The sequence below is a fragment of the Grus americana genome, chromosome 9 (assembly GCF_028858705.1).
Source record: "Grus americana isolate bGruAme1 chromosome 9, bGruAme1.mat, whole genome shotgun sequence".
Classification (NCBI taxonomy): Eukaryota; Metazoa; Chordata; class Aves; order Gruiformes; family Gruidae; genus Grus; species Grus americana.
In genome coordinates, this window is record NC_072860.1 from 17,971,648 (window position 1) to 18,214,928 (window position 243,281).

General features: G+C 49.5%; 6 protein-coding genes across 12 annotated transcripts in view; 3 read left to right on the forward strand and 3 right to left on the reverse strand.

Annotated features, from left to right (window-relative positions):
- NPPC (natriuretic peptide C) overlaps window positions 1–1,805 on the reverse strand; it is a 3,966-nt gene extending 2,161 nt beyond the window's left edge. The window contains exons 1-2 of the mRNA XM_054834822.1: window positions 1,576–1,805; window positions 1–24 (exon numbers count right to left, since the gene is read on the reverse strand). The exon at window positions 1–24 is cut by the window's left edge and continues 292 nt beyond it. Coding sequence (XP_054690797.1) covers window positions 1–24; window positions 1,576–1,668 — 117 coding nt within the window. The 5' untranslated portion in view covers window positions 1,669–1,805. The remainder of the gene's footprint in view (window positions 25–1,575) is intronic.
- An 11,329-nt stretch (window positions 1,806–13,134) lies between these two features.
- Window positions 13,135–206,323, forward strand: DIS3L2 (DIS3 like 3'-5' exoribonuclease 2). Of its 5 annotated transcripts, none has more exons than XM_054834804.1 (22): window positions 13,138–13,295; window positions 15,826–16,545; window positions 32,028–32,186; window positions 32,488–32,630; window positions 38,334–38,387; window positions 42,512–42,613; window positions 73,074–73,308; window positions 86,108–86,214; window positions 87,400–87,647; window positions 94,354–94,527; window positions 109,837–109,916; window positions 127,703–127,815; window positions 135,545–135,652; window positions 140,418–140,651; window positions 166,490–166,569; window positions 195,485–195,668; window positions 196,845–196,931; window positions 201,366–201,513; window positions 201,758–201,888; window positions 202,116–202,220; window positions 202,875–202,976; window positions 205,786–206,323. In XM_054834804.1, the coding sequence occupies exons 2-22, from the start codon at window positions 15,846–15,848 to the stop codon at window positions 205,882–205,884; spliced, it is 3,393 nt and encodes a 1,130-aa protein (XP_054690779.1). In that variant the 5' UTR covers window positions 13,138–13,295; window positions 15,826–15,845; the 3' UTR covers window positions 205,885–206,323. The 5 variants fall into 5 exon arrangements, 4 of the variants coding, with proteins under 4 accessions (XP_054690779.1, XP_054690781.1, XP_054690782.1 ...); XM_054834808.1 differs by lacking the exon at window positions 13,138–13,295 and adding an exon at window positions 31,245–31,465 and having other exon boundaries at window positions 16,437–16,545; XM_054834806.1 differs by lacking the exon at window positions 135,545–135,652 and having other exon boundaries at window positions 13,141–13,295.
- An 803-nt stretch (window positions 206,324–207,126) lies between these two features.
- LOC129210053 (intestinal-type alkaline phosphatase-like) lies at window positions 207,127–210,905 on the forward strand. The gene is made up of 11 exons (XM_054835503.1): window positions 207,127–207,215; window positions 208,196–208,410; window positions 208,600–208,715; window positions 208,789–208,963; window positions 209,068–209,240; window positions 209,314–209,448; window positions 209,528–209,597; window positions 209,713–209,845; window positions 209,960–210,153; window positions 210,276–210,392; window positions 210,619–210,905. The coding sequence occupies exons 1-11, from the start codon at window positions 207,127–207,129 to the stop codon at window positions 210,903–210,905; spliced, it is 1,704 nt and encodes a 567-aa protein (XP_054691478.1).
- A 774-nt stretch (window positions 210,906–211,679) lies between these two features.
- On the forward strand, window positions 211,680–215,105 carry LOC129210197 (intestinal-type alkaline phosphatase-like). The gene is made up of 11 exons (XM_054835878.1): window positions 211,680–211,809; window positions 212,342–212,458; window positions 212,572–212,687; window positions 212,936–213,110; window positions 213,268–213,440; window positions 213,525–213,659; window positions 213,770–213,842; window positions 213,928–214,066; window positions 214,168–214,373; window positions 214,513–214,623; window positions 214,709–215,105. The coding sequence occupies exons 1-11, from the start codon at window positions 211,740–211,742 to the stop codon at window positions 214,969–214,971; spliced, it is 1,578 nt and encodes a 525-aa protein (XP_054691853.1). The 5' UTR covers window positions 211,680–211,739; the 3' UTR covers window positions 214,972–215,105.
- A 177-nt stretch (window positions 215,106–215,282) lies between these two features.
- ECEL1 (endothelin converting enzyme like 1) lies at window positions 215,283–226,257 on the reverse strand. Its single transcript, XM_054835877.1, has 18 exons — window positions 225,942–226,257; window positions 223,431–224,320; window positions 221,400–221,468; window positions 221,130–221,240; window positions 220,520–220,612; window positions 220,142–220,266; window positions 219,492–219,714; window positions 219,242–219,340; window positions 219,071–219,145; window positions 218,471–218,574; window positions 218,228–218,286; window positions 218,017–218,068; window positions 217,821–217,888; window positions 217,567–217,691; window positions 217,213–217,278; window positions 216,912–217,007; window positions 216,270–216,346; window positions 215,283–216,037 (listed from the first exon to the last, which is right to left on the reverse strand). Exons 2-18 carry the CDS (start codon window positions 224,172–224,174, stop codon window positions 215,938–215,940), a joined length of 2,286 nt encoding a protein of 761 aa, XP_054691852.1. The 5' UTR covers window positions 224,175–224,320; window positions 225,942–226,257; the 3' UTR covers window positions 215,283–215,937.
- A 4,291-nt stretch (window positions 226,258–230,548) lies between these two features.
- Window positions 230,549–241,186, reverse strand: SLC12A9 (solute carrier family 12 member 9). 3 transcript variants are annotated; one of them, XM_054835909.1, is made up of 13 exons: window positions 240,920–241,186; window positions 238,387–238,521; window positions 238,077–238,214; window positions 237,550–237,849; window positions 237,224–237,331; window positions 237,001–237,112; window positions 236,734–236,891; window positions 236,384–236,466; window positions 235,912–236,036; window positions 234,387–234,579; window positions 234,024–234,198; window positions 233,225–233,371; window positions 230,549–232,802 (listed from the first exon to the last, which is right to left on the reverse strand). In XM_054835909.1, the coding sequence occupies exons 1-13, from the start codon at window positions 241,110–241,112 to the stop codon at window positions 231,958–231,960; spliced, it is 2,712 nt and encodes a 903-aa protein (XP_054691884.1). In that variant the 5' UTR covers window positions 241,113–241,186; the 3' UTR covers window positions 230,549–231,957. The 3 variants fall into 3 exon arrangements, with proteins under 3 accessions (XP_054691884.1, XP_054691885.1, XP_054691887.1); XM_054835910.1 differs by lacking the exon at window positions 237,550–237,849; XM_054835912.1 differs by lacking the exons at window positions 237,550–237,849; window positions 238,077–238,214; window positions 238,387–238,521.
- Between the last annotated feature and the right edge of the window lie 2,095 nt (window positions 241,187–243,281).

Sequence of the window (243,281 nt, forward strand, 5' to 3'; positions counted from 1 at the left end):
TGCCGCCGCCGATCCGCGGGAAGCCTGTGGGGGGGAGGCAGGGTCAGAGCACCGCAGCCCCCCAAGTGCCCCCCTCCCCGCCGCCGCCGCCCCCCTCCGGGCAGCACTCAGGACAGCCCCGTCCGCATCCCCCCGTTAGGGACCTGCAGCGGGGTCGGTGTACCCCCTCCCTCCCCGCGGTGCACACCCAGGATTGGGGGCTGTGCACCCCCTCCGGGAAATGCAGTCCGTCCCCCTGCGAGGGTGCCCAGGGCATCCCCCCCTTCCCAAATCTCCCTGCCCTGGGGTCAGAGCATCCCTCTACCCCCCACCATAGCAGTGCCTTCCCACCCCTCCTGGCGCTGTCCCGGTCACTATGTGCCCCCCCGTCCCCAGCTGGGGTCATGCATCCCCCTAAAAAAAAAGGCTAGTGGGTGTTGCACCCCCCCAGCCATCCTGCTGTCAGTGCTCCCCCCCCCCCCCCCATCTGAGGGGGCCTGAAAGCTGGGGTGACTCCAATGGGGGTCACTGCATCCCCTGCCAGCTTTCAGGCCCCTTTGGTCACTGTGTTCCCCCCCGCTCCCAGCTTTCAGGCCCCTTCAGATTATGGGGGAGGTGGGTGTTCCTGGCCCCCAGTCCAGCTCTGGAGGACTCACACTACTCCGAGCAGCCCCTCCTGTACCCCTGCCTTGCAGAGTGTCCCCAGGAGCAGTGGGGAGACCAGGACTCCCCTTTCCCACTGTCCCCCACTTAGTTAATGCTCTCTGGGTTCTTCCATTCCTCCATTCTGAACCACGATTATGGGGGGGCACACCCTCTTCCTTACTGGGCCCCCCATCTCCCAGGCCCCATGTCTCCCTCCATGCTCAGGGCTGCTGCCCACCAAGCCCTGGGGGTTGCTCTCCCCCGTTCATCTCCCTTCCCCCCCATATCACCCCTTTTTCTGCAGCCTGCACCCCAGTTCCTTACAAGGACACCCCCAGTCCTGTCCCACCACTGTCCTGGGGCACCCCTCAGTCCGTGTCCCCGTCTCTGTGCCCAGCCCCCTGGGCAGTGCCACCCAGTGTCGGTGGCCTTCGGCGCATCCCTCCTCCTCAGCATCGCAGGACACCCAGCTCCCTGGCACACCCCCATTTGGGGTACCCCTTCCCCGGGGGGACGCCCTGGGTGCCCCTGCCTGGCCTGTTTGGGCAGGGCTGCCTGGAGGGCTCTGGCCTCGCACCCTGCCTGCTGCGCACCTGCTGCCCACCCCGCTTTGGGTCTGCTCCCCTTCCCCAGCGCCTGGCACAGAGGGGGGCCCGGGGTGATGCGGGGAGCAGACTGCCGCCCTCCCCGGCCCCAGTCCTGCAGGGTACAGGGCGCAGAGCGTCCCCCTCCACTCCTGGTTTGGGGCTGACGTCCCCGGGACATGCACGCCTGGGACAGGCTGGAGAAGCAGGGCGTCCCCTAGCACTCAAAAAGCTCACGGGGAAGGAGAACTCTGCTTCGCGCTGACTCTGCCACCCCAAAGTCACCCTACGTCTCCCTCCCTGTGCCCTTGGGACCCTCGGCGGGACGGGGAGAGGAGGAAGAGCCGGGGGGCAGCTCCAGCCCTACCTTCTGTGGGAGCTGAGACGCCGGCTTCGCCTCCAGCCTGACGGAGAGCAGAGCGAGTAAAAGTCCACCAGCCAGCAAGGGTGAGATCTGCATCCTGCGAGGCCGAACGAGAGGGGGCTGGGGGGGCAGCGGGGAGCCCAGGGGAGCCCCGGGGAGAGGCCGGGACCGACGGGAGTCAAAGTTCAGAGCGGAGCCCCGAGGTCCCTCCTGCCGCCTGCGAAGTGCCGAGCTAGTGAACTTGGGCTTTCTGCTTCATTCATTTTATAACCCAACCTGCTCGGTGATGTCATCTAAACAACCAGGTCCAACCCGGCCTCCCACTCCACAATAGCAGGAATTTAAAAGGGGGGGGGGTGTCCCCTCTCCCCTGGCAGGAATAAATGACACATCAGCCCAAGGCAACCGGCTCACGGAGTTGGAGAGCGGAAAGGGAAAGCGGGGGGCATTTGGCTTCACGCCCCCCCCACCAACCACCCCTGGACCCCCCCTGCAAGCTGTCTGCCCTCCCCTTGCCTGGCTGCCCCATGGCCCCTGCGGTCTCCCCCCACTTCCCCAGTGACCCCCCACAGAAGAACATGGGCCAGCCTGGGGTGGCTGTCGCAGGCTGGGGGGGGGGTGTCCTGGCGGGGGGTCAAGCATAAAAGACAGGAATGAATGCAAAAAGCACTTTTTTTTTTTTTTCCCCCACATCCAGGATTAAATCAGAACCTGTCTGTCCCCTAACTTCTCTCCCAGGTCTCTGCTTGGCAGGAGGGGGGACACTGCCCTCCCTGGCAAGGATGCTGGGGACACAGGGGGATGCAGGGGGCACTGCTTGAGGGTACCTAGGTGGGTCTCAGCTTGGAGGGGGTGACCTGCTCCCTCCTCTCTCCTGGGGTGGCTGGATGGTGTCCCTGGCCTTGGAGATGGGGCTTCTCACACACCCTGGGGTGTCCTCTGCAGGGCAGTGTCACAGGGTCCCTGCTGGGGACAGGACCCCAAGGGCTGACCCACCGCAGGGCTATGCAGCCTGGCTTCGCCTCCTTCAACCTGCTCCCGGAGCTGGAGGGTGCAGGAGAAGGATGTGATCCCGGGATAAACCCCAGCGGCTTGCAGGGGCTCTGAGGACACAGTGGGGGCTCCCCCCCGCCCTCACCCTTCCCCTTCAGCAGCCAGGAGGGCAGGATTTGTGCCACTGCTGCTGCTGCTGGTGTGCCTGGCACTGGGCAGCTCTGGGGCTCAGGTTGCTTTTTGCCGATGCAGCTGGGCACCATCCCCGGCACCCCAGCTGAGGGATGCTCTTACTGGGATCAGGCCAGAGGAAAGACACCCCCCTTTGCAGAAGCATGCAGGGCTGGATTGCACTGGGCTGGATTTGCACCCCAAATCCCTTCCCTGGGACCAGGGAAATGCTCTTTGCTCTTCCCCCTCTCCCTGGGGTCAGCTCCAGGCTGGTCCCTTCCTCTGGCTCCTTTTCTTGGTCTTTCTGGGCTTTGCTGCTCCCCAATTCCCTGGGGAGCTGCCCCTGCTGGGGGGCCATGGCTTTTTGGGGGTGCGTGGTTTCCCTGCTCAGGAGCAGGGAGATGTTTCCTCCTCCACAGTCCAGGCTACTGGGCACGGGACGCTTCAAAGGAGATTGGCTTTTCAGCTCCATGAGAACGGGAGCTGGAAGCAGAAGGTCTCGGTGGTTTTTCCATCGTGCCTGCCAGGTGGAGACAACTTGGACTTTTTGGAGTGTAAAGCTGTGCTTGGGCATTTGTCTGCGTGCAGGCAGAGCGAGGCGACGGAGTCAGGATTAGAGCCGAACCCAGGTGCCAGGGAGCCATGGGTGCAGGCGAGGAGCAGAGAGAGGCCCCTGCTCTGGGGGTTCAGCTCTCGTCCCCCTCGAAGCATAACTGAGATGTGACATCCAGCCTCTCTGCGGTGCAAGGAGCCCGGGGGGGGGTGTGCGTGGGGGGGCTCTGCAGCGCTACCCCCTTCAGCAGGGCTTGTGCGGGGGAAAGGGGAGCAGTGGGGAGCTGAGCTCTGGGTCTCCGCAACCTGGGACTGCCAGGATGCCCAAGGTCACCGACACAGGGTCCTGCTGTCACTGTCCTGGTTGTGCTGGCTCCCGCCGTGATGCTGTGGGCAGCCCTGCCCCGTGGCTTCTCCTGGGGGACACCTGGGAAGGAGATGGGGCAGACAGCTGAGGGGAAATGTCACAGCGGGGGGAGGAAGGGCCACCTTGCTTGCCACCAGCCCCCCACATGCTGCGGGACGTGGGGTCAGGAGCCGATCGAAGCTTCTCCACCACCCCCAGCCCTGGAGTATTAGAGCATTGCCACAAATGCCACAACTCGGTCAGGTCTCAGCCAGCGCCTGCCTGCAGGAGGCTCGTCCCGTGCCCTCCGCTTTCACCAGCATGGTTTTCATTAGCGTGTTTTCTTTGTCACACTGTGCAGAGCCTTGGGTTTGGGGGGGGCTGTGCTTTATAAATCCAATTAGTCTTGTTATTCAAATTACCCTGCCTTTTCTGCTGAAAGTCGCTGGAGTCAGAGCCGGGCGCGCACAAAGCCTTTCCCTTAACTCAAACCAGATCAGATCCACTGGGGTGGCAAAAAACTCAGGGATGGGAGAAGGGGTGGGCAGGAAGGGGTTAAGAGCAGGAAACCCTTTTGCTTGGTGGGATGGGGGCCTGAAAGCTTTTAACCCTTGAAGGGATGTGCCCTCCTTAGCCCATGGCCCTGCAGGATGCTCACACAGGCTGAGAACTGGCAGACTCGGGGCATGTGTGGAACCTGGGATGGTGGGGTGGAGGGGCCTGCGCTCGCTGGGGGCTTCTCCTGGGGGCTGGAGAGCCAAGGGGATCCTGTGCAGTGGGAAAGGAGGGGTGGATGGAGACCCGCGGGGTGGGCTGGAGCGGGTGACACCCCTCCCCATCGCACCCAGGGGCCCAAACAGAGCTGGGGGGAGAGAGGGGCTCCGGGGCCGCTCTGCCCCTGAGGAACACCAGCGTTGAACCAGGGGTGATGGGGAGACAGGCTGTGGTGCATTTGGTGAGGGGGTGGCTTGGGGTGACCTAAGAAAAGTGTGAAAAAAAGGTATTTGCTCTTCATGTCACATGATGTCCCCAGCACCCTTTCCCGTGTGACAGCAGACTAAGGGCTCCTCAGAGGTGTCCGTATGGTGGCAGCGGTGCTGGCTCCATCCAGCCTGGATTTGAGCCTCTCACCCAAAGCCAGGACATACCCTGCCCTCTGGAAAGTCCCGCTCCTAGGGTGGGGTGGGAACCTGCACGTGCTGGAAAAGCAGACGACATCGTTGCTGTAGGGCTAAAAATGGGGAGATACTGCCAAAGTGGGGGTGACCCCTGAGGAGGAGGACTTGGGCGGGTTGGGGTTATCGGTGTGTAGGGAGCGGGGAGGGGACAGAGCGGGTGCGTGTGCGAGAGGGCACACGGGTCCCTGTGCCTGAGGATGGAGAGGGATTCATCAAAGTGTGACCGGTGCCAGCATGATGTGGCGGGTGGGAGGAGATGGGTCACGGGGGTACGTGTGACAGCAGCACGGGGTGTTTCGGCCCCATCACAAGGAAGGGGTGAGTGATGCCTGCGGGTGAGGCTGGATCCTGCTGGGCAGCACTGGGGCCCCGGTGCTCTCAGCTGAAGTCAGGAGCCAGGTTTCAGGCACCTTCCAGAAGATCACCCCAAGAAGGTTTACAGGACAGAAACATGGATTCCAGCCTGAAAAAAGCTGTGTCACCACAGCAGCTATCTATTCGCTTTTTCTTCCACTCGCTCTTCATTAGGGAGTGTGTTTCTGTATTGATTTAGGGAAATCACTGCCCAGAGTTATGTCTTTGCTGCTGCCATGGGCCAGGGAGCATTTCTGAAGAGAGTGATGGATAACCGTAGTGTGAGGATTTCCAGATGATGCTGTGTGAGGGCCAGTTGTCCCTTTGTAAAAGAGACATCAGAAAGCTGCGTGCATGTGATGGAGATGCTGGAGCAGCTGACGTTTTCCTGCAACCAGTGGCCAACCTGATGAGCTGTTGGTCAAGCACGGTCCCAAAGTCCCCCAGTGGCTTTGGAACAAGCCCCAAAATACTGCTGCTCTCTGCTTGCCCTCCCCACGTTGCTCGGTACCCACCTGGGGCAGGGCCAGGGGAGCGGAGCAGGCACAGGGATGGAGGAGGTACAAGGATGGAGGAGGTACAGGGATGGAGGAGCTGATTCCCCTCTGGTGCAACCACCAACTACCAGTCCCCAGGAACAAGAGGTGTGTTGGTGTTTGCCACTGAGGGTTTGAGGTGACACAACAGGAGCTTTTTACAGTTTATGGTTTTTTTTAACATGTTTTATAATATCTCTCTAGGGGTCTGGTGATAGCAGGCTCATCAAGAAGCAGTTTTGGGGGAATTTCAATTTTGGCTGCAGGGGTGAGTAAGCACGCACCGGTGCATGCAGTGGCAGGGGACAGTCTGGTCCCACCTCTGTGGCAGGACGCAGCGAGCGATGTGCCTCCTGAGGATGCTTTGAAGCAAGCTGTTCTGCAGAATAACCCTATAGCTCCCGAGGGCAGGAGCACCGGCCGGGAGCTCAGACGTGGCCACCAACAAGGCCCGGGAAGCCACCAGGCCATCATGGGGACAGAGTGGCCCCGCACACTGGGGTGCAATGCTCCTGGGGCACTGTGGCAGCACCAGTGCCTGCTTCACCTCCGGGTCTCCCTGTCTGAGACGCTGGTGGAGCTTTCAGCCTGTTTGAACACTCCAGGTGTTTATTTTGGATGTTGCTGCTGAATGAGGCATTACAGGAAACACTACAAGATTTTACGTTTTCCCCTGTCTCCTTTGGGTCTGGAAGAGGGCTCTGGCCCTGGGGACACACAGGGCCAACATTCCCTCTTCCCAAACCAGGACTGTGATGGGGAAAGGTCCCGCAGAACTGCCCTGATGGAGCAGGTGGGATGGGGCTGCAGATGCAGCAAGGACATGGAGACTGAGAAGACATCTCCATCCCTTCCTGAACCTCCCAGGGCAGCAAGGATGAGGAGACAAGGAAAAGCCCCAGGCAGAGACCCCCAGGTCTTTGCAGACATGTTGTGTTTTCCCTCCCGGGGCTTGCTTTGGGGTTTGCCTGTTGGGGTTTGCCATTTTCCCTGGGCTTCCCGGGATGCTCTAGTCTCCTCCTGACTTTCTGGGTGTTTCTTTTCCCAGGGGCTGCCGTGCTCCGGGGCTGAGCTGCCTCACTGGGCTGGAAGGAGTGGGAACATGACGTCTCAGACTTTTGTTGAACGTCGAGAAAATGAAGCAATTCTAACGCACGGGTGAGTGTGTGCCATGAGCCTCCCTCTGCGTCAGTCCTCAGAGGATACGAATTGCGTCGCCTCCAGCTGCCGGCAGCCTCGGCTCCGCGGATAACATAGGGGCAGGTTGTTGGGATTTTCCAAGCTAAATGCCATGGTCATCTTTGTCCTCCCTTTCTCAGACACCTTCCCCCCAAAAGTGGGGGTCTGGCAGCATTTCACCCGCAGCCTGGAGGTCCCAGTATTAGCCCAGGCTTGCCGGTTTTGGCGCTGAGCATCCCTTTCGGGAAAGATATCGCCCAAAGAGGTGATGGCCTGGAAAGTCCAAAGGAGGAGTCACCGTCACAACATTTGTCCCCACAGGAAGCCATGCCTCGTGCAGACACTGGTCAGGGATCCAGCAGGCCAGCAGGGACAGATCCCCAGCCTGTACCCAGGGGTGACCCCATCGTGGTGCTGGAGCCGGATGCCACCACTGCACCACGTCACCCCACGCAGCCCCGGGGAAGGTCTGTGCCATAACGTGCTACGTGCGCTTCCGGGCCAGGCGAGCAGGTCCTCACTAGCCCACGGCTCCGGCGGCAGCGCATGCCCCGGCTTGGCAGGAGCCTCTTCGACCTGGCTTGGCTGGGTGAAACCCTGTCACCCTCGAAGATACCGACAGCAGCTCCCCTGTGCCCCCACCCCAGCACCAAACGCCCCCCAGACCCCCTGATCTGGCTTCCCAGGAACCCAGTGCCAGGCAGTGGGAAGTCCCTTTTGGCATCAGTCCTTTGGGGCCAAACCTTTGGGCTTCTCGGGTCTTTCCCAGAGCATATCAGGTGTGGGAAACCCCAGGGGAGTGCTGGGATGCAGGGAGCCAAATCCGTGCTGGTCTCAGGGATGCTGGTGGTCGAGCCCTTGACCTCCTGCTGGTGCTGTGATCCTGCTGAAGCCAAATTTGGGCTTTCTACTCTTTTATTTTTTAATTATTTTTTTTTTTATATTTTTGGAAAAGGGTCTGGCTGTCTCCCACGGGATGGTTTGTGTGGTCGCCAAGCTGAGAAGCATGGGGTGGCCCTGGCCAGGGCAAGGGGACTGCGAGGGCAGGGGCAGGTTTTGGCGCTGCGGATGGTGGGGCAGCCTTGCGGAGCAGATAATGGTCTGGCCAGGCCTCGGCCATGCCTGGGAACAGCTGGGGCCACTGCTCCTGCGGCCGGGGAGCGCTGTCGGCTGTGGGGTGTCGCGGCGGCCCCACTGCCACTCCACGGGCAGCCGGTGTGGACGTGCGGGGCTCCACAGCCCTAACCTTTTGCAACCAGACAGAATAACAATGCTGGCCCGCTGGGGTATAATGGCCGGTGTTTGCTTGAGATACAAAGGCACAGGGCTTTCACATGAGGTAATACTGATAAGTTACGCTCTCATTCACCGCTCTGCCTGCCAGCCGGCAGCGGGACCGGCAGTGGCCCCTGCTCGCCTTCACCGAGCTGCTGGGACGTGCCCGCCGGCCCCATGGTCTCCGCTGGGGCATCTGCCCCTGCTTGCCCTTGGCATGCTGTCCCCACTCAGCCCACAGCCCCAAAGTGTCCCCATGGGGGCTATTCAGACCCCATCCAGCATATGTGAGGTGGGGGACAGGGTGGCAGCGACAGGGGTTGTGGCGTGAATCCCTAACCCCAGGACTGTGGAGCAGCGTGGTCCGTTAGTCCCTGCCTGCCTCGAAGGTGCCTTTTTCACCTCCCTGGGAGCATCAAATGGGGCTTGAATTCACTGCACATCCCCTGCCCCGTGAGCCCTGTGTCCCCCCGGGTCCCCTGACCCCACTGCCCACAAGTTTGGTAGGTGCAGGGCAGCTCCCTGCCTGGATTTCCCAATGGGAACCATTGAGCTGTGTCACATCATGTGCCCCAGCACTGTGGGACCTCAGAGCTTTATCATCTGAAGCTTTATTATTCCAGCACCTTTGGGAGGCTCAGTCCTGCCACTGGCAGGGCAGGAGGGTGCAGGGCAACCGAGGGCCAGGTCTTAAAAGAGATTTGGCCATCTATAACTAGAGGGGAAGAGACTTGAAGGTATCCAGGAGACCCCAGCTAAACCAGGAGCCAGGCACTAACCCTGCTGCTTCGATGTCCCATACCGGCACCCACCTCTTTCCTCCCCTTCCTCATTCACCTCTTTCTTGGCTATCTGTCCCTCTCTGCTGGGGTCTGGTTCTCCCTTTGCTAGACAGACACAGCCAAACCAGACCTCCCTCTGCCCGGGGGGAGCTGCAGGTGTTCCTCCAGGCGCTGCCGCATCTGAAGGAGATGGGAACCCATCAGTCCTGATCTTGGGTGGCGTGTTTCCCAACCAGAGGTATGGAGGGCTCAGGAGAAGACTGGAGAAGCTGAAGGACAGGTGGGGCAAGACCACATGTGTTGTGACACATTTAGCAGATGGATATCTACTGTGGAGAGAGATGTTTTTTACCTTATTTATGGTAATAAATCTGTCTACGTCCCCTCTACCCCCCAAGCATGGCTCGTGTCCTCAGGTCAAGTGCCCAGACGGCTCCTGGTGCCTGAGCAATGTCAAAGCGAGTGAGACTCTGGCCTAACTCTGGGTGCCGCTGCTGCAATCAAGATGCTTCTCAGGGTGCTCAGAGGCCCCAGAGCAAACCCGCAGCCCCACTCTGCCTTCATGCATATCCTCGAGCTGTCTGGGTCTATGCTCTGGACAACAGCAGGGAGGCAGCACCCCGCTGCCCTCCGTCCCCGTGCCATGGCCCGCCACCTGAAATATTCTGCAGCAAAGAGAGGTGACATTCAGGTTGGCAGGGGCGATGTTTCCACCCGCAGTGTCGGTTCACGCCAGGTGGGCTGCGGGAAGCAGACGAAGGCGTTGGAGGAACCACTCCGCTCCCATCCAGGGTTCCCCTCATTGAGTCATCTCGGGGCGGCTCCATCCCTTTGGCCAGTCACTCCTGATTAACACTGATGTAAACGAGCGCCGGGCGGGCCCTTACTCCTTGCTGAAACCGCAAGCAGGGGAGCCAAAGCCTTCGTAAGCGGGGTGCTCCCGGCCAAGGAGCCACACGGTGCTCTCGCCTCGGCCGAGGTGCTGTAACACGTTCCAGCCTCCAACGTCGGGGAGCAGCTACCAGTTACTGCCCGGGGGAAGATGGTGAGATAATCCTACGCTGTGGGAAAGCAAGCTGGGACACCAGGCTGGGCTTGCTGCTACAGGACCCCAGGAAACGAGAGCGCAGGGGAAAAATCTGCCCATGGACCCGCTCCCTTTTAGAAAGCCCATGAGTTGCCATGGAGGGTCATGGGAGCAGCAGTGAAGGGACTGCTCCTTTCTGCTTGGCAGCCACGAGGATGGCGTGGATGGAAGATGGAGCCAAAGGCAAGACTGAAGCAGTCCAGCCCTTCCCTGGGAGGGATTGCATTTGATGAGATCCTGCATGAGACATCGGCTCGCTGCCATGTTTGCACATGGCCTCTTTCAGAAGATGCAAAGGACGGGCATGCGGCTGGTCCCAGCCACACAGGACCTGCTGCGTGCCCGTGGGGCACTGGGAGGGTGACACGTATTTGCTGTATCTCTTGTCTGGGGCAGTGATGGGGCAGAGCAAAAGGGGGCACAAATGCAGGCTCTGCCCCACAGTCCAGGCCAGATTTCCAGATGCCCAGCTGCTGCCGGGAGAGGAGGGCTGAGAAATGCTCTGTGAATCTGCTGGGGTTTGCAGTCCCTCGTGCAGCTGGAGGCAGGAGGCGAAGAGGACGAAGGCATCCAGCCATGGAGCCATATCCCTCTCGCCACGCATGATATCACTGCGAAACCGCAGGCCCCAACGCCAGCAGCGGCACTAACAAACACCGAATCCCCCCAGCTTCCTCCCCCCAACCTTCATCTCCAGTGGAAGGAACAGGGCACGCTGAAGCCGCTGCAGCTGGTGGCACCACCTGGTGCAGGAGGGAGCCTGGCCAAGCTCCGGGCTCAGCTTCATCCCCATGGGGGTGAAGAGCAGCAAAGACACGGCATGACTCAGCGGCACAGAGAAGAGCTGCTGTTTCCACCTGGCTGGCACAGGCAGGGGGGCAGCGGGGCTGGGGGCTCCCAGGTCCCCCCTGCCCGATCTCCTGCTCTTCCAGGCCCTGCACAGCTGGGGATGTGCCACCGCCATGCCTTAGCAGAGCAGATGCCAACTGCCTCGCGTTGGCAGCGGCCAGGGGAGCAGGAGGAAGCCAGGGGAACACACCCTTCCACTGAAAGGGCAATCCCATGCGGCCGTGCTCCCCCAGGGCCAGCTCCAGCGGAAATGGCATCCACCCTCTGTCTTTGGGGCTGGGGGCACCAGCTGCCATGCAACTGGCAGCTCTGCTCACATGGAGGATGGCTGCTCGCTTCCTCGCCATCCAGGCTGCGTGGTGGCTGCAGAGCTGGCGTGGGGCAGAGCCGAGTCCTCGCTTCCCTCAAGGTGACCAGAACTGCCTGGGTGGGGGCAGCTGATGAGCTGGCAGCAGTGCTGGCAGATCGCAGGCAGAGCCTGTTGGCTCTGCATGGTTCAGGTGAACGAGACACCGCCTTTGCCGGTGGCATCCCGGCACTTGGGGAGATGTGACTGTCCTTGCGTGGGCAGGTCTGTGCTTGCTGCCCTTGGTCCCACAGCAAAAGCCTGGTGCTTTCTCAGGGCAGCTCCCCTGACCGACCTGCGGGCTGGAGCTGGAGCGGTTTGTGCCTGCCATGGCTTCGTGGGGCACTTCACCTTCAGCAGCTCTGTCTCAGAGGGCTCGCCACGGCTTCGTGGAGGCTCAGCAGCGCTGGCTGGGAGCATGGCCGCAGGGCTGGTGTGCATCTAGGAGGGGCTGGCAGCCACAGGTGATGCCACACACTGAGCAGAGGCGGCACTGCGGCACTGTGGCCACCAACCTGCAGGATGTGGGATGAGGAACAAGCACCACAGAGCAGGCATCTTCCCCATCCTAAGTGAAGAGGAGCACGGAGAGCCTGCTTAGACCTGTGTTTCTGCTGAACTGGAGACTGAACAGAGCCTGTCGCCACCAGAGCCCTGCTTGGAGACACTTGCTCAGGTCCCTTTGGACACTTCCCCCCCTTCAAGGGGCTGCTCCAGGCAGACAGCTCAAATGGGGTTGACTGGAGGTGCCATGAGGCCAGTTGATTGCTCTCCAGCTTTTCTTCTGGCTGAAGTTCCCAGCCTGAGTTTGCAGGTAACACCAGGGTAACCAAACCACCCACTCCCAGCCAGCCAGACCCTGGATCTGACTCTGCTATAAAGCCCTGTGGGACGTCTGCAGCCACAGAAAGAACAGGGAGTCAAAGTCCCAGGTCCTGACTCTGGTCTCATGCTTTGACGTCACCCTCTGACGCAAAGGCTCTGACTTATCCTGGCGGAGATCAGGCCACTGATGCTCAGCACCATGAGTTGGTCATTACTCGGGCGCTGTGGCGTGGGTGGGCTGGAGGGTCGGCAGGTTGACTGGTGCCCGTCTCCAGTGCTGGGGGAGCATGAAGAGCTAGGGGAACAGGAGCCCGGGAGCCTGCTCTCCTCTGCAGTGATGGTGAAGCCGTGTAGGTCTGGAAGGAGGCTTCCCTGCACGGCTTTTGGAGGTACAGGTGCCTGCAAAGCTCTGAGGGTTTCCAACGGGACAATACCAGTCTCAGCTTTTTACAACATTAAATCAGTTAAATTACGTTTTTTTCACCTATCTGGCTGGAGACTTTGGCTGAAGCAGGAGTGCTGCCAGTGAATGGGACCAAACCATCACTGAGGCCTTGGCTAGGCTGGCTGGAAAGGATGAGTCTGCAAACCCCAGGGACCAAGGTGTCTGCAAACCTTGCAGCCTGGGGACAGTCTGAGCTGGGTCCCTGCTGTGGTGCTAGCACCTCCTGTTTCCCCACAGCACCCTGGCCCTGGGGGGATCTCGTCAGATGCCCAGCTCAGTCTCCTGCGGGAGAAGCCCCAGCCTGGGTGGCCTCCCACCCTCACCGGCTGTGACAGACCCTGTCTGGAGGCTCCCCTTCTCCTGGCAGGCTGTGGAGACCCACGGGCACTGCCGACGGGGAGCACCCTCCTCTGCAGAGAGCGGGGCCGGAGCACCCTGTGCCCTCCCGGGACACCCTGCCCGCCCTCCGCACGGTGCCTCCCTTACAGGGCCCTTCCCGAGTCCGTCCCCAGGCCCGGGCTGCACCAGGCGCTGCACGAAGGGACCCACAGGACGCCAGCCCGCCCCGTGTCGCTAGAGGCCGCCCGGGGGCCCTGCCTGGGGGTCCTGCCCGGGGTCCGGCCCGCAGCCCCTCACACGCCCGGGGCCACCCTGTTAAAGAGAGGAGCGAGCGCTTCGCGCGTGAGGCCTTCTGGGCCCTGCCGCGGCCCGTAGGCCGCCTCTGACCCGGAAGTGGACGGTGGGGGCGTTGGGACATTTAAACGGCGCGGAGCGGCGCGGCGCGGTGGGGGGAGCAGTTCGGCCGGTGAGTGCCGGGGCCGGGCGCGGTGCTTCTTCCGCGGGCCCGTCACCGGGGTCCCGGGCGGGGGGAGGGAGCGGCTCCCCGGTCGGTCCCGGCGGCGCTCAGGCCCTGTCAGCCCCGTGGCAGCGTCGCCGCCGTGGCGGGGGGTCGGGCCCGGCTGTTTGCTGGCTCGTCCCGAGGCGAGGGCTCGTCCGGCGGGCGCCGCTCCGTCAGCTCCTGCTTCGGGCGCCGCGGAAGGGCGCTGGTAGCCCGGGCCGCGTTCCCTAGGGGATCGGGGGCGCTCTGGGCGAGAGCGGTGGCGTTGGCGGCGGGCGAGGGGCTGCCCCTCGTGTCGAGGGTGCGGGGAGAGGCCCTCAGCCCCGCTCCCGGTCGAGCTCCTGGCGCTGGAGCGGGTGTGCCCACCCTCGCTGCTCTGCGCTGGCCGGGGCGCTTGGCACCCGTGTCCTGCGTGGGGCAGGCGGGCGGTGAAGGCCAGTGCTGCTCTTCAAAAGCAGCCGGGTGAAAAGAACAGGGGCAGTTCTCATCCTGGGCCCGGCCAACCCAGCATCTTCCCTCGGTGCTCCCTTCCCGGTATTTCAGTTATGCGCGTTGCTGTCCCGGCGGGGAGGCAGGGTGGGTTATACCTGGTGCCCAGCTCTGCCTCCCCTCTGCCCTCCGGCTCTTGGGGAGCTGGCAATTCCTGGTCGCCCATGGAAATGTAATAATGAAACTGTAATGCGTGGAGATTTGCAAGTCCCTTATTTTTTTTGTCTGTGCTCCAATTGCTAACTGTTAATGTGATTAAAACTGCAGAAATTACAGTGGAGGTGAGGTGTGAATGCTTATTCTTTACTTGTAAATAAAGATGGCAATCTGCTGTATCCCAGAACCGGTGTTTGGAGAGTAGTCTCGCTGGCTTTTATAAATGTTATCTACTTCTATTGAATTGGCAATGGGAGAAGGTGACGTTAAAGAAAGTTTGCTGTAGACCTACCCGTGTGAGGGTTTTGTAATAGTGCTGTAGCAGGTCAGTCTATTAGAAAAGTTTAGCTATTGGCCAGCACCAATGGAAAATCTTAGGAACAAGAATTGCAAACCACACAAAGAATTTTTCCTATTTATTCAGGGATTTTTAATTTTTGCTTTGTATTGTGAAGCCTATTCACATCCGTGCTCAATTACTTAAGTAAATCTCGCTGCAACACGTGTTGTTTCTCTGAAAGGGCCAGAGCAGGCACTCTGAGGAGGGGTCAGCGCTGCAGTCCTTGCTCCCTGCTGGATGCTGCCCTGTTCCCAGTGCAGTGTGTGCACAGAGGAGGCTGCCTGGGTGCTTATCCTCTGTGCAACTGCAGCAAAAGGGAGGAGAGGGCTGGGTAAGGGCGAAAAAAAAATTCCAGGCACGGTGGGAATAGGGAAGGGAATATAAATTTCTCTTTTGCTGAGCTCAGTATTCTGTCCTGCTAACATGTCTGTGCTTAGAGAGGTGAAGAGAGAGAGTTTTAATGGACAGTAACCTTTATTTTAGCTTAGAGTCCAGTGCCCCTCAGTTCTGGTATAGCAGAGATCAGTGAGCCCTGAAGTTCTCAACATATCAGCTGGGGTGAAGTTCAGCTTCAAACATGTCTTGAAGGAAAAAAGAAGCATTTTTATGAAAACCCACAGAAGACAGCAGTTGCACTGGGCTCCATTATCAATATATTTTTATTTTCCTCTTTGATGACAGATACAGCAAAAATCATTGCTATGTCCTGTCCATACCTATAATTTACCTTAATAGTAGCTGACGACAATTTACTAGATTGTTTTGCTCTAAATCTTAAAAGCTGGAGCAACCGAAACAGGTTTGAAAGATGCTTTAATCTACTCAAGTTCCACACTCGTGCCACAAAGGTGGAGGCATAAGACCATCTACAGAAACTGGCGCTGTTTCTGTGATGAAGTAGCTGCCAGTGTATCTCAATCACTAAGAATTATGAACTCTCGTAAGATAGTTGTGCTAGGGGATTTATTGTATGTTGGTTGCACTGGAAGTGTGTTTATGGTTAGAAAGACAAGCTGAAATGGTTAGTCTTTGTATTTGAAGCAAATGTCCTGTATAATCCAGAAGTGTCAGTCACTGTGGGAGGGAGGTAGCAGGCAATGTATGCTTTTTACTGCAACGTTGAAGTGCTTCAGTAATGATGCAGTTATTTTTGAAGACTCCGGGTTGGACATGACAAGATTTCACTTCTGATAATGGCTAAACTGATGCATCTGATACAGTCTGTCAGTTACGGCCTTAATTTACCCGGCTCTTTCAAAGGCAAGGAAGAGCAGATTAAAGGAGTCCCTTATATTTGATGTGTCAGCATCGGGACAAAAATCCTCATTTTGTGTTGTGTATGGGCAGATGTTGAGTACATTGTGAAACCCCTTCCCTCAACCTGGAATTTCTGTAAAGGTCAATACGTTCTCATTTAGTACACTTTTGCATCTTTTAGTGTAATCAATTATTTGACTCTGTTTCAAGAAAATAACCCTTTTTTCCCCTGTGTCCATTTGTAACTCTTTGAAGTCTGGGCCTTTTACTGCACTATGGATCAGCTGGGGTATGCAAGAAGTACTACTTCTGCCCAAGGTGCCAAGGAGGGCTTGAGCAAGCCCGCTACTCCACAGAAGAATGCTTACGCGAGTCTTGTGCAAAAGCACCACAGCGGCCGATTCCGGTCCTATTTGAATCACATTGCGCAGAAGATGCATCTAGAAGACAGCATCTACAACGACCCCAGCTCGGATCTGGACCCACCCCTGAGGAGAGGCCTGGGGAAGGATAATCCAGCCAGGAATGGGTTGAATGTCCACAGCTATTCACCGGTCAGAGCATCTCACCTGGAACAGCCCATGCCTGGAGGATTTGAGAATGATAAACCCCAAGCCTCTCTGAGCAGATGTCCTCATAAAAAAAATACCATTGTTAGTCCAGAAGGAGACTTGGAGATGGAGGAAGACTATTATGTACATCAGCGTGGAGCTGCAGCTGACTTGTTAAATATGAATGATGCCTTGAGTGGGAGAGTATTGAACAGCCTGAGATACCGTGCTGCTCTGCAGAAGTCTTCTGGTTCTGATGAAAAGGACGAGGAGGATACATGGAGGAAGAAACATAAGAAACAAAGCAGATGTCCTGCCAACACAGATACAGCAGCAGGACACTTGTTGACTGAGCAGTTTAGTGAGGATGTGGTGGCAATAAATGCCAGGAAAAACAGTCACTTGTCTCCAGGTCAAGTCCAAGGTGAGTTCACACTAATGAACTGTTTGGTCCATTTGCTACAATTACTGTGGAATTGAATGTCATGTTTTAGTCATGAGTGAGTTAACGTGAGCCAGTCCTACCCTGTCCAAGTTAGTCAGCCCTTAGTTACCTGTGGGTGGCTTTGTCCTGGTTTACAAGTAAGCCATCCGGCATGTGCAAATGGCTTCATGTGGAGCCAGCGTGGTGCTGGCAGAACCTACTCCCCTGGCATAGGCCCTGTGAATGTGGCTGTGCTGCTTCCAGGATCAGTTCAAGACGAGGAGAGCCCAATTTCTGTGGTGTAGAGTCCAAATTAATGACTGTTGGATCTGAGCCGACTCAGGGCAGAGTCATGCTTTCCTCTGCATTGCCTCTCCTCTTTGGATCTGGAGTGCTGGTTTGCCTTTGCGGAGGGTCCAAGTCCAGCTAATGCGCGGGGGCTAAGATGCCTGTATAATATCTGATTCCTGATACAGAGTCTTGACTTCAGTAAATTTTGCTGTTAGTAACAAAGAGACCACATCTCGCAGTAGTAAAGTGAATGTGTCTCTTAAATGCGATGTTCAAGTCAAAAAGCCCACTTATGGAGACAAATAAAATTCTTCCTTAGAAAAAAAAAAAGAACCCAAAACAGCATCAACAAGCAACCAAAGCGAGGCAGTTTAAATTTGATTTCTCAGTTTAATGGGTTAAAACTTCTTCTGAACGTTATTTATGGTGAAATACTTGGATAGTCTAATCTTACGAGCTACTACTGGAGGAAGTCATAAATGTCACCGTTTTAAATTCTCTGTAACAAGTAGAAAACAGATCGATTTCTCAGCTGGGTAAGATGGGCCCGAGGCCTATCACAACTCCTGGCTTGGAAATCAAGTAAATGTTTAACTAAATCAGTTTTGCAAAACTATTCTCTATCACTCAAGAGTGGCAAGTAATATGTTTTTTACAGGGTTTGTGGTGGTTTTGAAGCTATGATAGTAGATTATGTGCTAAAGTTGGTAAACTTTCATGAGTTCGTGCAAGACAGATCATAATTAGTGATTTAACACAAGCAGATTATGTTAAAATTTGATGAGCTTGATTTATGGGAGGGCTTTTTTTGCCTGCCTCATTGTAACACTATTTATTATGCTAGCCTGTTATAATAGACTTTGCTACCTTTCACCCTTAAGCTTTTGGAGCGTAGGGAAGAGCAGCTAACGGAGATGGAGAGTTTAGAAGGCTTACAGTTTGTAGCCATGAAAGTGATAGGTGCCTACATGGATTTTAGTCTAAAATAAAAATACCCTGGCTTTCAAAAACAAGCACCCACAGTTCCCTCCTGTTCTAGTTGGGAGTGGGGTAGCACAAACCTTTTGAAAACTAGTTGTTTAGTGTAAAGACCTAGAGCAGAAAAAGTTGACCCTTGTGTTTGACCTCCCAGGTGGAAAACTCACACTGTGGGGAAGATTATTGGAAAATTATTTGCTTAACAGTGACACCCTTCCTCCTCTTCCCCCGCGTGCCTCCCCAGCCACCCTCCTGTGTAGCTGAGACTGGTTATGCTCCAGAACACTTTCAGGGATATGAAAATAGTTTCTTGGGGAGGAAAGAAATAGGAAAAAAAAAATATGATTAAGAGAAACGTCTTTTCTGCTGTTCAGTTTGAGTATATCTTAGCACTCTTGTTTAAGTGAAATGAAGATTTTACAGTATGCAAGCGCTTACGTATAAGAACTCACACATCACAGTACCAGATTAATATTTTCTCACTTCAAAGCTTGTCTTTCTCTCTTGATGCTGATATAAGTCATATTACTTTGCATAGGCAGGTGTCTGGTTTGATCAGTTTAAATCAAGGCTTGTGAAACTGTGATGGCAAGAATTGCTTCTGTCATAGCGGTGAGGCATATCATCTTTTCAGTAGTGACATTTCCTCACAAATTAACTCTGTTCAGGGTGTTGTAGGCTTTCCAAAAGGCTCTTTGAGCTAATCTGAAAGCCAAGCATCTCTCTTTATATCACTTCATTTCATTCTTCTCTTCTTAACAGCTCTTCAAGTCAGGCTTAGCCATGGTCAGGTTTGCAATGATCCTAAAACAGACACTACTAAGGGTTGAGAAAATCCTTTGAGTGCCCTGGGGCAGGCTGTGAGCAGCAAGGGACGAGTCCTTGTTAATGTCCTTCCAGAGGTGCAGCAGTTCCTGTGGCCTTGGGGGAATGCAGAGTGGTTTGGGGAGCCCCAAGCAAGTGTCACCCCGATGATGCGTTGCTGTCCATGGGAAGCACTGAGGATTGTCTTTGATGTTCTCTACTGTGAGGCCCCAAGATGAGGCTTGCGGGATAGAAATAATTTCATAGCAGGTAGTTAGGACGCTGCCCATGGCAGTCTCTTCTGGTCTTCCATATAGTAACTGCTTAAGTGTTGGGTCTTCCTCAGTTGACTTGCCCAGCTCCTCTGATGTAAGAACTTTGCAGTTGAGAACAACCCTCTGTGGTCCCTTGTCTGAAACATGTGACACAGCCGTAGAACTGCATGTTGGATTCACTCTACAGTATCAGCAGTCTCAGATTTGGGAAGACGAATCTGCATATAGACACGTTCCACAGATTGTTGCTCCTTTCTGGGTGACTGTAACCTCTGCAAGGAGAATTGCCATAAAGCCTCCTATTCTGAAGTTTCTTCTCAAACAAACCCCAATAAAACTGAAAATAATCCTAAAATGCCACTTTAAATTGTGATGCTTATAGTTTTTCATCTCATACAATTTCCCTGCTGGTATTTTTCCCTAAATCTCCAATCCCCTAGGTTCTTTGGGTGCTAAAATTTGATTAAACTTCCTTAACAGAAAGTTTTTTATGAAGCCCCCTGGGTTGTTTTCTGGTTTTGATCAAAGGCTCTAAGGGTTTTCCCACTTCAATCCAGAGTTAGTCATCAAAATCTCTTTTCAGACTGACTGATGTTTCTGTCATAAAAGGGCTTAAAACCCCCTTTTCCTTGAGAAGTACTGACTCTTTCTGCGGCATCTGTCTGTCACATGCTAGTAGTTGAGATTTGCATGGCTGCTAAGTGGAACTCCATCTTAAATATCTGTGATGCATTGCTTTATCAGTAAGTAGTTTAAACCAAGCTGTGTGTTTTATTCAGGACAGCAAGGTTTCGGTTGCTTTTTGAGTATGTGCACTTCTCAGCCTGTTTTTGAGGGAACGTTGCTGGTTGATAGCACATTCCTGAGTCTGCTGGAAAGCCTAAAAACCAGACATCTACAGAAGAGAACTGTCCTCCAAACATGGAGTGCAACATGGTCTTTGGGAACATCATCTCCGAGCCACCCTTGGTTTCAGAGGATCTCAGGAGCTAGAGTACCTGGGAGTGAGGTGGCTTTATTGATGCCGAAAGCTTGGGTGGAGCAGGATGCTTGTGAAGGCTGATTGCTATGAAATAGGTTCAGATTTTGCAGGGCTGGATATACAGTCTCAGTCTATATCTGCAGACAACCTCCTCAGGAAGAATACCACCACCAGCTTCACTAGGTAGCCTTCTGGGGCTCCTCTCACTAAATGCTTCACAGGTTTATGATGTCATGGAGGTATCTTGCCCATCTGTCTCAGGGTCAGCATGCCCCCTGAGTAGAAACAGTTCCTGGGTAACAACATGCCTCATCTGAAACGGCGTAAGATTTCTGTGGCCCTTTCTGATTTATCATCTGTCTGACACTTGGCATTTATTTGCCCAGCCTGTGATACTTAACCAACTTGGGCATCTTCCACAGAGGAGTGTTTCTGGCAAGCAGGCTGGTGTTTAGCATCGCAGCTTTAAAAACAATTGTTGCTGTTGAATGGTTGGTGGTGTGTTTGTGGCTGCAGCCCTGACATTTAAAAGGTTCGGAATAAGTAAAGGAAATGTCCTGGAATGGCTTTCCTGCATGTTTGATGGGCACAGCTGGTCAAGAAATATCCACAAGATGGCAAAATCTTAGGGGTTTTGTCTTTCCATCGTAGACTGCAATAAATTTTGTATTTGTCTTTGTTTCTCTGGGGGAACTTTGGAAGAACCACCACAGCTTCTGCTTTTCCCTTCTTGTAAGGCAAATTTAAGATAATGCTACTTTTTAGAGGTGAGTCTTCCAGTTCTTGTGTGGTGAAATTCAGTACTTAAGAATGCTGTTATCTCCCTATCTGGCAGCAGTAAATATGAGCTAGTGATCTAGTAAAGGCCACAGAATCAGCTCAATAAATGGAGAATGTTGGTTGCTGTGGAAATTGTTAAAACGTAGCTAATCTTGTCAGGTCCAATGTAATGTTCCTTAGATGACGTTAATCATAGTAATAAGATATGGGAGAGGAGGGAAAACTGGATTTACTGTATAGCCCCATCTGAGAAACACATGAAAAATAGAATGCTCCTTTCTCTAATGGTTTAGCAACGTCATCGCAAACATAAATTTCTCTCTTGCTTTTGATAGAAAAAAATGTTGCATGCCTGAATCTTGTGCAACTAATTTTTTTGGCTAACATCAGCTATAGTATGTGAGTTAATATCTGATGTATCCTCTCTTGGGGAGATGAGATCCTGCCCTTGCAAGGACTGTGTTTTTTGTATGTGATCTAATAACTGTCTTCCATGCCCTTTACTAGAGTCCTGAGCACACCAGGCTGCAGTGGGGCTAAGTTCTGCAGCAGGAGCCTTGCATTTGACAGCAAAGCTCTAATCTCCATGAAGTAGCTTCCTTCACCTACTAGGGCTCATGTGAAAATGCTCATCAGTGGTAACAACTTTGTTGTTGTTTGTTTGTTTTTAAACTATGTTTTTCCTTCTCTTTAGCTCCAATCTCTGAAGTTAGGCCCCTGTTACATAGCTCAGGTAACTATGCCTGTTAGTTTTGTGGTCCTAGGAAAACAATTGAATTAATTTTTAATTAGTTTTAAATCTTTTCTTTAATGTGACTTGTCAATTCATGCAACAAAGGTCATGTTGAGCCCCCTCAGTGTCAGTTTCTTATGAGATTAGGAGTTTGATGATAAAGGTGTGAGTATGAATGCGAGTGTGTTAGCATAGTAAAATCACAGCGTGCGTGTAATGGTTTAAAAGCTGTTGAGCTGAACGAACTAAATGCAGCAACAAATTGAGAATTGTTACCAACAGGTGTGTCTGGTTCCTGCAGTGTCATGTTATGACCCTGTGCTGTTTAATACTTTTGTCAGTTGTCAGGAAGAAAACAGACAAGTAGGATTGAAAGTTTTTTTGGATGACTTGGAGACCGTAGGGAGAATCGAATAATGGGGGCAGTTACTGGCAGCCGTTTGGATCACTTGGTGGACTGGGAGCAGGCACAGCAAAATCCATTTATCGGGCCAGCGTAGAGCCATGCTAGCAGTGCGAGGAACCCAGTGTGGGAAGCAACAGCTTGGAAAAAAGTTTTGAGCTTTTGATGGATTAATCAGCTGAACATCCCCCTCCTGTGAAATGTGGCCAAAAGGGTAATGTATGAGCATGGGAATTGGAAGATGGAGTATGGACTGCGTGTGTCTGGCACGGCAGCGGCAGCAGCTTCTGGAGTATTGTATCCTGTGGTGATGCCCTCTGTTCGGGGCGGATGGTGATGAATTGATGAATACACAGAGGACAGCCAGAAGGAAGATTAAAATGCTGGGATCATGAGTGAATGATTTGAGGAACCCTGCTTTACTTATCAAAGAGACGCGTGGGGGAAGGGAGCTTTCAGTAAATTGCCTACATGGGGAACAGATGTTCAATAATAGGCTACTCAGTTGAGCAGATTATGATATAACACATTTGAGGCTAAACAAATCCAGGCTTGAAATACAGCACGATTTAGCAGTGAGGGTAAATGACCGTTGGAACAGTTTTACCAAGGTTTGTGGTATGTAGACTGTTACTGGCACGTTTAAAAGCCCTGATAACAAATTCTACTCCCCAAATATGCTGCAGTTCACACAGGAAATAATTTGAAAATGCCCTCTGTCCTCTGCTGTCCATGAGGTCAGCCAGCCCACACAACCCAGTCAGCTCTGGCCTGTTGTTCAGGTATTCTCTAAAGTGTCTCCTTTGCTGCAGGTACCCAGGTAGGTGGGACAGATGCTTTGCAGCTGGCTTCAGTGCCTAATTGTGATTCCTCTCCAGGCCATAGCTGCTGCAGGGCTTTCACTGCTGCCTGGTGCTCCAGCCTCCACTACTGCCTCCCCTGTCCTATGTGCTGGTGTCCATCTCTTGCTCTCCCACCTCAAGCCCCCTGCTAACTAGTTCCATGAAATGCTGTGGGCTGCATGTCCCTAACTCCCTCTTGTGGGGAGATCTGAGCTACAGAGAGTCAAAATTTGGCTGGGACAGGATGGAAAACAAAATGTTGGGATCTGTTGCATAAAATAATGTCTTCTGTAACAAAAATAAAAAATTTCCAGGGTGCTGAAGGAAAATGTCAACACTAGCAGCTGCAGCCCACAGATGTATGGGGCAGGTCATGCCTTGGAGAATATTTCAGGCTCTCCACAGATACAAGCCTGCAGCGATAATGCGTTTTTCTTTAGTTTGTATGGTTTTAGGCATTTTTCCCCCATAGTACTAAGGGTTATGAATTATGTACCTACTACACTGAATGGGCGGTATGGGGAACGGTTTATCAGCAAGTTGTCTTATTCTGCAGCACGTTTGGTAACCTCAGGATATGTACAAATCTGCAAGCAGTTCTTTCATTTCTTCAGCTGTTAATGTCTTCTAGTACGTTAGCACCTCCTGTCACGTATTTTGCCTTTCAAAGCCTCTTGACTTCCTCTGATCTTTGAGCAACTTTCTTCCCTCAAACTATTGAAGCCCAGAGAAATCAAAGAGAAAACTTGCAATATTATGTTTTTAAAAATGTTTTCTTGAAGTCTTGAAGAAGCCTTTTTGCAGCGTAGTTGCTGAATAAAACAAAGAGCGAAAGGTATTGTGGAAGATGGTTTTGGAGGATGGGAGGATGAGGGGGCAGTGGAAGCAGCCCTGACCCACATCCCGAGGCAGGAGTGGAAGCCTGGAGGAGCGCAGTCATCAGGCGGAGTAGGTGGTTAGGAGGTCAGGAGCAGGGTGGAGCAGGTTCACAGAGAGTCCTGAAAACCAGAAGAGCTGTATCCCCTCCCTGACAACGCCGCTGTGCTGCTGCACGCAGCTGGAGCACAGTAACTATTTTGATAAACTTTTAGTCTATTGCTACTAAATGAGTTTCGTCACCAACCCTTAGTTCAGAGCCTGGAATGGTATCTTTGGCTCTTGCACTCATGTAGTATTCCTACAGCACAAACCCTGCTGAGGAGTTGAATAAAACTGCAATTACTGTCTGAGTTACTGAAGTCAAAATCCTGTAAGCATCAAGATGCTTGGAAGTGTTTTGGAAGAGGAATCGTGGTGTTGTGGGCACATGATCTGGGCGGTCAGGAGCAGTTTCCACAGTATTGTTTTCCGCAGCAGAAAGAATCCATTGTGCATTTTTCTTCATTTCAGCTTTCAAAGCACAGGTGCTTTCAGAAAGCCAATGTCAGCAAGAACATTTTCATTTTCCCTAGTTCCATATTGAAATTTAGGGGCATGCAGCACAAGAATTTTAAATAAGCATGTGCAGCTTAAAGCAGAAGAGCTGTGGCAACATGTGCTTCCCACCATGTACGTGCTTCCCACCTCATTTTCATGGGTGTGGAAATGAGCATCTGCCTCTGCTCCTGACTTTCCTGAGTATCCAGGACATGCCACTTCACTTTTTTGCTACCTCCATCTCTAAATAGGAATGTTTCTTCCTCGACAGCTCATTGTAGGAATGCTCAACGTCTGAATCTTTTACAACCAGCTACAGTGGTATGGCCACCTCCGAAAGCAGCTCATGGCTCTACGAACTCCCTCACAAACCATGACAGCCTCTATTTCCCCATCCAGGAGTCACCGGCTGGGGGGCAGGCTGCCTTTCTGCCGGCGGCTTGTCCCCCATGTGGCAAGGATTCCCTTTGTGCTTTTTTTTTCTTGGACATTCAACTCTTCTGTGCGGATTTTGGCAGGCTTTCTGCCAAAAATGTTTAGAGAATCACCTTCTCCAAAGAGGCAGGGCAAGAGAGCTCACCAGATTTGTTCCTAGGTTCCCAGATGGCTCACAGCCGGACTGTGTCCTGGTGCACGAACACAGTCATGCTGGTAGGTGAGCTGCTGGCTGGCATGGGTGGAGGAGCTGTGTTATGTTGTACAGAGCTGTTGGTAACCAGTTGGGCTGTTGCTAGAGGGACCGGTTGCTTTGAATCACTCCTGAAGTCACGTTTAAGAGCTGCGCGGACAGGCCTTCACTTTAAGCGCTGTTTTCTCATTTTATTTTGATTTGTCTTGATGGTGGAAAGTTACAGCTCAGATTTACACCGTGGCTGGGCCCTGGTGGCCCATCATAATGGGTCAATTAGTGGAGACTGGTGGGCATGGGAGGTAGTTCTGGCAGCTGGATTTCAATACATCATCCACTCAGTTCAGGATATTTGCATAGAATTTACATTTTGGCTGAGCCCATGCATGTAAATGTAGGTCTGCATTGTTTCTCTTCTTTGAATGAGTGTTTAATTAACTTTAAACTTAATTATGCAATCTGCCATCTGCCAAAATCCCTACAGTGCTGTCATATCACCATCCTTTTCCACTTCCTCCACGATGCTCCCTTTCCCGGAAGTTTGCCCTACTTTTCAACCATGAAGACAATTTCAAATCATTCACATCCTCGGTTATTTTTGAGGAGGACTCACAGCAATGTTGTGGGAACTCCCCTTAGCCCTGTGGTCAGGTTTGGACGGAGCTCAGGAGTGTGCTGCAGAACCTCCAGTTTAGGATTCTTTGAGTTTGTTTCACCAGAGAAGGAGGATCTTTTTTTTTTTTTTATTTACTTGTGATAAGGAGAATGTGCTCTTAGACTTTCTCTTAGACCCTAGATTGACCATCTGAAATACTGCCTACCAGGTTTATCTCCTGAAAGTCTCTTTGCTGCAATGAAACCTCACTGAACTGATAACCTATCTCAAAGTCTTGCGTTTCCACTACTACATCTCTAATGAATTCTTTCCCGTGACATCCTCATTTCTCTCTATTGCTTTGTCTTTAATCTTGAGCCATCTACTTTATTTAACCTCTTTGCTTCAAGATACCGTAAAATGCATGGAGGTGGTTCTGTTCCAAGGCTATCGGGGAGCTTGGAACTCATTTAATTCCTGTTGGGCAGTGTTGAAGCACGGCTGTTCCTAGCACAGGCTGGAGCGGAGCTAAGCTCACGGGGAGCGTGGTGGATGGGGTTTGGTCCTGTTTGTGTTATTGGGGCTCTAGCACAGAGTTTTGCTTGAGGTATCTTTCAAGGAGTGTCTTTTTTTTCTTCCTGGTACAGAACTCTTTCCCTGAGCAGCTATACCAACATCTGTCTTTGTGTTTTTCCTTTTAAAACAAAATAGAACAAAAAAGTACTTGGCTATTACCATTAGTTAGATATTTAATCTCTTAAATCTGCAAAAATATTTTGCAAAACATAAATAGCTAGTTACTTCTGGCCTGTCTGTGACCAGTGTTTTTGTTGATATAACTTGTGTTTGAGATCACTTCAATGGCATTTGTTGGTTTTGCCTGTTGGTTTTGCCTGTGTGTGGTAATTTGATCCCAGATATTGTAGTAGTCACTTAAGTGCTTGGAGTTTTTGAGTTAGTCACTCAAATAATTGGCAGATACTGGATGTCACTAGTGCGTTAGAAATTAGAAACAACCTGACAAACATATTTTGGCTTTTAAAATTTGAGAGGAAATTATTTTAGAGGCTTCTTTCAACAGCAGAAAATATCAAATAGCTTTTAAATTGCCTGTTTAAGCATATGAAAGGTGAAGACATGGGGATCCTAGCAAAACCTCCCTGATGTTAATGTGGTTTGTACTGGCAAAGCATGCTTTTGCTAGTAGAGTTTATTTGACTTTGGGGAATGAACTGAATAGTTGCCTGGTACGGGAGTGTCAATACCAGGTCTGTGCCTGTCCAGAGCTACCAGCCAGGAACTGCATCCCCCCAGCTCATCAAAGCTGGCAGAGGTGGATTCACCAGAGTACCTGGGATGGGTTGTTCAGGGGCTCTGTAGGAATTGGGATTTTTTGAGTCCCAGACATCTTTGCAAATCGAGGCAGAGTTTCTGTTGGTTGAATTCTTGTATTGAGACTATGAATATGCTCTGTTATACATCAGCATCTGTAGTGGCTCATAAAGTTGCAGATAGGACTTCTTAGCAGGTTGTGGAGAGTATTTGTTTGCTAGAAGACCACCTTTGATGGTTTCTAAGATTTGCTTTGCCATCTCTGCCAGGAGCCAAGGATCAGCTTGAACTTGCAGGTCTGTAAGGTGATGCCTTGAGTTGTCACATGGTTGGACTCCTTAATTCTCTAGTAAGGATGAGCAGGAACACGCTTTATTTAGCTTTCTTGCCATGCTTAACCTAGCCTGACTTAAATGGGAGTGTAGGACTGAGCAGGGACTGACATCAGAGTAGTTCTCATTGCCTTTAGTTGGTTAATTCCTGTAGGGCAGTGTTGGGTGACCCTTCATTTGGTAGCTGTCATGCCTTCTAGCTCATGGGTGTATCCTTAGTGTTTTACGAAGTGCATAGCTGGGTTGTCTTGAAGAATTAAATGTCAGGGAATCTCTTGGAAGATTTCAAGGAAATTGGTTTAAGTCATTGAAATGTGTCAGCAATAAAGTGAAACATTGTAGAAATACGGACAAATATTTAGTAACCATGTGTTGAGAGTGTCTCATTAACTGATAACAAATTGTTCTGTTGCATGTTATTGGTTCTGGGGATATGCTTCTGTTTCTTCTCATGCTTATACTAACTGTAAAGCAGGACTATTTGAAAGATTCCTTTGCGTATCTAGATCACAATCTAATGCTGGGAAGCAATGGAATATCTTCTTAGCAATAGCAGAGTTAGCGGAAGTGTCGATGCTCAGTCATGGGCTGCTAAAGGTAAGTAGTAGACGGAAATATTTTGTGTTGGAAGAGTTTGTAACAATATTGTTCCATCCAACACTTTCAACATAATTTTGTTTTTAAACATAAAAGGAACCATTATGTGTTGAGATAGTTGTCAGTGGGGTGAGAGTCCTAAACCTGTAGAGGTGTTACCAGCACAATTGCTAGCTTTCACAGTCCTGCCCACCCCGGGGAGCTGGCTTAAACATAAATAATGTAGATGGTAACAAGGCTGGAAGTTTAGTTAGAGGTAAAAATGTCTAGTGATAAGGTAGATGACCTTTGACAGGAAAGGGGAAAGCTATACCAAGATGTCCATATCTTGAAATTCACTTAGATCTCTCACGTAAAACTAGTTCTTGCTGGATCCTAGATGGGAGGTATGCAAGAAGTCATGGATGCGCTGGTGAAAATTCAGTGAGGAATACTCTTCTTCTGTGCTGGTAGTAATCAAATAGCTTGTCAGGTGTTAGAGGGCAGTGGTAAATGTTTTATTTTTGGTAAATAAAATTGAGGGTCTTGGTTCTTTTTTGTGTAAAAAAAAAAATGCGAATTTTAATATAAAATTAAAGACTTTCTGGCTTTGCTCACTTCATGTTTAGCTAAACATTTTAGTTGATTTAGTTGACCATCTAGTTGATCAACTAATAGATGTAAATTTAATTAAATGCAATACTTTTCAAAACCTAAACTATAGAGTGATTTTATATAAATTATGTCAAAATAAGGCGATTTAAAACATCTAGCCTCCTCTCCTACTGTAAGCCAGATCCATTATTCTGGGAAGCTGCCTGCCTGCATTTTTTTTATTCCAAAAATAGAAAAAATTAATAGATGCTTAGGTTTAAAGACCGAAATGTGCCATTGCGTGATGTCATTGTTGTTGTGATGGAGATGAAGTGTGATGGTTTGGATTCTAGATTGAGCTCCAGCGCTCTGCTTCCAATGGAGCTCAACCAGCCACTGCTGCCTGCATGTGGGATGCTGGACTGGGCTCCTGGGTTGGAGCCAGTCCCCAGCTTCATCCTTTCTGCTGCTTTTCCTGGTACCCCAGTTGGGATAAAAGTGAGTCGCTGATTGTGGACTGTTCTGAAAGCCCTCAAATGCCACCTGTATTTCTTTTCATGCCTCTCTGGCTGTGAAGATGGGAGTTGTGTGTTTCTACTTCCCGCAAGTGTTTTCCCTTGGCTAGTTGAGGCAGTTCCCTGCTCTGGGTGTGGAATTGCTGGTCCTGTTTAGGTGTCCATCTGTCACCTTTGTAGACAGCCTCCTTGATACAGCCGTTAGGGTTGTTTCAACCTGTCTCCCTGCAGAGGACTTCAGGTAATGAACAGTCAACCACCTTTCCTCAAATTGTTACTCCTGTACTATTTTCTACTGGAAATGGCAGAACATCTAGAAATCCCGGGGCAAGTGGTGGCTGCATCCATGGAGAGCAGCTGTACGTCATCTGTGCAGCCAGATAAACATACCTGAACGTGTTGCATTTGCTGTGTGTTGCCAAGACAGGTGTTCCTTGCATTAGAATTGCTCGACGTTCAAGCTTGAGTGGTTCTGCGCGTGCATAGTTTGGTGCATTGTGATTGATTCAACCCTCCCGTTAGGAGATATCAACCACCCTCCGCTTCCAGTCACTGCGCTTTAGTCTCCCTTCTACTAAAGTTGTGTTTAATTTTTATTGCTGTTTATTTACTTACTAATTTAGTCATTGATTATTATAATGCCTATAATGTGTTATTACTTTGTGACATCTTACCCTAGGAGATTGTGTTGTGTCTTACAAATCACACAACTGTAACACCACAGAAAAAGTAAAACTTCTGACACAGCTGGTGCTGGAGTAGAGTTTTACTAAGTTAGTGATAGCAGTTATTTCAGAAAGGATAGTCTCAATATATCATATGCTGTCTATAGCATTGTCACATTACAGTTTGCTTTGTGGACTGATGTCTGTTTATCCATCAGAATATTAATACTGGACAGCAGGAAAGCCCATCATGAGAAGTATTTCTAACTTCCAGTTTTAGGGGACAGGTGCATTACAGAAGCAAATATTGAATCTAGTTCAAACAGACAGGCTCCCTTTCTTTTAAAAGGAGAAATACAAGAAATTAGGGTCATGCAGAATTCGATGTGTTCCAGTTGAATGCTAATTGTGACAGTTGTCTGTGGCTTTGTAACAGGGGTGGTTTTGTTTAGCCATAAACATCACAGTCAAATACTTACCCAAAGTGGCTGTGGGTATACTGGCTTGCATGCCAGCTGTGTCAAAGCAGAGTTTGTTTGCTTGAGTAAATTTTTTTTCTTTGCGTCCGAGCCTGAGCAGATGAAAAATCCCTCTGGAGAGCAAGCCAGAGACTTAAGTGTTGAAAATATGCAAGTGTCTTTCTGTGTGTCTACCTTTCAGCACAAAAAGGTGCTTTTTCACCCTTTGCTGTTGCTGTGAATTATTTTTGGCAGTAGTAGCCCCAAACTTTCTGAACCGATGGCCATGGCAAGTGTCGAGGAAGCTCTGTTCTGCAGCGGCTAATTCCGGTTCTCAGCATACTTCCCAACTCACAAGACATGTTTTTTCTCATTTTTCCCTTGCATTTTAGTTTTCCGCTGTTTTTTTCAGCTTCTTCTTAATTACATGTTAAGATTTAGCCTCCTTTTTATCCCAAGTTCTTTAATTCATAGTAGTATTTTCTGTGACTTGCTGTCATAGAAACAAGGGCTTTAGAGGACCTTACGAGCTCGTGTAATCCATTTCACTACCTCAAGGAAAAAACTACTCTTTTTAGATGAAATCTGGCAGCCTGAAGTCTCGCCTATTTTTAAGAACCTCCAACGAAGCAGACTGTGTGACCTCTCTGGGTGATCAGTCTAGCACCTTGCTTTTTTAATACTGTTCCTAAGATCCTGCCTGTTGCAGTTTAAGTCCGATTCCTTCACCAAAATGTCTCTGAAAACCCTCTCCAGAGCAAACGATGTTGCCAATTCAAAAGCTGTTCTGCCCAGATCTCTCTAGTCCGTGCTTTTTGTTTCGCTGTTTTCGAGATTAACCTCTTGACCCTTAGGGCATTTGCAAATCAGTTAATTTTAGTTCTGTCTCATCGTGTGATCCGTACAGGTAGTATTGCCTCGTTTGCATCGGTTGAAACCTAAATTTGTGGCTGCGCTCTTGCTGTGTTACAACTGCAACCTCCCATGGACAGTCTCCTCCCTGAAAGCACGCACAGAGTCTGAAAAGCTTGGTCTTGTAGAAAAAGGCTGAGCTACGTTGTCCTTATCCTTATCATCCCTGAACACAGTGGCCCCCTCTTCATTTCAGCATCCTGTTTGGAGACACTGCTGTGGCATTTAATCTCTTCCTGGGCTGGTCAGAGCTGGCACCATGAGTTGTCCCTTTGCCTGTTTTGGTGTCTATTCTCCTGAATTAGGAGGATCCCTCTCTCCTCTTGCTGATTTGCCGTTATATATGGAAGTTGCTTTTTATCTGTGACTGGGTAAAGTAGCAGTTTTCTCTTGTTGTACCATATTTTTAAAGATCTCTGCTTAAGTATGGCTTTTTAAACATTTTTTTTTCTCGCTGTTTTGGTTTAATTCTATGAAGCAATCTGCGATTTTGTTTGTGAAGGATACTATATGTAAAAAAAAATTTGCCTTGTAACTTGGACAGCCCCATAGCAAATAAGTTGGCATTGCACGTTTTCTGACTTGCAGGTACAAGCTTGGACCCAGGGAGCGTAGCCAGGAGGGGCTGGAAGGCAAAGCTGTGATGACATGTTCAGTATCCAGGTGGAGGGCCAAGAGGGCAGCTGCGTGGTGCTGGGTTGCATTCCAATGTGCTGATCCGTGGAACAGCGTTGGCATACACTTTGGAAGCTGCTGCTTGCTCTCCTGGCTGTAGGGAAGGGGCTGAGGTGATGGCAGGGAAGGAAGGGGTGAGTCTTTGCAGAATATTTTTGTATGATCGTGGCCTATTCTGAGCAGGCTGGATGTTTGGAGCCTTGGCATTTCTTTGTGGTGTCGTTGTGTACCGTGCTGCCTCTGGTAGCACAAAAGTTAATTACTCCGGGGTGGGTTGTTGAGATTTTTTTTTTCTCCTTTATTCCTGAACTACTTAAGTTGTAGGGAAGTTATGTTTTCTCACTGTTTGGGGGCTTAATGGGGTGGAGGTAGGGCTTTGGAAGCAGTTTAACAATTTCACATTTTATGTGCTCTAATGAATTTCCCAGGATTTTGGAAGGGTTGTATCCAACTTTAGTATCGTAATTTCCAGAGTTTTATTTATGCTAAAATAAGTTAGTGGTGGGTTAAGAGGCACAAAGAGCCAACAGATTACAAATGAACTAACGAAGACATCGTTTCTTTTGGATAAAGAGCATGACTCACAGCTGTGACTTGTACTGAAGTACTGCAGACCATGAGTTCCATCAGAACCACAAGCTGGCAATGGGGTTCCTCTTCCCTCCCGTGTTATTTCAAACCTGTGTTTGATTTCAGGTGCAGAAAAGAGAGGGTTTGCAAGGACCAGAAACAACTCTGAATCTGCAAGAACTCCCCAGAACTTCGATAGGAAGAGGCAACTCTCTGAATCGCAGACAGAAACAATGAACAATTCAGACAGCAGAATAAATCCTAGACAACTGGGAACTCCCAGAGGTATTAAAGCAGAGTGCATACACGCTTCAGGAATAAGCTGCCTTGAAGCATGTGCTCAGCACTATTAAAAGATGGGCTTGTTTGAATGCTCTTAACTCTAAAATGAGCTGTAAAAAAACTGTTGATTTTTTGTAAAATATTATTATTCCAGGCTTTTTGGTTCTCTGAAGTTAGATGACTGTATTTCTAAGCAAACTGTTCTCAGAAGTTCAACTTTCAATACAAAGCCTCTGTACAACTGCTGTTAAGATACATAGACAGTTTGGTGGGCAAGATAACACTTACGAATTTTTGTTTGCAGGAGGATCCTATACTGCTGTCCCAACATCAGGTGATAGAAAGAATCGAAATAAACCCACTCGAGGGAGGAAGAAGAGTATATTTGAAGCCTACATGTCAAAAGAAGATGTTTCAGCAGGACTGAAAAGGGGAGAGCTAATTCAGGTGCCTGGAACATACAACGTCTGTGATCTTGTGATAAGTCTGTGGAAATCACAGGCAGTTGTTGGAAATGAATGTCTATTGGTTGCATGAAAAGGAATTGATGTACCAGTTGTAGATGTTAGAGGAAGATTTTTTTCCTTTTCTCAGGAGGTTCTAGAAGTGGAATGAAATGTCTTAAGTTCAGCTGAAGTATTGTTTTTGGTTTGCATGTTCTGTAAAATTCCTGATCCATAGTCATGATGAATTGCAGAGTTCTGGTTGGATGGTCATTATTGTGGAGACACTTGCTTTTACAAATGATGCTCAAAACCACAGCAGGTGCTGCAGCCTCTGTCAGCGTGAGTAAAAATGAATGCCCTTAACAAGATACTTCTTGCTGAAATTCCTCACAAAGACATTCATTAGGCCTCAGTAATGCAGTGCAGATGCCTCAGCTTCCAGATCTACTCTTCTTTTTTTTCAGTCTATCAACTCTTCCCGGAACTCTCCCTCCCACAAAAAAAAGGGAGAGCGATGATGCAGGTAATGCTGTGGTCTCTGGGATCTCATATGGCTTTGCCTACCAGGACATTGCAATAACATGTTATAAACTCTGATGCAGCTGGTTAAATTAATATCAAATGGCCAGGCAGTGGTGCTGGACCCTTGATTTACTTGCATAATTTTCTTTGCACTCCCCTAAGGTCACAGGGCTGACCCAGCCACTGATGCCAGTGTGTGGTTTACTGAAGTAAGGTACAGATCACAGATGGAGCTGAAGAGCCCATCAAGATACTGAAAATCGTTTCCATCTCTGTGTATTGTTATTTGCCTTGAACAGCTAGCAATAAGCATGTTCTCATTTTACAGATGCTAAAGATCAAAGATCGGACTTTGTGCTTCCATTTGGAGCAGCAAAACTGCAGCCATAATTAGGCAGCAATTCTCTGAATATCTAGCAAAATGTGGGGATGGACCTGCCATTTGTGTGGGTAGCTGGATCTCAGAAGAAATTTTGTGTAAGAGCAGGCAGAGCTGAGGTTCACTGAGGATTACAAGAGGATATTGTCCTAGAACCACTGTTGTAGTACTGTCCTCAGCACGGTGTAATGTTCTTCAGGACGCACCTGGCGTCCCAGTGAGATCAGACTGGCTGGGGAAGAAATGTAGGTGGATGTCAGTGAGGGCGTGATGGACACTCGTGCTGAGGTGTCATTTACCCAAACACACACTGATGTATTGCTGTTTAATTAGTGTTGTAATGCTGGTGAGATTGTTATGCTTATTTTCATCAATACAATTAATGATCTTGCTTTTTGTCTGATTTCTTGTTATACTAGTATATAGTAATTCTTGTAGTAGTAATTCTTGTATAATAATATAGTGGCATAATTTCTGGAAGTGTGATGAGGATTCTGCATATAAGACTGCCTGATTCTCTCCTGAAGACCAATCTGATCAGCTCTTAGCTTTCAGAAAAATGACACTGCAGCTGATAATCAGGCTGGTTCACTGGACTACCCAGACCTTAGGCCAGGGCCTTTTTAAAGACCGTCATAGATGTCTACACTGGGAAGCAAATGGTGAGGGAAGAAACAAGAGCCTTGAGCTGTGACTTCCCCCCCACGGCTGCAGTGGCGTATGGCAGCAACTAAAGCTTCTGCCTTACCTTCAGGAGTGGTTTTGGCACCCGTTGTCAGTAAAGCAGCCTGATAGCATTGTGTGTAGACTGCCTATGAGGTCTGAGTGCAGCTGCAGATGAGGCACATCAGACTATGACTACTACCTGAGAATCCCATTGAAATGCTGAGTCCCAGAGGACCTGTGATTGCATGCTCTCTGGCAAAAGAATCTCTAATTCTTGTAAATGCGTAGTGTCTACTCCAGGTCATGTGCTGCGTAACTGGGAGAGTCATATGTGCTTTCTTAGGCTGTATCTGTTTTCCTTTAATCCAGTTCCACATCTCGGGGAAGTAGAAGGCTGTAGAAGCTGGATTTAATAATTTAGGGCTGTCAGGTCATGGGCATCCCAGCTCAGTATCTCTCATCATCTGCTCATTCATCATTCTGGCCTCAACCAGGATAGGTGAGATCCTGAAAGCAGCTTTAGTGAATGAAGAAATATTCAGCACTGCTCTGTGCAATGGCAAGAGACATAGTGAACAAATACCTGTTGTGTTAATCACCAAAAGCATGGCATTGGTCTGGCACAGTAACCTGCAAAAATGCTCCACAGGAGCCTGCAGAAGAGGAGAATGAACCTGCTAGTCTGAATCTGATGGTCCTGAGCAAACTTCAGTGCTAGCCGGACAGAAGCATGACTCTGAGCAGGGGGCATCCCCTGGAGCATCCTGGAAGCACTGGATCTACATTTATTTGAGTGAGAACTGAGAGAACTGTTAGAGACCCTACTGTGAACTCTGAGTGTGGTGCTGGACCCTGCAATGGAACTGCACAACTAAATGCTCCTGGAAGCCAAACCCACGGAAACTACCAGCAGCCGTGAAGATCACTCAGATAAAATATGAGCGCCATGAAGACTAAGCAGTCCTAGATCAGGAAGAACAAAAGTGTTATCGTTAAGGGTGCTGATGTCTGTCAGTAATACTAGTCTTAATGCCTTCTGGTACTGTATCTGACATAGCTCAGTTGTTGATAAGTAGCATGGAGAAGTATACCCTGTGGGATTCCTGGACTCATTGAATCATGGGATGTGTATGGAAATGTCCTTCCACAAGAAAGAGGATCTGAGCTCAGACGCTTAAGAGTGCGTAGACTTCCCACTTCTCTGCCTCTAAAACCGCCTGCAGTGAGCAAACACCAAGCGTATCAGGTTGGTTGAAATCACGTCGGCCAGTCTGAAGGCAAACAAGATTGAATAAGTTCTGCATAGATATGTAAGCGGATGGTGTTGGCTATACACAACAGATGAAGTCAGGTTATGTATTAAGGACCATTGACCCAAAGGACCATAATCATCCTGTGAAGCGCCAGCCAGAAATTCATGTCTGCTCCACGCCTCCAGCGTCTCCCAGACCCTCCCTGCAGGGCTGCTGGGGTCAGGCGGAGCGAGAGTGCGCAGCATGCGGAGGTGCAGAGACTGCTTCGCTGTTAAGAGGGTGTTTTTCCTTGGAATGCTGTTCCTTTGTGGGTATGAAGGCTGGGGTTTCCCTGGTTTTCATGGATTGTTTTTTCAAAGGTGGCCTTAGTAGCAAGCCTTGAACCCTGGCCTTTTTTGGTGTTTCATACATACAAACCCATCTAGGCATGTGTGTTATGATAGCTGTTATAAACCGCTTGATATGAGATGCTTGAAGTTTAGTCTGAGCGTTGCCTGCCCTGGTTCTAGCAGAGCAGCTTGAGAAATCATGACCCTTTTGTATCTTGCTGGGGAAGCTCAATAAGGTTAGAAACATTTTTGGCAAGTTTGTGTGAAGTTGACTTGAGTCATCAGAAAGTGTTTTAGAAACCTTCCTGCAAACCATTCTCTTCCCTTTCAAAACAAAGGCCCTACTGACATAAAAACACTGATAAATATAGCAGCTATTATTTGCAAGCTATTGTAAAATAATACAACATTAGTGTGACATCATGAGACTCTGCAGCCAGATCCTCACCCCCTAATACACATATGAGAACAGTTGTTCATTGCAGATGGGGAGAGTGACTGGTTCCAGATATGATATCACAGCGTGAAATGTACAACATTGTAAATAGGATTTTCATAGGCACAGATAATAGGGCCCATCTGCTTTCTAAGATAAATTTTGGGAGTTCCTTGCTTAAAGGAAAGAGCTGAAGTATTTTAATGCTACTTGACGTAAGAATTCTAATGCTGATCATAATTAGGTAGTGCATATAAAATGCAGAGAAACCTGCTGCACTGTATACATGGTAACACTTTGCTCCTCTCTGTGTTTGCCTGAGCTGGGCATCCATGTGCACGTAGCCGCTCTGGCGCCTTCTGGGCCATGGACACAAAACCTGATTTTCCATGCGCATAACGGGCATTTGCACCTGGCTGATTGACAGCTGTCCCGAACTATTCAAGGGGGTTCTACGGAGTAACGCAGGATATCCCCTCATCTGCTTTGTGCTGGTGGGTAGATTCTGGTATGGGAATTATTTGACTCCTTGTCAAGCAGAGCAGCCCTCTTTTCATTTTTTCCTTTCTCTCTGTACCAGCTTCCTTCACTAACAGTGTATTGTTTTTGATGGCTGATTCTGAGAAATAGAGGGGAAAAAAAGACCATTGAGAGTTTTCCATCAGTGGGTACCAGCTCTAATAGAGGCTGATGACAGCGAGTTAGCTCTCACTTTGCCTAAGCATAAAGTATCCCCAGGGTTGCTCCCAGTGGGTCGGCTTTGTTTTCGTGCCGTTGTCCTGCATTGTGCCTGCCATGTGGCTAGTGTGCTCGTTAATACTAGTTACGTAAGGCTCGAAATAAGACGTTGCAGCAAAGTATTCAAGTAACGCTTAAAGAATATAGAGTATATGGTGCAGGTGTTTCCAAATTTAAGCAAATAAAAACAATGGAAAACCTTCATAAATCTGCAAATTCTTCTTCAAGGCAGCAAAACTTTCACATGTAATCAGCTTTATTTTCCTATTGTCTGAGTGTTTCCCAGAATACATAAAAAAATTATATGCTGCAGTAAATTTTTAAGGAAGCAATTCCTGTGAGAGGTTCCTATGATTGCTTAACACAGAAGTGCAAACAGATGGAATCTGTTCATATAACAAATTGGCCAACATTATTTCAAATACACAAGTGGAGAAAGTTTTAAAGTTTCAGCCCAAAGCAGATGCCTGTCTGAAGGCAGATACCTAGTTGTGTTTCCGTAAGAATCAAATGCTGTCAATTTTAAGTGCAGCCACCTGAATCACAATTCCCAGGACCCTCTTGGGATGGGAACGGCACTGTTGCGTAGCCTCTAAGTCCTTGATTGGCTCTCCCTTTCTCTTGGATGGACCTGAGCGCAAGCAGCAAAACTGGCTGGTTTATTTTGGAGGGGTTGTGGGTTTGTTGCGGGTGATGAGCTTTGAGTTGGCAGATAACAAAGCAGAAATAGATAGACCATGGAGTTTAAAATGTATTTAAGATAGCTTGACTTTAAATGTGCTTAAACAGAATTTAATCCTGTAGATTTTAAATGTTTGTTTTTGGAAAATCCTTCTCACTTTTCTTTGGAAATGTTCTTTATCACAAAGTTACTGCTACTGTCTGTTTGCAGGAGCAGCCTAAGCAGCCAGAGCCCCATAAGGCTGATATCTGCTGCCATGCAAGCTCAGCAGGTCAGCTTTTCCTCTTTCCTCCCATCCTCCAAAATAAGCAAAACCAACATTCTGCTTTTCCAAAACAGAGCAAAACAAATTGTTTTTATTGTCTGTTTGTTAACGAAGTTGGTGGATGCTCAGCAGAAGGGGAAGGGAACAGGGAGGACTTGGGTCCTCAGTTCACTCAGTAGCAGCAGCAGCTAGTGATTCAACATCTCTTCGATGACAGACTGCAGTAGATCAGCTTAAGCCTATCATGAAACTGCCTTTTGGCTTGAAATTGCTCGGATGCTAAGTTGTCAAGAATTGAAATATATAATGGAAATTTAGATGTATCTCTCATGTTTCACAGTAGCTATATTACCCACAGGTCTCTAATTTAACTGATGTTATATAAAATTAATAAGATTCAGGCATAATCTTTCTCCTTCTTCTCTTTTTTTAAGGGACCCTTGAGAATAAATCCTAAGAAGTACCATGAAGCCTTCATTCCATCTCCAGTAAGAGTAATTTTATAATGCTTTAAAGTTCATAAGTAAAGGTGCATTAAGATAGGAGTTATGGTGTGCACGAAAGGTCACTCAGAGGTGAATGAGTTGGAATGAATGAAAATGATCTGGATTTTCTTTTAAATCAAATATTCCCAAACAAATCCTGCTTTTTCATACCTCAAAGAACTGCTTACTTAGCTTGTGCTGAAATTGGGGATACCATGGGGTCTCACAGAAGCCAGCTGAAGTCAGGTTTGAGGACCACCAGATAGCGTAATTGGAAACCCTTGGTTTATGGCTGCAGAGGTTTTATAGATTTTCCACTGATTTAAGTTAATCTTCCCTTAACAAATATGCTCTCCATTTTCGATCTGCTGCATGAGCTAATTTGAAAAGTCATTCCAGAAATAATATGCGTGATTCCTTTTCATGTGCCCGCTTTTGCACGAACTGTGTCTTGGTTGGCTTGGGATGTGCTTCTGTCACATGGGACTGGCTTGCGCTTCTCTCTTCTTTCGTTATTTTGACAGAAGTTGCTCTTGCAATTTCAGGGACTTCCAGTAGGGAAGGTGACCTCACAGCTGGCACAGCCAAAGCTTTTTGTCTGGAACTGACTTGGTCAAAATGTTACTGTCAATGAGAGAGAGTTTCATATTGAAATGTTTGGTTGATGTGGGGGAGAGAAAGCAGACCCTGTCCTGAGACAGTGAAACACTGACTGTTGTTGTCCTTGCTACTGACAGCACTATTGTTTTGGGGCTTGGATTGAAAGCCTTGAAATTCCTGGCATTGTCAGTTCATGTTGTTCAGTTGGGATAATGTTTTGGAGCCCACTTTGTTAGAGAAGACTGGACAGGGGTGGAGGAAAGTTGGGGGTGCTTGAAGTATATTAACTAGAGGAAGAAGTACAGAGCAGCTTTGCGTGTGTAAGTGGGAAAGGAACTGTGATCCTTCCTTTACGGGTGTCCTTGTGGGTGTGGTAAGTGTAAGCTGTTAAACGTATTCTCTGAAATTACAAAATGCAAGGTTAAATGAGAAGTCCAGCTACTCACATGAGTTTAGTTGGATGTGAAGCTTTACCCCGAATCGCCCCTAGTGTCCATCTGTTGCCTTGTGCCGTCAATTGTTTGCTGTTCTGCATGCTGGAATACATACATTAAGGAGGGTTAGCAGAGGTCGTTATCTCAGCTGTCTTTCTACTTTTCTGCCCTTTGTGGAGCTGAATACCAGAGCCAGCCTTGTCCCTGATAACAATCAATCAACACCTGGATGAAGATGACTCTGGCTGGTGTGGACACAGTCCTTGCTTTAAGACAAATGCTTTAGCTTATCTTTCGTATAACATTATTTGCCATAATGGAGGGTTTGCAGCCTTCATGTTCTTCAGGACTTCCCATCATTGCCAGATGCTGCAAGAGCTGCAGCTGTGAGAAATCACCCTTTCTCTCCTGCTGCTGACTAGGGCACTGTACCCCTTTCTCTTCAGCTCTGACTTGGCTATGACTTCACAGAGTTCAAATGCAACAGCTGTTCACCTTCTAACACCAGAAGTGCCAGGGTGTTTCTTGCTGCAAATGTGCTGTCTCCTTGTCTCATTGTTGCATGAATAGTCCACCCAGAGAATGGACCCGAGCATTTAAATCTCTGCCTTGCATCTCGTCTTCCCTGCACGCAGTAGTGTGGTTTGAAATGACGGCATTGTCAACGTGAAGAATGATACTGCTGAGCGCGAGTGATGGAATGGCTGTGCTGCGCTTGTGGAAGACATTTCCAGAGCAGATGAAAGCACTGCAGATCTCCCTCTTGTCAGACGTGGATAGAGCGTGCTGCCAGTGATAGTCACAGGTGGCCATGGAGCGGTGAAAGCCCCGTGCTCCGTGGAGGGGGCTGCAGAAGTCTTGAAGCTGTTGCGGACAATACAGTATATGCACCCCAAGGGCAGCTGAAACACTGCAAGTGTTTGTGTTCTGTGGTGACTTGGTGCCATTTTAATTGCATTAGTAATCTGAAGTGCCAGCTGTGCAGAGTAGGGAATGCTGAAGGAAAAAGTGGGATGCACAAGTGTTCTTGGAAGTGTGTAAGTTTGCTCAACAATCGTGAGCCTGGAGTTCAAGATATAAAAAATGTTTCTTTTTGGAGGCAAAACCAAAACTGACAGCAATTTCCTAATTACAGCTTTGTTGCAGGCATTGAAATTAACTGCTGTAAAATAGGTGTGCATACACGTATGTAAGTGTGAGTATACATATAAATACAGGGGTATATTCTTTAGGATGAGAGTGACGCTGCAATTCAAGACAAGACTCTTGCAGAGTATGGAGATGCAGCTTTAACTAGGTGGTGTGACACATTGGGCAGCTTTACGGGGTGGGGAAAAAGGTCTGCCTTGTCTTTTCTTGGACATGAGAGAAAGAAAAAAGTGTAGAAGAAACAAATTATTGTGAATGCCAGCCTGTGTCCTGCAGCACAGAGCAGCTACAGGTACAGACAAAAAAAAAAAAAGCATGCATTTTCCTTAAGAAGTGACTTTGAACTTTTCTTTTTATGTATGTAATGGATTTAGGGAAAGAGTTGGGGCAGAAGGAAGAGGGTGGGGAGAAATGAGGAATAAGACCATGTGTAAAAAATCTGGCTTTTTGAAAAGAACAGTTTCCAATTTGAATTATGTTGATCCAAGAGGCTTTGCAATTTTTCTGCATCTTGTCATGGGAGGCAGCTTTCACACAGCTGTTGAGCTGCTGCTGCTTTTCTTTCTAAGAGTAATTTGGTCTCTTGGAGGACAGCCTTAGTTTCACATCATGGCAGGGTTCTGCCGTTTTATTGTTTTGGTATCTAAGCAGAATAAGATATTTATGTGATATTACGGCTTCATGTTTTCAGGTTATAAAAGTTTTTCTTGGAGACTGAGCACACTGGTAGTTCTGATTGGATTTACTCAAGCATATGAGACTCAGGAGTGTGTATCTGAGAAGTGACTGCAGTTGTGATTAAGATTTTAATTCTTGTGATGTTTTTTTCAGTGAAGGACAATGAAGTACTAATCTAAAGAAACTCATCCTTTTTTTTTTTTTTGTACCTCAAACCTATGCAAAGATAGTTCTCTCTAGAAAAACTATGTTGACTGCTGATGTTGATACTAAATGCTCACATTGTCTGACATGATCATGGCACTGTAAACGGACACATGGAATTTTTCATATACTGAATTATGGGGCAACAGAAAGGAAAGCAGTAAGAGCACTGCCAATAATTAGCCCCCCCAAAAAGGACAAAACTGGCGATCCTTTAAAACTAAAACCTTTGTGTTGGCATCTTCAGGAAACTTCATCTTTATTCACCGCATGAAGAAAATCTTCCAAACTAAATCTAGATTAGCTGAATGCCAGACATGTCTGGGATGGGTAATCATAGTGTGTACAATTAGTAGAGGCTCTTGTGCAAGGATGTTAACCCAGAGTATTGAGAGAAGGTGTCCTAACATGTCTGTTACAGTAAAAGATCTTCTGGCTTGCAGTTGGCATCCATAGTCATAATTTTTTGGAATCTCTTCTAACATTTGTTGTGCCAAATCCAGAATGGATGGTGTTAACTCATTTAAAAAAAGAGACTGCATCCCCAGCCACTCTCCAGGCCACCTTCGCAGACTGACCTGCTGATCCCGGAGCTGCATGTCCCTGCTTTCCCATTGCACCAGGAGAGCAGCAGGCAGCTCTGCACAGGGCACTTTGCAGAGACTGTCTTGTAAACACATTCTGAACCATAGTTTTGAGTGCTTGAGTTGGGAACATCACGTGTGAAGAGCTGTGACTGCAGAAAACTCTCTACCCATTCCCAAGACTAACTGCAGAGGAACTGAGCGGAGCTTGCAGACAATACATCTTGAGGGCTTGGCTCTATCTTGAATAAATAGTGTGGAACTACTGTGCTGGCACATACATACGAAGGAGCTTATTTGCTGAAAGATATTGCATGTTGAAGGGCATATGGTGAATCCATTTCATTTCTGTGCACAACTGCGGGATGTTTGTCTCACCAGGGTGTGTGTCTTTTTCGATGACAGTGTTTTAAACCTCATAACAACCGTAATTTAATATGTTTTGGTCTGGAATTTATGTTTCTTCCTCTTTGACTAGGATGGGACTCGCGATATATTTATTGATGGAGTGGTTGCTCGCAACAGAGCCCTGAATGGTGACATCGTGGTAGTGAAACTGCTTCCCAAGGAGCAATGGAAGGTCAGTTCAGTATATTTTTCTGTGATTTGACAGAAAGAGCTTTTTACTGTTTTCTTCACTAAACTTAGGGCCTGAGACAGGGAACAGAGAATTTCCTGCAAATCAGATTAGCTAAATTGTGGTTTTTGCTGCTGTGGATTAAAACACTTGATCCATTACGATATTTGGAAGAAGTGATGCCTAAAGTGTTGAAACCTCACTCTTTGCATGGAATGTCCTTTATCACTGTATGGAGAAGTCTGATGACAAGGCTGGTTCAAAGCATGGTTGTCAAAGGTAACTTTTGATATCTGTTATTTAGCTGTCTTCATGCTGCGGCATTGGATAGCTCTGGGTAGGTGTTTGCAATTGCTCCTGTATTTGATAAGTGCTGTTCACAAAACTTTAGTCATGATTAACTTTAATTTGTGGGTCCTCAGTCCATGGAAAGCTTATCTTGTCACAGCTCCAGACTTTGTGGTAATACCCTTCTTTACATGAATGAAGAGTGTGTGAAATGACTGGAGCCATGCAAATGTGGGACAATCCATTTTTCATTTTCATGTCTGAGAATTTTACTAAGATCACTCTCTGGGGTTTTGTGTTTTTTTTTCTTTCAATGATCAAGCTCAAAGTTCTTTCAAACGTCTGGATAATTTTTATCTTGTTTGCAGGTTTGTCTTTTAACACTGCTATGCAAGGAAAGTTTTTACTCCTTTTCTCTAGTTGCTGGGAGATGTAATCTACAGTTAGCGATTTTAATATGGATTTTCACACGTAAGCATGATAGAACTGCTACAAATTGTTTTCCAAACGTGGTTTTTGAATTCTTCTTGAGAATTTAAAGACTATTGTATATCTTTGGGCAAAAGTAATAGTGAGGGTGATTCCAGCAGGGTCGGGACTGGTCTGAGCTACTTTGACCTGGTGCTTTTCACTCATTCTGCCTACCTTCTCTGCCTGTCTTTGTTTGAAGTTATGTGATTTTAGGCTTGCAAATGCAAGGTCTTCAGTCTGGTCATTTGCTGAACCTTCTGCCTTCTCTGTTTAAATCTAATAGCAATTGAAATGATGGTTTGAAACATACTAGAACTTATCTCTTCCTTTTAGCTATGTATAAAATGAGTAAATGACCTAAGCATTTATTGACACATGTAAACGCAAAACTACGTTATACAAAAGGCAATTATAAGTGGGATCTAAGATGTCATATATATATCCATATACAAATATAGGAAAGAGGTCTGCTGCTATCTGTGTAACCTCTGAAAACCAACTTTGAGGGTCAAAGCAAAATTTCTTTGATAGCTATTCAAGAGTCCAAATCAGAGTTCACTAAAGCTGTGATGATTACTGTATCTTTGGATCACCAAATCCATAGATGTAAATTATCTTTTGTATTAGACCATTTCATATAGTTGGAAAAATCGAATAGTCTGGGCGCTTAGATCCTTTGCCAGGACCTGCCAGCACAAGGGCTTCTTTGTAGTGTTGATAGAGGTTGCCTGAGCTGGAAGCTTCATCTGTAGTTTTCCATTTATATCTGGCTCTAAACAAAGATAACGCCTCTCTCGCTCTCTTATATCTTCATACCTTCATGTGTTCAACAATAATGTTCTTTTATCGATACAAGAGGAAGGGTTCAGAGTATTAGCCCTGTCCTGGGCAAATGCTGAAATAAATAGAACTGGTGGAGAAGTGGTGTCTGACTTCAAGGAGGTAGTTCAGAAGACTTCAGTGTTTTGTAGTACGATTATGATTCTTCTGTGGTGAATTTAACCTTGCCAAATGAAGTAGCTGGAACATGCCAGTTGTGTTTTTCAGCCACACAGGTGCTGCCCTGTGAAGTCTCATTTTTTGTTTCTTGCCATCAGGAACTTAATCAGCGATGACAGCCTTTTTCCCCTGCTCCCTGAATCTCTTGCTATGCGCTCGTGTTTGTATTAGTTCTTTGGGAAAGGTGCCACTAAGTTGCACTGAAAGATACTGCATTCTGCCAAGTAATTCATACTGATTAATGATAAACTGTCGCAACCTATTTTAGGTTTTTCCATTTGTTTAGTCTCATGCTGCTGCAAAGCTGCCACATAGGTGTCTTGAGGGTTTTCTCCTTCCCATTGGGCCTTTGGAACAAGCTGAACAGCTTCAATTATTTCCTTGAAAAATGTAAATCAGATGCATGGTATAACTGGTGCTCTCAGAGGAGACTTTGCAGGCTCTGTACATATTGGTTTGTTAGGATTGAGATATGTGTGCTGATCATTTTTATGGTTCGCTATTCCCAGCCCATTAGTCTGTGCTTCACCAAGAACTGAGCTGGGTCTTTTGCTGCTAAACCTGTCTTGCACAAGGTAAGGTTGCTGGCGGGTCTCTCTCTTCTGTGTTTCAAGCACCCTGGATGGCCCCCAGATGCTCTGGGGAAAGATCTTCCCATTCCTAGTGCAGGTGATTCCTGCCATGGACCTCTTCGTGCAAAGTCACGGTGTAATGCTACATCCCAGTCATGGCAGGATCGACTTAACTGGAAACTCAGTTCAATTTACATAAATGGGAGGAAGAGGGAAAAAACCTGTGACTGGTAAAACTATGGGGTTTGTGTAGGGAAATCTGTGTGTTTGCTTGAAGAATTGAGAAATTTAGGAGCTGCCCTGTACCCACTGAGTCAGTCTTTGCAGATGAAGTGCCTGTGAGAGAAAAACACCGTCTGCAGAGCAGTTTCTCCAGGGATATACTGTGTTCTGCTGAGCCTGTAATGGTGATACCTTACACACAGGTATAAATGCCACAGTGAAACGTGAGGGAATGTTGAAATACTCTAGATGTGTGGTTATGCTTTATGTAATACCTTCTTGAGAGGGACAGCAGTATTTTCTTCCTCCAGCCTTCCACTTTCTGGCTCAGTGGTGGGAAATTTATCAGGCTTAAATTTCTCAACATCATGTCCTTCCCAGCGTGCGCATCAAGTGCTTGGATGGTCCTCCCTGTGCTTATTCTGTCTGGTCTTAAACCTCTGTTTGTTCATACATCCTCTGGGAGAGCTGCTTGCTGTTCAACGATGATCAGTTTGTCAGTTCATATTTCTGTGCTTACTACTAGTTCTGATCAGGGGCCAGCAACTTCCGTGTGGCACCACTGGCTCAAGGGAGAGACATTTTGTCGCCAAAACTTGTTATCTTGTGCTCCTGAAGAAGGTGGCCATCGGCTTCCTGCCAGGGTTGAGTGGCGTGCGTTGCAGTGACCGCATTTGGAGGCTGTATTTCAGAAGTTTCCCTCCTGTCCTCTTGTGTTACATCTTGGGAATATTGAGGTGCTATGGTAACTTTCAAATATTTAGCTTTTGCAAAGTAAGGTATTTGACTTAGACTGTTTTTCCAGGTACTTAACCTACTCTTAGCGGATGAAGTCAGAGTATGGTTGCAGTCAGCTAGACTGTCCCCTTTGTACTTCAGGCTGTAGGAGTTCCCTGAATCTGTGCCTTTATCTTCTGGAAGAATGTCACAATAAAAGATAGCCAGTGACAGAGGATTTACCTCAGTCCTTGTCAATTATTCTGATAAAGAAGAAAAATGGTGCTTTATTTCTTGATTGATTTTCAGTGCTCCAACTTCCACCTGTGGGTTCTTATTATATTTTTATGGGGTGGTGCTTACATCAATTTCAGGAGCTTCAATTATACAGTGGCATAATTACTGGAAGGCAAAAAAAATTTTGATATGATGATTACAGCAATATTTCTCAGGCTCATCAAGGAGGGAAGCAGTGTGTCAGTGTAAAAGATAAACCTAACTCATCTTTCCTCACAGTCTCTTTTTGCTCTTTTACCATCTGCTTAATTGTCAGACAGAATTTGTTTAATTTCAGATATCTGCTTTGGTTTTTCTTGCAAGATGTAATTTTTTTGGTAGAAGGAAATAGCATAATAAGTCATTTGATATCACTTGGGGCTTGGATTCCTGGCCCAATCTCTGGTGCTTTTAGAGTAGTAGTTTATAACGTGGAATGTTTTTCATGACAACCGTCTCACGCATTGCATGCTATGGCTGAAATTTTAGAGTCTTAGTCTGAAAATAGTACCCAGACGAGGACTTTCTGCTGCTCAAGACTGCCTGAAAGGAATTTTGGGGTCCAAGCCCCTATTGCTTGCTACAATATGCAGGAGAGATCTTGCTTGCAGCAGTAGTATATTAAAACAATAACAACATATACTATATATGTGTGTCAAATAATGACACATTAACCTGCCTGTTTCTCAGAAATCAGTGCCTGCAAGTCATATCTTTTGTTGTTGCTGTTGTTTCGTGAATCATTTCCTCCTCAGCTTAAAGTGCACCTTTGCACTATTTCCAGCTTTTGATCGTGTCAGAAGGTGTCCAAGGCCAACGACATCAGACTGCTTGTTTATATACAGTGTGTGCTGCTGGATAATAGGATAATGGGTCCAGCATTTTAGTCATGAAGTGTTTGAAAGTGATAGAAATAGTAATTCTTTATAGCTCATGAAAGCACATGTTCTCTTCAACACTGAGGTATCAGATATAATACAGTGCAGCAGGAGATCTTAGAGCTCCCTCTTCTAGAGCCCTACAACAGACATAAATATTTAAACACTTTCTGTACAGAAGACATAAACTACAATTCACTTTTCCCAGCTGTGACTGTTGTTGGCCTAAATTACGAACAAATGCAGAGAAAGAACAATTTGATTGAAGCAGACGTCACAAATATCACCACGTATAGTTTGAACAGAGCTACTTATCCTGGCAAGTCGGCACCTCCAACTGTTGGTGAAAACCTATGAACTGTTAGTTGTCCAGAGGGGATGCTAGCTTTGGATTTGCCCTGGTGAATAATGATTCATTTCAACCAGATTCTTCTGAGAGTTGGTTTCTTCTCAAAATCTCCCAGCTAATGTAAGGATAATAGTAACTCAGGAGGAGATGGGGTTCTTAGAGGGTTATCACAGCAATAGTGTTGGAGTCTAACAGTCAAGAATGTTGTTTGGAAACATTACATTCATAATAATAAAAAAAAAGTTCTGGAGAAGTCATTATTGAAATAGTAAGTGTTCTGGCACACTGAAAGCATTCAAGTGTAATTCATGATATCCAGGAGTAAAGTGGGAAGCCTAAGAAGCCAGCTAGGAAGATGTCCAGAAAAGCAGAGCTCTAGCAAATCTGAAAGGTTGATGGATGCTGTAAGGAGGAAGGGTAGTTGTTTTTGTTTTTTTTTTTTAAATTTGTTTTGCTATAGACTTTACAGTGAGGGGTATAAATTGATGGTCTCACGCATGTGTGTGTGCACTCCCCTTCCCATCTCAGAAAATCCCCAAACCACAAATTGGTGGAATCTGAAGAAGCTTCATTACATGCTTGCTTTCTGCTTGTGCCATTCTCTGAATTGCCACATGTTGTTCCACACTGCTGGGCCTGATGGACCTTTGCTGTGAGCTGGCACGGCTCTTTCCAGGCTTTGTCTAGCTCCAAACTGGCTGGGTATGGAATAGCAACACAGTAGATTGATAGCAAAAAAGCTGAGGAAATAGGAAGTGTTGCTCACTGAGACATATGTGGCATTAAATTTGCTCTTCTTGCAGATGTTGTTTTCACATTTTGTTAATCAAATACCACTTGAATCCGCTGAAGTCTTAGTGCAGTGAGTTTTAATAGCAAGATCTGGCTTGCTTTTTATGGCATATAATGATAAAATGACTATAATGATCTGGGTTGTGCAAGATTGCCGTGACCCAGTGCTGCGTTCATCCCTTGCCTCCCCCTGGATGTGTAAAACAAGGAGGCAGAAAGACCAGCTTTTGGAATGTTGCAAGCAACCTTATCTTCCTGAGAAGGACCTTTCTTGTCAGTACCTGCCTCTGTCTCTCTGATGGGAAAGCCAAACCCAGGATCCCAAATAATAAATTCACAAGAAAGGTACAGAGTTTTTGAACAATCTAATGTCCTTTTTATTATTCCTCCTTCTGTGCTGGGTAAGAGTGATATTAAAAGGCAAATTGTTCAGTTAGGTAGGAAGACAAACTTCTTTTTATTGACTGCCTGCATCCTGTCCTACTGGTGCAGAATTACGTTGCAGATGTGGTTTGGCTGCACAGATTCGGAACAAGATAAAAACATTACCCTTAGGTGAACAGTCAAGCACTAAATAATCATTCATCTCATGTGGCAGTTGTTATATCCCCAGTGGAATAATGGCAGATAAAGCCCTTGTGATGGGGGTGACTTCAGGCTGTGTGAGATACCACTAAATTTCAGTGCGTGTTGCTGGAAGAGCTTCATCTTGAATGGCAGGAAGTGCTCGTGGGGGCATCTGATCCTACTTTAGAATAGGAGTCGAGCCAACATTTAATACCTGATCTCTGTTCCTGCTCACTTTTTTTTCTTGGTCACATGAATATAATCTAGTATGGCAAATTGTTTCCTTTAACAACTAACTTGAAGTAAAGTTATTGTTTTAAACTCTATTCTTCCAAGTCTTCTGTAAATATGCACACATCACAGTAGATTATTCTTAATCCAATCTCTTATATAACCACTATCATTTTGGACTTTTCTTAGTTCTTGGTTCCTGTGGAATTAGTATTTCTTAGAACTGTTTGGGTTTTGCCAGTTTGGAGACTTATTTGATGATATCACATGAGTATTTGGAGCCCACACCTTATAAGAGAGAATCAGGATACCTGTTATTGTGATGGGATTGGTTTTTGGAATGTCACACACATTAAACTCACTTAACTTTTTATATATGCTTTCTCAAAAGACTGTCCAGATTTTCAATAGTCTGGGTTTCTTTCAGATCCGCGTGATTAGGAATAAGTTTAAATAAAGTATACTGATGATAAAAGTCCCATCTGGCCTAAAATTTGTACAATGAATATTATACTCTGTTTTTTTAAAGGAAGTTGTACCCCTAATTTAGCTTGATAGCTGGAGAAATGGAGAGCTACCATGACCCTAAAAAGCTGTTAATCTTTAAAGTCCCTGGGTGAGGTGGTTTTGGATCATATCCTAAGTTCTGAAGAAAAGGAAAAGTGCTACGTATCTATTTGCATGTTTGTTCTTGTTATCGGCTGGCAGGGAAACAACAATTGGCTGCAGTATTTACATGTGGTCAAAGCTAGTAAGGTTGGCTCATTAACTCTTTTCCCTTATTTCCTTAACTCATGTTTATTTTTCTTAAAGCCATAAATCAGAGGGACAAGGAATTTAAAATAGAGGCGATTCATGTAAATGAAGAATTGCAGCAGCTGGAGGAGTGACAGGGATTTTTCTACAACAGGTTCTTTGGAGCAAGATGTGGAACCTCATTTATAACCACGTGGTTCTTGGAGATAAGGAAGGTATTTGTCATCAGGGATGGGATGCCTTAAATTTGTTGTTGGCACAAGGTAATTTGTAACCATCTAAGATAAAGTTGTCTGAGGTCTCATAGTTAGGTTTTGAATCAGCGTGCCGCTAGCTTCAAAGGGCCGGGATGGTTGTGCCTACTCCCAAATGCTGTTCCTCTGTCTTCTTCCAGATGAGGCAAAGTGTAGCCAGGGTGAGGACATCTCCTGGCCTCCTGCTCCCTCCTCTCCTGGCTTTGTGACTTTATTTGCAATGGGGGAATTCCCTTCTCCTCAAATTTCTGAAGCTAGTGTCCTAACTGCTAGGCACATCACAAGACCTGGGAACGAGTCTGTTATTGGTGCACTATCACACAGTGGAGGTCGCCAGTGATTTATATGCATCAATTGCAATTTTCTTAACACTGCTAACGTAAGAAGTCTTTCCTGCTCGCCACTTGGTATTATCCTTCGCCCAATTAACGTACAAACCAATGCCCTGGAACCTGTAACTGTGGGAGCATCTTTCTGCAACATCTTGAAGAATTGCAAGTGATGTTTTCAATGCAGTTTCTTGTTGAAGAGGTGCTGCTCAAAACACTGAAAGATAAATTAAAATTCTTCCTGATTATCTTTTCCAATGAATTCCTCACTGCTTCAGTAGTCGCATACTTGACATCATTTCTCAGCATGTGCGCACTGGTAAGACAACTGGTGCATGTTTTTGAAGGTCCTGGTTTCTAGTTTTGTCCCAGCCTTAACTACCTGGAGGCTTTCTAAAAAGTGCTGTAATGACTCTGGGAAGACACTGCAGGACAGACTGCTGCTCCACTAACTATGCTGAAAAAACAATCACTCCTCTATGTTTCCTTACTTTCTGACTGTTTCTATGGGTTTATTTTTGTTTTCTGTGTTCTGTCACGTTAAGCAATAACTGTTTCATGAAAGTAGGTCTGTCTGTAACTCTTATGAGTTTTTTAGGTTTCCAGTATGCTAATGATTCATCCATCTTCAGCTGTATCATCTCCTGGGGTTGAAGCATTTCTTTGTTTTTAGCTTTATCTAAATGATTTTAAAACAGAGCGCAGTGCCAAAACACACTTTTAATTGAGCAGCTTTGGAAGTGTGAAAATGAAGACTTGACATGATCTAATTAGCACTTGTTTATTTTGGTTGCAAAAGGTGACTGGCAAAGAGTTCCCCAGGCATCATTCTCTGTTCTGCCTAAAACAAAAAAAACCTGCATAAAGGTATATATCCTGCTTAGTTCTTGTTGGTGCTTGGAAGTCCTGACTGTAATGCTTTTGCTAATTAGCTAGCTGCCAGGACATCCTTCTGTCCTTGTTCTCCTTGCTTTTTACTTGTTTGTTGGAATGAACGTTGGCCACTTTTGTTTGTAAGCTCTATAGACATTGGCATCTCTTTTCCTGTGGTCTCTTCAAGTCCCACATGGCATCATGTTTGCCAGGTTGCTGCTGTCTGGGGAAAGTCCCAAGGAGCTGTGTGAAGTGGGAGGGTTTTCTCAGCAGCTTCTCTTTCTTCCTGACCTAATGACTGTTCAGGGGAGTGGGGAGTTCTGGGAAAAGCCTTTAGTGCAGTAGCCCAGTAACTCACCTCTATGCCCTCCTTGACTTTTTTTCCTGTAAAGTGAATTTCCTCCAGGGTTTTATCACCCCTTTCGATGTCAGATTGCCTGACTTTTTTTTTTTTCTGTGCAAACCAGGTCTGCAACTGTAGCCCCTTATAGTGACTGCAACTGCTGTGATGGTCTGGCTTAGGTTTGGACTCGTAGCTCTTCTCCCCTCGGGTGTGAAGCCGAGCATCCTCTCTAAAGGGTCCCATCCAGAAGAAATCTGGGCAGAGCCCAGCTGCCTCTGACAATGCTGGGGGACCCATGCTTGACAATGCTGGGGGACCCGTGCCCGCACAGCCCGATTGCCTTGGGAACAGCTCGCTGCCTATTTCAGTGCAGTCTCTTTCTAACCAAGTACCATCCCCTGACCTTTAGGCTCACGCTCTTGGCAAAGCAGCCCGGCAACTGTGGAGCTTCGAATGCCTTTCCGGTCAGCCATTGTCTCACAGTTGTCCCTTAAATGTATAATTGGCTGCTGGTGTTAGAGAGGGAGCGTATGGCCTCCCTCCTAATTTCTGTCAGTATCTCCATATTAGAGCAGTACCCAGAGGGAACGTAGCAGCGATCCTTTCCAGTGACTGTGCCCGGCTGCGTCACCTGGCCAGGAGCAGAGTCGCTGCCTCTCGTACTGAAGAGCTGTGCAGCATTGCCGCCCCTGGGTGAGAATAAATGGCCCGTCAGGCTCTAGTTTGTTTCTCTAGCTGAGCAGGGGGTCTAATGCCATGGGTGAGTGCTGTGTTGGCAAGCCGTCTGGTGCTTGAGCTCACCTCTTCAGGTCTGTGTTGTACCATGTAGACATACCCAAGGTTAATGAATGGCCATTAGTTTAATCTGATTTAGTTCGGTAGCTTTGCTTCATGCATAGTCAGAGCAGTGTTTTGACAGCGTGGCATTACTTTATCTACTCTTCCTGTTTTTTCCCCCATATTCCCAAAGCTTTCTCTAAAACTGTTTATTCTTTTTTCTTTTCTGCACAGTTGTTGAACTGTGGATGTAATATGTTTATCAGCTCAGATTCGCGTCTTGGAAACTTAATTTACCTTTTTATGTAACGCTTTATCACTAATGCATGGTAATGTTTCCTGGCAGGATATGCATTGTTAAAATTCATTTGTAGGGAAAAAAAAAAAGGATAGAAACGGATGGCTCCCCTTTTGTAAGGTTCAAAAGTTTGTAAAGCAAAAAAGGAAAATGTTCTTCATGGTACCTGACATCATTTAGTCCCACCATCCTACTTTCCCATGGGGTGACTCCTATCAGTGGCTAAGATATAACGGAGCCCAAAGACTAGGTGTGGTGGTAGCCGTCACTGTCAAGTAAAGGAAAGGCAGGGAGGGGAAGGCTGGCCTTGTCAGGGCAGTGTCTCCCTCTGTACTGTAATTTCCTATGAGCTGACTGAGACCTTGGGCAGACTTTTTGTTAACAAAACCACTACCACATATCAAAATTGATTATTTTTTTTTTCTCTCCATTGTCTTTTTGTCACTGAAGGAGTCTGAATTATCCAGTGGTCAGTTATTCAGCTGTCCGCCCTCCTGCGCCAGCAGAGCCACTTAAGCAAGTTAACAACACTGGTTTCTTGGGGATGAGTGGCACATCACTGCAGCAGCCAACTTCAGTGACATGGGAATGGTCCTGGGGCCTGAGGGTTGTCTTTGAGTAATTAGTTGCTATGATCATAAATAAACTGTTAGACTGTGCTTCAGAGCTCCAGTTCCCAAGCACTGATTTCTGTTAAGTGCTTTGTGAAAGAAAGAAAAATAAAAATAAATCTGCAGTTAAACTAATCTCCTGTAACAATGTATAATGCGTTCTGAGGACCAGTGCTTGAGGGAGGGGCGTTGTGCAGGCTCACAGACAACAAAATATACATAACTCTTTGTGCAGGGCTTTTGTGGTATTAGGAAATAGAGCTGGCGTATCACCCTCTCTGATTAAACACTGTGGTTTCACCAGTTAAGGATCGATTACTTTAGAAAGCGCTAAGTATTTGTCAAATACTCTTCCTTCGGATATTTGACATCCGGATTCTTTTATCTTCATCGACTTGCCTCAACACCTCAGCTGCTCAGCAGGCTGGGCGTACTCCCTCCTACCCCTCCTCGTGGCCCGAATGTGATGCCCTGCACCTCGCCTCAGCCTTAACTTCATATCTCAAAGTAGCTGGTTGCATAGGTTGATCCATGTCACTTGGGTGAGGTGAGGGACCAGGATGAGAGTAAATACTTGCCTCTACTGAGCAGCTCTATGCCCTTGCGTCTGTTAAAGAAAATCTCTTCCATTTTGCAGATGTGAGGAGGTGTAGAGCACGATTCCGATGTCCTGGCTAGCTAGAAAGCTGAGGAAATGCTCTTTGTTTAGACTGTGTCAACTATTTTTAGTGTCAAGTATTTTTCCTGAGTCTGTGACTGGATGTACTGTACATTATAGGATTATGATATAAAAAAGTGATGAAAAACACGAACATTGGATTTTAAATTTGCCACAGGTAATGCTTTATTAGTTGCTGCCACCTTTTAAAATTTTTCAAGTCTCTGTTTTCCAGGGTTAGTCAGAATAGCATCAGAATAAATATCTTCCTGCCTGCGTAGCATCCCCCCAGCTCTGAAATGAAAAATAATGTGAGCTTAGCAAAACCTCTACTCTTTCCCAAGATATACCAGAGGAAGCTTGCTTTATTTCTTTACCAGGTATACACAACCTTTCCTTCACAATAAAAATACCCCCCCAGCATTAATTATCTTTGATACGTGGTTGTGAAAAAGACTCTACCCAAAACCTGTCGGATTTTTCCAGCACAGTCTTCCTGATATTCTCACTGTGCAGAAGTAAATATAGAATAAATGAGTTGAAAATAGAGAATCCCAGTTCATGTGTCTTTGACAAATGACAGTGAATACAGATAGATGGGGATGATTTTTTAAAAATTTTCACTGAGGAGGGTTTAAATCATGCCTTAATACATTACGCATTACAGGATATTTATGCTTGTGTGAACACTATAGTTAAAGTTGAGGTTAGTCAACTTTTCTGTGTTACAAGCTTAGAGAATTGAGTGCAAGTCTACAGTAAAACTTGTTCTGGGCAGAAAACTGACTTTAGAGGTTTGTTTTGAAGTTGGTGTTTTATGGACAAAATTTGGTAAGTCTATTCAGTGATTCTTCTCAAATTAAAGTAAAATGCTCTGTGTTGAAATGGTTTAACTTCATGATGTTGTACCTGTGGAAGGACTTATCTCAAGAATTTTCTCTTAGGATGAAGCTTTGCAGCTGATGACTCCAGGTTGAAAACTTGTGTGCTCCTGCTTGGCTATGAGAGGAGTAAAAAAAAAAAAAAAGGAAAGACCCAGAGTCTTTAGGATGTGTTTAAACTTTTGGGAGTTCCTTTGGAAAAGCTAATATTCATTAGAAGTGAATACCTTTAGAGTCTAGTAAATCATAAAGTGCACGTGGAAGTTCTGATTTGATAGATGAGCGTGTTACGCCAGCGATGGGGAAACTTCATCTTAAGCGGTTGTTGGCACGTTAGGCAGGAATGAGCCGCTCCCCGTGGAGGTCAACAGTACATTGGTATTTGTGTGGCAATTTTTGACTGTTGGAAAGGAACAAGAGTGGTTTAAATTCCCAAGTAGTGCATAGTTACATGAACTGCAGCTTGCAAGGTTTCTAGCTAATATGCTGGAGTAACTTGTACTTCTAAAAGCTCCGTGTTTTATCATTAAAGAAAAATAAGACTACTTTTTTGTACTGGGGAGGCGTAGCATGCTTGTTTCACTGTACCTCTGTTGCAATATCCATATGTTTTATATGCCTTGCTGTGAAGTATCTATACAGGTGAAAACAGTGTCTGTAGTGAGACTGGTTTGTGTATTTATTTACCTTGACCCCCAATTTCAAACCAATATCGCAACTTTCTGTTTTTCTTTTAGGTCAGGTCTCTGTGCTTGTAGAGCTTGCTGATCCTGACTCATTGTTTTATATCATTGCCAGTTTTGAAGCTACTAAATGTTTAAGTTACATCTTTCAGTTACAAATGCATAGCTTTCTTCAGTGTGATTTGAAGTGGAATTTGGTGGGAGCAGCTCTTAAAGTTATGATGAGAAAGTAAAATAAGAGGCAGTTGAATGGTATGAGAAGTGAAGCTGGTTTTCATCCAGTTTTTGCGTATTAGCTTTATTTTTAACTAGCCTGGACTAAGGGTTTGATAAGTTGGAGGTGTGTATGGACTGTGCTGGGCAAAGAAAGCAAAATTCTGGTAAGAAATTAGGAAAACCATTCATATTGTGGACCTTGGGCAGAACATTTTAATTGTACTCATAGGACTGTGCATAATGCAGTAACATAATTTCTGGGAGGTTTTCAGACAACTTTACAATGCGATCAAATTAGAAAGAAAATTATTAGTTAAGAATTGAATAACTTAGTTTTATTGTGGCAGAGTCCTATTAAGATTTTACAAGGAAGCAGGTTTGATCATGTACTTGGTTTGAAGTCACGTTTACCTTGCAGATAGCCTTTGTACTTCAGCAGCCTTTCTCGGTTGGTTTGAACGTGCTCCTTAGAGGAATGATGCCTTTGGTGGAGGTGAATGGCCGTGCTTGCTGATGGCAGGGGGCACAGGTGCATTGTTACGGAGTGGGAACAGGTCCCTCCCTGGAGCTGGAAGACATGGTGTGAACTGGTAGGTTATTGATAACCTTTTGTATGTTTAACAAGACAAATCCTTCCGTTTAATTGTTTCACTGTGAACAAACGCTTATCACCGGATGTTTTTGGATTGTATCCCTTTTAATTTGTTTTGGATCAGGGACTGTAAAAGCCATTTAATCATCTGCAACTTGCAGCAAGAGTATTAACTTCAGAAAATGGCAGTGAAGGGGAGCTGGGCTTTCCGGGGGGTGTTGCCCCAGCAGAGTGCCCGTGGAGCTGCTGATGCCACCGAGCAGTGCGTGTGTGCAGGGTACGGAGCAAGTATTCCCCGGCTTGTTATCATGGTTTAAGCAAGAACTGCAGTTACTCCTAGTCCTGAATGTGCAATCTTCTGGTGTCATTTGACTTCTCCGGGTGCTGTGTATATATATTTGGCCCAGTGTAGCCAACCTGTGGAGGTGGAAGCGGTGACTTTGGGTCCCAAATGGAGAAGAGGGATTTGAATTTGGATCCTCAGCAGCCAAAGAACAAACTACTGTGTGAAGTGGTTTCTTCTTCTGATAATGGCGTTATGGCATAGGCACAGCATGGTACACGCTAAACAGCAGATTAGCTTGAAGGGTGAACAGACATTTCAAAACAAGGCAGAGAATTTAAGGAGAATCAAGCAAAAAGGAAGTGGAAGACTTAGTGTTTTACTTGAGAGGGCATTAACTTGCTTTTCACATGTCCCCAGCTCTCCAGGCAATGCAGGTGCTAATAGACTAGACTGAAAGTCTTTGGTGTGGTAGCTATCATCTATGGGTAGAAAGGAGGCAGGTAAGGGGGAAGTTTGCTACATCGAAGCCCACAAATACACTGGTTTTGCTGGTGAGAAAGCAAATGGAAGGGGTTTCCTAAAGCTGTGGGCTGCCTGGGTAGGATCTGAGAACTTGTCCGTCTTCCTTTTCTGTTTTATCAGCTTAAGATGAACGGTGACTCATTGTTAGCTGCATGGCATGTTTCATTATTGGAGACCTGTCAGAAGGGTTGATTAATAATCCAGAACATTTGGATTCAATGTGATAAAACTAATCATAACAAAGTACTTCAGTGCCTAACTTGAAGCTGTGAAGAAAATTCTGTTATCTTAACAGTGTGTGTATATGAAAGGGCTAACTTTTTCTACAAGATAAACATAAACTCAGTTGGTGAGTTGTGGAGTGGCGGTACTGTTTCCAGAGGCTGCTTTCCAAACTTCCCTGCAATGAAGTGGAGCTGAGATTTAGTCCTGTCACTTGGGGAGTTTCAAAAATAAACTTCTCAAGACCCCTTAAGTTACATGACAGAAGTTGTTATGGAAACAGCTTAATTAAATGATACATAAATAATTGTAAAGAACACAAATTTACTTCTCAGTTTTCCAGAATAGCCTACCTTTTCGCTGGGTGTGAATTTACCTTTTTTCTTTCTTTTTGCAAGTTGCTTAAACAATTTATCATTAACACATTTACTGTATTACAGTTTTCCTTTGTAGCTGTTCCTGAAATAACCCCTTCCAGGTAAGGAAAACTGTTAAATGTCATCCCATACTGACTTTCACCCAGAAGGGAAGATTGAACAAGTGAAGACTGCTTTGAGTTCAGCACATCTGTATGAAGTGGCTTTGAATTTACTGGGTTTGTTTAACGAGCATATTGAAAGCCCAGTGTCGATGTCTGTCTCAGAGTCTGATAACTGTGCACAAAGTACTGCAGGGGAGAGATACTCCCTTCCTTTCTGGTAAAACGGACTAACAATCTGTAATTTTTAGTAATGAATGTTTGCAGGTAGCACAGTCCAGACTTAGTGTTTCAGCTGACTACCTTGTAATGGTTTGATTTGATTTCCTTGTTCTGTAATTTCCAGTGTTGGAGTGAGAGTTCTTGTTGGATGACTAACACATTTCAGCACCGGTTAAGGCACTTTTGGAGACCCAGTGTTCTTCATATATTAAATATTTTATTAATGACATAAGCAGGCGTCAAGGCTAGTTCACAGTCACATGTTTTTACGCTGTGCTTCTGAATTTTGCCATTCTCAGATTCATTTTGCAAGAGTGTTGAATGGGGTAACACTTGATGCTGTGGTGCTTCCCCACATGGCCCGTTAGCACCTTGGCTTTGTACCTTGTAACACAACCAAGCACGTAATTTTTCCTTTATTTCTACTTTGCATTACAGTGTTTACTGAGTATTTGTTAAGAGATTTGGAAGTGTGTTCAGAACATTAAGAGGAATATATTGCTAGAGGTGGGCACTGATTCTTTCTGTTTGAAGTATAATTCTTCCAGGCAACATCGCAGGTAGCTTGTTACTGCTTTTCCATAGCCTGCGAGATTCAGTTTGTCACAGCATGCTGCCATCCATTCCTTACTGGAACACAAAGTTGATCCTAAGGCAAAGGGGAAAACTCATGGGAAGTTGTAGGGCAGAGCTTTAGTCTGTCAGCAGGGAATAGCTGGCTCTTGTGTGACTGTCTGAGATGCACACGTAAGTAGTGGGCTTCATCAGACTGAGCCAAGAGATAAAATTGACAAAGCTGAATATAAATCAGTATATTAATCATTTCTGAAAATGGCCAAGCTACTAGGTTTTGGAAGCACAATTCAAAGATTTGCCAAGTTAGCCTGTGATGACCGCTAGGAGAAGAGTTTGCCCAGGAGAAATGGGTTATAAAGTAGTTCAAGACTTTCTAAAAAAAACCCCAAAAACCAAACCCTCTTGCACAATCAGAATTTAATGACCAAGGTGATGGCTTTATGCTGCCATCATCAGTGCTTAAATCCCTGGTATTTTTTGTTTGCACCTGTTTTACTGATCTCATAACTGGCCATTGTTACAGAATGAAAGTGGAATTTGGCTGAGACACCAACTTTTCTTTTTGGATGGGATACTAGCTACCTATCGCAGTAACGTTTCTGCACTTGTGATTATGGGCATGGTCAGTATTTCCATTATAAATTTCTGGATTTTTTTTAAAGGAGCTTAAAACTCAGTTGTAAAAATTTGTTCTTGGCAGAAAACTTGTATACAAAATCTCAGCTTGAATAAGACTTTTTAATGAATTTTGAGAGAGGGAAAGAAAACCTGGACTGCTCTGTAAGTTGAGGTTACAGAGGAGAAGTATACACTGAAATCTCTTATTAGTGGTACTCAGCTTGTAGAGTATTAGTACAACAGAAATACCCCTGTGTTAGTCCCTTGCCCTGCATTAAATTTTGAATTGAACTATAACAACTGAGGTTAACTTTTGATTCATTCTGTGGAAAAGCTTTTGATAAACAGCATCCATTGCCGGGCAGGAAAAACAGACCAGAGGGTACCTGGCATCAAGAAGCAGGGAACTCCGTAGTGGCCAGTCCTTCCTAGGGCTCACTGTAGGGAGGGTCTTTTAAATTGCTGGTTGCAAAGGTGAGATATACCTTGTTTATGGTAATGGTAAATCTTATTCTGAAGGAAAGAAGTAAAAATATGCCATTCTAATTTACTGCGTTTTTCAGTGCTGCAGGAGATGCTCTGAGACCATGTTTAATCAATGTATATTTTCACTGGATTAAATAAACCTGAATATTGACGTCATGAAAATAAGCTGAGAAGCCTGGTGAAGGATGCTGGTGCATTTTACTCTTCTAATAAACACTGTTTCAAAATGTAATGAAGCGTAGCATCTTACTAAAGGTAAATGCAAGCAAACTGAGCTATAGACATTTCTCTTGAGATGCTTGCTTTTTAATAAAATTCGTCACTAAGTAACATGAGTGGATCCGTATGACGCAAATGCCAGCTGTTGTTTCCCCACCACCATTTCAGGAGGAAACCTGGTGATACTGATTATTTTCACTAGACAGAGAGGAAACACTGCAGCAATACATGTCCTCTGTAAAACGCTGAGCATCACCAATCTATTTCAAGAAGTGTTCTTACTACACCTTGGGCCCTTAGTTTAACTTCCACTAAGATGGGCTCCTTTCAAAGGCAATCTGTGTGTCACCTTCTTGTTCTCATCTATTCCTTCCTGTTAATTTGTTTTATCTTTAATAAAAACTTTCTAAAACTTCTATGGTGCATTAACAGTGTTGAATATGTTTTGGTACAGCCCTCAGTACCAGTGTCCCTGCTTCTGACTGGGGCAACTGAGTACAACTAGAAAACAAATATCCCTGGGAAGGACGCATTTTGTCAGAGATAGCAATGTGTGGAACCTTCAATGGGCATTTCCTTGCCTTCCAGCAGGAGAACACAGACGTACCTATTCTCTGGAGACAGGCCAGTCATCGTGCTCTTTTGCCTTTCCTTCTAGAATGTCCTCTGTTGTGGCAAGTTTGTGACTTGCTTCTAGAAAGAGATTAGTTCTTCAGTACCGTTGCTGTTGCGTGTGTATAGATGAAGCTACATAACAAGAAAAAATCACAGCAGATTGGTGGTTATGGAGAGCACCTTGGTAAACTGGTTGGTGCTGGAGGTGAGCTCAGTGAAGAAGTTTTTATTCAAAATTTAGTTTTCTGTTATTGTAATAGATAATTACCTCAACACTTCAGAATCAGATAATTTGGTTCTAAACTAGTTGACATTTCATTTTTAAATGTTTTGACCAAGGTATGAACTAATTTTGGATAGGCATGGATAACGAAATTGCCAAATTTTTTTATTATGTACAGATAGCAATGCTGTGGTTATAACTGTGGAGTCATTTATGATTTTGCTTCTGTTTTGCTGTTCTAATGATATTCCTGAGTGCCGTACAACAGAATGATCTCAGGTCATCTTTAAATAGGAATTCAGTAATTGCTGTGATTAGCAGCTGAAAGCCTGTTAGCTTTGTGTGTAGAAATAAGAATTTAATTTCTCCCAGTGACAAAAAAGAAGTGGTGCTTTGTTTTTGGATCTGTGGGACATTTGTTTCTGTCCTGTCTTAATTTCAACTAGCAGCTGTAAATAAACTAATGCCGCCCTTAGGTTATGTGAGTACCTGCTGTGAAAGTCTGATCTACGGTTGTGAAAGCCTGAGCGCGGTCTGTGTGGTTAAGCCTTAGTCCCTGGGAGGGAAGAAGAGAGAAAACCTCCCTCTGTTCATAGAAAGCTAACTGGCGTGTTACTGTTTCTGATAAGCCCCCAAGAGTTAAGTAACACTTTGAACCTAGGTGAAGTATTTGGAAACATTAATCCTCACATCTGCATGTAAACCAAATATCATCCCCATTTTCTGAGTGGAGAAATCCCTCTCCGCACTTTCTCCTGGGACACCTGCCTCCCCAGTCGCATGAATGTGTTTTTCTTTGATGTGCTCTTGCTTTGATACCCATGAAGCAGAGCAAGCCGAGATATTTAATTTATGAAAACCGTCAGGTATTAGTGTGTGTGGCTTTCCCACAGCTGCTTTGCTATTTTCAGCCTTCTTTTCACACTCGGACTGCCTTGCTAGCCGTGTGAAATTCATCTGTAACATCTTCAGGACAGAATATGTAGATTTGCCTAGCATGGTGTCAAGTCATGCAAACTAGGCAAGATGGTTTGAATGACTTGCCAAAAGTCATGTGTGATTGAGAGCAGGATTATTTTCCTTAAGCACTTTGTAAGGAACCTGTTGAGAGTCTAAGATAGATATGGAAGTCTGGGATTTCCTGGCTGTAATAGTGATTTAATATGAAGGCAGTCCCACCTGCGCTTTCTAACTAGGCGTTCAAGGACTCCTCTGTGCATTGGAGTGAAATGGTCTCTAAGTCAGGAAGCCCAAATAAATGGATTTGTGGCAGGTTTAGATCACAGGTGGGGAACGTTCCCAGTTTGAAAACCCAAACTATGCATTTGCAGGAATCTTTGAGAAAAATGTGGTGCTGTCATCTCCCTTCTCTCCTCCACAGGCACTTGGTGCTTTATGTTGCAGTGAGATGCTGTCCAGAGTCAGAATTTGCTGATACCAAGTGTGAAGTAGTATGTTTGGCTCACAGCTTGTCGTCTTTTCAGTAATGGCTTTAAGGGACACAGCTCTCAACGCTAGAGGAAACTGTTATCTTTTATCCTCTGTGAATCATCTGATTTTCTTTTCAGAGATTATCTCCTCCAATTCCTTTCCTCTGCGGGTGGTCTTCTTCAGCTGTGGCTGTCGCTGTTCTGCCGCAGCTTCCCCCAAGCCTTTTCAGTGCCTGTCCCAGGGTAATGGGGAAGGTGCTGAATTCACAGTGGTCTTTGTGTGCATGACTGGAACCAGCAGCAGCGCAGCATGCCAAAATACAGCTAACCTGACGGTCAGTTGACGTCTCAACCCATTTCTTAGAGGGTGGAGCTGCTCATAGTGAGAAACCACTCTGGCAGATGGTACCTGCTGGCTCCTGTATGGAAAATGTAGTGGCAAAGTGACTTTCAGTCTTCTGTTGCTAAAAGTCTCTAAGTTTCCTGGGATGTGTCTCCAACACCTGTAATGAAATCCCTTTACCTTCACACCAAAACACGACTATCTGCAAAGGAAGCACTGGCTGGTTTTGTGTGGTTTACTTTAATAGCATCATGGTGGCATTGGGGAAGGCTGTTGTTCTTGGTTGGAGCCATATTTGAATACAATTGAAATCTGATTTAGGAATTAATGTAGGTGCCAGTTCTGGTGTGACAGGGTAGAGACTGTAGGAGTAAGATCTAATTTTACGGAGCTCATTTGATGGGATTGAGGCAGGCATAGTGGGAGGCACTCAGCCCAAAGCAGCTGCATTTTGCCTTCTCTGTCCTCAAAGGAGCAGTTGATCCACAACGTAAGTGCAAGAATGTTTCTGCAGAAAATAAAATGAAATAAAGATCGAGCAGCCCAGCTGTTGACTGAATGCAGCCATAAAGATGGATGACTGGAAAGACAAAGGAGCTAAGAACTATTTGAAGCACTCCTAGAGTGGGAGTCTCGGTGACACTTCAGCAATGACTTGTTTAGGTTCCTGATGCTCTTCTCCCACTGTGTGAATAAATAAGCAGACCTGGGCTGATGGAACACACCAGTCAAAGGAAGTTCCCACTGGGCCATATATACTCTGAAAACTTCCATAAATTGTTCTGTAATATGACAGTTTCCAATTATGGGTTTTCATAATAAGAGGCTTATTGGCAACCAGTAATGCAAGTTAACTGTGGAAATTTCTATTGCTTTTCTTGGCCCCCGTGCACTTCCTGAGCAGTGTGTGCTTTGTCCCAGGTGTACCGTTCTGGGCTTTGAAAGTGTGTCAAAACATGCGTGGGGCTGAGACCCCTGGGAACTGGCACTCGGAGCCCAGTCAAAAGCAACAAAAAAAGAAGGTGAGGGGCTTAAGGCACGAGCCCCAACGTGTTAACTCTTGGTTGATTTGTTTATTTCCTGCCTTGATGAGTTAAAGTGCTGATCACCGGTAAGAGATTTTCTTAGACACATGGGAAATAATTTTTACACAGTTCTGAACAAAGCTTCAAACCTATATAGCCTTGGGAGGTATAGGTATGCAAATATTTTGGATAGCCGTTCCAGTACATTTCGATTAGTTTGCATTGTCAACCCACTTTCCTCTTACGGGCACGTGCGGGTGCAGGCTTGTTCGGTTTATGAAATGTTGAATAAGTCTTCAAAGACTATCATTGTTTCCAGGAAATATGTTTTTCATACATACTTGTATTGTTTAAAAAAAAAAAAAGGCAGTAATGGATAATACTTCGGGTTTGTGCGAGCCAACGGTGTGGATTTGCTTGGCATTGCAGCTTTCAAATGTTACACACTCAGCACAAGTAGATTCTTTTCTGATTACATGCAAGCACTGTGTAATAATTACATCTTTTAAAATATATATCGATTCATGGTATTGTCTTGAAGTTGCAAATAATCCAAAAGCCTGTCTGCTTGTTTAGCTCAGATACAAAATGGATATCTTTCTGCAGTAGTTTGCTGAAAATGCAGTGATTTCAGAGAATTGTACCTTTGAAGATGTAACCTTACGTTGCTCTCTCCCTCTAATCCACCCCTCTTGAGTGATTTATTCTAGGGACTGTGCATCATAGGTTTTGTCCTGGCACCCATTCCTGTAGTGTTGCAGTGCCTGTCCACATTACCAGAAAAAGATGGCTGGGAGACAGTTTAAAAAAAAAAAAAAAAGTTAAACCAAAAAGAAAAAGAACACACACGCAAAGAAAAGAAAACCAGTTCCAGTTAGTAGAAAGGGTTTTGCTGCCAGTGTGGATGGGGCATAATTTGATTTAAATGACTTTTGAAAAACAGTTCTCAAAATTGTTCCATGCATTTTCTTCCTGGCTACTGTTGAAAATATGGAGCCGAATATTTTCTGTGATGTTTCAAACCAATATATTCTGGCAACCTCATAGCTGGGCCCTGTGCATTACACTCTTGTTTCCAGTTCACTGTGGCCTGGAGTGCAACACGCAGCTCATGAGATGCACCAAAGTGGGAGGTCTTGCGAGGAGCAGGCAATACAAAGACCCAAGGTACAAGGAACATTTCACTGGGGTCCAGCAGGGAACCTGCCAGCTTTAAGGGCCTCTTTTATGAAAAGAGTTTGCTTGTAGGAGATGGAGGAACTGTGCGTGCCTCATCGGATTTTGTGAGTGCATAGAAGGTTGACTCCCATGTGTTGTTAAAGGTTGGATGCTGAACTAGATCTTTTGCACCTACCCAGGGTCAAACTTCTTTCACTAGAGAGATTTACTGTACAGATGATGGGCTATGGCTAAGTATTCATCACTGCTTTAAGTGTGACAACATATAGCTGCATAAAAGAACAGCGTGTGGGTTGGGAAGCCGCGGCTGGGACACGAGGTGTTTGCTGTATCGCTTCTGCTCCAGGGACTCCTGTGTTTTGGGGAATGTGTGTGGGAAGGTCAGTACGATAGCAGTAGGTATTCTGAAAATAGAGGCTGTTTTTTTAGTGCCAAATCAAATCCCAGGGGTGGCAGCAGGAGTGGAAAGTGTGGAACAAGTTTGTTGATCTGGCTATAATAATACACAGCTCTTTGTAATGTTGTTGGGAGTCCCTACCAGGTTGTCTTGTCTACAAAGGAGATCATACTGTGTTCCCTGCAAGTGGGCATGGGGACACTGTGCTTCCCCATGTCTCCTTGATGCTGTTACCCTCAGCATGTCCAAATATCACAGAGCAGCTCTGAAGTGTGAATCCCCTCAAGCCCAGAGAGATATCTCTCACAGGCATCCCCGAGTAATTCTTGGGACAGGCTGTACAGACCTACCATGGACCTATTATGAGCCTTTATCAGCTCTTCTTTCAAAGCAACTTGGGTAGAGGGCCCTCTTTGAGCTCAGGTATTTTTTCTGCAGGCTGCAGAGCGGCTCCTTTTTGTAGTTTTGGAGTGGTGTGATCCATGCCACTGGTGCCACGGTGGCACGGAGTACCTGTGCTGAGCAGGGAGCAGCTGCTTCTGACAACTTTTTCTTTTCCTGCTTCTCAGCAGTTGTTAGAGGGTACACAAGGCAGGGACGTACAGATGGAGCTGTTTAATTTATCCTGTTAGGAGAACCAGATGAAATGAACCTGAGGCAACATGGTCCTGATCCTAGGACTGTGTATCCTATAGGCAGTGGTGCAAGAGACAGACTTGGGACAGACGAGTCCCAGGAGACCACAGAGAGGTGGCAGGAAGGGGGTGAAGGCACGAGTAGGCTTGAGGAGGGACGGGGGCAGAGGCAACTGTCTCCTGCTCGGTGATAGTGAAGTGTTGATAAACATGTTTGGAAGCAGACCGTAGGTGTGGGACGAGGGCCAGGGCAACGTGAGTGGGGAGCTTGCAGAGGCAAATGATAGGTCAGAGACCAGATCGGGAGTGGAGATACATGGTGAGGAGACAGCTCTTGTTTTGTCTTTAGGATTCAGAAAGGTCAGTCTTGAGAATTTTCCCTGTTGATGCTTTTCCACTTGTTAGTCTGGTTATTTGTGCAAGGTGGTAGGAGAAGGACTTGAGCTGGACTTGGAGGCAACACGCTGTAATCTGTGATGTTTAAGTACAGCCTGAAGCACAGAGCGAAGATGAGTGAACTGTTCAGGAATGAGGTTTACTGGTGGAGGCAGGAGGAAGTAGTGAGAGAAGGTGGCTGTTTGGAGATACAGGTTTTTTTCTGCAGTTAATTCTGTTGCTTGCGCAGCTGCCTGACAAGCCTGGATGTAGGGTGTCTGCTCTGTATGCTTGGGCTGGACTAAACCTGGATGCTCAGTCTGATGGCGTGAATTAACTCTGCAGTTAAAAACTCACTTTGCTGCAGGTTAGTCTGAGCAGAGAGGATGCAGAATGCTGGTGAGGGCAGGGGAGATGACTTTGAGAATTCAATAGGTTTGATGGGCATATTGCAGATGTGTCTGTATTTTGTTTTGAAAACACATACATTACATTTCATTTGTTTCTCTCCTACCTTTCACCTCCTGAGCTCTGAAAAGTCACCTTTGCATACTCAGATTGTTTTTACCCCTTTGAATCCACAGGCAGGATGGCTTTCTAGCGACTGCCGTGACAAAACTGTGTGTGACATCTGGGAATAACAGAGCCCACTGGGGAGAAGCAAGTAGCCTTTTCCTAGTCAAGAGGGGAGAGATTTTAGTTTGGATGTTTGTATGATTATTGCATCCAATGTGATGCCTGGGAATGTAAACTATAATGTGCTGTTTAATATAAAATAGCTATCCTGTGGGCTGTTAGCAAGTGTTTCCAGTGATTCAGAATTGAAAGATTGTAAAAGAAAAAAATCCAACCCCAAACCACAACAAAAGCCCCCACTCTAACCTTATTGTTATTTTAAAAGCAATGCTCTAACTGCTCCTACTGAGACTAGTCACCTTTACTGAATTGTCGTCTTTGCCAGAGCTGTTTGGTGTATGTGGGATTACAAAGAGAAGGAAGGGTGATTGGGACAGGTGGTTTTTCTCTTATTGGAAGTATTATCCTTTCTTTAGCCAAGAAGGAGCTAGAGCAAGCCAGGCTTTGTTTGGTTGCTTTTTTCAGAAAAGCAAAGCTCTTCCTTGTAATATTTATGGTAGCTTGGCTCTAGCACGTATGTATGAGCTGTGACAGCATCCTCATGTGAGCCAGGCTCCCTTCCTACTCCCTCGTGAGCGCGCATTAGGGAACCGGCTTTTAAGTGAAGCCTGTTTAATATGGCAAAAGCTGGGAGACTAATAGATGCAGGTGTTCGCAGTATTGTTATGAAATGCGGTGTTTGTATTAGTGTTGTGGTAGCAACGGTCTTTTTAATGGTAAGATGGTAATTTGGTCCAAAGCCTCTGTTTTCAGCTGTCTTCCTTTTGAAATAACCGCTTTCAACCTGTTTCTGTTTCTCAAACTTGTTGCTTAACTAAAGCTCAACTGCAGAGTGTACCAACGTCTCTGACCTAAACTTTGTCTCTCTACCCAGTATTGAGTTTAATAACTTGTCTATAGCTAAAGCAGAACTTGTATTTGACCAAAGTATTTTTTGAAAGAAAGGCATCTTACCTTGGTTTGCAAACCTCAGGAGGTGGCCTTGGGCTGAAGACCACCTCTCCCATATAGCTGTTGCCATGTTTAATCCTCCCTGTTTAACGTGAGCTCACTGCCTGCCATGAATCTGTCTTCAGCTTCCACTCGCTGGTGTATCTACAGCACCTTTCTGGAGCTTCTTTGTGCATTGACTGTTTGCCCCAGTGAAGAGAGTTACCATTAATGGCTTGTCACTTCTAAAATCTTTTGGATAAGTTACACATTTTGGGTTTGATTACTCATTATGAGGCATTCTGCTGGGTTTTGACTGACTTAGGGAGAAGATGTGTTGCGCTAGACCATCTCCATTCTTCCCTAGTATCCTTATGAAAATATACGTCGCGCAAGTTTGGCATGTCTCACCAGTGCAGTATTACAGAGCTAAGATTGCTTTTACTGTTTATAATACTAAGGATCCTATTGCCGAGATTTTTGTTCATTAGAAATCTTTCACTTTCCTTTCAGAGTCAGCGATTTCCAAGGCAGACCCATTCACCAGCGTGTGTTGCATATTCTTAGATATTTGAATTTACTTTTGGCTGTTCTCAAACACTCTGGATTCAGATCAGACTTGTTCACCAATTGGACTTGACTGCTCTGCAAGTCTATGTCATCCATGAGTTTTATTACCAGTGACTTAATATTTAGTTTCAGATTATTGGGAATGCTTGGCCTACTGCAAACCTCTGTGGAATCCCACCAAAAACCTAATTCCCAGTGGATTGTTCTGTGTTACTTGTGGGTTTCCTACTGCATGTTCATTACAAGACCTTCTTTGGGGGCTTTGGTGAATTCTCGAGTGGCGGGAAGGATACCTCCCAAGGGGTCTAGCTGACCAAGTTTGGCTGATGTGATAAATGTCATAAGTGTACTCCTTCATTATCAAATCTAAATGCTTTTTTGGTTGATTGTTTGTTTGGGTTGGGTTTTTTTTTAATGAGTCATGTATCTGTTGTTTCTTTAAGTGAAAGCAAATGCTGGTTTTGAATTTCTGAAGCAGTTCTTCTATGGAAAAAAGGACAGCAAAAACTGAGCACAAGTAGTTGGATTTTTAAAGAAGAATTTAAGATGCTCTCTGCTTGAAGTAATAGTGATGTTCTGCAGCATGGTGGGCAAGTTTGATCTGAAGAATTCCAAGAATATTATGCTCTACTGGAAATGTCTAAAATTCATTGGTTTAGTCCCTCTTTTTAATGCCAGCATTTCAGCTGAGGTGAAGAATTTCACTTCTGTTGAATCTGTGTCCAAAACAGCTGTAGGGAAGATGATCCTGCTTCCTTACCTGCATGATGCTTTTGGTGAAGGAGGTCTCTTTGCACAAGCTTCTGTTGTTGAAAAGAGTGACCTTAGCCATGCAAGGTGCATCCATCCAACTGTGTCTAGTCCAGCAGTCATCCATGTCTCATCTTCAGATCTATGAGGATTCACGGATTGCTTGTTAGGATCAGAGAGAAATAAGGAAGAAAAGCAAACCTGTTAGTATTGGGCTTAAACACTTTGGGGACTAGGTGCATTTATTGGAAAAAGCCCTGGGGGTTAATAACTCAGAGGATTGAAAAACACTGGTCTGGTTCAGTAGTTTGAGATTATAGACTAATGTATGAGTTGTAAAGGGTTGCCATTGAGGAGGCAGCAACAAAAGCCCCATACCTGATCCGAGAATAAACAGGCCTGGGCTTTGTCCGTGCGTGGATGTGAGGCTTTAGTTGGAAAGTCTGTGAAAAGCTTGGAACTAACAGGGCAGGTATAAGATTGCTTCTGTCAGAGAAAGCAGCTTCTCCTGCAGCTCAGGAGGTAACCCTTGTGCTTTGAGATGCACAGACTCCGGTTCAGTTTTCTGTTGGAACAAATTCTTCCCGAGTAAGGACAATTGTTCGTTTGATGGCTACTTCAAGACTGGGCTGGATGCAGCGAGGTAATCACTCTGCTGTCCAGATTGTACGTATCCATGCCAGGATGTACTTGCCCACTAGCTGTTTTTCATTACATTTATGGTTGAAATGGGATTTTCATTCAAAGATCTTGTGTTCAGTCAGCTATGACTTTACAAACTAATCACTGTGGGGCAGAAACTTGATGCTTGTTCAGTGATAGATGTTTGCTTAAAGTTGGAAGAAAACTTATTCAGCCGCTATCTTAAGGATCAGGCATTCAAATAAGCAACTGACTTTCATCAAAATGCTTATTAAAAGATTATTTTTTTTTTAAATTAAAAAGCATATGAAAATAATGTAACCATAAGGTTGACATTTGACTTCCCAGGTCAAAAAGTTAAGGTCCTTTAAAGGGCTTTAACCATGCAACCTGGGATGTTTGCATCGGAGTAGTCTCATGCATTTCATGCATATGCAGCACAGGGGAATCCCTTCCTTCTGGGTCCGTGCAGAGTCAGCTGCGTTGGCAAAGCACGATGCTCTGTACTGCACGTATGACTCCGTGATAGACTTAGCCAATTCTGTATTTGATTTATTCTGTGTCTCTGATAAGTACTGATATATTCTAACTGTATGTGTTATGTCATGTACAAGCTTCAATAACATAATAAGAAATAGGAGAGTGCAATATCATCAGTTTCTGGTTTCCAAGATGCGGCACATAAGAAATGCTTATTCTGTCATGGTCAGATTTGCTGCTGCTCATGTACAGAAGGATCCTGCTTTTTGGAATCTGTGTGATGAGCTCATGTTGGCCAGCAACTCTGATCGTCTTAAATGGGGTAATTGTATCCATTGAGCTCCCGATTTTGTAAAGTCTTATGCAGCTTTCCAGTCTTGTGATGTACAGCTTCCTTAAATTTTTGGTGTGATATAAGAAATCTTGGGTGAAATTCCCTGCTCTGTTATGTATGAGGTCAGCCTAACTGATCTGTCTTGGCCTTAAAAAGAAAACAAATCCTATCACCCATGCTTGCCAGCATCTGGACGTTTTGCCGCACTACGCTGCGTGGAGGTCGTGATTCTGTGGACTCTGGAAAACTTTACTTAAAAATCCATTTGCAAATCCATAAGGAAATGTGTGACTGAGGGCTTAGGTAGCCACAGCTGGAGTATCCTGCTAGCTAGTGACAGCAGTGTGTATCCTCTAGCTTGGGGGAAGCATGGTAATTTTAATGTATAGCATTTAAAAAGAAATCCATATCTGCTGCCTTCTTTAATGCAATATAAACTCTTCAAGTATAAGCTTTTCAGTGCTGCATCTTTAGAGAAGCACTTCCTATCAGATATATTTGATGTTGTTTGCTGCATTACATATAGAAAGCTTTGTAATTTAGCACCTGAAACACATCTCTCACTCTTCAAAGAACGATTTGGAGAGAGAGAAATGCAGGCAAAGCCTGAAGGGGTTGAAGAAAATGAACTCCTGCTGCAGTTGCACACTTGCACACATCTGGTGCAATTGAAATTTAAGAGCTGAATACATCCACATCTGACCACGGTAGAGTCCAAACATTACTGTTGACACTGGTTTTCTTTTTGGATAGGCACACTGGCAGAGTCGCTAGCATGTGGAGCCTTGTCAGCTCTCTAATCTAATAGACTGTTCTTGCCCAGACCATTGTGTGTCAGTATTTTATGTACCAAATGGAGCCAGGTTTAATAATCAGCCATTTTCCCACCTTCTGCCAAACTTTTTCCCTTTTTGTCACAATTTAATGTTTGAGTCAAAATCTGCTATGGTAACAAATTATATACATATTAAAAATGAAAATAAAGATGGAAAGCAGAGTCACAAAAGGTAACAAGAGTTCAAAGTAATGTCATCTGAGGTGGGGTTTTTTTTTTGGTAAAGACTTGAATTCAACCCTGTTTTAAAATTGACTATTTCTGTTATGTATTGTGAAAAAATTATGAAGAAATGGGTACTGCTTGAAAACACGACTGGCTCTGTATTTATAAAATTATCAAAGTCTTCCCTGTAGAGGTCTGATTTGATCTATTTGCTTTTTAGTTACTAAACAATAATTCGAGTAGCTTTTTTGGACTGTATTTTTCTGACTTGGAGTGCTTTTCTTCAGTTAGGATCTGTTGAGGCTATTTATGCTTATTTCTAGTGACTGTATCTATCATGTAAAGTATGTTACCAGAAAGGTGGGTTTTTTTGTTTTTAAATTGCATTTTTTTTTAAATGGCCCTTCACTTGCCTTGCTGGTGGTGTGAGTTCTTGCTGTCACGTACTAGGTTAGTGATTCTGAGGACTGGGGACCTTGGAGGAGCATCTCCAGGGAGTTACCTGCCTGGTGAACACCAGCACCAGAGGGCACTGGAATGGAGTCACCCAGTTTCTTTGTGATTTTCATGTTTAGTAGGTTATTTCTTACCACAGCTTGAGTGAAACTTAAACACTTTTGAAACTAAAACTTGGATCTAGGTTCCAGGGCCAGGTAGGTGCTTGCAACTCGCTGTTGGTTGCACGAAGGATGCTAGTAAAGGCATGTGTATCCAAGGTATGAACCATTTTGATCGTTATAACCTGAGATGGAGCAGTTCCTGCCTCTGTCACATGCAGTGCAGGTCTAGTGTCTACTGCAACAAGTGTTCTTCATGATTTTTTTTTTGACATGATTACATATGTGGTTTCTCCTCCCCATGTGCCATCGCTGCACTAAAGTGGGGACAAATCTGTAGCAATGGTCAGAGTTACTTATCTGAATTACCAGTCAGTTAATGGTTAAGTAATTTGTACTGAGTTCATTCCTCTTGGTAATTTAATTAGGAGAGTTGTATAAGTAACAGCAATAATTGAGTGCCTTTTACATAAAGACTGGAGCCTAAAATAAATGTAAAGCGTGGTGCCTTACAGTCCAGTTCCTCCGCAGGTCGCAGGGCACCGTGTTCTCTGGTCTGTACTCTTTCAGTCTGTTCCTAATTGTGTGTTGGGGAGCTCTCCCAGAGATGTGCTTTGACGTGATCCCAGCGTTCACTGGAACTGTTCAAGTTCTGTGACTTCCCAGGATGATTAGTGTATCTTGGTGAACAATGGTCTAAGCAACTCATTAAATTGTAGTGTATCCTCCTCCCTCTCTGTGCTTACTCCCAACTTCTGGAGAGCGGATTAGATGCTTGGCAGGAACTGTATGGTTATGCTCTAGATACGCTTTGGATACATTATTGTCACAGTTGAGGTATTGCAAAAACCATGTCGTTCCCGTCTTTATCCTAGTGAGGTACCTCTTCTGATTGTGCAATATCCGTGGCTAATTACACAGCAATTGCAGTGAGCCACCAGCCACCCACAATTCATTGTCAGCTCCTTGGGGATGCACATGAAAGAGGAAAGATAATGATGGTTTGTTTTTTTTCCTTCAGTCCAGTCATTTAGCTTGCCTCTTTTTTTTTTTTTTTTTTTTAATCCCCTGCTCCTTCAGGTAATAAAGCCAGATGGTAGTGACAAAGAAACAGAAGCCACACATGAATCAGATGTCCCTGAGGATATGTTGGGGACTTGCGTTCCTCGAGAGACAGCGAAAGGCGATGCTAAAAGTCCGGATGTCATTATAGAAGCTCAGTTTGATGATAATGATGCAGAGCATGGACAAGACCACTTGCAGGATACGTTGGCTGATGACATTAAGAAACTTTCCCTGGATACCGGTGAAAAGGGTGAGTAGATCAGATTACTGATTTAAACCTTTATTTGATCAAACTGGTGAAGTATTACTTTGTTGGCTTGCTTCGTTGCAAGATATAAAATACAGGCATAAAAGCTTAATGCCTTATCACTTCTATCCCTTTCCGCTAAACTGCCTTCATAGTTTTGAATGGATATTAAGGACTGGGGTTTATGTAGTTTTGATTGATGCAAAGTAAATCTCTGGAACAGAAGTCACACCTTTGGATTTGCAATTCTCCGGGCTGTCTGGGGACTGCTGGTTGCTGTTTAATTCAAGATGCTGCTGTAGCAGTTTCCTTCATGGCAGTTTGGCTGGCCAATCTACGTGCCTCAGTTTGGGGATAAGAATATATTTCCTTGGGGGCAGTTAGGTTTGTTGCTGTTTTCAAACAGTTGAGTTATGAGCAACTTAAAGATTCGGTCCATTTAAAAAGAAAATTGCACTAAAACCTAAAGCCAATTATGCGATCTGTTTTGAAGGCAAACCTGTTTTATTCTGAATCTGAATTCCATCCAAACCATCAAGTGTTGCTTAGGGCAAAATAAAATAGGCTCCCCTGTCCCAAACTATGCTTATGCTGCTCTTTGCATGTCCTTTCTAGTACTAAATCCCTTCCTGAAGAGCTGCGTGTTGAAAGGATTCAGACAATTGGCACATTTAACATGTGCCTTCAGCTGCTGCTGTAAAATTTGCCAGGACAGATACTCTGGTGTGTTCCTGACGCATGCCCCAGTTGTCCCGAAAAGATGGCAGTAACTTAGGACATAAGTAGTTGTTGGTCTCTGAGAAATCTCGGTGGTGGTTGTGAAGCTGTTCTGTTTTAATACCTCATGTTTTCCTGAGAGATTGCTTTTGAAGATGCACAGACCTCCGCCTATACTGTTGGTAGACTTCCATTTTTCACACCCATCTTCTAATAAAACTGGAAATAACATTTGAGTGGAAGTGTTGTAGTTTTTATGGCAAAACATTGGTTTCAGCTCATGAATGGAGCTGCCGCCTCACCAGTTCATGATGCTGTTTCCTTCTGGGTACCTTCACTGTCTTTGAGTGACTGCCAAGGTATGTGAACCAACTTCCGTCTTGTTCCGTTACTTTCCAGCATAGGGCTTCAGTTGGGAGTTACTTGTCTGCGGATGTTTTATGCAACTGGTTATTAACCCCATCCTTTTTGCAGTCTTGGACACAGTGTTATAGCTGCATGCTGTTGAGCTGCCGCTTTGACTCAGCAATTCTAAATCTCCTAATGTGCTCCTGAGTCACGTATTGTGTCTGTTGCCTCTGGTTTTGCTTCTGATAGCAATGCCAAATGAAAAATCAGAGAAATGGATTCTTGTTTGACACCAGCATCTAAAATAAATATAGACTTGAGTCAGTATTTTACTTTACGTGTATAACTATGCTTTAGTGTAAAGGCTTGATGAGAGTGACTTTTCTTGACGCATCGTATTTCCTCAAGATGCTCTGGAGTGACCTGTGTTGGAGGTTATCAAGTTATCTCTTAATATCTGTGCCGTCTGAGTGTATTTTTTGCCATTTAATTCTGTCTTTGGAGAACTTGTAGGGCAAACGTTAGATCAGCTTATTGTCTACACAGTTGAAATCCAACCTACTTTTCCATTGCAGTTGCCTAAGCCAACTGTTTTCTTTTGTTTTCAAGCCCTTTCTATGTTCATCCTTAACAAGCCTTGTGGCTGGTGTGAATGTGCCAGTTAGATTTCTGCTGAGTTTGTATTTTGCTATCACCTCTTTTAATAGTTGCTTCAGCTTCTTTGGCCATATAACCCATATGGATTTTTCTCTAGTTTCTTCTTGCTCTGCTTTTTAATGCCCTCCTTTTTTTATACATATAAAGTTTACGATGCTGCTTTTTCTGAAGGTGTTTTTGAGCAGTTGATGATTGCTTTGGCTTGTTTCCTGTCTTTCATGCAATTTCTTATATCATCACTTATCCAGATTTTAAGTCTTGCCTGGAAAACAGCTATAGTTATTCTAGCATCAGTGATAACTGTCATGAAAAAAAGAAAAGATCCTGCCAAATTCAGTCTTCACAGGTGTGGCTGAAAAGGCTTTTTTAAAAGGACCAAACATACACTTTTTCAAGGCAGAACTTAGCTAAGGCCATCCACTGGAATGTGGTACCGGCATCGGGAGGCAGAGTGCTTTGCAGGGTTGACTGTGGTGAGTGGAAGCGCCCTTCCCCGCGTAACGTGGGCCTGCCCTGCGGGGGCTTCTCGGCTGATGCTGCCCCTTGAACTTCCCTTTCAAGCGAACTGCCTGTGAGCCTTTTCTTTTATGTTACATCTCTTTTGCTTGAAACAACTACCGCAGCAAAACAGAGAGGTGGATGGGAGATGAGATCCCATGGGGGGTATTCTTCCTGACCCACCAAAACCAGTGCCTTACTTTCCCTGAGAGCATTGCTTTGTAGGGTTTATTACACAGATGCGTTGCATGCCGTTATGCACAGAAGGAAGCAGGAGAAATAATTTGTGGCCAGTGCAATTCTTAAATGAACACTTTTAGTGGGCTTTCTTCTTTTTTTCCCTAACATAGGGAAGGTTGAAGGTTTTGAGCTGGAAAAAGATGCCATCAAGGGCATCATGTTTAATAGTCAAGAAACAGTCTATCATGTTCTCATGTGCACTTTATGTAGGTATGTGTATGCCTGCATATATGTGTGTGTGTACATATAAAAAGATCTTTTATTTATGAAAGACCTAAACAAAATCCAAATGAAACAGAAAACAAACAAACAGAAAACCCCGCCTGGATTTCTGGGGGTGAAAAATATCCATAGCTACCCTAATTGAATAAAAAGTAAATTTTACTTATTCCAGGGCAAAAAACCAGAGCCATGTTGCTCTAGACGCTGCTAGACAGTGCTCAAGTCTTTGTGCATATACATAAGCTCTGCAGATTGCTGCCTCTCAGTTGCAAGACAGCTTTTGTCCTTTCTGATGGAGGAGTAGAATTACGCAACATCTTTGTTGCTGGCTCATTTGTTCTGCTGCTGGTGGTCAGAATGAACCATGAAGAATAAAAGTAGACGTGTCATTCGAGTAAGAGCACGTTGGGTCACGCTGGGAGTACAGGCTGTTTTGATATCCCTTCTACCCTGGCCTGTGTCCCATCCCTTGTTGTGGTTCCGTTCCTCTTCAGAGCACCAGTCACCCTCTCCACCTCTAGTTACACACTGGGGCAAAGAATTTTGGGTTGGCCCTTGCTGTCAGAAGCTCTGAAGCATGAAACATTATGTATGCTGATTATGGCCCAGATTTGAGTGGACTGAATTTCCCCGAAGTCATTGTACATTGGGTTTTCTATGCCTCTGCGAGGCTTAAAGCAAACTGGTAGAAATTGTTATGCGTCAGGCTGCAGGCTGAGGCTCAGATGCTGCAGTTATGAGAGCTGTGCTTCTTGCCTTTCTCTTCCTAAGACCCCAGAAAGGATGGGGTAAGCAAGAGGGAGCTCCACAGAAGTGAAGAGACCATCGCATTCAGCCTAGTTCTCAGCCCATGTACTTTCTGAAAGTTCTCGTGCTCATAAAAGTGCGTCAGTCTTGCTTTGCTCAAGGATATTTAAATAAAAGTTTATAACTGGTGTCATTATGCCAGAAGCTCTCCTGGTCAAACGAGTTTGCTCTGCTTTTCTGAACTCTTCTTGCAAAGCAGCTCGGTTAAAGATTATCTTCAGAAAAGTCTCTGATCTAGGAAGTGATGAGACGTTTTCCTCTCCAGCATGCTGCTCTACACAAAGAGCAATATCCTGTTCCAAAGTTAGATTTTCTTAATGTTAAGTTTTGGTCGTTGGAGGTAGGTCTTCCTAGCAAAGTTGGAAATCCCTTTCCTCTTGTGTTTTCAGCTGTATTTCCAAGGTGTAAATATCTCTACATGCTGAACAGACTTTCTCTCTGGTTTTTTTTTTTTTCTTTACAAATACAGTAAGAATGAGCAGCCTGAAGAAAATTTCTCAGCTCCTTTACTAGTGTCCTTCAGACTCTCTCTGGGGTTTCTATGCCCTGTTGAAATGCAGGCAAAGAACAAGGCAATAGCATCCTGGCACTGGTCTGCACAATATCGTGTACACAGAAAATACTAATTCTCTATAGTGCTTGGTACTGACGTGCAAATCCTCTGTGTTTTACCCTGAGACCTCAGCTTATTCTGTGTCACTGCTATGCAGAGAAGTCATCCACCAGTCAACACAGCCTTTGCCAGGTCTGTAATTCTTTTCCTTAATCCTCATTCACATTGACTAATGCAACAGAGGTAATGTAACTTTTATCTTATCACTTAGTACTGAGCTGGAATACATTATTTCTGTGACTTGTCACTGCAGTAGAAGGATTTTCCTTATACTCCATTTCAATATGTTATAAAAACTAGAAACTTCTCTGTATCCTCCCAACCCAGGAAAAGTGCAAAATGTTCTCTACGGAATACTTTACGATGCTGTACCCCCACACAGACTCGTGTGTCACATGAGTTTCATACAAATGTGAGCTGTCTCTTGTTAAATATTGGAATCAGATTACTCTGATAAAGAAACATCAGCAATTGAACAGTAGCAGCTACTTGTACTCTGGAGAATGGCAGCTGCGCTCATAAAAGTGCCTCAGCCTTTCTTTGCGAAAGGATATTCAAATAAAAGTTGTAAAACTGTGTTACTATGCCAAAGCTATCCTTGTCAAACTAGTTTGCTCAGCTTTTTTCAGCTTTTCTCATGAGAGATCTTACTTTACCAGATACGCAGAGTATCCTGCTTCCCACGGGGTGGCTCTTAGAAGTAATCAAGTTGGTGGACTGGCTGCCCTGGCAGCAATCAGATAGTTGTGTTTGTTCAGGATTTCCACTTAGACCTACGCTTCGGCAAGTCGGTGTTTGTGTGAATGTCCGAAGCTTGCTCACTGCCTTGACGTATTGAAGTTTGAATAGAAATAACTAATTTATAGGCAGAGTAAACTGACAGCTACCTCAGCCAACTGTGTAATGGAAAATTGAATCGAATAGTGGATGGTTAATAGGTAGAGTCAACAGAATTTGGGTTCGAGCTGCTGCAGAACTTGCTCCTGTCTGTTCAGTGTTGGCCAGGTGGATGCTGGTCGGTCTCTTTTCAAGTCAAATGTGATTGTCAGTCTCTAATAGCCCTGGTAAATTCAGAAATTATAATCTAAAATTGCTTGGTGTCCACACTACTACTGACTGGAGGCTGTTACTGAGTATTTCGGGATTACTTGGCTCAGCACATGGTGGCATTTGGTACGTTCACAGTATGGTTGTGTGATAGCACATTAAGCCATTCTTTTCTCAGGATGATGCTCTGGAGTCAGTGCTTAGAAAGGGTTTTGGATCCTTCTAGCAAAGGAGAAAAATGTATGTATAATCTAGACTTTAATCTCTGTTTTGCACTTCTGCACCTTCTCATGTGCTTCCGTGCCCTCTCTTGTGCTTTTGTGTGTGCTCTCCCTTCTTTTAAGCTTGAGTTGGTGCCTACCTGCTTTTTGTGTTGTCTTCTGGCACTTGGAGCCCTTCTGCACTTAGCAGTGTCTGATATTGGCATAGGCAGAGTTTAGGGAGGTACTACTGTTCCTCTCCTTGGCCAGGGCTGGTAGGGAAAGGATGATGGTGACAAGAATCTGGACTGTAGGGTGTCCCTCTTGTTCAGGTTCTCCCTTCTTTCAGTGTAGCTGCCATGAAATCTCTGACAAATTTGGAGCCCACCAACATCACTGGCTGCTGGAAGGAATAAATATTCTTCTCCCTCCTCTTCAGAGGCTCCCGTTCACTCTGAGTGCTTTTACGAAGTCTTCACACTTCTTTCCTAGCCTGCAGCTTTCTGGAGATGGATCGTCTCCACTGCATAGCTCGAAACATTTCTAGGCCACAGCAGAGTGAAAGCTCACCAGGAAATCTTCTCAGTTACATGTCTTTTAATAGAAATCCTTGAGGTGGAACTGTCAAAAATCAGATCGGTTTCACTCTGCCGAAGCCTGGAAAACCAGCAGAGTAGCTGGAGTCGTTTCAGCTGCTTGAGACAGCTCTCTATTAGTTTATCCCAAGTTCATGTTTGCGGGTCTCTGGATCTAGCTTTTTGGTTGTTGCTAAAACTTTTCTTAAATGAGAGTGTAGATTTCTTGAAGAATAAACAGTATAGCAACTTTAAGAAAAATGTTCTTCTGGTACTGAACAAATTGGGCTTTACGGTTGCATTGATTAAATGCTACAGGCTGAATAAGCTCCAGTTATTCTTTTCTTGCACAGCTGAAGCCTGCAATGGAGGTTAATGTTGGGAAAACTTCTTATGCCGTTCTTCCCTAATAAGTTATCTTGACCCCCAAATGACTTCTTACGGAAGGCAAAAAAAAAATTTAAAAAAAAAATTTCTGCACTTGGGTAACAGGAATTAGATTAAGTTCAGCGTATTGCCATATGTTCCTGAATTCACCTGTGTTTCTCCTTTGACTTACAAGTTTAGGTCAAGCAAGTGAGAGGGCATGATACTGAGAATGAATGGTGGGTGTGAAGATAAACATTTTAGAGTATGGTCATTGTTAGCAGCAAGGTTTCCAGGATGAATCAGATTAGGATTCATTCAGCTAACATATTTTCCATGCAATAGTAAAATTGGACACACACACACGTTAGGAACAAACGCACATGCAGGAAGGAAGAACATTAGGCAGATAGGCAAAATACTGAATGGGAATGTTTTTGTAACATTTCAATTTTACTTGCCATTAATGTAACAAAACTGTATTTATGTAGACTGCAACACTACCTATTTTTTTTGAGGTTTAATTCTGTTGCAATAAAGCTTCCAACCCCCTTGTTGACTGGCAGCTTCTCAAGGACATGAGAGGGCCAGGAGGCCTGAGTACCGGTGCTGTGGTCGTAGTAATGTTATGTGGCTACTGAGGCAGCTATGATTTGATCTGTTGAGCTAGATGTCAGCTTCCCAAAATGATGTTGAATCTTTGTTGCGGACCAGGCTTGGAGGGTTCTAAGGAAAAGTGACACTCTTGTCACATCATTCTGCCATCTCCTCCATCCTTCCTTGTGGAGGTGGCTGAATATAAGTAAATAATTATATGCTGGGCTGTGTTGCGTGTGTAAGGAAGCCAGCTATACTCACTTCTTCATGTTGCCTTTGCTCTGCATTATTGCAGATGCTTGTCTCTGCTGTACAGATCCATTATTACACCTTTCCTCTCCCCGAGGGTCTCCTCCCACCTGTGCATCTTCAAAAATCATCTGAATCTCCTGGTCCTCATCTTCAGTGTGCTGTTGGGCATGCAGGTGCGTGAGTTCAGGTGTTTAGACATGAACAGCTGCGGCAGGGTGAATCTGCTTAAATGAGCATTAAAGATAAACATCTCTAAGGAAGTTAGTCCTGTTCGTTAGACACACAGCTCTGTGATGAGACAACTCGGGAGTGCTGCATGGTTTGGAGCAGCTTTGCTTCTTACCTGCAGAGCTGTCTTGCATTGCACGTGGGAGCTGTTAGGCTGATTTTGGACAAGCTGCACATGTTAAGTTCTGAAGCTGTTGACTTAACAGTCTTGTCACAGTGAACTACCTGTCTTCCCTCTGTCACAGGTGGAAAGCTCTTTGTGTGGAGATAGAAATATTCACAAAATACTGCTGCTTGCACAATATTTTCCCAAGCGAGCCTTCTTATAGCCTGTTTAAAATCAGTTCCAGTTTTGGATAGTACCTGGTACCAAGTGAAAAGACACTTTCCTTCCTCCCTACATTTTGGGTGAGAGGGGATGCTCTTCAGCCTGCTGGGTGAGACTTCAGTGATAGCTCACTTGGACCTCTGTACTGCGGAATCCGTCGGGGAGAAGTCTGCCAAGGTCAGGAGAAGCTCAGAGCTCCTACCTCTGTAGGTCATGAAATAGCTTTGTAGGAACTGAGATCATCCAGCTAGGGACAGATGTTTTTATGAAACCAGATGCCTTTGCTTTGATCCTCAAAAAATTACATTTTGGTTTACTTGGTGAAAGGAGGACCAAGTATGATTTGAACCAGTGGTTCCTACCATCAGTTTTGTGTTCGGGAGAAAAAACCTGTTCTGTGCCAATAAACATTGGTGACAGAATGTGAAGAGCCCTCGTACTGTTTTCTAAACAACGTGTTTCCTTCTCGTTGTCCCTAATAATGAAAATTGTAGCAGAATAGCGTAATCCTGGGCAAATCTGTGCATGCATTTGAATGTATCGCTTTTTGGTTGAAGGGCGTTTTAATTCCCGTGTCTCCTGTGTTGGTATAGACAGAACTTCCAAAAACACATCCTTTGACACGCAATCCTTGAGATATTTATAATATATTGGTTTGTTTTACACCCTTTTCCTTATGCATTTGGTACTAAAAAATAATATGCTGAAAACTGCTTATTGAAGCAGACATCAGAGAACCTAAGTGTTGTTAGTTCATTAGTAAGTAGTAGACTTTGCTACTGAAAGGTTTACAGATGTGTTGGTATGTGAGCACTAAGCTGAAGAGCAGCATTTTCTTTTTTAAAAGCTTCATATCAATAATGCCTTCTGAGGGGATTCTTGGATATGCCCATGGAGAGTAAGCCAAATAACTTCTCAAGTAGATTTTTTTTTCCTAGCTGAAGTAGCAAACATTGAACTATTTTTTTTTTTAAAAAAAAAAACTTGTTTCCATCCAGAGAGGGAGATTTTTTTTCCAGTGAGTTGTTTTTGAGATCTGAAACTGTGATATATTTTCGTTTGCAAGTGGATATTGCATCTTTAATTGTATTCTTTTTGGACAGAATTGCAAATTTCCACAGTGACCAATGCAAACCTAGTGAAAATAATTTTGGATCTGTCACAAGTAATCAGAATTCTAGTCTGATGACTTTTGGTCCACTTTGGCCACCTTTTAATGCCATGGTAATTTATTTGTAAAAGGAAATTTGGGGGGCTTGAAAAAAAAAAGTTTGACCTAGGAATGCCTGTCAGGCAAATCTAAGTGTGTATTGAAGCTGCCTAAGCTGATCTCTTAGAGGGAGGCAAAATCCAAGTGTCCTGGATCTACTTTATTGGTAATAACATAACTAATTTGAGTTGCTTTTTGTATCTAGTGCCTAATTTTTTTTAAAGTAAGACTATTACAGTTTTGGTTTGTCGGATAATCACTGAAAGGAAAACATTGAGATTATAATGCAGTTTCACTGGATCCTAGCTGCTGAAGTGTGTTTTCACTGTAAGATAAGCTTATGAAGTATTGCCCAAGCTAACATAGTAAATCTTTCTCAGAAAGCATGTCTTTGCCCAGGGTGGAAATATTGAATGGTCATTGGATAACCACTGCAGTAAAGGGTCAGAATAATTCATTTTTAGTTTGGCAAAATGCAAGGAATTTCTTCCCACCTCCCCTGCTCAAAATCCTGCTTCTCTCACAAGTTAACTCTTCTTTAGGATTGCCTCCGTGGCTCTGCCATGTTGTGGGAGATGTTCGTGTCTCCCAGCTCAGATCTTCTAGACCACCAGTCTCCAGTGGGGCCCTGATACCTCTCCTCTTCGCCTGCCCACCCATCAAGTTCCAGTTTCACTGGAGGGAAGAGGGATTTGGAATGCAAGGCAGGGGCTGTCAGAAATGTATTCAGGGGACTCAGGTACCAGACTCTCATGGCAGTTTATCACTGTCCTTGTTGAGACTGAGATTTTTGTGCAGAACGTTCACAACTGAGCAAGGTGGACGTTGGATCTGGGTAGTTGTCCTTTCTGAGCAGAGAGGTTTGTCTCATTGCTGGTGCTCTGCTGTTGTAGACCTCCAAGCACTAGATGCAGCCCTAATACTGGCAGAATTTTGACTTCAGAAGGAGCAGCTACAACCTACAGAGAAGTCCACATCTCTTGGCCCCAAGAGTACAGAGTTCCTTGTGTGTTGTCTTGCCTGTCTTGTTTCAGAAGTGTTGCCCATCAGTCAATGTATGCGATGACCTTTTAGATACTGAAGTTGATGAAGGAAGATGGGTAGGAATAAGTAGATGGCTGGGGTTTGCTTCCTTCTTTCTTTCTGTTGATGGTATAGTTGTAGATCCCAGCCTCTGTCTGCTGGAGTCTCTAATAATCCCAGATTTTTTTGGGAGGGATACTGAAATTGGAGGGACCCCTGATGAAGAAGGAACTGTCCAGCCAGCCCCTGGTTGATGCTGGTTGTGAAGGAAAACGGCAGGTTCTACCATGTGCCACATGAGAATTTAGATGCTTTCTGGTACCTGTACTGGGTTTGCATGGGGCACAGCTTCAGCAGCGCAGGGGGAAATGCCCTGACCCTGCATCATCTTCATCCCAGGCAAAGGAAGGCCTGGTCACCCATGTGCTGTCACCCCGTGACAGCTCCCTCCTGGTGCTTCTGTGCTTTTTTGGAAGCGTGTGTGTGATACCTCCCAAGGACACCACTGTTGGCTCCTTTTTTGACGGGGAAAGCTGCTTCCGTGAAAAAATGCGAGTGACTTTTTAGAGACATGAGAGCTGGAAGGAGGAGTGGAAAGGTGGCAGTGCTCACAGGGGCATGTTCCTCTTCTCATTCTTGCCTGCTGTGCCTTGAGTCGGTGCTGTCGTTCTGCTGCGCTGGGAAAGCAGCAAGTGCAGCTCTTGCTTTTTTTTCCTCAAACACGTTTAGATCTGGTTTCTCTTCCAACCAGTATGTGCCGTTACGTGAGGGAGTGTTCACTCCAGTAAAGCCCTGGGCTTGTGGCAGGTGTGCCTGGGCACACGGCCTTCGGAAGGCTACCGACCTCCCCTCTGCAGTGTTTCTTTGTTCCAGATCGTCCTGTTCTTTGTCCTAGCTGTTTTTATTGTTGGCACACCATAAACCCATGATTGTTAACCAATGGCTTGAAAATTTATAAGAAAACAAACTGGCTCCTTGCTTTTATTCCTTACTGATTGTCTGATATGACCTTTAGCTGGCAAAGATCTGAGAGGAGGTAAGCAAATGAGGTGTGTAACTTGGGTATCCCCACTTTTTCAACTATTTATGATTATCTGAGCAATTTTTTTCCCCAACTTGTTTGTCACCATGTAACTCTGGTAGTTTTATCCCTTAGTAACCCTGATTGTGGCAAATCTGAGTTCATTTCAGTGGGAGAAGTAAAAGGGATATGGGTTTGCTTCTACTACTACTGCTACCTTTTTTAGGACAGTAGATTTTTATTTAAACCCCTGAATATCTGTCTCTTCTCTCAGCCTTGCTAGCAAGTCAGTAAAGATAAACTAAAATTAAAGTCACTTAGATTCTTCCAAAAAAGATGATCTCTGGGGAGAAGCGAAGTCTGAGGAGCTTTGTATCAGAAGGCAAACTGGGGATAATTAGCGGCATATGAGAACCAGAGTTTGTCATTAGAGCAATCGCCGTCATTGTCAGACGACCGCTGGGGTAACGTTGCCCGAAGGCAACCCGGGCCGTCCGCAGCGGCATGACCATCTGTGAACGTGCCCCTGTGATGGTGGTGCACAGCCGTTCCCCTCGGGGCAAGCTGCTCCCCCACTGTCACCCCGGCTCCCCCTGCGCGTCTCCCCCGGTGCCCTGGCACTTGCTCGGCGCTGCCGGCAGCTGCAGCCTCCCCTCCCGCGGCCCGGCCCCCTTCATCCGTCATGTCACCAGCAGCCTCCATCGAGGGTCCCTGTGGGACAGATGGGTGTCATCTGCGGGCCAGGGTCTGTGTGTCACCGCTGTTCTCCTGGAGGCTTTCTGGCGTGCATGAGCGCTGTTGGCCTGCTGGAGAACAGTCTTCAGTGAAACGTTGCTTTATCTCGTGTCTTCTAAGGGAAACAGTGACAGCTGTGTCCCTTGAAACTTGCAGTCAGTGCCACAATCTCTCTTTAAGAAAGCAAAATTTCTTTTGAACACTCAGAGCCTGATTTTACACATGTGCTTGAGATGGATGTGATTGCCATACAAGTGGAAAGAGGCATCCATCCTCCATGAGCCCTCTGGAGAAGAGCACGTGGATGTTTCCATCTGAAAAATGCTGTCAGAGCAGTAACCACAGGCTCTCAGCAGGGTGTACAGCTCAAGAGGGGACCGGTCCCAGCCTTCTCCATGGCAAAGATCACTTCGGATGTTTGTAAATGCTAAATGCATTCGGTGTGCCAGCCACCTATAGCAGACACTTTCAAACTCAGACACTTGGATATTTGAAAATTGCAAGCTAGAAATTACTTGACTATTGATTTAAATATTCTTGGTATCTGGTGAAGTGATTTTGGGGGGAGGGAGCTGTTTGTCATATATAGCAATTACTTTCATTAGACTTTTTCATAATCCTGGTCCACAGCTGAAGAGTGTCAGCTTAGTAGATACGGTTTCGAAGATAAACGTGCATTTTATAACCTTTCATAATGTTTTTAAAGGAAATTAAATATTAAATGAATGTATGTACTTAGAGGACTACTTATATAATGTTAATGACTTCAACTAAGAAATGCCAGGAAATTAATGTAGTTCTTAGTATTTAAAAAACAGAATGTGTTTTCCACCATTTTGTTTATTATGGCTGGCATAGTTCTACTTGTAAAGTTGGGATTTATTTCGATTTTTGTTGTTTTTCAGCAGATCTGCATGAGAAGTGAACATATATCTGTTCTCTGCGGTAGCCTGAAGAAATAATAGTTGCTTCACGCTTGGCTATTCTAACACTTGAGAGATCTTTTTCCTTTCGAATAAGTCTGCTACATTCACTTTGTATTGTAGTTTACAGCAAAGACCCGATATGAATTAGTCATGGCAATGTGCTACAGTAACTGTTGTGTGTGTTTGATGCAGAGAAGGCTGTTGGGATCGCTGGAGTGCACAGAACAAAGCAAGATGATGGACCCAAGGTGAATGATCCCAGGCTCCTCCCAGATAAGTTTCTTCAAAGGACAGCCAAGGTAACTCCACGGAGAGCAACAAGTGAGCACGTGTGCACTCCCAAAGGCTGAAGGAGACCAGCCCTGGCCTCCCTGCAGTCTCCATCTGTTGATCTTTGAATCTCATTCCCCATTTCAAAGAGAGTAATTGTCCGATCTGATAAAAATCAAGTGTCTTGTTATTTTTACCAGTTACCCTAGTTTAAATTCCCTTTGTTTGTTACGCAAAATTACTTAGCAAGATTGAGAAAAAAGATTGGATACTAATATGAGCGTCAGGATATCCAAAGTTGTCAGAATTAATTCTTACAGACTTTGGAAAGGCTGTTAGTGCTGTTGGTTCAAGATTTGAATCAACCTCTGAATGTTAAGAGACCAGAGAAGGACTACTGGGTCAGATCTCTTCCACGTCTTGTGCTTTCCTTTGCAGCCTCTGATTCTGGTCCCTTTTTGGGCTGGGCTGCCCTCTGGTCCCATCCAGCGTGGCAATTCAACACTCAGAATTGCACAGAGGTGCAGCTCCCGAAACCTTCTGGAAGGACTCTTCTGTATAAGCTTAGGAAATCGGCTATAATATTTCTGTTATCCAGTGATTTATTATGGTCTACAAAAATATAGCCTGGATGAACACCTCTCTGGAACAATTATTTAGTGATATTGTAATTTATTATTCTTTTCAAAGCCGTCTTGTATAAAGGTAAAATAACCCCTAACTTCAGAAAGCACAGAGAGGAGGAGAGAACTGCCAAATTCCCCACAGCACATCCTTTCCTGTGGTTAGTGTTGGATCCGCCAGCGGCACCGTTTTTGGACTGGCCTGTTCTGCACTGAATGTCGAAATCACAGGCCGAGGATACAAATGAAAGATTTTACAGGAGTTGCTTGTATGTTGTGGCTAATTCCCTGCATTTGGAAGCATCTGCTTCTTGTCTGGTTTTGCTCTGTAATCAAGAAAATTGCTGTAGAGCTAGCACTTGGAAGGCACTTAGCTCTTCTATAGCCATGAGCAAGATGGCAAGGAAAATACATTGTAACTGGGTACTCGGTTAAAAAATGCACACACACATATATACACACGCAGGGAAAACATGATATAGGCCTTGTGATTCTTCCAGATATTCTGCTAAGCCTCTGTGTATCCCTATTCGGTTAAAGAAAATAAGTTTCTCTGAAGGTATTAACTGTAGAAACCTTTGTCTCTTCCAGGTGGTCTATATTTTGGAAAAGAAGCATTCCCGAGCAGCTACGGGCTTCATCAAGCTTCTGGCGGACAAGAACAGTGAACTCTTCAGGAGGTGTGCCATGTTCTCACCTGTGGACCACAGAGTGCCCAGGGCCTATGTGTCCTTGGCTGATTGCCCTCCAGACTTTGTGACCAGGCCTGAGGACTATTCAAATATGCTCTTCATCTGTCGCATAGTGGACTGGAAAGACGACAGCAACTTTGCAACAGGGTATGTGGCTGCCGTTGGAAGTGGAGATGACTGAGATTCTAGTTGGAGTTCTTGGTTTTGCTTAGTTTGATACATGCGGTAGACATAGGAATCTGTTAACAAGATACTTGTCTTGTATCCCTCTGATATTTGGTGGATAAACTGTGACGAGGCTAAGCATAGCTCATCGCTAGTTAATCTCATGGCTACAAAATGGTAGTTTCTTTTGGTGCTTGCTTCAGTGTGCTGGCACATCACAGCATTAATGAGCATACAGTCTTTGCTCAAAAGAGCTTGCAGTCCAGAGGGAACACATATGGGTACTTAGTCTGACCGGCACAAGCACCGTAGGGTGCTGGCAGCCTTTTGATCCTTCCTCCCTTTGTTTAAGAAGAGTACAAAGTGTGTAGTCATTTCACTTCTGCTAGAGGAAGAAGATCAGTAGCTGTAAAGCTCATCTTTGGTTTTTAAGCCTTTACTGATAAGAAGTAGAAAATAGTCATGATTTTTGTGCTTTTAAATTTGCATTGCTTCAAGGAAGGATACTAGAAATCAAGAGAAGAATCATTCACTCCTGAAGCAGATGAGAAGGGTGTTGCACTCGGTGTTTCTCAGGAGGCAATGTAAAGCCGTTGCTGTCCAAAGTTCAAATTGCAGGCACCACTGTGAAGGAGGAGATTTTAAGCCTACTCAAATGGCCTATGCTGGGCTGAATCCAGATTGCAAGTTAATTTTGCTTCTCCTTGAGGAAGGTTGTGTCATTTTCAGCGTTTTCACTCTTTCTTGGCTCTAGCTGCAGTGTGCCAAGCGCCTACCTGGAGCGGCTGCACTGTTTCCTATCAGGTGGATCTCAGTAAGAAATGGCGGGCATTGATACATTCATTCAGTTATCTTGGCAAAAACTGAGTAGTCGTGGTTTAGTTGGCGATCCAAAGTAGATAACTCTGACCTATGGCAATGCGGTGGTCAAATTTTATAGGTGATGGAGATCTTCCTCTTGCAAAGCTGTTCCGATAGGGTAGCACAACTGATGTATGGTCTCAGCATCGTAGTTTTTGGAGTCCTCAGCTCAAACTACTGGTAAAGCTTAAAACTTGCATAAAACTCTATTTTTTTTTTTCTAAGAGTAAGTATGTTGGCACAGATCTATCAGCACTAGAAGTAAACTAAACTGAAGTCTGTGTTTCCCTGAGTTTAAGTTCGTTATCACTTGTGGCTGCTTTGTGTGCCCAGTAATAGAAAGTTTCACGTGTACTCCTGGAGAACCACGAGACGTTAAGTCACTCAGTATTTCCTAGCTAAACTGCAGTGCATAAACTGAAGTGGCCTCCCTTTGAGCTCCACTTAACTAGGGGCTGGCTGTGCTGTGAACTTCACTATGACTAAGTTTCTTATTGGCAGAGTTTTTCTATGTCGTCTTTGACTCCAACAGAGAAAAGACTGGAGGGTGATTGTACTGCTTGGCTTCTTGACACAAACAACCCCCCTTTTCAGCAGCAAAGGTGGAAATTAGGAGGATGGGCTAATGTCTTTTTTCATTGGCTGATATGTGTGTGTCTAATCTGTGCTTCTGACAACATTGTATATTCTCATCTGGCTGTTTTGGTAGTTTCCAAGATGTAAAGGGTGTTGTCAGGAAAGAAAACATCCATGATTGTCTTTATACATAGCCATTTCCTCTGGGACTTGGTTGCACTTCACTAAGTGCCTTGTGGAGATGGGAGCACAAAACCTTGGTGACCCATTTTGTTTTTAACTATAAATATATGCTTGTTTAAACACTGAAAGACAAGGAAACCTTGAAGGCCCCAAAAGTTCCTGTTTGCTTTTGAGCTGGCTTATAAGCTTGTTTCTAAGCTGTGTTGCTAGTCATGGCCCACCTGAAAGACAAGAGCAGGTGATCTGCAGCTCATTGCATGCTTGGTTTTCTGAACTTTCTTGTGCACCCCTTAGTTCTCCCACAGACTTCTTGATACCCCTTTGGCAGAACCACCATGGTTCGGAAGGTCCCTGGACTAAAGAGCCTATAGGTCATCACTCTGCACCATCTAAGTCTGCTGGAAGTACGACAAGGGAAACTCCCTCTATAGTTGGCAGTCATTTCCCCGGATGCCTTGGGTGTGTTTCCAGGTACTCTCCATCCTGCAACTGAACTCCCTCAAGCTGGTCATGCACCTTCCTCAGCTTTCCTTTTCCCTTGGGAAGTTCAAGCACAATTTACGGCATATTCTGGTCTTCACATTGGCTGCGTGTGGCTGGAGCAGTGGGATGCTCTGGCCAAGAGTTTTGGCGGTGGCACTGGCCACCCAGGGTGGTCACCTGCACAGGGGTGACCTGACAGTCCCTGGAGGTCCCCTTGGGGATGGGGGTGCGTTTCTGTGTCGTGATTGCCACCTGGTGGTCACCAGTGAGACGCTGTCCCCTCTGAAGGCCACCCTGTGACCCCAACTGCCCCAGGAATGAGCAGGGAGGAACCAACGGTCCACATCCTGCTGGCGATGCCCTGAGTGTATGCTGCTCCGCTCCCTCCTGCGTGTCAAGTGAATTTACCGTGACAGTGAAATGCCATTTAGCTGTACCTGCTTCAGGTAGCAGATAAAGCAAAATAACTCCAAAATATTCTCCTTTTCCAGATAAATATTACAAGTACTGTCATGTACAGTTATTTTTTTGGGACCTTTTCTCAATGTTGGAGTCCAAGGTTGTTTGGAAAATCCATCCAGATGTCTCCACATTTTTGGAAATGGTTAAGGCAGAGTCTTTTCTTTTTTGCCCCTCCATATGATGATGGATAAGACTATTAAAAAAAAAAGTTAGTAGTAAAATGTCAAATCACTGACTCCCTCTGTGGTATACGGGGCTTGTGGCTCTTCTAGGTGTCTGTCAAAGTGACAAGATTTTTCAGGGCATTTGCAATAAAATAAAACGTTGCGGGATGTTCTTTCACTTGACAGTCTTTCCAAAGCTATCCAAGTGGCTTGAATTCCTTTCATCTCTGGCATTTTATTCTGTTTTTTTTAATTCAAAAATGTATTTGGTGTGAGGGGAAATTACTAGATACCTTGGGTAGCTCACTCTAAGGCTTGAGGGAATGTCTGATCCCCAAGCAGTGTAGCTCTGTTGGAAGAACAGCTCCTTGTAGATGTGACTGTCTGTCGGGAAAGCTGTGTTCCCTTGGCACAGCTACTGCTCTGTACTGCTCTGAAGCGTGGGATGTCCCCACCTTCATGGTGAGCACTGTGCTGCTCCTACGCTTTGATGGCGGGTGGCCTGGCAGCTGAAAGGAAGCAGCTCCATGGTCAGAGTGGGGCTGGACTGCGCTCTCGGGTGCTGGGGGTTCCTGTGACACAGCTCTGTCTCTGTGATGCTCAGCCATGCAGACATCTTGCCATCTCCACTGGGACCTTTGGGCTTTATTGTGCCTGTGCAGCTCTGCCTGCGAGCTCTGGGTAATGGGAGCAGCTGGGTGGCCTTTCTTGCTGTCCCCTCTCCTGCTGCTGTACAAGCTTCCTCTAGGAGCGGTGGCTTATTGATGTGTAGGATGTTTTCCTGCTGCTGAAAGAAACCCTCTGTGTAGGGTGACTGTGGGCAAGTCTGCTCCAGGAGAGACTGAGTAAGGTTGTTAAGTCCCTGTGAAAGTTACTCCCATTTGGGAGCCTGACCGGCTTTCCAAAGGAAACAAGCCTTATGTAATTACGCTTTGTCTTTTTGGAGAGTTCTTATCGTATAACCTTTGAACATGTTGGCCAGTTTCAGCTGTGAGCCTGAGGAGCGGACAGGGCTGGAATGTTTGTGGAAATGAGTGGCCAAATAGATGCGATAGTGTCACCACGCAGGGGAAGGTGGCAGCATGAGTGTGGCTCTGTGCCAGGCGTGCACACGTGGGAGGCCAAGCTCCATGAGTCTGCAGCTCGGAGCAGAGAGATCTTGCAGCTATGGCTGTTTTGAAGGAATACCCTGTGCTGCCCAACGCCCCGACCACGGCACGTTCCCATCGGCGCATGCTGCCACTGCTTCTGACATCAGTCCAGGGGTATTCAAGGAACCCTCCAGCATGCTCTAATGCTCCCCCGTCAACATCACAGTAGAGAGATATTCACCTCTGTAACCATTATATTTTTTTTTACCTTTTAACATTTAAAAAAGAGAGATACACACAAGCCTGGGGTGTCACAGACACCGTGACTCCTTGGGAGCGAACGTCTGACTGCTGCTGGGCCCTGTGCCTGTTGTTGTTTATAAGCCTCTTGAACTATTCTTGCTACCCTTGGTGGCCACGGAGCCCCATGAGTGATTTTAGAGCCTGGCTGTTATTCCAGGGCCATCGGTGATCCTATATGTGTTGCCTTTGATCACATGCTGTCCTGTCAGATTTTGCTCTGATGCAAGTCATCATGTCTGCGTGACTGTAACATGGCCCCAATTAAAGTCAGTTGTACACTTTTTATTTCAAGGTACTTGGGAAATGTTCCCTGGAACACTGTAAATCAAATGTTAATTACTATTAAAAAAAATATTAGTCCTATATCAAACCTCTGGATAAACCCCTTACAGTTCATAATCTAATTTCAGTAAACGGATCAAGAGAACATGGGTTTCAAGACTGAGCTGGAAAGCACTCTAGCATTCAGAGGTGCTTTCCATGACTTGTCGTGCAGACATCCAGCCGCCCTCCTAGTGCACTTCCCAGCTCTGCCCTTCCAAGAGAAGGAGCACCTGAGACTCAAGCCCTTGCCATTTCTTTTTGGTAGGGCAACATGTCCTCTCTCTTCCTCTTTTTTTTTTTTTTTCCCCCTCCAATCCATCCTTGGTGGTGCTGGTGGGCCTGCGGACCCTTGGGCTCATCCTTGCTCGATCTCCCAGCTCTGCATGAGACATTGGAAATGAAGTGGTGATTTCTCTGGTTTATTGTTTTTGCTGAGAGAGAGGGAGATAAAACTGATGCCTCGTTTATTTACATTAAAATAAGGATCAGGCTGGGATCAAGCTGCAGGAACAGAGAATTCAGCCTCCATGCCAAACGCGCACGTATTTCTGCCATACAGTTTGTACATAAAATTGAAACAATGGAAGGAAATATCTTTTATCCTTGTTTTCATTTTTATTTTAAAGCTAGGCAATGTGAACTCTACGATTTACCACACCGCGAAGTGCACAATCCTTTCCAGCGTACTACACAATGTGACAGGTTTATTACGCAGCCCTTCCCGTTGTGAGGAGAGATAGCTTTGCTCCCATAAAGAAGATGGGCTTGCTTGTGCTGCATGGATGGGGTTTGTTCTCTGGGTTTATGGCACATTTGAAGCCCTGAGAGCATCTTGCTCATCCAAATGACAAGCGCACTGTTTTGGCCCCAATTTAGGAAAGTAATTAGTGCCTGTTCTCGCTCATTGGAATTAAAGCAGAAGGATCAATATAATGATTGTGTATTTTATGCAGTGGAAAAACACTTATTAGAGTGGCTGTTTTTGCACTTGTTATTACCCCTCTCTTTTGTGTCATATTTTGATGGATTTGCCTTAATTCCAGTCAGGATCATTATCTCTATTGGCTGTAATGTCCCATTTGCCCTAATGGCAGTATATTAAAAAAAAATAAAATTTATCTCTGTGTACTGTAGAGCAATCTGGGGGTGAGAAAGGAGACAAGGGGAGCCAACATGAGACATGGGTTCTCAGGTAGTATTTGTTACCAAGTAGGGAGGGAACAAATGTCCCACTTCTTTGGAGTCCCAATTTGTTTGCTATGTCCAGAACCGAACTCGTTTGACACCAAAGTGCTCGGACAAACGTGTGCTGGGGTTTGCACTGGAGCAGATGGAAACTTTCTCTAAGCATAATAGAGCAGCAGCCTCATCCGCACATGTGCAGAATACTTCATCAAAGACTATTAGCATGCGGGGGACAGTTTCGCCTGTCTATGACTTGCTTCTAGATCGTTGGCTCCTCTCCAGTTGGCTCCTGGTTTAGAGGCTTCTGCTTAGTAAGGAGAGGAGGGACAAACTACTGGGAATATTTCGGTCCCGGAAAGAGCCTGGAAAATGGTTGGAAAGACAATCTGTAGGCATGTCTGTGTGTGCAACTCCTGTAAGGAAGGCAGTAAAGGTTCCTCACACCCTATCATGTCTTCATAGGGCATCAGTTTGCCCAGGCAGAGAGGTGTATCCTTTGGGATGGAGAACAGTGTGCTGAGCTCCCTGGGAGCTGTCTTCTGCAGAGCTGTCTGGGATCTGGTGGGAACCTGTTCTCCATTTCAGATAGTGGGGAGTGAGTCATGTTTTTCAGCAATGAGGAGAGGAAGGAGGATCTCAAGGGAACCGGCCGTGTGTAAAGCTAGAGCTGCCTGTGTGGAGGGCTGTGCTTTTCTTATCCCTGTTGGATGTATTTTTTTTTTCCCTAAAATATGACACTTTCTTACGTCTGCAAAAACCTAATAATATGAAATGTCTCCTTAAAATCAGATACAAAAACCTAATATTATAAAACGTTTCCTTAAAATCAGATACACAAGACAGTCCGGAGTACCGTCTGACTAATGTTTTGCATCTCCAGCAGACATAAGTCATGGTATGGTCTGAATTCCTGCAAAGTCCTGTGCCAAAACTCAGGGAGAAGCGGATGGGTGAAAGAGTATGTCTGAGGGCTCAGCAGCCTCTCGCAGGGACAGTAACAACATGACAGTACTAATTACACACTTAAAAAAAGTGTCCTTTTCTTTCTTTCTGCAGGCAGTTGGCCAAAAGTCTTGGGCAGGCTGGGGAGATTGAGCCGGAAACGGAAGGGATCCTGATGGAGTACGGTGTGGATTTCTCTGACTTTTCCCCTGAAGCCCTGGAATGTCTTCCCCAGAGCCTGCCCTGGGTTATCTCACCAGGAGAGCTGGCCAAAAGAAGAGATTTAAGGTAACGACAAAAAACACAGTCTGACACTCTTGGGTTGTTGCAGGGTCGTGTTATTTTGTTTTGCTTTCATCACGCTTTGAAAAGGCACTGACTTTGTTACATGTACTGTATTACACATTGTCTGCACTAGCATGGAAAGAAACTGCTTTTGAAAGTACCTACAAACCCAGAAGATCAGTTATTTGGAGAAGTATTTTGTGAGTCAAAGAGGCTTTTTCTCAAAAGAACTATTGAAAACTGAAAATTTGGTGTTTGGCACCTAATCTGAAAGCTTTATGTTTTCGTCTGGAATGTATTACGTATTTTAGTGGTAGTTTTATAGCAGAGATTTTCTGAATGCCTGGCAGATCAAATGATCTTGGACATTGTTACTTTGAAACTTAAGCACAGGTAGAGACTGTCCTGTGTTTTCCTGTCTAGTCTCAACATTCTTCTCTGTTTTGAAGAACTGGTGTCATATGGAGTTTATGACGGCTCTTGATCAGGTTAGCAGCTGGCAAATGCAGTCCCTCCCTGCGGCCTGGCAACTTTGTGCTGTCCACCTACTTCACATTACCCATCCCTGTAACTTAGTGATGCTCCCACCAGCTTTTGGGACCTCCACAGTCTCTTGGGTGGTAGATAATGACGTTGCTGGTCTACCCAAAACTAGTGGATTTGCTACGCTTCCAAGTGTCAGGTTTCAGAGACGTCTTTGCTAGAAAAGGTTTAAAGACAAAAGAAAAGTAATTTGTTTAGAACCTCACTTTGCAATGAAGGAAGATGCAAGAAATCGAAACAATAAATGCATTACTAAGATGATAACGGTGTGTTCCACTCCCATCCTTGCTTATACTGGAGCATCCTGTCCCAGCTGGCAGATACATCGCTTTCTTGCATATTGCTGAGGTGAAACAGCCCCGTGAGCCTGATGCCTCAAGACACTGCACTGGCACAAGCACTTGCATGTACGTAGCAAGCTCCTCTCCCTCTTAGTTTGTCTGTGTTACTGGCATGGACTGTTAGCAAATTGAGTGTATAAACTGATGTGCTGCAGCCATTTGCATCTGTACCTGGACTCCAGATGTTACTTTGGACCTAATCCTGCACTGTAGCTTGCACCTCCCTTACTGCTTCAGCTTTACTGGATTGCCATTGCCATGCAATGGAATAAATCAGGGGAGAATCACACTCCTGATTGACTAGTGGTAACACTCAGATACCAGATCCAAACTAGGCTTCAAGTAGTTTTAAAAAAAAAAAAAAAAATTAAAAAAATACTGAAAGCTGCAGTTCGGAAGTCACTGGAAAGTGCTTATTTTTATATTCTTGACTACACTAGCATTCTCTGCTTTTTCTGACCAAGTTCTTTCAAGCAAATAAAGAGCTTGACTTGTCTCCAGTCAGACAATCAGTTTTGGAAACAAATTCCAAGTGCATTTCTTGTTTTTGTTGCTGAATTATTACACTGGGACTTATCAAGGTGATAACAGTTTTGCAGTTAAGCCATTTAAATCCCTCTCTGCCCCTTCTCGACCACAGTGCACACTACAAAGTAGATTTCCTTTTGATCCTCTCAAATATAAACATTTAACAGTCAAGGTTTTTAAGACAATTATTTGAGCTTAATTTACTAATCCTTTTAATGTCAGCTGCCACACCGCTGACTAACTGGTCTGTGGTCTAAACACATATGGAGATAACATGAGACTTCGAGCTATGGAAAGTAAAATACAGATGAATCTTCTTTTTTGTTTCCTCACAGTGAGAGGCTTGTCTACCCAGGAAAAGATGAGTTTTGTTAGTAAACATAGCATGAATTGTGGCTGAGTGGGGGCCTGTGGTTGGAGACCTGGCCGCCATCTCTTTTGGTCTTGCCCATCAGACCTTGAGAGACTGTTCTTGACAGGTCCCAGGGTGGCTTGGCTTTAACGTGGTATTAAATATTAGCTTTCATATTGTCAGCAATAAGTGTGTTGTGGTGTGCAGCATGGTACAAATAGCTGGTGCGCGCTGGCCCAGGCTGGCATCCAGAGGAAAACACCTGAACCTGGGTATCTGGTCTGGGCGGGAGTTGTGCCTTATTTTCCAGGGGAGCTCACATGTCTTCAGTGGCACCTGCCTCTGTGAGTGCCACTCTTTGCTGCACCTTGTGCGTGTTGATCTGTCAGGGTCCCCAGATACTGTACAGTACTCTGAGAGTACAATGTAAGATAAATTACAGTGAAACAAAGGCTCAGCTTTCCTCCTGAAACAGCCATGTTAACACTTCTAAATAGCTCATCCTAATTCAGTTTACACATTGCTCACCTGACTAGAGTAAACATAAATTAGAGTTTGGCTTAGAAATACTTTCATCTGTAGTAAATCCTCTCCAGTAACACAGAGCTATAAATTTTCTAGGGTCGTGCATTAAGCCTTCGGGGTTTGGAAATCATGAGACCTCAAAGTCTTGGGTTTCGTCTTCCTGAGATAACTTTTCCTTGTTTCCTTTCACCATGGGAAATGACCCTTTTCTCCTTGAAAGGTAACCTGTGTTCTGCTAACCAGTGTCCCGAGTGTGGTCGGGTCTATTTGTGAGTCTGTGTATAGAGCACGGAGGTAGAGGTTCTGCACCGGAGGCATTTGTGAGTGTGGTTTTAGATGAAAGCGAGACAATGTGTTTCACCAAGCTGCTGAGGCTGGGCAAGAGGAGGGAAGGATATTTTGTCCATGCCATCTTGTAAATATGTTCCTTGATCTTCCTGCAAGTCTTTCAGTTTTACAGGAAGCCTGTTCTTGCCATGCATAGTCTGTTTGGATAGCAACTGTGATCTCACCTACATAGCCTGTGCAGAATTGCTTCCAAGAGATCTTTTTTTTCCTCATTTCTGCAGCAATGGCTCACAAAGAAAGGTTTACATAATATTTTAATATTACTTAAGGCAGAAAAGATCCAAACCTCGTGGATGGCTTTGAAATCTTTTAACTGATTTAACTCTCTGCTCTGCCACTAGTGCACAGTTTTGCCACGGACATCTGCTTTTTACCTGCATGGGTTTATCTATTTGTAAAATTAGGCAAGTATTTGACAGGCACTTCCAGCTGACTTGTTTGTAAAGAGCACCAAAAACTTCTAATGAAAAGCACTAGGCAAGTATTAGGTATTGGCATTGCGTACTGCAGTTGTGTTTTATAGAGAGCATGAAATTTCATAAAATATCAGAACAGCGTGGTTCAGGAAACCTCCCTTCCAGAGACTTTAAATGTGATAATACAGATAGGACCAGAGTTCTCATTTTATTATTCAGGTTGACTGGAATTGGTATTTTTTCATTAGAAGTTAGAGAAGTGTTTAGTTTCTGCTTTTAGAGAAACATAGGAGGACCATTGTCATAGAGACAAATTTTGGTGGGTGCAAAGTTTCAACCATTTTCTGGTCTTTTCCGGTGTTTCAACATGTAATTTTCATTTCCTTGTTTGCTTTGCATTGCACTTAGTGTTTCAATGGTGTGGGACAAAATATAGCCCCTGAACAGAAGCGGGGTCAGTGCAAAGGAGGAAATGCAAATTTCAGAGGGGGGTGCAGGAGACGGGGGCTGGAGGAGGCCATTTGAAGAGGTGTCGCCAGGAATCCGAGGAACCCAAAAGCTATTTCTAAGACTCATTCCAAATGTTTCTAATTTCATTCATATCTTTTTTGTTTCCTTTACTGCTTAACTGGGACAAGAAATTAAAGCCAGGAAAGTCCGATCATAGTGGGAAACAAAAACTTAAATATTGGAGAGAGAAAAAAGGCTGTTCTTTGCAAAGCAGTTCTGCCTTTTGCTAGTCTCCCATTGTTGGTGTTGCTGTGGAAAATGTATAACATCACCCTTTTGGAAAGCGCTAGAGCCTGTTCAAGTAGAGATGGTTTATATAGTCTAACATGGAAGAACTTGAGGATAGCTATTTCTTTACCATTTGCCTAATAATAAGTGAGCCTGTTGACCTCCGCTGGACTATTACAAATGTGAAACTTGGCACTCAAAATTGCTTGCTCTAAATTTTCCAGTTGCTTTCTCTTTTTCCATTTGATGTCATCCTGCCAACTAGTGATTTTATTATTATAAACAGGACATTGTATTCACTTTTAAGAAGAAATATGAAGCTGAAGGTAAAATTACAAACTGCAGTTTCTCAGCTGGCAAAATACAAAACAATGAGCTAAAAATACTGAGCAGAGAAAGGGTGCTGTGGCAAGAAACTCTGAAATATCTGCAAGATGGATGTGGTCTGAGGAGCAGAAACTGACTGACTTCAACTGAGCAGCTCTGAACTGCTGAGAAACGCCAACTGATTGAGGTTGGAAGGCACCTCTGGAGATCATCTACTTCAACTCCCTTGCTCAAAGCAGGGTCAACTAGGGCAGGCTGCTCAGGGCTGTGTCCATTTGGGGTTCAGATATCTCCAAACATGGAGATTCTACAACCCCTCTGAGCAATGCTTTCTGGGGTACAATTGCCCTTACAGTAAAAACGTGGGCATTTTTTTTTGTTTTACTTTTAAATGGAATCTCCTGTATTTTGTGCCCATTGCTTCTTGTCCTCCTGCTGGATATCACTGAGAAGAGTCTGGCTTTGTCTTCTTTGCTCCCTACCATCAGGTATACTTTCACATTGATAAGATCTCCCTGCCTGAGCCTTCTCTTCTTGAAGCTGAACAGTCCCAGCTTTCTCAGCCTCTCCTTGTCAGTTGGATGCTCCAATTCCTTAATCATCATCAAGGCCCTTCAGCAAACTTGCACCAGTATGTTGATGTCTTCCTGGTACTGGGGAGCCCAGAACTGGACTCAGCATTCCAGCTGTGATCTCACCAGTGCCAAGTAGAGGGGGCGGTTTGAAGGACTGCATCTCTTGACGTGCTGGCAACGCACTTCCTAATGCAGCCTGGGAGGCTGTTGGCTGCCTTTGCTACAATGGCACGTTGTTGGTTCATGTTCAACTTGTCCATCAGGACCCCAGGTCCTTTTCTGCTGACCTGCTTTCCAGCTGGTTGGTCCCCACCTGTACTGATGCACGGGATTATTCCTCGCCACATGTAGAACTTTGCTTTTCCCTTTGAGCTTCATGAGATTCCCGTCAGCCCATTTCTCTGCTGAGCTCCCTCTGAATGGCAGTACAGCTGTCCCTTCCTCCCTTGAGGCTAAAAGACCTGGAGTGTGTCAGACCGGGGGACAGCAAGGATCCATAGCATTGGCAGGAGACAATTATGCTCACTTGCTTGCCTTGCAGGGCAGAGTTAATGAGTTAATGAACTTTGCTCTTGCAGACAAAGAGCTCTAAGAGTGCAATGAAGCTTTCAGCTAAAATTTGCATCTTGATATTTCAGCATGTGTCCTTAATTGCTAGTGACCTAAAGCTATCCAAGTTATTGAAGGCTAAATTGTAATTTTGGCTGACCATTCCGAAATGTAGCATCCTTCCTTTGGTTGATAAGGGAGGAAGGAGTAGAGGTGCTCTGCTGTGTCCACCATGGAGGGAAGCTTTGGTCTTAGCACTGTTTGTAACTGGAAGGCACTGACAGCAGGACAGTACCTGCACTGCACTTCTGCCCGCTATTTTTTTTTTCTCCTGAGGAGTGTTACAGCTGGTAACAGGGATTAGCAGTGCTTATAGTACAGGTTTGACAGCATGCTTTTTGGTGTAGATGCCCGAGGAGAATGTTGGCTGATAAAATTAGAGGTGATGGTAGAAATGGCAGCCCTGAGCTGTGCAAGGGATGTTGGAGGAAAGCAGTCAGCTCTGAGAACAGATGTCTTTTCAAGGCAGGTGGGTGACTTTAGTTAGAAATGGGTGCAAGTCAGATAAAACATCATTAAACAGCTTGTTTCGTGGAGATTTTCCACTACAAAAAGCTAGTGTTAAGTAGAGCACGACTTAGCTATAATAGGATATGTAAAAATGCTCTGGTTTCTGATGGAAACTGAGAAATGACTTGTTTAGCAAATGTATAAGCAACATTGCTACAGACCTGGCTATTATCTTGGCGTGGAGTAGATCCACAAACAGGGCCAGATTATGATCTCTGCCCTCTCACTGAGCTGTTCTGTGACTAATTTAATGTTCTCCATAAGGAGGTACAAGGCATACAAACGATTACTCAGTGGTGTCTAAGGATATCAGATCTAGTTCCTCTCTAACAGGATTGATTCCAGAAGGTGGTGGTGATGATGATGGCTGTACCTGCTCTGGGTACTTCTGCTATCTGGGCAGCCTGGGGAATGGTACCTTTCTTGGATCAGTGAGGAGAGCTTGCATTAGCTGCATCCTCACCCATTAGCTGAGTAAGTAAAATTCTGAGTAAATACAGTGCTCCTGTCAGAGTGATGTGATTCAGCTCCTTGCTTCTGGTTGGCTTCTTTGGGTCCTCCTCTCTGTTTTCATAACATTTTCTACTACACTATAGCTACGGCAATTGTGGTGACACTGTTTTGTGCAAAATGATGCATGGTCTTTGCTCTCAGATGCTGTTGTTACCCGTGGCTGCTGTACATAGACACACTGGCAACTTCACTGGTGTTTTTCCTTACAGGAAGACGCATGTGGTCATTGGAAGTGCAGCTTCAAGTGGAATCAGTGGTGTGTAGTTGGACAGGATTATTGCATTCTGATCTTGTAGGCCATCAAAAGTAAGCTTGCTTAGTTAAGAATCTGTTTGGTTGTGGAAAACAGTAATAACTTTTGCAACTAGGTTGTTACACATACAGTCTTGTTCCTGCCTGGCTGCCTGTTTTATGGAGAGAATAACAGAGGGAGAGGAGCATACATCTTAAATCAGTTTGAGAACGTGTCCATTTCTTACTGGATTCCACTGGATCACAAGGTGGGCTTTTGATGAGCAGAAGAAAGTGCCCTGTCCTCCCATGTTTATATATGTTAAGTGACCCAGTTCAGGTGTACCAAATACTCCTGCTTTCCTTGATATCATGGTGCTTTGCTGGTGCTCTTTGGCTACAGGTTGGATAGCACAGGGGTAGGTAGGAGATGAAGGATCCGAGGCCTGGTGCCAACCCAGGTATCTGTCTCTGATGCTTTAGATGAAGCAACCCAGAACCTCTTCAGTAGGTGAGGTGGTATATCCCCGCTGTGGTATTTCAGGGCTGATCACTCATCAGTAGGACAGGTTGGTTGTTACAAGGAACAATGTTTTCCTTGTGGCTCCATTCTGATCCTGAATTCTGGGAGCAGAGTGGTCCAAAGTATGCTGTGACCTGTCCATCTGCCCGGAAGTTTTTGGGTGATTGGATCCTTGTTCCCAGGTTATTCTCAGATCCACACTTTCTAAAAAATAAAAAAAATAAAATCATAATATAGATGGCACACACGCAGGCATGAGGCAGAGTTGTACTGGAGGTATCACAGCATAGATAAGAAGTGGGGTTGTCCGGAGGAGACTAACAAAAATATTCTGGGAGATGAGGGATTGATTTGCAAGGAAGGATTAACTGTTCAATGTGTATTTACCAACACTGAAACTAGAAGTTTGTAAAAGATGTAGTAGTTGACAGGTAAAATATGTGGACCAAAATGAAAAAATGAGGATCATTTACGGTGGTGGGAGGATAGAAAGGGGTGTTATGAAGACAAGTAAGGTAAAACAAAGAGGAAATCTTTCATGTCCTCCCTAAAATAGACTAGCTTAGACTGCTAAAGAAAGTATTGGAAACTCCATCGCTAAAGATGCTTAATACTATGCTGGAGAAAGTCCTTGCAAATGTATTGTCATGAGTAGTCTGGCTCTGACCTATGGGGGTTGGATGACCTAATGTCTCTTCCATTTCTAGCTCTGTGCATCTATGATTAAAGTAGTTTATATACTGCAAGTGCATTTTCAATTACACTCCACCTTCTTGCGTGGGATAGTGGTGATGCAGAGACCTCATTATATTTGTGGCACAATTACAGCATGACTTGTAGGAAATACTGCTGGTACTTGGTCTCTGAGACTCTGATCTCGTTTATGTATAATGTCGGATTTTCAAGCCATTTAGGTATGTTACAAGACTGCAGTGCTCTTTTTTTGTCTTCCCCCTTACTTGGAGGCCATAAATATATATAAGGAATAATGGATTCTGGTTCGGCAATCCAGTGAGCAGTCCTTGGTGAAAATACGAATGTTTATTGTTGTAGATGTGTAATACATCAGGAGTCATTGTCAGCCGGTCTCTTGGACCAAGGTCTGTTTTCTGGAACAGGACATTAGCTAAAACATAAACACAGAGAAATTAAAAAGAACAGTGCTGGCTTGATGTAGAAAGTTGGGCTTTCAGTGCATTTTATGCTGTGCTGGATTTTTGTGGGGCTTATAACAATTAGTCTTTGGAGGGGGGTGGTTTTTGCTTCCAATTAGTTTATAATTTCATTTCATGTTGAAATTTATGCACCATGCAAAAAGAGTTTTGTGATGCATTGAGTATCGTTTTCAGTATGTTATAGGGCATTCAGAGTGCCTTCAGAGTTTTGTCAGGGTACTTCTATTGCATGCATTTTTTTAGTATGTTCCTTTTAAGAATCTGTCTTGGAAGCAGCCACTGTGGGGTTTTAACTAAAATCTGCCAGCGTCAAGTGTGACAAATGTGGTAGACGCTACATGTAATAGATGCTTTTAGGAGTGGGATGTTAAAGTCCCTAAAATGTTCAGGTACTGATTGTTCTCTGAAATTTGTCTTGGAAAAAAAGAGTACTTCATCCCCATTTGAGTGATGAACATCAGTGGAATTGGTCCCATGCTTATTGGCACTTTATAACAAACCTGCGCAGACACCGTGGTAGAGTTGGGTTTACTTGTGATTGAAGAACGAGATTGATTTTTGCGGTTGCCATAACAATTGGACTGTTGTGTGAAAAAATGTTAGTAGCGTTCACTGGTGTGAGTTGACAGCTCTAGGATGCCTGTTCCCAAATTAAAACAACTGTTTCCAGCTCTGAGAAATTATGTCTGTTTAACTTTTCCAAGATGAAGCTCAGCAGGGTCTTAGAAATGACCTGAAGAGCTTAAAGATTCTAAAAGTGCTTTTGCTGTGCTTAATTTTGAAACGCCAGCTTTGAGCTGGAGTTAATAAAGGTAAACCAGGAGCCTGAGCTTTCACTCCCACCAGGCTATTGTATGTACTCACAAAGTGGAGAGAACAGGACAATCTAAGGAGCCCCTAGAAGAATGTAAATGCATTGCAAGTGTCTAGACATGCAGTCACTCGTACTGTAAAGGTCTTGGTACTGACATACTCAAGTTTAAAGAGGGCTCGCACTGCCTAAACTTTAATAAACAAAATGATGGTCGTTGTTGTCTCACCTCCAGCTGCAGCAGTCTGGTCTTTGGCAATAGGGTAACGTTTCTGCAGAAGATTTAGCTTGGTGCTTCAGGAGCTGTTGAATGACTGGAGGGACTGTGGGCTGTGAGCACCGAGCCTGGGGCAGGGCAGGATGGTCCGCATGTGGATAGCCACTGAATCTGCTTGAATCTTCAGTCGTGCAGTGTTTGCGTGCTGGGAATTCACAGGCAGTGGGTTTCAGCCAGTTTTTCAGTCTGAGTGGCTTGAGTTGGTGGTGGCTGCAGCCAGGGCCAGGAGGGGTGGTGATGTGCGGCGCACGAGGGTGTGGACAAGGTTAAGCTACCCAGCTGACTTGTGCTCACAGTGCCTGGGATGTCCTCCCTCCATCCTCTGCTTTCCCTGGTTCCTGAGTAGCTGGTTCATACTTGCTTCTTTAGGACTTTGCCCCCCATGAATGATCAGTTCAGCTGGTAAGGACAACATCTCGCTTCATCGAGGGTTTTCTGATGCTCTAGTTGGTACATGCAGTTCTCTGAACTGTTATTTCATGGTGGTTGGTATTTGTTAGGGTGGTGAAAACCTGGGCTCCACGTCTCCAGTGGTGAGTTGACTCATCTGCATGCTGGTGGCTGCGAAGGCCATCCAGTTGCGTTAGGAGGATCCACATGGGACAAACTGGTGCTTTTCTGCATTAGCAGCACCAAGCTGCTTTTACAGACAATCACACAGGTAACATCCAAACTTTGCCCAACAACTAGCCATGCCAGAAACCTCTAATACAGCCTGACCCCGTGGCTTACAAATGCAATGCTTCATCTTCATCCAGGAAGCCTTCCACTTGAGCGAAGATGAAGCCCTGAGCACTGGGACTTGTAATCTCCTTGTGTCATAGGTGTTTATATTTTATGGCTAAACTAACTGATATGTTGAATTCTGAACAGTTTAGCTGGCAAAAATTGATATATTGTACCAAACCTTGCGGCACCAAGTGTACAGTATTTTTCTGTGCTGATTCTTGCGAATACCTTTGCATAGATGTATGTATTTGCACAAAGAAAAACAAACTGCTGTTGCAGTCCTGTGATCTGTGAATGTTTTAATTACCATGACGGTAATTCTAGCTCACCGACAGACTACTTACCTCTACTGCTGCACTAGCCATTTATTTTAGGTCCTGTTAAAGGTAAAAGGACTAAATGCTCTACAGATATGCTTGTCCACTTTAATTAGGCTTCCTTAAGCTGTGCAGAGAGAAACTGCACTTAATTAGCTTTCCTTAAATTAGATTGATATACCAGCCTGTGTGTGTGCACACTGGCGTTACTATATAATAAACCAAGTGCTCTGTCCTGCAATTTTTTTCCCAGATGGTTGATTTGCAAGATGGCAGATGGAGCCAGCGTGCAAGCTTTGTCTTTAGCAGCGTTTTTGTCACTGCCTCGAGGCTGGAGGCGGCCGGGTCAGTGGTCCCAGGTACTGCCTGGGGCTGGGCATCGTGCGTAGCACGTGCTTCCCTGACTCTTGCTTGCAGGTCAGTGCGAGAGCCGTTCTCCTGATCCTCCCAAAACTCTTGCAGGCATTGCCTCGCTCCAGTGCACAAAACCTCTGGCCAGGAGAAGGAGGGAGAAAAGATTTTATTCTTCCATTGACAGAAACTCCGTGCCAGAGCAAGTCCACCTCTGCAAACCTGCATTAAACATATGTTTTGGACAAAGAGGCTCCTGTAAAAAGTGGAAGTTTCCACACTGAAATGTTTGGGTTTTGATCAGTACTGGGGGTTCTTAAAGGCACATGTTTATCTCTAGTCCTTTCCAGCATGAAGACCAGAAAACCTCTTAACTCTGTGTGTGTGTCTATCTCCTAAACCGGTTTCCTTTGACTAACCAAGTTGTGTGTATGTTGGAATGAGTGGGCTTGGAACATCTCGTTACTTTTACAAAGTATGTTTTGACAATTTGAAATGAATAAAACAGATTTTTATTAGGTGTAGTGACAATGAGGGATGGCTCCTTTGGGGCTTTTAAAGAAGGGGGAAAGGTGATCAAGCTCCTTAACCCACAAGGTCACCTTGGCGGCCCTCCAGAAGCTGGAGACAGCTGCCAATTTGTATTTACCTGGAGTCGATGCAAATGTGTGCACGTGTAGCTGGGCTATTTGCTTGTACTTAAGCAACATCTTTGTTAGCAGGTGCATAAAAAGTATTGTTGCTTTGAGATTTAGTCATACTACCCACTGCAGGTTGGTTTTGTTATTGGTTACGGTCAGAAATGTGGTCTGATCTCTCTGAGATCCCTCCTGCCGCAGCCTTTGGGGTATCGTACAGCCAGACAGTATGGTCAGGGGAGGAATTTGAACGCCTCCTTCCTCATTGCAGAGCAGACTTGGCACATAGCTGGGAGCGATGTTATTTCTTCACCCAGATGGTTTTTGTCAGCTGCCTCCAGGGCCCTCCCTGGGGTTTTGTACAGGAGTGGCTGGCAGAGATGCCAAGGGAGGGGACAGCTTGCAGAGAGCGGGCAGGCTGCGCTGCCCACACCCAGCCTTTCCTCCTCTTGCTTTTCACTGCCTCGCGCCCATTCTCTCCAGGATGAGAGGCAGCTCTCTGCAGCTTGTTAGAGATAGAAGGTGATACCGGTAGGGCTGGAGGAAAAGCAGGAAGAGATAGCTGAGAACATGCCTTCCTCATAGACCTTGCCCTGGAGGAGCACGTGTGCAGGGAGCTGCCCTCGGGCTCAGCGCTGCGGTCCCATCGCTTGGCAGATTATTTTCTTTCCCACATGCCAGCCCTGGTTCCTATAGCCATCTGAATCTTCTCCAGTAATAAAAACTGAAAACCAAAAATATAATTCATCACACCTAATAACACAGTTACTGGTGAGCAGAATTCACTTAGCAAACTTCAGCTAGGTGTGCTCCTGTGTGCCAGGATTATCTCACGATGAACTTTGTGCTCTACTTGCAGATCAGCTTCTCTTGTCCCACTGACTACCTGGCCATCGGCTCTGCAACACTTCTGCAGAGTCGTTATGCCAGGGAGTATCATTTCCTTGTGTTACTCAGTGACTTTCTTACCTCACCTTGCAATCTGTGCCCAGAATAAACTGCCTGTGACAAGCTACAAGTCCAAGTCCCTTGAGTAGTTTTAAAGGAGAAGCGGATCTGAGCCTGGTGGTAAAACATATCCCAGCTGTGCTGTGCATAGAAATGCTGGTGAGAAGTGCTAAATCGGTATTCGTCTGGACCCCTCTTCAACTTTGCATCTGTGAGTTTAAGTATCTCAGACAGCGAGCTCTGTTTGTGCCTGCAGTTTGCTGCCCAGAGCCCCGCCAGTGCGTCCCAAGGGCAGCAGGCTGTGCACCTAGCGCTGCCCGGGCGGGCTGGGGGCTGCCCCGCTGCCCCTGCAGGTTTGGGCTCTCTGGACTGGGGCCAGTGCTGACCTCTGCAGTAGATTTGACTGGCTAAATACATCTCTGCAAAGCAGCCCGTTAGTTGCTGCCATCGTATAAATGTGTTCAGAATTTGGCACCCACGTATTTATGCTCATTTCTTTCCAGGGCAGACTGCAAATATGCACTTCATTGAAACCAATCTGCTAATTTTTGAACTGCCTGGAGCTACAATTCACAATGGGTGGCAGATGCTTGTGGTTGCAAGCCCCGAACATCTGGGATAAGCTATCTATTCCCCTGACATGGGAGCCCACATTCTCTTTGAAGAAGCTCTTAAAGCTTTTTCTTGTTCACTTGTCAGATAAAGCAAGCTATTAGGGTCCATGCAGTGCCGTTTGCTCTTTTAAATGAAGTAACTTAAGGGAAGATTTACTAGATATGGGGCAGGGGGGAGTCACAGTGCTAGGATGCTGTTGCCTTTATACCCTGTGAGTTAGTGGGACCTGGTGTATCAATACATGCAGGTTGGCACATGCGCGTGCCCGCCATACTGCTTGTAGTATGGGCGTCTGTGTATCTGCATGCGCACAGCTCCCTAAAGAAAGTTGCATGGTACCTTGGAGTGGAAGTATCCTGAAATTCCATCCTTAGGTGGAATTTTAAGGAATATATATTTATGGAAGTAAGGTTGTTTGCAAACCTTTAAAAATTGGTTGATTCCCGGTGCTGGATAGCTAGGCAGGAACAGATCAAAGTCCCGGTGTAGTTGAAAAGATTTTATATCTTTCAGTGTCACAAACTAATTTGTTTAGATGCATGTGAAGGATCAGAAACTAACGTGCATCTGGGGATTAAGGCAGCTTTGCTATCCAATCTGAAAGCTAGCACATTCTAAAAGATTTTCAAAGTCTCAGAAGGCAGTGAAGTGTTTTACTGATTTTTATGTCTTTGAAAATCTCTATTTAGTGTGCCTGGTGGAATTATATAAATACATGCTGCCAGCTGTCTGACACCAACAGATACCACCCAGAGCATTTAAGTACCAAAGTGATAGGCCTGTGAACATAGAGTTGTTGCTCTCACTGTGCAAGCACCCATGCAAAAAGACTAAGACTTGCTAATTCCACATGACACTTGCTCCTTTAAAAGTTCGCTGTAATTTTTCCCCTCCCACCTCTCCTACCCCAGGAGTATACTGGTGGTTATGCTGTAAGAAAAATAATATGTGTTTTCATTATACATCTCTAGAAGGGAGTTGCCATCATGAGATGAGTTTTTCCGCGGCAAAGAGAAAAGAAGAAAAGAAACGGTCTCATCTCTTGCAGCCTCAGCCTATGCCATTGTGCTTGGGGGGCTTTTAACTAGGGAGGGGCTGATCTTGTTCTAAAGGTTAGGATAAAAGCCAAATAAACCAGCGAACCCATTCCTTTACTGTCTTCGCCGCTCTCCAGCTCCAGTCCCACGTTCCACACATTGCTTGGGTGAACCCTGCTGTAGTCCAGGGTCCCGGGCAAGGAGTTGCTGTAGGGCAACCCAGGGTGAAGGGAGACCCTAAAGCAGGAGTTTGGAAAGTTTTATTTGTTGAGTGCTTCAGGTTTTGGGTCTCGCTGGTGCCAGGCTCTGCTCTATTAAACATAGAATCATGGAATGGTTTGGGTTGGAAGGGACCTTCAAGATCATCTAGTTCCAACCCCCCTGCCATGGGCAGGGACACCCTCCACTAGACCAGGTTGCCCAAAGCCCCATCCAACCTGGCCTTGAACACTTCCAGGGATGATTCCTGAGTCAGGTGCTCTATTTTGTCTCATCTGCCTGGCCCTAGACCATACCTGTGGTCCATCTTGGTATGTTCCTGGTACGGGAACGTATGTATGTAAGCCTTCCAGGGCAGGGCTGTGTATTCCAGGTACCACCTAGTACAGCATATGTGAAAGGGCGTTCAGTTTTTCCTAAGCACCAAGTTGATTTGCTAGATCTAATTAGCTGATTTGGAGCTCTCTCATTCTACAACTTTCATAGTGTTTCCTATCAAATCTGCTTTTCCCTTTGGTGCACAATAAGCAACGTAGATGTTATAAAGTGCTGTGCCCCTTGGGTGTCTTTACGGAGACCAAAACTCTCACTCATTTTTGTTATCATTCAGCTTGGTTTGTAGATGTTCTGCTGCCTCTGTGCTAGCTGTGCTTTTGGAGTTTCAGATGTAGAGATATCTGGTCTTATGCATGGGGATGGGGGTTGTTTGTGTTCCATTTAGCTTTGTAATTAGGAACAATCTATTTTTACTCTAGCTGCAAGGCATCAAGGCTTTTTCCTGCTTGTTTCTTTGGAGTGAACTTGATGGGCTAAATTGTTTATTTTTTGTGGAGGAAAATCAGTAATGAGATGAAAGCTGTTAAGAGCAAGCAGTTAAACCAAAGAGAAAAATGAAGAAAAAAAAAAAACAAACCAAACGAACCCAAGGAGATTCTCTTGTCTAAAGGTCTAAACCCACTTTTTATTTTTTTTTTAGATTAGATTGAAAGATGTTTCAACAGAGTCTTCTGAAAACATGGTGGTGGTTGTCTGGATGTCTCTGATGATCTCTGTGTGTTGATACCTTCTTCATGACTGGAAGATAAATTTTTCTTTTCTTCTTTTTTCCTTGGATAGGAAAGAATGCATTTTCACCATTGACCCATCAACTGCCAAGGATCTTGATGATGCTTTGTCCTGTAAACAACTCCCTGACGGTATGAGATATATTTTTACAGAATACTTCTCAGTGTTTATATTGAGCCGTTGACACATTCGTATATATAATTTGTCATGAAGTGTTCTTTACCAAATACGAGTAGAGTAATAAACTCGTTTTTCTCTTGTTGATTTAATTGCTTGTTTTCAGAAATCTTAGAGCAGATATCTTCAAGCTGCACTCAGAAGTAGTCTTAGTGTCAGGAAATGCAGAACCATAGTGTTTTGCATAATCAGAGCTGTAATTTGATTTCAGCAGATCTCAGCTGTCTCCTGTCATTACAGGAGTTACAGCTGAATAGCTAATATGCCACTCTTCCATACTGAAGTCTACTAAACTTTGACCTTGAATACGCAATCCCTGGGTAAAGGAATCCAGTTTTTTGGAGGTCACTGGCTGAATTGCTTTTTGGTGTTTATGGGATGCTGGGAATTGTTAAATGAGCAGAGTGTTCCTTATAAGTTGTGTTATTCTTCTCATTGCCTTTTAAGCTTTCTGTTCTGCCTTATTTGTACTTTTACTCTGTCGTAAACCAATAGAACAGAAAGTAAAGCTCCAGAAGCCAAATCTTGATGATTCTGACTTAAGGAACTTCCCTTTTGTAAGCTTACTTTGCCATCCAAGTTCTGCTCATTTAATTTGATGAGATCCAGTGACTGGCTTGGTTAGAAATATTACATGGTTTGCGTAGCCCACCCACCACTAATAAAGAAGATAAAGTGATTTTTATTTTTGTCTCTTTAGTTTTTCTTGCTCTTGTTAATCATCACAATATGATGATATCAAAGACTTCATTCCCTGGTTTTGAGGGTTGATTTCATTCTGTGCAACGTGGCCAATGAATTGTCATGTCATTTAGACCCAGGTACAGAATAGTATTACAGGGCTATAAAACTGATAAAAAAAATCAGAGATGAAAGAAAATTTGAGGCCAATAAAAATTGTCTAATTATACTCTACGATAGCACTTTTGAGGCAAGATTAAGGAAAAATTGCTCTTCTATTTCACAGAAAATTTAAACAGTCTTCTTGAGAGATCCTAAGCTGAAGTCTGTTCTCCTTTCCACTTTGTCATTTGAACTATCCGTAGATTTACAGCAGTGTTGTGATCCCACAGCCCCTCAAATCTGCGGTGCTGAAACTCTGGCTTCTAAGCCTCTACTGCTCACATACACGTGGGTTTTAGATGCTGCATGAAACTATTCACCGAGCTGGTTTGCGGTGCGTACATCTGCATTTTTCTCTTATGGATAAGCTGTTTGGAGAAAGTGTTCAAGAAAAATTACCTGTTTGAACAAGAATTCTTCTTTCCCAGAAAGCTTGCAAAGCCGTTGCAGGGTTGTTGCTCATATGTGGGACTTGTTGATATATCTGCTGATCAGGGATGTGGCCACACTCTGAAGTCTGCCTTGTCCCTCCGACCCCAAATGCAGAAAATGCTGTATGAGGCCTCTTGCTCCCATCTGTAAGGAAGGAGATGTACCAGTGCAGAAGGGATCCTCTACTTGTAAGGTCCAGCCAAGAGGGTTCTAGGTGCTGCTGGGATGTTACTTGATTGTGGGAGCTCTGTAGCTTGACTGCTACAAACCCCCTTGTGATGCAGAGGTGGGTGGCTGCAGCGCTGCCCCGTGCCTTGATCAAGCCTCTTTGGAACAATTCCTTCTCATGCAATCAAAATGAGAAAAAAACCAAAAACAAATAGAATATTTTTTTTAAAGTTGCCTTCTGGGTGGACTTCATTCCTGCTGCTGTGCTTTGCCAGTTTTCCCTGCTTTGTTGCCTTTTGTTCTTCTCTATACAGGCATGAGACAGAGGGAGCTGCCTGCAGGTGGGGCAGAAAGAAAACCCCCAAGTCCTCTTGGCCTATTTATTTCTGCCTTGTCCTTCTCCCAGGGGCTGTGTCAGACCTGTGCTGGCCTCCTGGAGCCTCCAGATGAAGGTTTTCCCTGCCCTTCCCTGATCTTCTGTGAAGGCTATGGAATATGTGAAAGGATCATGTCAAAGCCATGCTTTCAGGGCTTGTCTTTACCTGTATATAACACAGGAGCAGGCACAGTTCGCTCTCCCAGGGCACCCTGTTCTTTCAAAGGTAATCTCAGATGCGCGTACCTGAATGGACAGAGGATGCTTCTGTAGTCAAAGGTAACACTTCCTTTTCCCAGGAAAACCGGGCAGTTGGGAAAGAAAGGTAAAACAGATCAGACTGCAGGGTCACTCTGCATAGAGAAAGGTCGCAAAACTCATTTTTTCAAATAAAACAGAAGTGGAAGGTGCAGGAACCTTTCTTCTCTTTCAGTTCCCCAAAATATACTTTGCCAGTGTGTTTTAGAAGAGACATGAAGAAACCAGGAAAGAGTAGGGGACACAACAGGACTGTCTTCTGAGAGTAAAAGTAAAGATTTGCTTGGTTTGTATCCAAAATCTGTAGGATGGGAAATCCAGTGTGGGTTTAGTACTTTTGAAAGTTTCATGTCCATCTCAGGATCATTATACACACCCAGCTTTCCTCCGGATGAGCCTCAGAGAAAATCCAAGAGGCAGATGAGTGAACGCACTGGTTGGTGGCTGTCCCAGCCTGAAGGTCTTTGCCCCCACGTTTCATTTTCCATGAACCATTAGGTGGGAGCCCTTTGGGTGCCAGATCTCTGCCTTTTGGCTGGAGCTGTGCATCCCCAAACAGGCTTGTTCTGCCCTGGGCTCCTCTCAGTGAGAAGGTGCTCTGAGCCGGAGTCTTTTTTAAGAGTGATCTTATCTGTGCCCATCTTGGGCATCACGCCCTCTGCCTCTCCTTTCAGCCTCTGATCTGCCCTGGGAGTGGTGCCCACACTCCATCACGGCACTGCCTCAGCCTTAGGCCAAGGAAAGTCACCTCCTGGAAGAGCCGGTTTTGATGCTGGTGAATGTCCCAGGGAGCAGCTTTTAAATCCATGTGGAAAGAACCGCCATGGAAATACCCTTTCTTTTATTTTGAAATCTGTGGTGTTTATTCTGAGGAGACCTTGTGGCTCAGAAGGAAGTACAGACAGGAAAACAGTCCTTGATGGTCGTTGATGCAGTTATGATCAGTTAGGGAGGGAGCTGAGGAGCTGAGTGGGAGCGAGCGGCGTAAAAAGACTGCAGGAAACCCTTTGCATCCTTTGAGCAGGCATGGCGGCTGGCTGTCCAGCTCAGCGTGGGTCCCCAAGCAGGCAGAGGAAGGAAATATCTGTGCTGTAATGTTTGTGTAAAACACGAGATATCTCTGAAGCAGAGATGTCCAGTGTGGTAGCCATCTCCATTTTTAAGACTCCTGGTGTCGTGGAGGGGGTCCTTGCAGAATCTTTTTAGTGAAGATGAGTAATAAAAGCAACTGAGAACTGTACTGATGGATTCTTGTCCATTATCCTCCCAGTGTGCTGCTGTTTGAAGCAAAAACTTGATCCAGCATTTCAGGAACCTTTTCCTCTGCCAACTGTGATTCAGTATTGAAATGCTAAAATCCAAAGGTTAAACTTTTCATATACTTCCTGGTCTGAAGAACCTAATCAAAACATTATTTTGCGAGCCTCCTGTAAGGCTTATCTGTTTCACATGCAGTTGGCGATACAAGCTGTATCCTGTGCCCCTTTCTAAGGTGTCACTCAGAAATACAGCTGCAGAGCTTGTTGCCCAAGAGACAAGGTGCTAGATCCTCAACCACGGTATGAGCATCACAATACTCTCTGTTCTTAGCAGGAAAAAGTAACAGAAATGTGTGTATTTATATTACCTGACATATGCACTCTTCACTGCAGTCCTTATTTTGCATCCTGATGGGGAATTAGCATTTAGAGCTGGTTCATTACCATCAACCCGTCCCTGGATGGGACTGGGCTCTACCCAGCTGGGACGAGTCTTTGCTTCACCTTCCAGCACTGGGGACTTCAGCCCTCAGACCTGTCCTTTGCAGTTGGCAGGAGACATCCAGATGCATCTTGTATCACAAGTTCCCGGGACATTTTCTTGCATGCAAATTGAATCTCTGTGAATTCATTACTTTTTTGGCCCACTGTGAGCTGATAGCCTGTAGTCCACTGACTACTACAGCACTATGTAGGTTGTTATTATAGGCCCATGAAACATGGCTGGCAAAAGCAGGGGTATAAATCCATCGGCATATGTGAAATTTTTTAAGATAGCTGTACTTGGACTTAAAATTTTTCAGGAATTTGCAAATTTAGAAAGGTCCAAAACCAGTACTGGGAGTCCTGTGGGTTCACTTGTTTGGAAAGCTACAGCCATTCCCAGCTCTTCGGTGTTAAGGAGAGCCCCTATGGGAACCTTAATCTTGTGCTTAATAGAGCCTCTTGATATGTTTTGGAGGTACCCTGAGGATTTTTGGCTTTAAAAATTGCTATGCTAGCTGCAATTATTATGACAAAGAGTTGTTTTAGAGGTTAAGAGCTTATCCAGGGCTGGCAAGGCTGCATCTCTCATGAGGGCAAAGTTATGTTAAGAGTTAACACGGCTTTTATTCCAAATGTAAACGTGGTTACAGGAAATTATTATTTTTTCCATCTTTTTTGCCCATATGTAAAACACTTTAAAAAAAAAAAAACAACAAAACCCACACAACACCAAAAAAACCCCAACATGAGCAAACCACATATCTGGCATCCTCATGATGTCAGGAGATCTCCAAAAATCAACAGAGAATGCAGAACCCAATTCAGAAAATGTCTCATTTGGGTGTATAGCACCCTTAATAACTACAAGAAAAGAGAAACCACTCGTTGCCTGCACTACTTCTCTCAGACAGCTAAATCAGTGCATTTCAGAAGATTTTGAAGAATGAAATTGTCTTTGTCCTCAAGCTGATTTGTTGCTAATTTATTCAAGACCGAGGCATTTTCTCTGCCTTGAAGGATCTTAGGGAACAAGCAGAGAGATAAGGGACTGTTTTTCCACCTTTGCTTAGTTTTAAAACTTCTCAGTATTTCCCTTATCAGTTCCAGTTGCTGGATGGAGGACTCGCCCATAGTCAGTAAAAGATGGAAAGGAATTTTTTTGCAGAAGTAATCCACAAATCTATCATGAAGAAATACCCAGCAGCAGAGCGTCACTAGCAAAGGAAGCATGGGACGGTTGTGGGAATAGCTGTATTTTTAATGGAGCTCGCAGTAGAATATTGCAGCAGTTGGAAACTTTTCAGGGATATATGTCTTAAGTGGGCCAGTCTGGTTTTGAGAGGATTTTATATTGGAGTCTGCTTTTGATTAACAGTCGTGCTCCTCGTTATTGTTTAATGATAGCAGTAGGGAGGTAAGCTTGCTGTTCGCATTTGTGAGTGTATATTTTAAAAGAGATCAGCTCCAATAAAGAAGGAAAATAGGGTGATTTATGTAACAGCTTTAGAAGTATGAACTCCGTTTAGATGACTCAGCATAATCTTGGAGTAAAAGATGGATCTGGACTGCACCTAGTTTCTACAGCCTTTGTAGAGCTGTTTCAGGGTAGCTTGAGGTTTTAAGCAAGTTCATTTCAGTCAATACTCTTCTGTGATCCTTTCTGCACGTCAGTTACTGCAGCCAGGAGCATACAACCGAGCTGTTCTCGGTTTGTACGAATGATGCAGAGTATTCACCGAAAACAACCGTACCACTTGCAAGCCTGAATGTTTTCACCCAGGGTGCAGACGTTTAAAGATTTTATTCTGATCTCATCATGTAAGAGCACACCAGGTGACCTACGTGTCCCAGTGGAGCCAGGCAAGTTTCCCATATTGCCAAACCTCTTCTGGGAATTATCTGCAAGTGGTATTTGTATTTCTGGTAATGTACAGAGCTGATGCAGTTGCGTTTGAAGGCTGCTTACTGGTAGGAAAAGAAATTAAATTTGGCAAATTTCAAGGCAAACGATTCCATCTAGTGAAATGTCAGGCTGTGATGGGAAAGGATGCAGCAGAAGTGATTGGGGTGCATGTCTGAGGGGTTGTCTTACCTGTGTGCAGATCTTTTAATTCTAATTTCAAAGCAGTGCTTTGGGCCATACTGACAGAGCTTCTGTACGTCTTTTTGTGTGTTCATTGATGACTAACATGATTCTAAATGTTGTTCTTTCATTCCTGTATCCCTACAATATTTCAAAAAGTAATTCAAGTTTAAGTAATTTAAATCTTATTCTCGGAGAAATTGTTGTACTGCAGAATAGAAACATAGTCTACAGGCCATTTGCCCTGGTTTTTTATGTCCTTCGTGACATTGGTTGTCTGCATTTTGGAGCGAGGCTGTATATAGATACATTCATTGAATCTTCCTAGCATTTATGTGATGACCTAAGCAAATGAGATTTCTGCAGTGTGCTGCTCCCTGTTTTTCCCTTCCCTTTAAATCTGTTCATGCTGTTGGTGAATTTAAATCAAACATACCTAAGGGGAGTGGGATAAAAACTTAAAGCACATTGTGTTTCTATAAGTGTCATGAAAAATGGTGTATAAGCAAAGAAGAGAGCTCCTCTTAGTGACCCAAATCTGAGAAGAGTGCAGCATGACCTTTCTCCTTAGCAGACACCAGGCAATCCACTGTGGGCTACAGTTTTGGAAGCAGATCTGCAGAGAGTGAGGACTTACATATCTGTTCACACATTTTTGGTAAAACCAACAGATGTTTTGCCAAATGTTGGTAAAATTATCCCTTGTCTACTGCAGACCTACGGATACTGGGGCTGCTTTTTTTAGACCTCATGGACACCTTAGTAGACATCCCTGGTGCATGAGCTCCAACATCTTGTGCCTGAAAACCACCTGTAGAGCACTGGTAGCCCTTAGATGTTCTCTTCTATCTCAGGTGACCGCCCACTCTGCTTCCATCCTTATTCTTTCTTGATGTAGGTTGCAAACATTTGCTTTAATTTTGCAAAGTTATCTGCACTTATATTTTGCTTTTTAAGACATAAATATTTCTTCTTCTATTCAGCTTTGTCCCTCTGGCCACTTAAGGACTGTAGGGTCAAATTTGCTCTAGCAACACGTGGTGCAGGACCTTTCAGCTAATCAGTTCGGTTCCTGCAGCACAGAGTTTGTAGGAAGAGTTTGTAATTGGAGTCATGTGGGGCTGACTTGCGTAAGATAAACACTGAAGAATGGACTAGTGTTGAATCAGAAGTTACATTATGAAATTACTATGCTTCCTTCTTTGTAAGATGTTTAAGATGAACAGATACCAGACTCAGCTTAGAGAGAACATGACAGAAACCCCATATTGATATATGAGTCAAATGTAAAATGACCATAAATTGCAATTTACTTAAATTTATTGCAGGAGTCAAATATGGGAAAAATAAAGACAAGGAGTGGGATTGTGCATAACATTTGGTCAGGTTTTCATTTGGTATCAGATATAATTAGCTCAGCTCTCCTGTTACCTGTTGATTAGTCTGGTGGGTTTCTGTTGTGTCACTAGGAAAGTGAAAAAGACGTATTACAGTGATTAGAAGCAGGTACACATCCTTTCTTTCTGTTGAGGGCTTGTGGTTGCAGACTCTTTGAAATATGCAAAATACACTCGGGACTGTGCCAAATCCAGATCCCTGCTGTGTCCTATAATGTAATCCCATGTAATGCTGGGAAACTGCAGCATGTACAGTATATTTTACCTCTTCTTTTAAAGTAACATGGGGTTGTGTGCAGAAACACACATCACTTCCAATTTCCAAGTGCAGGGTTGAATGGAATCAGAGGGCTGGATTGCATCACATTTCCTTCACCAAACATCTCTCTTGCAGTCAGTGAGACAACTTGACAGCATAGGGCTCCCTCAGTTTGAGCAGAAATAGGGCAGCTTGCTCCAAGCTGATGGTGGTGGAAAGGGAGATAGACTGAACCTAATCCCCAGACAAGTGCATTAAACTGGATGATAAGGTATTGGGGTGGAGATTGAGAAAGTTTGGATTTGGTTGGAGCATTGATTGCTGGAGCATAATTTGTTAAAATATTTTTTGCATGTGTTTGAAAGCTACTTGTGAGAAGATTGGTTAAAAGCTTGGTTAAGGAAAAATGGGTAGGATTTGGTATTGGTAATTCATATTTATTGCACTGGATTCTTGTATCAAGTACAGATATTTTATAAAGATTCCATCCTTATCCCAAAAGCTTTTTTTTTTTGACTGTACACAAAGAAAGCTGTAGGGGAAAAAGACACAGGATTAAAACAAAATAAAAAGTAGATTGTCTGTGAAGGACTAAATCAATGAAGACCATGGCTGCAGAATGTGCAAATACCAGTAGAATTACTCAAAAAAATGAATTTACTTTCCTGCAAGGGAGGAGAGATGGTTTGGGCGAAGTCGCCTTCTGGATCGTCTCAGTTCATAAATTCAGGACCTGGGACAATTCCCCAAAGGTTTCGAGGCGCGGGATTTTGTGTCCCAGTGGATATTGCTAGCATTTGTGGATACGGACTTAAAAACAACAGTGTCCAATTGTATATTGAAGAAAAAAAACCCCCACAAATGCCTTTAAGGAGCTGGGCAATTGGGAGAGGATCAGAAATTCCTGTACAAAGAGATCCAAAAGCACTTTGTATAGGATTTCTGTTTACTAAAAAGGACCTAAGGGACCAGGAGAGTCTTTAGAGAAGAACCGCAAATCATAGGTGATGATCAGACAGAGCTAGAGAAAACAGAATTTTTCAGTAAATTTAGCAGATAAGAATCAGAAGATATGTGAGGAAGGTAAACTCTAAAAAGGTACAAATAGCTAGGAATAAATTCCCACATGGTTAAATTCAGTCATATGTTATGTTGAATGCAGGCAGCAAAGAAGTTACTGCTGTATATATTCTTTATAATAAACTTTCTTAAATGGCAGGATCCCTCAGAATCACTGGGCCATTCTTTTAACTTTTAATGTATCGCAATGCAGGGGTTTCAGAACCCAACTGAACAGGAGAAAAATCTTCTTACAGTGAAATTCACTACAGTATTTCTTGATTGTTGACTATTATATTAGTTACACAGAAAGAGTAAAACTAGTTGCAGATGGAAATATTGTGGAAATCTTTCCAAAAATAAACAAAAAAGTTGGATGGCTAAAAGTGAAATCTCAGCGGTTGCCTTCTGTTCTCAAAGAAGTTGAAATGTCAAGGCTGTTCAGTGGAAGTACCTTGTGTGTGTTTGGCCTAGCACTAAATCCCAAGGTCTCTTTGAATGCCTGGGAACGCTCACTCAGCCTTGGATTACTCTGTTCAGTAGAGATATCACAAAAGGGACTGACCTAGCAGTAGAAAGAGGCTGGTCCCTCCCCATTCTAAACCTTCATTTCAGGAACAGGATGACATCCTACACCCAAAATGATTGTAATTCATCTTGAAAGCTGCTGGGTGCCACTTCCCATCTCGTAATTCAAAGGCTACTGATTTCCTGATAGAGTTAGCCTCTTGAATGGGTCTTGGAATAGTGATAAAAACAATTCATGATGTGAATACCAGAAATTGTCCTTTTACCTTCATCGTGTTGGGTGGAAACCTCATTGTTAAGAGACCGTTGGGAGTCTCCCTTGGTAACTTCTTCCTACCAGCAAGGAGTGCTTTCTGAGCTGGAATCTGAGTTCACAGCAGCACAGTCATTGCCTTGGTGTACTGCTTCACACCTTGTCTTGGTGAAGGGTTGAAGATCCATCTTCACACCTTGTCTTGGTGAAGGGTTGAAGATCCATCTGCCAAGTGCTTGGGATAGCCTTTGAGTAGCAAAGAGTCATGTTGGGTCTAAGTTATAAGTAGTCATCTAGAGGTTGTCCCAGAGGTGACCATAGAGCAAATACTGGCATTCAGTGGATAAATCTGATGTATTTGAGGTTTGTAACTCCTCTTCATTTTGCTCATTACAATTGAATCTTGCAAAGAAATCAATACAATTTATAAAACCTCTAAGTGGAACTTGCTATTTTGGCACCTCGCAAAGTTTGCTGGGCACTTGTGGAGGCACAGAGGAAACCAGCTTACCTGTGACCCTCTGCAGTGTGAACAGCTACCAGCATAGGAATGGGGAGAAAACCTGCCCGGGCAGACGGTGGGACATAGGCATCGCTGCATAAGGAACCATTGTGTCTGGTCTCAGTCTGCCAGTGCTGGACACATTTGATACATCAAAGATATGGCACATTCTCTTCATTTTCCATCGTTATACTGTCTGTCCTCAACCGTCCTGTGCTCTGGCCTGACTTTTTCTATTGAAATACTTGTGCCCTGCTTTCATCTGTATTTCCTGCTTGTATCTTGCTCATCAGTGCGAACAAATCTCTATGCAGTGTGCTTATTCTGTTGGATACCATTCCCTGTGTCCTTCAGTTTGCAATTAAATGTTTTATCTTGTACATGCTGTGTAAATTCTGTCCTTCTGAGTGTTTAGTGGATTTCCCTCTGGAGAATTCCTTCCTTGTGTAAGTATCCAACTTAATGGTGCGGTGGTACCACTTGCACAGAAGAGCTCTTTCATTCTCCTCCGGAGTTATTACATCAGGTTTGAAGGCAGTTTTCAGGAATGGTGTGGGCAGTAGGTGCATTCTGCATGGCAGCATCTCCTGTCACAAGGTGGTGAAGAGCTGACCTGGGTTCACTGGCAACCAACAGGACAGGACACTCTTGTGTTATGTTTATCTGCCTCGGTAACGTGATCTGTGAGGTCTGGAGACCTGACTTCTGATTGATCACCAGCTTAGATGTTTCCAACTCGTGAGCTGGACGTTGGGAGAACACCACTAGCACGAAGACCTACCCCATGTTCCTGTGGGAGGATCAACCCTCCCCCTCTCCTGAGAGCCTGGGAATGCCTCGTGCTGACCAAGAGCCATCTCTGAGCGTACCCTTCAGAGCTGGGCAGCGTGGGGGAGCGCCTTCCTCGCAGGGGCTTTAAACACTAGCCTTAGCCAAAGTATTTGGAACAGTGCTTAACTGATTTGGCTTGTGCTGGTTTGTGTATAAAACTCAGGGCTCTGTAAAGCATGACGTGTGACGTGCCACGTTATGGCTTTGTTTTGAGGTGTAAAAGGTAGCTTTTCAAATTCTATTAAGTAGTTTTAGGACATTGCTGAATTTATTAGCTGCTACAGACAAAAACTGTATGCAATTCACATGGAAGACCTGCTCCCAGCATTTAATTTAGTGATAGATAAAGTGTCCTCATAATTCTGAAACTATTTAAAGAATTGCTGATGGGTCATGGAAGACTCTGGAAAGTATTCTGTTTAGGAAGGGTTCCATTCCTAATATGTTTTTCTGCTTTTCATCTTCACTTGTCCTTCATTGCACTTAATGAACACATGCCTTTGGTTTCATACCTTATCTGGACTCAGTCCCAAACTGGTTTGTATAATCTTAGTTGTCTCCATAACATTTGGTTGATGCCAGAGACAAAATGGCCAAAGGTCAGGGTAGTTGAGACCTGAGTAAAACAGTGCTTTAAAAGTCACCACGAAGCAGGTAGGAGTTATTCAGGGTTTTGGACTCACTGATGTCCCACATTGACCTTTTAACTTAAAGAAGAAAAAAAAGAAAATAACAAAAAAACCTGTTATGCTTTCTTCTTACGAAATGCCTTGAATATTTCCTGGCGCTCTCAGGATCGCTGAAAGCATGACTTTGCACCATCACCATTCCTAACAGTGGTTTCTCAGATGCTTCCAGAAATCCAGGAAGTGCCAAGACTTTCAGTATGGGAATAGTTAACATTTGAAGATGCTTTTATTTTTATTTTTTTTCTTTTCTGTGATCTCAGCCTGTTTCTCACTTTGGAATAACTGGGGCCAATCTTGGTTCTGCTAATGTTGAGGGTTCAGTCCACCTCGCAGCTCCTGAGTTTGTCAGTTAAATGAGAAAAGTCCCAGCTTTCATTGTATTTACATCAGCTCCTGAGGGAACAGATGTAAATGTGATCTGTAAAGGCTAAAGAGTTAAAAGGTTTTAATTGTGATTTAAGAAGCAAAGCAAAAGCCCGGAACCCTCTCCAGCCCTTTTGCTGTTTCCAGTCTGATGCAGGCGCTTGGAGTGGCCGTGCTGACGTGCTGCGTCTGCCAGCTCCCTCTCTCTTCGTCCCGTGGAAGTCAGGGGCCTGACCTTGGCCATGTCTCCAGGTGCTACAAAAACCAGAAAAAAGTGACTAAGCACAGTTCAGAGAAGAGCTCCAATATCTTGAAACCTTGGCCAGGCTGTTCCTGATGGTCTCAAAGTCTCTCTGTGGCTGGTGGGTGAAGGGGGCTCTTTCTGTGGAACATTTCTCATGCAAACCAGTGGGAGAGGGGCTTGGATGGGGACATCTCCTAGAGGAAATGCCTGGTAGTGTGTGGTATTTTGTGGATCGTTACCCTTTAGAGGTGCTTGTTGTTTGTTTTGGCAGACAGTTTTTCTTCTTTTGAAGTTGTTGCAATGTTTGCTAAAGTCATATTTATGCTTGGATGGAAAAGTTGTTGCTCTGTGCCCCGGGGACTTGTCCCACTCTCTTGAGATACAGGATTCTGACTCCTTTTGCCAGAGTCTTTTCGTGAGGTTATGTCAAGGAAGAGACCTTTAGAGAAGGAAAAAGCTATTCCTTGCTTAAAAAAGGGTGTAATTAGTTGCATTTCGGTTGGCTAAAGGACCATCATGTGATAATTTAAAAAATTTGGTTTCTTGGTAAACAAGTTAATGGATTTATGCTCAGTTGCACTTCACTTTCAAAAAGCAAAATGGCCCTAGGGCACACAAGTAAAATTTAAGCACTTTCCTTGTTATTTTAAAATAAGTAAAATAAAGCACACTGTCTGATTTCCTGAACAATAGCTTGGCTTCCTGCGGTGGAAAAGTAACCTCAGCTGAGAATTAAAGCCACCCACTTTTGTCTTCAAGCTCCAGAGCAGACAAATAACTCGCTCTTTCCATGGTTCCATTTTTATTTTTATGTTAAAGTCTTCTCCTCCTCTTCTCTATATTGCTTTTTTTTTTTGCTTTCCCACTTACTCTTCCCTCCCACTCAGTCATTCTCTTTTCTCTCTCTCTTTTCTCCCCTCTCTATTCCAAGAGGGACACTTCTCTAACACTTGAGCCGTGGATGTACATGATACACATGCCAAAGAGAAACAGAAAAGTTTGGGCTTGGATCAGGTCCTTTATTTAAAGGCACATGTTAAAGATTTGTGATGGTCCATAGCTACGTCCAGCAGCTTCCCCAGGTCTCGGTGCCATCTTCTACCTCAGTGCAACTTATATTTGTTTTGTGTCCACCTCTGTCCTGTCTGCAGCCCCTCTGGCTGTCCCTTCTGTAGCTGAGACCCTTCCTTGTAGACACTGTCCTCGCCTGTTTGCCCACGATCACATGAGAACCTCAGCCTTGATGAAGACCCATGCTCTACTGTAGCACTGCTAATAGCAGCAAACCCTGCATGTAGGTTAAAGGTCTCATTTGTCTCTATGCAAGTTTTTCATACTTTTGCAAGGCGCTAAATATTGCTTTGCAGATAAGAGCAGCAGCATGGTACCCCCAGGGCAGGGGAATGGGAAAGAGCTGTAATTATTTGCTGCAAGAGTTTGGTCTAGCCAGGGAACAGCCAACTAACTTTAATTGCTGGCAGCAGGCAGGTAGTTGGCTGTTTTCTGGCTAGGGCAAACACTTTGCAATCTGTTTTGAACTCTTCTGTACCTCCATAACTGAGGAGTGAAGACAGTGTGAGAAATAGTGGTTAACAGAAAAAAACGTGGTATTAAATTTTAAGTTGACTTCACACTCTATTAATGTGTGTCTTCCCACTTGAGAATGATAATGCTTGAAGGTGAGATGAAGGTAAAGGGGACTATGTCTGCATGCTAGAGAATTACCTGCTGCTGTTTTATCCTTGAAGAACTGCATTTTTAAGTTGCATGGTCCTAAAATTTGCATATGCTAAGTTACGAAGTGAACTGGCTTGGTCTTTCTCTCTGCATTTGTGCTGGGAGTGACTGGAGTTGCTGAAGACAGAGGGATTTGCTGCCAGTGTGTTCCCTTGCACACTGTTCAAATACATTCAACTCTGCTTTCTGATTCCTGGGGCAAACACTTGATACGACTTGCTGGGTTAGCTGTTTTTATGGAGCATTTATGGACTGAAAGGGCCTTTTCCTTCTCTTCCAGCTTTTTCTTGCTAATCCTTTTTTGTTTATAATTTTCCTCAATACAGAAGGAAAAGAAGTTCTTTGAACTGTTTTGTCATAGGGAATGAGATCATCAGTGAAAAAATTTAAAAAAGGAACAGCTTGTTCTTTGCTCTTCTGTGAGGTGCCACCAATTCTCCTTTGATTTTACCATCGTATCAGTCTTACACACAGAAGGTTTTGGAGTGGGTTCAAATAAACCAGATTCTCAGACCAAGGTGCCGAACCTTCTCCAGAGCTCCCTGTGGGGAGGCCTGCCACTCGTAGCTCTATCGCTTGGTAAGCTTTGACGGGATCCAGCCTTCTAGAAACTTGGAGAAATACAGATCCGTTATATTCCACCATTCTAGCAGCCTGCGCGATGGTAAAGAACAAAGGAAATTGTCTTCTCTGTGTGCAGTACTGCAAGGGCCTCAGAACCCTGTTGTTTGCAGTAAGGTGGCAACAAATCCTGTCCCTCTTGCAGAGCGTTGGCCCAAGAGGAGCTTTGGTGGCTGAGTGCCCGGCCCTTTCCCTGTTTCTACTTGCAGACCTCAGGAGGAGAGCTCCTCTTTGCAAAGGGCCTCATTATTGGGTTTTGCAATGCCATAGTGTAATTCCAAATAATACTCCTGCCTCCCATCCATCTCCGTTGCCGTGTCTCTGTATTTGCAGAGAGAGGCTAATAGGGTACAGCTGGTTAATAAAATGTGTTGCTTGATTCTAAACTGCATTCCCTGTTGCTAAATGTCTCCCATGTAGCAGCTTTGTAGTGGTGGAGTTCGAATGGGATGACAATTTTGCACCCTCTTTCAGATGAAATGATTTTAAATGAAAAAAATCCCGGAGATCCTGAGTGAAAGAAGCCATCCAAGTGCCTTCAGCATTTTTCATTGCAATAGATGCTTCTTTCAGCTCTTGCTTTAGTATCAGCATATGAAGTGTCTGTCTTAATCTCCTGTACGTTCTTATGTTAATTCCTTTTTGAAAAAAAAAAATCATTAAACTGGTAGTGTATACCTAGCTTTAGGGGTTGTTGAGCAGCTTTGGCTTCACTACAGGAGAAATTTAAATTTGGGGTGAAGCAAGTCTGTGGTTTGTAAAGGACTCATTTCTGTAAGAAATTTAGGGTATAAAGTCTATCATGACAGAGAGCTACATGCCAAGACTTGAAGCCTCTGTTTGCTGGAAAAGTAGATTTCTTCATCAAAATGAAGGTGTAGCAGCCCGTGGTGTGTGGTCCATGCGGTGTCCACCCTTTCCTCCTTTTCTCTGTTCTCTGACAAGACTTTTTCAATAAACGAGTGCTGGTTTAACTCTCTTTTCCTTTCAATCAGGCCACATTTTCTTTTTTCCTTGGGAAATAACACCAGACTTACAACGTGTGACTTCGTCATAAAAATTAATGAGACTAGAAAAACTGTTTGTGGACCTGGAAGAGAATCCTAGCGAATAGTATTTCTCTATCCACAAAGCTCTTTCATTTTAATTAGCAAATAAACCAGGAGAGAGCAGTAGGCAGGTATTTCTGTGCAGGCTTAGGCTGGTATTTTGTCCAACACGTTCAAAAGCAGTGATTTGAGAGAAATCAGATTGGTTGATCGCTGTGCTGTATCTTCAAGTTCTCTTGGTCTGAATTTTTTGGGGGTGAGGGAGATAGGGTGATTCATACTTGAGCAAGACAAACCCAAGAGCTGCCAGTTTGCATTATGTCAATGTATGTAAGAAAATATTTAGATAGAATTTCCATTAAAAGTTCAAAAGCAGGGGGCTCATGCTGACCCCGGCTTTTAGAAGCTCTGGTGGGAAACCTGAATGAAATTTAACTCCTCTCAATGTGTTTTTGTTGGCTAACTCCATGTTTTATTATCTCATGCAATGAGATCTTTCTTAGTTTGTGGATTTTCTACCGAGGACAAAAAGTTCATGTATGTAACAGTGCACATATTGAATTAAAGTACGATTAAAGGCATGATGTAATGACCCCCTCTCCTTTTCCTTTCGTCAATATTTGCCTGCAGGGTCAATACATTACAATATTGACTTCAAAGTATTCGATATTTTTTTACCTTCTGAGTGTGTTGGCTTAGAGTTCGTGTAATATTAAACCTGTTGGTTGAACTGTTGGTCTAAGACTTACTGTCTAAGTAGTTTCAGGCTTGGATGCCTAATCCATGTAGAACAGCTTTCAAGGCATGTGATAATATCACAACACAGCTGTAGGCAGCTTTCTGAGGTGAACCACTTAATCTGCAGTCTTTTCTCTCAGCTTCCTAACGAGTGGTGGAATTTGTCCCTTGGTGTGCGATGGGATTATTGTCCTCTCCCCCTGCTGCCATCATATTTACTCTCTGCAGGACCTTCCAGTGACTGTAGGTTATGTGGACAAATCTAAACCCCAGCGCTCCCGTCTTCCATGGGCTTTTCTGCTGCCTTTACATCTGTGCTCTGTCGAGTGTACAAAAGCAGCACAAAAAGCAAGATAACGCTTTCCGTACTCAAAAGTGCTGCACAAACATGGCTTAATAAAGTTTAGTTAAAATTGTTACAAATTCAAACAGTTGCACACGGCGTGTCGGTGCTCGCTTATCTGGGGGCACAGTGGGCTAGGTGGCTCTCATAATACAAGCTTGAACCTTCTCACGCTTCCTCTTCTCCTGTATGCATTTCCATTCCCACTCTGCTGAAACCTAGCACCGGTACCTATCAGAAGGGCACACGGGCAGCTTTATTGTGTAATGACAGCAGCTATGAACCATTTATCCTTCAAAAACGTGACACTCTAGAGAAAGGCTTTGATAATATTCTCTGCAAGGCGTATAAACAAACAGGATTGTCACCAGCATGGTATCTTATTACGGTGTCTTTTTAAAAAAATTAAGGAAAGAAAAAATATTTATAGATACCAAGAAGTTAGTGAATTCCTCTAAAGAACCAAATGTTATAATTAGGAGCCTACTGCACTTAGAGCTATTCTACAAATAAACACCTCAAATCTAGCCGAGTCCTTCCAGAGAAAACAAAGGTCAATAGGCTTCTTTGAGGATTAGCAAACCAGAATTTCTTGGACCAAGGTACCTAATTACTTCCAAAACTGAGGATGATGACTACTTCCAAATCCAAATTATTGCCAAAACCTCACGATAAACTCAGTAGTACTGCTCCCTAGCCTAACTTTTGGGTTAAGATACTTCTAGACTGGACTCTAATTAAAGGATAAAAAGCCTAATCTGAAGGGAAGGCAGGATAACAGAATATTCTGCTTGTGGACAGCTGCGCTTCTGCATAGCCTGATCCAAAGTCGTTGAAGACTTCCCAGGTCACCAGCAGCAATTTGGGCTCAACCAGGGTGAAGTGGAAACAAGTGCAGCTCCGAGAACCCAAAAGCAAGCGTCACCTGCTGCTCCGTACCTGGGAAAGGGTGCCCTGCATTGCCGTGTGGTTGTAAGGTGGGGTTCTGTATTTCTTGCTTACTGTTGTCTGACAACAAAGGGATGAGGACTGGCCTCACTATTACAAGCTCCTAATTGGAAAGACATGGGTTCTGTAAGGGTTTTCACATATCCACCACTGTGCTCGAGGATTCACTTGTATGTGTATTCACTCGTATGTTGTAGCCAGAGTGGCTGTGAATTTAAATACGGCAGCAGTTCATTTCTACCTGCAGCCTACAGACTTCCTTGTGCAATTTCAGGGAACTTCGAAGTCGGTGTTCACATCGCGGATGTAAGCTACTTTCTACTGGAAGAAACAGCACTGGATAAAGTAGCAAGCGAAAGAGCAACTAGCGTCTATCTAGTGCAAAAGGTAAGGACGATTTTTCTTTTTTTTTATCTGATAACTATGTCTTCTATTTACCGTAAATTCATCTTAAAGGTTCATTTTCAGATGCTCACAGTCAAAATCTGGCTGTTCAGCAAACCTACAAAAATGAGTAAATTGGTGCCAACACAAGAGCTAGCATAGCTGCTGACTACCTCAGGTCTGCCAGGGCTTGTCCAGCTCAGGAGCAGCTCCATGTGAATGGGACTCTGCTGATCTGGAGCTAGTTCAGGGCCCAGAGCTGCACGGCTACGTTTGCACCGTGCTGACCTGAGATAAGCCTGACAGACTCAAGCCGAGCTGGCTCGTCTGCTTTGCTGTTGGGAGCTTGAAATATGCAGATGCAGTGGTGGAGAGTTTTGTCTTTGTCTTCAGTGCAGTAGTACTAGCTAATCCCTCCCAGAAGTGGATGCATAGCAGAGTAGGGTGTAAAACATCCTGTGCAATCTCACATCTTGAGGTACAACAGTATTTCACAGACTTTACTTTTATCTGGGTATCCTGAATACTGGAGGAATTATGTGTTTTCATCATGAACTGAAAAAGTATTTGAAATTGTACAGATTTTTGTGTAACAGAATCAAACGTTAAAGTCAAGTTTAAAGTTGACTTCTATACTTTAAAAATATACAGGTTCGGGTTTAACATTATTGGGAAGGAAACAGCCAGGTTTGTCTGTGCCTGTCTCATTTTCAGTTGAATGTGCAGAAGCATTTCCTAGCTCATCAGATACTGCCGGCACTGTGCGTGCAGGGAAGTCGGGAAGCTCGGCTGCCAGCGTCCTGCGTTGGCTTGAGGCATCAGCTGCGTGGAGTGCTGAGGCAGTCTCATAGGAGCAGATTATTTTGCCTCTCCTCACACTCTCATTCAGTCAGGCTGAAGTCTTTGTCTCCGCAGCCCTTTCCTGGATGACAGGGCATCTTTTGTGTAATAAATAAACATATCCTACTTGCTGTGTAGGATTAGGAGTGATTCTTCCCCTCCCTTCCTGTATGTTCCCAGGGTTGCTATCTGGGAAGGGTCTTGTAATGATGCTTGTTCCAGTGGCTTACTGTGTCCTCTCCACACTTTCCAGATGATAAAATGACTTATTTTACACTATTGAAATCAAGTGAGTTGTTTGATATCAAGCTGTTAACCTTTAGTAGCTGTTCCATAACTTTCCTTGGGTAGAAATAGCAAGAGGAGCTCAGTGAGTCTGGTGGGTTTTAGGTCTCTGTGGGTATGGGTTGCATGGAGTAACCATGCTAGCAATGCAGAAGTGCCCAAGCTGGGTGGGCGGTAGCGAGCCCGACAGCACAGAGGTGCTGCAGTGCGGGACCAAGGAGTGGCCGCACTGGAAGACTCCGGTTAGCAGTGACTTACTGTTCCCCAGGAGTGGGAAGCAATGTGTATCTCATGGAAACAGCAGTTCTGGCACTAGAGCCTTCCCAGTCCTCCAGCCTCTGCACTGATAAGCCCTTGGCTTCTGCAGAGCGCTGCTTCCCCCCCGATGGATGACTCAATGGCCGTAGCTCACTATGGGAGATGTGGGCTGGCTCAGGGGGGAAATCACTGCAGGGCAGCAAAGCTGTAGTCCAGGAAGATGTTGTGGCAGTATTTCCAAGTCAAAATACTGTTTGAAGGCATGTGATTTTTTTTTTTTTTTTAAAGGGAGAAGGAAGATTTATATATAGAAGGGAAGCATTTTTCATGAAAATCTAGTTCAAAAGCTAATAGAATTTACTTTCAAGGCACTTTTTCCCTCTCAGCATTAGTAGTCAGGCACGTGCGATGCCAACATGTTATCTATTGCCCGTAATCTTCAATTGCTCTTCCACTACCTTTGCCCAGCAGTCAGGATTAGTGTTTTACCCACACTTCTGCCCTGCAGAAAATATATTTTGAAAGTGCAAGCTAGGTTGGATGATGAAATGGTCAATATTTTCATTGCAAGAGATGAAAAGAAAAGAGGGGATGGGCAAAGGAAAGCAGCCAGGCTGTCTGAAACAAGATGGTAGCATGACTCTTGTAGAAAATATGCTTTCCTTTGATGGAACTGTTTCCTAAGACAGCTGTGATTCTGCTAGAGGTTAGCACCATGCTAATCCTCCCAAAGAAGTTAAATAAAGCCACATATTTAATTTGCCTGAACCATGTATCCAGAAGGGGAGTTATTGTGTAATTGCTAGCAGTCTATTTAATACAAGTCGAAAGTTTTTGAAATAAGAGTGTATCGGGTATTAAAAAGCAAGAAAACCTAAACAGTTTCCTCTTTTGGCACGTCTTACAGTGTTATTTTAGGTGTGAAGCAGCTCGAGTGAGAGGTCAGCCATAAATCCCTATAATATTTTATCGGTCCTATTTTATACTGGAGATCAAAGATCGGAACTGTAAGCCTATCTTCGCGTTGAGTCCAAGGACTTCGAGACATTCACTTTTGACACCAGCAGGTTGTCAGGGTGTTGATATTTTGATAATCTCGGGCTGAGTAACAGAGTTGCTAGAAATCTGAATTCATGGAAGTGTTGATACAAGTCTTGAGCAGAAATCTTGGCTCATAAACGAATTGCCTATTTCCTTTGAGTGTCTTTTAGTGTGTAAGCAAGAGGCTTGCTGAGCCCACCCTATTGTGGGACCTTGGCATCCTCCTCCCAGCTCTGGGGAGAGCAGCTGATGGAAACTCTCGGTTAATACAATCCCTCCCCATTGGACCGGCGGTGGGAGAAGAGGTCACTCCGAGTGTCAGCGGTGGTCGTAACCAACTGAACCAAGCCTGAGAGGGCAGCCAAAGCGGGGTGCCAGCAGAATGGGGCTGTTTGAAGGGAGCAAAGCTATCCGTACAACTTTGGTAAAGAAAACCCCTTTATTTTCAGAGTTTGTTCCCTTTTCCCTTTGGTTGACTGATCGATTTTCCCTGTCCATTCCTTGAAAAGCTGCTAGAGCAAGTCCATTGATGAGAGCTGCCCTGGCTAACCCGCTCTGAACCTGGCCCGTGAGTCGGTCCTGGATGCAGCAGATTTCTGATTTCTGTTTCTGATTTTAAAGGGAACGGGGAGTTTTATCATCCCAATATGCATGTGCTCCATCCCACTGCCCGGCTCCCTAGGAATGAGTCCGAGGCTGGAAACTTGCATTTGGTTTCTGGAAGCACTTTATTAGCCAAAGAGGCAAAACAAAACCAAGGCTTCTGACAAGCAGGAGGTTAGATCTTCCCATGTCCAAAGCAATTCCACCATGCAGAGGAGCCAGCTGCTAAGCAGCGTGGCCGGCTGTAGTTACGGGTCCACGTGTTTTATAACCCCAGGACAACGATGTGTAGGAAAACCCCCAGGCCCGGCGTTGCCTTCTCTTACTTTGGTTTTTCCCTTGCTGGCCACTGCTCCGGCGTGCTGGGACACGTGGCTGCCTGCGGGGAGAGCTGAGAGCAGGGGGGGATGTCGGGCAGTGCTGGAGATTTTGCATGCAGGACTTGGAAACAGGGAGGGAGAAATCCTCTGCCTGTAATTTGATTTGAAATGCAGACCCACGGCTGCGAGCATTGTGGATATCTGCCTTTCACTCAAAGAAGTGCCCTTTCCAGAATCTCTTGGGCCCCGCTGGGCTCGTGGGAAGAGATGATGTCTTTTATTACTCTGACTGATAGAGGGGGATGAAAACCAGACAAGCTCTCACCACCCAAGCCTTTCTTCAGCCCTGGTTTCTATGATACATTCATTAGGAAAGATTTCCTGAGGGCCACAGGTCCTTTTTTTCATTGTGAAAGTTTTTTGCCTAGCCCTGCTGGATCTTTCCAACTGCATTTCTAGATTCAGCTATGTTCATACACCCCCCTGTTCCAGCTTTATGATCCCTGTATGTCGTGGTTTAGCCCCAGCCGGCAGCTAAGCACCACACAGCTGCTCTCTCACTCCTCTCCGGTGGGATGGGGGAGAGAATTGGAAGAGTAAAAGTGAGAAAATTCAGGGGTTGAGATAGAGACAGTTTAACAGGGAAAGCAAAAGCTGCGCACGTAAGCAAAGCAAACCAAGGAATTCATTGCCCACTTCCCATCGGCAGGCAGGTGTTCAGCCATCCCCAGCAAAGCAGGGCTCCATCATGTGTAACAGTGACTTGGGAAGACAAACACCATCACTCCAGACATCCTCCCTTCCTTCTTCTTCCTCCAGCTTTATATGCTGAGCATGACATCATATGGTATGGAATATCCCTTTGGTCAGTTGGGGTCAGCTGTCCCGGCTGTGTCCCCTCCAGCTTCTTGCGCACTCCCAGCCTACTCACTGGTGGGGTGAGAGGCAGAAAAGGCCTCAACTCTGAGTGAGCACTGCTCAGCAGTAACGAAACAATCCCTGTGTTATCAACGCTGTTTTCAGCACGAATCCAAACCACAGCCCTGTACTATGAAGAAAATTAACTTTATCCCAGCCAAAACCAGCACACTGTATAAGCTCAGGTGACTTTATTTCTATCTGCAGTAAAATCAAGCTGAATGATGCGATCCCCAACATAGACAGATCCTTAGCAATTTGCTAAGGAAACCACTTCATGCTGGAGGTGATATCCCTCGGCAGTGTTTCAGCTAGCTGGATTTCTGCGTGCCGTGGCACTCTGCAGGGCAGCTGGCAGACGCCGCTGACTCTTGGCAGACAGTCACGGGAAGGGCAAAGCATTTAAAAGATGCCGGGCAACCTCTGGATTATTTGAGGCGATGCTATGCAACCCTGATATTTTGCAAATCTGGACATTAAAGACGTACTTAGGGAAATCTCCTTTCATCCTGCGTCTCCTTCAGAAAGAGATGGAGATAATCCTATTGCAAAAGTTCCTTCTGGGCAGCCCCTGGGATAACTCCTGAAACATCTCACTCTCCAAGTGTGACACAATTGTGACACCTTTGTATGTTAAATGCTGGGCTTGCAACTACTAAGAATCCTTTCAGCCTGTGACCGTATCATATTAAGGAAAAAGGACATGTGTATTTATAACTTAAACTTCTGTGCTTTGTGAGACTTGGTTTATTCTCTGTGTAGAGTCTGAAGAGGAATCGTGATGTTAAAGCAGAGGGAAGCAGTTAGCCAAGAGTGTCATGATGTTGAAAACAGGTTTCTTCTTTTAATTCAGTGAGGTAGATAAAATTGAAATACCTTCAACGCAAGGTCACGTTGTCTTATGTTATGTATGTATTTGCTGAGCCCAGGAAAAGGTTGATTGAATTCTTGCTCTCCTGTGAGGCTTCTTCCATGGGTTGGGTTAAGTTACTGTGCCTAAAGTTTCTCTCCTGTAAAACTAGGGTAACGTGGGTTGATGCTTCCCTATTTAACAGTAGGTTTGTTACAGCTAATTGCTTGGTGAGAGTTTAGTGCCGTAATTATGATCTGAGTTAAAGCTTTGCTTGTGTTTCACATCATTGAAAGCCCTTCCATAGAATTATAGCCTCTTGAATCGGATATTAATCCTGCTTAAGTACACTTAAAACAAGCATCCTGTTGTTTTGTTCTGGCTATTCTTTGTGGATGGGCTTTCATGTTTCATGTAGGCATTTTTCTAGCAGACTGTTATTGCTGCAGGAGATGTGAAGGGAAAGAGGATGTGCTAAGGCACAGAAATACTCAGTAAGTACAGACCGTTATCACATAATCAATCACAGAAAGGGGGGGAGAGAAAAGCTAGTAACTGCAGCTTTTCATTTGGGTGGAAAAGGGCATGGGAGCTTTTATTAAATTACTAGCACTTTGTTCACTGTGACCTGAACTTCAGGGTCTCACAGTAGTCATGGGCGATCTGAGGCAGGCAGGGATTTCCGATAGTCTATAAAAGCTATTTTCTCTCCTTTCTGGTATGGGTTGGCACCGCTCATGCTAAATTTATAACCTTGTGGTGTGGGTCCTTCCAGGCAGCATGGCAGAGCTCACGTACTGGATCTGTGAGTTATGAATGTAGCAGTATTGTTAATGTACTGTTCACAAATGGAATAACAGAGTTGACGGCCTTTGTGTTGCGGGAAACAGCTTATCATAATCTGTGCCCTTGTGACCTTCCAGCTGAACCAGTGCTGCTGATTCATGTTGCAAGCGACTGCTTGATGGTCAGAGACCGTACAGTTAACCTTTTGGCATCAATATGCACTGCAATTAGAATGGATTTATAGCCATCATCTGGTGCCAAACCACAAATGTGATTAAATATTTTAAGAGTCTTTCCTTCAAAGCAAAAGGTAAATATGAAGTGTATGCACTTGAGGAGAAAATGGGCACCTGAGACTTTTTTTTTTTTCCTTACTGTTTTGAAGAACAGTTCTTCCCTTGGTAACCAGGTAGAAAATCTTATCTCTGAAATTATCAAATCAGTGTCACAGAGTTTGGAAGAGCTGGGGTTTGCATGCCAGTGGGCTTGCTGCTGGTCCTATATTTACAGGGTGGCACAGCAAAGCAATCAAAACGGAAACTAAATTAAATAGCTAACATATTTTATGGCAACTAAGTAGAGCATTTCTCTCTCTGTTTTTCTGGGATGCACCAGCCCACATTACCATTCAGAATAAACAAGAAGGACGTGGTTCTTCTTTGAGGGCAGTTATTGCTTCTTCACAAAGGTAAATAACGAGAAGGGAAATAAGAATGTGAAACTCTAATAATTAGGTTTGCTTTGTTAAACAGCTGCTAAATATTAACTTTACTGCACACTTCACCTGAGAAATAATTCAGGGATGGTAGGAACACTTGGAGCTGCTCAGGTCTGCTCTAATGTGAATGAATACGCTCCAAAGTTTTTGCTTTGTTGCTATAGTCAGGTGAGTAATTCGTGGTTTAGTAATTCAGTGTTCAGCAGCAGAAATATTGATTAGTTGTAAGGAATTAACACAGGTTAAAACATCCCTGCCAGAATTTCCTGTTGGCTGACATTTTGTCCAGAGTTGAGTATAGTAAAATAATCATTGTTCTCTCTCTGTTTGCAAATACCGTGTTCAATAGTCATAAAACACATGCTTTTGTTTATCTCACCAACATCTACGCGTTCCTGTCTGTGCTGCAAAACATGGCTCAATATTTCCGAAAGCCATGCACCGCTCCTGTGATGCATGGGAGAGATTTCATTTGTGCTTTGCAGGGAGCAGACTTGCATTACTTGCCTGGTTACGGTCTTCAGTGGCAAAGCAGGAAACACAGTTCCCAAATCCAAGCTCTTCAGTTCCTGGCTGCCAGGACCGTGTTTCTTCAACATCAAGTTTCCTGAGGTGCTGAGCCTTCCTCGTTCTTCCCAGTGGGAAGGAAGTGGAAAACAGAGCAAACTTTGTCACCTTAAAAGCTGCAGAGTGAAGTGTTAGCATAACCGAGGATGCAGGATGCTCCAGGATGCTTACTGCATTCCTTGGATGGGAGCACTGGGAATGATTCCCAGGTTGGAGACTTGTCGGCTCCCTCTGGTCTCATTGAGGGATGGGGCTGATGTGCGTGTCAGTGGCCTTAGCCATGTCTCGGTTCCTCTCGTTTCAGAGGATTTGGGTTACTTACTCATTCCGTGCCAGCATGCTCTTTGCCATGTGATGTAGCTGTGACATGGGTGATGCATCCCAGAGCTATGACGTAGCCACGGAGAATGTGATCCTGAAGGTTTAATGCATTTTGTCCTTTTGTGCATTGTTGAGCCTGTCTTTTACCAACTGGTCAGGGAAGCTTGGCCACAGACGGATCTCTACTAAAAGTCCATATCTCACCAAGGCTCTCTTCTCTTCCAGGTGATCCCAATGCTTCCCAAGCTGCTCTGTGAGGAGTTATGCAGTCTCAATCCCATGCGAGATAGGCTGACTTTCTCTGTGATGTGGAAGGTGACTCCAGAAGGCAAGGTACCTCAAGTAGCAGACAGTCATCCTGCTAATCAGTCCTCCCTCGGTGGCCAGCCCCTACCCTTGCAAGCAGAGTGGTAAAAATGCCATCCCCTAACACCCAGGTGGATAGCAAAGGACTTATCGGTGAACAATACTGGAGGATGTAGGGCTGTCCCTGTATCTTGTCTTACTGATGAGATATTGTGGAACTTCCAACTGGAAAAATCTCACAACATGGTGGGGAAGGGAAGAATATTTGTATTAATCTTAGGAACAGAGAATTGCCAGGTCACCCATTTGTTTAATATCCTACCTCCAGCAGCAATCCAAAGCTGACGCTTTGGGTGGGACAAGATGTTCCCCTCAACTCCAGCCCTGCCTGTGCAATGCAGTGGATGTGGGCAGTATCCCTCTGCGGCCTCTCTGGCAAACAGACTATTTCATTCTTCTTCAGAGCTACAAATTACATCGATCCAAATAAAGCGTGATAGCTCTTCAGCAAAGGCACAGCTCCATCCTCTGCATGTGTTATTTCCAGGGAGCAGTTGTGGAAGTTGTCAACCAGTGCAGCGAGCTGCCTTCAGCTGCCTGCCAGCTCTCCCCAGGTCTTCGTTTCTCTCCCTGTTCCTCTCCCGCACTCTTTGTTAACCCTAACAGCCTTCTCTTTGGTGATCACAGGGTCCCCTCACTAATCGAGGAGGGCTAAAGACTGCCACTACCAGAGGACTCTCTGGTCTATGCAAAGTACGCTTTTTGTATCAGAATAATTTTTTTTTTAACTCTGTGAAGAATATTTCTTGTGCCAGTTCGGTAATTTTTCGCAAAGATTAACTTTACTTCCTTATTATTGTCCATGCTGCTCTAAAGGATACTGAATCTTGTTTTGTGCTTTAGCAAAATTTAGTTGCAGTTCTGCATTTGTGTTTCTCCAGCTATTCCCTGCTCTGGCACTGAGGTGGGGTTTTTTTGTTCACTGTGAAAAGTGTTCCACTTCCTATAGCGACAGCATGATTACTCATGGGGCCTTCTAATAGTAGCTACTTGGTGGCCCTTTTATTGAGTCTGAGTGGTCTTTGAACAGCTAATAGTCAAGTCTTAATTAAAATAAGCTTCTAATTAAATCTTGTCTCTTGTCCCCTGCAATATGTACGTTATTTGCTTTTCAAACAGTGTTCAGACCAACCCTATCTGACCAGTGAGAAAATAGAGGAGCTGCAGCATCTGTCGTACTGATCAGCAGGGAGCTGATCTCTGCGGGAGCAGCGGTCTGGGCCATGACCACGCGTCCCCTTGGAAAGCAGACTGCCGACGGCCATCTCGGCAAACTGGTTTCTCCTAGGAGGTCTTTCAGGACTGTAGTCTTAGTCACTTGATTTGAATATTGGGTGAAGACTGGAGAAGAATTTACTCCTTCCAAGAGGAAAAGTGGTTGCAGAGCTTTTGCCCAGCAGGGCATTCTTGTAAGGGCTTATCTATGAGTTGGGACAGAATGTGTCTCCTGTGTTTCTAGGTGTTACTGTAGCCTGATCTCAGTGCGCTCCAGGCTCTGCTGGGTGAAAGGGAGCTGAGTCAAAAGCCCCAACACAGCCCTTGAACCTCAGCTGGTGGTGGAGAGCCCTGAGAACACTGACACTGAGGACAGGACATTCCTCAATGAGGGACCCATGAGGCCAAAGAGCACTTCATTGCACCCCGTGTGCAGTTTCGTAACCCTGAGCTTGCAAAGCAGAGCCCAGAGCACCACTGGAGGTGTGAGCTGCTCTGAGGTGCCACTGTTACTGTTCCAAAGCAAGTAAGTCTAGAGCTAATGCATCTCCCACGCATTAGGAAAAGCCACGCAAATTCCTCATTTGAATGTGACTATTGATAAGTTGTTGAAGTTTTTAATTCTTGTTTCTTTTAGAAAAATAATGCCAGGCTCAGCCCTTTCTGGGAGACAGGCGGTTTCTTGTTTCTATTGCTTTTGGGTTCTGGAGTTTTTATCTTCTAGTTTTCCATAAGCTCAACAAAATGTTGCCTGAGCAGCGCTCCACATAGCTCCATGGACTCCAGTGGGATAGTGTGACATGATGTATCTGAGATGACTTTCCAAGGGCAGAGACTTTAACCATATTGTTGCATCTGTGCTGTTCTTCAGAAGCAGAGCTGGGCGTTCATAGGAACAGCGTAGCACGTTCTTGTTCAGATGCAGTCAACAGAAAGATATTTGAAAACAAACGATGCAACTCTCCTTTTAAAGTTATTGCCTGGTGGTTTGAAGCACAGCCCTGCTCGTTGCTTCTACCAGTGAGGAAGAGAAATTGCTTCAGTCTGAAACTACCTATACAAACAATCTGTCTTCCAGGCTCAAAACTGTTGTCATCAGCCAGGACATGATATGGACACTGCCTTGTGTGGAGAAGTCCTCAACCTCCTGCACAGCTATGTCACACCCTCAGAGAGACCCGTACCACCAGGAACTGTGCAATTGGGAGGGTTTCAGCTGAGCCACACTCACTGCCATCACATGATAAGCTGGGGACTATGGCTTTTTCTCAAAAGCAACCAGAGCTGGGGGAAGCATTAACATAACTGTAGAAATGTTTCAGATACTTGTACTCTGCCTGGAGTCTGAGTGCACCAGGTTTGCTGTGATGGGGGAGATCTTGCAGACCTGTCTTGTGGGCTACTCGTAATTTGTGAGTTCCAGCACACAACCCCCAGATGTTGCTCCTCCAAACTGCTTTCCTATCCATCCACCACTGGTACGTGGGCCAGCCAGCCTGATGTGGCTTTCCCCACAGAAGCAGAACTTGCCCATTCCTCTGGTGGGTTTTCCAAACCAGGGGTGCAAGGCTGTGGTTACCCTAGGTCTGCTTGGATGGCTGCTGAAGGCAGAGATGAAGGGCATTTCCAGGAAACACTTGGACAGTGGGTAGAGTTAAGTTAGCTTGCCGTGGCAAGGCTGAGTCTGGCAGCTCTGCTCGTTACACACAGAGATTACTGGACTGAAATAGAAGTAGTGTCTGAAAATGTTTGAACAGCGAGTTGAAAGCTGCTTATTCCAACTGGAGGGTCTGTAGAAGTGCTCAACTGAAATGAAAGCTGCTCAGCCTTGCTCCCAGATCATCTCAACATGGAACAACACCTTTTTGGTGCCTGAGTACCATCTGTGCCTTCCTGAAGTCGAAGTATCTCTATTGCCAACTGGCTAATAGTCTTCAACTTGCTAGAAGTGGATCATTTAAAGAGTGGTGGAGCCTCTTCCACACCAGACATCATGCTTGCTTATTATCAGATGTTTTGAATCCAGCAGATTTCTTCATATGTTGCTGACCTACCAGATATGGATCCCCCATCACCACAAGAAGCTGGACCACATTTAATGGGATGCACCAGAACACAGAGCAGGTGCTGCCAGCACTTTTTCAGCATCTCCGTCCAGCTTTGTGACTTTCTCTTCTTTTCTTTCTCCTTGGTATAGAGAAAGGGGCACACAGAATAACCCTGAGCACTTTACGTTGCGAAACATCACTTGCTGCATCTCGGCTATCAAGACACTTTCTCATTAGAAATGAGCTTAAATGCCCTGTGACTCTGAGCTGCTGAGCTGTACTGCACGTATGTTCTGTGGGGCACAGAGGAGGGAGACAGCAAAGGTATCTTAGGGATCAATCCTTTCCTGTTAAGGGGGTTTGCCTCTCTGAAGCAATGTCCTTGATGAGTCTGTCTTTGAGAAAGCTGACTGTTCTCCCTGGACACCATCACTTGCAGAGTTTACCTTGTCCTGTTGTGCTGATGAAGGGGTGAGGTGGCACTTGCAGCTAAGGCAGAATTACAATTCTCCATTCATTCTCTGAGCACTTGTGCTTTGAATGGTTTATGACAGACCACATCCATCTCCAGAGCCCTCATGCCAACGCTCTTGACTTTTCTGAAGAGCCTTCTGCCATTTGTCCTTCTATGCTTTCTCACTGGCTTGATGAGTTTTTGGACTCTCTTATGTATCTCAGCTGAAAATAGATTTTCCTTTCTGCTTTAAGAAATAATTCTGAATTGCTACTTCTACATTGGTATTCTGTTACAGAGTTTAAAATGGGAGTGGCTTCTGGTTTAAAATAAAAGAATTTTATAGGCTATTTATAGATTATTTTCCTCTAGATTCCAACATAGTTTGGAAGCTCAGAAAGATCCCTGTCTTGAGTGTGGGCCTAGGGCCATAAGCATGATCAGAGGAACGGGGGGGGGTCAGTGACTGGCCATCTCTCCTCCAGACCCATCAAAGTCCTACTCAGGCACTTTCACAAGTGCTAGCCAGACATCGGAGTCCCTGCAGTACTCCTGAAAATGGAGTATTTTAGGGCCAGCCCCTGGTGCCCTGCTGGCCACATAGTAATTGAAGAGGTAGAATGCAATCTGCTACGTTTTAAATACAAGATCCTTCTTTGCATGTGTGTATCTGCCTGTTGCCAGCCCTGCACCCAGTAACCTTTGAGTCAATTCACTGATTTCAACTCCCAGCTGGGCTGTAGCTCTTACGAGCTCTATGAAGGAGGGAGATCAGGTAGAGAAGAGGTCCAAGCATTTCCTGTGTGATGGAAAGTCTTTGTTATACACATTATTAGACACTAGAGAATCTATATGGGCAAAAGCCTTTCTGGTGGCCTTAGTATGAGATCTTCACTTGAAGTTCACAGTCAGTGATGAGGTCTGGTGTCATTCCTTCCAGTTTGTACAATTTCCCAAGCTGTTGTGTACTGGAAGAATAAGCCCTCACATCTATTTACACTTTCCAATTTTGCAGATCCTTGATGAATGGTTTGGGCGGACGGTCATCTGCTCCTGCGTGAAGCTAAGCTACGACCATGCACAGAGTATGATTGAAAGCCCTGGGAAGGTGTTCTCACCTGAAGAACTTCCCCCTGTCTCCCCTCAACACTCAATAGCTGAGATCCAGCAAGCTGTGCTGAACCTGCATCGAATCGCCCAGCACCTCCGCAAACAGCGCTTCATCGATGGTGCTCTGCGCTTAGACCAGGTGAGTAAATCCAGCCACTGTAAGGGTCTCCCGCTCCAGTGAAGCAATTTCATGTTGTACTCCCTAAGGATTTTCTGATCAGTCTAAAAACTTGAAGGGGAAAGTCAGGCTGGAATAGAAAGGCAGGTTTGTGTGCCAATGTCTTCTTAAAAGCGGCATCAAATTATGTATTATGTACCAAAAGCACTAAGTAAAGTAGGATCAAAAGAAAAAAGTTCCTGTTTTTTAAGGAATGGCCCATGTTCCAACATTTTTCAAAATCCTAAAACCTTGGTGGAGTGGGTAAGTAACTTACACAGCGAAACAAATCATGATGGTGTCATTCATTATCAAGCAGTTCAGATATCCTTAGTGCACATTTCACTGTGAAAGGCTCATCCTCCACATTTATTTCTGTGCTTGCAATACTCACGTTTTCCACAGCTTTCATAGCAGTTCTCTGGGCAGGGAAAATGACTAAATGTTATCCAAGATAATACGTATAAGTGCTGGGTGTGTTTCAGAGAAAGAAATGCTAGTGAGGAGGTTTTCTGTCTGGGGTGATTTAAATAATCTTGTATCAATTGTGGTATGTGTCATTACTATTTTATAAGTAGATCCAGATATTTTAGACTATCACAGCAAAAATACTTTTGCATTTGAGGTTCAGCTGCTCTGAGATGGCTTCTGACGGTTTTTGTGGATAGGAGGTTCCAGTAATTGATACAACCCAGTGGCCTTCCTGAGCAGGAGACAAAATAATCTCTTAATATGAGGAAGCTCTATTGTTTCATTTTGCAAAATGAGTGTGAGTCAACATGAGGATATTGCTGAGAAAGAAGCTAGTGTACTGAGATGTGTAAACAGGACTATCATATGTAAGAGGTATGTTGTAACCCTTCCATTTTACTCAGTGTTGTGGTGGTGTCTCCAGTTGCAGGGAAGTCTAATTTTAGTGAAATCATTGCAGAGCAAAAGAGCAACGAGTGTCTGTCATCTGCAGCCTTCCCTGGCAGAGTATGTGGCTTAGTCTGGCAAAACTGTGAAGAGGAGGCAGTGTTCTGTTCCCCTTGTCTAAGATGGACAGGATGAGACATCTGTATCTTGAATTTCAGTAGGGGAGATTGGGGTTGTATTTTTGGATAAACTTTCTGGTGTCTAAGGCTATCTTGCCTACATCTGTTGTAGGGGCACTTAGACGACTGGTTAGGCACACATAAGTGAGCCTGCAGCAAGGGCATTTCCTCAAGGTCCGTCTTTACTCAAAGGAAATAATAATTCTTAATTTTTGGAAATGAAACTCCCACTTTCAAGTCCTGCAGAGCTTGCTTAAACCTCTTTGGGAACAGAGTTTTCCTTCTGAGGTTTACTGTACAATGGCTAATAAGCTGGGCTTTTGTTCCCAAGCACACTCTGAATGCTGGAGAAACAAAAAAACCCAGCCTTTGCACTTGGTGAGCTGACCAGGAAGCCTTGGAGATGTCTGGTTTGGAACAACAGTCCGCGGGTGGCTGGGAGCTCTGGCCCTGAAAGGTGACCAGCTGCATTCCACAAGTCACGCTTACAGTGTAGTGCTGAGCGGTCACCGTATGTGCCTGATCTGAGTACCTGTTATCAAACTAACCTCAGGGAAAATATGTTTTAAAACAGTTGTGACATTTTCAATGGGAGGACTTGGCCGGGGAAGCATCCTGTTCCAGTGATACCCCGTAAAAGATTAGTGGTGTTTTGTTTTGCTCCCTGCTGTTACAGAGGAGCCATTAAAGAGAACGTATTGGAGCATCATTGTGAGATTGGGGTTAAAAGCCACTGCTAAGGGCATCTGAGAGGGCTGATTCCTACTCAGCCTAGTTCCTAACCAAGGTGATAAACTGAATTATATCTCACAAGTGGCGTTTTATGCTGCGCAGTATCTCTCAGCCCTGGCAAGAGTGTCAGTGTGAAAGTAACGGTCTTTGAGAAGGAAGGGTATTTTAGTTCAAGGGACACTTTCACCATACTTACTCTTTTCAAATACTGCCTTGATAGTTGTATTTTGATAAACTACACCCTCCCTGGCACATGGAGAAAGCAGTTACTGCAAGGCCTGAGTAAGAACAGTATGTGAGGGACAGGTGGGTGGACATGGCCGGTGGCGTATGGCTGGACAAAGCAATCTGTAGGCTTTCCTAGAAGGAGATGAGTCCCTCTTTCCCTGAGTTCCCATGGACGCAGTTGTGTGCTGGGTCCAACCTCCAGCCCCGAGCGAGCAAGCAAGGGTGGGCCCAAATGGGAAACACACCTTTCTAATCGCTAGACCTCTCACTGATTTCCTGTTGAGTAATGTAAATCCTGAACAATGGAAGACAAACTCCAGCAGGAAACTAGGGGCAATGAATTATCAGATTCCAAATAAATATGTGAGTGAAGGAAATGATCATCTCATGGTCTTAAGGGAGGGGGTGGCTGGCCATGGATGACTCCTGTGCTTTTTTTTTCCCAAGGGATGTGGGCTCTCTTCCTATACATTGCATTATGTTTGAGAGCTTCCTGATGTAACAGTGATGACTTTTTTTGCTTACTTCCACCCTGCCATTTTTCAGTGTGATCTGCTCTGGTGCTTTCTGTTGGTATTAAGAAAATCACTGGGGGAAGAGTCTCCTGTGCTGCTTTGCCACTGGCTGTGGTGGCCTTGGGCTGGTGCTCTCCCTATCTGCCTCAGTTTCCCCTTTGGAATGTATTGATCTCCCCCGTAGCATCCGTATAATTTAGCATTTATTCCCAAAAACTAAGAACATCTCTCAGGTGAGGCCATTCATGGGTTTATCTTTATAATAGCAGAAATACTGGTTGGCCAGGAAACCCCTTGCACCCAACGCAAGATGGCTCCAGTAAGATGCAGCAGTGTTGGGCTGGCAGTGCCGTGGTGAGAGGAATGTTTCATGTTTGAATGTCATTGCTGAGTTTTTGTGACCTAGTCTGAGAGCAGCATCTGCTTGCCCATGGTTTTATCTTTTAGCAGTAATTTTAGAAGCAGGAATCTCCTATAGCTCAATGACTGAAGAATTATATTTTTTTTTTAATAACTTGGGAATTACATACCTGGGTCACACAGAAGACCTTGAGACAAATTCCAGAGGTAGCACATGGTCTTGAAAGCTAAGGATTTGTGGATTCAGTGTCGCTCTATATGTGTCTCTTTGGGGCTGTCTGATTCTGAATTCCTGCCTCAGTTCAGTCCTGGCCATGGTGACCTACATACCTGCCACTCTTTTTTCCCCCAGCTCCTTTCATGCCTCTGCAGAGGTCTGTAGGGGAATCCTGCTGCATTGGACCTTGGGTCTGAGGACCATCTTTGCAACCAGAGCCACACATCTGTCATTCTGTGGGCTCTTGCTGTCCCCATAGGCCCCTTCTGGGGCTTTTTCCCTAGAATATGGTTTCCTGTGCTGCCTGCCAGCTTTCCTAGCTCCAGAAGGCAGCTGAGCTCTGAGTTTTAGAGGTTTAAAGTCTTTGCACCTTCAGCAGCTAAGGAGCTTATGAAACTTTGTCCCACAGACAGAGATTAATGTATTTCTTTTCCTTCTCATTTGGAGCTGCAGCTTTTAGACGTAAAGGAAGAAGTGCCTTGTACTGTGGCTTTGAGAAAAAATGTTCAGATATTTACAATATTATCTTTCCCCCCCGGCTCGCCTCCTTCCTGCCCGGGTCCAAGAAATGCCACCCCTGTGCTGTCCTCTCACAGCTCTCGGTGCACCCACAATGTAAATTGGAGCAGGGATCTGACCTGGTTTAAAAACCAAAGTGAGCACAACCCACAACTTTCCTTTTTTTTCCTGGCCAGGTTACTTTGAAGTTGGATCACTTCCCCAAACCACAGCTTTTAGAAACACCAGCCAGGGAATCAGATAGAAACTTGCTTTCAACAAAAACCATCAAGTTTGCAGAAAAGCTCCTTAGCTCAAGCCTGCCTAGAGGAGACCTGCTGATAAATAGTTCTCTTTTTGGCCTGAACAGTTTCTAAATGAATCACGAGGACAGATGCCTACAAGAAGACAGGTTAAAAAGGATTTCTGTGCGTATTTAAAATGAGAATACCCTGGGATGCTGATTTGTCTCTATGACAACTGTCTGTGAGCTGAGTGGTGGCTTTTGTTGTGCCGGTGATTCTGCCTTTGCCAGCACACTTACACCTGGGTGCTCAAAACGTTGGCATTGACCAAAGTTCATCGTGAGAACAACCCAAAGTGCATTTGCATTAGACCGGTTAATGGCATTGAATTGTTTGCTAGAATAGCTTCTCTCCTTGTTCTCTGCGCAACAGACATTCAGCTTTGCAGGTGTGTGCGAAAAGGGAAGGAAAAAGGATAAAAATGGCAAAGATGAGAGTGTTATGCAAATTTAAGGGTTGAATTGCCAGTGAAATGGTCTCGCTTCAGCTTGCTCCCAGCCTGTGTGCTGTGCCACTGTCTTGTCATCTGAGCAAGGATTGCTTTTCCCTGTGGGTCTTTATTGTTCTGAATAACTTAAAGATAGTAAAAATTGTATTGTTGTAGCTCTGTAGCACACTGGAGACCTTATCTATGGTCCTGTCAGTGGCTGCTGGGTATAAGGAAGTAAGTGATCTTTGAGAACAGCTTTGTTTAATTAAGGTTGGTGGGACTCTTGAAGTAATAGAGTATTTCTGCTGCAGGAAACATAGGGAAACAGGCACAGAGACCCCAAACAGCAGACTGTGTGCAGAATACCTGCTCCAAAACACCCAGCTATATGGCATGTTGAATATATTAACCAGCTCTGTATAGTTTTCGAAGCCTCAGAACTGACTCTGCCTACTTGATGCAAACAGTTTTGAGAAGTTGACTCAAGCCATTCACACACAGACAACAAGGAGGAAGGAGGAAGAAGGACGCTGTGCATGCAGGATGTGACATCGTATGCTGGGAAATTTCGTATTTAGTTGTGGCTAATGGGATAGGACAGAAACACGTATTTTTAGACAGTAGCTCCTGCTAATGCCGTTTAATTGCAAATCTCAAGAGCCAGAGATTAATTACGATCACCATTCAACTTTTCCAATATGAATGACTGCTGGAAATAATTATGGGAAATTGTTTTGTCATATTTCCTGCCTCATATCTGTGTAGTAAGCATGCAGGTCTTCTCCTCTTCTTGCTATGTGGAAGTAGTAAGTGATTCTGCCCCGGTTAAACAGTCATTGTGTGCAAAATACAATATATTAGTATAAAAAATGGAAGGCACTTTGAGTTAGAAGAACTGTTTAGATGGGACAGCAAAGGGCTGTAATATTTTATAGACCTCAGTTAACTGAATGTGCATATATTTTCCCTACTAGCATGATTTGAGTTTATGTCTTAAAATGCTGTTGGGGCAGGAAGGCCATCCTGGCTTGAGTACTCCCCGGTGTGACACTTAGAATTTCTAGCCACAGCTGCTGTGTGTGCTACGCCTGCACACTCAGTGCACACACCTTTCTGGGGAGGAGTAAATGGCTTTGCTCCAGCCCCAACTCTTGACTGGCCCTGCATCTCTCCGGGGAGCGCTGCTTTGTTGGGTTTTTGGCCAGTCTCAAAGAGAAAGTCCTGGTGCTCGTCACCTAGGATGTCACATTGGTACCAAATTCATCTCGGATTTGGTTTCCTCAGGGTAGATTCAGGTGTGTACCCAGGCACTTGCTTTGGTCCAGGACAAAACCCAAAAGACCCATTTATAAAATCCTGAAAACAGCCACGATACCTCCCATAAGAGGCCGTTACAGCAACAGTGCATGAACATGACAGCAGAGGCAGGGTGGGCTGTATGTATGGTGCTGTAAGATAAATGGAAATGCAGACTGACAAGGAGCTTTCACTATTCACTTCCTATCACAATTCCACCATTGTCTGCTCCTTGTCTTTGATGTCTGGTTAAAGAGACATCACTGATACCCAGAATGGGGACAGCAGGTGCTATACGATCGTTGTGGACAGTTGCTTATACTGTGTGATGCATAAGGCAGCTGGGGGGATGTTGGATGTATTTGGAGATTAATTTCCTTTGGGGTTTTTATGTATTTTGCATAATACGTCAAAATGAGCATCTCAGGCCGCGGCTTTCTACTGGGCAATACTGCTCTTCCCCGCAGGAGTGATCAAAACGCATTTGCAAAGGTGCGTTAGCGAAGTAGGAATGATTTTCGAAATGTCTTTCCTGCAGTACCACAAGGGAACATGGTACTGTGCAGGGAAATATGAAATGTCATTGTTGTCGTCAGGAGCAGCTAACGGCACAGGTCGGGCAATTTGCGCACACACTGAGGATGCGCGCAGGAAGAAAGCATTGCGGGATCGTGGTATGGAGGGTGTCTGCGTTGGCTGAGCATCTTTCTGTTTGCGTGGAGATGTTTTCATTGCCAGTAGGTTTTAAAATATTTTGATTAAATTAGGACGTTGAGTGGAAAGCCCTCAGAATCTAATGTTTTACCCTGGGTTTTTAATGAAGTCCTCCCAGGGGTGTGAGTAGGATTGATGTCCTCGCACATGTCCCACCGTTCCCCGATCGTTCTTTTAGAGCGGAGCAGCTGTGTCCCAGCAGGAGCAGGTGGTGAAGTGGTCGAGCTGGCTCCGGCAGGAGGGGGGAGTCGGACGCTGGAGCACAGGGCTCGGCTGTACAGCATCGTGCTGGGAGCCACTGCAGCCAGATGTCTGGGCAAACACGGCCAGGAAGGAGCTCCCCACACAGTGGTGCTCTGGCATTAATTTACCATCAGTAACGCAAGAGTGGCTTATGACTTTATTCTTCCTGGAGTAAGTATTCCAGCCAGTAGCTCAGATATTCAAGTTCTCCCGTCATGTACAAGTGTTCTTCTTCTAAACAAACACAAGTTAACCCTTGAGTTTTATTAAATCTACCATAGACCTGCAAGCTCAGAAACTTCTCAAAAAAAAAAGTTCTTTTATGCTCTAATTGTGAGATGCTGTCTGTCACAGCAATAGCTTCTCTCGTCTGCCAGCCTCAGAGCAAGTATCAGAGAGGTGGCCGGCTCCGTCCTTTCAGACGATGGGAATGGCACGAAGAGGTGAAGCAGGTGCCTGAGCTCACGCAGTGAGTCAGTGGCAGAGCTGGCAGGACGAGCCTTTTCCTGATTCCCAGGCCAAATCCAGCGCCTTGGCCAACACTGACCGTTCTCTTCCTCTCACACTTATTACTGACGGCTATTGAATAAGAATCGGTGTGCTTTTGTTTCTGCTGTTTTATTTCTGGCCTGGTTAAGGTCAGGGCTTTTTATCCGAGTTCCCCAGCAGGTACTTCGCACGGTGCAGAGCAGAGAAACAAGCCACATCAGCAGGAAGGGCTGAACTGTGGCCAGCACTTCTCTGCAACACAGAAGCGATCAGTCTGTTTCACAAGTGCTCTCTCTCCCCAGTCCTTTCAGTTCTCAGGCTTTGCCTACGTGCGCCAGGACCAAGCCAGTGCGCTGCTCTCCCACGGACGTCTCTCTTGCTTGCACAGGACAGAGTTGCAGTGGGCAGTGCTTCATCAGACTTTCCAAATTGCTTGGCTTTTTCTATCGATTGAATCCAGTTGGTGATCAGCCGTTGTAGAAAGGGGGTGAGCTGACAGTCAGCACATGCTGACCTGCAAGTAGGGTTGAAGGTGTTTGCAGGTACTCCAGATTCACACATGAAGTAGACATCTCCTGGTTTCCTGGACTACCGGTTACATTGAAAGAGGTTCAGGATGGAAAAACTGGTTCTCAGTGAAGCAGAAGCAAACTGGTTCTTCCGTGTCTCTCATAGCAAGGCAGATAAAACCCAGGAAGACATGTGTTTGTGTAGAGGTGCACGTGGGGTGAGTGCTGGGAGGAAATTCTTATTTTACGTATTCTGCTGAGGAAATGATCCTTGCTCTGAGAGTGCTCCTCTCCAGTTGATGGTGTTTTTCTTCCCCAACAATGAACAGACGTCACCAGAAAGTCTCGTTTTGTTTCAGATTCTGTTTATCACGTATTTGAACAGAGACTTGACAAGGTTTTTTTTCAGGTATTAATTATAGCTGACTGCATGGCTAATCCATCATCCTCTTTAGATGGAGTCGCTGGGTATTGAGTGATGTAACTTCAAATGTGATCAGTCTGCCATGAGTGAAGATGAGGCAGCTCACTGTCAGAGCCGGTTCTGTTTCACCTAACAGTAAATGGAAGAAAGGCTAATTGTGTAATGACAAAAGACAACGTTTGGAAGGAGATGAAAGATTCAGACATTGCAGTTCTGTGATTACTCATTTCAATTCCAAAGTGAGCAGAGGAAAAAATTCTTGCTTTCCATGACCACAACTAATTTTATCAGGTGTCTCTGGGCATGATGATTCCTTCTGAGTCCCAGGATGTTTTATCTTTTCTCATCCATAGCATAGAGATGCTGAAGTACAAAGAAGCTCAGAGAGCACCTGTCATTTCCATAGCCCTCTGAAATGAGGCTACAAGAGTCTTAGCCAAGATCCCAGCAGCTGAGCTGAGGATGGAGCTGATCTCACCCCATCTGAGGAAGCCAGCACCTGCTGAAGTCCACCGTTGGGTTTATCTTTAAACATTCCAAGTCCAAGCCCACATCTCCTGAAATTATATGCCCTGCTAAAGTTTGCAGTGATTCATTTGGAATACATTTTGTTGAGCAACCTCTTGGTTTTGTTTTGAAATCAAGTGGCTTTGAATCTTTAGTAGTTTAGATCATTTATCTTGCCCTTCTGTACATCTTTATATGGTAATAAGGAAGTTGTTCAAGCATATGAGCATAATTCAGAGCGTAGATTTCCTCTGAATACGTAATTGTGTAAAATGGGAGCGTGAAGCATGACATCTCAGATAAGGTTGCTGGTCCACGTTGCACTTTTCTTCTGCAATTTGTCCATACTTGAGATTTGAGAAAGACCTTCTGCTTGAATGTGCTCCTTCTTTGTGCAGCGCTTTGTTCGGTTGTGGGAGACACTGATTTCCTGTTGCTTCCTGCTCCCATCTTGAGACACAGATATCCATCTCTCCCCAAAGATACGTATTCACAAGTTATGGCATTGTCAACACCTTAAAACCTGACAGTAGTGTTAAACTTTGCCCACTGAAGGGAAGGGATTCTCCAGTTTGGATCTAGGCTGGTAGGAGATATATTGCGTTTGTGCTAATTAGTTACCAATCAAGCTGGCAACAGTCTGTTGCCCATCTATGATGGGCTACCATTAACTTGATAGTCACTTGAAAACTAAGCAAGAGGCAGTGAGAAAGTAACCTCAAGAGTTTGTTGGGCCAGAGCGGTTTCAGAGACTTCAGACATCTGGAAGAAACCAGCCATGCAAAATCACTGTGGAGGGGTTTTTGTGGGTAATTCCTTTAACTGGACTTGAAAAACTTGTTTCTGTCATATAAATAGAAACTAACCAAGCGGTCACTATTCTTTAAAAAAAACCCAAACAAAACCCCCAAAACCAATTTAGCCTGAATACAACAAAATTTAATTTGTGCCTTCCTTGACAATTGAAGTAAACTGACTGCGTCATGGGTGTGATCCCTCTGATCCTGCTTACCTTGGGGGCCTGCAGAGCTGTAGCACATTGGGTGTCTCACAGCAATGCTGAGATCAGCCCTCCGACCAAGAAGTTCTCAGTCCCGTGAATCAACAGAAGGTTTTGCCTTAGTTTTAAGGCTGCAGTTTCACCTCAATTTCCAGGTCTCTGTTTTAATCTCGAGACTCTCTTTTCTGAGAATAAACCTCATTGATTGAGCTAGCACTTTGCTTCTGATTAGCATGTCAGAGTAGAACCTGACCCACAATACTAGGAAATAAAATGCTTAAATAGCTAAAATGGGATTAAAAAAATAAGCAATTTATTAAATGATTTCTCTGTCAGTGATGTGTTTAGCAGGTATAGAAGACAGAATGAACTAAAACAGGCTTTGGCATTTCAGAAAGTGAGTCATTTTTTCTGTTGCATCATGTATAAACTTTTCCCTTCTCATGTATGTATGGTTGAAATTACTTTGAGGTTTTGAATTTTCACTTCAGCTCTCTGTTTTTTATTATTTTCAAACATTACTGAAAGTGATGGTCGATAGTCTTTAATACTGTGCTTGCATTGCCTTGCTCTTTAGTTATTTTTTTGAAATAAGCCAGTGAGCAACATATAGGCGGTTAAATGAGCTGGGGAGTTACTGTCTTCTCGTGTTTAGGTAGGAGTAAGAGGTAGGTGTATTGATGGATCCATAACGTGGTGCCAAGGGGTGCTGCTGTCAAATAGCCTTTAAGCAAGGGACCAACCTTGAAATCCTTGTGCAGTGTGGTCATCTCTTTTCAAATTCTCAGGAAGCATTTGTACAAGTTCATTGAGATCAGTTTAAAGAGCATGATCACAGGGTGATCTTGCTCTTGGGTTTGTTCAGTCCTCTTCTCACCTGAGCTCTGACGTTCTCCATGCTGGAGGAATGCTATTGCTCAGTGTCCCAGGAGTTTTCAGATAAAGTCTAGAGCAGACAATCAATACTGAGAGAGGCCAGATAGAAATATGGCATCTAAATGGAGTTTCCATAGGTTGGGCCCAGCACAGAAGCCAGTTGGTCTCCACATGCCAGGACCAACAAAATGATGCACATGCTTCTTGGGATGAAGAAATCCAGCAGATGGAGGTGTGTTAAAGCTGCTCATGTTTGCCCACTTTGTAGGGAGAAAGTGGCTGCACCTTAGGATGAACTTGATGTTCCTTTTGAGTTCATAGCTACTGTCTGCAGCTGAGCACTGCAGGAAAGAGAAGACTTGTCCTAATCCCCAAACATCATCTGGGCTTCATCCCTTCAGGAAAATTGTTGAAAGGCAGGCAGCTGCTACAACCAACTTCTTTGGGTTGGTGAGTTTCTTGCAGAGTTTTGGCTTGGTATGTTGCAGGCCTGGTTCATCCTTACTCTTGTTGTTTGGTAGGTCTGTAGTGTGCTTCGAACCCAGCACTGAGGATCAGTGATTTTGCTGTAAGTAGCCTTTGTAATAGTGGTAGTATAGTGATGGGTACAAAATACAATTCAGAGGAGGAATACTTGCTGAAAAGAGCTTAAATAGCCAAGAAATGGGTGCCACCACAGGCATTTCTTCCAACCCTCATTAATTTTCATTTTGAAAAAGCTGTGTTTGGGGAGGGGTGGTTTTGTTTGTCTAAAATAAAAAAAAAATTACCCTTCTTCATGGAGCTGCTGCCCCAAATGTTTTTAGAACTAGCGTGCAGCTGCCCGGTCTACCTTGTTTCATTAGAAACTGTCTTGATCCTGAGTCTTGGCAGATCTCATGAGAGTCCGTGAGATCTATTAGATGGGTCTGAGGTGACTCTCCATTATGAGAGGGTAGGCATTTCACAGCTTGCTGAATGTCGACCACGACAGCGTGGCACCTGGGATGTGCTGTATCAAGGCTTGAGCTGCAGTTATGGCATCCTGGAAATGTAAAGCTGGACGGGGCTTTAGGAGATGATCCTTTCCCGTTCCTGGCAATAGCAGGAGCTCGGCTGGCAGCGGTCCCGTGCCATGTTTGTTTGTTGTTGCTTTGTCACTGAGCCTTTGTAACTGCTGGCACCTATGTAGCCAGAGCAAGTTCCTCCTGGGGTTGTCTCCCTGACTTTCACCCACCTGGCCATGCAGATACAAAACATGTGGAAGAAGTTTGCCCTTGGGCCTGTCCCTCACGTGTCTCTGATTAGTTATTGCCTGGAATCTGAAATACTAAAGGCCGGCAGAAACCTTGAGAGGAACTTGGCCAAGTGTGCCAAGGTCCTCTGGGGTAGAGTTCAGTGGTCTGAAGGGCTCACCTGATTACAGCAAGGTAGTCATGCAAAGTGACTCACACGAGCTTATCTTTAATGTCATCAAGTGTTTCTTCTCATTACAGTTGACCAGACAACCTACTGGCTGTTGTTGTAACGGGGTTTTACTTGACGTAGCTGCAGCGTTGTGTGGTGCGGAGAAATGCCAGGGTGCGAGATGCCCTCTAGTGCAGTCTGGGTGGCATAGCTCGGCTCTCCCACGGACGGGGGCATTGGGGGTGAGGGGCACGGCTGGGCGAGAACCGGAGTGGGCAAAGCCTAGCAGGGACCTTTGCTCTTCAGCTTTAAGTGGGGATTTCAGCCTTAGGTTGGGTTTATGGAAAGCTGCGTGAGGCTTGGTTTAGGAAAAAAAAATTAAAAAAAAAAAGTAGTCCTTTCGAAAAGCAATTTGTTTCTGCTTTCTGTGCACAAGGCTTCCAAACGGACTCGGTCAGTTCTGCAGTACGATCAACAGGACTGGAAAAAAATACCAAGTGAAGTAACACAGTGGCTGTGGTAAACATGAACTGAGGCCTTGGAAATAGCTAATGGCATACCACAAAAGAGTCTCCTTTCACCCACCGCGGGCTGTGCCAGCAGCAAGCACTGCCAGCGCTGGCGTCTAGCAGAGGAAAGCATCATTTGGCTCCCTTTTGGGTTTCATTACTCTTCCTGCACTCCCTCCTGCTCACAGCAAAGGCCTTTCCAGTTGTAAAGAAGTGAATTAATTCCCGTCGTGTCAGTGATGGATGAGGCGCTTTCTCCCCCTTCAAAGAGGCGAGCCGTGCCGGTGAATGCGGGCCAGCGGAGTTGAAAAGTCCAGGCGGAACAGGGGAGCCCGCGGGGTGACCCAGCTGTCAGGCAAGACACCCTGAGGACGGCTCCCGCTGGTGCCCTGCGAGCGGGGAACAAAAGCCGCTCTCAGCGCGCTCGCCCGGCTTCGAGGCCCGTTTTTTTTTTGTGTGTTTTCAATGGACTTGGGCACATCACTTAACACACAGCAGCCGTTTGTGCGGGGTTCACGGAGCCTCAAAGGCTTTCAGAGGGTGCTTCTCCGCCCTGCACAAAGGAGGGTTAGCACGCCGATACTTGGGAGATCTCTTTTCAAGCGTCCATGGCTAATCATATTAAAGGTGACCTCGTGGGCAATGCTTTCCATTGTTGCCATATGTTTTGTCCAGTGCTTGAGTGATGTTGCGCATTGGAATGTATTCATGCGTCGCCTAATTTAATCACCAGGCTTAATCCCCTCTCCTGTTCTACATCCTTAGAATTTACTGACTCCTTTCTAGCCTCCTGTGCATTGTCTGGGTCTCCTTCACAAGCTAATACTGATGCCTGGAGATATTTTTATTTACTTAGTTACCTCCAGAGTGTATTTAAAAAAAATAATCTCAGCAATAAACCCAGCAACCTCTCCAAATGGTGAGTGAGCGCAGTGGATTCTCAAGGAGGCTGATCCTTCATCCCTGTGATCTTTTTCTTCCAGCTTTTCCATAGAGAAATTAAGGATTAGGCTCATGGGTTTAAAAAAACAAAACAAAATACTACGAATGGAAAATTGACTGAGAAAGTGGTGTGTGTCCTTTTAATATTGTTGGAATAAATAACTAATTTTAAGAACTTGACTGTCTCTGTAAAATATGGTGTTGGTTTTTGCATTTAAAACTTACCGCTTTGGTACAGACAACTCTAATTCCAGGACTGACCGGACAAAGCCCCAAGTCCATCAAGCTGGGAAATTAGAAGGTCTGATTTCTGCAAAACTACTGTAAAAAACAGAGAGCTTTTCAAGAGCTGCCATGCTCCGCAGAAGCCAGGCATTTCTAGGGAGCGGTGTTTTACAGAACTGGCTTTTAAGAATGATTTCTAAAGATTTTTTTTAAGACTTCCCTGCCCCAGCTGACTCTGCTGTGTGGAGGGGTATGTTAAAAATGGGAATTAGAGATTCCATTGTGTTGTGACTTGCTTTAGGAGTGCATGGGGGCAGTCCCAGCAAGGGAAGGCAGCAATGAGATTTTAGGATGATACATGATCAGGTTGCTAGTATACTGAACTCCCAGGGGCAGGAAACTTTTTAATTTCCTTACACTTGCTGAGGCAGATTGTTAAATAAATACCTCATGCTTTGGTTCAGCTCTTAGATTCTCCTTCTCCGCATACAATGTGCTGGTACCCACAACTCTAAACAGTGAGCTACATCCTGGATGCCTTTGAAACCTTAAACATAGCTTGTACCAATTTAACTGAATTACAGCTCTGAGTTTCCGTGTGTGTGTGTGTGCATGCACACACGCGTTACTTGCAGCCGAGTTCTCACACGTGAGCTCGCTGGTCTTCTGTGACTGTGTGTTATGGTTTGGGTTTGATAGGAGGAAGGAGGAATGACGTAAAAGATTGCAGATTTGTGACTGGTTTTAAAAATAGTTTTAAAATGTTATGTATCTTCATTTTGAAGAAAGGCAATACTGCTTGGAAACCACAACTACTGAACATAAACCATGTCGAGCCCCTTACATATGTTAAATAACAGTGTGGAACAGAGGGTTATAAACAGCCTGCTGTGCACTGATGCTGGAAGAAGATCACTGATCCTACCCCCCGCGCTCCAGCCCAGGGATTGACAGCAGCGTCGTGGGCTCTGACATCAACTTGGCCCTACAAAAATACTTTACATTTTACACCGCACCTTTTCAGAGTGAACCTTGCCAGAGCCCTTTCGGAAGCGTCTACATGCAGAAATCGCTTCCCCGCTGAAGCGCAGCCGTGTCGGAGCCGGAGGAAGACGTCTGGCCGTGCGTTAACTGGAGGGCAGGGTGCCCGTCCCGCTGCCAGCGGGCTCTGGGCTCGCTGGGACAAGTCGCCTGGCCCCCGTCCACTCCTGCTTCCTTCTTTCCCTGTGACAGAGGAGCTGCGAGGTCCTTAGGAAAGTGTGAGCAGGAGCAGGTTGCTGCCAGAGGAATTCAACCGAGCCACAGCCAGCCCCTTCCCGGGGGAGCCCGGCAGTTGTGCTAACAGCAGCAGCTCTTGCTGTCCATGGGAACGGGCAGGGATGTCCTTGGAAAGCTTTGGATCTCCTGCTCGTGCACCGAGCAACCGCGCTTAGACACGCCACAAGATTCGGTTAAGTGAGGGAGAGGAGATTGTGGCTCTGCCTGGGGAGAGCGAGCTGGCAGTGCCGTGGTGAGTTGCTTGGTGGCATTTTACGGCATGCCATGTGCGGAGAAGATGCTCTGTGGAAGGCAGTGGGCTGAGTGTGTATGGCAGGAGATGCCTTCCCATCCCGTGCTGCTAATGGGGAGGAGAAGGTTTGGCCAAGGACACAGCACAGCTGCCCGCAATCTTGGCAGGTTGTAACAAGCTGCGAGAGAGTCCAGATCATCCCCAGAGAACGAGCAAAGCTCGAGTCAGCAGTGCAAGGGTTGGACTTTGGGACTGTCAGGTATTTTACAGCAGCACTCCAAAGGATGAGGGAGAATGGCGTGGCTGTCAAACTGACACCTGCATGATGTGATCAGGGCATTCTACATCTTCGTAGTCCCAGCTCTGGTTGAATTGCTTGCAGATATAACTAAACATAGAAATCCTGTTGTGATCTCTCTTGTTACCTGGCAGAGCTCTTATCGTGTCGGCACAGGGGCTGTTCATGTTTTAATGGGTTTATCTCTTGTATGGAGGGTATTACAAGCTTTCCTCTGTCTTCCAGTGCAACTCTATGGAAGTCTCTCCAGGCAAGAGGCGATACCTGGGCACCGAATTAATCTGTGCTCCTGGGTTCTCACAGCTCCATTAGTGGCTTAGCAGGGGAAGCAGTTAGCATTAACAAACTTAAGAAAATAGGATTTGCTGTGTTTGATCTGCCCTTGGCTCCTTGTATCCTTCCAACAGCAATGACAAAGACTGGGCACGTTATGGGAAGACAAAAAGTAGTCATAGGGAAGACACAAAATAGACTGATTTGAACAATGTGTATCAGCATCCTCCAAGGCTCTTGGGGAAAAAGAAGAGTTGTACTATAGTCAGGTGCAATAAAAGACACTGAACCATTTTTCCTCCTGCCACATGCACAGACACATCTGCACCCACAGCTCTTACCTTGCCTTTCCCCGTGGCTTGAGCCATGCAAAGACAGTGCGGTGTCCCGTCTTCCTTCAGGTAACCACTGCTTTGGGATCTGTCGCTGGCGTGAGGCTGGGGCACCTCTCAGAAACCATCCGGCGTCTTGTGAAGGGCTGTTTGTCCCCTTGCTTTTCACCAAATGAATGTTTTTTGTTGCTGGTGTTCTTGTTCTGTTTTCCATTAGAGAAACTGCCTGCGAGCCGTGTGCCATGTTTCCCTTGTGGTGCTACGTTCCTTAGCAGAGCTGTGCATCCATCAGTGGCTGGATCTGCTGTCTCTTTGGGAGCCGCTGACTTCTGCAACGCTGTTCTCTACTGACTGCGGGCTCTCACAAAATAGCAGTGCCAAGCGAGAAGCTAAACTTCAGGCTGCTTAAATGTAGGGTCAGTAAGTTGAGACCTGGTTTCAGACATGACTGTCAGGTGTCTGAAATAACAGCAGCTGGGTGTAATGACCTGTTACCTGTAGTACCCTCTAATAATGACATACCAAGCAGCGAGTTTAGAGGGGTTTTCCACTCGGTCGTGTCACTTTTCATCTAAAGTAAACGTTGAACACACCGATTGCTTATAAGTCTTTCAGGCACTTGCATACCATTTTGGGACAGAAGCGCCTTACGGATCTCTTTCTGATCAGACTTTGCTTTTCTTCATTAGATCAAGATGGCATATGCATGGACTTCCATACCACCCACCCTGTGACAAAGCTGGTGTCAGTCTCGCAGACCCCCACGGGTCCCGGGTACGGCCAACTGGCACTGTGGCTGCAGAGAAACGCCTGTCTGTTCTGTGCTGACACTTGTCAGCTTGGGAGAAATTTTACGTCAGCCACACGCTTAAAGTTTCTCTCCTTGTTAATAGTGAGAAATATTTCCTTTTTTTCATGGTTACTTTAACTCGGTTGGTCTGTTTGCTCCAGGATTTTCAGAGCGGTGGACGTATTTGCTGCTCTGCCAGCCCCTGTTGTTTCCAGGGATTATGAGGCCTGGAGACCCAGTCCGGGGTGTCGGTGGTAGGTGCTGCTGGTATCGTGCTCCCCTTCTCCAGGTTCTGCACCGGCTGCTGCTGCCCGCGGGCTTGGGCAGCGCCGTGTCGGCAGCTGTGTTTCCCACCTCTCTTATCGTACAGCAGGCCCCGGTCTTGCCTGTTCCCATTCACACCAGTTACAGGTCCCTGTGCTGCACTGTTGGCCTCTGGTCTCTCCTGGGGAATTTTTACTCTCTGATAAGGTACATGGTGTCCAAGCGCTGCCCTCCAGCCATCAGCTTCTTCATGGACAGGGAGGTTTGACTTGCCGGCAACTCTAATGGCTTTGAGAAGGGTCAGCCCTGCCTTTCTGGGGTTGTTTCAAATTCCTGATTGCAATCTAGCCTCTTACTAGAGTCTTGATCATCCTCCTCTCCCAAATTCCTGCTTTCCCAAGTGAATTTCCATATCTCCCAGGTGAAGAAGAGGCTATTGAGACTGGGCAGGACCTAACTGTTTCCCCGCGGCCCCATGAAGCCTGTAAGTCATCATCAGTCTTCAAAACGCAAGAATTTTCTGCAGCCCAAAATCTCTCGTCTCTATTGAGGCTGGTAAAAACCCGGCTTGTGAAGGCTCTGTTATTGCACAAGATGAAATCAGTGAAATTGTCTTTTGTCAGAGCACCGGCAGGGCTGGGAGAAGCTCAAGAGCCGGGAGAGAGAGGCTGAGAGACGGGCTCTGAGTAACATAAAACGGCCAAGCAGTGAAATTTGGCATGTGTCTTGTTAGTGTCACAGGTTTTTATGTGGCGTTTCCTAGGGATGTTTTGCTTTTATTTTAAAATTGATGTATGTGTAGAAAATACTTTTATCTTCATTGACAGTTCCCTAGTGGTCTAGAGCATGTGGTGCGGTGTCACAATTCGTTAGCTTCTGAAGAAGGTATTTTTAATCCACCAATGTAAACCATTTGCAATTGTATAATCTGTATTTTAGTCCTGTGGTTTCCTAATCATGAGAATGAGCTCATCCAGTTTATAAATTATAAAGCGAACGGAAGTATTCAGCTCTTCTTTCTGAATTAATCTGGATCCGTTTCTTTGCGGATTGCGTCCTATGTTCGAAACCTCTGATGCAGGCAAGTGTGAACGTTTAAAAATAAACTTGTGCAGTTTATATTTTTGCCAAGTGGTGAAAGTTGTCTCCTGCCCTGTCTTTCCAGAAGGGCTCTTCAGCTTTGACTTGCAGCTGTGAAATAAAAGCCAAGGGTATGATGCCAGCTTGCCATTTTGATGACAGCATCCACGTGTCTTTGCAAAGGATCCAGCCATGCTTCTTCCTGGTTTTGCTGCACTGCCCGACCACCTCTAGTGGAGGTTTTGGGTGCCACTAGACAATGACAGAGCAGCCCTCACATGTGGTAGTGAACACGCGTTGGTGACTTCACTCCCATGATGGGAAGACCCCAGGGTCCTTGCTGCTTCCCAGAGGAAAAAGAGAGCAAGACCTGCTGCAGCCTGTGGGATAATTTACTAATAGCTTATTGTGGCTTTGGGTGCCAGCCTGGGAACCTCTGGCTTGGGAGATTAGTTTAAGAAGGGGGAAAAGATATCTGCTATCTTCCATCTTCCCCCGTCAGGGATTCACTGGCTTTGCGTGTATTTTATCCAGTTGTATAATGCAGGCAGCAGCAGAGGAGAGGAATAACATTTGAGTAAACTATGGGATTGTAAAACAGAAATGAGTAGAGAGATTCATGCTAGAGTAATACCCTAGATGAGTTTCAGCCTTTTCCTAGGCTGCACTGGGTTTTGGGTTGACATTGTCCTTTAGCCACATTCATGGATCTTGTCGCCTGTTAACAGAGGTAGTTTGCTGGCTAATGTCCTGAGAGGAGAGAGACATCAGAGAGACGTGCAGCTTGGGTGGTGCAGAATGAGTAAAACTCTAGGTGATGTGTTGTATTGTTGCAAGTAAGAGAGAACCCTTCTGCACAGGAAACCTCAAAACTGGAAAGTAAGGCAGGATTGGAGTGGAGGTCTTACCCCCAGAAATAAGTCACCCTTCGCTGCCCATTTGCACTCAGTTCTTCTGTCCTGTGAAGGCGGCAAGGCTGGCAAGGAGTTTCTGTCAAACACAGCACCATCATCTCACACCCAGGAGCTCCAGGACGTGCCGGTTGGCTGGTTGTGGAGCGTGCTGGGCACCTGGTGTGTTCCTTGCCGATTTTTTCTTGTGCCTGCTCTCCATTTCAGTTTGGGGTGGAGATGTCCAGGGGTGGTGACAGTGGGGTGGGAAGAGGGAGAAGAGCAGCTGCCAGTGACATCCCCTTCAGAGCATCCTTTCCCTGAGGCCCAGGCTTATGGGACAGCTGATTTTACCTCTCTGCTTGCCTCTGTCTCCTGGAGGTCAGCCATGACACAGGGCAGCAGGGACAGCTTCAGGACCCTCCTAGGGAATTTATACCTTCACCTGGAAAATGTGCATTTAGGGATGGGGAGCAGGGGTCTCACTGAGAAGGCAATGGGTGAGACGGGACCAGTTTGGGACCAGTTCAGGACTTCCAACCAATAGCAACAGCAGTGCCATAACCTGGTACTGAGATTGGCCAAACGTTCACTGTCTGCAAAGCCGCAAGGGAAGGACTATCCTAACCCAATGCAACAGGTAACTAGTCGAGCTGGTAGCAAGTTTCCTTGTCTCTCCTCCTTTTCCACTGTAGGACTTTAGGTTTCTCCTTTATTACCCCCCATCCTGTCCCTACCACATGTTCTTTAGCCTCTACCTGGGGGTCTTTCTCCAGCAATTTAGAGCTGCGGCACAAATAGAAAAGCTCGTGGAAGAAGTGCTTCGGTCTCAAGAGCAGCTTCTTTAAGTGAAAACACAGCTGTGAGGTTTGCAGGCTGCACTTCTGTAAGGGCTCGTCCAGCCGGCACAGCCAGCACCGCTGCAGTCCTTCCAGCACGCAGGAATTGGGAAATCCATTGTGAACAAGATTGAGTTTGATGGCCTGCATGGAGGCAGATGGATGTATTTTTAAGGGACAAGGTGCCAGAAAACTCTGTGATTACGTTACTGGAGAACGGCTCGTTTTTTGTGGTTTTAAAAGTGAGTGTCAGGACTTCAGGGCTATTTTTTTTCGGGTCAAAGCCGAAGTTTGGGCGGGGCATAGAAACCTGCTTGATGACTAAGTTTATTCTTGAAAAGCTTTCTAGAGCTTGCTGGAGAGGGGAGCCTTTGTTCCGAGAGGGAGCTGCTACCAGTCTTTTTGGACTTCCATGCAAATGGAGTTAAAATTGAACAAGTGCCAGGAGTAGAAAAGAACCCCAGCCTTTCAGGAGAGTGTTTTCAGTATAACCTTTAGATCCAGTCCCCTGGTTTTTGTCTTGGAGGCTCGTGTTCTGCCTTCCCTCCTTTGCCCTGGGTGAACTCCTTCTGCTTGAATAACCCACCACATTGGCGGAATTACTGTGAGTGGTTAAAGCCAAAGCTGGCCGAAGCATGCCCTTACGTTGCCCCAGAATTGGGACATCTGAAATCTTTGACCTGGTTACTCAGCTGAACCGATAATACCTCTCTGATACAGTGCATGCGTAGAGAAAACTTTTCATCTGACGACAGAGGTTTGCTGCTCGGAGCCAAGGCTGGGAGCAGGGGGATCCAAGCCAAACCATTTACTCAAGGGGCATGCAGAATTTGCCCAGTCAAGTCAATATAGGTACTGGCAGCTTTTCAGCAGCCAGAAGGCTTCTCCTCATGCTTTCTCCTTGTTGGAGCTACCAGGCTTTATCGCATGACTGGGCCCCTAATTGCTACAGGTCTGAGACTTTCTTTAAAATGAGGACGGCTGCTGGCTGCACTGAAGCCCAGGCAAGCCTGGAGGTCCGTGACAGCGTTAAGCACTGCTTCCCCTTTCTGAAAAGCCTCTTGCTGGCCTTGGTGGAGGAAACCCCAAAATGTAGGCAGCTTCCCCTACACCCCCCACCAAGGCCTGTCCGCATGGAGCAGGGTACTGGGTCTCCACAGGCATCAGGCAGCACAGAGCTGCCAGCGTAGCGAGGGGCAGCTGCCCTGAGCCCTTCTGCTTTTGCTGGTGTCTCATGTCTGTGCATGTCTCTGTGCTGGTTTGGCGTCTCCTCGCCACTGTCAGGGAGCGTGTGGGAACCCTTGGGTGCAGATGAAACATGTTGGTGTCTGGTGGATGGAGGAACAAGGAGGAGCAAGGAGGCATCCCACTGTCAGCCAACTGCATCCTCTGCTGGATTTAAGGACGTAGGAATAGGGAGGGGGAGGTTGTTGCCGATCTAGAGAGTGGAGCCATTACATGAACAAGTGTTATGTGCACACAGCCCTGTGTGCCCAGTGACCACTCTGGGCAGATGACTTTCCTCAAGGAGGTGGCATTACCTTCACTGTGAGCCTGAAGTACATGCCACCAAACGTTACCAAGGATCAGCCATGTGCTGTAAGTACATTCTCTTCCTCTACCTACCAGTCACTGGACAGCATGCCCACACCTGCTCGGTACCTTGGGTGTGATGCTGTCCTCCATGGAGGCGACATCCTGCCCATCAAACAGGCTGTCCCAGCCCCTTTGAATTGCAGCACCCTGCTCCTCTTCTGTTTGGGTGTATTGCAATTGTGTCTGGTGGCGAGCGAGCCTATCCATCACTGTATCCACACAGATCCCAATTACTCCTTTTGACAGCTCTTATTCACACACCTCCCTGTGCTTCTGACATCTCAATTATTGATGGGGCTCGCCTGGTAGGCAGCACTCTGTTCTCAGCATGGCTACGTTCCAGCTCCCTTTCCCATTGAGTTCACACACAGACCATGCCGAGTGTTTCTTTATGTGCAAAGCTATTGAAGTGGAAAGGGATCTTTATTAGCATGTGAGCTCCAGGGCTACGCTACCGAAGGGGGCAGTGCAAGCCAAATCGCATCGCAGTACGGCGCTGGGAAATTTTCTCTCCCCCTCCTCTCCCAGTGAAGCCCAGCAGTGTCTTGTAAAATGAAATGATCTCATATGTTTAATGCTGAAGATCCCTTGATATGATGAGCCTTCCTTGTGATGGGGTCACCCTGCACTTGCATTTCCGTAAGAAACCTCAGTCCCCCATTGCCCCTGCGGGCATAAAATCTGGTATTTTGAAGAGCAGCGCCCTTTCTTTTGTCTTGATATTAGTTTGTTTGCTGGCTTTACAGCAAGCCTTTGCGTTCTGACAAGCAACACTGACACACAGAAAAAGGAGCTTCAAAGCAACATGCGGTGTTGGAGCAATGTTGTCAAATTGGGTAAGAGTTAAAGCCATGCCAGAGGGAGGATTGCAAAAGCCTGCTTGTTTTGTAGGGCTTCGTGTACCTGGGAGGCTCTGGATGTCTCGTGACATTGCTGTAGCAGAAGTCAGATAGGAGGAATGATAAAGTGGTCGATCAGCTCCTGACATCTCTCCTGCCCCCAGCCTTGTCCTGCAACCTTCTTTAGTTTGGAGGTAAACAGAGATTTTGTGCTTAGTGAACGGAGGCAGAAGGAAAGGGCAGCTGCTGGAGAAGATGGGACGAGAGAGAAGCAGCAGTGTCGGGTGTGCAGAGAGCTGGGAAAGGACACTTGAGTTTTGTTCTCAGGGATCTGTGGCAGCAGGCGCCTCATAGGTTAGCTTTAGCATGAGAGGAAAACTCTGTGGAGCAGACCTTCCAAAGCACGAAGGCACCAGGGAGCGCAAGTGCCTTTGCAGCTGAGCACGGCTGTGCAGAAGCGAGCACGTGTCTGAGGGTGGTCAGTGGAGCGCTCCGGTGGCTCCAACAGTGGAGAGGACCCAGCTACATGATATCGAGTGGGTGTGGACAACCTTTTCAAGCTTAGTAGGGATCTTACAGTCTCTGCATCCCAGTTTGTCTCCTGGCAGCGCTCAGCCAGTCCTTCACCCGCCTTACCCGCTCTCTTTCTGCCCCGTGACGAGTTCTGCCTGGGGGCTCTGTGCTCCCTGCAGAGACCAAATGCCACCAAATGAGCAAAGGCAGACACAGCGTTGCGGGTGGCTGCACAGCCAGAGCTTGGCTGTTCATTTGGGGTCTGTAAGGACTCCTGGCCTGGGTGACAATCACAGGTCCCCTCTTCCCCCTCCTGGCTGGCCATGACAGTGCATCGGCAGGGCAGATCTGCGGAAGAGCAGGGTTTTGTGCATCAGCAGCAGCATGGCTGCCTTGAGCTGTGGTTGTTGGGACAGACCTTTAGTTACACATCTCTCAGTGTGACATCCTGACCCTGACGTTTCTCTGAGTGAGGTCCTCTTGTCACTGTGGGTGACAGCAGCATCCTCGTGCCTGACAGTGTTGCCCCAGATGGTCAAGCCGTGTATAGTCCCTGTTAAACAGGCCTTGCTGGCACTGGCGGGTAAGCAGAGATGGCTGAGCCTGCCAAACAGGGTGTGTTTTATTTGTCTGGAATACCATGAACAGACACAGAAGGGTTAAAATAACAGAAAGTTGAAAACCCGTTATCTCCTGGAACTGTGATCTTTCCTTTTTGGGTAGGCGGGTTCCATGGGACCCCGTCCCCCCAGATAGTGGAAAGGTCACCCTCCCATACCTGATTGCCCCGCAGCTTTCCCCGGCAGCCTGTCCAAACAAAGCTGGTTTCCTTCCAAGCCCTTTTCCTTCCTTCCCTTCCTCTGGACTTGTCTCCTTGCACAGAGCTGGCTCCAGCCCCGGGTAGTGCTGGGGCCCAGAGGCCAGGTGAGCTGTAACCAGAGATGCTCGGTTACTGCAAGCCCAAAGCCCACTTAGCTGAGAGCTGCAAACGAGAGACTCAGGCATTCCTGAGTTTGCCCTGATCAGAAATACTGTTGAAAGTGGCCAAAGCCACGCTTTTGCCCAATTTTGCACTTTCTTTTGTGTTTCTTATCTAGCGACTCTGCAGTGCGGTGCCCTTTCCTCAAAGCGCAGGACCAGGTGGAGCTGTGCCCGAGATAACTGCTGCGTCCCTTTTGCCTCAGAGGTGCTTTCTGATACTCTAGCAGGAAAGCTTTGGAAAATCTGGCCCTGAAGAATGGCTTTGGGCAGTTCCTAGTTCCTCCTTCAGTTCCCCAAACCAGGGCAGCAAACCTGGGGGACTCTGGTTATGGACAAGTGACCTTTGCTTGTGACACAGCAAGGCAATCGTCTGGGGAGGTGGCTTGTTTCTTGGTGACCTCCTGCTCTATGTGCCACGACAGCATCTGGAAAGGCTGGAGCTGCAGCCTGGCTTCGTGGATCTCGGCAAGAAGAAATGTCCCCAGCTGGCCCTGCTGGTTCTGCCTTTGGCAGCGGTCTCCAGAATGGATCTGAGGAATCCGCTAAGCTCTAGCAAGATCAGAGCTTGCAGGAAGGGGTAGTGGTTGAGAGCATAAGAGCTTGCCATCCGGACAGTGGTCGGAATCAATACTTGTACCATGGAGACATGCAAAGCACGGACACAAGTGATACATGCTGTCGCAGGAGCGTGTGTTTCAGAATGGCTTACAGAGTTAGGGGCAAGGAAGTCAAGGGAGATCAGCTGGATTTGGCCTCAGCTTGGTACTCAGTCAGTATCCAGGATGATGAATTTTTCTATGATTTCATGGTATGCAGTTTTATTTGGGTCAGTGAGAGCACAGTGTATGACTTTGCTGCCCTTTAGGGAAGGGAAAATCAGTGCACCATCTAATGATTCAGCACATGGGGTTTCTTAACAGCCTACGGGAGAAAGATGTTTTAATTCTGTGTTCATTCCTGAATAAGCCGTTAATTTGAGATAGCAATTTCCTTGGAGCCCAGAGGAGAGGAGTCTGTGATCAAACGGAGTGGCTCGATGCTGCTCTCTCCTTTCCCTGTTTAAAAAGGTTAGGCTCATAACAACAAACCTCCTTTGACTTTTAGCCCTTGTGATGGTCTTACCAGACTGTTTCCAGAGCATGATCCAGCAGTGGTAACAGCCCTGCTGCTAGTAATCTCTGAGACCCGAAAAAAAGCCAAAGCGCTCAGTGCATAAAGACCGCAGCTACCTCCTCTGAAGGATGCTGCCTCTCTTACCCAGCCTGCCGGCTCCCGGTCAGGGTCTGCAGCCCTCTGGCAGAGCCCAGGGGCTGCACCTCGTGGCTGTGGGAGCTGGTGGGACACTGGTCTGGGGGCCAGCAGCCTTCCCCTGGGGAACGAGGGGCTGCTCGGGATGCACAGGGCTGTTGCAGGGCTCAGCCCTGTGCTGTTTTCTAGGCAATTTGGCGTATAAAATCACTGGAGACATTTTCAGCAAAAAAGTCTCCCCGCAGGACCATTCTGTTGCTTGTTGAAAGAGGATTAATTTTTCCCCCTTAAATAAAATGAGCCGTGTTTGAAATCTGAAAGCCCTTGCCGAACGCCTTCTTGGAGCTGCACAGAAAGCAGCTTCCAGGTCACATCATAGCCTCCTGCCGGACGCGGATCCAAACTGCAAACCCTTCTAACAGCTCTTTAATAACTCTGCACAGAAGGAAAAATCTGTCACCTTTCCCTCTGTGGTTTCTCCTCTGTTCTAATGCACTGGAGGAACGAGATGGAGCCGGGAAAGTTTTCAGAGAAAGACTCGTGGGAACTACAGCTGCCGATGGAGAAGACTCATTTCTTTAGTGTCTGAGGGGAACCGCAATCGCTTTGGTGAAGGGTGGTGTGTGTGGGTGGGTTTGGAGGGGTGAACCGTTATGACCCATGCATTTCAGAAGAACCACAAACACTTTATAGTAACAAAGTGTGGAAAAAGCGAGAGGTTTCTGCAACGCATGTGACTTTTCCCTGAGGTTTGGAACCCCGCGGTATGTTCCAGGCCACGATGTTTGCGTGTCAGTCTCGGTGAGTTAAGTTTTCTCCCACAAGCCTCGCTTGAAGTTGCTATGATGACTGAGAGCCTAAAATGTTGCTTTTTTTTTTTTTTTTCTCTCTTTTCATTCTCCCCCACTCCCTCTCCTCTCTGCAGCTGAAGCTCTCGTTTACCTTGGACCAGGAGAGTGGGATGCCTCAAGGCTGTTATATCTATCAGTACCGGGACAGCAACAAGTAAGTCCCGCGGAAGATTGCACGCAACAGATAGGGGAAGGTGCATTGAAAGGAGACTGCCCTGCCTTCTGGCAGAGGGATCACAACTGCTTGTACCACTTAAAAGTAGATTAAAGCAGGCTTCAGGCTTGACCTGAAACTGGGAACAGCTCCTGTAAAGGCAAGATCCTTTAAAATGCACGAGGCCCTGCAGCCCCCTTTTTTCTGCAGCATTTAAAAGCTGCTTTTATTTGGCTAAAAGACCAGCTCTTGGGTAACCCGGGCTCTGGCAGAACTCACCCAGGCTTTGCCCAGGGGTGTTTGCAACCCCGACCATGCGCTGCTTCGTGCTGGGGTGACTCTGGGAGCGAGGGCTGGGGGTGAGCATCCAAAGGCTGCGGAGCACTGAGGAGGGCAGCCCTCACCTCTGCTCAGCTAGAGACACACAGCACCCCGTTCTCTCTGCTAAAGTTCGTGCGTGGGTTCACTGAGTGGCCTTTCATTTGTAGTACTGTAGCCCCAGTGCAGCCACGCGCTCTGTTTTTATAAGGTACCGTATGATATTCAAGCTTTGGATGTGTTTGGAGCACAGAGTCCTCAATTTCTAGGTATTCTGCCTATTTTTACTAGCTGCCGTAGTGAATTGGCACCCATGATGTTTTTATTTCAAATCACATTCTCATTATCAAATTGACGGCAGCAGCACAGTTCAGGATATTTCTGTGTTCGCGCTGGGTTACTTTGCCTGAATACCAGCATGTCATAAATCCATAGCCTGTTGCCTCCACCCATATAGTTCTGCTTCTTGCCAGTTGTTGAAGGCTAACCTAAAAAAGGAGGGTATACGAAATTGTAAATGAATGGAACAGCCTGTAATTAGATCTGCTCTGAAATGCTGACGAGAACAGTCTTGACAAGGAAGAGGGACATCCGTGAGCAGCACCTGCTCCTTTCTAAGCTGAGAAATCTCAGTCTTTAAACAAGAGGGGATATCGTTTCTGGGAGAATCCTTCCCACCTGTGGATGGGTGATCAGCATGTGGTACACGGTCCCATCCCAACTATCCCGGCCCCAGAGGTATGGGTGAGGAGAGCTGGTACCTCCAGCACCGCCAAGCTAACAGGGAGATGTGTGGTTCAGCGCAAAAGCATAAAATCAGCAAGGGAAGAGCATTTGTTTTTGAGGTTTTAAAAGGCGGTGGCACACAATGGACAGCGAGGAAAAGAAAACCCACAAACCTGTTGGGGTTTGTTAAGGGTGTTTATAGATCCAGTGTTTTTAATTGTGTGGTGTATATCTCAAAAATCAGCAGCCGTGGTTTTTTCTGCCGCAGACCCTCCTCTCCTGGTGTTTTGTGCCATTGTTTGAGGAAACTCCGGGGATGGGAGTGGAGCTATTTTGTTTAAGCGCTAAGGCCAATAGCAATTCCGCTTGGAAACCTTGCTTTTAGCCGTGAGTGGACAAAGTAGCTGCGGCATGTTGTCAGCTGTTGATTTAGAGATGTATGGCTGTGACCCGTGTTTCTGGCAAGCGTGGGAGCCGAGCCACCGCGAGCCATGCCAGCCGGGATCATGGGCTGGAAAAATACGGCGCGGGCAGGATGAGTGGGATTGCAAGTAAACCCAGACTTCGTGCGCGTCTGACGACTCCAAACTGCAATTACACCTCCCTGCAGGGCCCCGTGCTTTGTATATTATAGCTTGTTTGACCAACCTGGGGGGAGCGGGATCACGTTTCCCAGGGAGAGCCTCGCTACGTTTGCACACACGCTTATCCCCCTAAGCCCCGTGCGTGCAGCCCAGCGCCTCCGTCAATCCTTGGCTGGGGAACTGAAGCGTGAAGGTCTGTGCTATGGCTGACGTATTCTTGCAGGTAAAGTGCCCTTGAGCCGAACATGTGCTTAGTTCTGGTTGTACCCTGGGTGATTCTGGAGGAGCCCACGTGCGCTGCAGCTTTACTGGTATCAGAGCATTGCCTTTGAACAGTGTGGTGAAGTGCCAGACACAGTTCCTGCTCGGCCAAGCAGAGACCGTACATCTCAAGCACTGGGCCTTTCATAGGGTTAATTCGTTATCCATACGATGGCATGGCAGTTGTGATAATTTTTCCTTAGCAGTTTCCCAGGGTAAGTTGTAGGCCTTGTGTTCTCTCAAGCCTAGTCAGGCTTTGACGGTAACTCATCAGGACCCAAGGGGATAACAGCCCTTCTGCATCCTTCTAAAGATGTATCTAGAAGTTAAAGCAATGTAACATTTGTGTCTGCACCATGTTTTGGAGCTGTTTACAGCCCAGAGAAGAAATGCTTGCCACACACTGCAAGCTCACGCATGGGAAAGACGGGAAATGTGCGCCCTGGAGCTCGGCATCCTCGGCAGAGCATCGGGGCTGGGACACGCACTGGGGACAGACTCGTGGTGGGAACGTGGGTGCGTGAAGCTCTTGAGCAGCAGCTTTACCAGAGGCAAGCAGAGACAATCCCAGTGAATGGGAACTCATCCTGGCCTGGGGAGTGTGCCTGGTGTCCTGGAGATCTGCGTGAGCGGGACTGTGCGTGGCAAGGCTCAGTGCCACCCTGCTCACCAGAGGAGTGTGTCCCTTCCCCTCCAAGTGGCAAATGCTGTTCCAAGCTGCAGCCAGACGGGGCCACCGGAGAACAGCAGATATTGGCCTCCCACTTCCAGAACAAAGGACCGCAGCATTGCTGAAAGTGTAATTACCAGAGCAATTAAAATTTCTATTGCTTAGGCTAGAAGTGCAAGTACCATGCAGGCTCTTACAAGGGCAATGAATTGGAATTTGTTCCCTTTAAAATGATAAAACCCTGCCAAGGAATTTTTGCCCGCTCCCAGCAGCCTCCCGTTGCCTGCCTGCCTGCAGCAGCATTTACGGGCACTTGATAGTGCCCGTAGCAATCCAAGTGCTGTACTTGGAGCCCTGTGGAGAAGAGAGGCTGTCACTGTCCCTGCAGTCACAGGGGCGAGACCAGGGGACATCACTTCTCCCCTTTTTCCCTGCTCAGATCCAGACATTTTCCTCCCCTTGGCTGCCAGTCCTTCCCAACCCTTCAGTCCCCCAGAGCAATTGACTTGACCTCACGCAGAAGCACACGGTCTGCTTTCTCATTTTTAAGCCATATTACTTAAATTCTCCCTAATGGGGATCAGTCAATATAATTGACAGAGCACTGGGCTGCTGCGGGACAGCTGTCCTGCAACGGGACTGCTATGCCATGACACGGGGACGGCCGGTGACGTGTGCTGGGTGACATTAGGAACAGCCCTGGTGCAGTCACATCCAGGAGAGGACAGCCCTGCCAGCCGTCCCGTGGTGTGACTGCGACACGAGTTGAGTGTTGAAGGTGGCACTGGCTTTCTGCCGCTGCCTCTGCTCAGGCTGGGTTTCTCTGACCCTGCACAGGATCCAATTGCAAAACCCAGCCAGGTGGTAAAAGACTGTCAAGGCCATTCGCATCCACCATGGCTCATGAATCCCATCTTACAGCACGCACTCACCGGTCCCTAATCTGGGAATACGATCCCGACAGGGCTGAGGAAGTGCCGGCTGCCTGCCCTGAAGCCTGCCCACACGGTGCGGCTGGTCCTACTCTTGTGGGCTGCCAGGCAGTGGAAGGATGAGATCAATAAAGGTTGCAGAAGATCATGAAAGACTTCTTCTAGCCCAAGTGAAGGAAGAGCCAAAGCCAACTTGAGATCCCCCTGGAAGAAATTAATTGTGAGGAGTTTAGTGTCTTTTGGCTGAAATAGAAGATTCAGTCTGTTTTCTGCGTTCACTGTCGCTATCCAGACAGTTCTCTAGGGACCTCCTAGGCTCTGCTTGCCTACCTACAGCAAGTCTGACCCTTCAACTGTCTTCCTCTCAAGACTCTCTGATTACTGTCATCTTTCTCAGATGATGCACTGCTCAGGGTCCCTGCCATCCCAGGCCCACCAAGGAGCTATAAATCCCTGTCAAGATTCATCCTGTTACGTGGGCCACATTTGGAGGGCACTGTGACACTTCCTTGTCCCCAGGTTCTCCTCTAACATGGTTTTCCCGCTCCCTTAGCCTCCAGGTATTGGTCTCTTTTGTAGGTCTCTTCCTCACGTCACAGACGCCGATTTTGCTGATAGACCGGCTTGCGGTTCACCAATGAATTTAATTTTAATTCCTTGCTGCAGCTGGGGTTTGTGTCAGGATTATGAATTTGCAGTGGGGGCTTTCATGTTCTCTTCAGAGTAATTGCTAAACCCAGAGGAGCAGCATCTTGCATGGAAGCACTTAGAGACCTCTTAGAAAAGCAGCGTTGGAGTATTGATCATTTTTTCTCTCCAGGGACCCGGAGTGCTACAGATAGAGCTGCTGTGCAGTGTAGCCACTTGCGGGCAGCACCACACAACTCTTCAGGATGAGAAGTGAAAAATAGCTCCAGTCGAAAGGAAAAGTGGTGCCCCCTTTTATACAGAGATCAATGATGCCTGGTACATTGGATTATCACTTAAAACACCAGGACTTCAAATGCCAGGGTGCATGCACTCCTGCTGCTGACAGGCTAGTGATATATAATGCTGTTTGGGTTACCAACTGAGCTCCTCTGTGCAATCTTTTCATAAGGTGAATGTAATATCTGCAGTGATGTACTCAACGTTACATGAGGAGAGCCAGCCTATAATTATGCTTGAATTGTTTGAACGGGTTATTTGTCACAAACACATTAGCTCACTCCATTTATTGCTACTATTCAGGGCTGCAGCAGGTTTGGTGTAAACAGAGCTTGGGTGGAGGTTTGGGGGGGGTGTTATTTTTCCGAATAGAGCAAAGCAGAATTGTTTAGGGTTTATTCTTTTTTGCTAGGAAAGCTGTTGACTGGGAGTGCTGGGAACAAAATATGTAAAGCAGCTGATGCAGCATAACTGATTTGTTTTCAGATGTACTTCCCAGGTGTACAGCTCACGTGTTGGACTTTAGCATGGACCTGGTTGCTTTGCAATGAGCTGGCAGGTTTACCGTAGTATGTTTTGTTCCTTATGAGAAATCGAAGCTTGCAGAGTAAGTTGTTTGTGCAAAGAGCTGCTGCACAGCTCGCACAGTCCTGACCTGCCTTATTACCTGGCTGTTTCATGGCATACATCCCAGCAAAGCAGCACTGCTTGTATTGGTGTGAAGGAAGTGGTCATCTCCCCTAATGGCATCCGATTTTCTGGTTAGCGATCTGCAAATACGTGCTCTGCCCTACTCTGACCTGCATGGCCAGGGAAGTCTCTGAAGGTGACATCTCCTCCTGTTTGTCTGGCCTGGCAGACTGGGATTTCATGGGGGAAATCCATGTAATCCCTTGACATCTCAGGCTTGGATGGATGCTGTCTAGTAGCAGCTATTCACTTGAAGCTTATGAAATGCCTCGTTTAGATTTCAGATCAAAATAAAATTAATTCCATTTCTAGAAATGGATCTGCCAACCAATGTCAAATTCTCCAAGGTGGGATTTTCACTTTAGGTGCCTAGTTGGACAAGCTGGCTTAGCTGGGACAAGGCATGTCCCACTGCACCACAGCTCTGTGGGCTCACCTCTGCACATCGCCGGGTTTCTGCAAGCATTGCCCAGGTCTTGTTGGATTGCAGGTAGTTGAGCTGCCCTGTGACTCTTTCCTGGTGAGCTGTGGGAGGGTTTAGCTGTCTTTGGAGGGCACAGAAAAGCATCAGAGGCAGTTGAGGTAAGTAAGTCTGTATTTTCATTTAGGAATCCCACCACTTTGATTGTAACCAACCCCTGGGTCTGAGACTAAGCCAGATTCCCCTGGGCTTAAAACACTAACAAGCTCTGGTGGAAGGGATAGCTGTGTGAATGAGAATGGGATTGGAAGCAAACTGCAAGCCAGGGCATGAGTTAGCACTGCAGAGAAGATATATTCTGCAGAGAAGATATTGGGGGATTGAGAGCAGCCTTGCCACGAGGGGCTTGGGGATACTGGTGGATGAAAAGCTGGACATGAGCTGGCAGTGTCCGCTCTCAGCCCAGAAAGTCAGCTGTATCTGGGCTGCATCACAAGAAGTGTGACCAGCAGGTTGAGGGAGGTGATCGTCCCTCTCTGCTCCACTCTCATGAGACCCCACCTGGAGTACTGCATCCAGCTCTGGGGTCCCCAGTGCGAGAAAGACATGAGGCTGTTGGAGCGAGTCCAGAGGAGGCCATGACAATGATCAGAGGGCTGGAGCACCTCTCCTATGAGGACAGGCTGAGAGAGTTGGGGTTGTTCAACCTGGAAAAGAGAAGGCTCCAGGGAGACCTTATTGCGGCCTTTCAGAACCTAAAGGGGACTTATAAGAAAGGTGGGAACAAACTTTTTAGCAAGGCCTTTTGGGATAGGACAAGGGGTAATGTTTTTAAACTAAAAGAGGGTAGATCTAGACTAGATATAAGGAAGAATTTTTTTACAATGAGGGTGGTGAAACACTGGAACAGGTTGCCCAGAGAGGTGGTAGATGCCCCATCCCTGGAAACATTCAAGGTCAGATTGGACAGGGCTCTGAGCAATCTGATCTAGTTGAAGATGTCCCTGCTCATTGCAGGGGTGTTGGACTAGATGACCTTTAAAGGTCTCTTCCAACTCATACTATTCTATGGTTCTTCAACAAAAGAGAAGACTAAGCAGGTTGGAGTTTTTCTTATGATACTGTGTCTTGGTTTTTGACTTATTTGCACTAAACTTTGCCCAAGTCAGCAGGTGATTGTATATCCTTCACGTCCCAAAGGGTAGGCATTGGAGTTGGCCAGGCAAGGCTGGTGAATTATTCTGTCACTGTACACGGAGTTAAAGCAGTCCTCCTGGTTTTGGCATTAGCTCAGCGTAGGGTAAATTGTCCAGGAGAATAAATCTGGAGGTTGACCTTTAAAACTTCAAAATAATGTAATCCTTCCTGCTTAAGGTATGAGCTTGGGTTTCTGTATGCCACAACCAAAGTCTGCTGGGACATATGCTGCAAAACAGCCTTTGTCACGTGAGACTTTGAGTTTTTCTTTCCTTGTGGAAGGGGACCCTGTGGCCATTTCTAGGTGAGGAAGAAGGGCTCTTGCAAAAGGCTCTACCCAGGTACTACTTAGCTGCTTTTCTTGACACAGATCTGCCTCCTCCTGCCACCCTGCTGCTTAATAACAGGTTTCCAATCCGCCAGTGCAGTAGAAATAGTAACTGCCAACTCCTCAGAGTGTCAGTGCAATGTGGGGGCTGCAAATGGAAAAGGTGATCAAGGAAACCTGCCTTTCCCCTGAGCAAGCAGATGAGATTTGACGATAACCTGACTCCTTCCAAAGGAACATTTGAAGCTGTCTTTGGTGGCCTACGCAATACCCTACATTGACCGATAGATCTCTCTCTAAATCCTCGACAGGGTACCAGAGCAGTCAGGGTGTGCTCCCACCCTCAAGGGAGAGGAAGGACAGGGCTCCTAAACCTGGGTAAGTGCGGGGCCTCCCTGCTCTCCCTGGGTTGAATCAGGGGAGTTTGTGGTCTTTTCTGTTTCAGAGTATTTGCTTGGAGAGGAGCTGTAAAACCTCCTTGTGTTGGTGTTAGATGTCTGGGTATTTGGTGGCAGTCAAGAGGGTGAGAAAATCAGCTGCAATTGTGATTGAGTCAGAGATGCTGTCTCCATGTGTCATCCCTGGAGATCTGTTTACATATCCATTTGCTTAACAATATGTTTGGAAGCCTTCAGCAGCATTTCAGCATCATTTCCCTGGCCTATATATGCCTGACTAATGCCCAAGGCAGGGAGCTATATCTGGACTAGAATTGCTGACCTATGGATCTGGGTTTTCTTAGTAGCCCTGAATCAGACGAGTCTCTGATTAGTCCTTGGGTACATGGGAGAGGACAGGTCTGATGTGGGAAAGACTGAATAATCCTCCTTCCATGAGAAGCACCTCTCAATCTCACCTTGAACCCAAGTCGCTGGATTGATTCTTGTGTCCAGGAAGGCCCTCTCCTTACCTGAGATCTGGCTAGAAAACCACCAGACCCCCTAGCCATCCCTCTCCAAGCAGGATTTCTAGGCATACTTTTTCATAACAAATATGGAAGATAAGTCCTTGTTCTGGCTTAATCTCTGTGTCCTTGAATATATAGTCATAGTGCAGAGTGACTTCTCTGCCGCATATAGATTTTGCTGTCCACGCTGTGATGTTACAAGCAGGGAGCGCTGGGACCAGCGGGCAGGTGCATGTGCTGCCTTCTTTTGCTTTGTTAGGATGTGCTTTAGGTACAAACTATGGGCACAAACTAACGGTGGAAGGTTGCATGCAGTGACAGGCAGTGGAGTAAGACCAAAGGTGACGAAGTGGATGCTGAGTACTTGGAGCATGTGTTGTGCTGGCAGCGATGAAGGATGCTCTGCTTGGAGATAGAACTTCCAGTCCTGCTCGCCAGCCTACTGTTTGATCCGTGTTTTCTGCCTGGAGGGAGCGAGGACTTTCCGTTTGCCGTGCGCAGGACCTCTACGGTCTGTTCAGCACTAAGTACCTTCGTTCCCCAGGGGACTGGCAAAGTAAGCTGGAGTAACCGGGTGGATTGTCAGCCAGCTGGGATTGCTCTCTCGTAAAGAGCTACTGGCTGAAAGCTGAAGCGTGCAGACTAGAAGTAAAGCTCGCATTTGAAAGGCAAGAGAGGTCAACCACTGACAAACTGTCCCAAGAGAAGACCAGGAAATTCTCCATCTCTCAGGGACAAGTGCACTTCTGGAAGGTGTTTCAGACCCTACAAGTCAGTGGATGTAAGGGAGCAGTAGCTACCTGAAGCCCTGCAGACCCAGGTCAGCTGCTGGAATAATCCTCCCAGTCTTAAATTCTGGCACACTGCTCTGTGTTAACGTAAAGGATCAGCTTTGGACTGACACCACTCACTTCTTTGCAAAGCTGGGTTTTGTCAGCTGCTGGACCTGGAAGAGCAGAGCATTTGCTTTGAGTCCTGCCCTCTCTCCATGTGCTCTGCTGAGCTGGGCATTCAGTGTACCTTACTGTTTGAAATTACATCCTCGCAAATCAGAGCGTGAGAGGGGAAGCATCCCACCTTGCCCCCTCCCAAGCAGCAAGGGTAAGCAGTTCTACTTTTCCAGCTACTGCTGTGCTTTGCTCTGGGTCCAGCTGCTTTTTCAATGCTTTTTCCACAGTTCAGAGCAGCTAAATCAGTCTGGCAATGGACTCTGTTCCCTCCACACCTCCCTGCTTCTTCTCCATTGAAAAAAGGAGCTTCGAATCACAAGCATGTTTTGTGTGCTCAGCTCCTCGCCGTGTCAAAGTCACCCTGAGTGGGGTTCCTGTTACAGCTTAGCACTTTCACCTCTTTCAATTTGCCATGTATTAGTCAATCTGAAGCCTAATGGATTTGTAACCTGGCTTTGCCTGTATCATCTGAGACGTTCCCAGCAATGTAAGAGGATTTGGGCACAACTTCCTTTCAAGTTAATGGAAAGATCTTGCTTGGAAAGAACCTGCTTGAGGATCTGAGTGTACTTTACATTAATGTTTCCATTAATTTTAATGGGAGGTGGTTCTAAATTCCTCAGATCAGCTTTGAACATCTTAAATTTTGTGTCCTTCACCTGCCTCATCTAAAATGGGTCTGATGAGCAGAAGCACCCTTAAATGAGCAGCATCATTATTGGCCAAGATGTCCTGCAAGTTTTTCTGCCTCTGTTGATCTCTCTGGAAATGCCCTGTTCTCTGGTGACCCCACTGGACCCCTCAGCAGCTCACCACATGCAAGGCAGGAGGTCCAGGGTCAGCTCCCAACGGAGAGGCTGTCCCTTGCATGGTTTCTGACAAGTCACATTGTCTGTCTCTACTCCACCGCCATCTGTAAAGCAGAAAAGAGCAAGAATCCTCTGGGACTTTTTTATTAGCATTTATAAAGCACTTTGTGATCATCAAACAGGAGGGAGCAGAGGAAAGTGAACTTTTATCGTTGCCACTCAAGTCTCAGTTACTGCAGAGAGGGGTGGTTCAGCTCTGCCGCCTTGGGCGCGATTACCTGCCACACTCCATTTGGTACGGGCAGTCCTGCCTGCCCGCAGCGGTGCAGAGCCCAGCCTGGGTTTTAGCCTGGGTAAGGTCTTGTGTGGCTTTACTGCTTCTGTGGGGCCGTGCTGCTCTTGGTGCTGGTCTCATGAGCTGAGTGCTGGGTATCCCCTGCTTCCCTTCCCTCTCTCCTTGCTCGCTGCCCTCCTGCTCCTCTGTTAACTTTGACGCTTGAACACAGCAGTGATTTCACTGTTACTGAGCATCTCTCACCGATCGGATTGCTGCTCACTCCTCCCTCGTTCAGCAGAGCTCTTGCCTCCTTCTGGGCTGCTGGTAGATATTTCTTTCCATCTCTTACTGACCTGAGCAGAGACCGACACCCCGGCTGCTCATCTCACCCCCCTGGTGAAAGCCAGCCCTGGCAGAGCTCCTGGGCTTGTTGCATCTCTGGCGTAACCTCATTTTGCTCAGACAGTCCAAGTTGAACAGCCTGATTTAGTAAAAGATTTGATGCAAACCCTACTCATCTCAACATAATCAGGTTAGTGAGCAGCTACACGTGCAGTTGTCCTGGCAGATGAAAAAGGCCACACTGGCTTGTCCCCACTGGAAGTAACCCTGGGAAAGACTTTATGGTCAAATAGGACCTAGAGAGATGGCGAGGCAGCTCTGTTGTGGTAAAACAGGGCACCTCTTGGAGAAGTCATCTTACTAATGAGGTTTTCATGCTTTATTTACGCACAGTGCTCATTTGCAGTCTCGCTGCCAGACAAGCACCGGCTGCTGCGGTGCCATTTGCCTGGTGACATGGGGCTGGGCACAAGCGTCCAGGTTAGAGGGGAGCGGGCAGGGTCCCCCATACTCAAAGAGATCTGGTGTGACTTATATGCAGCGTAAAGCAGGAGAGGCTGGGAGCAGGCTGCCCGTGCTCGCTCCCAGCCAGGCCAGCCTGGGGTCAGTTCCAGCCCCCAACAATTAGTGAGACAGATTGAATCTAGATTGATCTGTCTAGTTGTGCAGAGCGAGCCGATTCCAGCAAGAAATTCTTCTTTCCCTCTGTCTCTGTGTTAAAAGGAAGGAGTCCTTGTCAGATTTCTGTATAAATGGGAAGTACAGGGCAAGGTAGAAGTAAATGTTGTGCTAATGCGTAGGAAGAATCATTAGGACAGAAAGACATCATCAATGTGGCCGGGCCGCAGCTGATCTGCATTGCTGTGTCGAAACTCTGCCTCGTGGCACGGCTACTGCAAAAGGCAGAATTCAGCAAGGGCTCTGCTATTTATTGCACGTTTGCATCATGTTGCAGGGGAGTGCGGAGACTCAGAATCTAGTTCAGAGCAAGAGGTTTTGGCACTGATAACAGCCTGGACCAGTGCAGTGATGGTTGCTGCAGGGAATTCAGAGGAATTGCCTCCTGGTGCGGTTATTTGACAGATGCAGTCAGGTCACTCGGATCTTTGCAGTCCCTGTCCCCATCAAGAGGAACCTGAGTTTGTGGGAGAGCAGAGGAAAAGGGACGTGTTGCTTCAGTGAACATACAGGAGCAGGAGTATGGTACTGAGCTAAGCTGGGGTTTGTGGGTCTCTTTGGGGATGAGTTTTTGGGAGGGTGAATGGGACAGTGAGGAGTAGGCGGTCAGTCCCTGGTAGAAGTCAGCAGAGGAAGATCAAACATCTGCTTCATGCTGTTGTCACACCAGCCATGCCCAGGCTGCACAGCCAAAGTGTGACCACACTGACAGTGACACTTAGCTGAACGAGTGCTGGCTGCCCTCTCTCTCAGCTGCGTCTTCATGCTGTAGTGTACAGCAAAGACATCGGAAAATTGGGCAGGGTATTTTCAAGGAGGGCAGTTAACCCTGAAGGGTTCAGGGCTCTGATTCATGGCATGGCTTCATAAGCAGTTTTGCCCACGCAGCCAAGGAGAGGACCTTCGCAGTGAAGGGCTCTCTCTGTTGCACCCGGAGTGCTCAGTTTTTCAAGGACACCGTAGAAAGCAGCCTGAGGAGTAAGACAGAGCACAGCAGCAGTTTGGCTTTGCACCACTGCAGAGAGCAGCATGTAGGCCTGGAGAAAACAACCTGCAAGCTGCCTGGCCGCTCCAGAAAGCAGAGAGACAAAGGATGCTTCTCCTGAGATCCGTGATGGGTGCAGCCATTCCCGTGCTCCCAAAAGTGCGAAGGGATGCTCTCTTAGCTGGCGGAGCGACGTGGCTTTGTGCGTGTTTATCCAGGGCTTTCGCCTGCATGGTGCCAGGGCAAGAGCTGCTGCTTGTACTTGACAGCTCAGCTATTGTTGCAAAGTATGATTTAATAGCAAGACTTGATTACAACATGCAAATGTAGCTGCTGGGGGACTATCTCAGAGGTTTGTGGAGATTAGCTGTTAAATTGGCCAGTGCAAAAACATTATTAAGCAGAGAACATAATTACTCATCTTGTGCTTCTGTAGTGTATAGAAGAGACAGATTTGTTTAAAAGCCAGCAAGTCCTATATAGAGAAAAGACTTGTGTAAATGCCACATCATGTACTACTGTATGTTGCAGCATATTTTATTAGCGAAGCAATACTTAATAACAACATTTGGGAACTTGTGGAAGGAATCCATTATATTATTCTGCATCATAAAAGCAACCCTAATGCCTAGTCTGTGTGAAGGCTGTGCAGATATTGAAACATCTCCTTTCGGTGGTGGTTGATTGCTTTTATGGAGATTGTATCATATGGATATAAACAAATCCGGCACTTGATGTGAAATCTGGGAGCAGGGTTTTAGACTCACGCATCTATCTTCTATCTGTGCGCATTCCCTCTGAAATGCATCAAGGTTCCCATTAACACCTTAAACGTGGAAAGCAGGATTAAAGTGAGACTGTGAGCACATACAAAATGAACATCTAGGCGTGCACTTGCTGTTATGTTTTTCCTTTCAGTCTTAGGGTACTCTGCGAGGTTGCTAGAATAAAAAGCTCGTGCATGTGTGAGGATGCAGGGGGAAGGATCGAGATGTGGGGAGCTTGTTAGTGCTGCAGACCTGGTTTTCGGAGCAGGTTGTGGTTCAGGGGTTTCCTCCTGCCCCATGGCTCTCAGTAGCACAGGCTGGCCTTGCAGGGAGCAGTGCGGTGACAGCTAGAGGACTGAAGTCAGATTTAAAAGTGCATTTGGCTAGTCAAAGCCCCAGACAATTTCAGGAAAAATCTTCTTTAACAGAGGAGTCAGGAGGGCTGAATTAGAGGAACAGCTTGTTCGTAACGGAGCATAGTTCCTGCAGTCACAAGTGCTGGCGGGGGAGCAGGGTGATGCTGGCAGAGCGAACCTGCTGTACCACAGTGGCTGCTGCTCACCCCTGATTAACGTCACTGGATGCTTCCCCTCCAGCATCACAGGCCCCCCAACAGATGCTCTGCTGAGGCTTTGCTTGTCTAAGCAGGAGGAAGTATCCTCCCAAGCCTAAGTAGGGGATATAAAGACTTCAAGGGTTTTTGATGGGAATCTCCTCACTGTCCTTTTGTTGCAGCTCAAGAGCATTTGTACCCCAATAATTGCTCCCCAGGCAGGTTCCTGTGTGACTCAGAGCTGAGTGCGGAGCTGCCAATGGCTCCGATTCCTGCTGCTGTGTGAACCTCAGCATCCGGGACATAGCATCTCAGCACAATTTGTCCCAGTCACTCTAAATTAGAATTTGCAGCCAGTCCTGCTCCCTCCTTTCCTACGTGTCTGCACACATGCAGGCGCTCCACCTTGCTCCTTACCTGCTGTATACTGGTACGTTTGCCACGGTTGGAGCCATCAGCTGTTCCAGGCGGTGAAGGTGGGGAAACAACTGCCTTGCTTGTGGCTGGGCTTGTTTTCAGCTCAGAGCCGTGAAGCACCTGAACCCTGAGACAGCTGCTCACCAGCATCTCCTGGTGTGACTGCAGGGCAGCCGGGCAGAGCTCTGGCTGCATCCAGCAGCAGCATCTCCCTCCTTTTGTTATTCAGTGCCAAAGGATAGCCCTAAAAATACCTGTGAGCAGCTTGCAAGCCTCGCGTGTCAGAGGGGGCAGCTCTGCAAAGGTCTCGTGTCACCAGGGAGGGGAGAATGACACATCTCGGCATCACGGAGCATGAAGGGATGGTACCTGCAGCTGGGAGTGGGTGGGAGCAGGGGCCAGGTCTTGGCAGGGGAGGCCAGCTGAGGGTGGATCAGCCCCATCGGCGGTGGAGTAGGAAGGGACACGGGGCAGCGTGGGCTGAAATGCTGAGCTAGGGCACGCTTAGTCCCTGCACAGGCACATCTCAATTACGGCTATTTTTTTATAATGATCTTTGATAGTTTGTAATGAAGCCAAGCAGTGGGAGAAAGCACATAGCAATATTTCATAATAGTTTTGCCCAAATTATGTGAGGGCTGTGTGTATTCAAGCTGTCCGTGTCTCCCTGAACACCACATGCACACTTGCAGGCGGCATATCCAGTGGTCAGCACTGATAAATGCAATAAACTTCACGTGGTGGCAGAGTTACAGCAGGAGTCTCTGATAGCCAGAGAGGAGGCAGAAGTGATGTATTCTTCTGTTAAGCTCCTTTTTTTGTGTGTGTACGGCTTGGTTGTACAACAGATCAGTCTGTTAAATGGCTGTTAACCTGTTCTCAGAGTCTGGAGTGCAAGAAATCATGCGTGTGATCCTCTTCTCTGGCAGCAGTGGTGCTGCCTATGGGAGATGCCCTTAGCTGCAAACTAAGGTACTATAGGAAGAGTTGCAGTAGCTCTTGCTTTCATGGATGACAGAGTTTTACTGCACTGAGCTGAACAGCACAATTTGAGGCAGGACCTACTCCTAACTGGTCCTAAGTTTGCCACTGCTGCTCTGAAACCCTGGGCTGGAATAAGGCAGTGATAATTAATGGACGTTAAAGTGCTCCTACTGCCTGTGAGCTGGTTGGAAATGGAAAAGAAGAACCTGTCACAATTGTGACTGGCTCTAAACTGCTGTCAGGCTCTCCTCCTTCCCTTCTCCTGCCCCAAGTGGAAAATTGTATTGGAAAGCAGCAGTTTTAGCACTTAAATCTTTCCACAGTTCATTTCAAGCTCCCTTTCTTCTTCCCAGCCATTCCCAGGCCAGTTCGGGGCGCGGATGGGAGACTGCGTCTCTGGCTGAAACTTGCAGGATGTTAAATAACAATGGGAGAGTGGCTTTCAAAGAGGGTATAATGTGCCTGGATTGCACGTACCATAAGCTGTATTTCCCATGTTTTGACATTCAGCCCATCCATGCATCGCTCCTGAACTGTTTCCTTTCTGTGTGGGATCTGTCTCGGTGTGTTATGGAGCAAGCTCAGGCTGAAATGGGACTGGTACCTCTCCTGCTGCGGAGGGACACATTCCCACGAGCGTTCCACAAGTTGCTGGTGTCTGTCGTGTCTGGACAGCACTAAGCAAGCGCATGAAATGTGGGCAATAACAGAAGCTGTTGTATCCCCTGTGGTGGGTTACCAGGTCCGCGCAATCCCCGTCCTTTCCCGGGTACTTGGATTGTCTAAGTACCGTGTATGTGTCCTTTCTCTGAACACCTCTTGGCATAGTGGCATGGCTGCTGCAGGCAGTGGTTCTGAGTGGTTTTGTCCCCTGCTGAAACTGGTCAGTGAAGGGCATCTGATGGAGCTTCACTGGCCTTCTCCTCAGCTGTCTGGGTTCAACAGGTTGATCAGTTGGAGGAAGTTACCAAAGCTTTTACTCTGATGTTATTGAGTAACTCTTGACAGAGAGCTGGGCAGTTATTTTGGTGTCAGACTCCAGGAAAGACATGGCACTGCATTTACCTTCCCCAAGTGACTTTTTGATGTGTTCCCACCTGTGTGACTAGAGCATCAGGGATCTACTAGGAGGCAACAGTCATCATGGCCGCTTGTTCTTCTCCCATCTCACAGTATTTTCAGAGCTTGGGAAGGACAAGGGAGCTCTCTGCTCAGTCCGAGTTTGGAGGTTGCAGTGCACCCCAGCCTCATGGGCTGTTTCAGGCTGGCACTCTCAGATTTGCAAGTGATTGACCCAGCATGTAGATCTGGTGGCCAAACAGAGGTCTAGGACCCAATTCATTTACATTTGAGTGCCAAATAGGAAGGCATGACAAACCGCGTTGCCTGGAAGGAATATGGCTGGTTGGGGTCCAACCACCATAAGACATCCAGCCACTGAGGTCCTTCTGTGCCAGGGCTGGAGCCACCATGGTGCTTCCAACAGCAGGATCCTTGCAGGTGATGACTTCCCCTGGTGATTCCCAATGTGGACTGACAGATTCGGGCACTGGGAAAGGGGGTGGGCATTGCCATCCCATCTAGGATGGTAATTTAGAAAGAAAAGGCAGATTTAATGTTGTGCTTCCTTCTAAATGTACAGAGCTACCCTGTTCATTCAAGGGTTAAGCAGTGTGAGAGATGCAGCACCCAGGGCCAAGTATCTGTCAGGCCTGGACTGGAGGCTCACCAAAGCAGGAGGATATATGGTTTTATTTCTGTTTTGTCATTTGGAGATTACTACTCAATGTCTGTAGGACAAGAAAGCTCCAGGGCATCTTAGGATATGCCCTGTGCTCCAAGAGAGGTTGTTGTTTTGGCTTTGCAGCACTCATATGCAAAGGCAAGAACTGATGCCTGAAATGCTCCTTTTCCAAGGATTAAAAGGCACTGCCAAGGCTCTGCAAGATGACAGTGTTGCAAATCTTATCACAATTCAGTGCTGAGATCCACTGGTTTCAGCAGCACGAACGTGCTGACAGATCTGTGTGTCCGCTTTTTGATTATGGTAGATTTTTTTCAGAAGGTTGATGTGTGCTGCTGAACTCTGGTTGTGGCTCCCAGTTCAGGGCCTGGAAGGTGGCATTGCAAGAGGTCATCTTCATCACACGTGGGTCTTCATTTTAACCAAACTTGCCTTGATCCAACAGAACCCTGGCCCAAAGGAACATTTTCAGGGTATCACAGTGGATTTAGCTTTGGTTCCTCTGCTCTTAGATGTAGCTGAGGGAGCTGTAAAAGTCAGTGGAGGAACTAGCAGGAGGAACCAGGTTAGCTTGCTGGCTGTGACAGCCAGCGACTGAGACGCTTGCTGCCTTCACCCAGCAGCATGTGAGGTTTTGCAGACCTCAGTCTGAACAGAGCTTGTTCTCTCTTTTATACGATCTCAGCAGAGGGACCGTGATGTGAAACAAAGTCCTTTCTTACTAATCCATCTCTGGAGAGTTGTCATATCCATCTCTGGGCTTTAAGGATATGCTTCTTCCTTTCTTACAGCAATAGGTCCCATGCCACCCATCCTTACCTGTTATGGACTTATTGAAACTACCTCATCTATCCTCATCTACCATCTGCCTGTAGCTCCAGCTGGAGACAAACAGCCCTCTGTCACCACAACCGTGCGCCCTCCTCTCTGACAGCAAGCGTGCCGTTCGACACCTGCTCCCGTGCTGCTTGGCTTTCTCCGTTGTGTGCCCAACTCCAGTAGGATGTTTAGCCATTTCTTCTCGATCCCATTGCATAAATGAGGCTAATTTCATCCTGCCGTGATGTGTGGGCTCGCTGGAACATGACTATAAATCTAGACCTGAACATCTTCTTGTAATGGATGGGGTGGTGAAATTGCATTGCTGCCTTTAACCTCAGGCTGTCCTTAGACCAAACCAGACTTTTCACAACCCCTACGCCAGTAAATCAAATAGCTTTTGAATCGATGCACATAAAAGTCAAGAGAGAGAAGTTACAGATGGAAAAGACCTATTGTACCTTGAGTCTGTCCTGCTGCAGAGGGGGTAAGGCACTCTCAGGAATTTATGGCGTAGCTCCAAGTCTGCCCGCTGAGGCCAGGCAGGGTGAGAGTCGTGCTGGGGGAGACGTGGGATGGGGGGAGGCTGCCTGAATTTCCTGCAGCTTTTCCATCCTGTTCATCTCTCTGCATTTGATTCCCTTGGCTTTATTTTTGGGAAAGCAAGCTGTTGTTGATTGTATATTCAACAAATCCGATACATTCGTTCTCCTGCTCATTGTTTTTCACTCAGGGCTATGCCTGACTTTTCTTTAGAAGCATGTTTTTCTCACCTAATATTTAGTTTAAGATTGTAGGAGCTGGGTATAAAACCTTCTGAGACGTTTTAATCTGCCAAGAGGCTGCCTGAAAACAGAAGTTATTCAAAGTGTTTCAGTAGTCCCTATTTAGAAAACATCACCCCCAAATCCTATGTTCCCTGTTTCTCTTTCATTCCCTTGCCAACTGTTATTGGTTGACCCCGATCTGCTGTCCGTGGCCCCCATACCTTGCTCCCCTCCCCCTAGGGTTTCATGTCTTTGAAAGTCCTGGTAACCAGAAGGTTCATGTGTTGTGCTTCGCAATCATTTCAGACCAAGAATAATACAGCCGGAGCCAGCTGGATCCCTCATTCCGTATTGATACAACTATTCCCCTTAACCTACCCACACTCCGGGCTACAGCTGCAAATCTGAGGTTGAACCGGAGCGGTGATGGGCAGCGCTGTGAGCCCTGCTCCACAGTCAGGGTCCTGCCTGGAAAGCACCCCCAGCAGAGCGTCCCACAGCCAGGGAGCAGCTGCGTTTGCGTGTTGTCCAGTGGGGACCTTGCTAAGTTGAATGTGTTTTCCTGACACGGATCTTCTCAGAACCAGTGGTGCTGGTGCTTGCTCTAATTCCCTTGATCTGCAGCCAGTTTCTCCTGAGCAATCCTCCTCCGGCAGGGCCACTGCTAAAGGCTGGCCAGTCCAGGTGATTGCTTCTCCTGGAGGTCTCTTCCTATGAGCCTACACAACACTTATGAGCATGATTAAGCACCGGAACAGGGACCCAGAGGGACTGTGAGATAGTTGATGTTGGAGATTGCTGGAACTCGACTGGAAAAGGCAAACCAGATCCAGCTTCGAAGTTATCTTGCATTGAGCTGAGCAGGAGGTTGGACCAGAGACGTGCAGCAAAAGAGGGCATTACTTAGCAAGTCACTGCCTGGCTTTTACTTCATGAACATCAGGGGCTACACGTTGGGTTATCATGCCAGCGCTGCCTTTGGCTGCCAGATTATTTAGATTACTTTCCATGGTTTTGCTCTTTTAAACTTTTTTGGCTAGCTTTTGTTATTCATCTCTTCATGAGCTTCTGCAGGCTCCTGCTTGTTTGTCCCTGGGTCACATCCTGTTGGTAGATGGATGCTCTTCCCAGTCGTTGGCCATCTCAGAGAAAGCTTCCAGTCTGGGATGTTCATCCCTTCTTTATTTCCCCCTTGTCTGTCAGTTTGTCTCCTGCTTTGGGAGTAATCAACTCTTTGAGGCCAGGTAAGCCAGGAAGAAACAAAGCCAAAGACTGAAGGGAGAACTGCACACAGGGTGCGAATGTCTCCTCAGCAGGAACGTCTGGCAGAGCATTAGCTGGTGGGGAACGTGGTACAGGAGGGCTGGTTCAAGCAGTCTGTGACTCCCTACGGCACTATCAGTTCTCCAGGTGATTAACTGTTTGTTTCTCCCTTACTGAAAACTTGTCTCAGATTAAACCACCGTAATAGAAAGCTCAGGTTCTGGAGCGATCCCAAGAGTAGGTTAATATTTACAAGCTATCAGCTTCAGGTTTTATCTCCATCCCTTGCTAGCACAGAGATAAAATCCTTTTAAAAATCCCTTTTGATCTTTCTGGTTCATGACATGGCTTTAGTAAGACACTTTCCATATGAAACTGGCAAATGTCTTAATGGAAATGTAAGTTTTTCTCATCTTTTCAGGGACTAGTAACAGATGAGGAGCCCCCTACGTACAAGGGGCCACGGCTTTATAATGAAGCATAAGTGATGGACAGTATCTCTGCAGGATACTCGTGCTAGGAAATGTCAGAATGTTATTTCTGCCTCAGTGGCTTAAGATCATCTGTTTACCTAATGGACTTATATTTGCATTTTGCAGGTGTTGTGTTAATATTAATGTGTTGTCTGAATTGTTAATATTCCTTCACTTCAATGTTACGTTAATGAAGGCTGCAGGGGATGGAAAAAAGACCTGGCTAATTAATGGGCAAAAAGCATCTTTAACTTTCCATCGTGCTGCCCTTTGCTTCCACCTAATGGGTCTTGGCATTTCTGGTCAGCAGCCATGTAACACATGCTGCTCTATGGAGCACTCAGAGACAGACTTGCTAATTTTTCTGACCCATAAATCACTTGCGTAAACTTTTAGCGGCACGGAAAAGTGCCTTTCATTCCTGCTTCCTCCTTTCGGTGGGAAACGCAGGCTGATAACAGGCAGTGCTGGCCTGATGTGTGGGGCTGGCGGCTTTCCCGTCAGGAGAGGGGCTGTCTGCATTTCTTCAGGAATTCTTTCCATTCCCCTCTTTGCCGGACTCTGGGTGACGTTAATATTATGTGTCTTGTCCTAAGCTCTGCTTTCAGAGCCAGTGGCGTATCAGGCTGCACTTCTCAGGAATGTGGACTGCCAGTCCGGCTTTGGGCACTGGTTGTGAGGTATCTGCCCTCTCCTCTGCACCGTCCCAGACCCAGCTTGGCTCTGGGCTCTTTTGCCTACTGGGAATTCCCAAGGGCTGGAGAAAACTGTCTTGGGTCCCTGCTCTGGCCCCAGGCGGCCGGGCAGCACCCCTGCTTGGGAGCATCCTAATGCATTCCCCAAAGTAAGGTTTGCCAGCTCAGGCGATGATTGCTTGTGGGACCCGTTAGCTGAACACGGCATTGAGTTGGGTGCATTAGTGGTCACTGCTTATCCCTCCCCTGCAGCTCTGTGGAGAGGAAGCAGGGCCCTGGCCATCATAGCTCCCTCTGAGAGATGAGACCTCAGTGAGTCGGTGGCTCCCTTGACAGACAAAGCGGATCTGGTATGGAATCCGGGCTGGGATTCCCAGCCACACAGCTCCTGGAGCTAACCAGAGGGATTGCAAACCCTTTCCAGTGCTGCCATGGTCTTCCCCACGGAGAAATGCTTGGGCAGGGTGAAGGGGTTGTGTTTTAAAGGAGGGCTTTTGAACAGAACCATCACTTTGATGCTGACATCCAGCACGAGTGGGGAGGTCTGTACAGCAGACTGGCAGAACTGGAGGCGTTTCTAGGAGGGGCAGATGTGGGGCTGTGCTGTGTGTGTATTTACCCCACGCTGGGTAAACAGCGCTCTGCGGGCTTCTTTGGGGCCCATGGAAAAAGGGGGTTCTTGACCCAGGAAGGCCATTCCTGGAGCTTCCTCTGTCTGCACTGCTGAGGGTGAAGTCCTCTGTCCTGGGCTCAAAAATGTGATAGTTCTGAGGAAATTGTGGACAATGCTGGAGCTGGGACCGAGGGAGCCTGCTGCGCGTCCTGTGTGGCCCAGCACGTGGGTGCAGGTCTAAGCTTTCATCCCTGGCCCGTGGCAGCTGAAGATGCTGTTTTGGCACAGAGGGACACTTCAGCTTCATGCCAGGAGTCTGAAGGTTGTCGCCAATTTGCATGAAAAGGAGCAGACTGCAGTCATATTAACATTTAATGAAGAGGCGCAGCCTGCAGAGACTGCGTCCTCTGCAACACTCGCTCTTCAGTTTGATGACGTTTTCTTTGCCACTTGGATCAAGATGGGATGGAGGGTGGTGGGATGTGCAGGCATTGCCTTTATCCCTTCCGTACAAACCACAGATGAGGTTGAGGAGCTCCAGGCTGGGTGGGGAGCGTTTGCCATCCATGCAGCCAAGCACCGAGAGGTGCTGAAGGGCCCGTGACCAGCTTGTGCCGTCTTTGGCTCACCAGCGTCTGGCCTGACGTCGTGCTGCCAGATTAAGTCAGCTCTCTTATGTGAGGGGGCTGCAAAGTGATGTCGATATTTTCAAAGGAACTTAGGCAAATGGTTGAGGTTTTTCTAGCGGTCTAAATCCCTGTGTGCAAACCCAGTACATCAGGCTTTAAGCAATTAATTCCTAATCATGCTGAATGCCTTCAGTAGCCCGGCTTTAGTATTGAGAGCTTAAAATGGTTTTCCACCGTACCACAGTTAATTTGGATAAAGCAAAGAGAGTGGTCTCATGGCATTTCCAGCCTCAAGGTGCGAGAACGGCCAGTAAGTGACATTTGTATTCAGAAAACCCTCCCATGCATTTGTGTTGTAGGCATCTATTACTGGGAAGGCACCATAGCTAATAAAAAGGGCATTCATTATACCCCGGAAAGGGAGTTCATTAGAGGGAAAAGCCATTCTAGCTTAGTAAGAAATGAATCTAAAACTGCCTCAGAGCTGCTATTCTCATCAAGTTTCAATGTTAACAGTTTTAACCAAGAGCTAATTGAGCAATCTCAGAAAGTGGAGTAATTCCATTATTCAGCTCTGCTTTGTTCAAGGCTACCGCTAGCTACGAAAGGAGCACAAATGACTTTCATCAAGCCAGGAACCGCCAGCATTCTTGCCTTTTACTACTTTTTCTTTCAAAAAAAAAAAAAGTAGGGCTTTTGGGCTTTTGGCAACTGTCATTGGCAAAGGGAGCTCCACACCAGCATTGCAAGGCTCATATGTAACACTGCAATCCAAGTTTTTGGCTAACAGGGGATTTGATTTTCATAACTCTTCAAGCAGCAGTGCTGTTCTGGAGTGAGTGGCTGAAGATGTTCCTGTTTGTTGGATAGGCAGAGTGTCACCAGGAAGACAGTACACCATTCTTGCAGGATTTTGCATGGAAAAGAGCCATCGCAAATGCCGATCCAGCTACTCGGCAAAGAGCATTATTCTGTCATTGGCTGCACTCTCAGGAGATGCGGGATTAGCTAATGTTGCTTTTAGAAGAGCTTTTATAGAAACCTCTCAAGTTCCTTTGCTTCATGGAAGAGCTGTAATCAAAAATAAACGTACATGATTTCAAGAAAAGAAGGAAAAAATCGTACCACATCCAGCGTCTTTGAACTTAACGCTTTGGAGAGAGTAAGTTGGTTGAACTGTGGTGCTGTTTCTTTACCATTTTCCTTCAGCTGCTGCTGCTGCTGCTGCTGTTGGACATGCACAGGACTGTTTGCAGCCTTTTGTGGAAGGTGACTTTCTCTTGGTGAATGCAGCAGGATTTAGAGTCACATTCCCAGGAGGTGGCTGTAGATCTCTCGTTTGTTATGAGATTGCGCTGCAGTAATAATCCCCTTCAAGCCAGCAGAGAGTAAGGGGTCTCTGCAACGTACTGCCCTTAGCAAAGGGACGTATATCCATCAGTGTCTTTAGAGCCTTCTCAGACATGCACAAACAGGTCAGGGCTTCCTTTTCTCAGCACTAGCTGGGTGGAAAAATGGGTTTCCAAACCACTGTTTGGTTCAAACACGAACCAAGTGTGTTTGTGTGTTCAAAGCTCTACAGACCTATCCCTGTTTGGACCCAGCGTGAAGCTGGACACCTGGGGCAGACATGTAGCTATGGGTTCAGAAACCAGAGACCCTGATTGCTGGTCAAAGCACAGACTCATGCTGAGCTGGGATAGTAAACCCATCTGGAGGTTGGAAGGAGATTGAACAGCAAAAGCCTTGTTGTCTGTGCAGGAGGGAGCAAGTGCTGTGAGGGTGAGACAAGATGGGGAGGAGCAGATGGGATTTTGTAATGGGGTAGGGGAAAGAAGTTGAGTAACCTTTGCAGAAATGAGTTGGTCGCATTTGGCTCAAGTCTGAGATGCTGGAAAGATGCTGGGATTTATGTGGTGACAGCTCACCCAACCAGAGGGACCACCACTGGAAGGGGGGCTCAAACTGCAGCTCAGGACAGTTCAGCTCTGTCCCTTTGGGAGCTGGTTTCCACAACGAGCTACATGTGAAGAAAAGACCAAGTTCTCCAGTCTGTCAATAGCGATAAAAAACCTGCCGGGGAGAGCTATGTGGTGTTTTGAGTTGATCTATGAGTCTACACCTCAGCTATGAGAACACTTCCAATGCCTGGATACACTCAGCGGTTATGTCTTGCAGGAGGGATGGAGGTGAAGAAGGTGGCGTGGGGGAAGAGCCGTGCTCATCTGTTCAGCCCTACCTCGCTGCCATTTGCTCTGAAGCCTATGGGTCTGTTACACTGGTGGAACAGCAGATAGTTTTATGTTGCTTCACGTTAATGAAGCTGCCTGCCTCCTTCCTGCACTTACTGGATTGCAAACAAAGTACTCCTTGTCTCTCCCTTGCAGCGAACCTTGCTTAGCTGATGTCATTTGTCAAGTTAATCAGGGAGAGTGGGCACTTCAATGGCTGCTGTATAGCCTGGCCACATTGCCATGGAGACAAGCAGCCAAACAGGCATTTTACTTGCCCCACTTCACTCTGCAGAGATTTGGCATGAGAAACCAATATTTTATTTGCCATCAACCAACCAACTTGCTGAGGATATGAGTAGTTTTTCAAGGTTGCTGTCAAGAGATTGGGGAGGGTCTAGCTAACCTTTTACAGAGCAAATGGTAAGGCTGCTACTAAAGCAATTCCAGGGTCTGAATGTGCAGCTCCGCTTCCCCCGTCCCTCAGATATTTGGCTCTCATGGGAGCTGTGTAAGAAGAATTACAGCCCAGTAGCGTGGGTTTGGAGCTGCCATCAAGACATCTTCAGCTGGATGGTTTCTTAGGTGGTTATTTGCCTACAGGAGCCATGACCATCAGTTAAGGTGCTTTGAAAAGCACCAAGTCCTGTGTTGAAGAGCATCTCAGGAGCCTGAAATCTCCCCAGCAGTCAGTGGGATTTAGGAGCCGGCATGCCTCAAACGTGTTTGAAACTCAGAGGCGAATGCTTTTGAAAACTGTACACTCCATCTGACCTCTTGCATAAGGCAGGCTATAGAGTTTCACCCACAAACTCCCGCACCAAGCCCATAACTCATAAGCAAAATCTGGGTATTGAAAGAGCCGGCAGAAGATGCTTACACATGTTACAGACCTCGCAAGCTGTCCTGCCCCTCCCTCTCCTCCCTCTCGCATGTGCACGCGTTAAATGATGCATTGAACAGGTTTGGGAACGCTCCCTCCTGCAGCCCCAGCGAGCAGGACAGCCGGGATCTGCAGGCACCTCCGGGAGGGACAGCCACCTGCTAACCCCCAGCCCTCTCCACGGGACAGCGGAGGAAACCTCACATCAGCACACAAAGGGCAAAAGTTCAGATCAGATTGTTTATGGGATTTTATGGAGCCGGGAGCCAAGGATAGCTCAGCTAATCCAGAGGAAACTGTAGCGATGGCATTAGAATGCATTTCACATGGGATTCATTCAGCGCGCGTTCAGATGGACCAGTCTTTCTGTCTCCATTTTTTTAGCCATGAAATATTTTTCTTTGCACTCCCGTCTGCCAGCCGCACCGAGCCAAACTCCAAGCTAGTCTGTTTTAAGAAAAAAGAAAAAAAAAAAAGAACAACCCTCTTGTCGTTTAACCTGATGACGAGTTAGCAGGGCTTCATGCGGCTCCCAGTAACACCAGCGCTAGGTGCTGGTCTGGCCCCCAGCCACTGCCAGCCAGCCTCCGCTCCCACCTGCCTCAGTCAGCATCCGTTGCTTTTTTCCGAGCTGTGGCGTAGTGCTTGCCGAGTCGAAGCCCTGGTGAGGACGCTAGCTAAAAGGCCACGTGGGGAGAGGAGGAAGGCAGCAGCTTTGTGTGTCCTCCTGCTCCTCAGCACCCAAAGCCAGTGGTTGGGCTGTCCCAGCCGTGGCTCATCTTCTTGAGTCTCTAACATCCCGTGAGTCTCAGTGTGAGCCCCTCTTGGGAATATGGTTTTCCTTTTAGGTGCAGTGAGACCGCCACGTTAAGCTGTTTGTTGCAGATCTTGGCTCTCTCCTGGTGTCCTGAGCCACAGACCCCATTCCTCTGCAGAAGAGGTGACCTGGCTTAACTCTGGGCGCAGGTGCCAGCTCCTTCACTGTCCTCAGCCCATTCCCTCTGACCCTGGCAGGCTCTCACATGCTCTGGATTAGCCCAGCTGTGACCTGTCCCTTCTGGAAGCTGCTTTCCTCTCCCTGGGGACTATATCTCGATGTTTGAAACACACCTGTCTAGGAGTTAGCACGGAGCAGCCCCGCGCTGTTCATTCCTTTCATGCTTGCAGGGCTGCTGCAACAGAGTGCGTGTGAGGAGCAGCTCTGTGACCCCTGGGCGATCCAGAGCTGGGAAGGACCCTCTGTCTCTGCAGGGTGTTTTGGCATCAATTGACAGGGCAGCGAGCCTTCCTGGGCCACCGTGGTTCGTTAACCTGAGCTGACATGAACCGACCCATCGGGTCCCTGGGGCTTCTCTTCCCCCAGGATACAGGGCAGTGTCCAACCTCGTCTGCATTATCTGCTCCTTGGAAGCCCAAACTACAGCTGTGTCCCTCAAAGCCTGCCCCTACCTTTGCATGAGTGAGCAAGTCAAGTAGCTTCTCAACTCTGAATATCTGTGGTCACATCCTGCGCACCGTTGCATGGGTGCAAAACTCCCGGGTGCATCCTGATAAGATTTTCCTGCCCATGCGATCAATCCAACCATGTGCTGGGTACCTCGTCTTGATGCGAACTGTCTTGGATGCTGTCTGGGGGCTGGTGCTCCAGGTGTGGATGTGTTGAAGGGAGAGAGGATGGTGTTTTGCAGAGCAAAGCAGCAAGCATCCCTGGCAGGAGGGTGCTCAGGTGTTACCTTCAGGTCAGTGCTTCCTGCAATATCAGAACGAGAATATCCCCAGGAAAATTTAAAAGCCTCAAGCTCCAAAATAGTAAAACAAAATACAGAACTTAATCAGGTGAAAATTGCATCCAGGCCAAAGTGTCGCTGGAGGTAAGAGGTAAAGGTTTCACACTCTAGTGTGCAACAGGAGCAAGAACGGCAGGGGCTGCTTGAGCACTCGCTCACAGTGTTTGTCTCTAGGACATGAGATAAGCACATTGTGCCTGTAACGAAGAAGGGATGCTGTTCATGGGTGTTTATTGATTTGTCTTTAAAAATGGTTTTACACCTCACTCCATAGAGGCCACGTTTTGAGGGGGGCAGAGCGACTCCATGGCCAGCCTTTGCCCATGTGCGCATCTGTGTAGCTGGGGCTGGTGCTGGAAATGTCTCCCTTTTTCTTTTGCACCAAAGCCCATGGGAAGGAGAGGCGCTGCCTTTTGCAGCCCACGCTGTTTGCTGTGCCTTGCTGCGAGCTGGCTTGGGCAGAAAGGACTTCCCAGGTATGAGTGAGGGCTGGCACAGCCTCACACGTGTCCTCAGGCCACCGTTCCCCACATGCCATCTGCAAGCACGGCAGCTGGGTGAGAGCCGGTGGGTCCACCCACACCCAGGAGATGGGGATGGCCGTGCCATAACCCGCTGGGTGCTGCTCCCTGCCTCCCACCCCTGGGTGCTGCACAGCCAGGGTGCCCAGCACCCTTGGGCCATGCTGTCCCACAGCCCCCCAGTGCCGGTGGCCATAGAGGGACCGATGTTGCCATCTGCTGGCTTAGCTGCACAGGAGCAGCAACAGCTTGGCTCAACCCTCTTGGAAGTCACCTGCCAGGAGCATGTACGGACCCTGCTCCCACGCCGGGCTGCGGGCACGCTGCGGGCACACTGCCCACCCACTGGCCCAGCCCTTGGCCTTCTGGTAGCATCTGCCCATCGGCAGGTGTCTCAGGACAGGGTGGGTGGCCCGGCCCCACTTAGGCTGTGCTGCTCCCCATCCCTTCCCGCACTGCCCATGCACGAGGGTGTCCCTCCTGCCCTCCCTGCCTCTGGCACAACGTGCTCTGGGAGAACTCACAAGGCTCTTATTAAGGGAGCTCCTTCCCATTAAAGATCAACATTTCCACTGCTGATTATCACCGTCAGGTGCTTATTCCTCCTCTGGGCTTGTCTTTATTTCCTTTCTCTTTCGAGTTCTTGGCAAGTACTCCCAGGCTGGGAACACATTGCTGCTGTAGCAAGTACCCCGGGAGCACATCACCCTGGACATCTCACCCAGCGATGGCCAGGGCCAGGAGCTGCAGGACCACCAGCTCCAGCCCGGGTCCCCCAGCCAGTCCTGCAAAATTGCTGCTTTGCCTGCAGGAGCAACGGGACTGAGCCAACGTAATCAGTGACAGCTCGCTCGGGCATTGCTCAGAGGATGAGGTTACTTCTGTAAATCTATTATCTTTTTTGGCAATTAGCACCAGTTAGGAGCCCTGGGAATACATGCAGCAAATAGCAGGAAGCCCAGTTAAGCACATCTCTCTGCTTATCTAAGCCCAGTTAAACAAGTCTCCTGTGGCACAGCCCTACAGCTGGTAGCACAACCCATAATGCTCCAAAGATGATCTCTAGCACTGGGATTGCTTTTCTTTGCAGCGCGTAGCCCTGGAGATATCCATTCAAGGCATGTACATTCAGAGGTGGAAGGGGGGGGGCTCACCCCAGCCTGGGGTGCCCCCAGCAGTCTGCAGGTTGCACGGGGGAGCCCCCAGAGTCCTTGCATTGCCTGGATGCCGCAGCGAGCTGCGCCGGTGGCTTGCCCTGCCCGGAGGCTGTGCTGCATCTTGCTCTGGGTGGAAGCCTGGCGTGAAGGCCGGGCTCAGTGGCTGGGCTTGACCACACATGTCGAGCTCGGGATGGGGGAGCGAGCGAGACGCTGTTTTCTCTGGCCCAGGAAGACAGCGGTGTGTGTTTGTTTTCCATGCTATCTCTTGCACAGCGTTTGTTTTGCTTGTTGAGTGTTTCAGGAGATAAAATGACCTAAAGGGAGATTATTTTATCCTAATTTAAGCTGTCAATTTATCACTGACTTCTACTTGTCTGCACCAGCAGGACAACGTGCTCTGAGTCCCGGGGGAAACCTCAGCTAGAAAGTGAGAATTTGGGGGGGGATTTGCTGCAGTCTCACATCTAATCTGTGCTTATAACAGCAACTACAAGCTGCTCCCCCGTCCCCCTGTGTCATATTAGTTCCCTTCACTATGGTCTGGCTTGGTTTCCCAGGGGACTCCCCTCTCTGACTGGGGCCTGCGGTTGTTTTTCTCATGCTGCAGGCTGGTGGAAGAGTTCATGCTGCTCGCGAACATGGCCGTGGCCCATCAGATCTACCGCTCCTTCCCTGAGCAGGCCCTGCTTCGCCGCCACCCCCCACCCCAGACCAAGCTACTGAAAGACCTCATGGAGTTTTGCAACCAAGTCGGCCTCGACATCGACTTCAGCAGCGCGGGGACCCTGCATGTGAGTGCACCAGCCTGGCGAGGAGCAGGGCCACGGGGGCAGCTACACGATAGCATGTTTGGTGCAGCGTGTGGTTTATTTCCTATCCCCCTCTGCCCAAGCAGAGCTGACAACTATCCCATGCGAAAACAAAACATCTCTCTCGCTTCCTCTTGACCCCACCAGCATTGAGTGAGGGTGGCCCAGCCTGTCCTGGTCAGCCGATGTTGTGCACAGAGCCCAGAGCAGGGTGATGAGGACCTTGCAGGTGACCCCAGTGCTGCCCTCTCTGCAATGGGAAGGATGTTTCAGTGCAGGGGCACTCGCCGGGACACCCTCGTTTCCTTTCTCTGCCTCCTCAGCGGGTCCTGGGCAGGACTCTTGCTCTGTACTGCAGGAAACACTCTGCAAGGGGGTGTTTCTGTCTGGGTTGCTGAAGGTCTCAGGGAGGGCAGGGTGGGGAGCAGGGTGACTGGGAAGGACTGGAGAGCGGTGCTGGGAAAGGTCAGACGCAGCCAGCATGGGAGGTATCCGACCGATCCTCCGCTGAGCGTGTCCTGAGGCTGAACTCCAGCTGAACAGCACAGCACAGGTTCCAGGATTTTCTTTACTCGCCGCAACTGGACTGTGGATAATCCTCCGTTAATCCCATCCCCGCTGGCCTCCTGCACGCCCCTCCATCGGCTGGGACTGCTTTCCCCGTTTGCTGGCTGCGCCGAGGCTATGTCAGCAGACGCAGGGCTGCGCATTCAGCTCCTCTCCTGCACTTTGAACCCTCCAGCCCTTCCTCACCGCTGGCCCCGGGCGGTGACCTCGTCCCCAGAGTCCCATTAGTCCATGCACTGAAGCTCTCAGGAGCTGGAGAGGAGCCAGGCACAGATCAGGAGAGGGGCTACAGGCACCCTCGCACGCTGCACATCTGGGGATGGAGCCAGCGGTCCCTGTGCCCCGGGTGCTCCCTGCCATTGACCCCGGGAGGTGGGTCAGCGCTCGGGACTGTGTGTATAGTCCTGTCGGGGCTGCCGGGACCAGAGCAAAGCCCAATTTCATGTGTGCTTTTTGGCTTACGAGGGGATTTGCAGGGAAAAGAAGGAATTTGGCTCTGATGAGCTGCTGTTTGTCCCAGTAAGGTCTGCCTGGGTCCCCCTACCTCCATAGCTTGCCAAGACTGAATGCTCTCTCTCTTTTCTCCTCCAGAAAAGCTTAAATGAAACATTTGGAGCTGACAAATACTCCGAAGCCAGGAAAGAAGTGCTGACCAACATGTTCTCCAGGCCCATGCAGGTGAGAACAGCACTGTGTTATCGGACATGTCCGGCTGCAGCTGCCTGCCGTGACTCCACCTCCAACCCTCGCCCCTTGTGCATTACCGTGGCGGTCATTATGTAGAGGGAGAGCAAATGGGCACTGAATGTAGTACTGTGGGGCTGCCAGCAGCTTCCCCGAGTGCCTCCAGCCCCACGCAGAGCTTCACTGCATGGCAGGGTCAGGCTGAGCCTCTCCTCAGCCCCCACAGTGTCCTGTTACTACTGGTTGGGAAGTTAGCAGACTAACAAGGACCCAGCCTGCTCCATGAAGAGTTGGTGTTGGGCTCCATGGTTCATGTTTGTGCCATTCCCTTGTATCATGGTATCCAAACTGGTCCAAAGAAGGAATGAAGAGCGAGGATGATGTAGGGGTGTGGGACTGGCCATAAGTACAGTCTTGTACCCAGGCACATGCTCTTAGAAGCAGGGAAGCTCTGGAAACCCTTTGGTCTCCATCCAGACCAAGAGATTGTCTGTGAAGGTCTCTGCAATGGAAGCTGATTGTTGTGTTTGGTGCATCTGCAGCTCAGGATACTTATTTGCATCCTTATCACCATCAAAAAAAAGTTTTTTGAGAAGCATCTGTCTTTCTACATTTGCAGCTGGGCATAGCACAGCCTCTTCTGAGGGAAGCCCTATGCCACAGGGAGAAGGGGCACGGTCCTGAAATGGTCTCTTTACTGTGGCCTGCTTATCGCTGCAGGAATGAATCATCTTCCCAACATCACTCATTTGACTGTCATTCTTGTAACTAGCTTATTTGCTCCATTTACTCATTAGCAGTTGCCTGAAGTCCTGCTGTACTTTGGTGACTTAATGCTTGCTTGGAAATGGGATTGGGGACTGGAGCCATTCAGTAAATCGCCCACTCCTGTACGTGTCCACCTCAGGAGTGCTGCTTTGTAAGGTGCAGGGAGTGTCCTCTGGAGCTGGCTGTGTTGTCCCAGATCCTGTGTCCTGCTTTGGCTTGTCCTGTTTCCTTCTGTCACATCTTCCTTTTTGGGTGGAAGGTGCTAACAGTGAACACACCGGTGACACGCATCCCCTGGGGTCCCTCTGGTCCTGCCGACTGTGGTGCAAGCCTGGGCTTTGCCAGCAGCAGCACATGGAGCAAGCCCAGATGTGGGCCAAGAGGGATAAGCAAGGAGAAGACAACTTGGTTCTGCAGTGGCACCAAGGAGGAGATGAGCTTTTTGGGACCCACTGACTTGCTGGGATTTTGCCTCTGTGGTCTCCTGCGGCTGTGGTCTGAGAAGTGGTGGGTGCACTTTGAGATACATCCCAGTGACTCTTGTTAAGATTTAGCCCTGTGTGAATTGGTTGCAAAACACGTTAGATTCATACATGAAAGAGGTATCAAGGTTTTGGGGATGAAGTCTTCTGCAGAGTAGATACCAGATGGTTTGAGGAAAAAGAAAGAGGAAATTTTAAAACAGATATTCCACGAGACATGGTTTCTAGGAACTAGACTCATTTCATCATCAGAAGACCAAGGTGCCTGGGTGTTCAGGTGTGCTGTGCAGTCCTCTCAGGCCTGGCAGACCTGCTGACTGGCACGCTCCCGTAACAGGCAAAACCCGGTTTACAGCTGAGCCCGTCGGCCCTGCAGGGCAGCCTGTGTCTGAATGGCGAGCGGCGTTCCCATCTGATGGCTTTTCTGTCTGTCGGTGTTCCCCGGCAGGATGGTATTGCCGCACGTGATGGGCGCTCTCGTTATTGGAAGTGGTGCGTGAGCCAGAAGAAGCAGAAATCTGTCTTGATCCTGGGGTGAGCTTATGCCGTTGGCCATTTGCTGAACTGTTGTTTAGCTTGTAAATGGATTTTTAGACTAGCCCAAAGCCATCAGCCAGGTGAGCAGACGCTCCCCTCCTGTCTTTAGGGCCACTTTCCAATACGACCCAGGATGCGCTCGCAGCAATGGATCTATATGATCCATAAGGAAGGACTGTGGCGCTGCAGGGGCGAGAGATATCGGTGTTGCTCTCTGCGGTCTCTGGTCCTTGACCACACTTGCTGCGGGGTGGACTCACAGCTCCCTAAAATCCTGAGCAGTTCCAATTCCCACCGTTGTTCCTGCTGCTAAATGCAGAGGATGGGTAGTGCAAAGCCGTGTCAGTGCCCCTCGGAAAGGGCAGACAGCTGCTTTCCTTGGGAAGGGGATTTTTTGCTGTCTGCCATCAGTATTAGAGCAGATGGGAGAATCGGCCCCATCCTGCCGGTGTCCCTGGACACCATGGTCCCTCACTGGGGAGAGGACAGATCTGAGCGTTGGCAGCTGCAGAACCCAGCCGCGCAGGGGCCCGTGCCGGTGTCAAGGGCTGGGCAATCGCTCTGACAGATGGCGTGGTGAGACCGTCTGGGCCCAGAGCACGGAGTCGTCACCCGTATCCCTGCATACATCTCAGTTCCCAGTGATAAAGCTGATGTTTCAGGGACAAGGCTGCAGTTAAATCAGCTAAAAGGAGCTGCCCACAGGTTTAACCCATGGTCGCGCCAAGCCTGCATCTTCCATCTTCGCTGCATGCTGGATGGTCAAGACATCAGCCTCTCGGAGGAGGAGGGAGACGGGAAGCAACTGGTAATATGTGTGTCTGGGGGAGCGCCTGGCTTGCCGTGCCAGGAGCCTCGTAACAGATGAAGGAGCAGCGACATACCATTTTTCAGGGGCTCAGTCACTCGGGAATTCAATCTGTCCATGAGAGCAAAAGCTGCCCCTGGTTGACTGGGGCTGATTTATTTCCAGGCTCCTCGCAGTTCTCTGGGAATTGCGGCAAACCCTGGGGATTTGAGACCACTTGTGAGTCAAATCTGTTAATGAGAAAACATCTGCTTTATGCCAGGCTGATGTCATGGTGGCGAGGACAGGTACCAGATACGTGTTGGACTGAACTCCCTGCAGTGTGTAACCTTACTGCGGCCCAGAGGGGTATTTTTGCTGTGGTACCCAAGCTGATGCCAACCTCAGTGAGGGTCATGAGCTGCCAACAGGGTGTCAGAAATTCTGCTGGACCCAGCAGCATCTGGATTTGGCCAGCACATCCATCAGGAAGAAATGCCCAAGGCAACAGCAAGCAACGCGCGACCTTCAGCATCTTTTCTAACTTAAAACAAGGCAGGGGTTGCCCTGCACTGAACTGTTGCCCCTTTTGCCCAGGAACCTGGCATGGGTGCTGTGAACCCCCTGTAATTCCATGCTGTCTGTCTGCACAAGGGCACTCATCTTCTCCCACAGCAGCCTCCAGCGCTCGGCGCATCTCCCTGCCTGACCGTGCAGAGCCGTGTTCGGTGGGAGCCGAGCTAATTGAGTGGAGACCGTACTTCACAGAGTCCATCAGAAACAATTTAATTCTGGGTTGTGGAAATTGGCAGCCGCCACAGCTCCTATCCCAGCTCTTGGGTCTCATAATAAGGCCGGGACCGATGCTGCTTTTTTTAACCTGCTCTATTTACTTGCCCGGATCAGTGCGTTGCTGCTCAGCAGGAGCTGGCTGTGCCGCTGGGCTGGAGAACGGAGGATACAGCTGCCCAAACCGTGGATCCCAGGACAGCTCTGTAATCAGAGCTGGCTACTCCTGTTTTTTTTAAATCACTTGCTCTTATTTTTAAATGGGTTCGTTCAATCGCCACTGTGCCGTGACCCCGCCGCAACCCCCCTGACCTGCACAGCCTCCCCTCCCCGCCTGGGCTCAGGCCCTGTTGTTTTCCCAGCCCCGAGGGCTGGTGTTTCACAGATGTAAAAATAAAAGCTGTAACATGTGGGATAACAGGGGCAGAGCAGCCGGGAGAGGTTCCCACCGAAGAGGCTGCTGGGCAGCACGGCCTGGGTGTTGGTTTAGCCAGGCGGTCCAGCCGCTCGGCTTCCCAGCTGCCATCTTGGGATGAAGCAATGGGGATCTCAGCGGGGCTGCCTCCTCCTCCTCGGTGACCGGAGGAGCTGCTCATCCCAGCTGCTGGTGCTCTCCAGGCAGGGGCAATGGGTGTGCAGAGCCTGCAGCCGCACCCAGAACCAAAGAGCCTGGTACGGGAGCTGCTCTGCTCCCCTTGTTGGGACGGTGGGCACAGGACAGGCTGGGCTCTCTGCTGGAAGACGGGGGGATGGCGAATGAGCCCCAGGGCCTGAGCAGAAGCAAGAGGCTGCTTAAACCTGTATGTGACATAAAATTTGGTGCGATCCTTGGGGCCAGCCTGGGCCAGCTGGCAGCCAGCAGCTCCCTGCAGTGGCTTTGCCCCCTTTGCTCTGTGCTGAGTTCCTGAAGCACCTGCCTTGTCCCTGCACAGCCAAAACTGAGCAGCAGGTGCAGGACCATTGGCTGCTGGAGCTCTGTCTCACAGACCCAGACCCCTCCAGCCTCGTGCAGGGTCCTGCCACCATCCTTGCTCACCCCCTTCCCTTGCTTCTCACCCCTTTCAGATGGCTCTCTACTTCTGCACCGGTGTCCTGGAGGACGAGACCCTCTTTCGCCACTACGCCCTGAACGTGCCCTTCTACACGCACTTCACCTCACCCATCCGCCGCTACGCTGATGTCATCGTGCACCGTCTCCTCTCTGCCTCGCTTGGTGGGTGCTGCCCGGCCGCTTGCAGAGCAGCTCTGGGTGCTGTGAGGGGAGGGGGTGGCTGTGCCCGGCACAGGGTTCCTACCTTGCCCACCATGGGTGATGGGCGCTTGGAGTCTGCGTCCCATGGGGCAGCTCCCTGGCATGTGGGTACCCTCGAATAACAGGGACACGGAGGTGAGCTGGACATCTGGCTCTGGAGCAGGATGGAGCATGGGCACATCATTGTCACTTGTTCCCTTCCCAGGTGCCAGCTCCCCCATCAAGATGGAGAAAGAGGCCATCCAGAGACAGGCAGATCACTGCAATGACCGGAAGATGGCTTCCAAGAGGGTGCAGGAGCTCAGCGCTGACCTCTTCTTCGCCATCTTCGTCAGGGTAAGAGTCAAGACTATCTTCCCCCCGGCCATCTCTGGATTTCCCCATGAAGGCTCAGCCGAGACACCACCGAGCAGTGTGGCTGCCGCTGGCCTGCAGGAAGGCAAACAGAGAGGACACACTGAGTGACTGTCACCACCATTGCTCCAGGGCCTGGAGACACTGGCTGCCCCTGGGGATGGCTGGATGGGGGACGCTGGGGTAGTGACAAGCCTGTCTCTTGGCAGGAGTGCGGTCCTCTGGAGTCAGAGGCCATGGTGATGGGTGTCCTGAACGAGGCCTTTGATGTCCTGGTGCTGAAGTTTGGAGTCCAGAAGCGCATCTACTGCAACGTAAGTACCTCACACCGACAGTGCTGCCTCCCCGGAGGGGGCTGCAGCAGCCTGGTATCATGTCCTGCCCCTCTTCTGTGCCAGCTCCACAGCCAGCAGAGCTGCCGCCAAGCCGGGCTGGCCGGAGGGGAGGGAGCCTTCCTGGGGTTCCCCCTTCCTGGTCTGGAGCAGCCCCATCTCTGAGGACCAGCTTCTCTGTGCTGGGGGTGATCTAGTCTAGTTAAAAGGGAATAAAGGCAGATTTGGAGGGACAGAGACCAACATGGGGCTGAAGTGAGGAAAGGGAGAGAGGCTGGTTTTCATTTCATTTAATCAAACGGTATATCTGGGGCTGTGACAGCACCACTGTAGGCCAGCACCTGCGGTTAGTGACAGCATCTTCTCTTAATAACCTGGTTATATGGCTGACAATGACATCTTTAAACAGGACATACAGTGTGATATATGGGCTGTTTGTGTATCGCAGCAGCCCCTGATTTACGTGCTAGGCTCAGGCTCACGGGCTGCTGCATCCCGGTTGTTAAAGACCTGCAGAGACAGTGTGCTGGGCAGAAGCAGCGTCGTCCCCATCCGCAGGCAAAGTGGAGGAGGAGAGCTGAATGGGGGGATGTTGTCAGGGCCACAGCCGGTTCCCAATGCTCTCCCTGCCCGCAGGCACTGCCCTTGCTGGGTTTCCACTTCCAGAAGGTGGGGAGGAAGCCGGAGCTGACACTCATGTGGGAGCCAGAGAAGCTGGAGCAGGAATCTGTGCCCCAGGTAAGACCCCCCCAGCATGGGACAGGCTCACAACACCATGGGGCTGGCGTGGAGGCTGTGTGCGACATGTGGATCCCACAGTCTCCGCAGGACAGGTCCGGGAGGCAGGACTGCTTTGTGGGCTGTCAGGTCCCGCCATCCCTCTGTGCCTGCTCCCCAGTGAGCCTAACCTCAGTCTCAACCTCCTCTCTCATCCAGCCTGGCTCCATCCTATCGCTGCCCTCGCATCTGACCCCTCCACAGCCTTCAGACTCTGCCCTGCCTGCTGCGTGCCCTGCCTCCCAATTCAGTTTCTCCAGGAATTGAATTAACATGCTGTTTACTTCCTTCTTCCAGATCATCAATTAAGATGTTAAGTAAGATCAGGCCTAAAGCAGCTCCCATCTAGACCCTTCCCCCCATCCTGGCATTCCTTGCCCCCTCACTGGCATGACCCTTCCTTCAGGTTTCCATCCTGTGACAGGGTTGAGACCCAATTAGGAGGAATTTTCTGAGTCAGATTTCCTGAGATACAGTGTCAAATGGTTTAACAGCATCTAGAAATCTCTCTCTTGTGTCCCTGTCATCTATTAACTTGGTAACTCAATCAAAAGGAGCATTTATCTGGCTTGATTAAGTGGTGCTTCTTTGCCAACTTTTGTCTGGCGTGGTTATAAAATCACAGCTGTGTTGACTGCTGTGATTCCTGCCTGCCGCAGGGCAGGGGTGGGAGGGCTGAATCCCAACCTCTCCCTGCACCGCTCCGGGGGGTCAGCTCTTCAACCCCGTTTCCAGCACAACCCATCCTTGTCCACCTAGGGCTGGATGAAAAGGACTCCTGAGGCAGGGCTGGGCTGACCCTTCCAGCTAGTATGATGCATGTCCTGGGGAGTCCTTTCCTTCCCTGGGGAGATGTTGCGGTCAGAGCCGGCCGAGCTCCCTGGCTGCTGCAGGCATTTTTGCAGGCCTCCCTCCCTTTGACACTGAGCTTTCATCTCTCAGCTTGGCTCAGAGAAGCCCCCTGGACACGGTCCGAAGTGGCCTCGGTTCCTCCTTTCCTACAGGAGCGGGTATCACTTACACCCTAGCAGGGACCCGCATGAAAAATGATGCCCCAGCATGAGCAGGGACCATTTTGGTTAAGCAAACACTCAGCGATGGAGGAAACTCCTCCACGAACCCTCCACACCTCCTAAGAAAACACCAGAGCCCTCCCCTGGGAGCAGGCTGTGAGCTGTCCTCCGAGCCAGCAGATCCCCAAGTCGATAAATCTCCAGCCCTGGGATGAGCCGGATCCCCTGGGAGCCGTGCTGAACCACGGGAGATGTCACCCAGACACCCCGCAGCACCAAGCACCCTGTGCTCCCTGCCTGGCCCCAGCACTTGGCTTCTGCTTCCCAGTTTGGCTCAGCCTGGCCGGACAGCGGGAATGTTGGGGAAGGCTGTCTGCGGGAAGCTGTGCAGGGGTCTGGGCTGCCCGGCCCTCCCGCAGAGGGGAGGTGGTGTCCTGATCTCTCCCCAAGCTCCAGGAGATGGCCAGGATCTCGGTGGGCATTACTCAGGGCTTGAGCGTGAAGTGGATCTGAGACCTGGGGCATTTGATGTGAAATTGTGCTGTTCCCCGGCGGTTCAGCAAAGGGATGGGGCAGGATTGCAAGGGAGAGCCCTGATAATCCCCATCTGACTCCTCAAAACATGGGGAGCTGCCCCATGGCCACTGCCCTATGCGCTCCTGCAGCTGGGGTGGGCGGACGACTGGTGCTAGACAGCCAGCAGCTATCTGTGCAGCCGTCTGCAAAAGGATTTCCCTGTGGTTTGCTCCTCGCTCGCCACTTTGATGCATTTAAGTCTCAATGAGATTTTCCTGCTCTGAATGATTAATCTGGAGCGGCCGGCGCTGGATGAGCTGGGAAGGGTTTGACAAGGTTACGCCGGTGGCTCTGTGCCTGCTCCTCCGGCGGGCCAGCCCCGAGCAGATGGCCCCATGGAGCCCTGCTGCAGCGCAGGGCTTGGGGATGGGCTCTGGCAAGCAAAGCCCCCCCAAATTCCTGGCCACAGCCCCGGGGCAGCCCCTTCCTGGTGTCCCAGCCAGCCTGTTGACTGTGCCTCGTGGATAGATCTGGTCGATGCTTTACGCTTCTGATCCGCACAATTGCGTGACGACAGGGAGTCAGAGGACTGGGGAGGCAGCGGCACGTTCCTGAATGGGAGGGATTGATTTTCTGCGGTCTTTGTTCCCTTGTGTCTCCCTTGTCCATCGTGCTGCCTTCCTGGGTCTCCTTTCGCTCTGCGGGCACGGGGGGGTCGTTCCCTCCCTGTGGGATGCTGAGAAAATGCTCAGTGTCATGTGGAAAACCCTTCTCGCCGCAGCTCGCCGCTGGCGCTTGGCCAGGTCGCTTCATTAAGGGATGATGTGCGTTCTCTGGCTGGAGAAGGGAGACACGAGCAGGCTTTAGGGGGAGATTGGGACCCAAAGCCAAGGGCACAGTCGCCCCCACTCCTTCCCAGGCTGCGCAGAGGACAAGATTGGGGCCTGATCAGGCAGGAATAAGTGAGGATGTTTTGGGAGGTTTATTTAGGTCAGTTTGGGTTCTCTGGCTGGCTTTGCAGCCCAGTGCTGCTGCCCTTGAAGATGCTGCATCCAGCCCCAGCCCTGGGAGCACCCTGGACCCCAGCAGAGATATCTGAAGCTGTCCTGCCCCCTTCCCCAGCTCCCCATGGGAGCTGCAGCAGAGTTGGCAAAAGCCAGCGCAGCTCTAAGCGAATCCTGATCTGATGCCAAACCACCTGAAAAACCCTCTTCTCTCTGTCTTTTTCTCCCTCGCTGAAGGTGATCACCATTTTCACGCTGGTGGAGGTCGTGCTGACATCGGATGGTGTCCCGCTCAAGTACAGCGCCCTGCTCAAGAGACCGAGCTCGGAGAAGTGAGCGTCCTGGTCTGAGCCTGCTCCCCGCTGCTGACGCTTGCTCACCTCCCAGGCCCCACACCGGCACCTGCCGGGACAGAGGGGACCCACGAGGAGTTTGGGGTTTTGAGTTTTAATATCGATGCCGTTTTATTTCTGGTTTGGATTTTAACTCTGGCTGGGAGTGGGGCTCAGGGCTTGAGCCTGCCCCAGGCAGAGCATTTCTACTCTCGGCTATTTTTAGCTTGAAGCTTTTTTTTTTTTTTTTTTTTTTTCCTTAAGGCCGTCCCCAGCCACCTCGGGTACCCATGGTGAGGGCTGAGCGGGGACGCATGTCCTCAGGAGCAGAGGGGGCTGGGTCCACCATCCCAGGTGGGATGTGGTGAGATGCGCCTGTGGGGCCATACAGGAGGGTTTCTTGCAGACTTGTGTGTCATGTAATAAAAGCCGGGTCAGCAGCCGCATGGGGGACTCGTGCAGGTTTTATTTTGTCTCCACGTTCCCCTGGCCAGGAATCCCAACAGAAACTCATCTCGTGGGCAGCCCCGCTGCCGCTTCCCAGGCGTTGTGAAATCCAAGCAGCCTCGCTGCCTCCCCCAGCCCCAGGATGTCACCTCGCCTGGGGACCCTGCGGCTCCACATCCTCACTTCTGCTGCTCGAGAGAGCAAGCGTCCTCACAGACCAACCAGCCTCTCTGCCATGTCCAGGCCCCTCTGCCTGCCTCCTGTCCCCTTGTCCCCCACCCGTGCCATGCAGGATGTCCACCATGGCACAGGCTGCTCCGGCAACCTCAGCTTCATCACCTCTGTGGGGACGGGCAGTCACCAGTGGTGGAGGAATTGATGTCTGGTGAGATCCATCATGCCAGGCAGGGAGGGTAGTCCTGCTTCACTCTGCCTCATGGGTGGTGGCAGATGTGGCCTTGGCATGGACAATCTGCCCTTTGCAGGAGCCAGCTGGGCAAACCCAGGCTGCTCAGCTCAGGATGGGGGATTGAGCCCTGGTGGGTCAGGGCTGGGTACAACATGTTCCCCAGCAGCTGGCAAGCTGTGAAAGCCATCAGGGTCACCTGCAGTCCCCAGAGGTTAGGCTGCTGGCAACCAGGTGGCCTGGTACAACCACATGTGGACGTCACCTTCGGATATGGGAGAGGGTGGGAGCAGGTCTCCTGCTCCTCACTGGGCAGTGGTGATGCAGCACGTACCTCGCTGTGCGGGTGCACTGACACGGGCTGCCTCAGGGCCTGATGGGCAGCGTGTGACCATGTCCCCTGGGAGAGAGGACCTGAGGACACTGACACCAAAGGCAAGACGTCCTCCCCCTACCCCTCAGCCCAATGTCCCCCTCCTCAGGTTTGTTTTGAGGGAAACAAGGCTCCAGCCCGACCCGGCTCAGCCTGTTTGCAAAAACAGCACTTTGCCCTGCGCCCTCCCTGCCGCTCCCCGGGGTCCCGCAGCAGCCGTCACCGTGGGAGCTGGGGGCCCCGAGGTGCCCTGGTCCCCAGGGAGGGGCTGGAGGTCCTCCCTCGCTGGGAGGGGGCAGGGATGGCCCCAGGGAGGGCTGGGGGCACTGGGAGGACCCTGGGCAGGGCTGGGAGATAGTCCCTGAATGTTATCAGCCCATCGTCTCACCCACGGCGGGGCTCAGCCCTCCGGCGGGACAGGGGAGGGCCATAAAGGGCTGTCATCCATCCCCCCCTGCCCTGGACGCAGGAGGCACTCAGGGAGGGAGCCGGGGTGGGCAGCATGGGGTGGCTGCTGTCCCCTGGGACCTGCCTTCTCCTCTGCCTCCTGGCCCGGCTCACCGCTGCAGCCTCAGGTGACAGGGGATGTGTGGGGACAGGGAGGGGGGAGCCCTTGGTGGGGGGGGCTGGGGCTGGGGCTGGAGCCACTTCCCTGGGGGTCTCCGGGGACCCTGTCACCTCCCCATGGGATACGAGCAAAAGCAACCCCTCCCGGGCACCTCAGGGTGGTTTGAGACCCCGACTTTTGAACGGGTTTGTTTCAGCTGCCCCCAAAGCAGGCCCTGCCCCCCACAACCCCACTGCCCCCTCGCCCCTGGCAGTGGCTGTGGATCAAGCAGCTCGATAGCTGCAGCCGGCCATGGTTGCCCGGACATGGCACACTCACGGCGTGGGGCTGATGCCTCTCACCCTCTCTGCCAAGAGGCATGAGGAACTTCCCTGTCAAACTGTGCCTCAGTTTCCCCCTCTGCAGTTGTGCTCTGGGCAATTCTGGGGGTGCCAAAGGCCAGGCTGATCTCCAAAGGGCTCCTGGCCCTTCCGAGGCCCCAGGAAGGGGGCTCAGAGCAGCTGAATTCATCTTGGGTGAAGATGCCCACTCTGCTCCCGGGGAGAGGGGGGAGATATCTCTGAAGACCCTCAGGGTGCCCAGTGCCCCTGCACACCCCCGGCTCTGCTCTCACCTCCAGATGCCGAGAAGACCCTGGATTACTGGAATGAAGGGGCCAGGAGGAGGCTGGAGTCATCCCTGGCCTTGCAGCCAGTGGCACGGCAGGCCAAAAACATCATCCTCTTCATGGGTGACGGTGAGTCCCCAAGGTCCCAGCCAGGCCTCATGGCTCCATGGCTCAGCAGCAGCCGGAGGACGTGGCTGGAGAGAGAATGGGGCTGGGGCTGGTCTCCTCCTCCCTGGCTGGCCCCAGGCAGTGCCTGGGGAGGGCAGGACTGTCCCCAGTCCCAGCCCCTTGCTACCCCAAGCTCTGTCACGCTGACAGGTATGGGGCTGTCCACGATGTCGGCAGCTCGGATCTACAAGGGACAGCTGGCCGGCGGCTCAGGCGAGGAGAGCATCTTGGCCATGGAGACGTTTCCCCACGTGGCCCTGGCCAAGGTGAGTGGAGCAGTGCCGGGGGGCAGCCGCCCTACCCCTGCCCAAAACCTCACTGGCCCCTGCTTGCTTCCAGACCTACACCATCGACCGGCAGGTGCCTGACAGCGCCGGTACAGGCACAGCCTACCTCTGCGGGGTGAAGGCCAATGCTAAGACGCTGGGGCTGAGTGGGGCAGCTGTCTATGGCAAATGCCGCACCACCTTTGGCAACGAGGTCGACTCCATCCTGCACCGGGCCAGGCTGGCGGGTACGGGGCAGCGGGCAACCTTGTTGGAGAGCCTGGCATGGCGTGGCCATCCCATGCCATGCAGGGCTGGACGGGCTCCCTGTAAACCCTTGCCTGCCCTGCAGGCAAGTCGGTGGGCATCGTGACAACCACGCGGGTGCAGCATGCATCCCCCGGGGCGGCCTATGCCCACTCGGCCAGCCGGAGCTGGTACGCCGACGCCAACATGCCCAAGGAGGCGTTGCGGGATGGCTGCAAGGACATCGCCTACCAGCTGGTGCACAACACGGACATCAACGTGAGCCGGGAAGCGGGAGTGGGAGGGAAGGGACACCGGGGACGTTAGGAGGGTCTGCTGAGCTCCCCAGCAGGTGATCCTGGGCGGTGGGCGGATGTACATGACCCCCAAGCGCACCCCAGATCCCGAGTACCCAGAGGACCCAGCTCAGAACGGTACCAGGAAGGACGGCCTTGACTTGATTGCCGAATGGCTAAATGCCAAGCAGGTACTGCGCCAGGATGGAGGGGACGTGATGTTGGGCATGGGGCACGTGCCGTTGGCACCAACTCAGTTCTCTCTGGCAGGGCGCCCGCTACGTCTGGGACAAGAAGGGCCTGGATGCAGTTGAGGATGACTCCGTGAGCCACCTGATGGGTAAGAGCACCACTGACTGTGCCACTGGCAACACCTCCTCCTCCTCCCTGCTCCAGGGGTGTTGGTGGGGGCATGAAGCGGCCCTGGTGTGGACCCCCCAGCCCCACTCCCCCAGGCCTCTTCGAGCCCAAGGATATGAAGTATGAGCTGAACCGCAACGCCTCCACGGACCCCTCCATCGTGGAGATGACGGAAAAGGCCATTCGCATCCTGCGCAGGAACCCCAACGGCTTCTTTCTCTTCGTTGAAGATGAGTAGCCCCAGGCGGGCAGTGGGGCTGGGGCTGGGGTGGGATGTGGGTCCTGGGAGAAGGTGGGTGTCCCAGAGGACCAGGAAGGGGATGACGGACACATTGTCTGTGCAGGTGGCAGGATTGACCATGGCCACCACAGTGGCCGGGCCAAGCAGGCACTGATGGAGGCTGTCATGCTGGACCGGGCGGTGGCACGGGCAGGCGAGCTCACCTCCCCCTCTGACACTCTGACCGTGGTGACGGCCGATCACTCCCATGTCTTCACCTTTGGGGGCAACACTCTGCGTGGCACCTCCATCTTCGGTGGGTCCCGGGGAGGAGCAGCAAGCATCCCTGTTCCCACCGGAGGCTGAGCCTGCCAAGGCAGGGAGCTGGGGAGAGAAACCGGCTGGGACAGGGGGTAACAGTGTCTTTCCCTGTGCCAGGGCTGGCCCCCAAGAAAGCCAAGGACAAGCGAGCCTACACCAGCATCCTCTACGGCAACGGGCCTGGCTACAGCATCCGTGACGGGGGACGCCCAGCCGCCAGCCTCCCCACTGCGGGTAGGAGCCTGCTGGGGACGGGGTGGGGGACACAGGGTGGCTGGGGGCAGCATTCCATGGGCATTGGCTACTGCGGCTGCACGGGGTCCCAGTGTCACCACATGGCTCTGGTGTCACTTGGGCAGGAATCGCCCTGACGCCAGGGTGATGGGAGCTGCCCTCCAGTCCCTGCAATGGGTAGGGGAGCCTGCTGCCCCCAGCCCCATTTTCCTGCCACCCCCTGCAGAGGACAAGGACTACAGGCAGCAGGCAGCTGTGCCCCTGGAGACAGAGACCCACAGCGGGGAGGACGTGATGGTGCTGGCCCAGGGCCCCATGGCCCACCTCTTCCATGGGGTGCAGGAGCAGCACTACATTGCCCATGCCGTGGCCTACGCCGCCTGCCTCGAGCCCTACGCTGCTGAGCCCCAGTGCGGGGCAGCCCGCAGGGCCTCCCATGGCACCCAGTGCGCCCCCCAGCCCCTGCTCGCCCTCCTGACCCTCTGCGTGGCTGTCTGCCTGGTGGGGGGCTGAAAGTCCCCGGTGAGCCCCACTTCAACCCAGGCTGCCCAGCCCCCCTGAGCCACCCCCATCCACCCCATCAAGGGGCTTGGCAGCCAGGTCCCCACTCTGGCCAGGATCAAGGGATGCAATAAAACATGGGTTGTTTGTCTCCATCTGCCATGCGAGCATTTGCAGCAGCGGTCATCTCCTAAGGCACTGCCCCGTGCCTCAGTTTCCCCAGGTGGTTGTGGCTCCTAGTGCCCCTGGGACCAGCACTGGAAGCATCGGGGTGGAGAAGGTGATGAAATGAGGGTGAGGGGAAGCCATGCTCCCCCCAGCTTTGCCAGGCTGGGCCACAGTACACAAGGGTTGGTGCCTTCCCGGCAAGGACTGAGCAAGGAGCAGAGTTTTAGTCCAGATCAGTGGATTTATTGCTCAAGAAAGTGCTGGGCAGAGAGCAGGGCTGCTCGGTGCATGAGTGACTCCAGATGCACCTGATACCCCTGCTGCCCCAGGTCCGATGCTCAGCACTGCCTGTGGCACCCCAGGCCAGGGCATCCCCTCCACCTGGCACCGCAGCTGGGGCGGGCAACGCTGCCTGCCAGGCACAGCCCATTGCCTTGCTCCCTGCATCTGCGCCCCAAGTCCATCCATCCCCCAGGAGCAATAACGTGATGTGCCAAGGAGGTGCCTGCAGCCCAGCCCCATGGCCTTTGTGCCAGCTGCCCCGCAGGACACCAGGGTATCGGAGACATGCCGAACCACTCCACACACCCCGTGAGGGCTGATCCTGGTCCAAAGTCCCTCCCCAGATCTGCTAGAAGTGCAGACACTGCCAGCAGTGTTGGGCTACCGGATCTCATCATGCAGCTCCTGGCACCCCTCACCCTCTGCCTGGGCCTCTGGGCAGAGCTCAGCGCTGCTGTCATCCCAGGTGGGGACAAGGATGGGGACAGGCGCCTGGCTGGCCGCAGCGGGTGTCCGGGGAAGCAGGGCACCCAGCAGGGCACCAGCCTGGCTGGACCACAGGGAGGGTTTAGGGACGGGAGCAGGGGCTGCCTGGCTCTGCAAGGGTTAATGGAGGTTACCCCTGATTTTCTGGGGATGTTCAGCTGGTTTTCCCCTGTGGGGTCAGATTCCTGCTTGCTTCTGGGGTGGGGGGCTGGGGGAAGTGCCTGTAACCTCCCCCCTCCATGGATGTGGCTCCATCTCACCTGCCAGATAGCTCCCCCCATCATGTACCTTTTTGCTGCCCCCTCCTTCTCCGCCCCAGGATTCCCGGGCTGGGCGCTGGGTGCTAGCCCATGTGGCCTTTCCCCACCCCAAACAGCACCCTGACTTGCTCAGTCCACGTCAAAGAAGGCCCCAGCATGGGGATGCCCAGGGAGCAGATACCCCTGGGATGCGGGTGCCCCAGGGATGTGGGTGCTGACGAGCTGGGACTGACGGGTGGTGCCCTGTCCCAGCGGAGGAGGAGAAGCCATCTTTCTGGAACAAGCAGGCGGCTGAAGCCATCGAGGCCTCCTTCAAGATCCAGCCCAGGATAAGCGAAGCTAAAAACCTCATCCTCTTCCTCGGGGATGGTGAGTCCTGCTGGCACACCCGGCAGGCAGGCTGGCATTGCTGCTGCCCCACGGAGCTGGGTGCAGGGAGGGCACCCAGTCCAGAGGGTGACCGGGACCCTCTCCTTGCCCAGGATTCGGGATCCCCACCATCACGGCCACCCGCATCCTAAAGGGGCAGAAGCAGGGGAAGCTGGGCCCCGAGACCCCCCTTGCCCTGGATGCTTTCCCCTACGTGGCTCTCTCCAAGGTAAATCCCTGCCACGCTGGGCTTGGGGCCAGGGTGATGCCAGGCATGGGAGCAGGGTGATGCCCATGGAGCTGCTGGCACAGAAGCACCCTAATGATGCATGCGTGGGGTGCATGGAGTCCCTGCCCACCCCACACTTGCCTTCGGGCATGCGAGTGAGCGTGGCAAGGGATGCTGGGGCAGGGGAACCCCACCAGGTGCCTCTGCCAACCACTCCCTGCTCTAAGCCTGGCCCGTGTCCTCGGCAGACGTACAACGTGGACCGGCAGGTCCCTGACAGCGCGGGGACGGCCACAGCCTACCTCTGCGGGGTGAAGGGCAACTACCAGACAGTGGGGCTGAGCGCGGCTGCCCGCCACTCGCAGTGCAACACCACAGCGGGCAACGAGGTGGTCTCAGTGCTGGAGCGAGCCCGCAAAGCCGGTAACGGGGGGCACAGGTCAGCGGGGCTTGGGGGGACCCCGCGCGGGGACAAGGGGCAACAAGCTGGGGGCTGCCCCCACCATTGAGCAACCCGGGGCTCGATGGGGGGGGACCCCCTGTTACCCTTTGCGGGGCCTGATGGGTGGGGGGGCGACAGGGAAGGCGGTGGGCATCGTGACAACAACACGGGTGCAGCACGCATCGCCCTCGGGGACCTACGCCCACGTGGTGAACCGCAACTGGTATGCGGATGCCAGCATGCCCGCAGACGCCCGCCATCAGGGCTGCAAGGACATCGCCTGGCAGCTGGTCCACAACGTCGACATCAACGTGAGTGCCCATCGTGGAGGGGGGGGAGCAGGGGCAGATCCCCCTTCCAGGCACCCCTGCTAATGCTGCACCCATCTCGTCCAGGTGATCCTGGGGGGCGGTCGGAAATACATGACCCCTGTGGGGACACCAGACCCTGAGTATCCCACCTACGAATCGGAGAACGGGACGCGCGAGGATGGGAATAACCTCATCAACATGTGGCTGGAGGCACGGCCGGTGGGTGACACAAGGATGGACGGTCCTCTGCCCCCCCCGCCCCACTCCCTCTCAGCAGGGGACCAGGCACCCATTGACACCCCCCTCCCTTCCATGGGATTTTCCCACAGGGCGCCCGCTATGTCTGGAACAGGACAGAGATGCTGGCTGCTGCCAACGACCCCAAAGTGAACTATTTGATGGGTAACAAATGTCCTGTGTGCCAGGAACCGACAGCCACTGGGACACATGCAGGCACTGAGACTGTCCCCAACATGTCCCCTCCCAGGTCTCTTCGAACCTGGGGACATGAAGTACAACCTTACGCGTAACACCACCCTGGACCCATCGCTCACCGAGATGATGGAAGTTGCCATCACCATCCTGAGCAGGAATCCCAATGGGTTCTACCTCTTCGTGGAAGATAAGTTGGGGCCGGTGCCCCTGGGGCAGGAAAGAGGGGGGGTCCCATGTTTCAGGGTGGGGGTAAGAGTTGGGGGCGCTGCGGTAGGTCCCCAGCTCACCACAGGCGCCCATCTGCAGGTGGCAGAATCGACCATGGCCACCATGACGGTGCAGCCCAGAAGGCGCTGACGGAGGCGGTGGAGTTCGACCGGGCCATTGAGCGGGCAGGTGCCCTGACAGATGAGGCGCAGACCCTCACCGTCATCACCGCTGACCACTCGCACGTCTTCTCCTTTGGTGGCTACACCCTGCGTGGCTCCTCCATCTTCGGTAGGGCTCTGCCCAGCCACCAAGAGCGGGGCACGGCCCTGTGCTGGGTGCTGCCGGCTCCAGGGCACCCTGGCTGTGGCCAGAGGGACGATACGGGGGTTTCTTGGCTGATCCCCCCTCTCCATCGCCCCCTCCCTAGGTCTGGCCCCCAGCAAGGCCACTGATAAGAAGAACTACACGTCCATTCTCTATGGGAATGGGCCAGGCTACCTGGGCTCCAGCCGGACCGACGTGGATGAGGACACAGCCAGTGAGGATACAGAGACCATGGGCGGGTGGCGGGACAGGGCTGGGGCCACCACCGCCCCCCTTAACCCTTTCTCCCCCCTCCCCAGATCAGTACAACTACTTGCAACAGGCGGCCGTGCCCCTCGACTCAGAGACCCACGGCGGCGAGGACGTGGCCATCCTGGCCAAGGGCCCCATGGCTCACCTCTTCCACGGGGTGCAGGAGCAGACCTACGTGGCACACGTCATGGCCTACGCCGCCTGCCTCGAGCCCTATACCACCTGCCGCCAGCGGGACTCTGCCCCTGCCGCCCGCGCCACCTCCCTGGCCCTGCTCCTGCCCACCCTCCTCCTGCCCCTCTTCCACTGACCCCACGGCCCCCGGGGCACCCCACAGGCACTGTCTGACCCGTGTCCCCCCCTCCCCATGGCTGCGGCACCTCTAAGGCGGCCACCAGCTCTGGAGCATCCTTCATCCAGATGCGGCAGCTGTGCAGCACCGAATCCTGGGCACAGGGTGCGGGGCCCTACACCACCCGCATGGGATGCTCAGCGGTTAATAAATGTGGGGGGTGATGGTGGTGGGACAGGCGCGTTAGCGGTGTGTGGGTTCCCGTGCCGTGCAGACAGGGCTGGGGGCGCTGCCCGCTGCTGCCCATACCCCGGCCGCGGTCCCTTGCACCCACCCAGCATATCCAGCGCTTTATTGACCAGAAGCAGCAGCAAACAATACAGCAGGCATCCGCGTCCCTGCGCTCCTGGAGCAGGCTGGCATCGCCCGGCCCCGAGCCCTGCTGGCTGCGCCCACCCGCTGGCAGGGCTGATGCGGGGACGGGATGGGGCTGGCACGGGGGGTGCCGGGGAGGGCACGGGGCAGGAGGGCTTTTGGAGTGGGGCAGCCCCACGGGGTCACTGGGTCACTCTCCCTGCTCCGAGTGGTGCTGGGCTGGATGTGGTAGGGCCGGGTGAAGGCTTTGGGGTGGTTGGACAGAAGAGGGGGTACACGGGTGCCTGGGGGGGTGCCCTGCATTGCCTGGCTCCTCCATGGGGACTCAGGGCCACCCCAATTTGCAGGGCTGGGGGCAGGAAGGGAACGGGCAGGAGGCAGCTGCTTCTGGGCAGGAGCTCATGCTCACCCCGAGTGTCTCCCCGCTGCCTCCACCCCTCCAGTGGGCGCCTGTCTTTGGGGTAGCAACACCCCACATCACCCAGGGGTGCCCCCTTTGCCTGGAGAGTAGGAGGATGAGGCGGGAGGAGGTGGGGAGCGGGCATGGGGTGGCACGTGGGCAGGAATGGGGATGGGGGGGTGCCAGCCTGCTCAGGGGGGGAATCGGCCTCACCACACTGAGCACTTGTGCGCCGGGTTCATGGGCGAGTTCTTGGGGCAGTGGAAAACCCGTCCGAACTCCTCAAACTGCGAGACGCTGCCCAGGACCCTGCCAGGAGAGGGGGGCAACTCAGAGCTGGGTACCCCATGCCCCCCTGTCACTGCCATGCACCCCGCTCCGGGCACCCACTCACCCCAGCATCTCCCATCCCCTGCCCCAGGGAAGCCCACCCAGAGCCTTCTGGTGCCATGCTGGTGCCCATCCCCCTTTTGCATGGCACTGCCAGACGTGGGGAAAGCTGGCACCTGCTGTGCCCCCCCATTTTGGGGCCGGTTGGTACCTGTAGTGCTCTGGGGCGTGCTTGTCCGTCAGCACCTGCAGGTAGATGGACTGGGATCGCCGCTTGATGCACCAGTTCTGCAAGGGAGAAAGGTTCCCATGGGTGAACTGGATGGGGCACCCCTGGTCCTGGCACCCACTGGGACCCATGGGGTCCTGACACCCACCGGGGCACAATGACCGTTCTCATTGCTGGGGGATTAGGGCAGTGATACCCTGGTTGTGCTTGTTATTGTAGGGTCTCCTGGGAGCCTGTGTATGGGGTATACATGAGTTGGGAGAGCAGAGGGGCATGTTTGTTATTGTAGGGTCTCCTAGGGGAGTGGGCTGCCTGGCTGTAAGGTGTCCTGGAAGTTCAAGGTCATGTGTATTTGTTACCGTGGGGTCTCTGGAGGTGATGGGGGAGAGGGCACAAGTTTGTTATTGTAGAGTCCCCAGGAGCAGTGGGGCCATGCGGGGTGCTCCTTGCAGGACTGAGCTCCACACGCTGAGCCCAGGACCTGCTGATGGAGCCAAGCCCGGCTCCTGGCCATGGGCACCGGGTCCAGCACGGCTCTTGCCCTGTCCCTTGGAGCCACTGGCCCCACGCTGGGTGACCCCCCCACCCCAGTACATGCCACGTGTGGGGAGGGCTGGGGCTCACCTGTGCAAAGGCGATGAAGAAGAGCTGGTCATGGGTGTATTTCAGGTGGTGCAGGGGGTGCTCAGGGCCGTGCTCCCGCACCCACTTCTGGTAGGCCTGGAGAACAAGGGGTGCCCTCAGCATGGTCTGAGTGCCCCCGAACTGCCCTGAGCCTCCCTCTAGAGCCCCCCAGCAACCAGCAAGCTGGATCAGGCCCACTCCCTGCTGCAGGGAGCAAGGTGGGGCTGGAGGGGTCTCCTGCTCCCCGCAGTGGGGATGGTATCAGCCATCTGTGACGCCCCAGGGTGGGGGGGGCACTTACGTAGTAGGCGAGTTTGAGCCCCCCCATGTCAGCGATGTTCTCCCCCAGTGTGTGTTTGCCATTCACCTGCCGAGAGAGACACGGAGTGAGCGGAGATGCTCCCCCCAGCCGGGGACACACACCCCCATCCCCAGCCTGGCATCAAAGCTGTGCCTCAGTTTCCCCCAGCCAGCGCCCGGAGGAATTTCCCAGCTGAGGTGTGATGAGTTGTGCGGTCTCAGGGCTGTGCAGGGCAAAACCGTCCTCTTCTGTGGGCACGGAGCAGTGGGGACACGGACATGGACACACACACACACACACCCCCCAAGGCAGTGTGTGTGCCCAAGCATTGCCTGGTGGGTGAGGGGGTCTCACCCGTTGGTTGTAGACAGTAAAGTTGTCGTAGAGGTTGACGATACACTGCGCCTTCTTCAGGAACTTGCTGTACGACCGCTCCGTCCACCAGTGTACCAGGTTCCCGTGCCGGTCGTACTGTCCCCCTGCCAAGGCAACCGCCACCACCAGTAGTCTTGAGGGACCCAGGCGCCTGCCCCCCCACCCCCACCCCAGCCTGGCTGCCCCCTGCCCACCCACCTCCTTCCCCAGCACCGGGTGGGGGGGTCACTCACCCCAGTCATCGTAGCCGTGGGTCAGCTCGTGCCCGATGATGGTGCCGATCCCGCCGTAGTTCAGAGACCTGTTGTGGGGGGAGCACAGGTGAGAGAGCAGAGGGCACCGTGCTGTCAGCGATGCGGTGACCCCAGGACCTGGCACCCCCATACCCTGCCCTGGCACCCCCCACCCATGCCCCAGCCCCACACTCACTGCGGGAACTCGGGGTCGTAGAGAGTGGGCTGCAGGATGCCAGCGGGGAACACTGGGGACACAGGAGACCGTTACTGTTGGGGGGCCACCCTGCCCCATGCCCACGTGCAGCATCACCTGGCACCAGGGGACGGTGCCCCCTGCCTCGGGCCCTCCCCACACCCCCGGCCCCGGGGGAGCTGAGCCCGGGGGGGACCAGGCAATGCCTCACCCATCTGGTTCTTGTTGGGCAGGTAGTAGGCGTTCAGTGCCTGGGGAGGCAGCAGCCACCTGCAAGGAGAGACAGCGGTGCCAGGCTGCGGGGGCACCGGGGGGCATGGAAATGCCACCCCATTGCACAGCTGGGGGGTCAGGGGAGCATTCCTGCCTACACCCCGTGCAGAGTGACCAGCCATGGGGACAGGGGGCACTGGTGGGGCCATGCTGTGCCCCCCCAGGGCAAGGGGATACTCACGCAGACTTGTCCACCTCCTGCCGGATCTTCTTCACCGAGAGCCTGATGCCGAAGGCGATGCTGTTGAGGATGTTCTTGAAGTAGGTCTTTTCGTCCACCTCGAACTGCGGCGGGGGGGGGCACAGCCATGTGTGTGTGGGGGGTGTCAGCCCGAAATGCCAACCCCAAGGGTGTGGGAAGCAGGGTTGGGGTGTCCTGCTGCCCCCATGAGCCTTGGGGACAGAGGGTGTGGGATTGTGGCCATGGGCTGGCTGTGTCATGAGTGTGTCCTCATGTCCCATGCTGTGTGCCCGTGTGGGCAGCTGCATATTCATGGGGTCCCTGGGCCATGCTGGCACCCCCCAGCCCTTGCTGAGGATGGGGCTGAGCTCTGGGGGTGCAATGTGGGGAAGGAAACATCATCCTGGACCCCAAGGACAGCATGGCACTGCCCGTGTGGCTGTGGCCGTGCAAGTGGTAAGCACAATGAGCTACCAGGAGGTGGCTTGTTTTGGGGTGGCATCTCTCCATCCTGGTCTCTGTAAACCCTGAGGCAGATGTGGGGACCATCACCCCCCCCCCCATGCCCATGCCCCCACGTGGCCCTGGGCCACCCCTTGCCTCATACTCCTTGTCGATGGCTTCTGGCTTCAGCAGGAAATCGGGGTACCCAATCATCACCATCATGTACCGGAGCTGTGGGCAAAGCGAGTGGTGAGGTCAGGACCCCATCCCACATGCCCCCAGGCCACAGTGGGGGCAAGGGCAGGGGTCCATGTTGGGGGCTGCTACCTTGGCCCTGGCCGCTCTCCGTGTCTCCTCATCCATCCAGTCCAGCTCGTCCAGGCGCTGGTCCAGGATGTATTTGATGTCCTCCACCAGCTGCTGCACCTATGGTGGGTCACCATGGGTGCTGGCACAGCATCCTTGCCACCCATAACCCACCAGACAGCCCTCGGTGGGGTGCTGGGTAGCAGTAGACACCTTGGCAAGGTGACAGGAGGGAGGCAGTGGCTTCATGCCCACAGGCAGCATCACCTACCTTGGCTTTGCTGGCAGAGGAGAAGTGCTCCTCGACGAAGAGGGCACCCAGGGCCATGCCAAAGTGCTTGTTGGCCTGGCTCAGGCAGAGCTTGCCTGGCTCAAGCTGCTTCTCATTACCCTCCATCTCCTTGGAGAGCTCGTGGATGGCATCGCGGAAGGGGGTGGAGAGGTGCTCACTCAGCACCACCACGATGCGCCACAGCATGTAGTTGTGAAGGATCCTGGTGATGGGGGGCAGGATCAGGCACCCCCCCCACTGGGCATGTCCCCAGGCACACAGGGAGGATGGGAAGCAGCACCAGAGTGGGGACACCCCTGCTCAAGGAGCAAGCAGGCCACCGGGGTGGCCATGGCCTGTGAGGGCACAGGGACGGGCTGGCACCATGTCCCTCCCTGCTGTGTGATGAGTCTGGTGACCTCTAGTATGGAGGGGCTTGGCAGGTGGCTGGGCATGACCAGGGTACTGTGGAGGTCATGACAGTGCCTTCTCCTAGGGGCTTTCCCAGGGTCCCCATGCCCAGCCTGGCCTCCCCAGGATGGGGGTGATGGAGGCAACCATCCACAGCTGCCCTGTGCCCATCCCCACTGACAGACCCTGCCAGGCTGGGGAAGGTGTTGGGGGCACAGGGGGTGCCAGCCCCCCCTCACCTGCTGGGTGTCACACGGATGAGGTCGGACACCTTGTGCATGTAGTCGGTGGCCAGCAGCACCACTTCCTCCTCCTCTGAGAAGTTGTCATGGAAGATGCGGTCCAGCAAGCGTTTCCACTTCAGCTGCCAGGGCGGCACCATCAGGGGGGGCACAGGGACACCCCCTCCATGCAACCCTGGAGGGAACTCCCTCCAGGCTTTCCAGCCTCCCATCACCCCTTCCCACCCACAAAAGTGCAGGGTGGGTTCATCATCCTCAAGTAGACTTACCTGGGAGGGGAGCAGCGAGGGCATGGAGCAGGGGGACAGGGACACGTGTGGGGCACACGACAGATGGGGCACATAGGGTGGCAGGCTGGGCACGGGGGGTACTCACTGTGGGGGTGATGCGCTGCAGCTCACCCAGGGTCACTTTGTGGTACATGCTGCTGACATCCCGCCGCACATCATCGTACTCGGACACAGTGATCTGCATGGGGTGGACATAGCCGTCACCACCACACTGCCTGTCTGGGGAGTGGCACAGGGACGGGACACAGCTCTGGGGCAAGAGGGACCCACATCCCTCCCAGTGCCCTGCCCTGGAAACCTTCTGCTGCCAGTGGGGCCCTAAGGACTGGGCATGGAGTCCCCAAGGAGTTGGGGTACCTGAGGGCTGGGAATGGGAGTCCCCCAGGGCTGAGACTGTGGTCCACAAGAGGTGGGCATGGAGTCCTCAAGGGCTGGAGTGGTTGTCCTGGGGGCTGAGACTGGGGGTTCTCGAGATGTTGGGGCTGGGGTCCCTGAGGATCTGCCATGGAGGATCTCAAGGGGCTGGGTCCCCAAGGGCCAGGCATGAAGGTCCCCAAGGGCTGTGAGTGGAGGTTCCCAAGGGATTGGGACGGGTTCCCTTAGGATCAGGCACGGAGGTCCCCAAAGATCTGCGACTGGGGTGCCCAAAGGCTGTCCAGGGGCACCCCAAAACCCAGGATGGGCACCCCCCTCACATTGGCGAGGTGCTGCTCCAGCTGCAGGATCTCCTGGGCCTTCTGCTCCACATGCTCAGCCCCCAGGAGGGTGAGCAGCCGCTCCATGAACACCCGGTATGCAGCCAGGATCTGTGCCAAGGGAAGGGATGCTGAGTGCCACCCCGCACTGCCCTGTGGGCACCCCAGCCCCTTGCACTGCTGGCAGTGGGGTGCCCTCTGTCTGCCACCCATGCTGGGTGCTGGTCCCTCTCCTGGTGTCCTCATGGCATCGGTGTGGTCCCTCCTCACCTTCTCGCTCTCCTCATCCTGCCCCAGGTAAAGGGTCCGTTCAGGCAGAGTCAGCCCGTCCTGGTCGATCTGGGGGGGAGAGACGGGGGCAGCAGGTGAGCAGAAGGAGGGGGGACTGTGCTGGGCAAGGTACCCCTCACCTTCCCCCAGGTGCCCCAGGAGCTGTGGGGTGGCAGCATGGTGGTCAGCCCCAGGCATGGCCTGGTCCCGTGCCTCAGTTTCCCTTCTGGCAGAGGGTGCTGGAGCTGCAGCGGGCAGCATGCAATGGGCGCTGGGCACAGGGCAGGCCCCTGCTCCATGGCCTAACTTGTGCGAACCCACAGACTGCCCCATGGTGGCCCCACACCTGCCCCACGGCTGGCCCCACTCCTGTGCTGCAGCCTGCCCCGTGGGGAGCCACAGGGATGAGCCATGCTGCATGGACACCCCCTACCCTTCACACCCCCCACCCTGCTATCCTGTAGCCACAGGCACAGCCGCTAACACACACACACACCTGAACACACTCGCACATATATGTACAGACACACACATCTCTGTAACATCCCTCATGACACACACCTATACATGCTCACCCCCCCGCGCCCCCCCACCATGCATGCACACACACACACACACACACAACACACACCCCCCCTCCCCTTTTCTCTCTGGCTCACCCCCCATGTCCCACCCCAACAGCCCCCCCCTGCACCCCCCGCACACAGCCGCAGCGCTGCCCCACACACCCGCAGGCACCCCCCAGCCTTTCTCCACGCCCTCCCCCCATCACACACCCCCCCCTTCGGTCTCCCCCAAAGGCACTGCCACAGCGCAGCCCTCACACACCCCCCCCAGCCTCCTCACACACCCCTGTCACACTCACACCCGTCGCACACACGCTCTCACCCCCTCCCAATCCACCCTGACACTCCAACACAACCAGCCAAGCCCTGACACCCAGCCCTGACTGTCACACTCATCCCCACCCCCGCCCACCCTGTCACACCCCACGCACACCTGCACCCTCCCGCTCAGCCCCGCCACCCACCCACCCTTTCCCTGTGACACACGCTCCCTCTAGTGTACACACACACGCAGCCCGTCAGCACGGCCCTGCACCTCCCCGGCCCCTCACACTCACTCACACTCACACACCTCCCACGCCCACCATCACACAGGGAGCGGGGCGGCTCATCCCAACCACTGTGTCCCACCAGTGCTCCCACTACCCCGGCACCTCGTCCCCCCCCCCGTCATCACCATGCCCACCCCCCCCCCCCCATGCTCACCACGTCCCTGCCGTGCCCACTCCCACGGTCCCCCCATGCCCACCACTGTGCCCCCACTGCTGTGCCATCGCTGTGCCCCCACTGCTGTGCCATCACTGTGGCCCTCCATGCCCATCACCGTGCCCACCATGGCATCCCCACCATGTCATTGCTGTGCCCCCACCACCTCATTCCCACACGCACCAAGGGTGCTTGAGGCTTGGCCACCTAGACAAAGCCCACCCAGACAAGCCCCCCCCCATGCCCTGGTGCCACCCACAGGATGAGGGACACAGGCTGGCAGGGGTGGGGAAGTCTGACAAAGCCATGGGCAAATGCCCTGGCACCCCGGCCCGGTGCTGTGGGGCTGGTGGGCATCCCCCTGTCACCATCTATGGTTTGCCTCCTGAGTACAGATGGCAGCCAGAATCAAGGTGAGGGGCTTGGCTGCCAGCTCTCTGGAGACCCTGGTGCCCTGCTGGGCTGTTCCCAGCACCCAGGTGGGCAGCACTGCCTCCCTCTGTATGTCCCCCTGCCCATGTCCCCAGCCCTGTCCTGGAGGTGCCACCCTCACCCCGGGGCAGCCTGACGCAGGGGTCCCACAGTGGGGGGACAGGGGGGTCCCCAGGGACAGGGGCTGTCCCCAGCCTGGCCGCCTGCTTCAACCAAGCCCACACACCGGGCAGGTGCCTGGTGCCACCGCAGCGAGGACAGTGGCACCAGGGGGGTCTCACTGGTGCAGGCAAGTGGCTGGGGTGGGGAGCAGCCCCAGTGCCCTCACCCGGATGACGTAGCGGGAGGTGTTCCTCTCATCCAGGCTGACAGTGAGGGAGAAGAGCACGGCAGCACTGTAGACTCCCTGCGTCTTATAGAGCAGCTCGTTGAGGTCCCCACGGCCCGGGGGGGCATCCCAGCCACCGCACTCCCCGATGACCTCCAGCATCGGCCGCGGGCCCAGCCGGTCGATCTCAGCCCGGTCCAGGCACGAGCGGAAAAAGTCCTTGACCTTCCTCTCAGCTGAGGCGGGGGCTCGGCGCCGCACGGGGCGGCTCAGCAGCGCCCGCAGCTTGGCCTCGTTCTGCTCAGCAATGGCCCCGATGGTGCCGTACACCAGCTTGTCCTCAGGGATGCCGTGTCGCCGGAGCCAGCCGCCGCAGGCAAAGGAGTAGAAATCCTGGCAGGGGTCGATGGTGGCATCCATATTGGCGCTGAGGAAGCGGGATGCCCGCAGGAAGGCCTTCTTCTCCTGGCACCCCTCCAGGCAGTAGCTGTCCCCTTCAGCCGCCAGGTACTTGAGGACCAACATGCACGTCAAGATGACGCAGAGCCCCGCGGCGAACACCAGCCCCGAGAGCAGGCAGACCTCCCGGCGGCTCCAGCGCGGCAGCCCCCCACGGCGTTTCTTGGTCCCAGCGCCCAGCTGGAGGGTGAAGCCATTGGGCAGGGTGCCGCTCTGGTACTTGCTCACATACTTCACCTCCTGAAACTCGTCATAGTGGGCCGTCAATGAGTAGGTCTTCTCCATGGCCGGAGACAGGGCTCCCCGCAGGTGGCGTGGGCTCTGGGGGCTCAGGGCAGGTGGGGGGCAGGCTCAGGTACCGCGCAGTTCATGCTGGAGCCGTGCCTGCCACGGGGAGGTGGTGGAGGGTGCCCAGGTGAGTCAGGAAGCTCCTGAAAAAGGCAGAGGAGGTGGTTGGGGGGGGGGGGGGAGGAGCAAGGAGGAGGGGGTTGCTTCTTGCCGTCATTGCCACCTGAGTCACTGTCCCTGCCTGTGCGCCCCACTGGTGGCACTGGGACTGGCTCCAGTTCCAGGAGCTCGATGGCAGCTCTACCCCATGGCTGTTCCCTCTGCCAGCCCCTCTGGTGACAGGGCAGGGTCTGGCCTGCACAATCCCAGGCAGGTTCCAGCCCTGGCACAGCTCCATCCCACACACATCGCATGCTCACCCAGCGCACCAGCGAGAGCACCCATGCAGGGTGAATGTCTGGGGTGGTTCAGTGAGCCCATCCTCACATCACACCGTGAGAGCCCTTCCGGGTCTGGGGGGGGGGGGGGGGGGGGGGGGGCACAGGGCTGCCAGTCCCTCTGGATGGAGTACGGAGGGGGGGGTTGAGCAGCTTGAGGAAGAGGGGCTTTGGGAGATTTGTGGGGTAAGGCCTTGGGTTGGGGTGTTACAGGTTGGGTTGGGTTGTGTGGCCCTGCATTGGGTTGCATCGCGTTGCGCCGTGGCGTTGCATTGTGTTGGGTTGGGTCGTGGTGCGCTGTGTTGCATTGCGTTGTGTCAAATTGTGGTGCGGTGCGTGATGTGTGCGCAAAGTTAATTCCAGTCTGGGGGGGAGCCTTGGACCTCATGGACATCTCACAGCGTTCCCCCCACCCCATCCACCCAACCTCTCTCTGCTGGCTGCTGCCTGATGGGCAGGTGTGTCTGGTAGGGGTGCTGTGCCGGGCAGGAGGGGGTCTGCCCACGGGGAAAGAAAGGTGGGGGCATAGATGGATTGCGGGGGGTGGGGGGTGGGGGGGGGTGGGCTTCAAAAGGAGACCCCAGTCCTTGCTCAGTGCAGAATGGCATCCGGATTTGCAGGTGGGGGAGGACAGGCTGAGGACAAAGAGCCGCTCGGGAGGTGGCCAGTATCCCCGCGGCGGGCCCCCCCCCAACCCCGCGGCCCCCGCTGTCTCCGCAACTTGGGCAAAGTTGTGCCCCGGCGCCGCAGCCCGGCGGTGCCCGTGCCGGGGAGCTGCCGCCGCCGCCGCCGGAAAGTTTGCGGGGCCGGCGGTGGGCACGGCGCGGCGTGGCGTGGCACGGGGGGGGTGGGGGGGTGGGAGGGGGTGTCTGGGGGTGCCAGGGATGCTCGGGGTATGCTACCCGGGATGCTGCCCAGGATGCTCGGGGGATGCTCGGGAGAGCCCCGGGGACTCTGCCCAGGATTCACGAGAGATGCTGCCCGGGATGCTCGGAGCATGCTGCCCAGGATGCTCGGGAGGTGCTTTGCCGGGATGCTCGGGAGGTGCTCGGGAGATTGCTCGCCGGGATGACGCCTGTGGTGCTCAGGGAACGCTCGAGGGTTTACTGAGGGATGCTCGGGAAGTGCTCCCCGGGATGATGCCCGGGATATTCGGAGGATGCTCGCGGGGTGCTCGCCGACAGGTTCGGGGAGTGCGCACCGGGCTGCTCGGGGGGGGTGCTCACCGGGCTGCTCACCGAGGTACTCGGGAGATGCTCGAGGGATGATCCCCGGGATGCTGCCCGGGATGTCCGCGGGTGCTCGGGGTTGCTCACCGCTTGCTCACCGAGACACTTGGGGGATGCTCCCGGGATGCTCGAGGGACGCTGCCCGGGATGCTCGGGGATGCTGCCCGGGATGCTCGGGGGTTGCTCGGGGGTGCTCACCGGCTGGCTCGGGGGATGTCAGCAGGCTGCCCGGGGCTGCTGGCGGGCCGGCCCGGCTCTGCCCGTCCGGCTGCGCGCCCCGCGCTCCGCTCCGCGCCCCGCGCCGCGGCTGGCGGAGCGGCGGGGCCGGAGGGAGGCAGCGGGGCGGGGAGGGGGTGGCGTCTCCAGCCCGGCTCTCCCGCAGGCCAGGCTCCATTAACGAGATTATTATGCAAATGGAGCAGCCCTGTGCCACCCGCCAGCCTTACCTCATCCCCGCCGGCGGGGAGGCAGGGCGGGGGGGGGGGTCCCCGGGCCCCCCACTCCAGGGGGCTGGTACAGGGCTGGCAGTGCCACTCTGCCTGGCACCCCCCGTTCGGGGACCCTGCTGCCACCGCCCGGCAGCCCGGCACCCAGGAGGGGCACCGGTGGGCACGGCCGGCGGCCTGTGCCAGGAGCATCCCGGCGGCTCGGCACCTTCTGCCGTGCCCGGGCACCCGGGGGGTGGGGGGGGCGGTGTCCCATCCTGCCAGGGTGGGTGCAAGGGGAGAAGACCTATGGGTGGGCAGGAGACAGAGCCTGGGAAGCTCCGGGTGAGAGGGTGGGCTCGGGGGTGGCACGGGGTGGCATGGGGAGGGGACCATGCACTCACACACACACACACACGCGCGCAAAGGTCCAGGAATATTAAACTGCATTGCAGATAAATCCCCAACATAAATATCGTGAGCTGCTCTGCCACGGGGGGGCCCAGCAAGGAGATTTATAGCCCAGCAATTCCCACCACCCGTGGTGGTCCCCCACAGAAGCCATGTACGCTGACCCCACGCGGCCATCCACCTGCCATGCTCAGGGGTGTCCCGCCACCCTCGTCTGTCGTGCTTGCACAGCCCTGGGTGCTCGGAGGGGGCCCTGGGTCTGCCTGGGTGCTGGGGTGGGAGCCCCAGGCAACAGATACTGGGTGGTGTGCCACACGCAGCACAGGGGCCCTGCTTGGCATGGGACAGGCAGCCCAGCTGGCATGGGCACCGTGGGCCAGCCCCAGGCACAGCCCTGACCGCCTGGGGTGGCTGAGGCTGCGCTCTCCTGTGCTGGGGTGCCAGGGTGCTGGGCACGGCCTGGGTAAGGTGCCTACTACAGCACCAAGGCATGCAATGGCACACGCACAGGTGGTGGCACACGTGTACATCACATGTACAACCATGCACACCGACATGCACCAGGACAGACACACATGCTGTGCCCCCCTGCCCCACACACACACTCACACGTGTTTATGCACTGCCATCCAGCTCCCATTACAGGCACAAGTACCCTGGCACACTCACACACACACTCAGGTGTTGCAGCAAAGCTTTCCTGGGGCACACACCAGGGCTGGGGGGGGGGGGGGGGGGGTGTCTGTGAATCCCACCAGAGAGTTGCCCCCAGCTTGGGCACTCTGACCAGCTGGACACCACCAACCCCAGTGGAGTGCCCTTGCACCAGGCTGCTTTGTGGGTGGGCACAAGGTGATTGGCCCTGCCGCTCACCACGGGGGCTGGCTGGAGGGTGGGGGCACAAGGCTGGGTGCCACCACACCAGCCTTCTCATGCCTGCACTTACCCAGCGCCAAGACCTGCTTGACACCTTGGTGGGAGCATGATGGATGCAGATGGGAGGCGGGGGGGCTGGCGTTATTAACAGCCCTGGGTATTGCTCCAACAGGGCTGTAAAAATTAAAGGCGTGTGGATATAAAATAATGGATAAATCTGAGCTGGCCGCAGAGCGCTGCAGCACCCCGCAGGAGTTGGCATCTCAAGAAGCCAGGGTACAGCAGGGACAGGACGGGCACCTGCGTGTAGATAAGGGTGGGGGGGGAGGGCATGCAGCGCCTGCAACTGCCTCCAAGTGCCATCGCCCTCCCAAAAAAATCTCCGCCGAGTGCTCTGAGGGGCTGCGCAGGTAGTGCCAACCTGCAGAGCTGGCACTGCGAGGCAAGTGGCTGCTCCAGAAGCTGCGACGGAAGGAAAAGTTGTGCCTTTGCAGACAGGGCTGAGGGCACAGGGCATTTGCTGCGGGATGTCCGAAAGTGCTGCCCAGCCCATGCACCCCAGCGGGCAGGATCTGTGCCCTGGTGCCAATACACCCAGCCATGGCCAGGCTGGTGTGACACCGAGGTCCTGCAGCCCACAGCTCCAACCCCGAGCAGGGCCCAGGGCAGCACCCGCCTCGCCAGCCCTGCTCCGCCCTGCCCGTCCCGTGGGCCACCCCGCCGGCATCCTCATTTTCCCCGAGATTAGCCGCGGCGCGGGAGCCTCCGCACACCGCCAGCAGGTGACAAATAAGATTTTTCCACTCTCCCGAGCACCCGGCATGGGTCTGTCATTGAAAATGCAAAGCAGCGCAGTGCCAACCTCTGCCGCCCGCCCTCCCCTCCGCCAGTCCCTCAGTGCCGAGCACCCGGCCGACTGAACTCCCCTGCCATCACTGCTGGACCCCTCACTGCACCTGCTGCCCCCCACGGCAGTGCCGGGGTGCTGGGCACAGTGCCCTCATGCCCAGTGCAGGTTGCCGGGGGGGTCCTAAGAGGGATGCTAATTTGGGGGCATCAACCTGGGCAGGCAGCGTGATCTCACAGTGCCCTTTGGGTGCACCCACGTGCCTGGTCCTGCAGGTGGGACAGTGGGCACGGAGGTGTGTGGGGGTCCCCGCCACGCTGAGTGTGTGCACCCCACCAGCCTGCCTCCAGGAAGCGTGCCAGGCTCTGGGGTGGGCACGCGGCGGGCTCCCCCGGTGGTAGGGGGTAAGGGTTTAGCCCTCATAGGAAACATTTGGCCCAAGATGTGCCTGCTGGGGTGGGTATCACCCCACAAACCCCACCCCAGGAGACCCCATTGCCAGCACCCAAGGCGGGAAAGGATGGGAGCACTCCACCCCACATTTAGGCGCATCCATCCAACACCCACAACTCACCCATGGACCCAGCCCTCCCAAACCCCTCAGCCCCCCCCCACCCCTAAGCACGCCGTTACCCACTGCATCCCCAGCCCAGAGCCCCGGCCCCACTCCCCCCGCCGCCACCGCGTCTCCTCTCCGCTGTTGTCAGAGGGTTGCCTCTGCCTCTGTCTGCGAAATTAATTCGGAGGTGGAGAGGGAGAATTATGTAAAGTGTGGTTATTCTGGAGCGGCGGGGGAAGCGCGGCTGATGGCAAAGTGCCTTTTTGTGTGTTTAATATGCATTTTTTTCCAGCGGTGCATTTTCAGGCGGGTAATTTGCTGTCTTTTCAGACCCCGATCAGTATCATTTCTCTGGCAATGACAGCTTTTATTTGCACTGAAATGAATGCTGCGAAATTTCCAAGAAATAGCCGAGGCCCTGTTGGCTGCCCACCCCCACGGGGCCGGGCCACGGGCACCCGCCGACGCCTGCCCCCCGCAGCCCCCCAGCCGACTCCTGCCCACAGCCCTGCTCAGCAGCAGTGCCTGGGGGTGCTGGGCACACGCGTGTGCTGCCATGCACACCCCGTATGCATAAGTGTGTGCTCCTTTGGCTCACCCTCCCCACCCCCCCCGAGCCCTGTGTGCACATCAGTGCACCACATATAGGGATGTATATACACCCCAATGCATGTGCACATATAGGCACCCCTTGTGCATGTGCCCCCTCCCAATACAACACTCTCCCTTCTGCGCGCGTGTGCACACACGCACACACACACTCCTAGTCTATGTATCTCCCCCCCCCCTTAATGCATACACACTCCCCTCAGTGGTGCATACATGCCCTTCCTTGCGTGCTGTCCCCCCACTTTGTGTCCCCCCCAGGCTTCAGTGCAGCATCCCTGACCCCGGGCACCCATCCCTCAGGAGGGTTTGGGGGCCCCCCCCTCCATACACCCTTCTCCTGCCCCCGACACCACCCAACCCTTGGGGAAACTGAGGCACAGAGGGGGCAGTCACAGATGGGTGCTCTCCCCCCAGCCCATTGCCTCTCCAGGTACCAGCAGCGATGGGTGGGAGCTTGGAGAAGAGGCAGGGTGCGTGTCTGTGTACGCCTGTGTGTCAGGAGGGAGGAAGAAACGTTGTTTGTGTAGGTGTGTGCCGCGTGGGCGTTGTGCGCTGGAGCCAGTGTGCTGGAGCTGCTGTGCAGCTGCCTTGGCAGCGGCCACGCATGCTGTGTGTGCACATCTGGGTGTGCACGCGCGTGCCCGTGTCAGCCCCCTGCCCATGTCCCGGTGCGTGTGATGGCGCGTCTGCAGGGGTGGCGTGGACACACACGTCTGTGTGATGCCACGTGGGCATCTCTGACTGGGACAGCATCTCCGTGTGTGCGACACTGTGCGTGCAGCTGGGTGTGCTCCACATGTGTGCCCAGGCACACACGGCTATGGGGCAATGAACGGTGTTGGGGGGGCACCCATGTGTGCAGCGCTGCGCTCCCGGGTCCCCAGCTGTGGCGGAGCCAGTGCCTGGCATGGCCAAGGTTAACTCTGCCGGAGCCCATCGGCGCTGTGTGGGGAAGCTTTAATTTAATGAAGTGTGAGGCTTTTTATGGGCTTTTAATTACGTGGTGATAATTAACATTATAGGCCGCCGGGTCCCGCTGGTGCCCGGCTGCCCTGTGCCAGCTCCCGCCTGTTTGTAAATAAACCCCGTGGGCTGTGCGGTGCGCACCCCGGGGCACCCCCCTCCCACAGCGGGGAGCAAAGCCAGCCCCAGGCCCCTGCCCGCCCCCCGGGGTGGGGATTTGGGCACAAATTCAGGCACAAACCACTGCAAAAATGTGGGGAGCAAGCCCCCCTCCCCCTTTTTTTTCCCCCTAGCAGCACCCGGCTGCCTGGGTTTTTCCAGCCCTCCGGCTGAGCAGAGCTGCCAGCTGGCAGTGCCAGGCTTGGCGAGAGCGGGCACAGGCAGCAGTGCCATGCTTGTCCCCCCCATCCGAGCCCAGCCTGGCCTGGAGCAGCTCCCCCTCTGTGCTGGGGCTAAGAGGAAGCGATCCATCAGGCAGCGCCCTGGCACGCTGCCCCCCCTGCCAGGCACCTGATGGATTTATCACCCAGAGCCCAGGCAATTTCCTGCCCTCCTCTAATCAATAAGCAGGGGGGGCAGGGGGCAATGCCAGCTCCCCCATACAGGTCATGATGGGCTCAGGGAGGTGGCGATGCCCCATGAGCCAGATCTCAGAGCAAGGCCAGGGGACCCAGGTGTCTGGGCAAAGCCACTGCCCCATCCTCGTATCATTTTCCCCCTCCCTAGAAGGACGAGGGGCTCAGACCCCATGGTGGTGGGGGCGGGCAATACAGATTAAAGCATCTAGGTGCCCCCCATCCAGCAGTGCCGGAGGTGCTCTGAGGAGCAAGATCTGGGGTGCCATACCCCGCAGGCAGTAGGGCCAGCACCCAGCTGCTACCCACCCCCCACCCAGCCTCACGCAGGGAACCCAGGCGTCCGGGCTCCCCTCCCCCACTCCTTCCCATTTAATTTTTCCTAATGAAAGGCAGGGAGGATGGCGGGGAGCCGGGGCACCAAGGTCGAGGCTGACTTTAATCAATCCCCGCTGCTGGCTGGGTGCCCGGAGGAGCCAGCGGAGGAGAGGCTGGGGGCTGCAGGAGCGGGGGGGAAGCACGGGGAGGCAGGGTGCAGGGTGAGACTAAGGGGCTCCCAGCAGCCAGCCAGGGCACCCAGTGCTCGACCACCCCTGGGACCCCGCTCTCCCCCCCCACCCCCCCAAAGAAAAGGCACCGTGAATGCACCGCACTGCCCAGCCAGTGCCGGGGCTGTGCCTGGATCCTGCCAGGGCAGCTTTAATCCTCTGCAGGAGACACCCCCCAAAAAACAACCCACCCCTCGACCCAACCCCTCCCTGCCCAGGGCCGGGGAAGTCCCCAGGCTGGGGCTGCTAAAGGCACTGGGCGAAGGAGGGCACAGGGAGCCGGGGGGACCCGGGAGGGGACCTACAGCTGGGTGCTGGTGACGGCACTCACCCCGTGCACCAGCACGGTGGGGCCCAGCCCGCGGGTGAGCAGCTCCAGCTGGTGCAGGTACAGCGGGTAGAGGCTGGTGTTGGCCGGCGGCCGCGGCAAATAGAGGAAGCGTACGGCCGGCGCGGGGCTCTGCTCCAGGACGAGTTTGTTGGCAGCGCAGACATACTCATCCGACACTTGGGTGGCATTGGCCGGGAAGTTCACGGCCCCGTCCTCCTCCTCCTCCACTGCCCCGCCGGGCGCCGGCCCCCCTGGAGGTCCCTGGCGGGTTTGCCAGTGCAGGCGGGTGACGGCATCCCAGGGCACCAGCTGGATCTGGGCCTGGATGCGCAAGTCCTTGAGGAGCTGGCGCAGCTTCTCCTCCTGGGCACGGGGCATGGCACCCGCCTCCACGCAGAGGAAGAGGCGCAGACGGGCCCGGCGCCAGGCCCGCGCCATGTTGAGGACGCAGGCCATCTGCAGCAGGAAGAGGCTGCAGGTGTCGGCGTAGCGGGCGCTGTCAGGTCGCAGCAGGTTGACAGGCCAGACATGGATGGTGGGTGGGGGGCTGGCGGCCCGCCGCAGCTCCCAGGCCTTGTCCAGGCTCTCCAGCTGCCGGGCCAGCAGGACATTGCGAAGCATCTTCAGGGCATCCGCCACAATGCCCACGTACTCCCGGGCCGACAGCAGCTTGGGGGCAGCGGGCGCCCGCAGTGGAGGGAAGCCCAGGGGGACCTCCTCGCGGGAGCTGGTGAAGGCAGGGTGCCGGGCCAGACCGTCCTGTGGCGCCGCGTCATCATAGAAGCCCAGCACCAGGGTGTTGGGGCGCATCCCGCCTGCCGGAGAGACCGGGCCAGCCGGCTGAGCAGAGGTGGAGGGCCCTGCCAGCCCTCCTGGCACTGCAGGTGCCAACAAGCCCCGGCTTGGCTTTGGCATTGCTCACCCTGGTGATTCCAGACCCCTCAGCATCGTGCACCCAGATGCCTCCAAGACCCAACTTGGCTTTGACATTGCCCACCCAACACCTCTCTGAGCTCCAACTTGGCTTTGGCGCTGCCCGCACCAGGTGCTTCCAACCCCTTTGGCATTGCCCATCTAGGTGTCTTCATGCCCCTCAACATTGCCAACACAGATGCCTCCAAGCCCCAACTGGGCTTTGGTATCGCCCGCCCAGGTGCCTCCAAACCCCTTGGCACTTCTCACCCCACAGGGGCAGCAGGATGGACCCTCACCCACGCCCAGCCTGGGTGCCACTCACCAAGGCCAGAGGTGAAGAGGAGCTGCCGGACGCCATGCCGCACCGAGGGTGCGAGGGTGAGGCTGACAAAGGCCTTGACATTCAGCTTGTCCACCAAGCTCAGCCACGAGTCCTGCTGGGGCTGCAGCGGGTCCGAGGGCAGCATGTCTGGGTGGGGAGTGAGAACAGCATCAGGGGGCTGGGTACCCCATACTGGGGGCTCACCCTGGTGTCCCCACAGCACCCCACCTGCAAAATCAGTGTCAACCCCTGTGACCACCCCAGCACCCACGAGATGGGGAGGGTGGAAGCAGGTGCTTCCAGCCAGAGATATGAAATTATACATAAATATATAAAAAAATACCCAGGCAGCCCCATCCCCCCTCCCCAATTTCAGGCCATTAGTCACCACGGCAACGGCAAGGGGGGGAGCAGAGCCCGTTGCATCTACTCAGGCGGGGATGGGGACAGCCACGGCGTCTGCCAGGGAGCACGCATGTACAAACCAACATGCACCAGGGTGCAAACACGCCTGAAGTGCATGGACGCGCCACGGCAGACATGAGGTGAGGATGGACACAGGCACACACGTGTGCAAGGCTGTGCCGAGTGCATGCCCAGACAAAAGCCACCTACATCCTCCATACCAAGCCAAGTCCAAGGTGCCACACGTGTGCCCAAAACGCTGACATTCCCTCAATGTGCCCACCCTTCCCAGACGGGAGCTGGGCAGCAGCGTCACCCCAAGGACTCCAGGAGCCCCCTAGCACCACAGCAAGGGGCAGAGGCCACCAGTGCTGGGGGCAGCACAGACCCTCACCCAAGTCCTGCAGCTCAACATGGCCCAGGACATAGAGGCCGCTCTTCTTGAGGTCGTTGACGAAGTCAATGAGGCGGGCACTGCCCCGCGGGTTCTGCACCATCAGCAGCATCTGTGGGCGCCAGAACTTGACGTGGTCCTTCCGCACATCCAGCATCAGCAGGTACTTCCGCACCTGAAGGGAGGGAGGGAGGGAGGGAAGAAGGGCAGCAGGTGAGGAACCCTCCTTTTTCAATGGATCACCCCACAGGGATGCCAGCCCCCAAGGACACACGGACCAGGACAGAGCTGCCATGGGGACACCGGCTTGGGGACACCAGCTCTTGACCCCATGAGGGGACAGCAGAGGAGGACAGGGCTCACCTGGTGGAAGATGAGGGCCTGACTGATGTAGCCCCAGGTGCTGCTGGGCGAGAGGTAGTGGAGGGCGAGGAGGAGGAGGAGGAGGAAGCCCAGGCTCGCCGAGGCCGACACGGGGCTGATGAGGAACATCATGACGCAGCAGCCTGCGATGCCCAGCAGGCACGTGTGCCAGGTAAAGTACCGGAAGGTGGGCCTGGAGCAGTGAGGAAGGGACACCCGCTACCACATGGCTCCCATGCCAGCTGCAGGGCAGGCACGGCAAGGGGGGCTGTGCCAAGGTGCCACATCAGCCACCCCCAGTGAACCCCACTGTGCCAGCCCAGGGCATGTCAGGCGCCCCAGATGCCTGCAGGAGAGGGCACAGAGGGGAGATGGTACCTCCCAGGGCACCGGGCAGCCCCTTGCTGCCAGCCCCTGGCAAACAGGGGTAATGATGGTTATGGGGCTGGCACTGGCCTGGCACAGCCAGGGGGTCAGGTAGTGTCAGACAGCTCACGGCAGTGCCAGCAGCCGCGGTACACGCTCAGCCCGGCACAGGGAGGTGGAGGCGGGGAGGCGAGAAGCTGTTATTTTCTCTAATTGTTGTTTTTCCTGAAAGGTAATTAAAATCCTTTTCCGCTGCGCTTGATGGAGACCTCAGTATGGGGAAGGGGGGGCACCAGATGCAGGGTGGGCGAGGGGCAGCCTCTCAGCAGCCTCCCCTGCAGCCACCACTCCTGCCCTATCCATGCCCAGGCAAGGGAGGGGCTGGGGGAGGCTAATCCCCAGCCTGGCACAGACACCAGCTCTCCCTTGGGAATGGGGTGCTCTGGGGGACCCCTGGGCAGTGCCACCCAGCCCTGCTTGGGCATTGCCCCTGCCCCACCCGTGGGTCTCCCTGCTTCAGAGGCACAGCACCCTGCACTGAGGGCAGCAGGCATCACCCAGGAGGGAGATGAGGCTCCCCCCAGCCAACCTGCCGTGCCCCCCCAGATTTGGGCAGCCCTGCCAGGCCAGCCCCATGCTAGGGTACCCTGGTACCTCCTGCCTGAGGCTGCCTGCCACACACACCCCTCCTTCCTGGAAGATCATCTCCTCCCCCCACCCAGGATCCCCCTTCCCTCCCTCCCCCTTCCCCGTTAGTTTAATTAGCGCTAATGGAAAGTGGGCTCCATCACCGCTTGGCAAGCTGCCCGGGGGATGCCGGGTGGGCACAGGCTATAAATTACCTCCGGAAAGCCTAAGGGGAGGGGGCGGGTGGTACCGAGTGGCGCTGGATTTATCTGTACCCGCTCAGCAAAGCAGTGCCAGGGCGTGGGGACTGTGCCAAGCCAGTGCCACACCGGGACCTGGTCCCTTCTCCCTCTCCAGGGATGGGGGTGTCTCTGCCCCCTCCCTAATGCACAGAAGAGGGGTGCTCAACATCTCTGTGCCATGGAGAGGCAGCAGGCACAGGGATGGCAGGGGAACTGCAGACAGACAGATGGACGGATGGGTGCCTGCCCAGCATCTGAGTGCAGCCTCCCTCCCCTGTGCTAGCCAGTACCTGAAGTTGGGGGCCGATGCCCACTCCAGTGCCAGGCAGGCCAGGTTGACGGTGGCATAAACCAGGAGGAAGAAGGTGGTCACAACCCCTGCAATGGTGTTGAGCTTCCCGGAGAAGAGCACCAGCTGCAGAGAGCACGGGGAAGGAGGGGTGCACAGGGTGAGTGAATGCACCCCCCGGGATGACACTGCCAGCGTGTGCCTGAGCCAGCCCTGCCGAGCCTGGGGCATGCCACAGCGGTGTGCCAGGAAAGGGTACAGGCAGTGCCACGTGGGCACAAATCCCTGCCCCTTGCTGTGATCTATCCTTCATTTATGGGTTCAGGGAGGGAAGGGCACAACCGCAGCGGGAAACCCAGCATAGGGGGATACCCAGGGGCAGGGGGACGTGGCAGGCTCCGCAACACCCAGCCCAGGTGCCAACCCACTTTCACATGGCAGGGCTGGGAAAGGAGCTTCGCCGGTAAACTCACCTGTACCACCAGCCAGGAGAGGATCACTGCCATCACGGGGTTCCCACTCGCAGACGTCTTCTTGGCCAGCACCAGCGCCCGGCCTGCAGGCAGAGGGGGGGAGGTTGTGCTGGGGCACCCCAGTGGGCACCAAGAGGCTCGGCCACCAGACAGGAGTCCTGTTCCCACACCCTGAGTGCTGGGGCACAGGCAAATGCCAGGGCACACAGGTGACCCAGGTGGGCACATGCCAACCCATAAACCATCACCCCTGCACTGGAAAGGGGGTTCCCTGGTGCCAGGGCTGGTCCCTGTCAGGGACAACCTGCCAGGTGGGCTCTGATGGGTGTCAGCATGCTCCAGGCACTCACCAAAGAGATCATCGCGGGCCAGGGCGTAGAGGATGCGGGACGCCCCGATGAGGTTGCTCATGGCTGCGGACAGGGTGGCAGCGTAGATGCCCACTGTGACCAGGGGTGGAAAGATACTGATGTCACGCAGGAAACCGTAGTCTTTCTGCAGGAGGGTCCTGGAGAGGGACACGAACGTGCTGGTACCTGCCTCACTTGTGCCAGCATGCCCTGGCACCGGGCACACCCTGGCACCAATGGCCCCAGCGAGGGGATGGGTGGCTGTACCTGTTGCAGGTGGCACACATGAGGAATGCCAGCAGGTTGTAGACGAGGTAGGTGAAGAGCACAGCAGAGATGGTGCCCCGTGGGATGGAGTAGCTCGGGCGCTTCAGGTCCCCTGCGGGCAGGAACGGGCAGCATTAGTGCCTGCAGGCACAGCCCCCCTCTGCTGTCCTCCAGCCTCAGCTCCCACTCCTAGTGCCACCCAGCCTGGCACCCCCGCCTGTACCTGACATGTTGGAGCCTGCCATGATGCCGGTGCAGCCATTGAACATCACTGCAAAGACGGAGCTGAAACTCATCATCTGCCCTGTGGTGTAGTCCACCCCGTACCCACCTGCAGGACACATGGGCACAGGCTGTGTGACACCCTCTCCTTGGTGTCCTCATACCCGAACCATGGGAGAAACCACCCCATGGCACCTGTTTTGTGCCCATAAACTCCCCCCACTCATCGGCAAGCCCCTGCTGATGTGGAGGTGCCAGTGTCACCCCTCCCCAGGGCGCAGGTGCCACAGGAGTTATGTGGGCAGGGTGGGGAGAGCCGCTCCTCACCACCCAGGTTGTCTCGAAGGGTGGCGAGCGAGAAGCCAGTGAAGGAGCCATTCTCAGTTTCGGAGCCATTGAAGTGGGGCAGGCGGATGGGCACCCCGATGGGCTGTGTGGCAAAGAAGCTGACAAGGATGGTGCCCAGCACGCCTGCGACGATGAGGAAGATGAGGAAGGTAGCCTTGGCGTAGATGGAGGCACCCACGAGGCACACGAGGAGGCAGAGGGCCAGCAGCACGGTGCCATAGAGCAGCTCGTACCAGTAGCTCTGAGGCAGGACATGGACGCCTGTGCCCACTTTTTGCCCTGGGCAGAGACAAGGCAGGATCAGTGGGGCTCGGAGGGGGCATCACTGGGAGCCGAGAGCCACCGGCACTGTGCCAGGCATGACAGACACCAACTCACCAGCCAGAGGGCTGGCAGAGCTGTGCCAGCTACATCAGACACGGTGCTTGGCATGCCTGGCAGGGAGCTAGGGCTACTCAGGTAAGGGACACCTGCTGTCCCCTGCCACCACACGTTGGGGTACTCACCAGGTGGGATCCCAAAGCTGTCCACCACCGCCTCCACCAACCCCAGCACGTAGAGGGCACTGCCACACACGTTGGCCAGGAAAAACATGATCCCAATGCTGCCCCCAAATTCTGGGCCCAGGGCACGGCTGATCATATCTTGCTCGAGTCAAGGGAAGATGTCAGCAGCCCAAACCACCACTGGGTGCCTCCACCCCTCCCTCCCAGGCCAAGGGTGTCCCAGCCCCAGTGTGACACCCTGAGGCTGCCAGGCCATCACCTGATTTTGGCCCACATGCCCTGCCCCGGCAGCACCCACAGCAAAGGATACAGTAGGCTCCTCCAGCATCCAGTGCCCCGTTGGTGGCAATGGCACACACAGACAGTACTGTCATGCCGATGATGAAGTATGCCACCGCAAACATGGCCAGGGCTTGGTACAACCCGGCATGGCCCACCACGAACCCTGCCAAGGACGCAGGAGAGGCCAGGGTGCCCGTTAGCTGGGCACAGACCATCCCCCAGACAGGGTGCTCGGGCACAGCCATTGCCCAGAGCTTGTCCCCTCAGAGGCAGCTGGGCTGCTCCTGTCCCCCTGCCCGCAGCTCCCCCCAACCAAGCCACCACCTTTCCCTGACAGGGGTAGGGACCCCCCCACCCCATGGTGCCACCACCTCCCACCTGCAGCAGCACTGGAGGCAGCCCCACCAGTGTCCCCCCCCACCTCAGGGCATCTCCATCCTCCTGCCGTGCCAGGATCAGGCCCAGGCACACCCTGGGTACGGGTGGCTCAGAGGGGCACACCCAAAAAGCAAACAAACAGGGCAGGGGCCCTGCTGCCCGCCCAGCCCCAGGGCGCTGCATGGGGGTGCTGGGACCCCATGCCCTGCTGCCACCCTCAGCGGGCAGGGGGGTGACTTGCACCCGAGCTCGGGCACCAGGAGCTGACGGCCTCCCCACGGCATTTACGTTGCAGCCCCGCTTCCCCGCTGCAAAGCAGGAAGCAAAAGCAGCTCCAGGGCGTCCCCGCCACCCGCAGCACCACTCCCCAGCCCCCCCCCCCACCCCAGAGATAGGGTACCCAGAGCCCCCCGCGGCCCTGCCTGGGGTGACGGGAGGGGAGCCCAGCCGGCGGCGCCGCGGGCAGGAAGGGGCTGCCCGCCGCTGCAGGAAGATGCCCTATCTCAGCCGCAAGCCAGGCCGCAGCCATGCCTGCGGGCAGCAAGCGGGGTGGCGGGGCATGGCCGGGGCACGAGCATCGTAAGGAGCCCTCAGGGAGACAGGCTGGGTTTGGGGGCACCCCCTGCGGTCCCTGGAAGGCCGGAGGGTGCCCAAGTGCCAAAAGCAGAGACAGAGGGGGAGGGAATAAAGGGGTGTCCTGAAAGCAGTGTGGCGGTAAGCAGGAGAGGCTGCTCAGCCTGCAGATCCGGGGCATGTTAGAGACAGGAGGGAAGCGGGGGGCTGCCAAGGGAAGCCATGCCCCCCCACCGTGGGAGTGTTCCTCTTCCAGCAGCTCCCCTCCCCCTCCACCCTGCACTTCCCTTCCAGCCCCGCGGCCCTGGGGTAACACACCCCCGGGCGGGGGGTCCAGGGCGGGTGGGGGGACCCCAGTGCCCGCTGTGAGGTAGGGGCTGATGTTCAGGGGTGCAGAGGCTGTGCAAGGACCCCAAGCAGAGGGGTGGGAAGGGAGTGAGTGATGGCAGGGCAGAGCTGTGCCCCCCATCCACAGCTCAAGGGGTCCCTCGGGCAGGGGAAGGGGCTCACGGCCCCCCAGGCCTGCCGGGCCACCCGGGCACGCAGCCAACTCCCGCCCTGGGCCTTCCACAGGCAGAAAGTGAAAGAGGAAAAGCCCTCCCTGCTCCTGGACCCAGGCCGATGCCGCCTGTCCTGGGCTGGGCTCGGGCATCTCCCCCCACCAGGGCCCCCAAAAGGGCTGCCACCTCCCCCGGTCCCTCCCCAGCCTGCCCCCTTAGTTCTCCCAGGTTGCTCAGAAAAAACTCACAACCCAAACTGGGAGTAGACTGGGACCCAATCTGTGGCCTCTGAACAGCATGGGGTCAGGGGGGGAAGCTGGGTGCCTGATGGGGGACACCAAGGTCCTGCCCTGGGGACATCATGTGGGAACTGGGAGAGAAGTGGGGTGCTGGAGTCTGGCACTGGGGGATGCCTGGGGAGCGGTGGGGTCCCAGCACTGGGGGATGGGGGGACACTGGAATCCCACTTAGGGAAGGCACTGAGGTCTTCCCCCAGGGACAGTGGGGCTTCAGACTGGGGTCCCTTCCTGGGGGCACTGAGGTCCCTAACTGGGTTCCTGTCCTGGGGGTACAGCAGAAGCCCTGGGGCCCCAGGCTGGAGGGGTGAGGAAGGGACACACAGCACTGGGACCCCAGCCTGGGGGAGATCTGAGGGGGCACTGGGACTCCAGACTGGGGGGCTCAGGAGAGGGTGCTGGGAAGGCACTGAGGCCCCAGACTGGGGGTACTGGGGTAAGCACTGGAGGGGAGCACTAGGACTCCAGAGTGGGAGGCTCAGGAGAGGGCACTGGGAGGACACTGGGAGGACACTGGGGACCCAGACTGGGGGAGCTCAGGGGGGAGCACTGGGATGTCAGACTGGGAGGCTGGTGGGGAGCACTGGGAGGACAAAGGGAGGACACTGGGGGTCTGGACTGGGGGGCTCGGGGTAAACACAGGGGCTCCGGATGCAGAGGGCTCATTCACGGGGGGTTCGGGAGAACACGGGGCCCCGGGATGACACGGGGCCCAGACGGGGGGTACCCGGCAGGGCTGCTGAGTCCCGGGGGGCCCCGGGCCGCGGTCGGGATGGGGGGTGGCAGGGGCGCCCCGGGGGGCAGCGGCACTCACCGAGGCGCAGGAAGAGGACAACGCTGAACATGGAGAGCAGCGTGGGCACCACGACGCCCAGGAAGGTGGGCAGCTTGCGGGGGGCGGCGGCGGCAGCGGCCCGGCCGCGGGCGCGCTCCCGGCCCCGTTCCTCCTCGCCCGAGCCGCCGCACAGGCGGTACGTGAGCAGCGCGCTCCGCTCCGAGCTCGCCATGGCCCGGCACGGCCCCGGCCCCCGCCGGCCCCAAAACGCGCCCGGTCCCGGCCCCGGCCCCGGCCCCCGCCGGCCCCGCCCACCGACCCGGTCCCGACCCGCCGAGCCCCGCCCCAAGCCCCGCCTCAGCTGACCACGCCCACAAACCCCAAGCATAGGCCACGCCCATGGACCCGCCCCGCTGGATAGGCCACGCCCCCACTCCCTTGGGTAGATCCCGCCTCCGGGTCAGCCCAACCATATAGGCCCCGCCCAGCTTGCCGGTTAACCACGCCCCTTTGATGACCCCCGCCCACAGCGCCCCCACCCCCCACCCCCTCCGTACCTCACCCTTCTCGCGGTCCCCGGTCCCAAATGTCCCCCAACAGTGGTTCCCACGCCGCCCCCCAGCCCCAGAGGTGTCCCACCCCAACACTGCATAGTGACTCCCCAGTCCCAGCGTCACCCCACACCCCAAATCGTCCCAACCCACGGCCCTCCCGGGGTCTCCCCACTCCTGGTACCCGGCACTGACACCCCCTCCCCGAACTCGCTCCACTCTTCCCGGCACCCCAAAACCGGCCCCCGCGCCCCGGGCACCCCCAGGGACCCCAGCACTGCCCCCCTGGTGCCCCCTCCCCGCGCCCCCCCCCGCCGGTGCCGGCCGGGCTCGGCTGCCCGCGCCAATTACCGGACAATCGGGGCCCTCGGGGGCGCCGTCCCTCCCTCCCTCCCCGCCGTCGGGGCTGGGATCTGCCCGGGCCCCGGGGTCCCACTGCCGCCGCTGCCCGGGGCGGCCGAGCGCCTCGCCAATTAGGTTAATGGGGTTGGCACCGGCACCGGGGCTGGGGGGGGGGGGCGCGGTGGAGCCGGGGGCGAACCCCACGCTGGTCTTGAGTACCCCGCGTGGGTGCCGGCTGCGGTCAGCCGCACCGTTGGCCCCCACGCCGGGAGCCCGTGTTACGAGTCGGGGGGATCCGTGCGGGGATACCGGGGCGGAGCGTGGGGCCGCTCCTCGGGGCGCGATGGCGCTGCCCCCCGCCCCGTCCCCGCCGTCCCCCGTGGGGCGGAGGCGCAGCGTGCCCCCGCGGTGTCCCCGCGGCCGAGGTGGGAGCCTGGCGGGGCCGCGGCTTTCATCTGCGGCGGGCCTGTCGCCGTGCCAGCCGCGGGCAGCGCCGCGCCTTTGATGTGCCACTGAAGCGGCATTGTCCGTGCCCCGCTGGCACCATCAGGGCCGGGGGGACCGGGGTGGGGAGCGCGGCACGGCCGGGGCTGCGGGCACGGAGGCGTTCCTGCCCCTAATGGGGACGGGGGTGGCGGCACAGCACTCCCGGGCCCCTAAATGGGGGTGGGGACACGGGCACTCCCTGCCCCTACTAAGGACATGGGCACCGCTGACCCCTAACAGGGACAGAGATGGGGGCACAGGCACTCCCTGCACCCCAAAGAGGTGATGGGGATGCGGCCGCACCCTGCCCCGCCAAAGGAGCTGAGGCTAGGCCCGTGGGCACAGGAGGGGGGTAATGGGGCAGGAGGGTGGTGCGGGCACCCCAAAAGTATAAGGCCAATGACAAGCCAAACTGTAGACACTGAGGCACCCCCCCAGCTGAGCGGGCGAGTGTGGCACCCCATCTCTATGGACAAAGCTGCCCCCCATTTGCTGCTTGCTGCTGCTGCAAAGCAAGAAAGGCAGCCGGTGCCCCGGCCCCACCTGCCTCCCCCCACCCCGGCATCCCCCCGGGCCACGTGTCCCCCTCCTGCATCCCGGGCGAGGAACGGCCTTAGTGTGGACACGGGGTGCTGGGGGGGGCATCGTGGGGGGGGGTCCCCGGGGTCAGCCGGTGCTCAGCACGGGGGCGCAGTGCCCCTGCACGGGACTACCCGTTCAGCCAGGGTTGGGCTGGCACAGAGAGAGGACACCCCGCCCCCCCCCCCCCGCCCCATGTGTCCCCCTTCGCCCCCCCCCGCCCGCAATGCCCGCCCGGCCGCTCCCGGCCCGCTGCCCGCCTTTGAAGCCCCCGGCGGGTCTCCCACGCCCGGTTCGGGCCCCCCGCGCCCCGCAGCCGCCGGTGCGTTCCCACCCGCCCGCTGTCCCCCCCCCTGCGCCTCCCGCCCGGGGCCCGCAGGAGGGAGGGTGGCGCGGCCGGGGCTTGGCGTGAAAATGATCAAGGGCCGCGGGCAGCGCCGGAG

Excerpts from the sequence above, each read along its gene's own strand:
- DIS3L2 (XM_054834804.1), top strand. The coding sequence starts at position 15,846 with ATGGATCAGCTGGGGTATGCAAGAAGTACTACTTCTGCCCAAGGTGCC. Across the intron at positions 42,614-73,073 it reads TTCCCAAGGAGCAATGGAAG|GTAATAAAGCCAGATGGTAG; the intron begins GTCAGTTCAGTA and ends CTGCTCCTTCAG. Across the intron at positions 109,917-127,702 it reads CTGTAAACAACTCCCTGACG|GGAACTTCGAAGTCGGTGTT; the intron begins GTATGAGATATA and ends GTGCAATTTCAG.
- LOC129210197 (XM_054835878.1), top strand. The coding sequence starts at position 211,740 with ATGCAGCTCCTGGCACCCCTCACCCTCTGCCTGGGCCTCTGGGCAGAG. Across the intron at positions 213,660-213,769 it reads TGTGGCTGGAGGCACGGCCG|GGCGCCCGCTATGTCTGGAA; the intron begins GTGGGTGACACA and ends ATTTTCCCACAG. Across the intron at positions 213,843-213,927 it reads CAAAGTGAACTATTTGATGG|GTCTCTTCGAACCTGGGGAC; the intron begins GTAACAAATGTC and ends GTCCCCTCCCAG.
- SLC12A9 (XM_054835909.1), bottom strand. The coding sequence starts at position 241,112 with ATGGCGAGCTCGGAGCGGAGCGCGCTGCTCACGTACCGCCTGTGCGGC. Across the intron at positions 237,850-238,076 it reads CAGCTTTGGGATCCCACCTG|GGCAAAAAGTGGGCACAGGC; the intron begins GTGAGTACCCCA and ends GTCTCTGCCCAG. Across the intron at positions 237,113-237,223 it reads GGCAGGCTCCAACATGTCAG|GGGACCTGAAGCGCCCGAGC; the intron begins GTACAGGCGGGG and ends TCCTGCCCGCAG.
- LOC129210053 (XM_054835503.1), top strand. The coding sequence starts at position 207,127 with ATGTCCCCTGGGAGAGAGGACCTGAGGACACTGACACCAAAGGCAAGA. Across the intron at positions 208,411-208,599 it reads CATCCTCTTCATGGGTGACG|GTATGGGGCTGTCCACGATG; the intron begins GTGAGTCCCCAA and ends TCACGCTGACAG. Across the intron at positions 208,964-209,067 it reads GCACCGGGCCAGGCTGGCGG|GCAAGTCGGTGGGCATCGTG; the intron begins GTACGGGGCAGC and ends CCTGCCCTGCAG.
- ECEL1 (XM_054835877.1), bottom strand. The coding sequence starts at position 224,174 with ATGGAGAAGACCTACTCATTGACGGCCCACTATGACGAGTTTCAGGAG. Across the intron at positions 217,889-218,016 it reads TACGACCCCGAGTTCCCGCA|GTCTCTGAACTACGGCGGGA; the intron begins GTGAGTGTGGGG and ends CCCCCACAACAG. Across the intron at positions 216,347-216,911 it reads TCTTCATCGCCTTTGCACAG|AACTGGTGCATCAAGCGGCG; the intron begins GTGAGCCCCAGC and ends TCTCCCTTGCAG.